This window comes from Indicator indicator, chromosome 2 (genome assembly GCF_027791375.1).
Source record: "Indicator indicator isolate 239-I01 chromosome 2, UM_Iind_1.1, whole genome shotgun sequence".
NCBI classification, from domain to species: domain Eukaryota; kingdom Metazoa; phylum Chordata; class Aves; order Piciformes; family Indicatoridae; genus Indicator; species Indicator indicator.
Window position 1 is genome coordinate 3,874,321 of NC_072011.1, and position 233,998 is coordinate 4,108,318.

A 233,998-nucleotide genomic window follows, 5' to 3' on the forward strand; every position below is an offset into this window, starting at 1 on the left:
TGAAACTCATAAGTACTGTAATTTTTTTTTTATTCCCCCAGACTTGAGTAGCTTTGATTTTTAAACAAGGTTTTCAGAGTTTTCTAATCTAATAAAAGCACCCCCTTTGTGGCTGGGAGACTGTTCCTAATTCTCTCATTTCAACAATAGTTTTGCTGCTTTGGAAAAAAAAAAATGTTTATTTGAAGATCTTTAATGCAGGGTAGTATTTTTGTACCTTTATCAGGCTTCTGAATAACGTCAGCGTTTGAAAATCCCAAGCCTTCACCACCTTCCTTTGTATACCAGCTAGGGACTATGCTGCTGTGACAGAGCAAGTGCCTGTAAAAGAGTATTAATTATTCTGGGGTGTGGTGTTCCTCTGCCTGTTCAGCAGCCTTTGTGTCAAGTTAGCAGTGGTTCTCTGAATTACACAGGGAGAGTTATTCCTGATGCCAGCCCTTCTCCCCTCGGCCTGGTCTGGGAGGAGGGCTGAAGCAGGGGGGGCAGAGAACTTGTGCTGGATGGAGCACATGCAGTGACAGCACATCTCCCTTGGCAAGGCAAGCTTGGGATGATAAATGTGACATTTGGATCAGCAACAAAGTTACTAGATGAAATATTGTGGAGTCCCAGTTCCTCAGCTGTGGGCAAGAGGGGAGTTCTCCCATATTTTTATGGAAGAATGTTGGACTTATTCTATATAACCATAGTGTTAGGGGTTGGAAAGGACCTCCAGAGATGGGGTCCAGCTCCATTGCAAAGCAGAACCACTTAGGGCAGGTCACACAGGAAAGCATCCAGGTGGGTTTTGAGGATCTCTAGAGAAGGAGACTCCACCACCTCTCTGGGCAGCCTGTTCCAGTGCTCCAGCACCCTCACAGTGATATTTTTTTTTTCCTCATATTGAAATGGTATTTCCTATAATGTCTTTATTCTTTCTGATTTTAATTTTTTTTATTGTTATCCCAGGCCCTAGCACTCCTGCAGAAGGTATTTTAAGCATTGTGAGTACAGATGCTAATTGTACTCTGCCTGCCTGTTAGATGAATGTGAAAGTTATGAAGTTTGAAGCTACTGAAGTAACACTGTTAATGTTCTGCCCTTTTTCGTGTTCTAGACAGTCTGAGAGACTACTTGTGGCATGGGAACTGAAACACTATCTCTGGCTTTCTCTGGAGAGGGAGAAAAAGTAACAGCCTCTTGAGGAAAACTGAAGATCTTTACTCTGCAGAAACATCTTTTCTTGAAGAGCTACTGTTGAAATGTCTCCCAGCTCCTTGCCTAGATTACAGATACTGAGATATTTCTGTATGATTAATGTTATCCTTCACTTTCACTGTTTTGCTTCTCTGGTTAGTGTTGAATATGCAAAGAAGCAGTGCTACATGCCTTAATTTTATCTTGTTTTGCTGTTGTAGTGTATGGTTTATCAATTCCTTCTGCTAAAGAACCCACAGGAAATACAGCTGGCATGAGAGAGTGCTTATGAAAGAGGACTGGGGCTGATGAGAGGCAGTGGGTTGTAATCAGTCATCTCTTTCAAATAAAAATTTTCCATTGTAAATGGGATTTGTACCTCTGCCTCAAAGACAAGACATCTACCCCCTCTTGGCAGCTGCCACTTACTGATTGATTTGCAGACTTATGTCCCTTTTCAGATTCTGCTGTGTGAAGTACAGAATAGCTATGTAGAAGTAGCTTTAAAGGACAGAAGATGTTTGTCTTAACTGTCAGGTAACAGAGGCTGCTGCCTGAAGTTTTCTCAGGGTCACAGAATGCCCATCATACCACTGTCAGCCTCAAGACCACAGTCCAGGAAGATCTGTATTTATGAAATAGGGAGAGAAGGGGGTTGACTGAACCAGAGCATGTCTGTTTGTAACCACTGTTACTGGGTACATGCCTAGTATAATGTTAGAGCAGCTACAACTATATGAAGAGTAGAAAGGCAAATGAGAACACTTCAGTTAGTTCCCTCTAATTCTTATTTGAAAAAATGGGTCTGGAAACTTACAACCTTTAGTTCTGTGGTTCAATGAACCTTTAAGAAAAGGCTGACCTGCAGAAGAGTAGTGTCCTCTTTTATTTATTGATGGGCATAGCATTTACTCAGCTTGAACAGGTCTGTGTCTAGTTAGAATTTAAATTCTAAATGGAGTTTTAAGTTTTGGAGGCTCTGTTCTTTCAGCCTCAGTGTGCCAACACCCAGAATTGAGTCCTTGACAAATGTAAGAGAAGGAGGCTGTTCTCTTGCATAACTCCTTGCTCTTAGGGCCCTTGTGCAAGGAGCAAGGCAAGTCTATCCCCATGGCCCTGGAGGATCCAGACTCCTGCTTCTCATCTGGCTGTGTTAATGGCACTCTAAGCTGTATGTATGTATGAATGTAGGTGGGTGGAAATGGAATGGTTGAATCCCTGACAATGGAGTGCAGAGCAGGGTATGAGTTAGTCTGAAGGTAAGTGGTCAAGTTGTCACTCTATTTTGGTCCCTCCTACAGGTTGCTCTTTAAGCACCTGGTAGTGGTTTTCATGCTAAACAGATAAACTTATTCTGGGAGTAGTGATAAGTATCAAAATTGAAACAGCTGAAGTAAGCCTGAAGTAGTCCAGCTCTGAGGTCTGGCTTGCTCCTGAGTCCCTCAGCAAGAATCCTTATCCTTGTAGGTGCCACTTGTGACAAGAAGTATAAACTTCTGCTAACACAGAAGGATTCCCTTCCTGCTTGGTGCATGTATTGCTTTCCAGCTCAGTTATCTGTGCCCACTTGCCACAAGCAGTAGGTGAGAGAAGCCTTGTAAGATAAAGGCTATGAAGAATGGAGCAGGCACTGTAATGTGATCACTTGCAGGGTGCAGAGGTGTGCACCTTTAGGGAAATAGGAGTCTTTGTACAGCCTGCCCCTACACTTTCATGGGAGTTGCTGAAATGAAACCTGAGATAAAAATCTGACTCTTCACCTTAATTCCTCCCCTTGGCAGGTAGAATATCCACTGCTAAACAGTGATGCAAGCTCTAATCAGATGAATTGCTAAAATCCAGGCAGCTTTTGCAATGGAAAGGTGACTAATTTAATGAGGAATAGGGGTGCCACTATTTTGAACCCTTAATAAACACAAGGAAAAGGTCAAGTATTAAACAGCAGCAGCTCTTTGGTCTTGACTTATGGTACTGTGAAGATCTCTGTCTCTGTACCCACGTAATGTTGTGGCAAGTGCAAGTAAACTTTGAATACCTGCATGTTCTTTCTGTGTCTCTGTCTCAAGATTTCCCCCCCCCCCATTCTACCTAGCTGTTGAAAAGCAATTAAACACAATTATGTATACTTAAGGAAACAGGAATTAGATTCTTGGCACTGATGGTTGCTTCCTGTGTGGCCCTGGATAGAATAATTTAGTTTGGAAAGGACCTTCAGGATGGAGTCCAGCAATTAACCTAATGCTGCCAAGTCAAAGGTAAAATGTTTCTCAGTCTTCACCCTTAATGTTCCTTGTCCTTTGTTGTATCACTGTGCACCACTGAAAAGAGCCTGGCTCCCTCCACTTGACACCCACCCCCCAGCTATTGATAGACATTGATCAGATCCCCTCTCAGCCTTCTCTTCTCCACACTAAACAGCCCCAGGGCTCTCAGGCTCTCTTCACAGGGGAGATGCTCAAGTCCCCTAAGCATCCTCCTTGCTCTCTTTTGGACTCTCTCCAGCAGGTCTCTGTCTCTCTTCAACTGGGGAGCCTAAAACTGGACCCAGGATTGCAGCTGTGGTCTCCCTAGAACAGAGTACAGGAGGAGCAGAACCTCCCCAGCCCTGCTGGACACACTTTTCTTGCTGCACCCCAGGATCCCATTGGCTCTCTTGGCCACAAGGGCACATTGCTGTCCCATGCAGAACTTGCTGTCCACCAGCACTCCAAGGTCTTTCTCCAGGGAGCTGCTTTCTCCTAACCTGTCCTGGTGCCTGTTGTTACTGCTCCCCAGATGCAGGACCCTGCACTTGTCCATATTAAACTTGATGAGGTTTGCCTTTAGCTGCTCTTTACACAAACTAACATATGTGAAGAGAAGGAAGAAAAATCTCCAGGCTTAAATGGGTGGGGGAAAGCTGTGGATTGAGTAGCCAATTGTTCCCACCTAAAGAACACTACCAGTATGGTGGGTTAAGGAGCTGTGGTAATGCTCCTTGTCAGATGATCTTAAGGAACAGATAGATTGTTGATACCAGAAGCATTCAGAAAAACAGAACTTGGAGCTTCTTGTGAGCTAAGAGTTTGAAGACTCTCCTGATACTGATTAAATGACCAAGGCAAGCCTGCAATGACAGGATGCAAAGGAATTTACATGGCAGGAAAGTATCCTAAGATACTTTTGGACTTTGGAGTGGTATTTGGGGAAGGTTCTCTGAAAACAGCCCAACCCTTACACTGAAAGACCCAATTAGAATATTAATTCTTGGGAAAAGTAGAGAACAAAACTAAATATTGCTGTGCTGCTAGATAAATGTCTGGGTTGAATGCAGGCTGCAGGGTCTGGTGAAAGCAGAAGGAGAGAGGCTGTGAAGGTGTCTAAAGAGGTGGAGCAACTTCCATACAAGCCTGTAAGCTGTGTGTGACTCACTTAGGAAACTCATTGTGGCAGGGTGCTGGATGGGAGAAATCAGCATTGCTGATGAAATGATCAGCCAGAACTTTCCAACAGATGGGAAGAAGACATTGAGGTTTAGTATGCAAAGTGTAGTTAAGATTGAAATGAGGCTGGGGGGGGGGGGGTATGGTAGAAGCCAAAGGTATAGATGTGTCCCAAATGAGATTAGATACATCCAGGGAGGTTACAGTGCTCCGTGGCACTGAATATAAGTGGTGTGGATGTAATCTCTGCCTTGGGAATGCCCTCTAAACCTCCCATCCCAAGCACCTAGGATGTATTGCCAGAGGTGGGAATCACTTAGCATGTTGGAAAATGATATCAGATCACACTGCCTCTTGTTCTGACCTCCTGTGGCAACAGCCAGTTAGACTCCTTGATTGGAGCCTTATGGTTGGGTTTCTTCGGGTACTGGGTACCAGATACCTGATTTCCATCTCCACCCCTGTCAACAGGACGCCTTTCGCAAGCAGCCTCCCAATGCATTTGGATAGATCCATCACTGTCAGCTGGAGAGCAATCGTGTTTTAGCAGGCAGTTGGTGTGTGACCTGACCATATCTCTACCCCCTTATCTGGCATCCCACCTTCTGCCTGAGCCACTACTCAGGCAGGTTTTGTAACTTTGCTGTAACTTCCCCGCTGAGATCATCTGCTGTACCTCAGAAGGGCACCTGGAAGCTAGGATCATAGAATCATAGAATTGTTAGGGCTCAAAGGGACCTCAAGGATCATCCAGTTCCAACCTCCCTGTCATGGGCAGAGACATCTCACACTAGATCAGGTTGTTCAGAGTCACATCCAGCCTGGCCTTAAAAATCTCCAGGGATGAGGCTTCCACCACCTCCCTGGGCAACCTGTTCCAGTGCCTCAACACTTTCATGGGGAGGAATTTCTTCCTAACATCCAATCTGAATCTACCCATTTCTGGTTTTGTTCCATTCCCCCTAGTCCTATCGTTACCTGACAGTCTAAAAAGTCCCTCATGGCAAAGGCTTTTGCCTGGATAGCAGCTGGGAAAAGGCTGCAGGAAAGCAAGTAGACAAGTAGTCATCTACAGCACTTTGTAGTAGGAGCAGGGGTTCAGGTCTGTTTGTTAGAAGTTTGGTCTTCAGGTTTGGTGTTCTAGGTTCACCTTTAGGTCCTGGATTTGCAGTATATGAGGTTGTCTAGTCTGGAGAAGACTAGGGGAGGTCTTACTGCTCTCTACAGCTCCCTGAGAGGACGTTGTAGTGAGGCTGGTGTTGGTTTCTTCTCCCAAGAAACTTGTGATAGGACAAGAGGAAATGGGTTTAAGTTATGCCAGGGGAGGCTGAATATTAGGAAAAATTTCCTTACTGAAAGAGTGGTGAAGTGTTGGAACAGGCTGCCCAGGGAGGTGGTGGAGTCACCATCCCTGGAGGTGCTCAAGAAGCTGTAAATGTGGTGCTCCAGGATATGGTTTAGTGGTCATGGTTAAGTAGGGTTATGGTTAGACTCAATAATCTTAAAGGTCTTTTCCAACCTTAATGATTCCCTGATAACCTTCTCCACTCAGCTTGTATCCACACACTGACACAGTTGGCACTAGGTCCCACTTTGCCCATAACTGCTGATAACACCTGCAGCAATCCCTGCTGGCAGCTGAGGTTGGTGCAGGCAGCAATGTTCCAGTAGTCATTTTGGCACACTGGTGATTTTGCTTTCTTTTTTTCCCTACATGGGCAGGTCTACAACCAGTCCTGCAAAACTTGTTTGACCAGCCCTTCCTTCCCACACCACCTTGCCTCAACACTTTGCTATATGCATGTCCTTATTCCCTGTTTTAGGGCAAGAGCTGGAAGCTTTCCAGTGGTGGTTTCGTGGGGGAAAGCTAGTTCAAGGAGTTCACAGTGTTCCTTTCCATTTTTTTTTCTGGGTTTCACTTTTGACAGGTGGCTGCTGTCATTTAGAATCATAGCATCATTAAGGTTGTAAAAGACAATTTTAAGATCATCAGGTCCAACTGCCAACCCAGCACCACCATGCTCTTTAAACTGTGTCCTGAAGTGCCACATCTACAGGTTTGAACACCTTCAGAGATGGGGATTCCACCACCTCCCTAAGAATCACAGAATCACAAGAATTAGGAATCAATATTACATTGCAAGTGAAACTGATCCTGGTCCCCCAGATTCAAAACAGTCTGAAATGAATTCTCTGTGTGACTTGATTTTCTCAGATGTAGAGGACCAGCAGCTAAGTTTAGCTCTATGCTGATAAATTAGACAATTATTTTTTCTTTCTAATTCTTACCTATAGAATGGTTGAAGCCACCTGCTCCTCAGTATCACAGCACAGTACATCAGAGGTTGGAAGGGACCTCAAGAGATCATCAGGTCCAACCCCCCTGCCAAAGCAGCATCACCCAGGGAAGTCTGCACAGGAATGCATCCAGGTGGGGTTGGAAACTCTCCAGAGAAGGAGACTCTACTACCTCTCTGTCACCCTCACTGGAAAGAAGCTTCTCCTCATATTGAGGTGAAATCTACTATGTTCAAGTTTGTATCCATTGTTCCTTATCTTATTCCTGTGCACCACCCAGCAGAGCCTGGCCCCCTCCCCTTGGCCCCCACCCCTCAGCTATTGAGAGACATTGATCAGATCCCCTCTCAGCCTTTCTTCTCCACACTAAAGAGCCCCAGGGCTCTCAGGCTCTCTTCCCAGGGGAGATGCTCAAGTCCCCTAAGCATCCTTGTGCCTCTCCCTTGGACTCTCTCCAGCAGATCTCTGTCTCAATGGGGTGTGGGTGTGTGTGCTTATTCCAATACCTGACCACTCTTTCCATAAAGATTTTTTTCCTGACACATATTTATATTGCATATGTTTATATATTTGGTAGACTCCTGCCCCTATTCCTAGCAAAAGGTCTTCATGGCTTGCAGTTTGGGTCCTTTCAGGATCTGCAGTAAGACTGCTGGAAAATAAGGAACCCCACAGCATTTGCTGTTCACTTCATGGCCTGTCATTATATCAGAGAATTAAATCTTGGCCTTTCAGTTTCTGGTGAGACCTCACCTGGAGTTCAGTGTACAGGTTTGTAGCTCTCAATATAGGAAGGACATGGAGATGATGGAGAGGGTCCAGAGAAGGGCCACAAAAATGCTCAGGAGGTTGGAGCAGCTCTGCTATGAGGACAGGCTGAGGGAGCTGGGGGTGTTCAGCCTGAAGAAGAGGAGGCTCTGGGGAGACCTAATAGCAGCCTGCCAGAACCTGAAGGGGGCTACAAGAAAGATGAGGAGAGACTGTTTGCAAAGGCCTGCAGGGACAGGAAAAGACACAACAGCTTTAAGCGAGAGAAGAACAGATTTAGACTGGGTATTAGGAAGAAGTTCTTCACTATGAGGGTGGTGGAACACTGGAACAATTTGCTCAGGGAGGTGGTTGAGATATTCAAGGTGAGGCTGGACAGGGCTCTGGGCAGCCTGATCCAGTTGGGGATGTCCCTGTTGATCCTGGGGAGGTGAGACTGGATGAGCTTTGGAAGTCCCTTCTGGCCTGGACCATTCTATGACTCTAGAGGTTGATAGAGGACTGGTGAAACATCAACTTTCCCACACATCGGATATCCTGCTTTTGCCTCTGTCTGCAAACCTCTCTGTTCCCAGAAGGAACACCAGCACCAGGGCTGGTGGTGTAATGAGTTCATCCATAAACATTGCTCATGCATGAGCTGTGCACCCAAAGCCAATGCATCCAAGCATGTGTTCCATAACAGCTTATTCATCCTACCTGCTTACAGTAAACAGGAGCCCTTACAAGTGGAGACTTGCTCATTCTCTCTTCATTTTGCAATTATCATGGCAACTTTTAAGTCTGTAATGAGATAAGGTATCACAGAGGTTAATTGATTTTTTTTGTCTCTTAGAACATCAGAGCCTAGTAATGAAGAATTTCCTAAGATAGGCCAAGCATAAAAGAAAGATGAAGACACTAAGGCAGGCTTGGATGAAGCAGCCACTTCCCTCTGCAGAAAAATCAGGCTGTAGTTTCTGGTGTGAATGGATCCAGTTTGAAGGCACCAAAAAGCCAAACCAGAAACAGGGAGGAGCTGCTGCATCACTGCTGTTTTGCCCTGTGAGTTGTCCAGAGCTTCTCTGGGAGGCTGAAAAACTGGTGCCCTCCTGGTACCTCCCAACTTTCCTTCTGCTTGGCTAAGTGAGTCAGGCTTTTCTGGGGAGTGCTTTCCTGACCCACCTAGTAACCTCTCTCTGCCCTTTTGCATATCCTGGTTGGCCACATTGAGAGAAGATGAGGTTTAACAAGACTCACTGCTGGGTGCTACACATTGGCTACAACAACCCCAAGCAGCACTACAGGCTGGGGACAGAGTGGCTGGACAGCAGCCAGGCGGAAAGGGACCTGGGGGTGCTGGGTGACAGCAGCTGAACAGGAGCCAGCAGTGTGCCCAGGTGGCCAAGAGAGCCAATGGCATCCTGGCCTGGATTGGGAATAATGTGGCCAGCAGGAGCTGGGAAGTCATCCTGCCCTGTGCTCAGCACTGGTTAGACCACACCTTGAGTGCTGTGTCCAGCTCTGGGCTCCTCAGTGGAGGAAAGATATTGAGTTGCTCACAGGTGTCCAGAGAAGGGCACCAAGGCTGGGGAGGGGTCTGGAGCACAGCCCTGTGAGGAGAGGCTGAGGGAGCTGGGGGTGTTTAGCCTGGAGAAGAGGAGGCTCAGAGGAGACCTCATTGCTGTCTACAACTACCTGAAGGGAGGTTGTAGCCAGGTGGGGGTTGGTCTCTTCTCCCAGGCAACCAGCACCAGAACAAGAGGACACAGTCTCAAGCGGTGCAGGGGGAAGTTTAGGCTGGATGTTAGGAAGAAATTCTTCCCAGAAAGAGAGACTGGCCATGGGAATGTGCTGCCCAGGGAGGTGTTGGGGTTGACATCCCTGGAGGTGTTTAAGAAGAGCCTGGATGAGGCACTTAGTGCCATGGTCTGGTTGATTAGTTAGGGTTGGGTGATCAGTTGGACTTGATGCTCTTGGAGGTCTCTTCCAACCTGGCTGAATCTGTGTTTCTGTGTGATTCTGTGAACTGAAAATGAAACTATTTCAGAAGTCTGACCAGGTGCCTTTTAGAGGGAAACATTAACACTGCTTTTTCTTTTCAGGCAATATTTTATAGCATGCTCATAGAATCATAGAATGGCCTAGGCTCTCAATTAGACCAGCTTACTCAAGGCCCCATCCAACCTAGCCTTGAACATCTGCAGGGAGGAGGTGTCCATCACCTCTCTGCACAATCCATTTCTCCAAGTACAACCTCTAGGCTGCATCCTCTGGGTTGCAGTGAGGAGGGGGCAGCCTCTTCTCCTTGGTGGCAAGTGACAGGACCAGAGGAAATGGTTACAGGCTGCACCAGGGGAGGTTTAGGGTGAGTGTTAGGAACTGTTTCTTCACTGGAAGGGTTCTCAAACATTAGAATGGTCTGCCCAGGGCAGTAGTGGAGTCACCATCCCTGGGGGTTTTCAAGTGGTGTGTGGACTTGGTGCTTAGGGACATGGTTTAACGTTTGACCCTTCAGTGACGGGTCAAGGGATGGACTGGATGATCTTTGAGGTCTCCCAACCAGATATATTTTGTGATTCTGTGATTTTGGGTTGGCTTAAGCAGCTGTGATTGATAACTAATAAAAAATTAGGAATGCAAAACTCTTCCTCTCCCCTCTTCATCTCTGACTGCTAAGCTCACAGCATGCAGGTAAAATGCTTTGGTTCCAGGTGCTTGAGCTACTCTTCCTATATTTGAGTGCAAATTAGTTACCCCTACACATGAAGGTAACCATGGAGACCTGAATTGCTGATCCTTAATTGAGGATGATAAAGGCAGAGGCAATGATAAATTTCACTAGACTGTTGGTTGCCATTAATGGAAATATTATATCTGTGATCCTTAAACTTTGAAGGATCTCCAAGAGCCTGCTGAAACTGGTTTCTGCTTTGCACTGAGCCCCTCAGACTTCTGATTTCTTTCTGCCCAGCAGGATGACATCCAAATTCAGGTAAGGAGCAAGACCAGTGTTACTACTGTATGTTGTCATCTGTCTTTAATGGTTTACTTTTCCCCCTTCTACCAGTAAGAGGCTGTGCCAAAAGCTGTATGCAAAGAAACATGCAACACATCTTGGCTTCCTGACTGTCAGGAGGAAAGAAATTAATTAGCAGAATCTGATTTACCATTAATAAGCCCAAGCTGTATTTTGTGTCACTTCCCACATTATTGGCACATACTTTGAAAATTTAAATTTATGCATACTTTTGAAATCTGACTCATTAGTCTTGCATAGATCAGCACCTTTTTGATTTTTGTTTTTTTTTTTTTTCTTTAGAAGTTGTGGTAATCACAGAATGGTAGGGGGTGGAAAGGACCTCTGGAGATCATCTAGTCCAAATCCCCTTGCTAAAGCAGGTTTGGCTAGATCAGGTTGCACAGGAATGCATCCAGGCAGGTTTTGAAAGTCTCCAGAGGAGACTCCACAACCTCTCTGGGCAGCCTGTTGCAGTGCTCTACAGCACCATCCAAGTAGAGAGATTTTTCCTCATGTTGAAGTGGAACTTCCTTGTGTTCCAGTTTGTGTCTGTTGCCACTTGTCCTATCACTGGGCACCGCTGAAAGGGGTCTTGCCTGATCCTCTTGATTCTCACCTTCTAGAAATTGATGAGGTCTCCTCTCAGTCTTCTCTTCTCCAGGCTAAACAGCCTCAGCTCTCTCAGCCTTTCCTCCTAAGACAGATGTTCCAGTCCTTTAATCACCCTCGTATTCCTTTGCTGGACACTCTCTGGTATATCCTTTTGCCTCTTGAACTGGGGAGCCCAGAGCTGGACACAATACTCCAGCTTTCTGCTGTGACTGCTGCTTGTCCTTGCTTTAGGGACTGCCATCTTTTAGTGCCCTTTTGACTGTGTCAAAATCAAGCCTGTAGCAGTGTCAGCCAGGGTGCAGGTTTGCTTCCTTTGTGGTTATTTTGCTGTCCCCAGATGCCATGGTCAGAACAAAGCAGTGACAATGTGTGGGGTGGCTTTCTCTTCATGCTGTTGTCAGCTACTGTCCTGGCATGTGTTGTCAGTTGTGATGTTCTAGACAGGCTGAGGGAGCTGGGATTATTCAGCCTGGAGAAGAAAAGGCTCCAGGGAGACCTGATAGCAGTCTGCCAGTACCTGAAGGGGGCCTATAAGAATCTTAGAATAATAGAATGGTCTGGGCTAGAAGGGACCTCCAAAGCTCATCCAGTCCAACCTCCCTGCAGTCAGCAGGGACATCCCCAACTAGATCAGGTTGCCCAGGGCCTCATCAAGCCTCATCTTGAGTACCTCCAGGGATGGAGTCTCAACCACCTCCCTGGGCAGCGTGATCCAGTGTTCCACCACCCTCATAGTGAAGAACTCCTTCCTGATATCCAATCTAAATCTGCCCTTCTCTAGTTTGAAGCCATTGTCCCTCATCCTGTCCCTGCAGCCCTTTGCAAACAGTCTCTCCCCATCCTTCCTGTAGCTCCCTTCAGGTCCTGGCAGGCTGCTATTAGGTCTGCCCTGAGCCTCCTCTTCTCCAGACTGAACACCCCCAGCTCCCTCAGCCTGTCCTCAGAGCAGAGCTGCTCCAACCCCTTGACCATTCTTGTGTCCCTTCTCTGGACCCTCTCCATCAGGTCCATGTCCTTCCTATATTGAGGGCTCCAGACCTGGATGCAGTACCCCAGGTGAGGTCTCACCAGAGCAAAGTGGCAGAATCACCTCTCTGGATCTGCTGGCAATGCAGCTTTTGATGCAGTATGGAGAAAGATGGAGAGAGACTGGTTACAAAGGCCTACAGTGATGAGAGGTAATGGTTTCAAATTAGAGAAGGGCAGATTTAGATTGGATGTTAGGAACAGGTTCTTTACCATGAGGGTAGTGGAACACTGGAACAGGTTGCCCAGGGAGGTAGCTGAAGCCCCATCCCTTGAGATATTCAAGGTGAGGCTTGAGAGGGCTCTGGGCAACCTGATCTAGTTGAGGATGTCCCTGCTGACTGCAGAGGGGGTTGGACTGGATGACCTTTAGAGGTCCCTTCCAACCTAAACCATTCTATGATTCTTCAATGGTTGTCCAGTCAAGGGGAAATTGGTGCTGGCATTGGGGAGAGGTCCATCAATTCACTTTCAAGCTAATATGAAACAGCCTTCTTTGGTCTCTATATCTAATAACTTTATTAGTCAGAGCCTAGATGCCCTTAAACAGGTTTCTACCTGTGCTGACAGTTTCCCCATATGCCAGTAAGAGGTTGTTCATCATCTTTGGTATTCATAGCTCTGCCCTTTTTCTTTTTTGCTACAGTTTTGGTCTGAGTTACAGCTCCTGCAATTGTCTGAGCTCTGTGGAACTGACACACCACTGGCCCTGGATTATATTTTGTCTCACTTCTGACGAATCCTCAGGGAAAAATGTCTGCAATCACCAAAATCTCTCCCTGGTTGGCATTTGATTTGCATATTACATGTGCTGACTGCAAGCAAACAGAGCCTTTTGCTGGTGCTGAAGGCTGTGTTCCTCCAGGCCACTGATTGCAAAGGTTCTTTGGTCCAGTGTGAGACAAGCACTGGGCTGACAGTGAGCAGATCTAAAATTTGTTCTGACTATAGACTGTGGCCAGACCTGCTCTTTCTGCTCAGACACTCTGGTTACTGATGTCCCCTGCTGCCTGGACCACTTCAGTGCCAGCCCTGTGGGCTGAACCATGTGCTGCTGGTGTTCCAAGAGCACAGTGCCAAGGCACTCTTCAATGCCTCACAGTTGCTGTCATCAGGTTCATTACTTGGATCCTTCAGACCTTTACTGAGGTTTGTATCAGTGTGTTGGATACTTTTGCTCTGAAGCAGCCAGTTCAGGTACTCATTTCTGGACTTAGTTTAAGGTTTTAAGGAAGTTTGCATTCATTCCTGCTCTGCTAGGCAGCTCTTTCTGATTGACTTCTGCTGACCATGACTTAGAGCCATTTCAGTTGGAAAAGAGCTTTAAGATCATTGAATCCAATTGCCAGCCCAACCCTACCTTGCCCATTAAACCATGTCCTGAAGTGCTATGTCTATAATACCTCCAAGGATGGTGACTCTACCCCTTCCCTGGGCAGCCTGTTCCAATGCCTCAGCACTCTTTATAGAAAGAAAGTTTTCCTAACACCCAGCCTAAACCTCTCCTGGCACAGTTTCAGGCCATTTCTTCTCACCCTATCACCAGCTCCTAGGGAGAAGAGACCAACCCCCACCTCACTCCAACCTCCTTCCAGGTAGCTATAGAGAGCAATGAGGTCTCCCCTTTGCCTCCTCTTCCCCAGACTAAACTATTGCAGTTCCCTCCACACTTCTCACCAGCTTTGTTGCCCTTCTCTGGGCATGCTCCAGCACCTCAATGTCTTTCTTGTAGTGAGAGGCCCAAAGCTGAACACAGTATTTGAGGGGTAGCCTCACCAGTGCCGAATACAGGGACCCCATCACTTCCCAGCTCCTGCTGGCCACACTATTCCTGATCCAGGCCAGGATACTGTTGGCCTTCTTGGCCACCTGGGCACACTGCTGGCTCATCTTCCTCTGGCTGTCAATCAGCACCCCTCAGGTCCTTCTCTGCCAGGCAGCTTTCCAGCCACTCTGCCCCAAGCCTGTAGCATTGCATGGGGTTGGTGTGACCCAAGTGCAGGACCCAGCACTTGGCCTTATTGAATCTCATACAACTGACCTTGGCCCATGGATCCAGCCTGTCCAGATCCCTCTGCAGAGCCTTCCCTCCCTGAAGCAGATCAACACTCCCACCCAATTTGGTGTCATCTTCCTGTTTCTCTGTATTCCTAGGAATTCTATTTCTAATAAATAGAGTTTACTGTACTTCTAGTCTTACATGCCCACTTCTTCCCTCAGCTTCTCAGAAGATTAAGTCATGCTTGATCAACCTGATTGTCTTCTATGATGAAAAGACTGGATCCTGGGATGAGGAGAGAGCCAAGGAATGATGTTTACTTTGACTTTAGCAAAGTTTTGACACTGATTGCCTCCCACAATACTCTTGTATCCAAGGTAGGATATTAGGGACTGGGTAGGATTGTGGGCAGCTAGAAGATGGGAGAAATGTTGGTTGGGTGACTGGGATCAGAGGGTTGTGCTTGACTTGTCTCTGGGGTGTGACCTGTTCAACATCAGCAGTGCCCTGGAGGAGGCCATGCAATGCACCCTCATCAGACTTGCAGATGATAAATCCTTCAGGGCAGGGCTGCTCTTCCTGGGCAGGCTGGGAGGAATGGATCAACAGGAACCCCATAAATTCAGCAAGAACAAATGCCAAGCCCTGACCTGAGGAGGATCACAGAACCACAGAATTGTCAGGGTTGGAAGGGACCTCAAGGATCATCCAGTTCCAGCCCCCCTGCCATGGGCAGGGACACCTCACACTACAGCAGGTTGCTCACAGCCACATCCAGCCTGGCTGCAAAAACCTCCAGGGATGAGGCTTCCACCACCTCCCTGGGCAACCTCTTCCAGTGTCTCACCACCCTCACGGGGAAGAACTTCTTCCTAACATCCAATCTGAATCTCCCCACTTCTAGTTTTGCTCCATTCCCCCCAGTCCTATCACTCCCTGACACCATAAAAAGTCCCTCCCCAGCTTTCTTGTAGCCCCCTTCAGATACTGGAAGGCCACAGGAAGGTCAGAAGAGCCCTGGGCACCAGGACTGGCTGGGACTGCCTGGTGAGAAGCAGCTCTGCAGAAAAGGCCATGACAGGCAGGGAGCTGAGCACATGTGTGAGAGTGCAGCAGCACCTTCATTGCACTTCTAACAGACCTCTGCCCATGGAGTGTTTAGCTGAGGTAAATTAGCTAAGCATAGCTGTTACATTTGTGTATCACTCACCTCGATTCAAGTCACCGAATCACAGAATCATTCAGGTTGGAAAAGAGCCTCAGGAGCACCAAGTCCAACCCACAACCCTACTCTACAAGGGTCACCCCTAAACCAGAGCCCCAAGCACCACATGCAAAACACTTTTGAACACATCCAGGCTTGGGGACTCAACCAGCTCCATGGCCAACACATTCCAATCCCTGACCACTCTTGCTGGAATTTTTTTTTTCTTAATGTCCAGTCTAAACCTACCCAGTGGCAACTTGAGGCCATTCCTTCTTGTTCTGTCACTAATTCCCTGGGAGAAGAGACCAGCACCAACCTCTCCACAACCTCCTTTCAGGTACTTGTAGACAGCAATGAGGTCTCCTCTTGGCCTCCTCTTTTCCAAACTAACCATCCCCAGCTCCTTCAGTTGCTCCTCCTAAGTCCTTGTGACTTGCCCTGTGACCTCTGAGCAGTAAGCTCAGCTGGGCTCATTCCATAGTCACAAAAAATGAGGGATTTTTGAACAGGAACTGGGTGTCAGAGTCTTTTTATCTTCACTCCAGCCTATCAACATCTTCCCCATTGTCTTTAAGGTTATCTGTTGCAGCCCAAACTGCCCCTATCTTTCTGACACACCAACGAGCATGGCATAGTTGTAACACTGACTCATGGATTCATAGAATGGTTTGGGTTGGAAGGGACCTTAAAGATCATCCAGTTCCAACCCCCTGCCATGGGCCAAGGACACTTCCCACTAGAGCAGGTTGATCAAAGCCTCATCCAACCTGGCCTTGAACACCTCCCACATACACATGGGAAGGAGGAAGGCATAAATGGGGCCTGTGCCTTTCCTATTGTGCTCCTAACCTCTATGTCCCATTCACTGCTAATTATCTTTGTGGTAGTGTCTTTATTGCTGCTTTCTGTGCCTCTTCTGCTATGAGGATGTTGTTACTGTGAAGAGCAGTGGCTCTGCCATGCTTCCAGTTGAATTCTGCAGTATCTCCTGATGACAGAGGGGCAGCAAGGCTGGGGAGGGGTCTGGAGCACAGCCCTGTGAGGAGAGGCTGAGGGAGCTGGGGGTGTTTAGCCTGGAGAAGAGGAGGCTCAGGGGAGACCTCATTGCTGTCTACAACTACCTGAAGGGAGGTTGTAGCCAGGTGGGGGTTGGTCTCTTCTGCCAGGCAAGCAGCACCAGAACAAGAGGACAGAGTCTCAAGCTGTGCAGGGGAGGTTTAGGCTGCATGTTAGGAAGAAATTCTTCCCAGGAAGAGAGATTGGCCATTGGAATGTGCTGCCCAGGGAGGTGGTGGAGTCACTGTCCCTGGAAGTCTTTAAAAAGAGCCTGGATGAGGCACTCAGTGCCATGGTCTAGTTGATTGGATGGTGTTGGGTGATAGGTTGGACTTGATGATCTCTGAGGTCTTTTCCAACCTGGTTAATTCTGTGATTCTGTGACTAGCAGCACACCTGGCTGCTAGTTTCATGCTGGTTTCCCAGATCTGCTTTGTGCAGTGCCCAGATTGCACCTTCACTTTTATTATGACACTGACCACCCAGAGGAGCATCTTTTCCCCTGCCTTGGTGTTTGCTCTGGTGCATGGAGCAGAGCCAGGCCCCTTCCCTGTTTCTGAAGGCCAGGGCACTGCATGGCTCACCCCCATACCCCTGAACCCATTCTGTCCCAGACTGGGCTTGTCTTACCCAAACTGCTGCTCCCAAGCTCGTGCTGTCCCTCCAATTTGCTGTGAGGGCAGAAGTTGGTCCTGGCATAACTTCTAGTGGGCAGTTTGCCAGCAGGGAAGCAACAAGGAGCAAAGAGGAGTACTTCACAGCTGCTGGGACAGAGAGGTGACTGACAGCACATTGGCCTGGGCTGGTGTCAGGCAATTCAGCACCAACTGCTGTCTTCCAGAGGAAGACCAATAATCCTGTATCTGGGAAGGGAATCAGGGTTATAGAATCATGGAATCTTAGAAGGTCTGGGTTGGAAGAGACCTCCAAAGCTCATCCAGTCCAGTCCTCCCTGCAGTCAGCAGGGACATCCCCAACTAGATCAGGTTGGTCAGAGCCCTGTCCAGCCTCACCTTGAATATCTCCAGGGAAGGAGCCTCAACCACCTCCCTGGGCAACCTGTTCCAGTGTTCCACCACCCTCAGGAGAACTTCTTCCTAACATCCAATCTCAATCTGCTCTTCTCTACTTTGAAGCCATTGTGCCTCATCCTGTCCCTGCAGGCCTTTGCATACAGTCTCTCCTCATCCTTCTTGCAGCCCCCTTCAGCTACTGGCAGGCTGCTATTAGGTCTCCCTGGAGCCTCCTCTTCCCCAGGCTGAACAACCCCCAAGACCATGGCATTTGGTCTGTGGTTGTGCCCCAAACCCCCTCCCTTTTCTGCTTACTCCCTGGAAACATCAGGAAGATAACACTGCAACCAAGACTCTTTTTTCCCCCTCTTTTTTTTTAACTCTCTAAATCGAGTAATTTCCTCAAAAAAGAAATCCCTCTTAACTAAGTGAGAAACCTTTGGTCTGGCATTCTTGGTTGAAGAGCATTTATTCCCCTGGCATTGCAAAGGGTTCTTAGGGTGGGCTCACACTGTGTTTGCAGTCTGGGTGTGCAAACCAGAGGGCATGGAGCATGCTCAGGAGAGGACATGGACTGCAGCAGTTGTGCATCCACTCGAGGGCACCACTGCATTGCTGATAGCAGAGATTTGTGCTAACTGCATAGTGGGAGGGAAAGGCTGCTGAGGAGAGGCTGAGGGAGCTGGGGGTGTTCAGCCTGGAGAAGAGGAGATTCAAGAGAGGACCTTAGCACTCTCTGCAACTACCTAAAAGGAAGTTGTAGTCAGGTGGGGCTCAGGCTCTTCTCCCAGGCAGCTTGTGACAGGACATGAGGGCATGGCCTGAAGCTGCTCCAGGGGAGGTTTAGGTTGGATATTAGGAAGCACTTCCTGACAGCAAGGCTGATTAGGCACTGGGATGGACTGCCCAGGGAGGTGGTGGAGTCTCCATCCCTGGAGGTCTTGAAGAAAAGCTTGGATGTGGCACTTGGTGTTTGGTCATAGGCTGGGCTTGATGATCTCAGAGGTCTTTTCCAGCCTTAATGATGCTGTGATTCTGTGGGCTGTTCCCTGCATATTAAAGGAATCTTTTATTAAAATGCAATCCCTTAGTTTATGTAAAACCACCACTGCCTTGTAAGAACTCCTATTTCTGACCTGCTTTATCTTTCCTTGGAGTATGGGTATCTTCCCCAGCATGCAAGACCCTCTCTTGTGGTGTACACAGCTTGTATCAATCCTTTCTGCATCTCCAAACAGGGAGATGAGCTTTGTGGGTGAGCAGACTCAAATGGAGACAGAACAAGTAGTTTAGCTCTGAGCTGTTCTGAGGTATGCCCTTGCTTGGAGAGCCAGGACAGTGACAACTCATTTATTTGAGAAGGGCCTGAAAGCTGAAGGCAGCCACTGTGCCCAGGAGGAGGACTTGGGTATGCAGCCATCTACACCATCATTCCAGCAAGCAAAGCCTCTTCCACTGAGATGCTGAGCTGCTTCTTCCTTCCCTCCTACCTCCCATCTCCACTCTCTGTCCTTCCTCTCCCTTCACTCCCTTCTTTAATCAGCATCTGATGTTTCCAGCTGCAACCAGCCTAATGCAGTCCTGGTTTTTATTACCCTCTGTAACATCCTCTGCAGGCAGGGCCAGGGCCAAGGCCAGGGCCAGAGCCAGGTTTGAATGCAGCTGCATTCACTCAGCAAAGGGAATCCCTTAACCAAGAAGGTCACCTTCATGTGGCTTAGCAAGTCTGACCAGTATTGCCCAGCTCCCAAGAGCAGCAGAGGCTGGGCAGGCCCCAGGACCCGAGCAGCTTTGAGCTGCCCTGTGTCTGCTCAAAGATGCAGCACCTTGGCTCTGTCACTTGAAGAAGGCTGATGCTGGTGGTAGCTGATGGGTGGTCATCTGGTGCTTTTAGGAGGGTTCTGAATTTTGACAGACAGGGTTGACTGAGGGCCTGACTAAACTGGCAAGGACAGAAGTGTGGTCTGGTCCTGCTAGGGACAATTGCTTCAAAGCACTGTGGAGAGCTGGCCCAGGGAAACTTCCTGGGGGGTACTTTGAATTTAAGCTCATTACCTGGGAGGTGCTTCTCTGGGAAGTGTTGGAGGCCTTGGAGCTGTGCCCTAAAACTCTTTCTGTTTGTATTACAGAGGCTGAGCCAGGTCAGACTTGTCAGCACAAGAACAGGCTCCCAAAGGCATAAAGCTTCAGCAGGAGAGATCTGTCCTACAAAGTAAGGAAGAGTTGATCTAATCTGGGGCTCGGCCCAGGACTCTGAAGAGGCACCAGACAAAGCAGCAGGAAAAATGGGTTTGAGACTCAACTCTACTGCTGGGCTGTGTGACAATCTGTGTGGCCTCCCCAAGCCTGAGCTTCACCAGCTGCATGCTGCACTCAATGATGCTCCAGTCCAATGGCTGGAAATGTAAAGGTGCCCTCACTGTCTGGATGTGCTTTTGTTATGTATGGCCCTCTTGGGGACCTTATCATTAAACTGGACAGGAGCAGGCAGTGTGAGCTTGCAGCACAGAAGGCAAATCACAGCCTGGGCTGCATCCAAAGATGTGTGGCCAGCAGAACCAGAGAGGTGATTCTGACACTTTGCTCTGCTGAGACCTCACCTGCAGTGCTGTGTGCAGGTCTGGAGCCCTCAATATAGGAAGGACATGGAGATGATGGAGAGGGTCCAGAGGAGGGCCACAAAAATGCTCAGGGGGTTGGAGCAGCTCTGCTATGAGGACAGGCTGAGGGAGCTGGGGGTGTTCAGCCTGAAGAAGAGGAGGCTCTGGGGAGACCTAATAGCAGCAGAAGGGGGCTGCAGGAAGGCTGGAGAGAGACTGTTTGCAAAGGCCTGCGGGGACAGGACGAGGAGCAATGGCTTCAAACTAGAGCAGAGCAGATTGAGATTGGATGTTAGGAACAAATTATTTACTATAAGGGTAGTGGAACATTGGAACAGGTTGCCCAGGGAGGTGGTTGAGGTCCCATCCCTGGAGATATTCAAGGTGAGGCTCAATGAGGCCCTGGGCAGCCTGATCTAGTTGGGGATGTCCCTGCTGACTGCAGGGAGGTTGGACTGGCTGACCTTTGGATGTCCCTTCCAGCCTGGACCATTCTATGATTCATAGTGACTCATCTCTTCCAGTCCTCCTCTGCAACAGATGAAATTTCATCCAGATGAAAGGCTTTATAGGCAGGCAGGCACTGGTCTGAGTGGTGTGAAAGCCTCTTGCCACTGGGTCAGCTGCTTGCTAGCCAAATATTTCTGTCTCTGAGACTTTAGCTTTGTTGAGTGAGGTTGGTGATCAGGCTGTGAGATTTGGGACCACCAGTTACTCTGGTGAGCTTGTGCCCAGCTGAGGGTGAGGTGCAGCCTGTGCTCCCCACAGAGGCTGCAGATTGGGTGACAGCTGATTTTAATGAACTGTTTGGACAAGGAATATGGATAGAAACAATTCCCTGGCTTTCCACGGTGAGAACACAGATGGTAGGAACAAGTTCTTTACCATGAGGATGGTGGAACACTGGAACAGGTTGCCCAGGGAGGTGGTTGAGGCCTCATCCCTGGAGATATTCAAGGTGGGGCTCAACAGGGCTCTGGGTGACCTGATCTAGTTGGGGATGTCCCTGCTGAGTGCAGAGGGGGTTGGACTGGATGACCTTTGGAGGTCCCTTCCAACCCAGACCCTTCTATGATTCCAGGATTCTCTGATTCTGATTCATCTCCTAGCAACTGAGATTGCTGGAGAATCTGGGCTATACCCTCATGTATGTCTATCACATGTTCCAGGTGCTATTTTTGGTACAAAAACACAGCAAGAGCAGCGCTGATGGAAAAATACTTCCCTGCTGACCTGGTTTGAGTGAGAACAGAACTGATTCTGTTCAGTGATTTTACCTTTCAGCTCAGTCTCTTCTAAGTGCACTTTGTGCAGTTCCCAGCCTGCTTCCACAGGCAGTGTCTGCTTCTAGCAGTGATAACACTCAGTGTTTAGAGTCAGTACCAAGGACTGGTGTGCAGACCAAGGTCACTGCTGAATCTTGTGTACCACATTGAGGGTGCAGACATAATTGTCAGCAGGGGGGTTCAGCTGTTAAAGAGAACAGGAAATGCTTCTACCTGTTCCAGTGTTCTTGCCTTTCTGAACACGGCTGCAAGTACATGGCTGGACTTTGAGGCATCTGTTCTCTTCAAGGAGGTGATTCTGTGTGTCAGACACATGAAGGGCAAGGGTTGGGAGGACAGAGCCAGGCTCTTCTCAGTGATGTCCAATAACAGGAGAAGGGGGGAGGGGTGCAAGCTGAAGCGTAGGAGGTTCCAAGGGAACATAAGGAAAAACCTTTTCACTGTGAGGGTGACAGAGCACTGGAACAGGTTGCCAAGGGTGGTTGTGGAGTCTTCCTCTCTGGAGATATTCAAAACCCTCCTAGATGTGTTCCTGTGTGATCTGCTCTGGCAGAGTGATTAGGCTGGATGAACTCTTGAGGTCCTTTCCAGCCCCTAATATTCTGTGATTCAGTGGGACTCTTGAGGGCAGTGCTCCTCCTCCATGTGTTTCCCAGGGTAGCTAATGGAGATATGTCTGTGCTTAATTCCAAAGTCCACTCTAAGAGGTGGCAGTTGTTACAGTGTGAGAGGGGGGAGGTAAGGGATAATGGAGATAACAGAATCTATTGGGATGTGTACAGTCAATGGCCTGGCACTTCAAAATTTCAGAAGTAGAGGGTCTTGGTTGACACAGGAGCTCAGTGCACCATAATATCATCAAATTGTTAGGGCTGGAATCTGGGAATGCCCCTGCAGCTTTCCCTGGGATGATGTGCTGCAGTTGGGTGGCAGTGGCTTTTCTGCTAGGTCACTTCTGCATTTGGGACTCCAAACCCCACCTCCATAGGATCCAAAGCAGGTTCATTTTGCTTCCTAATCTGAGCAGAAATAAATCATACAAGCAATTGCCCCACGTTGGGTGCCCAAATATGAATTGTTACAGTGTGGGAGCTGAAATCCCTCTCCCACACTGACAATAACCAGGCTGGCTCAGTCTGGAAGCAAATGAAGCTGTATTTACAGGCAAAGCTACAACCTAGGATGAAATGCAATGGATATGTACAAATAGACACAATTCACAACATTTACAAAGATGTACAGTCAACAGAAAAGCACAACCAAGCCCTCTGGCCCCCTCTGAGGGGCTGTGCTTCATTCCCAAGGGGCCTCCCTCCCACCCTTTGCCACAGAGAAAGCAAAGAGGGAAGAACGAGAGAGACTGAGAGCTCTGGAGTTGTTTAGCCTGGAGAAGACTGAGAGGGGATCCCATCAATGTGTATCAATACGTGAGGGGTGGGTGTCAAGTGGAGGGGGCCAGGCTCTTTTCCTCTTTTCAGTGGTTCACAGTGATAAGACAAGGAACAATGGGTTCCAACTAGAACATAGAATCTTTCAGCTCAACATGAGGAGAAACTTCTTTCCAGTGAGGCTGACAGAGCCCTGGAACAGGCTGCCCAGGGGAGTTGTGGAGTCTCCTTCTCTGGAGCCTTTCCAACCCCACCTGGATGCATTCCTGTGCAGACTCCCCTGGGTGATGCTGCTCTGGCAGGGGGGTTGGACTTGATGATCTCTGGAGGTCCCTTCCAATCTCTGCTATACTGTGAGACTGTGAAATTGCGAGGAAAGCCAAGCAGCAGAGAGGCTGTTAGCTTGTCAAGGTCAGTATGCAGGTGTGTGCTATCTTCAGCCAGGAAAGAAGCAGGCAGACAGACTGAGAGAAAATGGACTGCCCCACTGTCCTGTGTCTTGTTTTGAGTACTGGCTCTTAAACATTTCTCTCTCTCCAATAGAAGTGTTTAGAATAACCATTAATTTGCTTTCTTACACCCAGTAGTGATTTATTTGCATTCTTTCACTTTTCTGCTCGAACTCTGTGAGAAGAAAAAAATTAAAGACAGTCTTAAAACCACCACAACAGTGTAGGAAGCTCTGAAGGAAAAAAGACCTTTTGGGAGCTGCAGCAAGCTAGGAGCAGTCATTGGCATGCAGCATGACAAAATGACTCCTGAGTTGTGCAGATCCTGGAGGAGAAGGTTACAGTAAGACTAGAGAACACATTTGGTTCCTTGCCCACTGTTTTATAATGTGTTTGAAATTGGGACATTGCATACATTTGAATTTCCATCACCCTAACGAGCTGATGACTTTCTGAAGCTCTTTAATGGAGTTTCCACTGGCCTTAAAATAAGAATATCTTTTTTTAATAGCAGTTCAGTGCAGACATTTATGAGACAAACAGAACCAGACTTCACTTTCAAAAAAGGAAAAAAGATTGTTGCAAATGTGCTTGCTTCAAAAAATCTCAGAGCTGTTTATCAGAGTGACAGGAATCATACAGAAAAGCCACACCAAGCAGCAGCAGCTAACCTCACAATCCTGAAGTCTCAGTACTCAATGAGCAAAGCATTCATTTGCTGCATACAGAAACAGGTCTAGAAGAAGGTCTGAATGTCTTTCAAACTACCAGTGCTGGTGCATGGAAGTGCTTGGGTCCTGTGGCCACCTTTGACTCGGTGGGTAACTCATATGTCACAGAATCACAGAATCATTCAGGTTGGAAAAGCCCCTCAGGAGCACCAAGTCCAACCCACAACCCTACCCTACAAGGGTCATCCCCAAACCAAATCCCCAAGCACCACATCCAAACCACCTTTAAACACATCCAGGCTTGGGGACTCCACCACCTCCCTGGGCAGCACATTCCAATGCCTGACCACTCTTGCCAGCAAAAAATGTTTCCTACTGTCCAGTCTAAACCTACCCAGTGGCAGCTTGAGGTCATTCCCTCTTGTTCTATCACTAATTCCCTGTGAGAAGAGACCAGCACCAACCTCTCCACAGTGTTCTTTCAGGTAGTTGTAGAGAGCAATGAGGTCTCCCCTCAGCCTCCTCTTTTCCAAACTAACCATCCCCAGCTCCTTCAGTCTCTCTTCATCAGATTTATTCTCCAGACCCTTCCCCATCTTCCTTGCCTTCCTCTGCACTTCTCTAAAGAAGTTTCTCCTCATGTTGAGCTGAAACCTTCTCTGTTCAAGCCAAGAGTTTGGCCCCCTCTACTTGACATCCACCCCTCAGCTATTGAGAGACATTGATCAGATCCCCTCTCAGCCTTCTCTTCTCCACACTAAACAGCCCCAGGGCTCTCAGTCTCTCTTCCCAGGGGAGATGCTCAAGTCCCCTAAGCATCCTCCTGGCTCTCCCTTGGATTCTCTCCAGCAGGTTTCCTAATCCTGTTTGCTCAAAACCATTCTGCTCTTCAGCAAGGTTTTCACAGCTTTTCTTCTCCACTCCTGCTGGCTTCCACATTTTCAGAAAGCTGATTCTTTCTGCAGAGTATCTTGGCAACAGAGCCTGATATATGGAAATAGAACATGCATATGACTCAACATCATCCTCCCCCATTTGTCAGCCCAGCTTATTCATGAAAGAATTGCTTGCCTAAAGGTGGCAGGATTTTGCCCTCACTTCAATGGTGCCAGCTGGGTAAATGTTTAACAAATCATCAGTTGTGCCTAGTGCCAGAAAATCTCTAAAATGTGCAGTAAGTCAAGCTCATGCCATTGAAGATCTCCTTAGATTTGGACCTACAGCTTTTGGAAATAACAGTTAAGCTCCAAAAGTGGACTGGGTTTTGTTACTCCTCTCAGTTCCAGGGATCTCTTCTCCACTCTGGTGAGACCCCACCTGGAGTACTGCATCCAGTTCTGGAGCCCCTATTACAAGAAGGATCTGGAGGTGCTGGAAGGTGTCCAGAGAAGGGCCACGAGGATGATCAGAGGGCTGGAGCTGCTCTCATAGGGAGACAGACTGAGAGAGTTGGGGTTGTTCAGTCTGGAGAGAAAAAAGCTCTGAGAAGACCTTCTTGTGGCCTTCCAGTATCAGAAGGGGGCTACAAGAAAGCTGGGGAGGGACTTTTGAGGGTGTCAGGGAGTGATAGGACTGGGGGGAATGGAGCAAAACTAGAAGTGGGGAGATTCAGATTGGATGTTAGGAAGAAATTCTTCCCCATGAGGGTGGTGAGACACTGGCACAGGTTGCCCAGGGAGGTGGTGGAAGCCTCATCCCTGGAGGTTTTTGCAGCCAGGCTGGATGTGGCTGTGAGCAACCTGCTGTAGTGTGAGGTGTCCCTGCCCATGGCAGGGGGTTGGAACTGGATGATCCTTGAGGTCCCTTCCAACCCTGACAATTCTGTGATTCTGTGATCTCCTGTGCTCTAGTCCCCAGATGTGGTAGGTTTGTGAACTGCTCTATCCCTGGTCGTTTGGGAAATAGTAGGAGAATGGTCAGGAAATAGATCTGGACTAATATCCTACCACACCTGTGTCTGATCTCTTCCTAATCCTAGTGGGAAGAGTTTCCTACTGGGATAGCAGCTGCAAGAGAGAATAGAAGGTATGTCTTTGGCAGGGATGTGGCAGAAGAAAGTCACAGCATTCAAAGGAGGGGGATGGTCAAAGACAGGCAGAAGAAATGAGGCTTTTCTGGGTAAACTGTGATGAGGAAATATCTGCTGAAGAACCTCTATAGGTCTGGGTTAACATCTGGAGATCTGTATGTACAGGTTCCACGAGTCATAATCAGTAAGAGATTATGAAGAATCAAACCCAAATGATGTAGATTTTTTAAAGTATTCTGAGCTCTAAGGAAATCCAGATTTTAAGACAGAGCTGCTTTCTTCCCAGTTTTTATTTGAATAGACAGATATTTAATTTAAGAGTTATTGATAGAGGTTATCATGCAGTTCTGGTAAGGCTGCACCTGTGTCCAGCTCTGGAGCTCTTAATACAGGAAGGACATGGACCTGATGGAGCAAGTCCAGAAGAGGGCCACAAAAATGATCAGGGGTTTGGAGCTGGAGGACAGGCTGAGGGAGCTGGGGTTGTTCAACCTGCAGAAGAGAAGGCTCCAGGGAGACCTAATCACCACCTTCCAGTATGTGAAGGGGGCCTGTAAAAAGGCTGGAGAAAGAGTGGTGAGAGCCTGGAATGGGTTGTCCAGGGAGGTGATTGAGGCTCCATCCCTGGAGGTGTTTAAGGCCAGGCTGGATGAGGCTCTGGCCAGCCTGATCTAGTGTGAGGTGTCCCTGCCCATGGCAGGGGGTTGGAACTGGATGATCCTTGTGGTCCCTTCCAACCCTGACTGATTCTATGATTCTATTTACAAGGCCTGCAGTTGGATGAGGGACCATGGTTTGAAATTAGAGAAGAGCAGATTTAGATTGGATGTTAGGAACAAGTTCTTTACTATGAGAGTAGAGGAACACTGGAAGAGGTTGCCCAGGGAGGTGGCTGAGGCCCCATCTCTGCAGATATTCAAGGTGGGGCTCGACAGGGCTGTGGGCAGCCTGATCTAGTTGGGGATGTCCCTGCTGACTGCAGGGGGGTTGGACTGGATGAGCTTTGGAGGTCCCTTCCAGCCTGGATGATTCTATGATCCTGTGGCATGTTAATGTTGTGACAGGAATGACTCAGTGTTTTAGTCCTGTACCTCAAGTAGAAGTTCCTCACCTCTCATAGATTTCCAAATAAAATGGAAGGGTTTGGGATTTTATTTTTTATTTTCTTTTGAGCACCAATTGCTTATCAAGACCTTGCTTATTTTCTCATAAATAAAAGGTGTCAAGACAAGCCCAGCATTTACACCACACAGCCCACCAGCCATCTAACCTTCACTTGCTAAGCTGTGTTATTTATAGAGGGCTAATCACTAGATTAGGCATTTATCTGCAATGATGGAGGAGGGACTTAAGTGTAATGTGCTAGTGGGCTCCACACTACATGAGGAATGGCTGAGGGAACTGGGATTGTTCAGTCTGGAGAAGAGGAGGCTCTCTACAACTCCCTGGAAGTAGGCTGTAATGAGGTGGGGGTTGGTCTCTTCTCTCTAGTATCAGGTGGTAGGACAAGAGGAAATGGCATGAAACTGAGTGAGGGGAGGTTCAGATGCAAGGAAAACATTCTTTATAGAAAGAGTGGTCAGACATTGGAACAGGCTGCCCAGGGAGGTGGTGGAGTCACCATTCCTACAGGCGTTCAAGAAATGTGTGGACATGGCACTTTGGGCATGGTTTAATGGCCATGATGGTGTTGGGGTGATGGTTGGACTTGATGATCTTAGAGGTCTTTTCTTTCAGGTCCTGGCAGGCTGCTATTAGGTCTCCCCAGAGCCTCCTCTTCTCCAGGCTGAACACCCCCAGCTCCCTCAGCCTGTCCTCGTAGTAGAGGAGCTCCAACCCCCTGATCACATTCGTGGCCCTCCTCTGGACCTGCTCCATCTTGCTCTGTATCAAGACCACTGGAATAGGTCAAATAATCTATGTCATCTGATTTTCATCAAGGAGGCAAAAGGATACTGTGTTGAGGCCACACAGCTTTTGGCCCCCTCACCACAAGAAGGACATTGAGGTGCTGGGGTGTGTCCAAAGAAGAGCAACTGAGCTGGTGAAGGGCCTGGAACACAAATCTTTTGAGGAATGGCTGAGGGCACTGAAGTTGTTTAGTCTGGAGGAGGCTGAGGGGAGATCTCATCCCCTTCTACAACTACCTCATAGGAGGTCGGAGCAAGGTGGAGCACATTCCCTTTTCACATGCAGCAAGAGGGAATGGCCTCCAGTTGTGCCAGGGGATTTCCAGGTTGGACATTAGAAAAAAAAGTGTCTTCCCAGAAAGGATTATCAGGCAGTGGAACAGGCTGCCCAGGGAGGTGGTGGAGTCACCATCCCTTGGAGATATTTGAAAGATCCATGGATGTGGTGCTTAGGGACATGGTGTAGTGGTAGTGGTTTAGCAGTGCTCATGGAATTGTGAGCTCTAGGTGAGCAGTTGGACTTGATGATCTGCCATCCTCAACAGTTCTATGATTTTTATCTTCTAACATCTCTATATTCAAAGGCTGGGACAGCAGTCAGAGAGCAAACCCAGGCTAGTGATGGCATCCTCTCACTTCTGGTGCCAAGTTCAGCTTCCTTAGGAAGGAAGGGTGCCTAGGTCAGCACCATGGAGTGTGTGAGTCATTAAAAGCTGAGCTCTAAGTCCACTAAAGCAAATGGAAAGACTTATTGAGTCCAGTCTGCTCTGGCTCAGATCCCTGACTCCTTCCCCAGCAATCCCTGCTGTTGGCTGCCTTGTCAGCAGTGTGCTGCTATACTTGGGACAGCACCAAAAGGATACTTTCAGTTATTCCATGATAGGGCTTGTGGTGAATGCTTCATGGACTACTCAAAGGCTGTAGTGACTTTATACTGTTTCCAACAGGATTCACCTTCTGCTTCTTGAGGATGTAATTCATCCAGATGTTTGGTATCCTCTGGTGTGTCTGTGCTGCAGCACCAAAAGAGTGGAGTTCCCTTCAGTGCAAGTTATTTTCTCTTTTTTTTTTTTTTTTTTTTTTTTTTCTTTTTAGCAATACAATCAGGCTGAAAGAAACTGCTTATTACAAGGAGAGACTGAGGGAGCTGGGGCTCTTTAGCTTGGAATCATAGAATCAATCAGGCTGGAAAAGACCTCCAAGATCATCCAGTCCAACCTATCACCCAGCCCTATCCAATCAACTAGACCAGGGATAGGACAAGAGATGGAGAAGAGGAGCTTGAGAGGTGACCTCATTGATGTTGATAAAGATGTGCAGGGGGAGTGCCCAGAGGCTGGAGCCAGGCTCTGCTGGGTGATGCCCAATGCCAGCACAAGGGGCAGTGGTGGAAGCTGAGCCATAGGAAGTTCCATGGAAACAGGAGGAAGAGTTTTTTCCCTGTGAGGGTGACAGCAGACTGGAACAGGCTGCCCAGGGGGTTGTGGAGTCTCCCTCTCTGGAGACATTCAAAACCCACCTGGCTGTGTTCCTGTGTGATCTGCTCTAGGTGATCCTGCTCTGGCAGGGGGGTTGGGCTGGATGAGCTTTTGAGATCCCTTCCAGCCCCTAACATTCTGTGAATCTGTGACTCTGTGAAGAGCAGGCTCAGGGAAGACCTCATGGCTCTCTATAACTCCCTGAAAGGAGGCTGGAGTGAGGTGGGGGTTGGTCTCTTTCCCCCAGTATCAAGTGACAGAAAGAGAAGAAATGGCCTGAAACTGTGCCAGGGGAGGTTTAGGTTCCTTCCAACCTATAAGATTCTGTCACTCTGTGATTATATCCAGGGTAATGATAGGAGAAGTCCCTCAGCTGCACTGGCTTACACAGCTTAACCAGCAGGCATTTTTATTCTCTCTGTGGAGAAAATGCTGTATTCACTGAAGGAGAAAGCTGCACAGTCATTGTTATCTTCTGGATTGGTGCCTTCTAACACCTGCTGCATCCCTCAGGTGCCACATGAGAGGCTCACAAGTCCTTCATGCTGTCTGCAGACACTGTCCAGAGTTTCAGGGGGACTTCCTAATTCTTAGGTAAAATGACCAATGGTATCCTGGGGTGCATCAAGAAAAGTGTGGCCAGCAGGTCTGGGGAGGTTCTTTTACCTCCCTACCTCTGCCAGGTAGGGAGACCACAGCTGCAATCCTGTGTCCAGTTTTGAGCTCCTCATTTCAAGGGAGACAGAGACCTGCTGGAGAGAATCCAAAGGAGAGCCAGGAGGATGCTTAGGGGACTTGAGCATCTCCCCTGTGAAGAGAGCCTGAGAGCCCTGGGGCTGTTTAGTCTGGAGAAGAGAAGGCTGAGAGGGGATCTGATCAATGTCTATCAATATGTGAGGGGTGGGTGTCAAGTGGAGGGGGCCAGGCTCTGCTGGGTGGTTCACAGTGATAGGCCAAGGAACAACAGGTACAAGCTTGAACATAGAAGATTTCAGCTCAACATGAGGAGAAACTTCTTTCCAGTGAGGCTGACAGAGCACTGGAACAGACTCCCCAAGGGGGTTGTGGAGTCTCCTTCTCTGGAGCCTTTCCAACCCCACCTGGATGCATTCCTGTGCAGACTACCCTAAGTGATGCTGCTCTGGCAGGGGGGTTGGACCTGATGATCTCTGGAGGTCCCTTCCAACCTCTGATGTACTGTGAGACTGTGACCCTGTTCTCTGAAGGTGCCTTTCTGCAGAGGCTGCAGAAGGGAGCTGGCAGGACTTCAGATAGCTTGACTCCAGATGGAACAAAGAGTCACAGTCTAACTCAGGGCTTATACACAGCCCAAAGAAGGCTTTCCTTACCTGTTTTGCTGCAGACAAACCTGTACAGCTGCCATGACACAATTCCTGCCTTTAACAGCTTTTGAACACCTTCCACAAAACCCATGCAATGTTTTCTACACACATGCAGCACATTTCCAGCTGCTGTCCTAGTTCTGGCTGGATGTTTGGCCAAATCTTGATATTTTTGCAGGCCTCATTTCTAAGAGGATTTGAGGCAGCCACCAGCAGCAACAACACTAAATCCTCTCCTGGAGCATGAAGTATCTCACATGGGCTTCCACCCTGGATGCTTTATTCCTGTTAAGACCATCAAACCTGGCTGAAGCAAAGGGAAAGGGCCAGGCATAGAGCAGTCCAGCACTGGGCTGTGAGTTGGAGTTCAACAGGGTGCCCAGAAATGCAGCTGTAGCAGCACAGTTAGGTTGGTGTTTGGGCAAAAAGCATGGCCAACAAATCTGGCAGAACTTTGCTTGTGCCCTAAGTGATCTCCTGTGGCATAGAGACTGTGCTTACTGCTGTGGAACAAATCCCTCTGGGGACAGGGTGGCAGGCAGCAGGGAGTGCAGGTCCTCCCACCAAAGCACAGCCTGTACAGAACTCCTGTGTGGGAGGCTCTGGATGTGGTTACTGATTGATCATATCTGGGCCAGCAAGAACCTGAGAAGGAGACACCGTGCCCCAAACCCCTGAGCCTTAATTAACTGAATTCAGGCTCTCCTATTTCCATCCCTGATCTTTGCAGGGGTGCTTTGGCTAGGTGGCTTTGGAGAGGTCAAAGTGTGTATCACAGTACGTTAGAGCTTGGAAGGGACCTCAAGAGACCATCAAAGCAGGATCCAGTGTATGGGTGGATGGTCAAGCTGCAAGGCCTTCTCTAGGACCCAGGCAGTTCAGTCAAGGGAAGGAGCAGGGAGGACTGCATCAGCATGTTTGGAGATGAGACCAAGCTGAGTGGTGCATGAGATACAGCAGAGGGATGGGATGTCATCCAGAAGGACCTGGACAAGCTTGCAGCCCTGCAGAAAAGGACTTGGGAGTTCTTGTGGAGAGAAGCTGGCCATGAGCAGGCAGTGTGCACTTGCAGCCCAGAAGGCAAACAGCACCCTGAGCTGCATCAAAAGAAGAGGTGTCAGCAGATCCAGAGAGGTGATTCTGACACTTTGCTCTGCTCTGCTGAGACCTCACCTGGAGTACTGTGTGCAGGTCTGGAGCCCTCAGCACAGGAAGTTGGTGGACCTGAGGAGAGACACAAAGATGCTCAGGGGCTAGAACACCTCTGCTATGAGGACAGGCTGAGGGAGCTGGGGGTGTTCAGCCTGGAGGAGAGGAGGCTTCAAGGAGACTAGTAGTAGCCTTCCAGTAGTTAAGGCTGGAGAGAGACTGTTTACAAAGTCCTGCAGTGACAGGGCAAGTGGTAGTGGTTTGAAATTAGAGAAGAGTAGGTTTAGATTGAATGTTAGGAATGAATTCTTTACCATGAGGATAGAGGAGCACTGGAAGGCCAGGAAAGTTCCTGAGGCCCCAATCTTGGAGATATTCAAGGTGAGGCTCAACAGGGCTCTGAGAAACTTGATCTAGTGGAGGATGTCCCTGCACACTGCAAGGGGGTTGGACTAGATGACCTTTAGAGGTCCCTTCCCCCCTAAAGCATTCTCTGATTCCATGACTGTCCCACCACACCAGAACTTGATGATCTTGGAGGTCTCTTCCAACCTGGTTGATTCTGTGATTCTATCAGTAACTGAACACCACAGAGCGAGGTGGAACTCCACTCAGTGCTTTTGCCAGTTGTCTGAAAAAGCAGCAGGAGCTGAGCAGTGAAGGATGGCAACTGTGCCAAACCAGTGTTGTTACTGTGTCAATGCCAAGTATATCCCAGTATCACAGTCTCACAGTATATCAGAGGTTGGAAGGAACCTCCAGAGATCATCAGGTCCAACCCCCCTGCCAGAGCAGCATCACCCCGGGGAGTCTGCACAGGAATGCATCCAGGTGGGGTTGGAAAGTGTCCTGAGAAACAGACTCCACAACCCCCCTGGGCAGCCTGTTCCAGTGCTCTGTCACCCTCACTCCAAAGAAGTTTCTCCTCATGTTCAGATGAAACTTTCCATGTTCAAGTTTGTCTCCATTGTTCCTTGTCTTATCACTGTGAACCACCCAAAAGAGCCTGGCCCCCTCCACTTGACCCCCACCCCTCAGCTATTGAGAGACATTGATCAGATCCCCTCTCAGTCTTCTCCACACTAAACAGCCCCAGGGCTCTCAGGCTCTCTTCACAGGGGAGATGCTCAAGTCCCCTAAGCATCCTCCTGGCTCTCCATTGGATTCTCTCCAGCAGGTCTCTGTCTCTCTTGAACTTGGGAGCCCAAAACTGGACACAGGATTGCAGCTGTGGTCTCAGCAGGGCAGAGTAGAGAGACAGAAGAACTTCCCTAGTCCTGCTGGCCACACTTTTCTTGATACATCCCAGGATCCCATTGGCTCTCCTGGCCACAAGAGCACATTGCTGTCCCATGCAGAACTTGCTGTCCAGCAGCAATATATGTTTATGGAGTTACATATAGCTATAGAAGACTCCATCAAGGCTGTGACAAGGCTTCTGCTAAAAAACAAAACAAAGCAAAACAAAAAACCCAAAGATGCTTTCAAGAGGTTTACAGTGCAGCTGGCAACTTCTGTTGGGCTGAATATTATTGCAACAGATCTGGGAAGAAGAAGTTTCTCATTATGTGTAAATTAAAGCCAGTGTTTGGTTACACTTAAAAGAAGGCCAAATGGGGAAACAAAGCAAATTTGAAGGGACACAAGCTATGGCAATTTCATTCTGCACATACAAGATCCTGGCAGCTTCATTTCCATGAAAAAATTAACACTTGGAAGAATTCTCCCAGCTTGCAGCTTGTGGTAATCCTAGGGGGAGATGATGAGTTTTCCAAAACTTTCCTTTCTGGCTAGCCTGGTTGCAGACTCTGCTGAGGCTTCTTCTCCTCTGGCAGTGATGTCAAAGGAGAAGAGAGATGCTGAAAAATGACAAAGCCTGAGAATGAAAAAAAAAAAAACCAAACCTAAGCATGTGGCTTTTGTCCTAGTCCAGGGCACTAGGTAAAAGGACAGAACCTCCCACACTTAAATAAATGATCCTGTGTGAAACACTCCATGGTCTTAAGCTGTTCAGATGAGCCAACTATGGTAGGGTGCAGCTGTGTGAAAACTGCAATGCTGTACTTCATTTTAATACAGTCACACAAGAAAAACATGTTTCACTTATTTCCACCACAGGTCCACTGGGGAAAGCAGCCTAGCTCTGGGGGAAAAAAAAAATGGAGACAAATTTCACAGGATCACAGAGTGTAAGGGGTTGGAAGGCACCTCTGGAGATCAAGTCCAACTTGCTGCCAGAGCAGGACCACAGAATCAAGCACAGGTCACACAGGAATGCATCCAGACAGGGCTGGAAAGTCTCCAGAAAAGGAGACTCCACAATCTCTGTGGGGAGCCTGTTCCAGTGCTCTGTGACCCTCCCAGTGAAGAAGTTCCTCCTCACGTTGAGGTGGAACCTCCTGTGCTGTATTATTAAGAGGATGCTAATAGCTGTGGATTGCTTTATTATAGGATCACAGGATGTTAGGGGTTAGAAGAGGCCTTCAGAGATCATCAAGTCCAACCCCTTGCCAGAGCAGGAGCATAGAATCCAGCACAGGTCACACAGGAACACATCCAGATGGGTATTGAAAGTCTCCAACAAGGAGACTCCACAACCCCTTTGGGCAGCCTGTTCCAGTGCTCTGTGACCCTTACAGTAAAGAAGTTCCTCCTCATGTTGAGGTGGAACCTCCTGTGCTGGAGTTTACATCCATTGCCCCTTGTCCTATCCCAGCGTGCAAGTGTCCCCTCCCTCTCGACCCCCAACCCTCAGATATTTATAAAGATTTATTAAATGCCCTCTCAGTCTTTTTTTTCTCCAGATTAAACAGCCCCAGGGCTCTCAGCCTGTCCTTACAGAGTGATCCAGTCCCTTCAGCATCCTTATGGTCCTCCATTGGACTCTCTCCAGCAGATCCCTGTCCCTCCTGAACTGGGGAGCCCAGAACTGGATGCAGTATTCCAGGTGAGGTCTCACCAGGGCAGAGTAGAGGGGGAGGAGAACCTCCCTGGATCTGCTGGACACACTCCTCTCAATGCACCCCAGGACCCCATTGTCCTTCTTGGCCCCCAGGGCACATTGCTGTCCCATGCAGAACTTGTTGTCCACCAGCACTCCCAGCTCCTTCTCCTTGGGGCTGCTCTCCAGCAGATCCCCTCCCAACCTGTCCTGCTGCAGTTTATTCTTCCTTCCTAGATGCAGGACTCTGCACTGATCCTTGTTGAACCTCTTTAGGTTCTCCTTTGCCCAGCTCTCAGCCTGTCCAGGTCTCACTGGATGCCTGCACAGCCATTTCTGTCATAAAGGTATAGGCTCAAGAATCCTCTACTTTTTCTGTCACTCAAAAGGATCTCACTGAAGTCAGCATTATTTGTTTCACAGAAATCCTCCATCATTCCCAGTGGGACAAGAGAGGGAAGGATGAGTCAGTAGCTGAGTTTTGCTTGGACTTGTTATCAACTGTTGTCCTAGGTGAGGTTGTGATTTGGAAAGCACAAGTTGTCATTCTTCCTGTGTCATCTCTCTCTATCTCTCTCTGCCTAGGGCTGGGGCTGGGGGGGCAGCAGAAATGTCGCAAGATGAAGCACTCCACATCTCACCTATGATAATAACTTCTTCATCAAAGGAAGGCACACATGGCCACAGCTACCTGCTGGCAGGTGAGCCCAGCAGCCAATCATGCAAAGCTCCAAGGAGCGTGGGAATGGTCCCAGGTGGGTCACAGCACAAACGGCGTGAGCCGGTCACAGGCACAGCGCTTCACTAGGAGGGCAGAAGGGCTGGGCCAGCAGTCAGGATGGCAGGAGAGGAACTGGCAGGATAAAGGGTGTCAAGCATAGGACTGGGCTGGCCACTGGATAAGTGACAGAGGCTTTCTATCAACCTCTCTCCCTTCCCAAAGGAAAGAAATGGGAATAAGTGAGAGATTGGATTGGAAAAGTAAACTGTCAGAGTATCACAGTACAGCAGAGGTTGGAAGGGACCTCCAGAGATCATCAGCTCCAACCCCCCTGCCAGAGCAGCATCACCCAGGGCAGTCCACACAGGAATGCATCCAGGTGGGGTTGGAAAGTCTCCAGGAAGGGAGACTCCACAACTCTCTGGGTAGCCTGTTCCAGTGCTCTGTCACCCTCACTGCAAAGAAGTTTCTCCTCATGTTAAGGTGAAACCTTCTGTGTTCAAGTTTGTATCCATTGTTCCTTGTCTTATCACTGTACAGCACCAAAAGAGCCTGGCCCCCTCCACTTGACCCCCACCCCTCAGATGCTGATAGACATTGATCAGATCCCCTCTCAGCCTTCTCTTCTCCACACTAAACAGCCCCAGGGCTCTCAGTCTCTCTTCACAGGGGAGGTGCTGAAGTCCCCTAAGCATCCTCCTGGCTCTCCCTTGGACTCTCTCCAGCAGGTCTCTGTCTCTCTTGAACTGGGGAGCTCAAAACTGGACACAGGATTGCAGCTGTGGTCTCAGCAGGGCAGAGTAGAGAGGGAGAAGAACGTTCCTGGCCCTGTGTTTCAAGGTGGTTTGGATGTGGTGCTTGGGGCTATGGTTTAGGGGTGACCCTTGTAGGGTAGGGTTCTGAGTTGGACTTGATGATTCTGAGGGTCTTTTCCAACCTGAATGTTTCTGTGATAAGGAGGAGCCTTTCTGCACACCAGTCCTTGGTAGTAACTCCAAAGACTGAGTGTTATCACTGCTAGAAACAGACACTGCCTGTGGAAGCAGGCTGGGAAGTGCACACAGGGCAGTCACTTACAAGAGACTGAGCTGAAAGATAAAATCACTGAACAGAATCAGTTCTGTTCTAGCTCAGACCAGGACAGGCTCTTGTTCATGGAGACAACTAAGCCCTGCAATGTCTACCTTAGCAATTAGAAATAATGTCTCACAGGCCTAGAATGCACAAACTTCCTTCCAAATGTACAAATACCAGTCCTAGAGCGCTGGAACATAACTTGAAGCAGCAGATGGCTGTGGACACTGCAGTTGTCCATTTGTTGAGGAGCAGTGCAGCTTCTGGGATTATGATGTGAAGTATGATGACAACGAAGGGATGCTCTAACTAGGAGGAACAGTGGCATCATCTCCACTGGACAGTGTTGTCTAGGAGCTCAGCACAGCCTGCAGGGCCATCAAAGATGTAAGTCATCACTACTGCTGACATGTGCACACAGAGAGGCTTTGTGAATCAGACTTCTAGTCTGCTACCAAACATCACACTGCCATACCAAAGTGACCAGGGAGATGTTGCAGGTGACTCCTGAGCATGCTGCTGTGATACCCAGGGATTAGTGGATAACAGCATCACAGATCACAGTATGTTAGGGGTTGGAAGGGACCTCCAGAGATCATCGGGTCCAATCCCCCTTCCAGAGCAGCACCATAGAATCCAGCACAGGTCACACAGGAATGCAGCCAGATGGGGCTGGAAAGTCTCCAGAGAAGGAGACTCCATAACCTCTCTGGGCAGCCTGTTCCAGTGCTCTGTCACCCTCACAGTGCAGAATTTCCTCCTCATGTTGAGGTGGAACCTCCTGTGCTGGAATTTCTATCCATTGCCCCTTGTCCTATCCCAGGGTGCAACTGAGCAGATCCTGTCCCCTCCCTCTTGATCCCCAGCCCTCAGATACTTAGAGACATTGATTAAATCCCCTCTCAGTCTTCTACTCTCCAGACTGAACAGCCCCAGGGCTCTCAGCCTCTCCTCACAGGACAGTGCTTCAGTCTCTTCAGTATCCTTGGAGCTCTCTGTTGGACTCTCTTCAGTAGATCCCCGTCCCTCTTGAACTGGGGAGCCCAGAACTGGATGCAATATTCCAGGTGAGGGCAGAGTAGAAGGGGAGGAGAACCTCCCTGGATCTGCTGGACACACTCCTCTGGATGCACCCCAGGACCCCATTGGCCTTCTTGGCCACCAGGGCACATTGCTGTCCCAGTCAGAACTTGTTGCCCACCAGCACTCCCAGGTCCTTCTCCTTGGGGCTGCTCTCCAGCAGATCACCTCCCAACCTGTCCTGCTGCAGTTTATTCTTCCTGCCCAGGTGCAGGACTCTGCACTGATCCTTGTTGAACCTCATTAGGTTCCTCTCTGTCCAGGTGCTGCCTGTCCAGGTCTCGCTGTTGCTGTTTCATTCCTTCTGGGATCTCAAGTCCCCTCAGCCCTGCTACAGCAGCTTGTGCAGCCCCTTGCTCCCCTATTCTAAGTAGTTTTCACACTCCTCTGAGGCACTGAGTGTGTGAGCCCTGTGCAGCCCTCTGAGGGTGTACAGATAGGTGTGGAGTCCCTCGCCCACACTCCGAGTCAGGCAAAAGCAGGGCAGTTCAGATCTGGAAGTGATGCATTTGCACAGATTCAACAACCTGGGCACAGCCAGCCACACAGATTCCAGAGGTGGGTGGCATCCAGCTGGCTTGGAAAGCGAGTGAGGCAAATATGTGTCTGTCTGCACCTGTCCTGGTCAATATCTATGTGTCAATAGCATCGTTATTAGGAAAGGAAGGTTAGGGCAGGTACAAGGAAGGTCCTCCTACAACATCCAATCTGGTCTCTCCCATCATGGATATCAATCTTGGATACAATTACACCCCCAAACTTACCAAGCCCCACCTGAAGGTACTGCAGGATGTGCCTGCATGCTCTGCTCCTAATGTGACAGCAACCAGAGCCTTCTGATGGGATGCTCAGGAACTTTCTAATTCCTAGTTCCAGATCATTAATAACTAATACATGCACATTCTTTCTTCTCCCAATAGTGTCATTCAGTTCAAATGGCTTTTCTCACTCCAGTGTGTTCATCCAAGACATTTCCTGACAACTCTTGTGTCCTCTGTCCATCTACCTCTATCACAGAACCATAGAATCCTTAGGGGTCAAAGGGACCTCAAGGATCATCCAGTTCCAACTCCCCTGCCATAGGCAGGGACACCTCACACTACAGCAGGTTGCTCACAGCCACATCCAGCCTGGCCTTAAAAGCCTCCAGGGATGAGGCTTCTACCACATCCCTGGGCAACCTCTTCCAGTGTCTCACCACCCTCATGGAGAAGAATTTCTTCCCAAAATCCAATCTGAATCTACGCACTTCTAGCTTGGATCCATACCCCTAGTGCTATCACTACCTGACACCCTAAAAAGTCCTTCCCCAGCTTTCTTGTAGACCTCTTCAGATACTGGAAGGCCTTCTCCTCTCCAGACTGTGCAGCCCCAACTCTCTCAGTCTGTCTCCATAGGAGAGGAGCTCCAGCCCTCTGATCATCCTCATGGCCCTTCTCTGGACATGATCCAGCACCTCTAAATCATTCTTGAGGTAGGGGATCCAGAACTGGACACAGTACTCCAGGTGGGGTCTCACCAGAGATGAGCAGAGGGGGAGAATCACCTCCCTTGCCCTGCTGGCCACACTTCTCTTGCTGCAGCCCAGGCTCTGCTTCACTTTCTGGGCTGCAAGTGCACACTGCTGGCTCCTGTTGATCTTCTCCTCCACCAGCACCCCCAAGTCCCTCTCCTCAGGGCTGCTCTCAAGTAAATTCCCCTCCAGCCTATATCAGTGCCTGGGATTGCCCCAACCCAGATGCAGGACCTTGCACTTGGTCTTGTTGAACCTCATGAGGTTGGCTTGTGCCCAGCCCTGCAGCCTGTCAAGGTCCCTCTGTCAGCACCTCCTGCCATCCCTACTCTGATATTTTGCAACTTGTGGTCCTCATCTCATTCCCTTGTTTTTGACTGAACAAGTTCTGTCAAAACTTGGGACTGAACTGCTTGGGTCAGAGAATGAACCTCTCTGGTGCAGAGGTGAATCTCAGACTTGTTCCCATCTTTTATCTCCTTCACCTGCAGATCATTTGGCTTCCTTTTCTATATCACAGCCTCATGTACAGCTTCATTGCTCTGTCTTAGGTTCCACCTCTCAGTTATCTCAATCATATCTTCCTCTCCTCTGTTGCAACCAGCTTCCCTCATTTTCTCTTTTGCCATTCCATTATCTGCCTGCTTTCTCACATCCCTTTCCACCACTGCAAATTCATTTCTCAACTTATTATTCCCTATCAGTCTTTGCTTTTCTTTTCTCTCTTTTTTTTTTTTGCGTTTGTTTCACAACTGCATCCTTCTTTCTCTCTTAGCCTTCAGGTCCTTTTCCTAGATCCCAGCCTTAATGAAAGGATGAAAAGCCTCAGGTCTCCTCCTACAAATTGCTACCCAAACCACCCTTGCTGTTGTTTGTTTTGGGGCAGGAGGAGTGTTGCTTGCAAGAGTAGTTTTTCCTTTGGTCTTGTCTCTAACAGTCTTTCACAAGAACCTGAATCTGTACAGTCGTGGGCAGTAGCTTTGGCAGTGAAACCACCAGCAGGTCTTGTACCACCTCCTAGTATGTTTGAAGGAAAACAACCTGAGGCATTCCTCTCCTGCAATGTAAATCATCCCATTATCTTGCAAACCTGAACAAAACCACTCCTATTTTCTGTCTCATCCTATCCTACTTCTTGTCATCATCCTCTCAGCATGCTAAAAAAAGCCTGCTAAGGAAAGCATACTTCTTTCTTTCCACTAATCTCATTTCTGGGTGATGGGAGAAGCCTAGGAGGGAAGAGAGAACAGGATGGTACAGAGCATGAGTCTTCACAGTCATCATAAGCCCAGGAAATACACTTTGCACTCGTGATCTGCTCCTGATCAGCTATCCTACTTCTACTGCTCTGCCTGAGAACCCTCTTTCAAAGGAACTCAGTCATAGAATCATGGAATTGTCAGGGTTGGAAGGGACCTCAGAGATCATCCAGTTCTAACCCCCTTGCCATGGGCAGGGACACCTCACACTACAGCAGGTTGCTCACAGCCACATCCAGCCTGGCTGCAAAAACCTCCAGGGATGAGGCTTCCACCACCTCCCTGGGCAATCTGTGCCAGTGTCCTACCATCCTCATGGAGAAGAACTTCTTCCTAATGTCTAATCTAAATCTCCCCTCCTCTAGCTTGGATCCATTCCCCCCAGTCCTATCACTCCTTGACACCCTAAGAAGTCCCTCCCCAGCTTTCTTGTAGCCCCCTTCAGATACTGGAAGGCCACAAGAAGGTCTCCTCAGAGCCTTCTCTTCTCCAGACTGAACAGCCCCAACTCTCTCAGTCTGTCTCCATAGGAGAGGAGCTCCAGCCCTCTGCTCATCCTGGTGGCCCTTCTCTGGACACCTTCCAGCACCTCCAGATCCCTCTTGTAATAGAGGCTCCAGAACTGGACACAGTGCTCCAGGTGTGGTCACACCAGAGCTGAGCAGAGAGGGAGAATCACCTCCCTGGCCCTGCTGGCCACACTTCTCTTGCTGCAGCCCAGGCTCTGGTTGGCTTTCTGGGCTGCAAGTGCTCACTGCTGGCTCCTGGTGAGCTTCTCCTCCCCAGCACCCCCAAGTCCTTTTCTTGAGGGCTGCTCTCAAGCCAGTCCCTGCCCAGCCACTGCTTGGCATTACCCTGACTCAGATGCAAGACTTTACACTTGTTGAACCTCCTGAGGTTGGCTTGGGCTCACCTCTCCAGCCTGTCAAATTCATTAATTTGAGTTCAGATTTAGGGGTTTCCTCCAATCTCCAAATGTTATCAATTTTTTGTATTTTGAAGTATTTCCTAGTTTACAAGGGGATCCTCAAAAGAAAGTACTGGAAAGTACAGATGTAGTTTATTACTTAGACAGCTCAAGAAAAACAAACTTAAAGAGTTTGATTTTCTCCATAAAATGAGATGAGGTAAAATAGCAACAACTATGCATGATTTTTATGAATGATTGTTTTTCTTTCTTGGTGCTGAGGCAGATAATTTGTCACTTTCTTGATTTTATTACATCCACCTCAAAAAGCAGATGGAAGATACAAAACCCTGCAAAGGGGCTGACCTTTACCCTCTTGGGCACAGCTTATGAGAAACCAAAAAAGGCTTTGTGACCACCCTTGCAAACAAGATTGGATGTGGCACTTGGTGGCATGGTTTAGCTGATGTCATGGTGTTAGATCATAGGCTGGACTTGATGGCCTCAGAGGTCTTTTCCAGCCTCAATAATTCTATGAAATCCTAAGGAGGAGCAGTGAGACTGAATCTTGTTTAGCTTCTTACATTCTCAAAACCTGACAATATCTCAGAAGATCTTTATCCTCACCTAGGGCACACACATGATGAAAGAACCAAAGGCACAAATGGAACCCTTCAGGCTTTGGGCCCAGCTGAGTAAGACATTTCTGATACAATTGTGAAGAACATCACATGGAGCACAGGCTGATAGAAGATAAAATACTCTTCCCTAGCTTCAGGCATATGGCAACGCACATGTGAATCATGCAGACTAAAAAAAGATCCAAATATTTCATATCACTTATCTGTGGTTTTTAGAAACATAAAGGCACAAGAAATGATGTTTCATCTTCATGACTGTTCCTCCCTTTTCCACAAAGATAAGGAAATCACCTCTGCCCCAGACCCAACCAACAGCACTAAACAATGCACTGTTAGGCACCAAGCTAGGGAGAGCTTGGTTGACAGAAGCTGCACATGAGCCAGCAGTGTGCCCAGGTGGCCAAGAAGGCAAATGACATCCTGGCTTGGATCAGGCATAGTGTGGCCAGCAGGAGCAGGGAAGTCATTCTGCCCTGTGCTCAGCACTGGTTAGACCACACCTTGAGTCCTGTGTCCAGTTCTGGGCTCCTCAATTCGAGAAAGATGTTGAGATGCTGGAAGGTGTCCAGAGAAGGGCAACAAAGCTGGGGAGGGGTCTGGAGCACAGCCCTGTGAGGAGAGGCTGAGGGAGCTGGGGGTGTTTAGCCTGGAGAAGAGGAGGCTCAGGGTTGACCACATTGCTGTCTACAACTACCTGAAGGGTTGCACAGGAATGCATCCAGATGGGTCTTGAAAGTCTCCAACAAGGAGACTCCACAACCCCTTTAGGCAGCCTGTTCCAGTGTTTTGTGACCCTTATAGTAAAGAAGTTCTTCCTCATGTTGAGGTGGAACCTCCTGTGCTGGAGTTTCTATCCATTGCCCCTTGTCCTATCCCAGGGTGCAAGTGAGCAGAGCCTGTCCCCTCCCTCTTGACCCCCAGCCCTCAGATATTTATGAACATTTATTAAATCCCCTCTCAGTCTTCTCCTCTGCAGACAAAACAGGCTCTCAGCCTCTCCTCATCAGGCAGTGCTCCAGTCCCTCAATCATCCTGGCAGCCCTCTGTTGTACTCTCTCCAGCAGATCCCTATCTCCTTCTCTGGAGACTTTCAAGACCCATCTGGATGTGTTCCTGTGTGACCTGTGCTGGATTCTATGGTCCTGCTCTGGCAGGGGGGTTGGACTCGATGATCTCTGAAGGTGCCTTCCAACCCCTAACATCCTGTGAGCCTCTGAATACCTAAATCTTTTGGCCTCCCACTGATGCCTGCTGGAATTAGCCTGGCCAAGGGACCACTTCCAGCAGTCAAATTTAGCCTGACCAGAAGCAGCAGCAGAGATATCACAGTATCACAGTCTCACAGTATATCAGAGGTTGGAAGGGACCTCCAGAGATCATCAGCTCCAACCCCCCTGCCAGAGCAGCATCACCCAGGGCAGTCCACACAGGAATGCATCCAGGTGGGGTTGGAAAGTCTCCAGAGAAGGAGACTCCACAATCCCCCTGGGCAGCCTGTTGCAGTGCTCTGTCACCCTCACTCCAAAGAAGTTTCTCCTCATGTTGAGCTGAAATCTATGTTCAAGTTTGTATCCATTGTTCCTTGTCTTATCACTGTGAACCACCCAGCAGAGCCTCGCCCCCTCCACTTGGCACCCACCCCTCAGCTATTGAGAGACATTGATCAGATCCCCTCTCAGCCTTCTCTTCTCCAGACTAAACAGCCCCAGGGCTCTCAGGCTCTCTTCCCAGGGGAGATGCTCAAGTCCCCTAAGCATCCTTGTGGCTTGTAACTGTAGTGAGATTTAATTTTTAGTGAACTCCCAGTCGGATGAATATGAATTTTTTTTTCTCTTATTTTTCTTTCTCATTTGACAAAAGGATTCCACAGGAATGAAATCTGAAACACTTTTGATGAAAGCAGTGAGCCCTTTTGGTAAGTTGTTTAATGATTAATTAGACAAAGCCCTTGACAGCCAGAGTAGGAACTCATTCTGATTCATAAAGGGTGGAGAGAACAACCTGACAGAGCTCGGTTTCAACTAGTGTGTGACATTTCACCAAGGAAATCTTTATTGTTCCCTGCCACCTAATGGTGTACCTGAAAAATTACAAATCAGGAAGGCAATTCTCAAGCTCTCTTAGTTCTAAATAGACCTTGATGTGTATTTAAATGTAAATATGTAGTTCAATATCTGAAGGGGGCTACAAGAAAGCTGGGGAGGGACTTTTGAGGGTGTCAGGGAGTGATAGGACTGGGGGGAATGGAACAAAACCAGAAATGGGTAGATTCAGATTGGATGTTAGGAAGTTCTTCCCCATGAGGGTGGTGAGACACTGGCACAGGTTGCCCAGGGAGGTGACAGAAGCCTCATCCCTGGAGGTTTTTAAGGCCAGGCTGGATGTGGCTGTGAGCAACCTGCTGTAGTGTGAGGTGTCCCTGCCCATGGCAGAGGGGTTGGAACTGGCTGATCCTTGAGGTCCCTTCCAACCCTGACAATTCTGTGATTCTGTGATCTCCTGTGCTCTAGTCCCCAGATGTGGTAGGTTTGTGAACTACTCTAATTCTGTCCTTTTGGGAAACAGTAGGAGAATGGTAAGGAAATAGATCTGGACTAATGTCCTACCACAGCTGACTCTGAATTCTTCCTAATCCTAGTGGGAAGAGTTTCCTACTGGCAAAGCAGCTGCAAGAGAGAATAGAAGGTATGTCTTTGGCAGGGATGTGGCAGAAGAAAGTCACAGCATTCAAAGGAGGGGGATGGTTTCTAAATATAAAAAAACCCCAAGATCATGGATAAAAAATGGTAATTATTATTACTGTTACTGGCTTTCAGTGAGACACAGACTGCCTAATGAGAAGCTCCCCAGGGGGGTTGTGGAGTCTCCTTCTCTAGAGACTTTCAAAACCCACCTGGACACGTTCCTGCGTGGACTATCCTAGGTGATCCTGCTCTGGCAGGGGGGTTGGAGCTGATGATCTCTTGAGGTCCCTTCCAACCTCTGATATACTGTGAGACTGTGACAGTTCTACCTGTACACATGATAAGGTTCACAGTTTATTATTTAAATCCGTGCTAATGAATCATCATAGAATGGCTCAGGTTGGAAAGCATCTTAGAGATCATCTACTCCAACCTGCCCACCATGGGCAGGGACACCTCTCAACGAGACTTGGCTGCTCAAGGCCTCATCTGAGGTCCTCTTCCTCTTGACCCCCAGCCCTCAGATATTTATGGACATTTCACAGAACCAACCAGGTTCCCCTCTCAGTCTTCTCTTCTCCAGGCTCAACAGCCCCAGGGCTCTCAGCCTCTCCCCATAGGGCAGTGCTCCAGTCCCTCAACCATCCTTGTAGCCCTTCGTTGGACTCTCTCCAGCAGATCCCTGTCCTTCTTGAACTGGGGAGCCCAGAACTGGATGCAATATTCCATGTGTGGCCTCCCCAGGGCAGAGTAGAGGGGGAGGAGAACCTCCCTGGACCTGCTGGACACACTCCTCTGAATGCACCCCAGGATACCTTTTTATTCTCCCTTCTTTCACTTCCACTGCACACAACTATACTATGAGCAGGCATCAAAACTGACCAACATACTGCAGTATATCATCAAACACCAGAGAGGCATTCCAGCATGTGTTACACCTAATCTGCTGGAGGGATATTGTTTCATCCCAAGAATCTGCAATACAGGACTTTGGAATAGTTGCTTTTTGAACACTGCTTGTAATGTCAGTTGGACACGTGTGCAGAACCCACCTCTCCAATCGTTTCTGAATCCAGCTGAGGATTTCTGGAGTACTTCCTGAGCACTCAAATAGCAACTCTTGCAACAGGTCTTTCAGAGCTGGAAGGTAGCAATGTGATGACTTCAGCATAACTTCACCCACTGGTTTTGGTGTCAAGATCCTAATTTTTGTTTGAGCTACAGTCCATCTTCTACAAAGAAATCTATTTAATATATTTGAACAGCTTCTGCAAAGAAATCTACTAATATTTGCAGAATGGAAGTGATGAGAATCCAGCATATTCTCAGGTAGGTTTTAATTATCCTCCAGATAAAAATTGTGGTCCTTATTCCTTGTGCAAATTGGATTTCATTATAACTTTTTATTTCCCTCCTAGAATTATAAGCTGTCAACTATTAGCAATCATTTCCCCACACAGGACTCAGAGTAGAAAATAGAGGTAAATATTCTCTTTGGTTTCAAAGCAATTAAAACTGATTGAATTAAACAGAGGAGATTCCTATAATTATGAAACACTGAAATATCTTCTGAAAAAAAGAAAAAAAGGCTGAATAATGTCTCTGAGGATCGATTCTGCTTCACTTTAATATTAGGGATTATTCCTATGATTTAAAAGCAGGATTGTCTTTAACTCAAGTGTGATAGTTGTGGGAAACTGTTTAAAACCCTAAGAAGCAGCTGGGGATGAAAGTGAAGAGTTACTGTTCTAGAGAGAAAGGGAAGCAGTGCATGATAGTTATGGCAGAAATAACTGGGTGATTTCTGACCCTACCTGCAAGGGAGTACAAAACTGCTACATTAAAACCTTTTTTTTCCCTCCCCTTGCTCTCTGCCAGACTACAACTTGTCTGGCTCCAGAGCAGTGTCCCTAGTCTGCTTTTCATCAGAGCCTAAAATAACTTTTCTGCTCAAGTGCAAAATAGGCTACCTAAGAGGAAACCATCCACTTCTAAGTCACTTTGCTGACAACCACTGCTGCTCTGCTCTTTTTCAGTTTGTCTTGCTTGTTCCTAGGGGTAAGAGTACCCTTTCTGTTCACACGTCTGATCTGTAGAGCACTGGTAATAAGAACAGCCAAGTCAAAAGCTACCTCTCTTTTCCACAGTACACTCTAGAAAACAGTTCCACAGTCATATGTGCCCAAGAAAGTAACGACTGTCCCTAACCAGCAAACTAAGCCATTTGTGGAGGGAGGAAGTAGGGAAGAAAACAGCTCCAATGTTCCAAGAAACTACAGAAAAAGAATGATGAAGCAGATCATGATTGGGATAGAAGAAAGAAGACAGCAAAGGAAGCAAGAAAAAAAGCTGAAGTGCCAAGACATCACAGTATCACAGTACAGTAGAGGTTGGAAGGGACCTCCAGAGATCATTGAGTCCAACCCCCCTGCCAAAGCAGCATCACCTAGGGAAGCCCACACAGGAATACATCCAGATGGGTTTGGAAAGTCTCCAGGAAAGGAGACTCCACAACCCCCCTGGGGAGCCTGTTCCAGTGCTCTGTCACCCTCACTGGAAAGAAGTTTCTCCTCATGTTGAGCTGAAACCTTCTATGTTCAAGTTTGTATCCATTGCTCCTTGTCTTATTACTGTGCACCACCCAAAAGAGCCTGGCCCCTCTCCCCCTGGTGACAGCATCTTCAAAAGGAATGTGAGATGATAAGAACATCAGAAAGAATGTTTTGTAAAACCTGACAAAGAAAACACATACATATGAAATACTGGAATTGCAACTGTGCCCTCAAAAGAAGTAATGAAGGTATGAGCAAGAGTGTTTGGAAAAAAAGACCTTGAGCTTCAACAAGGCCAAGGGCCAGGTCCTGCACTTAGGTCACAACAACCTCAAGCAATGCTACAGGCTTGGGGCAGTGTGGCTGGAGAGCTGCTGGCAGAAAGGGAGCTGGGGGTGGTAATGGACAAGCAGCTGAATAGGAGCCAGCAGTGTGCCCAGGTGGCCAAGAAAGCCAAAGGCATCCTGGTTGGGATCAGCAATGCTGTGTCCAGCAGGAGCAGGGAGGGGATTGTCCCCTGGGACTCAGCTCTGGGGAGGTCACACCTGGAGTGTTGTGTCCAGTTTTGAGCACCTGAATGCAAGAGAGATGTGGAGGTGCTGGAGCCAGGGCAGAGGAGGGCAAGGAAGGTGGGAAGGGTCTGGAGAATAAATCTGATGAAGAGAGACTGAAGGAGCTGGGGATGGTTAGTTTGGAAAGAGGAGGCTGAGGGGAGACCTCATTGCTGTCTACAACTACCTGAAAGAACACTGTGGAGAGGTTGGTGCTGGTCTCTTCTCCCAGGGAATTAGTGATAGAACAAGAGGGAATGGCCTCAAGCTGTGACTGGGTAGGTTTAGACTGGACATTAGGAAACATTTTTTGATGGCAAGAGTGGTCAGGGATTGGAATGTGCTGCCCAGGGAGGTGGTGGAGTCCCCAAGCCTGGATGTGTTTGAAGGTGGTTTGGATGTGGTGCTTGGGGCTGTGGTTTAGGGGTGACCCTTGTAGAGTAGGGTTGTGGGTTGGACCTGGTGCTCCTGAGGGGCTTTTCCAACCTGAGTGTTTCTGTGATTCTGTGAAAAGAATAATAATTAAAAACAAGACTCAGAAGATGAATGTGCAGTTGAAAGGGAGATTGAGAGACAGGGAAGAACTGACATCTGCAGGTCTTTCTATCCTTCAGAGTCACCTGCTGTGGTAGAACTTGGGGATTTCAGACAGGTGGTCAGTATGTCTCAATGCCAGGATGGCAACGTGAAAACCTCAGTGGAAGAAAACTTTTATCGTGCTGAAGAGGTGGACTCCAGTTTGATGCATGCTGTGCAGGGCACACTGTTATCAGCCACTCCAGGTCAATGGCCCAGCACTCACTGACCCAGGCAGGGCACACAGCTGCAGGCCACCCTGAGTCCAGAGAAGCGTCCAGAAGAGGGCAACAAGGCTGGGGAGGGGTGTGGAGCACAGCCCTGTGAGGAGAGGCTGAGGGAGCTGGGGGTGTTTAGCCTGGAGAAGAGGAGGCTCAGGGCAGACCTCATTGCTCTCTACAACTACCTGAAGGGAGGTTGTAGCCAGGTGGGGGTTGGTCTCTTCTCCCAGGCAACCAGTGACAGAACAAGAGGACACAGTCTCAAGCTGTGCCAGGGGAAGTTTAGGCTAAGGTGAGGAGAAAGTTCTTCCCAGAAAGAGAGATTGGCCATTGGAATGTGCTGCCCAGGGAGGTGGTGGAGTCGACTTCCCTGGAGGTGTTTAGGAAGAGGCTGGATGAGGCAGTTAGTGTCATGGTCCGGTTGAGTCGTTGGGGCTGGCTAATCGGTTGGCCTTGATGATATCGGAGGTCTCTTCCAACCTGCCTGACTCTGGGATCCCCACCACAGCCTCCCAAGCCCCCACAGGCCCTTACGTCGCACGCGCACGGCGTACCCCCACACGTGCCGGCCCCGAGTGCCGAACATGTAACCCCTCCCACCCGCGCCGCTCAGGCTACCCCGGCGTGACTTCCGCGCACGTGCAGTAAGCCCTTCCTCCCCACCCACCGCAGAACGCTTTGTGATTGGTTCACCCTGCACGCACTGCCGGCCAGTCAGAAAGCCCGCCCAGGACCCCGCCTCTTTAGAACGCGCGGCGGCGGCGGCCCCTGGCAGCGGCGGCGGCCCCGACAGCGGCTGCGATGTTGGCGGTGGGGCTGTCGCTGCGCGGAGCGCTCGTCTCCGGGGTTGCGGCGCGGCGCTGCGGAGCGCTCTGGAGCCGCCTGCCCCTGCTGCCGGCCGCGCCACGCCGAGCCGCCGCGCACTTCTCTTTCCATCCAGACCCGGCACCCACCGAGTATGGTAAGAGCAGGCCGGGCCGGGGGCTAACGCCGTGGGACGGGCTCAGTTTCGCTTTGCTGTTGGGTCGGATCTGCTCCGCCTCGCCGCCACCTTCTCAGCAGAGGTTCCCGCCCCGGCTGGGGTGGTGCGGAGGGAGGGAGGAGGGTGGGCGCTTCCTTTCTCCGCCCCCTCGGGTCGCCTGGCCCCGCCTGCGACCAGCCTCAACAGCGGGGACGAGACCTCGGGGGGCGGTGGTCTCTGTCTGGGCTGAGGCGGGGCAGACTCCCTCTCCTCCCCCAGCCCCGGGTTGCTTCGGGCTTTTTCGGCACCTCAGCCGGCGCGTTGTTGATGAAGTGCTGTTACGGGCAGCCGGTGCAACAGTTGCCGTAGGCCTATCCATCCTCTCGGACCTGCAAACGCTTCTCCTGCCCCTGTTCTGTTTCGGTGATAAAGCTTCTAGCAGTCGCTTAAGAGTTTACATCCATCCCTAAGTTTTTTAGTGGCATGTGCTAATAAACCTGTGGTTAATGGAGACTGCTGTCTGGTGAGAGGTTAAGGTAATCCTCGTGATCACATGGTTAAGAGTAAACACAGATCGATTGGCAATGATCAGCTCAGGACGAAAGTTGGGCTTTTGCCTTTCTTTCTGAGAGGCATCCCTGCAAATGCCTGATGCTGTGTTCGCCTGGAAGAAGCCTGCCAGCTGCAGGAGGGCTGTGTCTCTCACATGGACCACCCTGCCTTCTGGAAGAGTGTTAGTTAGTTACCTTGGTGTTCCAGCTTGGTCACTAAGCCTGAGAAAACTCAGGGCTGTTTCCATTAGTCATTGGGAGGTAGAGGCATCCAGGGTGCCATGGAGTGAAGCCATGGAGCAACCCCAGTTTCTCCAGCTACTCTTTATAAGCCTTGTGCTCTAGACTCTTCAACCAGTTTTGTGACCCTTCTTTGGACATGATACAGCACCTCAGTGTCCTTGTAGTGAGGGACTTAAATGAGATCTGGTGAATCTTAGCAGAAAAGATCCCAATGTGTGCTGCAGCTCCCTGCCTGAGGTCATCATGAAGAAGCTCTAGTGAGGCAGGCAATTTTTATTGACATTTATTAATACTAATAGTAAAATTGCTCCCTTTTTCTCTAAAGTACACTTTGAAATTCTGTAAAAGAGTGGAAGTAAAATAAAGTTATGTCAATACCTATTCTGGTAGTGTTAAAATAACGCTTCTCCATCTCCACAGTTCATGTCTGAAGGGCATAAATAGTTTTTTCTTTCCCATGGGGGCAGAGGCCTTTATTGTAAGCAAGGGCAGCAAGTCAGAACAGTCAGTGTGAGCATTTTCTGACAGTTGCTTAAATAATTGCATTTATTTATATCAGACACTGGAAGGATTGTATCTTCTGGAAAAAAAATAACTTAAATACAAATGTAGGTGACTTGGGAAAGAGAAACAATTTCTGTTCCCCAGCTTTCCTTCGCTTGAGTTAGTAAATGTTGATCATTTGTAGCTTTCATGTAACATGAGCCATTTATTTACTTATTTTTCTTTAAGAGTTTCTACATCATAAAGGGGCATGTAAAATGTGACAACTGAAGCTCCCAAGCACAGGAAAGGTGTAGGAATGCAGGACTTGGGCTCTGCTGTGGCATGACAAGAGTCTGTAACAACAAAAAAAAATGCCAAAGGTAATTAACAGTTTAGGAGGAAAGGAAGCAGAATGGTTGTTGAGAGATTCTGTAGCTACTGTACATGGGATGTCATTCTCCTTTCTGACTTCTAATGCCTGTTCTCATGTTTGCTTAGGATCTTCACCTAACCATCACTTTTTCTTCTTTTAAATGTGCTGTGTGTGCTGGTAGGCAGCATTCTCCTGGGCTGTTGCTCCTAGACATGACTTAGAAGGTTTGATACTGAAAGAGCTACCAAATGTCAGCCAGGCAATTTCTTATTCCCTTAGTTTTTCATAAAGCATTTTTTAATTTACCTGGAGATTCCTGAGCTAGACCAGTCTCTTCTGCTACTGGCACTATTGCTTTATTCCATCTTTGCTTTCAGGCCTATTTGTTTTCCCTTGCAGTGCTGGAAGAAGGGCACTCAGGTAGCCTTTCTCAGTCTTGAAGGTTTTCTTTGAATCCACACTGCAGGAGTTTTTATTACAGCAGTCTGGTGCATTAGCTTTACCCGTTTTAAGTAGGGTTGTTCAGCATCAGGTCTTCTTGGAGATGTGGATTTGATGCTGCTCCTCCTCTGCTCCACTCTGGTGAGACCCCACCTGGAGGACTGTGTCCAGCTCTGGAGCTTCTATTACAAGAAGGATCTGGAGGTGCTGGAAGGTGTCCAGAGAAGGGTCACAAGGATGAGCAGAGGGCTGGAGACAGAGAGAGTTGGGGCTGTTCAGTCTGGAGAGGAGAAGGCTCTGAAGAGACCTTCTTGTAGCCTTCCAGTGTCTGAAAGGGGCTACAAAAAAGCTGGGGAGGGACTTCTTAGGGTGTCAGGCAGGTGTAGGACTAGGGGGAATGGAGCAAAACTAGAAATGGGTAGATTCAGATTGGATGTGAGGAAGAAGTTTTTCCCCATGAGGGTGGTGAGACACTGGCAGAAGTTGCCCAGGGAGGTGGTGGAAGCCTCATCCCTGGAGGTTTTTAAAGCCCCTGCCCATGGCAGAGGGGTTGCATCTGGATGATCCTTGAGGTCCCTTCCAACCCTGACAGTTCTATGATTCTATGACACTTTGTGACACTTTGTAACTGAAGTCCATCGAGCAAGTTGGTGGTCTAGGAAAATATTAGGTGTCTGTGAACAGAAAAAGCTGGACCTGCAAGAAAAATAGTGGAAGAATGATGAAGTAAGTCATTGAGATTGGAAAAGGCCTTTAAGCTCATGGAGCCCAACTCAACTCTCTGCACAGCTGAGTTCACCACTAAAGCATGCCCCTAAGCACCAGCCTTTTAAATGCCTCTGGGGTGGTGACTCAACCACTTTCCTGGGTAGCCTGTCCCAACGCTTAATAACCTTTTCAGTGAAGAAACTTTTCCTAATGTCCAGTCTAACCCTTCCCTGTTGCAGCTTGAGGCTATTCCCTCTTGTCCTGTTGCTATGTACTTGAGGCCAGCACCCACCTCACTACAACCTCTTGTCAGGTAGTTGTAGGGAGTGATGAGGTCTCCCCTGAGCTTTGTTTCTCCAGACTAAACAACCCCAATTCCTTCAGCCACTCCTTGTAAGATTTGTGCTCCAGACCCTTCATCAGTTTTGTGACCTTTCTCTGGACATGCTCCATCACCTCAATGACCTCCTTGTAGGGAAGGGCTGAAATGAGATCTGGTGAATCTTAGCAGAAAGGATCCCAATCCTCCAAACAATTATGGCTTCTTCTTTTGGAAACCCACTGCATTAGTCATTGTTCCTAGTGTCTGACTAAGCATTGCAAAGCTGCATTTGCTTCAGCTAAGAACAGAGTGTTTTTTTGGGGGAAAAAAAAAGTTGAATGCAAGGCAGAACTGTAGTCCTTGGGGTTGCTAAATATGCCATGCTCAGTCTCATCTATCCCATAATCTAAGTTTATGCAGCAAGTGGGTCTTGGGTACTCCGAACAGGGCTCTTGTACGGGGCTGATAACTAAGTTTTTAGTTGTGTTGTACACTGCTGTTTTCTAATGTGCTTTGTGCTTTGAAGGAAATAAAGAGGCTAAATAATCTCTCTTGCACAGGGCAAACTCAGAAGATGAATCTCTTCCAATCCATAACAAGTGCCTTGGACAATGCTTTAGCCAAAGACCCAACTGCAGGTAGGTTACACTTTTGTTAGTGGGTCTGGCTTTGTATAAATTGCTTTTTACTTTGCCTATTTGTGTCCATTATTAGATGCATTTCGTGTAGTCTTTAAAGCTGTCTCAAGTTTTTTCTACACTTTGATCCCAAACAAAGCTTGAGAATGTGTTGTATTAATGTTTTTTTAATGGATTATATGATCTAAGATGTAGTTGTCTTCTCTATTAGCTGAGGGTGTTTTGCTTGGAAGTTGGGACAGAAAAAGACTTTGCTGAGAGGGGATTTAATAAATGTCTAACCTGAGGGCTGGGGGTCAAGAGGGAGGGGACAGGCTCTGCTCACTTGCACCCTGTGACAGGACAAGGGGCAATGGATAGAAACTCCAGCACAGGAGGTTCCACCTCAGCATGAGGAGGAACTTCTTCACTGGGAGGGTCACAGAGCACTGGAACAGGCTGCCCAGAGAGGTTGTGGAGTCTCCTTCTCTGGAGACTTTCAAGACCCATCTGGATGCATTCCTGTGCAACCTCTGCTGGATTCTATGGCCCTGCTCTGGCAGGGGGGTTGGACTTGATGATCACCAGAGGTTCCTTCCAACCCCTAACATCCTGTGATCCTGTGAACATGCTTCTGGGATTACTGATGTGAACTGTACTTAAGGGAAGCTGGAGTCCTACCAGCAAGTAAAGGGAGTTTTAAAAGTGCAAACCTTAGTTTTTAATTCCTTCAGCTCTCTGTGCTCATGAAATGGTAATGTTTAGAGACTAAAAATGGCCAGACTCACTCTGGCCATTCTCCCTTCTCTCCCTCCCTGTCCTCCAAAATTCCTTTCCAACTTTAGTGGTATCTGTTCATCACTGTGCATAGGCAGTGTAAGGTTTTCTAGGCTTTTGCAATCTGGATAACCTCTAACTTTGAAGATGCTAATTCATCATAGCTTGCTTTAAAAGGGTTGTCCTAAACTCTTTGCAACAAAAATGTTTACTCCACTTGCAATTCTTACACATAACAGGAAGTCTGTCATTCCTGTTGCCATAACAGAGGTCTGATGATGGCCAGATACCTGAAAGAGATGTTTAATGTCCTGAACACAGCTGCCAAAGCTCTAGTATCTTATGTAAGATGGGTTTTTCTTTTTGGTGTGTTAGTAACTTCTTTTGGCACTGCTTGATCCACTTCTTGACCTAGAAGTCTGACTAATTGTCTAAGCTGTTAGGATGAGATCCTTGTTGTCTGTCCACCACCATGCCTCTAAATGTTCCCTCTCAATCTGCAGCACTGTGAAAATCACCTTTATTAAATTAAACACAGAGTTCATGCCAAGAACATTCTAGTATTTATAGCATCAGCCATATGAAAGTAAGGAGGATGTTGGCCTGGCAAGAACCTAAACTTTTATAATCTTCAGTCTTTTAAGTCACAGCATCACAGGATGTAAGGGGTTGGAAGGGACCTCTGGAGATCATCAAGTCTTGTGTAACCAGTTCCTAATCCATCTCACTGTCTGTTCTTCTATCCCACATCTCCTGAGCTGACTCACAATGTTACAGGACATTAGAGGTTGGAAGGGACCTCCAGAGATCATCAAGTCCAACCCCCCTGCCAGAGCAGCATCACCCAGGGGAGTCTGCACAGGAATGCATCCAGGTGGGGCTGGAAAGTCTCCAGAGAAGGAGACTCCACAACTCCCCTGGACAGCCTGTTCCAGGGCTCTGTCACCCTCACTCCAAAGAAGTTTCTCCTCATGTTGAGCTGAAACCTTCTGTGTTCAAGCTTGTACCTGTTCTTCCTTGTCTATTTATTTCACACCCCCAAAAAGAACTTGGCTCCCTCCACTTGACACCCACCCCTCAGCTATTGAGAGACATTGATCAGATCCCCTCTCAGTCTTCTCTTCTCCACACTAAACAGCCCCAGGGCTCTCAGGCTCTCTTCCCAGGGAGATGCTCAAGTCCCCTAAGCATCCTCCTGGCTCTCCCTTGGATTCTCTCCAGCAGGTCTCTGTCTCTCTTCAACTGAGGAGCCCAAAACTGGACACAGGATTGCAGCTGTGGTCTCAGCAGGGCAGAGTAGAAGGGGAGCAGAACCTCCCCAGCCCTGCTGGCCACACTTTGCTTGCTGCACCCCAGGATCCCATTGGCTCTCTTGGCCACAAGGGCACATTGCTGTCCCATGCAGAACTTGCTGCCCACCAGCACTCCAAGCTCTTTCTCCATGGAGCTGCTTTCCAGCAGGGCAGCCTCTAACCTGTCCTGGTGCCTGTTGTTATTCCTCCCCAGATGCAGGACCCTGCACTTGTCCTTATTGAACTCCCTGAGGTTTGCCTGCAGCCAGCTCTCAGCCTGTCCAGCTCTGGTTGGATGCCAGCACAGCCTGACAGGTGTCAGCCACCCCCCAGTTTTGTACCATCAGAACTTGCTGAGGGTACTCTCAATGCCCTCAGCCATGTGGTTGATAAAGATATTGAACAAAACTGGACCCAGTAGCAATCCCTGGGGGACACCACTGGCCACAGGCCTCTGAGTTGGCTCTGTGCCACTGATGATGACCCTCTGAACTCACAAGGATGTTATGGGAGGCAGTGTCAAAAGCCTGGCTAAGGTCAAGGCAGACTATGTCCACTTCTCCCTGCACCTACCCATTGTAGGGCTGGATCTTTGCAAAGCCCTTTACAAGGCCATGCTGGAATTCTACAGTTCAGACATGTGAGCTGTCAGTGTCACCCTACTTACTGAATTAATTAGCACTTCTTGCAACAGGAGGCATGCACTTCATATGTTTTTAGTTGTGTGGGAATTGGGCAACTATGCTTTTTGGTTTTTTTGAAGGGTGGAAATCCTCATATTTCTGTTGATGGGAATTAAAATCTGTCCAGGAAAATATCTTCAGTGGCTGAAGAGAATGAGTAAATCCATGCAAGTTTGCTGATACCAGCATTAAATGGACTTTTTATTTATGCCAGCTGGCTCAAAAGTGAGTAGCCATATGATAATGGAAAGACCTTACAGAGATTTTAAGTACAGAAAAAAACCCAACAAATGAATATTTAAACATAATTAGAGAGATGATCTGGGGTCATACTCAGTCATATACTCCATGGCTGCATTGGTTTTTAGATCATTATACAAGTGGTGCCATTAATATGATTGTCAGAAGTGTGTTAATCCCTTTTAGTCCTTCCAATCAGAAATTTCTTCCAATAAAAGTAATGTTTGGAAGGGAAGGAGGCTAACTTACCCATCTGTGTGCTTTAAAATATGGGAAGTGTTGACAAATTTGGGGGTTATGAGAACTGAGTTCCTGCAGGCTGCTATTAGTGACACTGCTCTACATCTCTTGCATGCTTAAGGAAATTGAAATGGGCATTACTTATGCCTGTGAATTAAGTAACTGAAGTGTTTCAAGACCCATTAGATATCATCATTCCACAAATTCAAAGAAAAGAAGAACCCAGATTACTTGATAAGAAACTAAATGTTAGAAGGCAATTACTTTTAGTGATAAAACTTCATTGCCTGCACACCCACGCTCTAAGCTCAGTGTGTTCAATGCTGAGAGTTGTTCTGGTTATTAGATATCTATCTTTCTGTAGGAGTCACTCTAAAGTCAGGCTTCAGGGATCTGGTAATGTTTGGAGAAGGTTCTGATGATACAAAACTGGGGGTAGGTGGCTGACACCTGTCAGGCTGTGCTGGCATCCAAGCAGAACTGGACAGGCTGAGAGCTGGCTGCAGGCAAACCTCAGGGAGTTCAATAAGGACAAGTGCAGGGTCCTGCATCTGGGGAGGAATAACAACAGGCACCAGGATAGGTTAGAGGCTGCCCTGCTGGAGAGCAGATCCACAGAGAAAGAGCTTGGAGTGCTGGTGGACAGCAAGTTCTGCATGGGACAGCAATGTGCCCTTGTGGCCAAGAGAGCCAATGGGATCCTGGGGTGCAGCAAGAAAAGTGTGGCCAGCAGGTCTAGGGAGGTTCTTCTACCTCTCTACTCTGCCCTGCTGAGACCACAGCTGCAATCCTGTGTCCAGTTTGGGGCTCCCCAGTTCAAGAGAGACAGAGACCTGCTGGAGAGAATCCAAGGGAGAGCCATGAGGATGCTTAGGGGACTTGAGCATCTCCCTTGGGAAGAGAGCCTGAGAGCCCTGGGGCTGTTTAGTGTGGAGAAGAGAAGGCTGAGGGGGGATCTGATCAATGTCTCTCAATAGCTGAGGGGTGGGTGTCAAGGGGAGGGGGCCAGGCTCTTTTGGGTGGTGCACAGTAATAAGAGAAGGAACAATAGGTACAAGCTTGAACATTGAAGGTTTCACCTCAACACGAGGAGAAACTTCTTTGCAGTGAGGGTGACAGAGCCCTGGAACAGGCTGCCCAGGGGGTTGTGGAGTCTCCTTCTCTGGAGACTTTCTAACCCCACCTGGATGCATTCCTGTGCAGACTCCCCTGGGTGATGCTGCTTTGGTAGGGGGGATGGACCTGATGATCTCTGGAGGTCCCTTCCAACCTCTATTGTTCTGTGATTCTGTGATTCATGAAGGAAACTTCAATTTGACGTTTTTCAAAGCACTGAAATCTGTGGATGAGGAACGTACATGGTTAGCAGTTGATGCAGAACACCTTGATGACTTAACAGATGATCAAAGACTGAGGTTGCTGGGGTTGTTCAGCGAAGAGAAGACTCTGGAGGGATCTTAGAGCTTCCTTCCAATATCTGAAGGGATCCTACAGGAAAACTGGAGAGGGACTTCTCATAAGGGTGTCTAGGACTATGACAAGAGGGAATAGTTTGAAGCTGAGGGAGAGCAGGGTTAGACTGGATCTTAGGAAGAGGTTCTTCAGTACAAGGGTGATGAGATTCTGGAATGGGCTGCCCAGGGAGGTTGTGGATGCCTCCTCCCTGGGGGTGTTCAAGGCCAGGTTGGATGAGACTTTGAGCAGCTGAATCTAGTTCAGAGGCATCCCTGCCCATGGCAGAAAGGTTGGAGTAGATGAGCTCTGAGGTCTCTTCCAACCTGAGCCATTCTGTAACTCTTTAGTGATTCTTGGAATTACTTTTATTTGTTTAGATGTAGGAATTGTGATATGATAGAGTATTTCAGAAAAATGGAGATGAAAGCACAGCTGCTTCAGCTTCCTGAATTCTCTTCTGAGACAAAGTTCTGCTGCTGTACTGATTCCTCATTAGCCTTGCTTCTTTCTAAGGGGTTTTTAAGGGGTGACCTCATTCATGTTTATAAATATGGAAAGGGTGAGTGCCAAGAGGATGGAGTCAGGCTCTGCTTGGTGATGCCCAATGACAGCACAAGGGGCAGTGGTGGAAGCTGAGGCATAGGAAGTTCCATGGAAATAGGAGGAAAAATGTTTTCCCTGTGAGGTTGACAGAACACTGGAAGAGGCTGCCCAGGGGGGTTGTGGAGTCTCCCTCTCTGGAGATACTAAAGACCCACCTGGATGTATTCCTGTGTGATCTGCTCAGGCAGGGGGGTTGGACTGGATAAGCTTTTGAGGTCCCTTCCAACCCCTGTCATTCTGTGGGATTCTTCATTCTGTGAAGAGGAGGCTAAGTGGAGACCTCATGGCTCTCTATAACTCCCTGAAAGGAGGCTGGAGTGAGGTGGGGGTTGGTCTTTTCTCCCTAGTATCAAGTGATAGGGTGAGAAGAAATGGCCTGAAGCTGTGCCAGGGGAGGTTTGGGTTCCTTCCAGCCCCTAACATTCTGTGATTCTTTTTTAGGTAGTCTGTGTGTGAGAAATGCTTAGGTCTAGATAAATCCTGAAGTAAACTGAAATGTGAGGTGCTGCTTATGTTAGTGTCTCAGCTTTTGAATCATGTGCAGTGCAGTAACATTGGCCTGCTCTACTGTTATTTTTCAGTAATATTTGGTGAAGATGTGGCCTTTGGTGGAGTCTTCAGGTGTACAGTTGGCTTGAGAGACAAATATGGTAAGGAAACTCTTCAACCTGACATTGTTTTCATGGTAGCATCTCTGTTCTGTTTTACCCCTCTGTGGCTTGTGAGAGAAGATAAGAACATGTGTGAGAAAAGCCTTGCAAATGGACTTCTCTTTTCCTTCCTGTCCTTGGAAACAGGAAGAGCTATGATCTTGTTACCACTTATGTAAACTTTCAAAACTTGCTGACATGACCTGAAGGGAGCAAGGAGGGGGCAGCCTCCTCTCCTTGGTGGCAAGCAAGAGGACTGGGGAAATGGTTTCAAGCTGTTCCAGGAGAGGTTCAGGCTGGATGCTAGGAAATATTTCTTCACAGAGAGGGTCCTCAAACATTGGAATGGTCTGCCCAGAGCAGTGGTGGAGTATCCCTCCCTGGAGGTTTTCAAGCAGTGTGTGGACCTGGTGCTTAGGGACATGGTTTAAGATTGACCTTAAACTGGGTGGAGGGTTGGACTGGATGATCTTTGAGGTCTCTTCCAACTGGATGTTTTCTGTGATTCTGTGATTTCAAGAGTCTTCTATTTCTTCAATTAACTTCATTGATATAACTGCTTCCAATCACAGAATTACTGAGGCTGGAAATTGTGCCCCTGTACACAGCACTGGTTAGGCTGCACCTTGAGTCCTGTGTCCAGTTCTGGGCCCCTCAATTTAAGAAGGACATTGAGACACTTGAATGTGTCCAGAGAAGGGCAACGAGGCTGGGGAGAGGCCTGGAACACAAACCCTAAGAGGAGAGGCTGAGGGAGCTGGGGGTGTTTAGCCTGGAGAAGAGGAGGCTCAGGGGAGACCTCATTGCTGTCTACAACTACCTGAAGGGAGGTTGTAGCCAGGTGGGGGTTGGTCTCTTCTCCCAGGCAACCAGCACCAGAACAAGAGGACACAGTCTCAAGCTGTGCAGGGGGAAGTTTAGGCTCAAGGTGAGGAGAAAGTTCTTCATGGAGAGAGTTGTTAGACATTGGAATGTGCTGCCCAGGGAGGTGGTGGAGTCACCATCCCTGGAGGTGTTCAGGAGGGGATTGGACGTGGCATTTGGTGACATGGTTTAGTAGTCATGAGGTCTTTGATGATCCTTGAGGTCTTTTCCAACCTTATTGATTCTGTGATTCTGTGAAAAGACCTCTGAGGTCATCAAGCCCAGCCTATGACCTTACACCACCACATCAGCTACACCATGCCACCAAGTGCCACATCCAAGCTTTTCTTCAAGACCTTCAGGGATGGTCCTGGGCATCCTCCCTGGGCAGTCCATCCCAGTGCCTAATCAGCCTTTCTGTCAGGAAGTGCTTCCTAATATCCAACCTAAACCTCCCCTGGAGCAGCTTCAGGCCATGGCCTCTTGTCCTGTCACTAACTGCAAATGGACCAAGAATTCATCCTTGTGTCCCTGTTTAATTACTGTAATCCAGTGAAAGCCTCTTAGCATGGAGTTTCTTTTTTGTCCTATCTGTCAGGAACTGTGGATTTAAACTCTGTGTTAAACATAGTATTTTCTAGCATGGCCTGAAAAACCAAGATAGAAGCTTTGTGCAATGGCTGTGCTTGTGCCCCACCTAGAGTGTAATTGGTTTAGTTTTTTTTGGGAGGCTCAATGTGAAGGCCTTCAGAGAAACAGGGCAACCTTTGTCTCAAAGAATCTGAGAAGTGGCCTTTATCACTAGACAGGAAAAACAGGTTTGCAAAAGTATATGGAAAACCCCCAACATTGTACTAAATCATCTCATCAGACAGTTGAGGTAAGTTCAGTGGAAGAAGAAAAATTGTTGCTTGTAGGAATTCTCTAATTTTTCTTGAAAACTCCTCATTTTAAAGTAAGTTTTAAATAGGGAATTTCTCTTAAATCTACAGGAGCTTAAAAATTTCTTGTGTGAGCTGTGATCTACATTAAGCAGTACGTGGTGTTTATTTTGGAAGAAGTTGAGTTCTCCTGTCTCTGGGGGACAGTCTCCTACAGCTGAGTATCAGCTGCACCTAAGAAAGGCAGGGGGGAAGTAAAGACTTTGTTTCAGGCTCTGTATGTTGTTGCACAAGCATGTAAGTGCCACATTCACAGTGCTTGATGGATGGAATTCTGTTGTAGCTTTAAGAGTGGACAGAAATAATATTTTACCACCCAGAGGAAAGTAAAATAAAGATGCTTTCACATGGGGTTGGAAAGAATTGGAAGTAAAAGGTGCAATAATATTTTACCCACTAATGGAAAGTAAAATAAAGAAAGACACTCACATGGGATTGGAAAGAATTGGAAGTAAAATGTGCTATTCACAACTATATACAGAAAGTATAAAATCTCCAAATTCACACTCAGCCCCAGCCCAGTCCTTTGACTTAGGATTACAAAAATCTCCCTAAGCCAACAACCTCTTAAAGGAAAAAAAAAAAAAAACAAAACCAAACAAAAAGCCAACCTCCCCTACTTAGGTCAAACCTCCTGGCCTCAAATGCCCCCTTCCCCCACCCCTCCCAACCCCCATTACCATGCCTCTCTGCATCCCCCATTACCAAACCTATGGGATGCAGTAAAAATTTGGCTCATGAGCTCCAGGCCTCTACCAAGGCTGCTCTCAGCCTCATTTCCCTTGGACTTGGGGGTGCTGGTGGATGAGAAGCTCAGCAGGAGCCAGCAGTGAGCACTTGCAGCCCAGAAAGCCAACCAGAGCCTGGGCTGCATCAGGAGAAGTGTGGCCAGCAGGGCAAGGGAGGTGATTCTCCCCCTCTGCTCCACTCTGCTGAGACCACACCTGGAGTACTGCATCCAGTTCTGGAACCTCTGTTACAAGAGGGATCTGGACATGCTGGAAGGTGTCCAGAGAAGGGCCACCAGGAAGATCAGAGGGCTGGAGCTCCTCTGCTATGGAGACAGACTGAGAGAGTTGGGATTGTTCTGTGTGGAGAGGAGAAGGCTCTGAAGTGACCTTCTTGTGGCCTTCCAGTATCTGAAAGGGGCTACAAGACAGCTGGGGAGGGACTTTTTAGGGTGTCAGGTAGTTGTAGGACTGGGGGGAATGGAGCAAAACTAGAAATGGGTAGATTCAGATTGGATGTTAGGAAGAAGTTTTTCACCATGAGGGTGGTGAGACACTGGCACAGGTTGCCCAGGGAGGTGGTGGAAGCCTCATCCCTGGAGGTTTTTGCAGCCAGGCTGGATGTGGCTGTGAGCAACCTGCTGTAGTGTGAGGTGTCCCTGCCCATGGCAGGGGGTTGGAACTGGATGATCCTCAGGGCTGTATTCCTGTGTGCTCTGCTCTAGGTGATCCTGCTCTGGCAGGGGCGTTGGAGTGGATGAGCTTTCGAGGTCCCTTCCAACCCCTAACATTCTGTGGTTCTGTATTCTTTTTTTCCTTGGTAGTTTTTTTTCTTGCAGATACTCAGGATCACTAGGTGGCAGTCTATGCCTGTGAGTAGCTATTTTGATTAATTTTGCTACAAATTGATAGTTCCTTTTAAAGCACTTTTATAGAGGTCAGGGTCTAAGTATGACCTAATATTAACATTGGGAGATTTTACTATATTAATACTCAGCGTTGTACTATGGAGATGTTGCTTGCTATCCAGCTTGTTACTGAAGACTCTCTGGGGAGATAGAGGAGAAATTTGCTCTCAGAATAAATTGGTCATCAGACCTAAACTTTTTGCCAGGAAAGCCAATTAAGGCTGAGTGTAGAGTAATATAAACACAGTTAGAGGCCTGTCCTAGTAAGTGATTGAAGTCAGGCTTATTGACTCTGTAAGAAAAGAAACCCTAATTGTTAATGGGATGAATTTTTGACATGCTACAAAGAATTCTGTTTGAAAATGTTTGAGGAATCCTATATAAGCAGTATGTGGAAAATTCTTTTCCATGATAATATGTTTGTTCCTGTACATCTATAGTCAACCTCTGAAGTAGGTGATTCCATTTTCCTGGCATTGCTCTGCTGCTCATCACAGGCTCACAGGATGTTAGGGGTTGGAAGGGACCTCCAGAGATCTTTGATACCAACCCTCCTGCCAGAGCAGGACCATAGATTCTAGTACAGGTTGCACAGGAACACATCCAGATATGTCTTGAAAGTCTCCAGAGAAGGAGACTGCACAACCTCTCTGGGGAGCCTGCTCCAGAGCTCTGTGACCCTCCTCATGTTGAGGTGGAACCTCCTGTGCTGTAGTTTCCATCCATTGCCCCTTGTCCTATCCCAGGGTGCAAGTGAGCAGAGCCTGTCCCTTCCCTCTTGACCCCCAGCCCTCAGATATTTATAAACATTTATTAAATCCCCTTTCAGTCTTCTCCTCTGCAGACTAAACAGCCCCAGATCACAGTCTCACAATATATCAGAGGTTGGAAGGGACCTCAAGAGATCATCAGGTCCAACTCCCCTGCCAGAGCAGCATCACCCAGGGGAGTCTGCACAGGAATGCATCCAGGTGGGGTTGGAAAGTCTCCAGAGAAGGAGACTCCACAACCCCCTTGGGGAGCCTGTTCCAGTGGTTCCTTCAGCCTCTCCTCCTAGGGCAGTGCTCCAGTCCCTTTATCATCCTGGTAGCTCTCCATTGGACTCTCTCCAGTAGATCCCTGTCCCTGTTGAACTGGGGACACAGTATTGCTCATGATCCTTCTGTTGTCCTGTCTCTGACCAGAGGAAGGAGAGAGAGACTGGGTTCTTTTTTCACTGTGTTGTGAAATGAAGGCACAAACGAGGCCGAATATCAAAAGCCAGACTATTTATGAAAAGATAGGGTGGATGGAACAGAAGGGGTGAGAGAGAGAGAGAGGAAAAACGGAGAAAGAGAGAGAGCAGGACAGGAATTATATTAGCACCACCCCCTGCAAGATGCTTTGGCTGGGGGAGGTCTGAGGACGGGTGCTGCTGCTTTGGCTTGGAGGAGAGGAGGGAGGGGGAGAGAGATCCCAAAGTCCAAGTCCTTTTCAGCCTGTGTTGTCTGGTGATGTTTCCAGAGTGCAAACTGAGGGAGCTGGGGGTGTTTAGCCTGGAGAAGAGGAGGCTCAGGGGAGACCTCATTGATGTCTACAACTACCTGAAGGGAGGTTGTAGCCAGGTGGGGATTGGGCTCTTCTCCAGGCATCCAATGACAGAACAAGAGGACACAGTCTCAAGCTGTGCAGGGGGAAGTTTAGGCTTGCTCTTAGAAAGTTGGTCTTCCTAGAAAGAGAGATTGGCCATGGGAATGTGCTGCCCAGGGAGGTGGTGGGGTCGATGTCCCTGGAGGTGTTTAAAAAGAAACATGATGAAGCACTTAGTGCCATGGTTTAGTTGATTAAATGGTGTTGGGTGATCTGTTGGACTGGATCATCTCAAAGGTCTTTTCCAACCTGCTTAATTCTGTGAACTGTTTGTAGGTTTCTGCTTTAAGTTAGATTCCTAACAGTTTGGATGCCTGTTTAGATTATTTGCTAAGTTTGTGACCTACTGGAAATTATTTTCAGAGCGAAAGAGTGGTGGAAATAAAGCTTGGGTTTTGTTTTGTGTTTATTTGTGGGTTTGATTTTTTTTTTTTTTTTTCACTTGCCAGTAGGGAATTCTTGGGTAATGCAGTTTTAGTTCCCTTGCAGCTGTGTGGAAATATGGGTAGAGAGTGAATACTTGAATGGCAATTTTTATTTCAAAGGGTCTCTCAGTTTCTGGAGGGTGCCACTGTGGTGTTTCCCACCAGAAGTGAGTGCTTTGCCCAGGATCTCACATCTGTGCCTCAGGAGCTCTGAACTTACCCCCCCAAAGCATTAACTGAGCTATCAAAGCTGCTCTCTGTGGAGGTGCAGCAGGAATGGTTTTGGGAGCAGTTGTTTTGAAATGTTTTGGAAGGAATTTGCTTGTGTGACTCTTTTGTCACTGTTTGGGATCCACTGTGTGACAGCAGAGAGAACAAGAAAAGAGGTTTCCTCATTTCTGGATTAATGCTCTGTCACCATTTAGAGGGGTTTGAGGGTTGTGGCTTTTATGTTGGTTTCTTTTAGTGGTTCTGTTTGGTCTCTGTTACTCCTCTTCATGTTTCAGTGCTTCAAGAGATGTGCTGCCCACAGCACCTTATGGTTCTCTCACAGCATCCTTGCACCTAAGCTGAGAGAGTGTGGTCTGGATGATTGGGTATTGAGGTGGATTGAGAGCTGATTGAAGGGAAGAAGTCAGAGAGTTGTGGTCAATGGGACAGAGTCGAGTTGGAGGCCTGTGTCAGTGGAGTCCCTCAGGGGTCAGTGCTGAGACCAGAGCTGTTCAATACATTCACCAACCACCTGGATGAGGGCACAGAGAGCACTGTCAGCAAGTTTGCTGATGACACCAAACTGGGAGGAGTGGCTGACCCAGCAGGGTTGTGCTGCCATTCAGTGAGACTTGGACAGGCTGAGAGCTGGGCAGGGAGAAATGGAATGAAGTTCAACAAGGGCAAGTGTAGAGTCCTGCACCTGGGAAAGAACAACCCCATGGAGCAGTATTGACTGGGGACTGACCTGCTGGAGAACAGTGAAGGGGAAAGGACCTGGGGGTCCTTGTGGATGGGAGGCTGATCATGAGCCAGCAATGTGCTCTTGTGGCCAAGAAGGCAAATGGTGTCCTGGGGTGGATTAGAAGGGTTGTGGTCAGTAGGTCAAGAGAGGTTCTCCTCCCCCTCTGCTCTGCCCTGGTTGAGGCCACATCTGGAATATTGTGTCCAGTTCTAGGCCCCTCAGCTCAGGAAGGACCTCAGGGAACTGCTTGAAAGAGTCCTGTGCAGAACCACAAGGATGAAGGGAGTGGAACATCTTCCTTATGAGGAGAGCCTGAGGGAGCTGAGGGCTCTATAGCTTGGAGGAGACTGAGAGGTGACCTCATTCATGTTGATAAAGATGTGCAGGGTGAGTGCCAAGAGGCTGGAGCCAGGCTCTGCTAGGTGGTACCCAGTGACAGCACAAGGGGCAGTGGTGGAAGCTGAGGCATAGGAAGTTCCATATAAACATGAGGAAAAATCTTTTTCCCTGTGAGGGTGAGAGAAGACTGGAAGAGGCTGCCCAGGGGGGCTGTGGAGTTTCCCTTCTCTGGAGATATTCAAGACCTGCCTGGCTGTGTTCCTGTGTGCTCTGCTCTAGGTGCTCCTGCTCTGGCAGGGGGGATGGACTGGATGAGCTTTGGAGGTCCCTTCCAGCCCCTGGCATTCTGTGATTCTGTTTCTGTGATTCTCATACAAAGTCAATTAGGACAAACTGCATTTCATAAGGTTTGTGTGTAACACTGCCTAATATGTTTCTGGAGTGATGTTTCCTGCCTTTATTAGCAGTGGGGTGTTGACTGTGGGTTTGTGGCATGCCTTAGTCACCAGGTCCTTTCTATTGTACTGCTGTGCAGCTTGTAATTGCTTCTTTTCTGAGGGGATGCTTGGTGCAGTGCAACTCAGTAACACGTATAAGATACACCAAATTCAATCTGAGATCATTTCCTTTCAGGCTATTCTGAATTACACACATGGCTGGAGATAGTCATACATGCAGGCAATGGGAAAAGGGGAATAGGAGGATGAAGTTTTTTCCTCCTTTCTGATTTTTCATAGCTAAAATAGATCTTCTTAGGTAGAGCAGAAAGGGTGCTCATATTAGATGAAATTGATTTGGTTTAATGCCCTGTTCTGGGGGATGGGTGGAAGTTGAGGCATAGGAAGTTCCATATGAACATGAGGAATAATTTTTTTTTTCACTGTGGGAGTGATGGAACCACTGGAACAGGCTGCCCAGGGAGATTGTGGAGACTCCTTCTCTGGAGATATTAAAAATCCACCTGGATGCATTCCTGTGTGATCTGCTCTAGGTGATCCTGCTCTGGCAGAGGGGTTGGACTGGATGAGCTTTCAAGGTCCCTTCCAGCCCCTAACATTCTGTGATTCTGTGGAAAATTGGTAGGATTTTTTTTTTATCTTCTAAACTTTACATTTAGAAAAAGTGTGCTATAGATGGGGAGCAGATCGTAATCAATAATTAGTGCCTGTTCAATCAGCCCAGGCTGCTTTCTTGCAAACTGGAAAAAAAAAAAATCACAGAAGAGTAGGAAAACCAGGAGAAGAAATAGGACTTGAATTGAATCCTGTGAGGGTGGGGGACTTGAATCCAATCAAAGATTTCCCTTGTGGAAACTTCCAAAGGCATCAAAAAGCAAATGAGTGCACAGCACGTGAAGCCACAGCTACAGCCAGAAGATACACATCCCAAGGTCAGGGTGACATTAGCTATCAGCTGGATGCTTGAAAAATGATTTTATTGATGAATTCCACATTTGTTTTCCTCTGCTTTCTGCCTGCATTACAGAATTGAGGTCTCTGAAGCACAGGGGATGTTTTGGGACAGATCAGCTGGCAAAGGGCTTGTTTGTAGCCTGCAGTGATGGAGGTTCCCTGGCTTCCCTACACATACAGTCCCAGGATTATTCTTATGAGCATGACACCAAGCTGTGTGGTGCAGCAGACAGGCTGGAGGGAAGGGATCCATCCAGAGGGACCTGGACAGGCTGGAGAGGTGGGACCAAGCCAACCTCAGGAGGTTCAACAAGACCAAGTGCAGGGTCCTGCAGCTGGGTCAGGGCAATCCCAAGCACAAATCCAGGCTGGGCAGTGACTGGCAGGAGAGCAGCCCTGAGGAGAGGGACTTAGGGGTGCTGGTGGATGAGAAGCTCAACAGGAGCCAGCAGTGAGCACTTGCAGCCCAGAAAGCCAACCAGAGCCTGGGCTGCAGCAAGAGAAGTGTGGCCAGCAGGGTGAGGGAGGTGATTCTCCCCCTCTGCTCTGCTCTGGTGAGACCCCACCTGGAGTACTGCATCCAGTTCTGGAGCCTCTACTACAAGAGGGATCTGGACATGCTGGAAGGTGTCCAGAGAAGGGCCATGAGGATGATCAGAGGGCTGGAGCACCTTTGCTATGGAGACAGACTTGAGAGAGTTGGGGCTGTTCAGTCTGGAGAAGAGAAGGCTCTGAGGAGACCTTCTTGTGGCCTTCCAGTATCTGAAGGGGGCTCCAAGAAAGCTGGGGAGGGACTTTTTAGGATATAAGGTAGTGATAGGACTAGGAGGAGTGGAATGAAGCTGGAAGTGGGGAGATTCAGGCTGGATGTGAGGAAGAAGTTCTTCCCCATGAGAGTGGTGAGAGCCTGGAATGGGTTGTCCAGGGAGGTGGTTGAGGCCCCATCCCTGGAGGTGTTTAAGGCCAGGCTGGATGTGGCTGTGAGCAATCTGCTGTGGTGTGAGGTGTCCCTGGCCATGGCAGGGAGGTTGGAACTGGATGATCCTTGAGGTCCCTTCCAACCCTGACTGATTCTATGATTATGGTTTGAAGTTTTATCTTATAGATCAGTTTTCTCTAGACTCTGGTTATTGCAGCTGAAGGATGTAGACCATCCAAACCTGTGTACATGGCTCTTGAATTCTCACTAAGTAAAACCTGCTTACTTTCTGTTGGACTTAGCCTCTGGAGGCCCACAAGCATTCTGTGATTCTGTGAGGAGGGGAGATTTAGAATGGGTATTAAAAAGAAATTCTTTACAGTGAGGGTGGTGAGATGTTGGAACAGGTTGTCCAGGGAGGTCAGTGATGTTCCTTCCCTGGAGGTTTTTGCAGCCAGGCTGGATGTGGCTCTGGGCAACCTGCTGTAGTGTGAGGTGTCCCTGCCCATGGCAGGGGGGTTGGAACTGGATGATCCTTGAGGTCCCTTCCAAACCTAACAACTGGCCATTGGAATGTGCTGCCCAGGGAGGTGGTGGGGTCACCATCCCTGGAAGTGTTTAAAAAGAGCCTGGATGAGGCACTTAGTGCCATGGTTTAGTTGATTAGATGGTGTTGGGTGATAGGTTGGACTGGATGATCTTGAAGGTCTTTTCCAACCTGGTTAATTCTGTGATTCTGTAATTCTATGATCTTTAAGGTCCTTTCCAGCCCAAACCATTCCATGATTTTGTCTGATCCACCACAATCCCTGCTGGTTTTTCTGTAGACCTTGTGTGGAAGGTGCAAACATCTGTGTGAGTTTTCAGGGAACACTTCATTCCCAGTAAATGAGTCATTTATTTGCAGTTTGGCAAAATAGTTCAGTTGTTTTTTGTTTATTTGGTCAAGAGATGGCTGTACCTGGCCATGCCCAAGGCACAGTAGCCTTTCTGAAACTGGTAAGTAGTTATTTGAACACAATGGTATTTTAAGAGCCTGAGCTGTGCCAAATGCCTCAAGGCAAGTCTTGTTTAAGTGGAATGTCTGTTCAGTGCCTCTGGGGGAAAAACATGGGTGAGAAGACAAGGTTGTCCTCAGGCTCACAGGATGTTAGGGGTTGGAAGGGACCTCCAGAGATCATTGAGTCCAACCCCCCTGCCAGAGCAAGCACATGTTGCACAGGAACACATCCAGATGGGGCTTGAGAGTCTCCAGAGAAGGAGCCTCCACAACCTCTCTGGGCAGCCTGTTCCAGTGCTCTGTCACCCCCACAGTGAAGAAGTTCCTCCTCATGCTGAGGTGGAACCTCCTGTGCTGGAGTTTCTATCCATTGCCCCTTGTCCTATCCCAGGGTGCAAGTGAGCAGAGCCTGTCCCCTCCCTCTTGACCCCCAGCCCTCAGGTATTTATGGACATTTCACAGAATCAACCAGGTTCCCCTCTCAGTCTTCTCTTCTCCAGACTAAACAGCCCCAGTGCTCTCAGCTTCTCCTCCCCAGGCAGTGCTCCAGTCCCTTCAGTATCCTTGTAGCTCTCCATTGGACTCTCTCCAGCAGATCTCTGTCCCTCTTGAACTGGGGAGCCCAGAACTGGATGCAATATTCCAGGTGAGGTCTCACCAGGGCAGAGTAGAGGGAGAGGAGAACCTCCCTGGATCTGCTGGACACACTCCTCTCAATGCACCCCAGGATCCCCTTGGCCTTCTTGGCCCCCAGGGCACATTGCTGTCCCAGTCAGAACTTGTTGCCCACCAGCACTCCCAGCTCCTTCTCCTTGGGGCTGCTCTCCAGCAGATCCCCTCCCAACCTGTCCTGCTGCAGTTTATTCTTCCTTCCCAGGTGCAGGACTCTGCACTGTTCCTTGTTGACCCTCATTAGGTTCCTCTCTGCCCAGCTCTCAGCCTGTCCAGGTCTCTCTGAATGGCCTCACAGCCTTCAGGTGTCTCAGCCAAGCCTCCCAGTTTGGTATCATCAGCAAACTTGCTGAGTAAACTCTGTCTGTCTGTCCCCTCATCAATGTCATTGATGAAGATGTTAAACATGAGCAGACCCAGCACTGATCCCTTGGGGACTCCACTAGTTACAGCCCTCCAGCTGGGCTTGGCTCCCAGCTGAGTGTGGAACGTGTTGTTTGGAGTTCAGTATGACTTGTTGTTGTGTACAGAGTAAATCCTGAGCAGTCTCCATTCTGGTTATCCATGTTTCTTTGTGGGTGGATTTAAGCAGAGAATTCTGCAGCTTGCTTGCCTGGTTCTTCCAGAGCAGTTTTGCAAGATCAGGATTTTGTTCTGTTTTATATAAATGCCTTTGAACAGTGACATCTGGAGAATATATTCCTGACTCATTCCACAATAGAATATTTTTTCATTTTCATCTTAAATAGCCAGTTCTTAAGATAATGGGGAAAAACAAATGTTGAGGACTTGATACGGTGTGGTGTATCCTTTTGCACTGTTTGAATCTGTAAGATATTGATATAAATCATTCTATGGCAGAACTAAATAGAATTTTGTTTATTTTATTGGTCTGCTGGTTGAAAATTATTTGACTTCAGAGTGACAGAATGTTAGGGTTTGGAAGGGACCTCAAAAGACCATTCAGTCCAACCCCCTACCAGAGTAAGATCACCCTAGAGTAGGTCACACAGGAATGCATCCAGGAGGGTTTTGAATATCTTCAGTGAAGGAGATTCCACAACCTCTTTGGGCAGCCTTTTCCAGGGCTCTGTCACCCTCACAGTGAAAAAGCTTTTCCTCATATTTCCATGGAACCTCTTATGCTTCAGCTTGCACCCATTGCCCCTTACCCTATCATTGGACATCACTGAGCAGAGCCTAGCTGCATCCTCCTGACAGTGCCCTTTACAAACATGAATGAGTCACCTCTCGGTCTCCTTCAAGCTGAACAGCCTCAGCTCCCTCAGCCTTTCCTCATGAGGGAGATGTTCCACACCCTTCAGGGTCTTTGTGGCTCTGTGCCGGACTCTTTCAAGCAGTTCTTTGAGGTCCTTCTTGAACTGAGGATCTCAGAACTGGACACAATATTCCAGATGTGGCCTCACCAGGGCAGAGTAGAGGGGGGAGCAGAATCTCTCTGGACCTACTAAGCACAGTCCTTCCAATACACCCCAGGATGTCATCAGCTCTCTTGCCCACAAGGGCACGTTGCTGGCTCGTGGGACTTAGAAGTATTTGTTTCTTTTTGATGTGTTCTAAACCTGTTTGATGGAAAGATAAGGGATCTGTGTTTTAATATAGAACCTGATGCTAAGTCTAGTGCCTGAGAAAGCTGCTCTAATGCATTTTCAAGATATTTCAAGATACACTTGCTGGGCAAAACGATGTGCTGCTGAACTTCATACAAATGGAATTTTTCCACTTCAGTAAATACTTGCAGTGAGACATTTGGAAGGATTATTGTAATAATTGAGTGTCAAGGAGGATTAAAGTTTGCTAAAGACACAAGATGGAATTGATGAGCGTAACTAGCTTTTGCTGTCTGTAAGAATGCTAGGTGGGCAAGCACACTTCATGTACCTTCTTTTAGATGTCAGTCTTCACACCTTTCCTAAGTCTTGGGGGGAATGTATTGATTCTCTGTTTCCTTGGTTAGCCTTGTGATCAGTGTGCCCTCTGTGTCATTTGTACTTTTCAAGTGGGACTAGTTTATTATGGCTGCTGTTTCTTCTGCCTCTGAACTTCCTGATAAGAGTGTGGTAATTAGCAGCACTTCAGGTTAAGAAGGTGCTGCAGACTTTAGTTAGAGGGAGTAAAACACTCCCTTTTCTGGGAAGTAATTTGCTAGAGGTCTAAAAGGGTCACAAGAGTACTGTCCCCAGTCTAATCAAGTCTCTGAATAGCTTTGCAACAGAAGAACTTTGTGGAGCTACTTAATTAGGATTTAACTTGATTCAGAGCCCATCTTGCAGTGAGCAGGCTGAGCAGCATGTTAAGCTAGGCAGTTATTATAGAAGTTCTTCTTTCTTATTAAGTCAGGCACCAGGACAGGTTAGGGGCTGCCCTGCTGGAAAGCAGCTCCATGGAGAAAGACCTTGGAGTGCTGGTGGACAGCAAGTTCTGCATGGGACAGCAATGTGCCCTTGTGGCCAAGAGAGCCAATGGGATCCTGGGGTGCAGCAAGAAAAGTGTGGCCAGCAGGGCTAGGGAGGTTCTGCTCCCCCTCTACTCTGCCCTGCTGAGACCACAGCTGCAATCCTGTGTCCAGTTTGGGGCTCCCCAGTTCAAGAGAGACAGAGACCTGCTGGAGAGAGTCCAAGGGAGAGCCATGAGGATGCTTAGGGGACTTGAGCATCTCCCCTGTGAAGAGAGCCTGAGAGCCCTGGGGCTGTTTAGTGTGGAGAAGAGAAGGCTGAGAGGGGATCTGATCAATGTCTCTCAATAGCTGAGGGGTGGGGGTCAAGTGGAGGGGGCCAGGCTCTGCTGGGTGATTCACAGTGGTAAGACAATGAACAACAGGTACAAGCTAGAACAGAGAAGGTTTCAGCTCAACATGAGGAGAAACTTCTTTGGAGTGAGGGTGACAGAGCACTGGAGCAGGCTGCCCAGAGGTTGTGGAGTCTCCTTCTCTGGACACTTTCCAACCCCACCTGGTTGCATTCCAGATGCATTCATATTCAGCTGCTTGTCAGTTAGAATCCCCAGGTCCCTTTCCAAGCCATGAGCAGCCAGCTTGTCCGTAAGAATTCTGTGGGAAACAATGTCAAAGGCTTTTTGAAAGTCTGGGTAGACAATATCCACAGCCTTTCCCTCATCCAATAGTTGAGAGAAGAAAATCAGGCAGAAAGAAAACCCATGCTGGTGGGGCCTGATCCCCTGGTTGTCCTCTATATGTTGTGTAATGGTGCTGAGAGGACCTGCTCCATGACCTTCCCTGGTACCAAGGTCAGACTGACAGGTCTATAGTTTCTTGGATCCTCCTTTTTTCCTATCTTGTAGACAGATGTTGCATTTGCTACCCTCCAGTCCATTAGGGCCTCCCCACTTAGCCAGGGCTTCAGGTGAGTAATGAAAAGTAAAAGTGGCTTGGGGAGTACATCTGCCAACTCCCTCAGCACCCTTGGGTGTAGCCCCATAGACTTGTGTGCGTCTAAGTGGTGTAGCAATCTTCTTTTTAACCCAAGAGATACAGAAATGTCTTAGAAACAAAACACCCTGCCCCCTCCCTGGTTGGACAAAGTCTTGAGCCACCTGATCTAGTGGAAGATGTCCCTGCCCATGGTGGGGTCGGGGTGGAAGTGGGTGATCTTTAAGGTCCCTTCCAACCAACCCCATTCTATAGATCTATGGCTCCATCACTAGCACTACTCCTTAAACCACTCAAATCACAGAAACATTCAGGTTGGAAAAGATCCTCAGGATCACTAAGTCCAACCCAGAATCCTCTACAAGGTTCACCTCTAAAGCATAGCCCCAAGCACCACATCTAAACCACCCTTAAACACATCCAGGCTTGGGGACTCAACCACCTCCCTGGGCAGCAATGCCTGACCACTTTTTCCCCTGAAAAAATACTTCCTAATGTCCAGTCTAAATAAACCTACTCAGTCACATCTTGAGGATATTCTCTCTTCTTCTATCACTAATTACCTGTGAGAAGAGACCAGCACAAGCCTCTCTGCAAAGTCCTCTCAGGTAGTTGTAGAGAGCAATGAGGTCTCCTCTCAGCCTCTTCTGTTCCAAACTAAGCAGCCCCAGCTCCTTCAGTCCCTCTTCATCAGATTGATTCTCCAAATGATGCAGCACAGAGTCCTCCAGACTCGTGTGAAGTTATGGAGAGCTGGAGGCTTGGGTGGGGTTTTAACATCATAGGAGATTGGATAGTCTTGAAGTTAAATGAAGACAGGAAAATGTTTCATTGCAGATATTTAAATCTGAAACACTTTGTTGTTCTGGTTTCTTCTTTTTTTTTAAATTTTCCTGATGGCTTGGAATAAATAAAGGTGATGCAGGCCAGGAAGTTAATGCATCATAATCGACTACATGTGTCTTATAAACATGCTCTGTTAGGTTGCTATGAGACTTTTTATTCTTGGAGGATGAGAAGATGATTCTGATCTCTCTGATCCTCCAGACTGTCTTAAAGCTGTTGCCCCTTAGACAGAGGGTCAGTAGGAATTTGAGCAGTTTGTGAGGTACTTAAACTCTTTGTTCCAAGACTTGCAAAACTCAGCCTCTTTTTTGTCAAAGTAGCTCAGGGGAGGATGGAGTAATTGCCTAAAAATTACTTTTAATCAAACCCTGCATCTTCCTTGGTGTTTTTAATCTTGTCAGATTCTAGTGGATTAATTCACTTGCTTTAACATGCATCTAATCTTCTTCCAGAGTTATTGGGATGGAGAGATGAGGAGAACACCTCTGCTATGAGTATAGGCTGAGGGAGCTTGGGTTGTTCAGCCTAGAGAAGAGAAGACTCTGTGGGGACCTTACAGCTGACTTGCAGTAGGAGCCTACAGGAAGGCTGGAGAGGGACTTTTTGTAAGGGTGTCTAGTGACAGGACTAGAGGGAATGGTTTGAAGCTGAGGGAGAGTAGGTTTAGACTGGATCTTAGGAAGCTCTTTCATATGAGGGTGGTGGGACTCTGGAACAGGCTGCCCAGGGAGGTTGTGGATGCCTCTTCCATGGGGGTGTTGAAGGCCAGTTTGGATGAGGGCTTGAGTAGCCAAGTCTAGTGGAGACATGTCCCTGCCTGTGGCAGGGAGGTTGGAGTAGATGAGCTCTAAGGTCCCTTCCAACCTGAGCCATTCTGTGCTTCTATGATTCATCCTTTTCTCTTGTAGCCCCGTTTGCCATATTGCTTCCCTCACTACTTGCAAAAGGGAATCCACCTGTTCAGGTGGCTGAAACTGGGGATGTTGATAAAGCTGGGAAGGTGAATTGAAATGGGCACCAGCATGGTGTCTTTCTTCAGAGGCTGGGGCATCTGGTTTCAGCTGACTTAGAGGTTCTGCTTCCACCTGGAGTTTGTGTTGGCTTATTTTGAGCAGCATGGCTGACACAAGTAAGAGGAGGAGAGCACATTTTCTTCACTGGTAAGGAGAGGAACTGTGAAATGACAAAAGTGTCTCGAGGTAGGATGCTTTAGTCAGGTTTCAGCTGAAATCTGACTCAGCTGGTTTGCCAAAGGTGATGTGAATGCTGTTGATGAAAATTGATTTCCTTTAAACCATTTTTTTAAAAAGGAAACCAAGCAACAATTGGAAAATTAAAAAAAACAGTGAAATAGAAAAAAAAACAGATAAGCTTAATGCCTTGAAATGTCAGAATTTAAATACCTTTGTTTAGTTTGGGTAATGATTTTCATATTGTATAAATACAAGTGGGAGGTTAAAGCCATGCCAGACAATTTTTGTTAACAGCAATTAATAGATTTGTTTTACCCTAATGTCATGTCTGTGTTTTTTCCCTCAAAGGCCTACACATAAGGAAAACCCTACTCCTTGAAACCCTGTCCAAGGGTTTCTCCCCTTACACTCAGCTCTGGTGAGGCCACACCTTGAGTATTGTGTCCAGTTTGGGGCACCTCAATCCAAGAGAGTTGTGGAGGTGCTGGAGCCAGTGCAGAGGAGGGCAAGGAAGCTGGGAAGGGCCTGGAGAATAAATCTGATGAAGAGAGACTGAAGGAGCTGGGGATGGTTAGTTTGGAAAAGAGGAGGCTGAGGGCAGACCTCATTGCTCTCTACAGCTACCTGAAAGGACACTTTAGAGAGGCTGGTGCTGGTCTCTTCTCACAGGGAATTAGTGACAGAACAAGAGGGAATGACCTCAAGCAGTGACTGGGTAGGTTTAGACTGGACATCAGGAAACATTTTTTGCTGGCAAGAGTGGTCAGGCATTGGAATGTGCTGCCCAGGGAGGTGGTTGAATCCCTAAGCCTGGATGTGTTTAGAGGTGGTTTGGATGTGGTGCTTGGGGCTATGGTTTAGGGCTGAGTAATGTTCTGGGTTGGACTTGGTGATCCTGAGGGTCTTCTCCAACCTGAATGTTTCTGTCATTGTGATTTTTTTTCCCATCAAAGAAATAGGGATCAGTATTTTTGCTTTAAAGGTACACTCAAAACAATTCCTGAGTAATGACTCTCATTCAGTGACAATGACCTGCCTCTTTTTTGTACAGTTTTGAGCCACAGTACTTCAGGATTATGCCTTTAGTTCTGAACATCCACATTAAGTGCTTCAAGCTGATCATGTTATATCTTTCCTGTTGTATTTCACATTGCTTTTATTGATTGTCACTTCACATATTTCATCATACTGCACTGCTAGCAGCATGCTGCCTCTAATCTCAGCAGCATTTCAGCACTTCTGTTAGGATGTTCTCTGCTCTGCAAGGTACTTTGCAGTGAGTCAGGGCTGATCAGGTTAGTATTGGGTGTGTTTGACATTCAGACACCAAAACCACACTTTCTTTAAAAAGCTGTGCAGTAATTCTGTTAATCTGGAATTCAGAGTTAATTATACATATGAGAGTGGCAATGTTGTGGCAATACACTGCTCTGGTGAGACCCCACTTGGAGCACTGTGTCCAGTGCCCCAATTACAAGAAAGGTCTGGAGGTGCTGGAAGGTGTCCAAAGAAGGGTCACGAGGATGAGCAGAGGGCTGGAGCTCCTCTCCTAAGAGGACACAGACACAAAATTGGGGCTGTTTAGTCTGGAGAAGAGAAGGCTCTGAGGAGACCTTCTTGTGGCCTTCCAGTATCTGAAGGGGGCTATAAGAAAGCTGGGGAGGGACTTTTTAGGATGTCAGGGAGGGATAGGATTGGGGGGAATGGAACAAAACTAGAAGTGAGGAAGAAGGTTTTCCCCATGAGGGTGGTGAGACACTGGAACAGGTTGCCCAGGGAGGTGGTAGAAGCCTCATCCCTGGAGGTTTTTGCAGCCAGGCTGGATGTGGCTGTGAGCAACCTGCCATGGAGATGGAGTGTGAGGTGTCCCTGCCCATGGCAGGATGGTTGGAACTGGATGATCCTTAAGGTCCCTTCCAACCCTGACAGTTCTGTGATTCTGTGAACAGCAAGGTTTCTAAGTTGTAAGAATTTAATGGAAAACTGTTTTTAAGCAAGAAGCAGCCCAGCATGCAGGTAACTTAAAAGTACTCTAAGACACAAGCATTTATCTTTCAAACTCTTCAAACTTTTGTCAAATTTTGTTTCTATGATTCTATAGTGTTGAGCAGTGTGCCCAGAGGGCCAAGAAGGCCAACAGCATCCTGGTCTGTATCCAAACCAGTGTGTCCAGCAGGAGTAGGGAAGTGATGGTGCCCCTGTACTCAGCTCTGCTGAGGCCACAGCTTGAATACTTTGTTCAGTTCTGGGCTCCACTGTATAGGAAAGACATTGAGGTGCTGCAGTGTGTCCAGAGAGTGGTGAGGGGTTTGGAGGGCATGGTCTGTGAGGAGTGGCTGAGGGAGTGAGGTAGTTTAGACTGGGGAAAGGAAGGCTGAGGGGAGACCTAATTGCTTTCTACAGCTCCCTGAAAGGAAGTTGTAGTGAGGCTGGTGTTGGTCTCTTCTCCCAAGTAACTTGTGATAGGACAAGAAGAAATGGACTTAAGTTGTACCCGGGGAGGTTTATATTGGATATTAGAAAATGCTTCTGTACTGAGAGAGTGGTGAGGGATTGGAACAGGCTGGAGGTGCTGGAGTCTCCATCCCTGGAGGTGTTCAAGAAGTATGTAGATGTAGTGCTTCAGGATATAGTTTAGAGGCCATGCTGGTTGGGTTGTTTCTAATGTCATGAACTGAACTGTTTTCTCTTTAGCCATCTATTAGATTGCATATTTGGAGCCTAAAATAATTGTGGCAAGAATATCAGGGCTAAAATGACCTTCTGCATTCCCACAGGGAAGATAGATAGCCCAAACCATAAGATTTCCAATCTTGTGCCTCTAAAAGCAGGAATAACTTGTTCTCTTGCCTTGAAGAGAAACCAGAATCTGTGGTAGTGCAGCATTTCCTTACAGAAGAAACACAGAATCACAAAATACAGCTGGTTGGAGGAGACCTCAAAGACCATCCAGTCCAACCCTTGACCCAGCACTGAAGGGTCAACACTAAACCATGGCTCTAAGTGCCAGGTCCACACACTGCTTAAACACCTCCAGGGATGGATGACTCCCCCCACTGCCCTGAGCAGACCATTCCAATGTTTGAGAACCATCTGTGTGAAGCAGGATGATAAGACTGGGCATTGCTCATGGGGACTGTGGGCAGGGGACAGTATAATTTCATAGAGGTGCTGTCATCCATCCATCTGCCTTTGAGTGTGCACAGTTAATGCTGACTGCCTGCAAAATATTGAAGTTTCAATGCTTAAAATATGAAGTCCTTGAAATGCTTGTAAGGATACTCAGCACTGGTTAGGCCACACCTTGAGTACTGAGCCCCTCAATTCAAGAAAGATGTTGAGATGCTGGAAGGTGTCCAGAGAAGGGCACCAAGGCCGGGGAGGGGTGTGGAGCACAGCCCTGTGAGGAGAGGCTGAGGGAGCTGGGGGTGTTTAGCCTGGAGAAGAGGAGGCTCAGGGCAGACCTCATTGCTGTCTACAACTGCCTGAAGGGAGGTTGTAGCCAGGTGGGGGTTGGGCTCTTCTCCCAGGCAAGCAGGGACAGAACAAGAGGACACAGTCTCAAGCTGTGCAGAGGGAAGTTTAGGCTTGATCTTAGAAAGAAGTTCTTCCCAGAAAGAGAGATTGGCCATGGGAATGTGCTGCCCAGGGAGGTGGTGGGGTTGATGTGCCTGGAGGTGTTTAAGCAAAGCCTGGATGAGGCACTTAGTGCCATGGTTGATTACTTAGGATTGAGTGATCTGTTGGACTTGATGATCATGGAGGTCTCTTCCAACCTGGCTGATTCTGTGATTCTTCACTCCTTCCTTAGGCATGCTAAGCTGTAGATACATCAGAAGAAACTCTTTTGCTTGAAGTATTAAGAACTTTGTAAGCTACAGACACTGTTCTTTATCTTTCATTGTGTTTCTCTTTGTCTTCCTCTGAGCTGTTAGTTTAAGGAGAAAGTATCTTTAGCTCTAATGGATGATTTTTGTTCCTGTACCTGAAAAAAAAAACCCACATCTAAAAGCCTTTTGTTTGGTTGCAGGTGACTTGTTTATAACTTCAGTATTTCTGGGGTTGTGTTTTTCACTCAGAGCTGGTGTGTTAAAGGAATTATGGTTTGTGTTTGGTTTGGGTTTTGTTCTTTATTACTATTACTATTGAATTACTATTACTATTGAATTACTATTACTATTGAATTACTATTACTACTGAATTACTATTATGTATTATTATTGTTACAGGTAAAGACAGAGTTTTCAACACCCCCTTGTGTGAGCAAGGAATTGTTGGCTTTGGTATTGGAGTTGCTGTTACAGGTGCTACAGCCATTGCAGAAATTCAGTTTGCAGATTACATTTTCCCAGCATTTGATCAGGTTAGTACCAATACATTTGGAAGAAGTAAAAAAGAAATCTTATGACTGCTTGAATCATTTTTCTGTTGCCATTAATATTTGGTTTGAATGTGTAATTTCTGCAAATCTATCCACAGCTGTATTGCTAATATTTATGCATGCTTTAAATAAACAGGAAGGTACGAAGGCCAGCTTGAAGACTTATTTAAATAATGGAAATTAAAGATGTGGCTTGCAGAAAATGTGTATTTGTTTCATTTTTGCTTCTGTGCTTGTCTTGGCTTCAGCAGCCTTAAATTTCTCAGCTATGTCTTCCCAACACTCTCTCTCCTTCTCTGTTGTGCTACAGCTGGCTGTGTTGTCCACAGGACAAGCTACAGATCTGAAGTGCTCTGTTTGACAGTGTGGGGAATGGGGAACAACTGGATTATATCTCTGCCTCTCAGCCCTAGGCATCTATCTTGAGCACTACGCCATAGCTTCCTTGGTTGTATGGCTGCTTCTCAGCCCTAGGCATCTATCTTGAGCACTACACCATAGCTTCCTTGGTTGTATGGCTGCTTCTCAGCCCTAGGCATCTATCTTGAGCACTACACCATACCTTCCTTGGTTGTATGGCTGCCTCTCAGCCCTAGGCATCTATCTTGAGCACTACACCATAGCTTCCTTGGTTGTATGGCTGCCTCTCAGCCCTAGGCATCTATCTTGAGCACTACACCATAGCTTCCTTGGTTGTATGGCTGCTTCTCAGCCCTAGGCATCTATCTTGAGCACTACACCATACCTTCCTTGGTTGTATGGCTGCTTCTCAGCCCTAGGCATCTAACTGGAGCACTACACCATAGCTTCCTTGGTTGTATGGCTGCTTCTCAGCCCTAGGCATCTAACTGGAGCACTACACCATAGCTTCCTTGGTTGTATGGCTGCTTCTCAGCCCTAGGCATCTAACTGGAGCACTACACCATAGCTTCCTTGGTTGTATGGCTGCTTCTCAGCCCTAGGTATCTAACTGGAGCACTACACCATACCTTCCTTGGTTGTATGGCTGCTTCTCAGCCCTAGGCATCTATCTTGAGCACTACGCCATAGCTTCCTTGGTTGTATGGCTGCTTCTCAGCCCTAGGCATCTATCTTGAGCACTACACCATAGCTTCCTTGGTTGTATGGCTGCTTCTCAGCCCTAGGCATCTATCTTGAGCACTACACCATACCTTCCTTGGTTGTATGGCTGCCTCTCAGCCCTAGGCATCTATCTTGAGCACTACACCATAGCTTCCTTGGTTGTATGGCTGCCTCTCAGCCCTAGGCATCTATCTTGAGCACTACACCATAGCTTCCTTGGTTGTATGGCTGCTTCTCAGCCCTAGGCATCTATCTTGAGCACTACACCATACCTTCCTTGGTTGTATGGCTGCTTCTCAGCCCTAGGCATCTAACTGGAGCACTACACCATAGCTTCCTTGGTTGTATGGCTGCTTCTCAGCCCTAGGCATCTAACTGGAGCACTACACCATAGCTTCCTTGGTTGTATGGCTGCTTCTCAGCCCTAGGCATCTAACTGGAGCACTACACCATACCTTCCTTGGTTGTATGGCTGCTTCTCAGCCCTAGGTATCTAACTGGAGCACTACACCATACCTTCCTTGGTTGTATGGCTGCTTCTCAGCCCTAGGCATCTATCTTGAGCACTACGCCATAGCTTCCTTGGTTGTATGGCTGCTTCTCAGCCCTAGGCATCTATCTTGAGCACTACACCATAGCTTCCTTGGTTGTATGGCTGCTTCTCAGCCCTAGGTATCTAACTGGAGCACTACACCATACCTTCCTTGGTTGTATGGCTGCTTCTCAGCCCTAGGCATCTATCTTGAGCACTACACCATAGCTTCCTTGGTTGTATGGCTGCTTCTCAGCCCTAGGCATCTAACTGGAGCACTACACCATACCTTCCTTGGTTGTATGGCTGCTTCTCAGCCCTAGGCATCTATCTTGAGCACTACACCATAGCTTCCTTGGTTGTATGGCTGCTTCTCAGCCCTAGGCATCTAACTGGAGCACTACACCATACCTTCCTTGGTTGTATGGCTGCTTCTCAGCCCTAGGCATCTAACTGGAGCACTACACCATAGCTTCCTTGGTTGTATGGCTGCTTCTCAGCCCTAGGCATCTAACTGGAGCACTACACCATACCTTCCTTGGTTGTATGGCTGCTTCTCAGCCCTAGGCATCTAACTGGAGCACTACACCATAGCTTCCTTGGTTGTATGGCTGCTTCTCAGCCCTAGGCATCTAACTGGAGCACTACACCATAGCTTCCTTGGTTGTATGGCTGCTTCTCAGCCCTAGGCATCTATCTTGAGCACTACACCATAGCTTCCTTGGTTGTATGGCTGCTTCTCAGCCCTAGGCATCTAACTGGAGCACTACACCATAGCTTCCTTGGTTGTATGGCTGCTTCTCAGCCCTAGGCATCTAACTGGAGCACTACACCATAGCTTCCTTGGTTGTATGGCTGCTTCTCAGCCCTAGGCATCTATCTTGAGCACTACACCATAGCTTCCTTGGTTGTATGGCTGCTTCTCAGCCCTAGGCATCTAACTGGAGCACTACACCATACCTTCCTTGGTTGTATGGCTGCTTCTCAGCCCTAGGCATCTAACTGGAGCACTACACCATAGCTTCCTTGGTTGTATGGCTGCTTCTCAGCCCTAGGCATCTAACTGGAGCACTACACCATAGCTTCCTTGGTTGTATGGCTGCTTCTCAGCCCTAGGCATCTAACTGGAGCACTACACCATAGCTTCCTTGGTTGTATGGCTGCTTCTCAGCCCTAGGCATCTAACTGGAGCACTACACCATAGCTTCCTTGGTTGTATGGCTGCTTCTCAGCCCTAGGCATCTAACTGGAGCACTACACCATAGCTTCCTTGGTTGTATGGCTGCTTCTCAGCCCTAGGCATCTAACTGGAGCACTACACCATAGCTTCCTTGGTTGTATGGCTGCTTCTCAGCCCTAGGCATCTAACTGGAGCACTACACCATAGCTTCCTTGGTTGTATGGCTGCTTCTCAGCCCTAGGCATCTAACTGGAGCACTACACCATAGCTTCCTTGGTTGTATGGCTGCTTCTCAGCCCTAGGCATCTAACTGGAGCACTACACCATAGCTTCCTTGGTTGTATGGCTGCTTCTCAGCCCTAGGCATCTAACTGGAGCACTACACCATAGCTTCCTTGGTTGTATGGCTGCTTCTCAGCCCTAGGCATCTATCTTGAGCACTACACCATAGCTTCCTTGGTTGTATGGCTGCTTCTCAGCCCTAGGCATCTAACTGGAGCACTACACCATACCTTCCTTGGTTGTATGGCTGCTTCTCAGCCCTAGGCATCTAACTGGAGCACTACACCATAGCTTCCTTGGTTGTATGGCTGCTTCTCAGCCCTAGGCATCTATCTTGAGCACTACGCCATAGCTTCCTTGGTTGTATGGCTGCTTCTCAGCCCTAGGCATCTATCTTGAGCACTACACCATAGCTTCCTTGGTTGTATGGCTGCTTCTCAGCCCTAGGCATCTAACTGGAGCACTACACCATACCTTCCTTGGTTGTATGGCTGCTTCTCAGCCCTAGGCATCTATCTTGAGCACTACACCATAGCTTCCTTGGTTGTATGGCTGCTTCTCAGCCCTAGGCATCTAACTGGAGCACTACACCATACCTTCCTTGGTTGTATGGCTGCTTCTCAGCCCTAGGCATCTAACTGGAGCACTACACCATAGCTTCCTTGGTTGTATGGCTGCTTCTCAGCCCTAGGCATCTATCTTGAGCACTACACCATACCTTCCTTGGTTGTATGGCTGCTTCTCAGCCCTAGGCATCTAACTGGAGCACTACACCATACCTTCCTTGGTTGTATGGCTGCTTCTCAGCCCTAGGCATCTAACTGGAGCACTACACCATAGCTTCCTTGGTTGTATGGCTGCTTCTCAGCCCTAGGCATCTATCTTGAGCACTACGCCATAGCTTCCTTGGTTGTATGGCTGCTTCTCAGCCCTAGGCATCTATCTTGAGCACTACACCATAGCTTCCTTGGTTGTATGGCTGCTTCTCAGCCCTAGGCATCTATCTTGAGCACTACACCATAGCTTCCTTGGTTGTATGGCTGCTTCTCAGCCCTAGGCATCTAACTGGAGCACTACACCATAGCTTCCTTGGTTGTATGGCTGCTTCTCAGCCCTAGGCATCTAACTGGAGCACTACACCATACCTTCCTTGGTTGTATGGCTGCTTCTCAGCCCTAGGCATCTAACTGGAGCACTACACCATAGCTTCCTTGGTTGTATGGCTGCTTCTCAGCCCTAGGCATCTAACTGGAGCACTACACCATAGCTTCCTTGGTTGTATGGCTGCTTCTCAGCCCTAGGCATCTAACTGGAGCACTACACCATAGCTTCCTTGGTTGTATGGCTGCTTCTCAGCCCTAGGCATCTAACTGGAGCACTACACCATACCTTCCTTGGTTGTATGGCTGCTTCTCAGCCCTAGGCATCTAACTGGAGCACTACACCATAGCTTCCTTGGTTGTATGGCTGCTTCTCAGCCCTAGGCATCTATCTTGAGCACTACACCATAGCTTCCTTGGTTGTATGGCTGCTTCTCAGCCCTAGGCATCTCTCTTGAGCACTACACCATACCTTCCTTGGTTGTATGGCTGCTTCTCAGCCCTAGGCATCTATCTTGAGCACTACACCATACCTTCCTTGGTTGTATGGCTGCTTCTCAGCCCTAGGCATCTAACTGGAGCACTACACCATACCTTCCTTGGTTGTATGGCTGCTTCTCAGCCCTAGGCATCTAACTGGAGCACTACACCATAGCTTCCTTGGTTGTATGGCTGCTTCTCAGCCCTAGGCATCTATCTTGAGCACTACACCATAGCTTCCTTGGTTGTATGGCTGCTTCTCAGCCCTAGGCATCTATCTTGAGCACTACACCATACCTTCCTTGGTTGTATGGCTGCTTCTCAGCCCTAGGCATCTAACTGGAGCACTACACCATAGCTTCCTTGGTTGTATGGCTGCTTCTCAGCCCTAGGCATCTATCTTGAGCACTACACCATAGCTTCCTTGGTTGTATGGCTGCTTCTCAGCCCTAGGCATCTAACTGGAGCACTACACCATAGCTTCCTTGGTTGTATGGCTGCTTCTCAGCCCTAGGCATCTAACTGGAGCACTACACCATACCTTCCTTGGTTGTATGGCTGCTTCTCAGCCCTAGGCATCTATCTTGAGCACTACACCATAGCTTCCTTGGTTGTATGGCTGCTTCTCAGCCCTAGGCATCTATCTTGAGCACTACACCATAGCTTCCTTGGTTGTATGGCTGCTTCTCAGCCCTAGGCATCTAACTGGAGCACTACACCATAGCTTCCTTGGTTGTATGGCTGCTTCTCAGCCCTAGGCATCTAACTGGAGCACTACACCATAGCTTCCTTGGTTGTATGGCTGCTTCTCAGCCCTAGGCATCTAACTGGAGCACTACACCATAGCTTCCTTGGTTGTATGGCTGCTTCTCAGCCCTAGGCATCTAACTGGAGCACTACACCATAGCTTCCTTGGTTGTATGGCTGCTTCTCAGCCCTAGGCATCTATCTTGAGCACTACACCATAGCTTCCTTGGTTGTATGGCTGTTTCTCAGCCCTAGGCATCTATCTTGAGCACTACACCATAGCTTCCTTGGTTGTATGGCTGCTTCTCAGCCCTAGGCATCTATCTTGAGCACTACACCATACCTTCCTTGGTTGTATGGCTGCTTCTCAGCCCTAGGCATCTAACTGGAGCACTACACCATAGCTTCCTTGGTTGTATGGCTGCTTCTCAGCCCTAGGCATCTAACTGGAGCACTACACCATACCTTCCTTGGTTGTATGGCTGCTTCTCAGCCCTAGGCATCTAACTGGAGCACTACACCATAGCTTCCTTGGTTGTATGGCTGCTTCTCAGCCCTAGGCATCTAACTGGAGCACTACACCATAGCTTCCTTGGTTGTATGGCTGCTTCTCAGCCCTAGGCATCTAACTGGAGCACTACACCATAGCTTCCTTGGTTGTATGGCTGCTTCTCAGCCCTAGGCATCTAACTGGAGCACTACACCATAGCTTCCTTGGTTGTATGGCTGCTTCTCAGCCCTAGGCATCTATCTTGAGCACTACACCATACCTTCCTTGGTTGTATGGCTGCTTCTCAGCCCTAGGCATCTAACTGGAGCACTACACCATAGCTTCCTTGGTTGTATGGCTGCTTCTCAGCCCTAGGCATCTAACTGGAGCACTACACCATAGCTTCCTTGGTTGTATGGCTGCTTCTCAGCCCTAGGCATTTATCTTGAGCACTACACCATACCTTCCTTGGTTGTATGGCTGCTTCTCAGCCCTAGGTATCTAACTGAGGGAGGTTCTCCCCCCAGTCCCTCTACTCTGCCCTAGTGAGACCTCACCCTAGAATATTGCATCCAGTTTTGGGCTCCCCACTTCAAGAGGGACAAGGATCTGCTGGAAAGACCTACCAGGATGATTAAGGGACTGGAGCATGTGCCCTGTGAGGAGAGGCTGAGAGTCCTGGGGCTTTTTAGTCTGGAGAAGAGAAGACTGAGAGGGGATCTGATCAATGTCTATAAATATCTGAGGGCTGGGGGTCAAGAGGGGAGGGGACAGGCTCTGCTCAGTTGCAGCCTGGGATAGGATGAGGGGCAGTCGGTAGAAACTGCAGCACATGAGTTCCACCTCAACATGAGGAGGAACTTCTTCACTGTGAGGGTGACAGAGCACTGGAACAGGCTCCCCCAGAGAGGTTGTGGAATCTCCTTCTCTGGAGACTCAAGACCCATCTGGATGCATTCCTGTGTGACCTGTGCTGGATTCTGTGGCCCTGCTCTGGCAGGGGAGTTGGACCATTCCAGAGGTCCATTCTAACCTCTAACATCCTGTGAGCCTGTGAACTTGAGCACTACCTCATCTCTTCATTGGCCTTGGGAAATATTTGCCCTGCTCTTGACTGTCAGGATTCCTTTGCTTCTGCTCTGATGCTCTGAATTCCAAGCATGGTGCAGATGTAGTTTTGTTGTTGCCTGTGTTTTAGACCTTAATGACAGACAGCTAAGGGATTGCACTGAATGTTGCTTTTCTGTGTTAACCTCCCCAGATTGTTAACGAAGCAGCAAAGTATCGCTACCGCTCTGGAGATCTCTTCAACTGTGGAAACCTCACCATCAGAGCCCCCTGGGGTTGTGTGGGTCATGGAGCACTGTATCACTCTCAAAGTCCAGAAGCTTTTTTTGCTCACTGTCCAGGAATAAAGGTACTGTACTCTTACATTTTTATGATGATGAATTTGGTTTGGTTGCTTGTTTTCAATGGGCGTGTGTGGTGGGTTGAAATTCCCCCCAACATGAAATCACCAGGCCAGCTAAGTGGAAAGCAAATGAAAGTAAATTTACCAGCAGAACTACAATCTAAAATGTGGAATGCAATGGATATGTACAAGATATACAAAATATACCCATATTGACAATTTATAAACAACACAAGGACCCCCCCTGGGCAAAACCAGGGGGTTACCAACAGCTTTCCCCTCCCCAGAACAAGGTAAAAGACAGAGGAGCAGAGAGTAGGCTGTTAGTACTTAACCACAACAATGGATGTAGTCAAGGCCAGCAAGCCAGCAGAAACACCAGGTTAGTGTCTGCCAAAGTGAAGAAATCACAAAGAGAGAGCCAAAGTTAGTTTGTCCAACTAGCTTTATGTTAGATACCAGGCCAATGGGATTATTTGGACCTTATCATTCTTTTCCTTTTTACATCCAATGGTAATTTATTTGCATTCTACTACTTTTCTGTTCCAGATATGTGGAAAATTTTCCAGGCACAGCCTAGAACTACCACAGCATGACTAACAATGGGTCTAGGTGCAAGCAGGGGGGAGAAAAATGGAAGTCAGTCCACAACAAAATATCTGAACATGTTTAATTAAAAACTCTTCTAGAAGTTTTTCAAGTTATAAAGCTTAAAATGTTGTTTGTTACAATAATGGCTAAACATTCTCAATCTTTAGTAGACAAAACAGTTTGTACTTGTGTTTTTTTTTTGCACTAAAGACATACATACAACATCACTTCTGTGTCCACTATAGTACAGAAAGGAAAGACTAACACGAATAAATAGTACTTCCCTATATTTTTTCCTTCCTCTTGCATGTCTTAAGTGCATTATTAAATTCTTTTGTGTGAATGACAATGTGAGGCAGTAGGCACACACTGAAGCATAAGAGATTCTCTTCTGAATATAAGAAAGGACTTGATACAGATTACTCTGAGAGGTTGTGGGTTTTCCACCCTTGGAGACTGGACGTTAGGAAACCTTTTTTTTCCATAGTGTGAGTGGTCAGGCATTGGAACGTGGTGCCCAGGGTGGTGGTTGAGTGCCCAAGCCTGGATATGTGTCAAGGTGGTTTGGCGGTGGTGCTTGGGGCTATGGTTTAGGGGTGACCCTTGCAGAGTAGGGTTGTGGGTTGGACTTAGTGATCCTGAGGCTCTTTTCCAACCTGAATGTTTCTGTGATTCTGTGATTCTTCTGTTTCTTCTGGTAGGAGTTAGTAACAGAGCCCTGATGTTAATACGCTTTGTAAGAACTAATCCATCTAGACATAGTGCTCTTTAAAGCAAAAGTTTGCTTGGGTTTTAATTCTTCCTTGGGGAAGTTTGCAGCAGAATTGCATTTTAAATAAACTACTAATTTTTTTTTTTTTTTAACAGATTGTTATTCCAAGGAGTCCTCTTCAGGCCAAAGGGCTGCTGCTGTCATGCATAGAGGATGAAAATCCATGCATATTCTTTGAACCTAAAATACTTTACAGAGCTGCAGGTAAAGATTTGTATCCTGTATTATCCTACAAAACAATACTTAAACAAAGTAAAATATATTGATAGTCACAGCTACAGTAGTACTACAGCAGAAGTCTTTGCTTGGTTACTCTGTAGCTATGTTTGGAGGTTGTGTTTTTAGGGGAATTTTGGTAGTTGAACAGGATCTTTAAATCTGAGTGCAAAGATAAATGACCATTTATAGTCTGATTCACAGTATCACACCTCCAGAGATCATCAGGTCCAACCCCCCTGCCAAAGCAGCATCACCCTGGGCAGGACACACAGGAATGCATCCAGGTGGGTTTGGAAAGTCTCCAGAGAAGGAAACTCCACAACTCTCTGGGCAGCCTGTTCCAGGGCTCTGTCACCCTCACTGGAAAGAAGTTTCTCCTCATATTGAGGTGAAATCTTCACTTTTCTAGTATGAACCTGTTGGTGTTGCTCAGATCCCCTCTGTCTTCTCTTCTCAAGACTAAACAGCAAAGTAATTTGAGGCTGGCAGTGCTTGGGTTGGTTGTGAAAATTACCTTGGTATTTCTTTGGACTTGAGAACAGAGTGGACAAACCCAGATTTTGTGTATGGAGATAGGTAGAATGATTATCAGTGATATAAACAGTGGGATTGTGAGTGCACCATCAGCAAGTTTGCAGATGACACCAAGCTGAGTGGTGCTGTTCATATGCTAGAGGGATGGGAGGTCAGAAAGAACTGGACAAGCTGGAGAGGCCAATGGCATCCTGGGCTGCATCAAAAGATGTGTGGCCAGCAGATCCAGAGAGGTGATTCTGCCACTTTACTCTGCTCTGGGGAGCCCTCATCTGGAGTCCTGTGTCCAGCTCTGGTACCCTCAACACAAGAAGGACATGGACAGTGGGCAATGGTGGAAGTTGAGGTATAGGAACTTCCGTGGAAACAGGAGGAAATATATTTTCCCTGTGAGGGTGACAGAACACTGGAACAGGCTACCTGGTGGGGGTTGTGGAGCCTCCCTCTCTGGAGATATTCACAACCCACCTGGATGCATTCTTGTGTGATCTGCTCTTGGTCATCCTGCTCTGGGAGGGAGGTTGGACTGGATGAGCTTTCGAGGTCCCTTCCAGCCCCTAACATTCTGTGATTCTGTGAAATTAACCAATTTCTAATTGCAGCTAAACTCTGCTGCACCAAGATACCCATTGGATGAGCTCATGTAGAATTCCTGACACTTTTAAATGCCAAAATCTGCTTCTGAGAAAAATTTATCAGGATGTCCAGATTTGGCAGGGTTTTATTCCAATGCCTTTGCAAAAAACTCCTCCCTACACTTGCAATAAAGAAGAGAAAAATATGAAATAATTCTCTGCATATTCTTCCATAGCAATTAACAAAATTAGGGCAACAAAAGAGGTGATTCTGGGGGGGTTGGACAGGATGTTCTTTCAAGGTTCTTTCCAGCTCCTAACATTCTGTGATTCTGGTGCCATGATGGTGTCCTCTTAAATGTCAGAGGTGCTAAGAAAATGCCTGAATTAAAACCAAGAGGGAAGCTTGGGTATATGAAAATGTTGTTAACAGGCTGTGCAGTGTCAAGGGTATGTAATGATTCTGAATCAAAGGAGAAGATGAGTCACCTTGACATTATCAGGTTCAGGCATCTCATAGAGAACCTCCTCTGATGTTTTCTGACCTTTTCAGTTTCATTTAATTGTGCTATATATGACATGGGTGGTGTAGAGATAAATATGACTTGCATCAGTGGTTGTTATAGAGACAAGGCAGGTAAGATGAGTAAAAGCTGTGTTTTCCCTCTGCTGGGCAGAAAAAGCAACAGATGATGCAGCTTTGTAAAATTATCCCTTGGTGGCTCTTTTTTTCTCTCTCATAATTGCAGTTTTAATTGCTTTATTTGAAATCTGTTTGAAATATTTGATTTAGAATGTTTACTTTATGTCTTTAGTAAGAGATGAGTGGGGTGCTTTGTGTAGAAACATTGTTCACAGATTCATGGAATGGTTTAGAAGGGACCTTAAGATCATAGAATCATAGAATTGTCAGGGATGGAAGGGACCTCAAAGATCATCCAGTTCCAACCCCCTGCCATGGGCAGGGACACCTCACACTACAGCAGGTTGCTCACAGCCACATCCAGCCTGGCTGCAAAAACCTCCAGGGATGAGGCTTCCACCACCTCCCTGGGCAACCTGTGCCAGTCTCTCACCACCCTCATGGGGAAAAACTTCTTCCTAACATCCAATCTGAATCTACCCATTTCTAGTTTTGTTCCATTCCCCCCAGTCCTATCACTCCTTGACACCCTCAAAAGTCCCTCCCCAGCTTTCTTGTAGCCCCCTTCAGATACTGGAAGGCCACAAGAAGGTCTCCTCAGAGCCTTCTCTTCTCCTGACTGAACAGCCCCAATCTTGTCTGTGGCCTCATAGGAGAGGAGCTCCAGCCCTCTGCTCATCCTTGTGACCCTTCTCTGGACACCTTCCAGCACCTCCAGATCCTTCTTGTAATAGAGGCTCCAGAACTGGATGCAGTACTCCAGGTGTGGTCTCACCAGAGCAGAGCAGAGGGGGAGAATCACCTCCCTGGCCCTGCTGGCCACACTTCTCTTGCTGCAGCCCAGGCTCTGGTTGGCTTTCTGGGCTGCAAGTGCTCACTGCTGGCTCCTGTTGAGCTTCTCCTCCACCAGCAGCCTCAAGTCCTTTTCTTCAGGGCTGTTCTCAAGCCAGTCCTTGCCCATCATTTAATTCTGACCCCAGTGACATGGGTAGGGACACTTTCCACTAGATCAGGTCACTCAAGGCCTCATCCAGCCTGGCCTTGAACACCTGCAGGGAGAGGGCATTCATGACCTCTCTGGAGTCTCACCACCCTCACTGTAAAGAATTTCTTCCTAATCTCCAGTCTAAATCTTCCCTCCTCAAACTTCAATCCATTCCCTCTCATCCCATCACTACAAGCCCTTGCAAAACATCTCTGCCTCACTTTCTTGTAGGTCCCCTTCAGGTACATAAGGCTGCTATAAGGTCTCCCTGGAGCCTTCTCTTTTCCTGGCTGGTTCCCCATAGGGGAGAATCTCCATTCCTCTGATTCTCTTTGTGGCCCTTGTTTGGACTTGCCCCTGCAGTTTGATGTCCTTCTTATGCTGGGGGCACCAGAACTAGAGGCAGTACTGCAGGTAGGGTCTCAGGAGAGCAGAGGGGCAGAATCACCTCTTTTCTTGCCCTGATTTTATTAGTTGCTATGGAAGAATATGCAGAGAATGATTTCATATGCTGCTTTTCTTCATTGCTAGTGTAGGGAGGAGTTTTTTGCAAAGGCATTGGAATAAAACCCAGCCAAATCTGGACGTCCTGATAAATTTTTCCCAGAAGCAGATTTTGGCATTTAAAAGTGTCAGGAATTCTACATGAGCTCATCCACTGGATATCTTGGTGCAGCATGGTTTACTGTACTTAGAAATTGGTTACTTTCACAGCATGACAGAATGTGATTGCAGCAGTGCTCATCTCCAAATCTGATGCTGATATTTTTGACTTGGATTATGCCAGGACTTATTGACATCATTGTGCATTGTTTGTCTTATTGCTGTGGAATATTGATGGAACATACAAAACACCACAATGAATGTTTGTAACACCATAGCTTAAAATGTTTTTAATGAAAGAATCACAGAAACATTCGGGTTGAAAAAGAGCCTCAGGATCACCAAGTCCAACCCACAACCCTACTCTGCAAGGGTCACCCCTAAACCACAGCCCCAAGCACCACATCCAAACCACCTTGAAACACAGCCAGGCTTGGGGACTCCACCACCTCCCTGGGCAGCACATTCCAATCCCTGACCACTCTTGCTGGGAAAAATCTTTGCCTAATGTCCAGTCTAAACCTATCCAGTGGCAGCTTGAGGCCATTCCCTCTTCATCTATCACTAATTACCTGTGAGAAGAGACCAGGACCAGCCTCTCTCCACAGTGTTCTTTCAGGTAGTTGTAGAGAGCAATGAGGTCTCCCCTCAGCCTCCTCTTTTCCAAACTAACCATCCCCAGCTCCTTCAGTCACTCTCCATCAGTTTTATTCTCCAGGCCCTTCCCAGCTTCCTTGCCCTCCTCTGCCCTGGCTCCAGCACCTCCACATCTCTCTTGCATTCAGGTGCCCCAAACTGGACACAACACTCCAGGTGTGGCCTCCCCAGAGCTGAGTCCCAGGGGACAATCCCCTCCCTGCTCCTGCTGGACACAGCATTTCTAATCCCAGCCAGGATGCCTTTGGCTTTCTTGGCCACCTGGGCACACTGCTGGCTCCTCTTCAGTTGCCTTTTGATTAGAGCCCCCAGGTCCCTTTCATCCAGACAGCTTTCCAGCCACACTGCCCCAAGCCTGTAGCATTGCTTGGGGTTGCTGTGAGCCAAGTGCAGGACCTGGCACTTGGCCTTGCTGAAGCTCCTCCTGTTAACACTGGCCATGGATCCAATCTCTCCAAGTCCCTCTGCAGAGCCTCCCTCCTCTGGTGCAGATCAACACTGCCACCTGACTTGGTGTCATCTGCAAACTCAATGCTGACACACTCTGTGTCCTCAACAAGGTCAGCAATAAAGATGTGAAACAGAAGTGGTCCCAACACTGAGCCCTGAGGAACACCATTTGTGACTGGCTACCAGCTGGATTTAACTCCTCTGACCACCACTCTTTGGGCCTCTTTGTCCAGCCAGTGCTTTATCCAGCAAATTGCATCTAAATCTTTGAAAGAAAGGCTGACTCAATGTAATATTGGTCTTTTAACACAGAAAATAGTTTTAAAGCCTATTTTTATTGGATTATTGGATTATATTGAATACTAAAGGAATCTAATCCTTATTTTTTCCCCTTCTGTTTTTATTTATTCAGTGGAACAAGTGCCTGTGGAGCCCTACAACATTCCACTTTCTCAAGCTGAGGTGCTGCAGACAGGCAGTGATGTCACACTGGTTGCTTGGGGCACTCAGGTCAGTAAGCTTCTTACAAGCTATTTGTCATCCAACAAAGCCTGGGGTAAGGGTTAGGTGATCACAGATCACAGGATGTTAGGGGTTGGAAGGGACCTCCAAAGATCATCAAGTCCAACCCCCTCGACAGAGCAGGACCATAGAATCCAGCACAGGTCACACAGGAACACATCCAGATGGGGCTTGGAAGTCTCCAGAGAAGGAGACTCCACAACCTCTCTGGGCAGCCTGTTCCAGTGCTCTGTGACCCTTACAGTAAAGAAGTTCCTCCTCATGTTGAGGTGGAACCTCCTGTGCTGGAGTTTCCATCCATTGCCCCTTGTCATATCCCAGGATGCAAGTGAGCAGAGCCTGTCCCCTCCCTCTTGACCCCCAGCCCTCAGGTATTTATGGACATTTATTAAATCCTCTTTGTCTTCTCCTCTCCAGACTAAACAGCTCCAGGGCTCTCAGCTCTTCCTCATAAGGCAGTTCTCCAGTCCCTCAATCATCCTGGTGATGTTTGAATGGAGTTGCATTCAGGCTCAAGTACCAGACAAACTGCCTGCATCTTCCATCAGTGTGTGCTTGAATAAATTATTGCCAGTCTTTATACAAACTCTGTTTTTTATTGCGTAAAATTGTACTCATTTTTGGCTGAAGCTGGATCAGGAAGTGTGGAAGAGGTGCCTGTTCAGGAGGTTTATGACTTATCTGTCATTAGGAAAGTGATATATTTAAGAATGGGGCAGTGACATTGACTCTGAGGAAGGCAATGGGAAAGGAGAATTCAAAGCAGTTTGCTACAAGAAAAGTGTAGATTTGCCCTGCATGACCACAGATGTTAGGGCTTGGAGTGGACCTCTGGAGATCTCAAGTCCAACTCTCCTGCTAGAGCAGGACCACAGAATCCAGCACAGGTCACACTGGATGTGTTCCTGATGGGTCTTGCAAGTCTCCAGAGAAGGAGACTCCACAACCTCTCTGGGCAGCCTGTTCCAGTGCTTCGTGACCCTTACAGTAAGGAAGTTCTTCCTGATGTTGAGGTGGAACCTCCTCTGCTGGAGTTTCCATCCATTGCCACTTGTCTTATCACAAGTGAGCAGAGCCTGTCCCCTCCCTCTTGACCCCTCAGATGTTTATAAACATTTATTAAATCCCCTCTCAGTCTTCTCCTCTCCAGACTAAAGAGCCCCAGGGCTCTCAGCCTCTCCTCATCAGGCAGTGCTCCAATCCCTTTATCATCCTTGTAGCCTTCTGTTGGACTCTCTTGAGTAGATCTCTGTCCCTCTTGAACTGGGGAGGCCAGAACTGGATGCAGTTTTCCAGGTGGGGCCTCACTAGGGCAGAGCAGAGGGGGAGGAGAACCTCCCTGGCTCTGCTGGACACTTCTCAATGCACTCCAGAATCCCATTGTCCTTGTTGGCCACCAGGGCACGTTGCTGTCCCATCCAGAATTTGTTCAGTAGAAAACGTTTTCTGCACTTCTCTGTTCCCTTTTGAAAGTGCAGAACTTTGTTCCATTTGGATGTAATTTTAGTGTTCATCATAGTCTCTGAAAATAAATTGATAATGCAATGGCTTGGAAGCTGGCTGTAGAGATTTAATAATATCCTGAGTTTACTCAGTAGGCAGTAGTGCAGAGAAGACTTGGAGTGACATCCATCAGAAAAACTGTGAGCTTTGGAGCTTGGAAAATGTAGTCCAAGTGTTAATACAGAGAGTTCTTTTGATGTGAGGAGTAACAGCACAGATGTGCAACCCTGATCCAAAGTGAGGAGCTGACCAGACCAGGGGTGTGGCTGTACAGCACAGCATGGGGACAGATGCTCAGTGCACACACAGTGAATCCAGAGTGTTCTGGATCTGTCAGGCTTCTGCAGATCAAAAGGTGGTTAAGGAAAGATTGGATGTGGTAGTTGGGGCTGTTCAGTCTGGAGAAGAGAAGGCTCTGAGGAGACCTCCTGGTGGCCTTCCAGTATCTGAAGGGGGCTTACAAGAAAGCTGGGGAGGGACTTTTGAGGGTGTCAGGTAATGACTAGGGGGAATGGAACAAAACTAGAAGTGGGTAGATTCAGATTGGATGTTAGAAAGAAGTTTTTCCCCATGAGGGTGGTGAGACACTGGCACAGGTTGCCCAGGGTGGTGGTGGAAGCCTCATCCCTGGAGGTTTTTGCAGCCAGGCTGGATGTGGCTGTGAGCATCCTGCTGTAGTGTGAGGTGTCCCTGCCCATGGCAGGGGGGTTGGAACTGGATGATCCTTGAGGTCCCTTCCAACCCTGACAATTCTATGATTCTATGATCTAGTCAATGTGGTGGTGTTAGGTTACAGACTGGACTTGATAATCTCTGAGGTCTATTCCAGCCTCACTAATTCTGTGTTTTTTGTGAAACAGACTTCCTGAATTTGTGCTGAGGGTGTCTGCAGACTGTGTGCAGAAACTTGGAACCTGCTTGCTAAATGTGCAACCAATCTAGAGCTTCATGTGGCTGGGCAGAGTGATTGCACACAGGTTATAGAATCATAGAGTCATGGAATTGATTTGCTTGGAAAAGATCTTCAAGATCATGAACATCTCCCTTCTGAGGAAAGGCTGAGGGAGCTGGCTCTCTTTAGCTTGGAGAGGAGGAGACTGGGGGGTGACCTCATTCATCTTTATAAAGATGTGAAGGGCAAATATCAGGAGGATGGAGTCAGGCTCTTGTCATGTGATGCCCAATGATAGGACAAGGGGCAATGGGTGCAAGCTGGAGCAGAGGAGGTTCCACATGAACATAAGGAAAAACTTTTTCACTGTCAGGGTGACAGAACAGGAGTAAGCTGCTGAGAGAGTTTGTGGAGTCTCCTTCTCTGGAGATATTCAAAACCCACCTGGATGTATTCCTGTGTGACCTACCCAAGGTGATCCTGCCCTGGCAGGAGCATTGGACTGAATGATCTTTTGAGGTCCCTTCCAACCCCCATTAGCATTCTGTGATTCTTTGATTAAGTCCAACCATTAACCCAGCACTGCCAGGTCACCCCTGAAATATGTAATTCAGCACCACATCGACACAGCTTTTACATCTCTCCACCACTTCCCCAGGAAGCCTGTTCCAGGGCTTGACAAACCCTTTCAGTGAAGATTCGTTCCTCATGTCCAGCCTAAGCCTCCCCTGACACAACTTGAGGCTGCTTCCTCTTGTCCTGTTGCTCATTGTGTCTGGGATGTGTTTGGATGCTAGGTAGTACCTTGGCAGCTGCTGTTGTGGTGGGGTTCTCTGATGCTTGCTTTCCTGGGTGGTACTAAGGAGGGCCAGCAAAGGCTTTGGTTCCTCTTTAGTTGTGGTTGGTGTTTTATGGTCTTAGACTAATCCTTATGCCCTGTAAACTAGGTAAACATTCTCACACATCAGAGGAAAGGCAAAAACATCCTGTGTGTGATGCTGAAATTCTCAAACCCTCTTATTGCAGCCACTGATGTATTAGAAGTGTAAGCAAACACAGCAACCACCACTATCACAGAATGTTAGAGGCTGGAAGGGACCTCCAAAGATCATTGAGTCCAACCTGCCTGCCAGGGCAGCATCACCCAGGGGAGTCCTCACAGGAATGCATCCAGGTGGGGTTGGAAACTCTCCAGAGAAGGAGACTCCACAACCCCTCTGGGCAGCCTGTTCCAGTGCTCTGTCACCCTCACTGGAAAGAAGTTTCTCCTCTTGTTGAGAGGATATCTTTTATGTTCTAGTTTGTCTCCTTGTCTTATCACTGTGAACCACCCAGCAGAGCCTGGCCCCCTCCACTTGACACCCACCCCTCAGCTATTGAGAGACATTGATCAGATCCCCTCTCAGACTTCTTTCCTCCAGACTAAACAGCCCCAGGGCTCTCAGTCTCTCTTCACAGGGGAGATGCTCAAGTCCCCTAAGCATCCTCATGGCTCTCCCTTGGACTCTCTCCAGCAGGTCTCTGTCTCTCTTGAACTGGGGAGCCCCAAACTGGACACAGGATTCCAGGTGTGGTCTCACTAGGGAAGAGCAGAGGGGGAGCAGAACTTCCCTAGCCCTGCTGGCCACACTTTTCTTGCTGCACCCCAAGATCCCATTGGCTCTCTTGGCCACAAGGGCACATTGCTGTCCCATGCAGAACTTGCTGCCCACCAGCACTCCAAGGTCTTTCTCTGTGGAGCTGCTTTCCAGCAGGGCAGCCTCTAACCTGTCCTGGTGCCTGCTGCTATTCCTCCCCAGATGTAGGACTCTGTTGCCTCCCAGACCAAGGTGACCTCACCCACTAAAGGCCACTAAGATGACTAGGGGACTGTAACAACTGTCATCTGTGAGGACAGACTAAGAGAGCTGGGTCTGCTTGTTTTGGAGAAGAGGAGGCTGTGAGGGATATCTTGCTTACAAATACCTAAGGGGAATTTCAGAAAGATGGGCCCAGGTTCTTCTGAATGGATTCCAGTGACAGGACAAGGTGTAACCACAGAAACATTCAGGATCACCAAGTCCAACCCAGAACCCTACTCTACAAGGGTAACCCCAAAACCATAGCCCCAAGCACCACATCCAAACCAACTGGAAACACATCCAGGCTTGGGGACTCAACCACCTCCCTGGGCAGCACATTCCAATCCCTGACCACTCTTGCTGGGAAAAATCTTTACCTAATGTCCAGTCTAAACCTATCCAGTGGCAGCTTGAGGCCATTCCCTCTTGTGCTATCACTAATTACCTGTGAGAAGAGACCAGCACCAACCTCTCTAAAATGTCCAGACAGCCAGGAGGCCTCCCCTCAGCCTCCTCTTTTCCAAACTAACCATCCCCAGCTCCTTCAGTCACTCTCCATCAGATTTGTTCTCCAGGCCCTTCCCAGCTTCCTTGCCCTCCTCTGCCCTGGCTCCAGCACCTCCACATCTCTCTTGCATCGAGATGCACAAATCTGAGCACAATCCTCAAGATGTGGCCTCCCCAGAGCTGAGTCCCAGGGGACAATCCCCTCCCTGGACACAGCATTTCTGATCCCAGCCAGGATGCCTTTGGCTTTCTTGGCCACCTGGGCACACTGCTGGCTCCTCTTCAGCTGCTTGCCCATCAGCACCCCCAGCTCCCTTTCTGCCAGCAGCTCTCCAGCCACACTGCCCCAAGCCTGTAGCATTGCTTGGGGTTGTTGTGCCCCAAGGTCAGGACCTGGCACTTGGCCTTGCTGAAGCTCCTCCTGTTAACACTGGCCATGGATCCAATCTCTCCAAGTCCCTCTGCAGAGCCTCCCTCCTCTGGTGCAGATCAACACTGCCACCTGACTTGGTGTCATCTGCAAACTCACTGCTGACACACTCTGTGTCCTCAACAAGGTCAGCAATAAAGATGTTAAACAGAAGTGGTCCCAACACTGAGCCCTGAGGAACACCATTTGTGGCCAGCTGCCAGCTGGATGTAACTCCTCTAACCACCACTCTTTGGGCCTGTTTGCCCAGCCAGTGCTTTATCCAGCAGAGTGTGTGCTCAGCCAAGCCATGAGCAGCCAGGATGTCCACAAGAATTCCATGGGAAACAGTGTCAAAGGCTTTTCTAAAGTCTAGGTAGACAATATCCACAGCCTTTCCCTCATCCAACAGGCCATAAACTTGAACATAGGAAGTTCCTTCTAAACATGGGAAGGAAATTCTTTACTTTGAGGGTGGCAGAGCACTGGAAGAGGCTGCCCAGAGGAGGTGTGGTGTCTCCATCTCTGGAGACTTTCAAGCCCTGCCAGGACATGTTTCTATGTCATGTGCTTTAGGTGATCCTTCTTTGGCAGGGGGGTTGAATTCCATGATCTTCAAATGTCCCTTCCAACCCCTAGCATTTTGTGATTGTGTGATCCAATTGCTTGTTGAGGATGGTCCTTGGCCATCACCTATGCCTAGAAGGGAGACCTCATTGAAGATCTTTCAGCTCAGTCCAAACCATTATCACAAAATATGCTAACAACAAGAAGACATCAGAGTTTAATGGCAAAATCACCTGGAGAAATTTCTTTTTTCCTGAGCAAATCCTTTTGGCTGAGATATTTGTGGAAGGTAATCTGGGCTGTTGTCATAACAGTTCTTTTCCATGTTGGAGTATTTGCTTGCACTGCTGGCAACAAATTTTGCTTAAAAGTGTTGCATTATCATCATGTCAAGACAGAGTATTGATGTGTGTAGTATTGCTTTCTGTTCCTATCATATCACACCTTTATGAAGAGGATGCTAATAGCTGTGGATTGCTTTATTATAGGATCATAGGATGTTAGGGGTTGGAAGGGACCTTCAAAGATCAAGTCCAACCCCTTGCCAGAGCAGGAGCATAGAATCCAGCACAGGTCACACAGGAACACATCCAGATGGATCTTGAAAGTCTCCAACAAGGAAACTCCACAACCCCTTTGGGCAGCCTGTTCCAGTGCTTTGTGACCCTTACAGTAAAGAAGTTCTTCCTTATGTTGAGCTCGAACCTCCTGTGCTGGAGTTTCTATCCATTACCCCTTGTCCTTCTCCACACTAAACAGCCCCAGGGCTCTCAGCCTCTCCTCATAGGGCAGTGCTCCAGTCTTTCCAGCATCCTGGGGAGCTCTCTGTTGGACTCTGTCCAGCAGATCCCTGTCCCTCTTGAACTGGGGAGTCCAGAACTGGCTTTACATCTATTTGATGCCCTGATATGCTGCTGAATACATTCCTTGGGCAGTAGATAGTCAACAATATGTATTCTAATTCAGTACAAGCATCTTGCTAGAGGGGAATGTTTGGGTTTTTTTCTGTTTTAGTAAAGTGTTCATTAGAATAATCTGGTAATGTACCAATTGTGATGTTGGAAGACCAGTGGTGGGTCATGTTGTCATATTAGTGCTACAATACTAGAACAGGCTGAGAGTTGGGCAGGGAGAGTATGAATGAATTTCAACAAAAGCAAGTGTAGAGCCTTGCACCTGGGAAAGAACAACCCCATGGAGCAGTATTGACTGGGGACTGAGCTGCTGGAGAGCAGTGAAGGGGAAAGGGGCTTGGGAGTCCTGGTGGATGGGAGGCTGATCATGAGCCAGCAATGTGCTCTTGTGGCCAAGAAGGCAAATGGTGTCCTGGGGTGGATTAGAAGGGCTGTGGTCAGTAGGTCAAGAGAGGTTCTCCTCCCCCTCTGCTCTGCCCTGGTTGAGGCCACATCTGGAATATTGTGTGCAGTTCTGGGCCCCTCAGTTCAAGAAAGACCTCAGGGAACTGCTTGATAGAGTTCAGCACAGAGTCACAAAAATGCTGACGGGAGTGGAACATCTTCCTTATGAGGAGAGCCTGAGGGAGCTGAGGGCTCTGTAGCTTGGAGAGGAGGAGACTGAGAGGTGACCTCATTCATGTTTAGAGAGATGTGCAGGGGGAGTGCCAAGAGGCTGGAGCCAGGCTCTGCTAGGTGGTACCCAGTGACAGCACAAGGGGCAATGGTGGAAGCTGAGCCATAGGAAGTTCCATGTGAACATGAGGAAAATTTTTTTCCCTGTGAGGGTGACAGAAGACTGGAAGAGGCTGCCCAGGGTGGCTGTGGAGTCTCCCTCTCTGGAGATATCCCAAACCCACCTGGCTGTGTTCCTGTGTGACCTACTCTAGGTGATGCTGCTCTGGCAGGGGGGTTGGACTGGATGAGCTTTGGAGGTCCCTTCCAAGTTCTAACATTCTGTGATTCTGTGATAAGTAGTAAATAATAAGAATGAATAATAAATGCTTGTTTGATTACTGAATAAAAAGGTTTCTGTTAAACATTTCAGCAATGTTACTGCTGACAGTAATTACAAAATCACTGCTTGCATTCAGTATTCATCACTTAGAACATCTTAAACAGCACTGAATGTTTATTTACTGACAGTGCATTGCCTTTTCAGGTACATGTGATCAAGGAGGTGGCATCAATGGCTCAAGAAAAGCTTGGTGTGTCCTGTGAAGTTATTGATCTAAGGACTATCTTACCCTGGGATACAGAGACAGTTTGCAAGGTAAGAAAACTGATGTGAATTTAAAAACAGAACAAAGCAAACCCCACTAAGAAGAACAATTTAAATGCAAGTAATGGTGGCTGTTAGGGTTTTTTTGAAAGGCATATGTTGTTGTCCTGTATTATGTATATTAATTGTTCTGATTCATATATGGAGAATCACAGAAGCATTCAGGTTGGGAGAGAGCCTCAGGATCACCAAGTCCAACCCAGAACCCTACTCTGCAAGGGTCACCCCTAAATCAGAGCCCCAAGCAACACAGCCAAACCACCTTGAAACACATCCAGGCTTGGGGACTCCACCACCTCCCTGGGCAGCACATTCCAATCCCTGACCACTCTTGCCATCAAAAAATGTTTCCTAATGTCCAGTCTAAACCTACCCAGGTGCAGCTTGAGGCCATTCCCTCTTCATCTATCACTAATTCCCTGTGAGAAGAGACCAGCACCAGCTTCTCTGCAATGTCCTTTCAGGTTTTTGTAGAGAACAAATGAGGTCTTCCTTCAGCCTCCTCTTTTAGTTCTGATTGAAACCATTACTGATGTCAACACTTAAGCCAGATTGTACAGATGTTCAGACAGGACAGATCAGGCACACCTCTTTGCCTGACTTTGTCTCTATGTTTGGAGTACCTTAACTGGGTAGACAAGTGTTTTGTCATTTGGTAGTTGTTCTGTAAGGGGATTGCTTAAGTATAAACAGCTGAAATGTGATCAAGGGAAGATGAGCTGTTGGTCTGCTACCTTATGGCAAAGCTTGTATGGCTTCAGTGTTCATTTTAATGTTATGTTTGCTCAAGAGATTGCCAGTGGGACTGGATGGAGCAGATTATGGGAGGAAAGATCCATGATCAGGGGGCTGGAGTGCACCTCTCCTATGAAGAGAGGCTGAGGGAGCTGGGGGTGTTCAGCCTGGAGAAGGGAAGGCTCCAGGGAGACCTAATAGCAGCCTGCCAGGACCTGAAGGGGGCCTACAGAAAGGCTGGGGAGAGACTGTTTGCAAAGGGCTGCAGGGACAGGATGAGGGACAATGGCTTCAAACTAGAGAAGAGCAGATTTAGATTGGATAGATTAGGAAGAAGTTCTTTACCATGAGGGTAGTGGAACACTGGAACAGGATGCCCAGGGAGGTGGTTGGAGCCCCGTCCCTGGAGATACTCAAGGTGAAGCTTGCCAAGGCTCTGAGCAACCTGATTTAGTTGAGGCTGTCCCGGCTGAGTGCAGAGGGGGTTGGACTGGATGACCTTTGTTTGCCACTTCCAACACAAACCATTCTATCATTCTCTGTTGGACACCCACTGCTGGCAGTGTCCTGCTGTCTGGCTGTGGCTGTGTAGCAGATGGGTGTGTGCCTTATGTGTACTGACACACAGAGCTGGGTGCTGCTTCATATGCATTTCAGCTGCTCAGCTGAAATGGGTTCAGTGTCTGCTTGCAGAGTATTCCATGTTACTTGGCTGTGTTTTCTCTCTGTAAAGAATGAAATGTGTTGAGTTGTTGTCATCAACATAAAGAGCAACTTTGGCAGTAATAAATGCTTTACAATCCCTTCTGGAGAAATAATGTTATCCCTTGTATGGCTACATGTTTTTCCTCCTTTAAAGATTTGAGCTGTCATGCTATGAAAACAAACCATCTCTTGGAAGAACAGTTAGGTCTGTTTTGTTGGCTTGGACCTGCTCTGAAACACTGTCAGGAGTAAATGCAGCTGTGTGCAGGAACTGCAGAGATTGAATTGTTCCATGGTTTGCAAAGCTGTATTTCAAAAGTAGGTATTCTGAGAAGATTTTCCTCTTATCTTCAGTCATGAATAACTTTTAAGGTAACTGTGGCCTAAATAAAAAGATGGAAGGGGTAAACCTGCTGCTTTAATGGGGTGGGGTTATTAGTGCTGTTAATTGATAAATTTATTTATAAAGTAAAAGAGTTATTTGAGGACTAATACAGTGCACATTGGCTAGGCAAGTTCAGATATTATAAGAAATACCAAACAGTAGATTTTTTTTCTTTTTTAGTATTGCTCTTATGTTAGTGTGGCTGCAGGCTGGCCACTCTGGTGGGAGAAATACTCAATTATGAGCTTTGGAGGTCCTTTCCAATCCAGACCATTCTCTGGTAATTATTTTCTGTAATCTTGTCTGCTTGGCTCACCTGAAAAGGCAGTGGTTTGCATTTGGCTCTATGCAACACTAAAACCTTTTCATTTAATTTTCATCCTGTATAGGTGTTTTTTTAAGGTAATCACCAGCAGAAATAGAAGGGTGGAAGCTATAGATGTAGCTGCTTGTTGCAGTGTCATCCTTAAGAGGAAATTGCTTGGTGCAGCTGTTGCAGATGACAGTGATTTACAGTGTCAGTTCTGGTGAGGAAACTTGTTACTCCCTTTCTGAGATGCCAGTGTCAAGGACCAAGAGAGTGGTAGCCAACTTGGCCATGCCAGAGAAAGTCTTCAGCTGTCCATTGGTCTGCTCAAGTCCTCTTTGCAGAATCTTTAATGCATAATGGGATTGCTTTTACTTCAGTCCCATGAATAAGCAAATCATCAGCTGCTACAGGCTGCCCTTTGCCGCCAGCTGCTATTTTATGTCAGCATCCATAAATCTCAGGCCAAGTTTTTGTGCTTTTCACAGAATCACAGAATTATTGGGGCTGGAAAAGACCTCTGAGATCATCCAGTCCAGCCTATGACCCAGCACCACCATCAGCTAATCCATGCCACCAAGTGCCACAGCCAAGCTTTTCTTCAAGACCTCCAGGGATGGAGACTCCACCACCTCCCTGGGCAGTCCATCCCAGTGCCTAATCAGCCTTGCTGTCAGGAAGTGCTTCCTAATGTCCAACCTAAACCTCCCCTGGAGCAGCTTCAGGCCATGCCCTCTTGTCCTGTCACAAGTTGCCTGGGAGAAGAGCCTGAGCCCCACCTGACTACAACTTCCTTTTAGGTAGTTGTAGAGAGTGCTAAGGTCCCCTCTGAGTCTCCTCTTCTCCAGGCTGAACACCCCCAGCTCCCTCAGCCTCTCCTCAGCAGACTTTCACTCCAGCCCCCTCACCAGTCTCATTGCTCTCCTCTGGACCTGCTCCAGCACCTCAAGAACCTTCCTGAAGTGAGGGGCCCAGAGCTGCAGAGAGTGCTCAAGGTGAGGCTTCACCAGTGCTGAGCACAGGACAGAATTCCATCCCTGCTCCTGCTGCCCACACTCTTCCTGATCCAGACCAAGATGTCATTGACCTTCCCTGCCACCTGGGCACTCTGCTGGCTCCTGTTCAGCTGCTGTCACCCAGCACTGCCAGGTCCCTCTCTGCCAGGCTGCTCTCCTTGTCTTGCATGTGTGTCTGAAGTTTGTCTGTCTTCTCTTCCTGTGGAATGGAGAGTGAGAGGACAGTGCATGTGATACACTACAGCTTTATTGGTGTTTTTCTGGTGCTGGGATGCATGATCCTCTGTTGTGATCTTATCAGAGAGCAGTACTTTGGGTTTTGATGTAAAAACACATCCCTCAGTGTTACTGCTGGGAGTGGTGTTCTTTGTGATTGCCCCAGGCTGGTGTCTCAGTCCTTGGCCAGCTGCTGCTTTCAGTCCTTGCACATGCAGCTCTCTCTTCACATCTCTTTCACATCAACCTTACCTGTTGAGATTTTCCACATTGTGATGCTTCTCTTGTCTGCTGGCTCTCTCTAGAGCTCTCTCTGGCTCCTACCTAAATTTCTGTAGGCTGTGTGTTTGCTCCTAATCATCTGCCTAATGTTTGGGTGTTCCACATGGGTCAGTGTCCTGGAGCTTTGATGAAGGAATTGCAATGTGCTGCCCAGGGAGGTTTTGGAGTCCCCAAGCCTGGATGTGTTTCAGGGTGGTTTGGCTGTGGTGCTTGGGGCTCTGGTTTAGGGGTGACCCTTGTAGAGTAGGCTTCTGGGTTGGACTTGGTGCTCCTGAGGGTCTTTTCCAACCTGCATGGTTTCTGTGATTCTGTGAACTGAATTGTGCAGCAGTTGTGTGCATTTGCCAGTCAAATATATTTCACTCTGCAGGCTTATTTTATTCTTCTGCTTATCCAAGAAATTCGGCATTTGTATTTAGAAGCATTTCAGTGAATTTTCCTTTTCAGTCTATGTAATTTTTTAAACAAAATGAAGTAGCTTTCATGGTTGGTGTCAGGGACTGAGCAGGCCTCATAACCCTAACTTAATTGTTGCTATCTTTAGAAATGAAATGACTTTTAACACTGAAGTTTCCAACCCAGCAAATTAAAAAAAATGAGATGCTTTATGTGAGAGGTAATGTGTGCCACCTTAATTTGACAGCTGTGCTGTAGGCATGCATAAAGATGGGCTGAAATGGTTAGTGCTTCGGAGATGAGCAGGAACATGTCAAGATTCACTTCCAATCTAACTTCTTAGCCTGCTTTTATGTAGCTGTTTCTGCACAGAAAAATCATGCCATCAAAATAGATATTTGGTAAGGCTCTGAGGTTATACTTCCCAACTGCCACCAGAGGCCTCTTTTTAGCCAAGTTAAGCAGCTGCTTTGACTTTGCTCTGCTCCTAATGAGCATCTTTAGGAACACATAGCTCTGAGTGAAACATGAATAGACACAAATAAGAAATACAGCAAACACAAATACAAATTGACGCTGATTTTACTGATGTTTTCTTTGCATTTTGTGGTTATGTTAAGTTCTCATCTGTGTGAGAATGATGAGGGTGTTCCTGCCTGGTTCAGGCTGCTGTGGGCTTTGAATGGATCCCAGCAGTAACTGATACCTTCTCATCATAGGTACAATTCCTGGGATGGGTAAATGTGCAGACTTTGGTGTTCTTATGTCAGTCTTCACATATCTAAGAATGAGTAATGAAGTTTGAGGTAGATACAGTAGTTCATAGACCTGCGCTAGAGAAAAGCTCTCTCACAGAATCACAGAATTATTGAGCCTGGAATAGACCTCTGAGATCATCCAGTCCAGCCTATGACCTAACACCACCACAGCAGCTACACCATGCCACCAAGTGCCACAGCCAAAGCTTTTCTTCAAGACCTCCAGGGATGGTGACTCCACCACCTCCCTGGGCAGTCCATTCCAGTGTCTAATTCCCCTTTCCATGAGGATGTGCTTCCTAACATCCAACCTAAACCTCCCCTGGTGCAGCTTCAGGCCATGCCCTCTCATCTTGTCTCAAGTTACCTGGGAGAAGAGCCCCATTTTACTACAACTTCCCTCCTTTCCTTCCCCTCTCCCCTTCTCCCCCTTTTCCCTTCTCCCCAGGATGCCATTGGCTCTCTTGGCCACAAGGGCACATTGCTGTCCCATGCAGAACTTGCTGCCCACCAGCACTCCAAGCTCTTTCTCCATGGAGCTGCTCTCCAGCAGGGCAGCCTCTAACCTGTCCTGGTGCCTGCTGTTATTCCTCCCCAGATGCAGGACCCTGCACTTGTCCTTATTGAACTCCCTGAGGTTTGCCTGCAGCCAGCTCTCAGCCTGTCCAGCTCTGGTTGGATGCCAGCACAGCCTGACAGGTGTCAGCCACCCCCCAGTTTTGTACCATCAGAACTTGCTGAGGGTACTCTCAATGCCCTCAGCCAGGTCACTGATAAAGATACTGAACAAAACTGGACCCAGAACTGATCCCTGGGGGACACCACTGGCCACAGGCCTCCAAGTTGACTCTGTGCCACTGATGACAACCCTCTGAGCTCTGTTGTGGAGCCAGTTTGTAATCCAGCTCACTGACCAACCATCTATGCCACATCTCCTGAGCTTTTCTATGAGGATGTTATGGGAGACAGTAACAAGGTCACACCCCAGGGAGATGGAAGATTGCATTGGAGAAGCCATTCAGTGATGGAATCCAAGTCTTGCTCCTCTTGAACACATGCCCTTACCACCATCTCTAAAGAGCTGAGTAGCTCAGTAAGCTTTTGTCCCCAAAGGCCATGATACCTTGCTGTCAGTTCAATGTTAGCAGACTATCAGCATGCTCAAAGCATCCTTCCTTCTCTGAAGGATATAATTTGTTCTGGTAGTGAATCCTAGAGGGCTGTGGGTACAAACTGTGTTTATGTTCTTAGGCCTTTCAAGCCTGGATCCTCTGCAGGCTGGATGCACTGAGTGGCTTAACCTCCTGTCTTTGATTGGCTTTTGTGCCCATGTTAGGATGCTTTTTGCTGTCTCTACTTAACACTGCATTGTGATGTGATGTACTGTGAGATAACCGTGTGGCTGCATGTAGTTATTTCAGGTTGAGCAAGGGTTTGAAACTTTTCTTTTTAGCACAGTTTTGCTCAGGTCCCAGAGCCACTTACTCCAGCCATATGTAAGAAATGCAAGATCTCAGTAGGTTCATACAGCTGCCCTTATTTATAGAGCTGTTCCTAAAATGAAAAATCATAGAATTATAGAATGGCCTGGGTTGGAGGGGATCTCTGCAGGTCATCCAGTCCAACCCCCTCTGCAGTCAGCAGGGACATCCTCAACTAGATCAGGTTGCCCAGAGCCCTGTCCAGCCTCACTTTGACAGACAAATGGTTTAATTTATAAATCCTTTTTTTTTTTTTTCTTAATGATAGAAGTTTTAATGATAGAATTTCCTTTATGGAGGTGGAAGCAAAGCCTTTTGCAAGGCAAGTCTGCCAAAGGTTACTTTTATTGAATGTGGAAAAAATTTTGTATGCATTAAAACACACTCATCTGTAATCTTTCTGAAGATTTTTTCCTTCACAAGAAAAAAGGAGTAGATTGTACAGGCTGTATGTGCATAGAGCTCTGGTACAGAGCTCTCTGAAAGAGACATGATGCAGTCCTTTGTGCTTTACCTCTAGAGGACTGAAAGTGAGCCCAGCATCCTCTCCCAGTGAATAGACCATCAGCAGAAGTTGTGTTATGTGTTAGAAAAGTGACACCAAGCTTGTTTAAAGAGACTGTGCTGCCTTTGCTGCTTCCTTGGGAAGTGTAACAGCAAAGCCTGAGCCCCTTGTCTGTATATACATTTTCAAAGCACTATGTCATTTCATGGAGCAGTGAAAAGTTTGGTGTAGCTCTTGTTTACTTTGACAGCCTTCACTGATTTCTGACTAAAGCTCTTGCTTTATTCCCTAGGGCTGGAGTATGAGTGATGCTGTGGTTATGATTCAAAGAGGGAGGAGTTAGCAGTCCATAGAGTGGCGTGTTTTGTTTTTTTGTTTTTTTTTTTTTTTTGGGGGGGGTGGGGGGGAAGGAGAGAATGTATTCCCTGTTGTCCTGGTTTATTCTAACAGCAGCATCCTTACAGCTGTGTGTTTTGCTCGTGTGAGGGAGCTGAAGGATCAGAAGGGATTTCTCCCTTTTATACCTTCAACTGTAAACATGAACACATGGAGTTAATGTGCTGCTGACAGGGAAACCTCTGCCTTCAGCATGCTCTGCTGACTCTCCAGCTGTTCTGTGTGCATGCAGATGTTTGCATTTAGTGCAGCCACAGCAACAGCACAAGAGGACACAGTCTCCAGCTGTGCCAGGGGAGGTTTAGGCTGGATGGTAGGAAGAAATTCTTCCCAGAAAGAGAGATTGGCCATGGGAATGTGCTGCCCAGGGAGGTGGTGGAGTCACCATCCCTGGAAGTGTTTAAGAAGAGACTGAATGAGGCACTTAGTGCCATGGTTTAGTTGATCAGATGGTGTTGGGTGATAGGTTGGGCTTGATGATCTCTGAGGTCTTTTCCAAGCTGGTTAATTCTGTGATTCTGTGCAAGATGTCAGTCCCTACCCAGGCAGGGAGCACTTCCCTACTACTCGACTGAGCATCTCTGGTGTTAGTGGAAGGATGAAGGATGCTGCTCAAGAAACTGAAACATGACATACATATATATGAAATACCTATAAAATGTATTGCTCTTGAACCTACTAGATACTTTTTTTTTTCCTTTCAGAACTTCAGTTTTCAGACAAAGCCTTTCCCAATTCTATGTAACAGATTTACTTAGAAGCTTTGGAGAGAAGAGACCGTGCAGATTTTGCTGTCTGTGAACTGTTGGGTGGTGTGGTATTGATTAAAAAAAAAAAAAAAAAAAAAGAGCCACTGGCACACTTCCTAGTGCTTTACTGGTCATATCCAGGGTAGAATTCTGTGGCTGTAGTGGTTTCTATATTAAAAATGCATGTGTTACTGGAAGTGGGAAATCTAGCTCAGGATTAAGGACTCTTAAGGGATTGTGCAAATTGCTGGTATTTTATTCAGCCTGAATTGAGCTGCCCCTGTTAGTTCAGCTTTGAATTGATAAGTATCAATCTGCCATTGTCACTTTTGCAAGTGAAAATTTGCAAATGCCCACTTTGGTGCTTTTGTCTTATTTAGAAGGCAAGTATTTTTCCACTTAAGCATTTCTTACCTCATTAATCATCCTTAAAGCTCTCTGGATGGCTGCTACTGTGGTGCAAAGAAATGTTGAGAATGATTCCTTTGTGACTTAGTAATAAAAAGGACTGCAAGCTGAACAGCAGAATTAAGGGCTTGTGGGTTCCTGTGAGCCTGGATGACTGAAGTTTGCAAAGAAATAGTGGTGTCTTTGCAGCAACATTGCTTTGTGCATCGATATTATCAATGATAGTAATTCTGAGCTTGCTTCTTTAGGAGACTGTCCAACAGACTGTTCTTCTGAGCACTTCGGTGTTGCTTTGCTCTTCTGTCTGAAAGGTTCTGCAGACCTCCTCATGGAGGTCAGCATAAATTCTTGGCAGGCTGAAAAACAACATCTGCACTCTTGCTGGAAGGAGGAAAACAGAAATTGGCCAGGGTGGGAACCAGTGAGTAATACAGTACTGGTGAGCAGCTTAGGGAAAAGTCTGTGCCTGTTCTCCATCCAGGCTCTTTGATTGGAGCCATCTCTAACAGTGTGGATTAGAGCTTTCTCTTTAGTGCACAGGTGGCATTTCTCTCAGCTGTTGTCATCAAAGTGACTGAATAATTGCTAGTAGCACATCCTTGGTGTCCTATAGTCAATAGACAGCACCCCCCAGCAGACCTGTTGGTCTACCAGTGTTCACGTTCCTTGAAATGTGCTTCATCCAGTTGGACTGTGGCTAAAGGAAAATCAAGATCAGTGAGCCTGATGGGGGTGGCTTTGCTTTTAGTACATTAACTGCACTCACCAGGCATTGAACTGTGCAATTGTAGTGCAAGTATCCTGGGATCAGATTTGTGTTTCTTGGCTGTCTCTTCCTGGTCTTTTGCCACCTTACATGTTGCTCCATGGATTTCTTGACTGAATGGTGCTCATACCTAGAAAATGTGATTAAAATTGTACTGCTTGCATGATGGCAGTGAACTTTGTCACTCTTTCCATAGGAAATGTGTGTCTTTTGCCCTTGTAGTTTCAGGTTGCTAGAGCATGTTGTGACTTGATGACCTCTGGAGGTCCCTTCCCACCTCTAACGTTCTGTGATTCTATGGCTCCATGGCTACAGAAGCAGAACACTGGAACCATGCTTGCAGACAGTCATTTTGAAGTTATGAGAATATTTGTAACCATTTAGGAAACCTATTAGTCATATATTTTGCTCCTCTGTATTTCAAGAAAGCTTTAAATGGAAACCTTGGTGTTGGTTCCTATGCATCTTGTTGTTTCAGGGAAGAAGAATGGAAATGGTAAAATGGTTGGGATTGGAAGGGACCTTTATAGGTCATCCAGTTCAAGCCCCCTGCAGTGAGCAGGGGCATGTGTAACTACATCAGGTTGCTCAGAACCACAGCCAGTCTGTGTTTCCAGTGAAGAGTGAGGCAAAAGGAGAAAGGAGTTGTTGAGTATCTCAGCTTTCTCCTCATCTGTTGTTACATCTAGCTCATCAGGGGGGTATGCTTTCTTTGCCCTTCTTTTTCTGGCTGTCATACCCATAGAAGCTGTTCTCCCTTCTCCCTTCTCCTTTCTCCCTTCTTGTTATTTTTGCATCCCTTGCAAAGGGGCTGTCCCTGCTTCCACTTCTGCATTTCCTTCTTGCCCTTTAGTTTGACCAGCAGCTCCTGACTTGAAATGCACAGAATCACAGAATCAACCAGGTTGGAAGAGACCTCTAAGATCATCAAGTCCAACAGATCACCCACCGCTATCTAATCAACTAGATCACTAAGTGCCATGGTGGTCTCTTGACTTCCTTGCCTGATTTCTTCTTCTTGGGGATTGAAAGCTCTTGTGCTCTGTGGAAAGCATCCTTGAAGATGTGTCAGTTAAGTTTGACTTGCTTACTTCTGAGGGCCATTTCCCAGAGGGTCCTTTGACCAGCTCCTTGACTAGCTGGAATTTTGCTTTCCTAAAATTCAGGGACCAAACTTTTATCCTTGCCTGACCATCCCTGGAGTTCTGCAAAAGGCATGTAGACATGGCACTCTGGGACATGGTTTAATGGCCATGGTGGTGTTAGGTCAAGAGTTGGACTCTGTGATCACAGAATCATAGAGCTTTAGGGGCTGGAAGGGACCTTGAAAGGTCATCCAACCTAGAGCAGATCACACAGGAACGCATCCAGGCAGGTCTTGAATATCTCCAGAGAGGGAGACTCCACAACTCCCTGGACAGTCTCTTCTAGGCTTCTGTCACCCTCACAGGGAAAAAGTTTTTCCTCCTGTTCCCATGGAACTTCCTATGCCTCAACTTCCACTCATTGCCCCTTGTCCTGTCATTGGGCATCACTGAGCAGAGCCTGGCTCCATCCTCTTGTCACTCACCCTTTACATATCTATAAACATGAATGAGGTCACCTCTCAGGCTCCTCTTCTCCAAGCTACAGAGCCCTCAGCTCCCTCAGGCTCTCCTCCTAAGGAAGATGTTCCACTCCCTTCATCATTTTTGTGACTCTGAGCTGGACTCTTTCAAGCAGTTCCCTGAGGTCCAGATGTGGCTTCACCAGGGCAGAGTAGAGGAGGAGGAGACCACAGAGGCCTTTTTCAACTGAAACACTTCCATGATTCTGTATCACTCAGGATTGAAATCTGCCATTGTGTGATCACTACAGCCCAGACTGCCTCCAATCTTAACATCACTGACTAGCTCACTTGAGTTGCTGCCTGGCAAGTCCAGGATCACCTCTCCCCTGATAGGGCTGCAAGTACCTCGAAGCTGAGTTGTTTATGTGTATATATGGTTCTATTTGCTCCTTTCTCCCTCCTAGTATGGAAATAGTAATCAATCATTAAATTCCTGTCTGGTTTTCACATGAGTATTGGTGACAATTGAGAAAGAGTAGTATTTAAAACCTTGATTAAACAGAGCAAAGGCATTTCTGTGCAGTTTTTGTTAACATTGTGTATAGTGCTCCTGATTTGGTCCATGAATTCCTCATAACACCTTTTCCCTTTTGCCCACATTCCATCTTACAAGCTTCAAATCTCAAGGCACTTATGCAAATAAATGAGTAGTGGTGCATAGTCTATAGTCAGAAGCTATTTTATAGCTCCAATGTGTGCTTTTTTTTTTTTCCATTGCAACTGGGGCTGATTCAGTTTGAATGGAAGTTGGGATGGAGTTCCATCATATGAATCATTCTTCCATAGAAATCACAGTTACTACTCTTCAGTATTCATAGAATGTCTCCAAGGATGGGGCCCCAACCACCTCCCTGGGCAAACCTGTTCCAGTGTTCCACCACCCTCATGGTAAAGAACTCGTTCCTAACATCCAATCTAAATCTGCCCGTGTCTAGTTTGAAGCCATTGCCTCTTGTCCTGTCACTGCAGGTCTTTAACAGCCTCCCTCCATCCTTCCTGTAGACCCCTTCAGCATGCCATTGGCTTTCTTGGCCACCTGGGCACCTGCTTGCCAATGTTCAGCTGCTTGTCCATTAGAACCCCCAGGTCCCTTTCTGTCAAACAGCTTTTCAGCCACACTTCCCCAAGCCTGTAGCATTGGACACAGCATTTCAATGTCACAGTCCATGTCAGCAACAAAGATGTTAAACAAGACTGGTCCCAGTGCTGATCCTTGAGGGACTCCACTTGTCACTAGCCTCCACTTGGACATGGACTCATTGACAGCCACTCTTTGGGCACAGCCATCAAGTCAGTTCTTTATCCACTGAGTTGTCCATCCATAATTTGTTTTGTGGATTTATTTTATAGATTTATTTTCCTGTGAAAGAAAATCAGTCCATCAAAGTAATCTGGCTACCTAGTCATGTATAAATTGTCCCTCTTACTGGACAATCAAAATGTAGATAAAGTTCTTACTGGGTAAGGATGTGGCTAGGTTTAAAAAGTATCATCATGATTGACAGAGCTATTTCAAAGCTAAGCCTTAAAGATCTTAATTGTTGTAGACCTAATTACATTTGCTTATGAAATGTTGCAAAATGCAGAGTTTTTCATGGGGCAGTTACTGGGGAGTAATTGAAATGCTAGTATAGGGAACCTTTCTTATTTCAGAAATTACTTAGCATCGCATTGGAATTTGCTTCTCACTAAAGAATAAATGTAGCCATATTTGTCTATGACTTCAATAGTTGTCAAGTGTTAAATAAGTTTGTTACCTTCTTTTCCTTAAAGCTTTATAATGCTAAGTAGTTTTCTGACCTGTAATACACTGGAATAAAATGCCTTTTTTTTTTTTTTTTTTTTTTTTTTTTTTGCAGTACTGGGGAAAAGATGCAGTGTGCCCAGCTGGCCAAGAGGGCCAATGGCATCCTGGCCTGCATCAGAAATAGTGTGGCCAGCAGGAGCAGGGAAGTCATTCTGCCCTGTGCTCAGCACTGGTTAGACCACACCTTGAGTACTGTGTCTAGTTCTGGGCTTCTCAGTTTAAGAAGGACATTGAGACACTTGAACATGTCCAGAGAAGGGCAAGAAGGCTGGGGAGGGGTCTGGAGCACAGCCCTGTGAGGAGAGGCTGAGGGAGCTGGGGGTGTTTAGCCTGGAGAAGAGGAGGCTCAGGGGAGACCTCATTGCTGTCTACAACTACCTGAAGGGAGGTTGTAGCCAGGAGGGGGTTGGGCTCTACTCCCAGGCAACCAGTGACAGAAAATAAGACACAGTCTCAAGCTGTGCCAGGGGGAAGTTTAGGCTCCAGGTGAGGAGAAAGTTCTTCCCAGAAAGAGAGATTGGCCATGGGAATGTGCTGCCCAGGGAGGTGGTGGAGTCACCATCCCTGGAGGTGTTCAAGAAAGGATTGGATGTGGCACTTGGAGCCATGGGTTAGTTAGTCAGGAGGTGCTGGGTGATAGGTTGGACTTGATGATCTCTGAGGTCTTTTTCAACCTTGTTCATTCTGTGATTCTATGATTCTAATAAAGGTCACCATAAAGTTGAGACTCATGCTCCTCTTCTCTCCTGCATTCTGTATTAATTTTGCCTTCATTTCATTATCACCTCACAATGGTCAGAAGCAGCATGGCTGAGCAAACTGATGAGTCAGCAAAGTACTGAGGAAATTGCTGCTGGGATCAGGTTTTAAGTTTTTGCCATCAGCATGCTTAAAATACTCTGAATCAGCAAACTCCAAAAGAAATAAAATATCTAATGGTATTATAGAAATGCTGATCTTTAAACAAATACCTGACTTTGAGCCTCTCAGTTATATAACTTTGAATTGTTCAGTGGAGCCAGACTCTTCTCAGTGATGTCCAGAGGGTGCAAGCTGGAGCACAGGAGGTTCCATGTGAACATAAGGAAAAACTTTTTCACTGTGAGAGCGAGACAAAGCCCTGGAACAGGCTGCCCAGGGAGGTTGTGGAGTCTCCTTCTCTGGAGACATTCAAAACCTGCCTGGATGTGTTCCTGTGTGACCTGCTTTAGGTGATCCTGCTCTGGCAGGGGGGGTGGACTGTTCAAGAGGGACAGGGATCTGATTGAGAAAGTCCAATGGAGAGCTACCATAATTGAGGGAGTGGAGCACTGCCTTATGAGGGGAGGCTGAGAGCCCTGGGGCTGTTCAGTCTGGAAAAGAGAAGACTGAGAGAGGACTTAACAAATGTTTCTAAATATCTGAGGGCTGGGGGTCAAGAGGGAGGGGACAGGCTCTGCTCACTTGCACCCTGGGATAGGACAAGGGGCAATGGATAGAAACTCCAGCACAGGAGGTTCCACCTCAACACGAGAAGGAGCTTCTTCAGTGTGAGGGTCACAGAGCACTGGGACAGGCTGCCCAGAATGATTGTGGAGTCTCCTTTTCTGGAGATTTTCCAGACCCATCTGGATGCATTCCTGTGCAACCTGTGCTAGATTCTATGGTCCTGCTCTGGCAGGGGGAGGTGGACTGGATGATCTCCGATGGTCCTTTTTAACCCTAACATCCTGTGATTCTCTCATCCTGTGATTTCTTGGTATTTTAATTGAAATTTAAATTAAAAAGTTACAAATTAGAGTCATAATTCTGTGCTAATCACTTAAACACAGTAGAAATTTTTACCTCAGCAATTGGGAAACTGCAGTAAATCAGCTGATCAAATGCTTTCTGTTAAAGCCAGAGCTCCAAAGAATGTCAGAGAACACAAGATTTTTGTTGAGCTGTGTAAGCTGATGAGCTTCTGTGAAATGCAAGTGTTGCTCAGAGTAGGGAAATGGAGAGAAGTAGTAAATTACCACGTTTAGTTTACCACCTACAGTGCTGGGATAATTGGTCTACCCTTTGGCCATTCCACTATCAAACCAAGTTTTCTACAGATCCATAACAGACCTGCAGCTCTGCTAATTATTGCTCTCCAAGAGCGATTTGACATTCTGGTCAATATAGTTTTGCTCTGTTGAGAACTTTGGTTATATTTCATCACTGTCCTGCTCTGAGATGTACAGAGCTCCTTGGTATTTCTAGGGATCCATATTTAATGTCTTCTCTCTGGTCCATGCATATGAATCCTGTTTTGGAAGGGGGGTTGGAACCTATGATCTCTTGAGGTGCCTTCCAACCTCTAAAATACTGTGATACTGTGTGAATGAGGAGAGCTCTACAAACATCTCAGTGATTACAGTGATGCTGAATTAATTGCTGATTTGGGGTGAGTGGTAGAGTCATGGGATTGTTAGAGTTGGAAGAAACCTCAAGGAGCATCTAGTTCCAACCCCCCTGCCATGGCCAGGGACACCTCACACTACAGCAGGTTGCTCAGAACCACATCCAGCCTGTCCTTAGAACCTCCAGGGATGAGACTTCTACCCCCTCCCTGGGCAACCTGATCAGTGTCTCACCACCCTCATGCTGAAGAATTTCTTCCTAACATTGTTTAGGTGGTAATTAATAAATATTCCTCCCCTTGACCACAACAAACATCCAATCTGAATCTCTCCACTTGTAGTTTTGCTTCATTCCCCCCACTCCTATCTCTACCTGACACCCTATAAAGTCCCTCCCCAGCTTTCTTGTAGCCCCCTTTAGATATTGGAAGGCCACAAGAAGGTCTCCTCAGAGCCTTCTCCTCTCCAGACTGAACAACCCCAACTCTCACAGTCTCTCCTCATAGGAGAGGAGCTCCAACCCTCTGATCATCCTGGTGGCCCTTCTCTGGGCACATTCCAGCACCTCCAGATCCTTCCTGTAATAGGGGCTCCAGAACTGGACACAGTACTCCAGGTGGGGTCTCACCAGAGGGGAGTAGAGAGGGAGAATCATCTCCCTCAACCTGCTGGCCGTGTTTCTGTGCTTCATGTAAGGTTATTGAATACAATTACACTGGGAAATCAAGGCTTCAGACAAGGGCTCATTTGTGCCTGGCATGGGTCTTAGATTAACTTCATGGTTAATTTCTGGCTGCATCCTATCTGCTGTTAAACACAGAAACTGCCTTAGTAATTTGGGAGAAAAATCTTTGGGTGAGACTTAGACTAAAGACTCACATTTCCAAGCAGTTAGACCCCGTCTCAGATTTGTTAATAATGTGTAATAAACAGAAAGGAAGGAACAAAGACTTGATCATTCAGCAGTGTTCAGAACTCTGACTTGAATGATGTGCAGCCTTTGATTATTTCTTCTGCCACAAAGATGACTGCTGTCTTTTAGTTGATAAGCATGCAAAGGCTTCACCACATCTTTCAAGCTCCTGATCTCAGTGCAAATGCTAGTGTCTGTGTATCACGTTGAAGATAAGTAGCCAAAGAGTTGATTTTTGGGGGAGTGTACACTCCATAGATGTAGAATATTTATAAACCTTTAATGTTGTTAATTTGTTTACACTGCTGACTCATTCTGATGCTGTGGTGATCAGTGCAATGGCAACATTTGTACCAGTTAATGGAAGTAGGGATGTTTTTCTGAGGCTGCTTCCACAAATTTTTCAGCTCATCAGGAGAGGCAATTTCAAACTCAAATATATTTCTTGCTCTATAGATAGTTCTGTCTGTCTTTTTGTTTTTTTCTTTTCTTTTGTGTGCATGTTAAAATCACTACAAGGAGTGATCCTTGGGCTAACACTTGTGTTAAATGACTCAGTGTAGCAATTAAAGGCAGCTCTTTTGTGTGTTGAGAAATGCCTGTCTCAACCAGCAGGCTTGATTTGATGTTTGTCATTGAAGAGACTTCCATTGACGTCAATGAAACAAGACATATATTTTGTGGCAGTTTTTAGGTCATTTTTGATTTTGCTGCTTTATTGTCCCATGCTAACCCATCAGATGCCACTGGCTTAGCACAGCTCTAAGTAGCATGTCACTTGTGCACAAAGACCATTAAAAATAATGGAAGTGGAGAGTGAATTTGGTTGAGTAGGAGTAGAACTAAAAAGCACACAGATTAACCTCTTTTAATGTCTTTGAGCACTGGGAGAAGTTCTTGTTTTTATTTTGGATACACAAGGTAGATATTGATGGAAGGATTTAATAGTAGCATTTTCCAGAAAATAGATTTAATCGTTTATAAAACTCAAGTTTACCCATAAAGGGAAGATTGCTGAATCTAATCCTCTTTGTACATGACTCAAGCTACATAAATTTGAAGTTTTAATTTTCCATCTTCTCTGGAACAATTTTGTATGACAAAAACTCTGAAGCTGTATGATGTAGTCTTAATCAGTCGATATTGACTGCTAATGTTTTACCTTTATCCTAATCCTTGCAACTGCAGTCAGTCTTCTGGGGAATCATAGAATGGTTTGGGTTGGAAGGGGCCTCTAAAGGTCATCCAGTCCAACCCCCTCTGCAGTCAGCAGGGACATCCTCAACTAGATCAGGCTGCCCAGAGCCCTGTCGAGCCCCACCTTGAATATCTCCAGGGATGGGGTCCCAGGCACCTCCCTGGGCAACCTGTTCCAATGAACTACTATCCTCATGGTAAAGAACTTGTTCCTAACATCCAATCTAAATCTGCTCTTCTCTAGTTTGAAGCCATTGCCCCTCGTCCTGTCACTGCAGGCCTTTGTACACAGCCTCCCCTCCATCCTTTCTGTAGGCCCCCTTCAGGTGCTGGCAGGCTGCTGTCCTGATGTGGATTTTGAAGTGATGAGATGCAATATCAGCATAATAGCATAAACTGTGCTATTCTGTCCCAGGGCACCTCTGGAGAGAGCCTGACTCCGTCTTGTTTTCACACACCTTTGGGTATGCATATATGTCGATGAGATGCCTTAATCCCAGTCCCTTAAGGTCTTTGTGATCCTTTGTTGGACTCCAATATTTCCATATATCTTGAATTGAGGAGCCCAGAACTGGACACAGCAGTCCAGGTGTGGCCTCATCAATGCTGAGTAGAGGGAAAGGATCAACTGTCTTCTTAACCTGCTGGCAACACTCCTCCTAATGCAACCCAGGCTACCATTGGCATTTTTTACTGCTTATATCTAGAATTATATCAAAAGGTGGACCTTATATGTTTGATATGAATCTCTGCTGAGTTTAGCATATCAATCTGATTTCATATGAAGTCTTAAAATCCAAATTCCTTGGAACATAGAAACATACTGATCACAGAATCACAGAATGTTAGGGGCTGGAAGGGACCTCAAAAGCTCATCCAGTCCAACCCCTGCTGCCAGAGCAAGATCACTTAGAGCAGGTCACACAGGAATGCATCCAAGTGGGTTTTGAATATCTCCAGAGAGGGAGACTCCACAACACCCCTTGGCAACCTCTTCCAATGTTCTGTCAGTCTCACACAGAAAAAACATTTCCTCCTGTTTCCATGGAACTTCCTGTGCCTCAACTTCCACCCCTTGCCCCTTGTCTTGTCATTGGGCATCACTCAGCTGAACCTGACTCCATCCTCTTGGCACTCAACCTGCACAGGTTTATCAACATGAATGAGGTCACCCCTTAGTCTCCTCCAAGCTAAAGATTCCCAGCTCCCTCAGTCTCTTCTCCTAAGGAAGATGTTCCACTCCCTTAATAATGTTCCCACTCCCTGATAATGTTGCCTTTACTGTATGTATCACCTAATTTTTTTTTTTTCTACAGAGAACAATATTTGTATTAGAAATGTTTTCTTGGTATTTTTAAGATTATTCTTAATCATAATGTTAAAGAAAAGTCAAAGGTCAGAGTTAAGATGGACAGCTGGTTTGATTTTTAATCTTTTTTCTTTCCTCCTCCTGCTTGTTAGCATCTCCCACTGCTTTGCCACTCTCAAAAACATACCCCAGCTTTTCCTTGTGTTCATATTGTTTGTTTCTTCCCCTTTGAGGTGTCATTAGGATTTTCACCTCTCTGTACTGTGCTAATACTATGAAGGTAAGAAATGTAGTATCTGGCTAGAAATACATCAAGAGTGACCTTTTAGGGAGAACAGATTTAAATTGGCCAAGTTAAATCAACTTCTTTTCTTTTCTCCTTATTAGAAGTTTGGATGCACAGTAATAACTTTCAAAGAGCTCAATGGGCAATAGAACAGCTGTCTATAATGTGCTACACCTTTTGATGAAGCATTAATTGCCCACTGGAATGTGGTGCCCTGGGAGGTGGTTGAGTCACCACCACTGTTTAAAGGTCATTTGGATGTGGTGCTTGAGGCTATGGTCCCGGGGTGAACCTTGTAGAGTAGGGTTCTGGGTTGGACTTGGTGATCCTGAGGCTCTTTTCCAACCTGAATTCTTCTGTGATTCTGTGAATTGTTTAGTTTCAAGTAAACAGCTTGTTGGGCAGCAAATGAGAATGGCAAGGCACTGAAATGGGTTGCCCAGGGAGGCTGTAGATGCCTCTTCCCTGGAGGTGTTCAAGGGCAAGTTGGAAGGGACTTGGAGCAACTTGGTCTTGAGGAAGTTGTCTGTGCCCCTGGCACAGTGTTTGAAACTAGATGATCTTTAAAGTCTTTTCCAACCCAAACCATTCTGCAATCCTATGAAATAAATACTTCTCTTATTTTTCCTACATTTTTCTTCCTTACTGTGACACTTGGAGTTGGAATGCATATACTTTTAGGTCTTTGTTTATTTTCTCTTCTAGCTGGTCTTTGATTTGAAATTAATTGGAAAGAACATTAGACTTTTGGGGTTTTTTTTTGGTCTTTTGTTTTATTTTTATCTTTTGCTCCAGAGAAGGCAGGTAAGGGCATAGATAATGTCACAGGAGAGCTGTGCAGCAGGATGTTCTGTCTTACCACTCGATGTGCTAAGGTTGTATGCTATGTCTAACACTAGTGGGAACTAGCTCTCTGTTCTGTCCCTTGTCCCTGGTTCCTGTTAGTGTTGTCTCTTCTCTTTGTCAGCAACCAGAATCAATGCCTCTTCATCTTTGTTGTCTTTGTAGTCTGGGAGCCCTAATGGATCTGCTCGTCCTTGCCATGGAAATTGGTTATCACAGATCCTTTTGCTTTGAGGAAACTCATTCTAGCTTCTGAAGCTGGCAGTAGATCTGAGCTCTGTCCGGGCCACAGACTATCACAGCAGCCTCAGCCATGCCATCTGCAATCAATGAATTCCAGGCTTGTAGGTCAGAAAGCACAAACCTTGGTTGCATCAGCTGAACAAGCAGGCAGTGATGGATTAAAAGCCTCTGTTTTGGTTAACTTGTAGCAGCAAAGCAAAGTTCTGCGTTCTGCTAATGTGGATCAGTTAAAATGATTGGCAGCTTTTTAAAGCCATTTTTTTGGGTCGAGTTAGGGATTTCTTTTTCATTCCCTGCTGTTAATCAGCATACTTGTCTGTTGCAGGGCTGCCTATGGTTTTTTCATTTTACTGTTTGAAAATATTTTGTTAAAAGATTTTTTCTCCCATGGTTGACTGAAGGAATAAGAATGTTGTGTTTTCCTTTTCCAAGTAGTTTTATGTTTGATCTACAGATACTGCAGCAAATGTTCAGCTAGGATTCTCTGCTTTGTTATTGTAATACTGTGATATAATTATTATACCTAAAGTAGCTGTGTGAATCTTTAGCAGGATGACTGTAAGGCTGACAGTCTTACTAGCAGTAGTTGAGAAATCTTATTTGTACTTTGGGCTGTTGAGCTGTGTGTGATAAAGTGATGGTCTTTAGAGGATAATTAGGAGAATTGAGCATCTCCCCTATGAAGAGAACTGAGAGCCCTGGGACTGTTTAGTCTGGAGAAGAGAAGACTGAGAGGGGATCTGATCAATGTGGGTGGCAAATGGAGGGGGCCAAGCACTTTTTGGTGGTGTGCAATAATAAGACATGGAACAGTGGATACAAACTTGAGCATAGAAAGTTGCACCTCAACATGAAGAGAAACTTCTTTCCAGTGATGAGGGTGATGGAGCCCTGGAACAGGCTGCCCAGAGGGGTTGTGGAGTCTCCTTCTCTGGAGACATTCAAAACCCACCTGGATGCATTCCTGTGCAGACTCCCCTGGGTGATGCTGCTCTGGCAGGGGGTTGGACTTGATGACCTCTGGCAGTCCCTTCCAACCTCTGACGTACTGTGATAATGTAGTACTGTGATTTGTTTGTCTTTACATCTTCATTTTACTGACAAATGAGTTTCAGACAACTGCTGGGAAGGTAGCATAGACAGCATGACATGGTGCATTTGAAGACTCTCTCCTTTTCCTTCTTGGGAATTTAGTACTGTTGAAAAACCACACCAAATTATGGTATTTTCTTTTAACTCAGATAATTTAATATTGGTTTTGTTTCTTCAGCATTAAGAATTATTTTTACTGGTGTGGCAGAGCTTTCAAGAGTGCCTACTATTCCTTGCTTTTACTGCTTCTAGGGGGAGGTAATTCTTCTGGAGAACTGATAGTTGCAATTTATAAAGTAGATCATGGTCACTGGGAAGTTGGAGGGCTTTCACATGTCCAGGCTGTGAGGATGCTGTGGCATATGAGGTCAGGTGCCTTTAAAAAGAAACCCCACAGAGCTGAGACCTCCAGTGTCCAGAGTGTCCAGCCCAGTGGGTAGACAGAGGAAATAGTCTATTTCTTCCCATACATCCTGCATCCCTATAAAGCTGCCTGAGAAGTCACTTTCTTCCTCTTTTCTTCCCTCTCTTCTCCTGTGGGAGGCTCCTCTCTTATGGTCTTGTATTTTTACTGTGCAGTTATGGCCTGGGCATGGGGGGTATAGTGTGGCCCGGATGGGACTCTGGAAGGAGAAACAAAGGGGGGGCAGTTCAAGCCTGGCCTGCCTGAAACCAGCCTAGCAATTGGGTGGAAGAAAGAGCGCTGGGGCTTATGGTAAACCCCAGGTGGGGGAGAAAAGGAGTACTGGGGTTTTGGTCTGATTTGGTGGAGGTTTTGTGTGAAGCTTTGGTTTAATAAGCTTCTGTGTTAAGCCCAGATTATGGAATTCTTTGTATTTTCTATGCTTTGCTGTGCTTACCACTATGTAGAACTGTAGCACTGCAGTTTGTAAATAGCCTTTCCATGTCAATTTTCCAATACTGTCCAATCCATTGTGTGAGTGTTATTCTTTTGGCCCTTTTGGAGCAATAGAGCAATCTGTCCACTCATGAAGCTACGACAGACTCACTCTATTCCTCTTCCCTTCTCTGAGTTCTCTTCCTTTAACGTAATAAAACCCCCAAATGCTCGGGGATCTATTTTGGTTTTTCAGAGATCCCACGACTCCAATAGAGCTCTAGGGTGTCTGGAAATTTGAGACACAATAAAACTGCACGTGTTGAGATTGTCAGCATACCAGATGCACAAACAATTAATTCTATCTGGGATGCATCATCCTACAGATCTGCAAGCACTGTGGAAATGCAGTCCTCGGTGATTCATCTGGCAGGTTATGTTTTGTATTTCTCTATGGGAAATGCTGAATGGAAATTTGGGATCTTACTTCAGAGAATCAACAGAATGTTAGGGATTGGAAGGGACCTCAAAGCTTCTCCAGTCCAACCCCTCTGCCAGAGCAGGATCACCTAGAGCAGATCACACAGAAACGCATCCAGGTGGGTCTTGAATATATCACAGTCTCACAGTATATCAGAGGTTGGAAGGGACCTCAAGAGATCACCAGGTCCAGCCCTCCTGCCAAAGCAGGATCACTTAGGGTAGTCTGCACAGGAATGCATCCAGGTGGGGTTGGAAAGTCTCCAGAGATGGAGACTCCTCAACCCCCCTGGGCAGCCTGTTCCAGTGCTCTGTCACCCTCACTGCAAAGAAGTTTCTCCTCATGTTGAGCTGAAATCTTCTGTGTTCAAGTTTGAACCCATTGTTCCTTGTCTTATCACTGTGAACCACCCAAAAGAGCCTGGCCCCCTCCACTTGACACCCACCCCTCAGCTGTTGAGAGACATTGTTCAGATCCCCTCTCAGTCTTCTCTTCTCCACACTAAACAGCCCCAGGGCTCTCAGGCTCTCTTCCCAGGGGAGATGCTCAAGTCCCCTAAGCATCCTCCTGCCTCTCCATTGGATTCTCTCCATCAGGTCTCTGTCTCTCTTGAACTGGGGAGCCCAAAACTGATACAAGGTGCTCCAGCAGAGGGAGATTCAACAACCCTCCAGGGCAGCCTGTTCCAGCCTTCTGTCACCCTCACAGTGAAAAAAAAAATTCCCCACATTTACATGGAAAAATGTTTCCTCAAGTTTACATTTCTATCCCTCTGCTTATGATGTACCAAGAATGCTGCAGTGCAATTTCATTTGTTACTGAGATACTCAAAAGGAAAGTGTAGCTAATAGGTTGGGGAAAGTGGCCTCCCTGAGGTTTTAAAATTTCCAAGCACAATGCATTAAAACTAATCCAAAAAAAAAGGAAAAATAATGTTTTTCAAGGCACTTATTGAAGCTTTGCTAAGTTTGGATGTTTCTTTAAGCATCCATATTCTGATTGATGTTTCTGTAAAGGCACACATATGTTGATGCTGATCAACATAATGTTGATTTTGATCCAGTTGTATCATTATTTCAGATGTACCCAGTGCAAAATGGCATAAAATACAAATACAGTTTCAGTACTTTTGACAGCTTCTTAAAATGATTTTGAAAAGCTGGTGGTTGTGTTTTGTTTTGGGGTTTTTTTTTTTTGTTATTTTTTGTTTGTTTGTTTTTCATTTGTGCAGGAAATTGCTGCTCTCTAAAGAATGTGATCAAAAATAGGCAAAAATATAAATGTGAAAGTAAATATCAAGATAATTCCTTCTCTGTAAGAGATGAAAAGTCTTTTTAGTCTGAGAACAAAATTATTTTCTTAATGAAAATAGGCAACTTGGTATTGTGACATAATAAAAGGTTGTCCTCCTGTTCTGATCTGCTCTGGTGAGGCCACATCTTGGGTGTTGTGTCCAGTTCTGGGCCCCTCAGTTCAGGAAGGACCTCAGGGAACTGCTTGAAAGAGTTCAGCACAGAGTCACAAAAATGCTGAAGGGAGTGGAACATCTTCCTTATGAGGAGAGCCTGAGGGAGCTGAGGGCTCTGTAGCTTGGAGAGGAGGAGACTGAGAGGTGACCTCATTCATGTTTAGAGAGATGTGCAGGGGGAGTGCCAAGAGGCTGGAGCCAGGCTCTGCTGGGTGATGCCCAATGCCAGTACAAGGGGCAATGAGTGGAAGTTGAGGCATAGGAAGTTCCATGGAGACATGAGGGAAATTTTTTTACCTGTGAGGGTGACAGAACACTGGAAGAGGCTACCCAGGGGGGTTGTGGAGTCTCCCTCTCTGGAGATATTCAAAACCCATCTGGATGTGTTCCTGTATGATGTGGTTTTGGTGACCCTGTTCTGGCAGAGGAGTTGGACTGGATGATCTTTTGAGGTCCCTTCCAACCCCTACCATTCTGTGATTTTGTGTAATTTGGAATTCAATTCTGACTTGGATCATTTCTTTAAGGGCAGTCTGTATAGTAATGTAGCTGATTATACTGGCAGTAGCCCTGTTGCTATGTGTGGGGAGTAATAGTGTACAATGCAGTTTGCCATCAAACTTCTCCATTTATGTCAGTTCTCATCCAAGCGAGGCCATAGTGTGCTAGTGGTAGTGCCAGCACTTAGATTTCAGAGTGCTTGGAAGTGTCAGACTTGTGTTGTTTTCTTCTGTCATCAATGCCTGGTGGAGGGCAAAGAGAGTGGCCAGCGTGACAAAACTGAGAGTTGAACAGCAAAGTGATTAGAGAAACTGGGATAAAGTGAGTGGTGAGAGAGGTTGAAAATAATGTGCTCAGCTGCCTCATTGCAGCACACTGGGGTGCAGCTCAGAAAACCTTCAGAGTGCAACCTGAAAGCATTGCTCCTGCAAAGGCAATGGGAATTCTCTTGTGTTTCGTTATGGGGGTGATGGTGCCACCAGCCTTTTGCTCTGACACGTTGGCAGCTGTTGTCCTTGTAGAAATGCAAAAAGTACCTGGTTGCTATAGAACATTGGTGAGACACTGAAACAGGCTGCACAGGGAGGTTGTGGATGCCCCTCCCTGAAGGTGTTCAAGGCCAGGTTGGACAGGGGCTTGAGCAACTTGGTCTTGTGGAAGGTGTCTCTGCCAGTGCTAGGGGGGATGGAACGAGATGATCTTTAAGTTCCAACCCAAACCATTCTACCAATCTATGAAAATGTCATTCTTTGAAAGGCCTTCCTTTCCTCCAGCTCTAGCCTGGAAAGCAAATCACATCCTGGGCTGCAACAAGAGAAGCAGAGCCAGCAGGTCAAGGGAGGTGATTCTCCCCCTCTGCTCCGCTCTGGTGAGACCCCACCTGGAGTACTGCATCCAGTTCTGGAGCCTCTATTACAAGAAAGATATGGAGGTGCTGGAAGGTGTCCAGAGAAGAGCCACCAGGATGAGCAGAGGGCTGGAGCTCCTCTTCTATGAGGACAGACTAGAGAGGTTGTTCCGTCTGGAGAAGACTCTGAGGTGACCTTCTTGTGGCCTTCCAGTATCTGAAGGGGGCTACAAGAAAGCTGGGGAGGGACTTTTTAGGGTGTCAGGTAGTGACAGGACTGGGGAGAATGGAGCAAAACCAGAAATGGGGAGATTCAGATTGGATGTTAGGAAGAAGTTTTTCCCCATGAGGGTGGTGAGACACTGGAAGAGGTTGCCCAGGGAGGTGGTGGAAGCCTCATCCCTGGAGGTTTTTGCAGCCAGGCTGGATGTGGCTCTGGCCAGCCTGCTGTAGTGTGAGGTGTCCCTGCCCATGGCGGGAGGGTTGGAACAATGATAAAGTATCCTTGACGCCCCTGATTCTATGATTCTATGATAAATGAAAAAAAATCCCTATTCCTACTATCCACATTTTTAAAATGATCAAATGATAGGATTCTGTGGCAGCCAAATTGAATGACTGTGCTAATTTCAACCACTGTTATCTCCTGTGGTTATCTCCCATTAAGCTTGAAGTTTGAGGAAACCTTCACCTGACATTACTGTGCTGCCTTTATTTGGACTGTAAATGGTCTTCTGAACACTGGGCTTTGATTATCCTGGAGTTTGATGCTTGCCTCATTCGAATTGCTGTTTTGTATTATACTTTAGAAATGAAATGAGTATCTGAGGGAGTCAATCTCTTTTCAGTGGTGCACAATAATAAGACAAAGAACAGTGGATACAAACTTGAACAGAGAAGGTTTCAGCTCAACATGAAGAGAAACTTCTTTGGAGTGAGGGTGACAGAGCCCTGGAACAGGCTGCCCAGGGAGGTTGTGGGGTCTCCTTCTCTGGAGACTTTCCAACCCCACCTGGATGCATTCCTGTGTGGACTACCCTGGGTGATCCTGCTTTGGCAGGGGGGCTGGACTCAATGATCTCTGAAAGTCCCTTCCAAACTCTAATGTTCTGTGATTCTGTGAAATGATCACTAACAATATCCACTGTGTCCTATGGATTGCAGAGTAGTTACTTTTGAAACTTTTAACTGATTAACTATTTTATTTCCAGGAAATAAGACTAAATTTGCATATGAAAATAGAGGAATTAAAGAAGTTATTAATTCTCGGATACTAGTAAAGTAGGAAAATGATTGTGGGGTGATTTTTTTTTTTGTTTGTGGGGTTTTTGTTGTTTTTTGGGGTTTTGTTGTGTTCTGGGTTTTTTTATGTGTGTGGTTTTTTCACACCATGAGCTGCAGATTTCTTCTAAGCTATATGGACTGAAACATTTTACGTGGTAATATGTATTTAAAGGCTTTGTTTCAGAAAAAAAATCACATCTGTTGCTTTTGGCTGCTGTTCTTAGACTGTAGTTGTGCCATCTGTAAGACAGAAAAAACAGTATCAGAATTAAAATCATGGAATCACAGAATCACAGAACATTAGAGGTTGGAAGGAACCTCCAGAGATCGTGTCCAACCCCCCTGCCAAAGCAGGATCACCCAGGGTAGTCTGCACAGGAATGCATCCAGGCAGATTTTGAATGTCTCCAGAGAAGGAGACTCCACAACCCCCTGGGCAGCCTGTTCCAGGGCTCTGTCACCCTCACTCCAAAGAAGTTTTTCCTCATGTTGAGATGAAATCTTCTATGTTCAAGTTTGAACCCATTGTTCCTTGTCTTATCACTGTGAACCACCCAGCAGAGCCTGGCCCCCTCCACTTGACACCCACCCCTCAGCTATTGAGAGACACTGATCAGATCCCCTCTCAATCTTCTCTTCTCCACACTAAACAGCCCCAGGGCTCTCAGGCTCTCTTCACAGGGGAGATGCTCAAGTCCCCTAAGCATCCTTCTGGCTCTCTATTGGATTCCCTCCAGCAGGTCACTGTCTCTTTTGAACTGGGGAGCCCCAAACTGGACACAGGGAGTTCCAAACTGGACACAAAATGAAGAGGCCATACAGAAAACAAATGTCTGCTGAAGCAAGGTGTCTCTTGTCCAGGACTTTATTAATCTGACACCCTCTGGAGCCACAGAAAACTGGCCACCAAATGAATTAGGAGGAAGGATCTATAAAACTAGGAGCCAAATTAACAAGGAAGAAACAGCAATACAATAATAGCTCAGAAATACATGATCAACAATTAATTGCTTGAGAACACTCTAACAGGTTCTCACAAAACAAGTTAGCATAGTTTGAGGAGTAAGGAATTAGTCTTGCACTGGCTTAAACTGTAGGGCATAGAAGGGCAGTGTTAGTGAATGGAAACAGTAAAAGCCACAAGGTCCTGCAGAGTTGGGTTTTTAACCTGATTTTTAGTATTTCTGTCACAGATATGGAAAACATTGAAATCTGTTCCTGATAAAATGTAAGAGGTACCAAACAGCTGGACAGATAGATAAAATAGACCCTCAGTGATAAAGATTTCTAGCTGGGTTCAGGCACACAATGTATTTTTCAGCATAAACAAATGTAACTTTGAATCTTGAAATAATAAATACATGCTACATTTCCATCTTTATTCCAGGAAGCAATTATCATTTAAGGACAAAACCCTCTTTCTCAAGAACAGGGAATAGGAGTCATCAGTTGAAGCTGGACTCATGTTATTATGCTTTGGCCAAAAGACCTGATCCATCCAAGAGCTGCAGTACTGAGATTATATTATCTCCATATTAGGCACTGTGCTGTAGAAGGCCAGAATGCTGGTTCCAGATGGGTGTACTTCAAGAAGGACATTGAAAACTGGAGATGATTTAGGGTAGGGCTGTAAGAATGATGAAGGAATTGGAAATGTGCTGGATGATGAAAGATTTAGAGCTCAGGCTATTTAGTTTAGCAGAAGTGCAGTTAAGAGATCAGTCGATCACAATCTTAACGTCTTCATGTGGGCAGCAGCAACGTGGTAAGAGGTAGTTTCATCATCTAGAAAACAGAAGTAAAATAAGAACCAACAACTTGAAGTTTAAGTTTAAGCCAGATTAATTTGGAAATCACACAGAATCACAGAATGGTAGGGCTTGGGAGGGACCTCGGAAGATCACCTAGTCCAACTTCCCTGCCAAAGCAGGATCACCTAGGGTAGGTCACACAGGAATACATCCAGGTGGGTTTTCAATGTCTCCAGAGAAGGAGACTCCACAACCTCTCTGGGCAGCCTGTTCCAGTGTTTTGTCACCCTCACAGTGAAGAAGTTTTTCCTAGTGTTCATGTGGAGCCTCCTATGCTCCAGCTTGTCCCCCAGGGCCCTTTCTGCCAGCAGCTCTCCAGCCACACTGCCCCAAGCCTGTAGCATTGCTTGGGGTTGTTGTGCCCCAAGTGCAGGACCTAGCATTGGCCTTGTTGAAGCTCCTCCTGGTAACGTTGGCCATGGATCCAATCTATCCAAGTCCCTCTGCAGAGCCTCCCTACCTTCATGCAGATCAACACTCCACCTAACTTGGTGTCATCTGCAAACTTACTGATGACATGCTTTGTGTCTTCATCAGGGTCATCAATAAAGATGCTAAACAGCTAAAGGGTTGGACATAAGGAAGTTCTTTGCAATGAGAGTGGTGAAATACTGGAACACAGGGAACACTCAAGATCAGACTTGATGTGGCCCTGGGCAGCCTGATCTAGTTGGAGGTGTCCCTGCTGACTGCAGGGATGTTGCACCAGATGACCTTTGAGGGTCCCTTCCAAATCAATGCCATCTGTGAATCTTTGTATTGTGCAGATTTGCAGTGCAGTTAATGCCTTTACACTTCATCTAGGAGTTTCCAGTGCTGGCAAAAGAACTTAAAGAAAGAAATCTGCATAACTCTGGATTTCTCAGTGTTGAAGTGCCTCTTCTTGTCTTGTTTAGCTCTGAATGTGTCAAACCACTTCATAGTACAGTGTATGGATCATGTTTATACGCCTGTGACTTGCCAGTACATCTGCAGATGAGCTACTTGGAGCCATTGATTGAGTCATTGCTAGAGAAGCAAAACAATTAGAAAACTACTTGAATCAGAAGGCAAACTGCATAATTAAGGCAATGCCTTTTATGTTTTCTATTATGTGGAGAACATGGAGATGCCTGACTGGAGAATGTGCTGGTGTAGACATGAAGTTGAAGATCACAGCAGTAAGAAATCTGATGTGATAGCTAGCACAGTGTTGGGCTTTTCCATTTGATGACTAATGGTACATCAGCAGTACATTACGTACTTATCTTAAAAATCAGACTGTAGCTGGTCTTGAAAGATTAACATACACTGTTCTGAATTTTTTTGTTTGTTTTTGCTTCTGATGTGCATCTCAGAAATTCATGAAACCTTTGTATGCACCTCATGCAATTGTGAAATGTGTTTTGCTATCACTTTGCTGCCATGTGTCTGACCAAAAGTATCTGATGTTGTTCTAACCTAGGTAATTTAGCACGTAGTTGTAATAAACTTCCAGATTTTTGGGTGTGGTGAGGCTTTACACTCCCATCAGATTAAAAATATTTTGCTTTCATTGTCCTGTTGCACAAGGAGCTTAAAAGGTGCTTAGATCACCTTCTGTACATACTGTGCTGTGTGATTATTAAGCAGATGACATAAAGGCTGCACAAACACTGGGATTTAAAAGTTAGGACATTTGCTTATAATTGTGATGGAAAACTTAAACCAGTGTTAATCCATGTGATTTTCTTGCCCCCCCCCCAAAATATGAATTAACAGTTTTAGTTTCTGAATGGTTATGATTCATGACTTTACTGAGGATCTGGTGGTACAGGGAGATGTATCTGTGAAGGATTTCTCTACATGTGTGTCTTTTAGCATTTCCAGGATCCAAGTTTTTTTTCCCAACTTGTTAAAATCCTTATTCTCCTTGAGAAATGTTGCATTTTGAGAGGGTTGTCTTAGTTTTAGAGTGGACAGAAGCTCTTTTACCCCTCCCCAAAGGAGTAATAGGAAAATGCTCCACAGCAGATTGGAAAGAATTGGAAGTGTAAATGGGAGTAACATTCACAACTATGTACAACAGTACAAAACCATACAAAATACACAAAAACATATTCAACCTCAGCCCACTTCTCTCCAACCTGGCTTTACCAAAACCTCACTAATCCAGAACCTTCCCCAAACCTTCCCCCCACCAAGCCAAAAGCCAGTCCTCAATGCTCCCCCACCCCATATACCTCCCTACCCAGGATCAAATGACACAGCAAAAATTAACCAGGCTGCTCAAGGCCAAAAGCCTCAACTGCCCTGTAAATACCAAAGAGATACCAGCTCAGCACACTGGGAGAAGACAGAAGGAAAAAGGAGGAAGAATATCCTGTGCTGTGTGTTTATATAGGGGAGATGGAGGCACAATGGGATGAAATAACAAAAGATTACCCTTTCCAGAGTCCACCCCTGGACTATCCAGTCCCTCTGGAGGACTGTACTCTCTGGATAAGACATCCAGACTTAAACCCACAACAAGGGTAAAATTCATGTTCAGTGGAGTCAATATTTATTCCTACTCTATGCTTATCTGCTTAAAATGGAGTGGGAGATTTAAATGCTTTTACAGTAAATATAAAATCATCCCTTCTCACTTGCACCCTGTGATAGGACAAGGGGCAATGGATGGAAACTACAGCACAGGAAGAAGAGGAAGAACTTCTTCCCTGTAAGGGTCACAGTGCACTGGAACAGGCTGCCCAGAGGGGTTGTGGAGTCTCCTTCTCTGGAGACATTCAAAACCCACCTGGATGCATTCCTGTGTGGACTCCCCTGGGTGATGCTGCTTTGGCAGGGGGTTGGACTTGATGACCTCTGGCAGTCCCTTCCAACCTCTGATGTACTGTGATAATGTAGTACTGTGATTTGTTTGTCTTTACATCTTCATTTTACTGACAAATGAGTTTCAGACAACTGCTGGGAAGGTAGCATAGACAGCATGACATGGTGCATTTGAAGACTCTCTCCTTTTCCTTCTTGGGAATTTAGTACTGTTGAAAAACCACACCAAATTATGGTGTTTTCTTTTAACTCAGATAATTTAATATTGGTTTTGTTTCTTCAGCATTAAGAATTATTTTTACTGGTGTGGCAGAGCTTTCAAGAGTGCCTACTATTCCTTGCTTTTACTGCTTCTAGGGGGAGGTAATTCTTCTGGAGAACTGATAGTTGCAATTTATAAAGTAGATCATGGTCACTGGGAAGTTGGAGGGCTTTCACATGTCCAGGCTGTGAGGATGCTGTGGCATATGAGGTCAGGTGCCTTTAAAAAGAAACCCCACAGAGCTGAGACCTCCAGTGTCCAGAGTGTCCAGCCCAGTGGGTAGACTTTCAAGACCCCTCTGGATATGTTCCTGTGTAACCTGTGCTAGGCTCTATGGTCCTGCTCACAGGGAGGTTGGACTCCATGGTCTTTGGAGGTCCCTTCCAACCCCTAACACCCTGTGATCTTGCAATCCCATGAGTTACTCAATTTAGACTTGTGATGAAAATGTAGGAGGGTGTGATGCTTTTAAAGACTGTGTCTTTAATTTTTCTTCACAAAATTCGAGCAGAGAAAGTGAAAGAATGTAAATAAATCACTGTTGGGTGTAAGAAAGCAAAATAATGATTATTCTGAACACTTCCATTGGAGAGAGTGAAATGTTTAAGAATCACTACTCAAAACAAGGTTGGGCAGTCGGGCAGTCTCGCTGTCTGTCTTCTCTCAGTCTGTCTGCTTCTTCTTTTCTGGCTGAACATAACACACATACTGACCTTGACAAGCTAAGCCTAAAGAACCTCTCTCTGCTTCTTGGCGTTCTTCCCTTTTGCCTGCTCGGGGGGTGAGGGGGAGGAAAAATAAGCAAACCCCCCGCCTCTCTTTTGGGGGGCCCAAAGGGGCTTGGTTGTGTTTTTCTGTTGATTGTACATCTTTGTAAATGTTGTGCATAGTGTGTATTTGTACATATTCACTGCATTTCATCACAGATTGTAGTTGTGTCTGTAAATACAGCTTTCATTTGCTTCCAGACTGAGCTAGCCTGGTGATTGTTGGTATGGGAGGGGGATCTCAGCTCCCACACTGTAACAGAGAAGAAGAGCGGCTGCATTTCAACACTGTTAATGATGTCACATATTTTGTATATTCCAGAAGTAGTACAAGTAAGAACTGACAAGAAGCTGTTATTTGCTTACCTTTTGGGGGTTTCTTTTCTTTGCTTTTTTTTTTTTCCAGTCAGTGGTGAAGACTGGGCGATTGCTGATCAGCCATGAGGCTCCCTTGACAGGAGGATTTGCATCTGAAATCAGTTCCACAGTTCAGGTAAGCAATGTTTATATTTAAGTGTTCTTCATGGCTTGGTATATTTACTTATATGTTGTAGGTTAAGGGAAATCAAGAGTTAATTGGTATAGCCACAAAGAAAAGTCCTCTACAGGCTAAAGAGTCCCAGGGGGACAGGCAGTTCCTCCCAGGATATTGTAATCTGTTACTCTATTCTGTTTTCCTGCATTTCTCTATTTAAGGGAGGGTACAGCCAAAGCTCTCTTCTCTCTGGTCAGGATGTGTGTGCTGTTACCTTATGGTTTGTGGGGGAAAGGCTTTCTCCTGGCCTCAGCTGGCAGGGAATTTCCAGCTACACCACAGAGCCTGTTGAAACCTGTGGTAGGCCTGGGTCTACAACTGATGTCATTGACCTGGACCTGAGCAAAGCCTTCCACACTGTCCCACACCACATCCTCGTCTCCAAGCTGGTGACACATAGGTTTGATGGGTGGATCACGAGATGGATAAAGAACTGGCTTGGTGGCTCCACCCAAAGAGTGGCTGTGCATGGGTCCATGTCCCAGGGGAGGCCAGGGACAAGTGGAGTCCCTCAGGGCTCAGTCCTGGGACCAGTCTTGTTCAACATCTTTGTTGGTGCCATGGACAGAGGCATTGAGTGCACCCTCAGCAAGTTTGCTGATGACACCAAGCTGTGTGGTGCAGCAGACAGGCTGGAGGGAAGGGATCCATCCAGAGGGACCTGGACAGGCTGGAGAGGTGGGCACAAGCCAACCTCAGGAGGTTCAACAAGACCAAGTGCAGGGTCCTGCATCTGGGTCGAGGCAATCCCAAGCACTGATATAGGCTGGGCAGGGACTGGCTGGAGAGCAGCCCTGAGGAGAGGGACTTGGGGGTGCTGGTGGATGAGAAGCTCAACAGGAGCCAGCAGTGAGCACTTGCAGCCCAGAAAGCCAACCAGAGCCTGGGCTGCATCAGGAGAAGTGTGGCCAGCAGGGCAAGGGAGGTGATTCTCCCTCTCTGCTCAGCTGTGGTGAGATCCCACCTGGAGTACTGCATCCAGTTCTGGAGCCTCGATTACAAGAGGGATCTGGACATGCTGGAAGGTGTCCAGAGAAGGGCCACCAGGATGAGCAGAGGGCTGGAGCACCTTTGCTATGGAGACAGGCTGAGAGAGTTGGGGCTGTTCAGTGTGGAGAGGAGAAGGCTCCAAGGAGACCTTCTTGTGGCTTTCCAGTATTTGAAGGGGGCTACAAGAAAGCTGGGGAGGGACTTTTTAGGGAGTCAGGGAGTGATAGGACTGGGGGGAATGGAACAAAACTAGAAATGGGGAGATTCCGATTGGATGTTAGGAAGAAATTCTTCCCCATGAGGTGGTAGAAGCCTCATCCCTGGAGGTTTTTGAGGTCAGGCTGGATGTGGCTGTGAGCAACCTGCTGTAGTGTGAGGTGTCCCTGGCCATGGCAGGGGGTTGGAACTGGATGATCCTTGAGGTCCCTTCCAACCCTGACTGATTCTATGATTCTAGTTGGGGGAGAGGCACTTTGGCTGCTCTTAGGCTGCTGAGGCTGAGTGGGATGGAGGGTTTCAGAAGATTTTGACCTGGTAGACCTGAGGTGAAGATCTGAGCCTAATTTGTGAATGCATTCCTTTTACCTGAATGCCTTTTTGTTTGTATTTGTAAACAGAATTTCCATTTAAAGTTCCAATGCAGTGTGGAGCATTTTTATTTTGCTCCTTGGGAAGGGGTAAAATAATCTTCTCTGTCCTCTTCCCCTGGGCAGCTCTTGCCTCAAACCTATGACACTATAGAAAGAGTTATTAGTTACTACATTAAATGCTGAGGTTTTCATGATTTTAAGAAGTTATTCTTGTACATTTTTATTAAGTTTTGGGGATGCTTGTTCTCTCTAAGCAGCTGAGAAACCATGCACCTACTAGGCAGCTGTGCATGTCATCTGCAGGGACGGTGCAGTCAGATGCAAAGGAAAAATCTTTACATGTAGTCTGTTTTTAATGTACTTTTTTTTTTTTTCCCCTTCTCATATTTTTATCCCCAAAGCTTCTTACATACACGTTCTAGGAATGTTGAAGTCAGACACAGAAAAAAACACTTGGGTGCAGTACAGTAGAATGTGATAGGCAAAGTGTTCAGAGGCCTCATTGGGAAAGCAGTCTGCAAAAGTGGTTCATGTATCCATGGGACAGCAATGTGCCCTGGTGGCCAAGAAGGCCAAGGGGATCCTGGGGTGCATTGAGAGGAGTGTGTCCAGCAGATCCAGGAGGTTCTCCTTCCCCTCTACTCTGCCCTGGTGAAACCTCACCTGGAATATTGCATCCAGTTCTGGGCTCCCCAGTTCAAGAGGGACAGGGATCTGCTGGAGAGAGTCCAACAGAGAGGTATCAGGATAATGAAGGGACTGGAGCACTGCCTGATGGGGAGAGGCTGAGAGCCCTGGGGCTGGTTAGTCTGGAGAGGAGAAGACTGAGAGGGGATTTAATAGATGTTTATAGATATCTGAGGGCTGGGGGTCAAGAGGAAGGGGACAGGCTCTGCTCACTTGCACCCTGGGATAGGACAAAGGGCAATGGATAGAAACTCCAACACAGGAGGTTCCACCTCAACATGAGGAGGAACTTCTTCACTGGGAGAGTCATGGAGCACTGGAACAGGCTGCCCAGAGAGGTTATGGAGTCTCCTTCTCTGGAGACTTTCCAGCCCCATCTGGATGCATTCCTGTGTGACCTGTGCTGGATTTTATGGCCCTGCTCTGGCAGGGGGGTTGGACTCCATGATCTCCAGACGTCCCTTCCGACCCCTAACATCCTGTGAGCCTGTGATCCTGTGATGTATGGTAGGGAGGCTCACAGAGGTGGTGAGCTTGTAAGCATGAGCAGGTTGAGATGTGTCAGTATCACTTGTCTGGAACATTAATGGCTTTAGCTTTTTTGAAAGTCCTTTGGATCTTTCTGACCTGTTCTGTGTTTGTGCTTGCATGCAGATTTTCCCCTTACCTTCACTACTTTCCCTTTCACATGAGTGGTACTGGTTTCTAGAAACGTCTGAATTGTTTCTATTGCTTTCTGACCACTATTTTCTGATTATTCTCTTCTTAGAGTATTTAAATTATAGGACCAGAGAGAAATGGGATGATAAAATTCACAAAATATAAATCATACAAGCAAGTATTTAAAGCTTGGGAATTAGGCTTTTTCTAGGAAAGAACCAAGTTAATTCTTCTGGGAGTGTAATTTTTGAATGAAATATGCATAAAGAGCTGGAACATTGTTTTCTGAGTTTGAGGTATAATTTATGTCAGAAAAAGAACTGTGTTAATTTTAATATTATTATATGATGGGCATTCATTTTTTTTTCTACCAAAATTTTGTCTTCATTAAGAACCAAATACTTACCATCCTTCTAAGTAATCAGTATTTGATGTCCCTTCTTTTATAGGTAGCCTCTTTGATTAAAATAAGTCTAATAAAGTCATTAGGTACTGCTTTGACTAAATGACTAAAGTAAGTTTCACTGAGTGTGAAAAGAGAGAGTTTTTGTAAGATACTCTCAGAAATGTGCCAAAGTCAACCAAAGGACCTTGTCTTTTAGTGTCTTGTGTTGTTAGTAACATTTAAATAAGCTTGGAGTAGGCTGCACAGCAAGGTGGTGGAGTCACTTGCCCTTGGAAGTGTTCAATAACCATGCAGGCATGACACTTTGGGATATGGTTTAATGGCCATGGTAGTGTTGGGTTGATGGATGGACTCAATGATCTGAGAGGTCTTTTCCAACTGAAACAATTTATTGATTGTATGACTTGAGGAGAGAACTATTCTAAGCCATGCAGCAATCTCATAATTTACTGGTATAACCGAGGAAAGCACTTGTGTTGGAGGAAAAAAGTGAGTTAAAAAGGAAAAAAAAGCCTATCAGTAAATATTCTTGGAAGAGCGTGGGGTGCTCAATATGTTGCTGAAACTACAGTAGGAGTTTTTCATCTCCTCAGACCTCCACTAAGAAAGGCACCCAGTTATTAGTGGTGTCCTCCAGGGTTTAGTACTGGGGTCTGGTCTCTTTAATATCTTTATCAATGATCTGGATGAGGGGATTGATGAGCTGGGGAGGGACTTTTTAGGGTTTCAGATAATGATACGACTGGGGGGGATGGAACAAAACTAGAAGTAGGTAGATTCAGATTGGATGTTAGGAAGAAATTCTTCAGCATGAAGGTGGTGAGACACTGGAACAGGTTGCCCGGGGAGGTGATGGAAGCCTCATCCCTGGAGGTTTTTGCATCCAGGCTGGATGTGGCTGTGTTGAGGTGGAAGCCTCCTGTGTTCTAGCTTGTACCCATTTGTTCCTTGTCCTATGAGTGGGTACCACTGAACAGAGACTCTCACCTTCATCTTGATTCCCACCCCTCAGATATTTATAGACATTGATAAGATCCCTTCTCAGCCTTCTCTCAAGATTAAACAGCCCCAAGTCTCTCAGTCTCTCTTCATAGGAGAGAGGTTCAAGTCCAGCTGGTTAGCTTGAATCCATGCTACAACCACATTGTCATCACACTTAATATCCATTCCTGAACCTTTTATCAGGTGCATTAAAATTCTGATAATAGTTATTTTAAAGAATGTTCATACTGCAGAAGAGATGAGAATAATATTTACAAAGCATTACAACTTTTCAAAGGCCATTACTGCCTTGGGCAGAGTAAGGACCTTGCCTTTTTTTATTCAGTTAAAACACTTGATCTCTGAACGATCCGGTTAAGCCCATACATCAAATGTCACTGTGCTGTGAAAAGCAAAGCAAAGAAAGTGAAATTCTCTTTTGCTGGATACAGTGCACACTGAGAAGGCCAAAAAGTAGAGATTGCAGTTGGCTGCAGTTGACTCTTACACATGGAAGTAATAAGACTTTTATAAAGTGTGTCCATTTGGATTAGGTGGTTAGTTTCCATACTGTTATTCCATCCTTGCTGTGAGGTCTCTTGTCATGGAAACAAGGGGGATAGAAGTACCTAGGTTATTTTAAAAGTTAGCTATCACAAGGCCTTTGTGGTGGTGGACACTTATAACTGTTGAGGTTGGAAGAGACCTAGAAGTATACAATAGATTCATGGAATGATTGGGGTTGGAAGGAATCTTATAAATCATCCAGTTCCAACCCCCCTGCCATGGGCAGGAACACCTTCCCCTAGCCCAGGTTGCTCAAGGCCTCATCCAGCCTGGCTTTGAACACCTCCAGGGAGGGGGTATCCATGTCCTCCCTGGGCAACCTGTTCCAGTGTCTCACCACCCTCACTGTAAAGAATTTCTAACTTCCAGGCTAAATCTCCCTTCTTCCATCTTTGAGATCATTAAGTCCAAGGAAAAGAGTGCAAATGGAAACGATGGATTTCACTCATAAACTGTAGGAGAAAACTATGTTGAACAGGGTTTTAGTTTGGTTTTTTTTTTTTTTTTGTATGAGGGATTAAAAGCAGCATTTGGAGAGGATATCAAATAAGATTTATTCTGTGTCCGTTACAGAGTATTTTTACAGAATCACAGAATGTTAGGGGTTGGAAGAGGATGATCAGAGGGCTGGAGCACCTCTCCTGTGAGGACAGACTGAAAGAGTTGAGGCTGTTCAGTCTGGAGAAGGGAAGGCTCCCAGGAGACCTTCTTGTGGCCTTCCAGTATCTGAAGGGGACTACAAGAAAGCTGGGGAGGGACTTTTTAGGGTGTCAGGTAGTGATAGGACTGGGGGGATGTAACAAAACTAGAAATGGGGAGATTCCGATTGGATGTTAGGAAGAAGTTCTTCCCCATGAGAGTGGTGAGACACTGGCACAGGTTGCCCAGGGAGGTGGTGGAAGCCTCATCCCTGGAGGTTTTTGCAGCCAGGCTGGATGTGGCTGTGAGCAACCTGCTGTAGTGTGAGGTGTCCCTGCCCATGGCAGGGGGGTTGGAACTGGATGATCCTTGAGGTCCTTTCCAACCCTGACAATTCTATGATTCAAAAGGCCATCTAGTCCAACCCCCTGCCAGAGCAGGATCACTTAGAGTAGAAAGGGGCATATTATGGCATTATGTAGTCAATTTCTCTGATTTCTCAAACACAAAACCTTAAGAACAGGATGAAGTGGGGCACTTAAAACTCTGATATGACTTTGCCCTTAGTAGTGATGTTTCATGTGTGAACTCAACTGGTATCCCCAAGTGAGCAGCAGATGATAGGATAAATTAAATGCAGATACCATTAGCCCTTCATGTTGGTTATGTTCTGTACAAAAGCTTGCAAAACTGTCATGTTCAGCAGGGAGGACACTAAACTTTTGCTTAAGAACTGCAGTTGGAGCATAGTTGGAGAAGGGCCCACTGAGATGTCACTTCCAAAATAAGCATTGGGTGTGGAAATCATCAGTGCATTAATCACTTCTGATATGAAAGAATGTAAATCCAGTGTTTGTGTCCCCGGGGTTTTTTGGTGTTTGTGGGTTTTTTAGTAATGAACAGGAGAAACAGGATGTTTTCCAAGAGGAAAGAGGCAAGAAAAGGGGAAACAGGAGCAGATTTTGTTGTGTGATAAAAAGGCTCTTCTCCACACACAGGTGAAAAGGATCCAGGAGGCACCACAACCCAGTAGGGGAGCCTCAGTAATCCAGTCCTGGAAATGTGTCCTCTGACTTAACACTTGCCAGGGCTGTCCCCAGTCTCATCCCCATGGGCCAGGATAGGGACACCCAGCATCAGGAGTCAGGGACACTGGACCATTCTGCAGACTGAGAGGGGTTGCTGCCTCCCAGCATTTGGGAAACAATTCAAATTATATTTAATGAAATGCCAGACAGCATCCTTCAGATTGCCATGAAATTGTCAACCATACAACAGAATCACAGGATGCCAGGTTGGAAGGACCCCAAGGACCAACCTTTCTAGGGGGACTAAGACCTAAATTTCAATATCTTCTAATAGATTTTGTTTGTACATGATGTAGGTGTTCAGGATTTCACACTGAAAGGCCACCTACTTTTAAAAGAAAGCAAAAAGTTGCATTTTAGTCTTTTCTAAAACAGGATCACAGAATTGTCAGGGTTGGAAGGGACCTCAAGGATCATCCAGTTCCAACCTCCCTGCCATGGGCAGGGACACCTCACACTACATCAGGTTGTGGGGGGGACATTCTACAAAGGAATATGAACTCAAGCAAGTCTTTTGTGCTTGCAAGGGTTGATAATGCTTTCACCAGATCTCTTTATGTGTAACTGCTACTGTGTCATTAGCACTCCAATTTAAGTTGCAGTGTGTTGAATGTGAGCCAGCAGTGTGCCCAGGTGGCCAAGAAGACCAATGGCATCCTGGCATGAGATTTAACACATCTAAGTGCCAGGTTCTATACACTGGCCACAACAACCCCATGCAGTGCTACAGGCTGGGGACAGAGTGGCTGGAGAGCAGCCAGGCAGAAAGGGACCTGGGGGTGCTGATTGACAGCAGCTGAACATGAGCCAGCAGTGTGCCCAGGTGGCCAAGAAGGCCAATGGCATCCTGGCCTGCATCAGGCATAGTGTGGCCAGCAGGAGCAGGGAGGTCATTGTACCCCTGTACACAGCACTGGTTAGACCACACCTTGAGTACTGTGTCCAGTTCTGGGCTCCTCAGTTCAAGAAAGATGTTGAGATGCTGGAAGGTGTCCAGAGAAGGGCAAGAAGGCTGGGGAGGGGTCTGGAGCACAGCCCTGTGAGGAGAGGCTGAGGGAGCTGGGGGTGTTTAGCCTGGAGAAGAGGAGGCTCAGGGCAGACCTCATTGCTCTCTACAACCACCTGAAGGGAGGTTGTAGCCAGGAGGGGGTTGGTCTCTTCTCCCAGGCAACCAGCACCAGAACAAGAGGACACAGTCTCAATTTGTGCCAGGGGAGGTTTAGGCTGGATGGTAGGAAGAAATTCTTCCCAGAAAGAGAGATTGGCCACTGGAATGAGCTGCCCAGGGAGGTGGTGGAGTCACTGTCTCTGGAAGTGTTTAAAATAAGACTGGATAAGGCACTTGGAGCCATGTTTCAGTTGATTAGATGATATTGGGTGATAGGTTGGACTTGATGATCTCAAAGGTGTTTTCCAACCTGGTTAATTCTGTGATTCTGTGTTGCTCTTTTTCTTGGAAATGAAGGGATTGGTCATGTTTACTGGCTTGAACCTTTGAGCTTAGCTATATTGATCTCTGTGGGAAGATAAGTTCCTTCTGGATGGAGCATTCCTGTTGAGCTTGGAGTGTAAAGAGGGTAAGGAATCCAAACACAGTGCTGTCATCCTGCACTAACCAACCAACCAACCATCACCATTTAAAGAGCTCTGTAGATAACACTGGATTGGGTTTCAGCAGTGAGTAGTTATTGAAAGGCTCATCTTGAACTAACTCAAGGGTGATTTGTTTTCCTTTAAGAAGCCATTACCATCATCTTTTCATATTATTTCAAAATCACTCTGGGATGTAATAGATTAGAAAGCTAAATTTACACTGAATGTCTTCTGAATCTTACTGTGGTCTAAGGCAGTTTGGTAGAGAATATATTTAGAAATCAGGAATTAAAGTGAGCAGAATTAAGGCTGCTGGGAGAATGCATAGATTGTTGTTGAAGATCTGTGCCTGTTGAGAAAGGATTAGAATCATAGAATCAAGAAGGTTGGAAGAGACCTCAAGGATCATCGAGTCCAACCTGTCACCCTAAACCTCATGACTATCTAAACCATGGCACCAAGTGCCACGTCCAATCCCCTCTTGAACACCTCCAGGGATGGTGACTCCAGCACCTCCCTGGGCAGCACATTCCAATGGCCAACCACTCTCTCTGTGAAGAACTTTCTCCTCACCTCCAGCCTAAACCTCCCCTGGCACAACTTGAGACTGTGTCCTCTTGTTCTGTCACTGGTTGCCTGGGAGAAGAGACCAAACCCCTCCTGGCTACAACCTCCCTTCAGGTAGCTGTAGACAGCAATGAGGTCTGCCCTGAGCCTCCTCTTCTCCAGGCTAAACACCCCCAGCTCCCTCAGCCTCTCCTCATAGGGCTTGTGCTCAAGGCCTCTCACCAGCCTTCTTGCCCTTCTCTGGACATGCTGGTTAGTGGCTTGATTTTTCATTTCCTGCTTTTTAGGGCTTGTACATCAAATATGTTTTAGCATTCCTGCTTCCTATGGGACTAGATACAGGAAGGTTTTATTATAGATAATCACAGTCTCACAGTACATTAGAGGTTGGAAGGGACCTCAAGAGATCATCAGGTCCAACCCCCCTGCCAAAGCAGGATCACTTAGGGTAGTCCACACAGGAATGCATCCAGGTGGGGCTGGAAAGTCTCCAGAGAAGGAGACTCCACAACCCCCCTGGGCAGCCTGTTCCAGGGCTCTGTCACCCTCACTCCAAAGAAGTTTCTCCTCATGTTGAGCTGAAATCTTCTATGTTCAAGCATGAACCTGTTGTTCCTTGTCTTATTATTGTGCACCACCCAAAAGAGCCTGGCCCCCTCCTCTTGACACCCACCCCTCAGCTCTTGAGAGACATTGATCAGATCCCCTCTCAGCCTTCTCTTCTCCAGACTAAACAGCCCCAGGGCTCTCAGTCTCTCTTCACAGGGGAGATGCTCAAGTCCCCTAAGCATCCTCGTGGCTCTCCCTTGGATTGTCTCCAGCAGGTCTCTGTCTCTCTTGAACTGGGGAGCCCCAAACTGGACACAGGATTGCAGCTGTGGTCTCAGCAGGGCAGAGTAGAGGGGGAGAAGAACTTCCCTAGCCCTGCTGAATTCACCTTTCTTGATACATCCCAGGATCCCATTGGCTCTCTTTTCTTAGGATGGTGCCAGTACTTATTCCACACTTAACTTATTGAGGCCCAAATTGTTCAGGATGTTACACTAGAGTCTCTTCCAGCCTTACTCACTGTGTGGAAATACCTTAATTTTCATCTTGTCTCATGTTCTGATACCTATGACTGATACAGAACTCTTTTTTTTTTAATATATATAGCTGAGAAATACAGCAGAATATGACTGAGCTTCTAAGCAGTTTTGTTTGATGTTATCATGTCATAAAGTCTCATTTCCTCATGAGAATTTCTGCATGCTTAATTCATTTTTGTTGGGTATAAGGAGGAAGAAATGTCTCTAAAATGCAAATAGAATGTAATTATAATAGCAACCTGTGGTATCAGTTCAAGCTACAAGGGAGTGTTGTGTTCTTCTAGGCTGGAATAAATTCAGTATTAAGAAGAGAAAAATGATTTCATGAATTGAATGCAGCCTAATATTAAACAGAACACACAGTAATCTGCCTGTGCTTTGTAAAACTCCCAAATACATTTCTTAAGATGGGCAAACAGCTCCCAAATCCTAAAAAAACATACAAGGTGGAAAATGAAGTGCTCAAACATTGTGGTGGATTGTAAAAAACTCCACCAACAAACACTCTTTCTGACCTTGTAAGCAGGGAGTGTTCACAGGTACAATTAGTCCAGGCTCTAGACACAGCAAAAATCAAAATGTCCTATTCATCTGCACCTCCACTTGAAGTGTCTTCAGCTTCTGTTAAAAGCTTAATGCAAAAATCCATGCAGGAGTGGTTCTGTGTGCTGGGAGATGGCCTAGTTGTGGGGTTGCACATAGAATCATAGAATCATAGGATCACAGAGTCATAGAGTCATAGAATTACAGAATCAGAATCATGGAATCACAGAATCATAGAATCACAGAATAGTAGAATCATAGAATCACAGAATCATAGAATCACAGAATCATAGAGTCATAGAATCACAGAATCACAGAATCATGGGCCAGAATCACAGAATCGTAGAATTACAGAATCATAGAGTCATAGAATCATAGAATCAGAATCATAGAATCACAGAATCACAGAATCATAGAGTCATAGAATCATAGAATCACAGAATCACAGAATCACAGAATCACAGAACCATAGAATCAGAGAATCACAGAATCGTAGAATCACAGAATCATAGAATCACAGAATCATAGAATCAGAGAATCACAGAATCATAGAATCACAGAATCACAGAACCATAGAATCAGAGAATCAGAGAATCACAGAATCACAGAATCATAGAATCACTGAATCACAGAATCAGAGAATCGGAGAATCACAGAATCACAGAATCACAGAATCACAGAATCACAGAATCACAGAATCATAGAATCAGAGAATCATAGAATCACAGAATCAGAGAATCATAGAATCACAGAATCAGAGAATCAGAGAATCACAGAATCATAGAATCACAGAATCGTAGAATTACAGAATCATAGAATCACAGAATCATAGAATCATAGAATCACAGAATCAGAGAATCAGAGAATCACAGAATCACAGAATCACAGAATCACAGAAACATAGAATGGTTAGGGTTGGAAGGGACCTCCAAAGGTCATCCAGTCCAAACCCCTCTGCAGTAAACAGGGGCATCCTCAACTAGCTCAGGTTGCCCAGAGCCCTTTCAAGGTCCACTTTGAATATATCCAAGGATGAGGCCACAACCACCTCCCTGGCCAACCTGTTCCAATGTTCCACCACCCTCATAGTAAAGAACCTGTTCCTAATATCCAATCTAAATCTTTAATAAGCCAGAGAACAAGGCCACCAATTTGGGTGGGCTGTTGCCAGTGTGTAAGGATGAATGCCTGCCCTCTTGGAGTGTGTTGCACTCACCAGCTTTGCTGCTATGGCACCAGAGTTCACAGATGGAAAGGGCAGGTCAGATTAGGGACATGGGCCAGGAAACAGCTCATGGTGGATGGAGCAAAGACTGTGAGCAACTGGAGCCTGCCTGCTCCTCCAGACAGATGGTGGTGGTAGGCAGTGCCTGGCCACATCAGGCACGTTTTAGGAAAGGATTCAAGCAAGAAAAGAAAGATTGGCATTAACTTCTATGCTTTCTACAGAGTTGCTTGTTTTCAGGTAATATATTGAAGCAATGATTTGGGCACTGAGGCAAACTTGCCCTCTCCTCTACTGTTTTCAGCTGTGCTGTCTGTTAGGCAGGGGACAACATTACATCCAGGTGCATCAGACCTGATTTGGATAGATTGGATCCATGGTCAACGTTACCAGGAGGAGCTTCAACAAGGCCTCCTGCACTTGGGTCACAACAGCCCCAAGCAATGCTACAGGCTTGGGGCAGTGTGGCTGGAAAGCTGCTGGCAGAAAGGGAGCTGGGGGTGATAATGGACAAGCAGCTGAAGAGGAGCCAGCAGTGTGCCCAGGTGGCCAAGAAAGCCAAAGGCATCCTGGTTGGGATCAGCAATGCTGTGTCCAGCAGGAGCAGGGAGGGGATTGTGCCCTGGGACTCAGCTCTGGGGAGGCCACACCTGGAGTGTTGTGTCCAGTTTGGGGCACCTGAATGCAAGAGAGATGTGGAGGTGCTGGAGCCAGGGCAGAGGAGGGCAAGGAAGCTGTGAAGGGTCTGTTGAAGAAATCTGATGAAGAGAGCCTGAAGGAGCTGGGGATGGTTAGTTTGGAAAAGAGGAGGCTGAGGGGAGACCTCATTGCTGTCTACAACTACCTGAAAGGACACTTTAGAGAGGTTGGTGCTGGTCTCTTCTCACAGGTAATTAGTGATAGAACAAGAGGGAATGACCATAAGCTGTGACTGGGTAGGTTTAGACTGGACATTAGGAAGAAGTTTTTCACATCAAGAGTGGTCAGGGATTGGAACGTGCTTCCCAGGGAGGTGGTTGAATCCCCAAGCCTGGATGTGCTTGAAGGGGGTTTGGATGTGGTGCTTGGGGCAATGGTTTAAGGGTGAAATTTGTAGAGCAGGGTTCTGAGTTGGACTTGGTGATCCTGAGGCTCTGTTCCAACTTGAGTGTTTCTGTGTGATTCTGTGTGATTTGTCTTCTCCTGCCTGAACTGTTTTTCCTGCATTGTGGGGTAGGCAAGAGTAAAGCCATGTACTTTGTAAATTTTTTTTATACAACAAGGAGTTTATCCCAGAACAATACAAAATGATAAAGTGGCAGAATACACTGAGAGTCTTTGTGGTTCAGTGAAATCAAATGTTTTGGCTCCTGACCAAGTTCAGTGTTGGATTCACCTTAATCAGCTGAGTGTATAGTGTTAATTTTATGCTCTTAGTGTATTTATAGAGGGCATTTTTTCCATGTTATGATATTTAATTTGGCATGCAAATATTGATTTGCCTGGGGCTGAACTCCAGCATCATTGTCTTGCTGATGCATCCATGCTCATTCATTGTGATTTAGAACTTTGAACAATGTGTCTGGCCTTCCATGCACTGAGTCTGAAGAAGAGCAAAAACATGATCACTGAGGCAGAATAAAATTTGCTCTTTGCTGTGCTGTGCTCAGGTTCACATGTTTATCTTTATAGCTATTAAAAATTGTTGCCTTTTAGGGGAAGGACATGTTTTCTGTTTATGCTTGACTCTAAAGTAGAGTTTGCATTTTCAGTTTTAATTCAAACTGCTATGATTAGGACTGTGGTGTGATTCTAATACTAGATTTCTGACAGCCCATGGAGCTGAAAGAAATGACAAAGTGTTTCTCCAGACAGTGAGGGGGGCAAAAAAATCTTCCATGGACTGCATATCCTATGCTTTCTGGTCTGTGATGTGGTGATACCTTCCCATTTTTATCTCTAACACTGTATTAGAGTTGAGGAATTTTGACATTTTCAACTGGTACTGTGTCCAGTTCTGCTGCCTCCAGCATAAGAGGGACATGAACCTGCTGGACTGGATCCAGAGGAGGGCCATGAAGATGATCAGAGGGCTGGAGCTCATCTGCTATGGAGACAGACTTACAGTTGGGGCTGTACAGCCTGGAGAAGAGAATTTCCTTCAGTGGGATGTTAGAATCTTTTATTAGGCACAGGTATGGCTACTTAGTATGTGGTTGGGCACTTACTTTGGCAAGACAGGATGAAGGACACTCTGGAGTTTTTTAGTTGCACAGTATGGTAGGTTTACTTCTTCAGAGCAGACACTCAGTAGCTTGGCTTATTTACTGGAAAAGGTTCCCCAGGGAGGTTGTGGAGTCTCCTTCTCTGGAGACTTTCCAACCCCACCTGGATATATTCCTGTGCAGACTACCCTAAGTGATCCTGCTCTGGCAGGAGGTTGGACCTGATGATCTCTTGAGGTAACCCTTCCAACCTCTGATATACTGTGAGACTGTGAGATACTTAAAAGTTTATTTCAGTGGGTTGAATTGGGATTGGAAAGTGTTGATTCATGAAAGCTTATTCAAAATTATCCAAAATATGGCAATTAGAAATGGTCTGGCTAGGCCATCAGTTTATGATTCAGAGTAGCATGACTGGAGAAGAGTGGTCTGTGGCATGTAAAAAATCTGTGCAGAACATAAGAAAAAAGAGAGTACAGGCAGAGAAAAAAATAGAGAAAAACCTATGCTTGCATGTTAGTGACTCACGAAGTTTTTCCCAATTCCATATATAAGGAACATTGCTTTTTCCCTTCCCTCCCTCCCTTTTCCATGCAAGTTTAATGAATGCATAAGAGGCCTGTAAAACAATGTGCATTTATTGATGTTTTATGCACACACACACACAAGATCAAATTAATTTAGTTCAGTGCTGAATGCATTCAAAGGAGAGGATGTAAAAGGAGCCTCTTGAACTCTGCTACGCTCCTGTGCCCTTCCAGAGCACCCTGAATTTCTGTTGCTGTTGGCTGTGTTAAGAACTTTAATACAGAAGAGAAAATGGAAGCTGCAGTTTTGCTGCTTGAAACAACCTAGTCTAGCAGCTTCTGCTGCATCCTTGAGAAGGGAACTGTCTGCTCTCCCTGGGGACAGAGGCAGCTTGTCAGTGTCCTGGCTTAAAGACTCAAATGTGGATGTGTGATTGTAAGATAAGTTATGACAGTGCTGAGTTTCTGTGTGATAGTTTGGACAGGCACAGTGGAAGACATTTGGGGATGGTCTTTTTGTGTTCAATAGTTCTGTTGAATGTAATTGGTCCATAGAATCGTAGAATTGTCAGGGTTGGAAGGGACCACAAGGATCATCCAGTTCAAAACCCCCCTGCTATGGGCAGGGACACCTCACACTCCATCAGGTTGCTCACAGCCACATTCAGCCTGGCTGCAAAAACCTCCAGGGATGAGGCTTCTACCACCTCCCTGGGCAACCTGTGCCAGTCTCTCACCACCCTCATGCTGAAGAATTTCTATCTAACATCCAATCTGAATCTACCCATTTCTAGTTTTGCTCTATTCCCCCTAGTCCTATCACTCCCTGACACCCTAAAAAGTCCCTCCCCAGCTTTCTTGTAGCCCCCTTCAGATACTGGAAGGCCACAAGAAGGTCTCCTTGGAGTCGAGTCTTCTCCAAACTGAACAACCCCAACTTTCTCAGCCTGTATTCACAGGAGAGGTGCTCCAGCCCTCTGATCATCCCCATTGCCCTTCCCTGGACATGTTCCATGTGGTCATCACTGTCATTCTAGGGATACACAATTAAAAAAAAAAAACTACAAAAGCAACTAAAACTGATTAAAAACACGTGAGTAGCAAATTAAACCCAGAATTAGTTTCTGAGAAAAAGAAAATGGCTACATGAGAAGCATAACACCACTGAGAAGAGAGCCCAGCATATCTCTCTGTTCCTATGACCCTAGCACAGAATCACAGAAACATTCAGGTTGGAAAAGCCCCTCAGGAGCACCAAGTCCAACCCACAACCCTACTCTACAAGGGTCACCCCTAAACCAGAGCCCCAAGCACCACATTCAAACCACCTTCAAACACATCCAGGCTTGGGGACTCCACCACCTCCCTGGGCAGCACATTCCAATCCCTGACCACTCTTGCCAGCAAAAAATGTTTCCTAATGTCCAGTCTAAACCTACCCAGTGATAGCTGGAGGCCCTTCCCTCTTGTTCTGTCACTAATTCCCTGTGAGAAGAGACCAGCACCAACCTCACCACAATGTCCTTTCAGGTAGTTGTAGAGAGCAATGAGGTCTCCCCTCAGCCTCCTCTTTTCCAAACTAACCATCCCCAGCTCCTTCAGTCTCTCTTCATCAGATTTATTCTCCAGGCCCTTCTCCAACTTTGTTGCCCTCTTCTGCACTGGCTGCAGCAGCACTTGCTCCATCTGCAAGGATTCTTTGCACTGCTGGTGAAAGATCCATTGCGTAATGCAACACCAGCATAGGAGAGTGAATGAGAGTTCCTGTCCTAGTTCTATGCTGTGTATAGGCGGTGCCTGGGAAGCTTCATGTAGATGTGCTCTGTTGGCTGTGCAAGTGGGATTTGTGAAAGGCAGCTTTATTGAAAGAGCAATGGCAGGACATCCCACTGGATGTGTTTGCTGCTGTTATGATGCTTAACAGGGAGTGCTTAGGCAGGAAAGGAAGCTACAGGGCACACATAGCTCAAATCATTCTACTGACATTTGTCTCACAAGGAGGAAAAAAAAATCAATGAGTGTGTCATGTTAGATGGGATCACAGTATCACAGTCTCACAGTATATCAGAGATTGGAAGGGACCTCAAGAGATCATCAGGTCCAACCCCCCTGCCAGAGCAGCATCACTTAGGGGAGTCTGCACAGGAATGCATCCAGGTGGGGTTGGAAAGTCTCTAGAGAAGGAGACTCCACAACCCCCCTGGGCAGCCTGTTCCAGGGCTCTGTCACCCTCACTGGAAAGAAGTTTTTCCTCATGCTGAGATGAAATCTTCTATGTTCAAGAGCATTTCTCCTGTGAAGAGAGACTGAGAGCCCTGGGGCTGTTTAGTCTGAAGAAGAGAAGGCTGAGAGGGATCTGATCAATGTCTCTCAATAGCTGAGGGGTGGGGGTCAAGTGGAGGGGGCCAGGCTCTTTTTGGTGGTTCACAGTGATAAGACAAGGAACAAGAGGCACAAGCTTAAACATAGAAGGAGAGGTGAAACTTCTTTGGAGTGAGGGTGACAGAGCCCTGGAACAGGCTGCCCAGGGGGGTTGTGGAGTCTCCTTCTCTGGAGACTTTCCAAGCCCACCTGGATGCATTCCTGTGCAGACTCCCCTAAGTGATGTTGCTCTGGCAGGAGGGTTGGAGCTGATGATCTCTTGAGGTCCCTTCCAACCTCTGATGCACTGTGAGACTGTGATATGTTTAGTTAACTTCAGCAGAGCCAGCATTTCAAAACCTTTTAACAAAAGAATCTTTTCCAGACTAACTGAAATGCTTAGCAAGGTGCCTTTTTGGGAGACATTGAGTTTTAATGCAATGACTTTGCACTCTTACCTGTGTGCCTGAAAAGGAGTTAGGTTTTATGTGCTTAAATCCTTCATTATTTACTGTTTTGAGAACAGTGAAGTGCTTTAAAAACTAGAAAATTTTAAAAAAGAGTTGTTTAAAAGGTTCTATTAACCTGGGCTGTAGTTTTGGGGGTGCCCTATTTCTTCAGGGACAGTAGCACTTTCATGGTTCAGTGATGTGTTTCTTGGTTTACAGATTAAACAATCACATTTGGCTTCCCAGGGACAGAGATTGATGCATGGCTTGCTCATGTGTTATGCTAATAGGTGCAGAAATCCATTATGCTAAAATAACAAGAATTTGAAACCAGAACAAAATTAACATGGGGAACAAAAATTGCTTTTAATTTCCTTCTCTCTGATTTGTTTCTTCATCTGTGGGCTGAACTTGCCCTGGAGCAAGCATTATTAATATGGCTTATGGAAAAAGGATAGCTCAGAATCATTTCAAACTCTTTCAGGCATCTCTTCATGCTAAATTCCGAATTCTCATATGTCAGGGATGTGCACCTTTTGGTGACTTCACTTGCAGAAAGTTGTTTGACTTCTGTAGTTATGTGAGTGCAGAATTTTGGCCTTGTGTGGTTAAAAACATTGCAGGAATTGAGTCAGCTCAAAGGTGCAGGTGAAACAATCTCTGCCATACACATAGCACTGGTTGGACAGTGCAGTATCCACTATGTACAATAATGGTGGTTTGTATTTTTTTTTCTGTTAAACTGATCATATTAGGCTGAACAGGAGCCAGCAGTGTGGTGAAGAAGGCCAATGGCATCCTGGCCTGGATTGGGAATAGTGTGGCCAGCAGGAGCAGGGAAGTCATCCTGCCCTGTGCTCAGCACTGGTTAGACCACACCTTGAGTGCTGTGTCCAGTTCTGGGCTCCTCAAGTCAAGAAAGATGTTGAGTTGCTCACAGGTGTCCAGAGAAGGGCAATAAGGCTGGGGAGGGGTCTGGAGCACAGCCCTGTGAGGAGAGGCTGAGGGAGCTGGGGGTGTTTAGCCTGGAGAAGAGGAGGCTCAGGGCAGACCTCATTGCTGTCTACAACTCCCTGAAGGGAGGTTGTAGCCAGAAGGGGGTTGGTCTCTTCTCCCAGGCAACCAGCACCAGAACAAGAGGACACAGTCTCAAGCTGTGCTGGGGAGGTTTAGGCTGGATGGTAGGAAGAAATTCTTCCCAGAAAGATAGTCGTTTTTCTTTAATATGCAGAACTAATATTTTAAGTGCTGATATTTTACACTTAAAAGTAAATTCTCCTCACTACTATTTGAAAATATTTTCTGGAAAAAACACCCCATGGTGTCTGGTTCTCTGTGTTCCAGTGTGGTGCTGTGGGATGTGATTCTGCCTACTTAGTCCTGCTCTGAGTCATTGCTAGGAGTTCTGCATTGAAGGTCACCTACACTATTGAACTCATTAATGTTTATAAATATGTGAGGGGTGAGCGTCAGGAGGACAGAGCCAGGCTCTGCTCAGAGATGCCCAGTGATAGGACAAGATATCACTTGGGTGCAAGCTGGAGCATAGGAGGTTCCATGTGAACATAAGAAAAAACTTTTTCACTGTGAGGGTGACAGAGCACTGGAACAGGCTCCCCAGAGAGTTTGTGGAGTCTCCTTCTCTGGAGGCATTCAAAACCCATCTGGTTGCATTCCTGTGTGACCTACCCTAGGTGGCCCTCCTCTGGCAAGGGGGTTGGACTGGGTGATCTTTTGAGGTCACTTCCAACCTCTAACATTCTGTAATTCTGTACACTTGTGGCAGTAATACAGATTTATCTGGCTTGAAAACTCCTTTGCAATACTGAAAATGCAGTGGAAGTGTGTGATCCCAGTCCTCTATTTGTGTGCCAACAGGTATCAGTTGGGAGCCCAGCACCCTCTATTTGTGTGCCAACAGGTATCAGTTGGGAGCCCAGCACTCACTGCCCTTATGAGTTATCTGGTACTTTAAAAGCAATGAGAGGTCTGAGTGCTAATTATCAGAGCTTGTGTAATGCTTCTGCAGTAGTTGAGGTTGTGTAACACTGAGAGGCATATAAATAGTGCCAGTGATTGCAGTGCTTCAGAAGAAGGCTGAAGGAAATTTTGTGGTACCTAAGAGCCAGCATATAGGTTGCTTCTGTTCTTGACTGAATGTGACAACACTGATATCACAGCCAGGGGAGCGGGGAAAGTGCTTAATATGCTGCTCTGAAACTATCAGGAAGAAAGACTGAAAAGCCTTAAAAGACATGAGAAATGGTCAGGGGGTTGGACAGGCTGAGGGAGCTGGGGGTGTTCAGCCTGGAGAAGAGAAGGCTCCAGAGAGACCTAGTAGCAGTCTTCCAGTTCCCGAAGGGGGGCTACAGGAAGGATGGAGAGGGACTGTTTGCAAAGGCCTGCAGTGATAGAACAAGGGGCAATGGCTTCAAACTAGAGAAGACTAGTTGTAGCTTGGATGTTAGGAACAAGTTCGGCAACATAAAGGTAGTGGAGCACTGGAAGAGGGATGTGGTTGTGGCCCCATCCCTGGAGATGTTCAGGGTGAAGCTTGACAGGGCTCTGAGCAACCTGCTCTAGTTGGAGGTGTCCTGGCTTACTGCAGGGAGGGTTGGACTAGATGACCTTTAGAGGCCCCTTCCAACCTGAGCCATTCTATCTATGATTCTATGAGATAACACAGTGAGGGACTTTTTAGGATGTCACGTGTTGATAGGACATGGGGGAATGGAGCAAAACTGGAAGTGGGGAGATTCAGACTGGATGTTAGCAAGAAATTCTTCCCCATGAGAGTGGTGAGACACTGGAGCAGGTTGTCCAGGGAGGTGGTGGAAGCCTCATCCCTGGAGGGTTTTTGCAGCCAGGCTGGATGTGGCTGTGAGCAACCTGCTGTAGTGTGAGGTGTCCCTGCCCATGGCAGGGGGCTGGAACTGGGTGATCTTTGAGGTCCCATCCAACCCTGACAATTCTAGGATTCTGTGATTAGGAAAGGCTGGTGCTTCCTTGTTTACTGGATGTCCAGGTTGTTTTAGTAGTGGCAAGTTACTCAATTGTGGTGACTGAGTTAAACACACATCAGAAGCAAAAGGAGGAAAGCCTTTTCAAACAGCTTTATGTTTGCAGTCTCACAGTATATCAGAGCTTGGAAGGGACATCCAGAGATCATCAGGTCTAACCCCCTTGCCAGAGCAGCATCACCCAGGGGAGTCTGCACAGGAATGCATCCAGGTGGGGTTGGAAAGTCTCCAGAGAAGAAGACTCCACAACCCCCCTGGGCAGCCTGTTCCAGGGCTCTGTCACCCTCATTGCAAAGAAGTTTCTCCTCATGTTGAGGTGAAATCTATGTTCAAGTTTAAACCTGTTGTTCCTTGTCTTATCACTGTGAGCCACTGAAAAGAGCCTGGCCCCCTCCACTTGACACCCACCCCTCAGCTATTGATAGACATTGATCAGATCCCCTCTCAATCTTCTCTTCTCCAGACTAAATAATTTATTCAGTCCATGTGCAATAGATCCATAGGGAATGAAACGAAGCCTGAAAGTACAGCCTGAGCAGCTGTGAATGACAAGAGCAAAACCATTATTCAAAGCATCAAAACACCCTTCTTCTGTCAAAACTAAAATGTTTTCTGGGACAAATGCTGTTTGAAATCACATTGGATATAAAACTTACAAATATGCTACCTTGAATAAAACATTGGCGTCGATTTGAAAGAAAACCAAAGGTGGTATCTTCTCCCTCCCCTCTCTGCTATCTCTTGAGGGTATGGAAGTATCCCCCCACTCTCCCCTTCCCCCCCCCCCCCCCCAGCTTTCTTTTAAGAACTGTCATTTATATCCACTTCAAATGCCAGAGCCTTAACAAGTTGCTTGGAAATAGCTGCATTGTGCAATAGTTTTGTTCCTTGTAAGTGACAGCTTATGCAAAAGGCACAAAGGCAAATTCCTGGCTGTATTCCAGGCAACCCCAACACTTAGGAGGCTTTAAACATTCATCATTGCTTTCCCCAGTCAGTTGCCAAATTTCCCAGTCTGTGTTCACTTTTAATTTTGCCACAACTTATTAGCAGTAAGTATATTAAAAGCACAAAGTAATTGAGAAAGATGGCTGATAGAAAAGGTTTCCAGATTACTCTTAGCTTTGGCTTTGCAGCTGAAGCTCTGAAAGAACTGGCAATGCTTTCTGGAACCTTAGGGTGCACAACTCAGAAGGAAAAAAGAGTGGAGAAACAGGGCTGCAGATTTTACTGGCAATTTTCAAGTTGCTCTCTAGGAACAGGACAAGGGGGAATGCTTTTATACTGAGGGAGAGTAGATTTAGACTGGATCTTAGGAAGAAGTTCTCCAGTACAAAGGTGAAGAGACTCTGGAATGGTCTTCTCAGGGAGATTGTGGATGCCTCCTCCCTGGGGGTGTTCCAAGGCCAGGGTGGAGGAGGCCTTGAGCAGCTCAATCCCTGCCCATGGTGAGGAGGTTGGAGTAGATGATCTCTAAGGTCCCTTCCAACCTAAGCCATTCTATGATTGAGTGCTTCCAAAATGGAAGAATTCCAGTTGTGTGTATATAATATTATAGAAAACAATAGAACACATATAATTATATAATAATAACAACTCCATCTATATATCTAGATGTAGATATAGGTAGATGTAGATATAGAGGTAGAGACAGAGACAGAGATGTATAGATATAGGGCCATGAGGATGATCAGAGGGCTGCAGCTCCTCTCCTATGAGGACAGGCTGAGAGAGTTGGGGTTGTGCAGGCTGGAGAAGAGAAGGCTCCCAGGAGACCTTCTTGTGGCCTTCCAGGATCTGAAGGGGGCTACAAGAAAGCTGGGGAGGGACTTTTTAGGGTGTCAGGTAGTGATAGGACTGGGGGGAATGGAGCAAAACTAGAAGTGGGGAGATTTAGATTGGATGTTAGGAAGAAATTTTACACCATGAGGGTAGTGAGAGACTGGAAGAGGTTGCCCAGGGAGGTGGTGGAAGTCTCATCCCTGGGGGATTTTGCAGCCAGGCTGGATGTGGCTGTGAGCAACCTGCTGTAGTGTGAGGTGTCCCTGTCCATGGCAGGGGGGTTGGAACTGGATGATCCTTGAGGTCCTTTCCAAACCTAACAATTCTATGATTCTACAATTCTATATAGATACAGATATAGATATATAGATAGATATAGATGATTATAGATATAATTTTTTCTCCAACTGTAAAAAGATTCTTCAGGGTTTTTTTTGGGAAGGTTTTGTTTTTCCCAAGATTTTAACTGGATTAAGTTATATGAATGCTACTTAACTGCTGATATACATCAATCATGGAAATCATTAAGCTTCTTATCAAGGTGATTTCTATTTATTTCTTTCTGTGCATTTTGACAAAACCTTTTCTTTAACTATCAAGAAATAATAAGAAAAAATATTTTTTTTGGAAGATGAGTGCAAGCTTCCTGCCTTCATACCCTTATTAGCTTTCAAAAGCCATTGTGCTATGGAGTCACATCTATTTGATGCTAAAGATCACACGGAATTGTTCCTATGCGGTTTCTTTGGAGCTGAAAAGGGTGTGTTTGTGCTGCTGCTGATTCCTCAGGCTCCTGAATAAACAAATTTCCTGTTGAACCATTTTCCACACTTTCTCCTCTGTACTTGGCAGCGTGAGAGCTGCAGCTCTCTAGAAGGTCATTGACAGATCACAGGGATATTTTCCCAGCCATGGCCACTCTTCCTTCCATTTTTTTGTGTCCTTGATGGGGATAGGCATGGGAAGCTGGTTCTTGGTTAACTGAGACATACCTCATCTTGTACTCTGTGTTTCATAGAATCATAGAATTGGCAGGGTTGGAAGGGACCTCAAGGATCATCCAGTTCCAACCCCCCTGCCATGGGCAGGGACACCTCACACTACAGCAAGTTGCTCACAGCCACATCCAGTCTGATTTTGAACACCTCCAGGAATGGGAATGCCCACCTCCCTGGGCATCCTGTTCCAGTCTCTCACCACCCTCATGGTGAAGAATTTCTTCCTAGTATCCAATCTGAATCTCCCCACTTCTAGTTTTGCTCCATTCCCCCCAGTCCTATCACTACCTGACATCCTAAGAAGTCCCTCCCCAGCCTTCTTGTAGCCCCCTTCAGATCCTGCAAGGCCACAATCAGGTTTCCTCAGAGCCTTCTCTTCTTCAGACTGAACAACCCCAACTCTCTCAGGTTTTAAACTGTCACAGAATGAAACTCAAGGGCTTTATGTCAGCAGAAGGCAAGAACACCTTCTGCCTCTGCCGTGCAATGCCTGGGACTGTGCCCACCATAGCAAGTGCCTTAATTAGAGCCAGCAGGACCACGAGGGCTTAGAACTACCTCAGTTCTCACAGTAAATCCATATCTGTTATTTTAGAAAGATTCCAAATTGTAAAAGCTTTTTGCCAGAGGTTGCCCAGTGTCTAATAACCCTACAATACTGATGTCAGTGACTACGCAAGCAGGCTTTTGGGTTTACTTTGCACTTCCCCATGTACAATGCAAACAGATAGCTAATGACTGGGTAAACACAATGGGAGTGTACTTTGTGCACTCTGTGCTCTGAGCTTGAGTGTTTTGGTCTTTATTTTGTTTGCCTATTTTTATATTCTTTCACAAGCACATTTTGTCGTGATGGAATATTACAGAGTTCCTAGTAGGGTGCAGGGGAATAACACAAGGAATGCTTTGTGCTCACTCTTTTTAAAGCTAGAAATCCTCCCTGATGCCAATTATTTCTGGCTTTTGTTCTTTTCAACTAATGTAGTATGAACAGGGGTTAGGTGCTATGATCCTTTTGCACAAAAGTGTTCAGTCAAAGCAAAAAAAAAAAAAAGAAAAAAGAATGTATGGGTCAGACTTCAGCATATCTATTTTATTTTCTTCCTATTTTTTACTCATTTTCTTAAATGAAAATCCATGAAATGATTTAAATGCATGAAAAAGATGACAGAGCTGAGGAAAAAGCTGTTAACTAGGAACTACTGCCAGTTGCAGTATTAACCCCACAGGGATTATATTTGAGTCATGTAAGGAATATGATTTACAAAAGCACAAAACAAAGACCTCCAGAGCAAGGCCTTTAAAGCTAGGCTGATCTTGGATTTGTTGACACGGACCAGTGTGCCATTTGCTGCCTTTGCTGGAGGTACCTGCTGCTGCCTGCTGTGCAGCACATTGCCCATCAGGATTCCTGGCTTCTTTTCCACAGAGCTGCTTTCCAAACAGCTGCACCCAGCTTCTTTTGTTGCACGAGGTACTTGGAACCTGGGCGAAGGAATTGCTTTCATGAGGTGCTTCTCAGTCTGTTTCTCTGGCTGCTGAGGTGCCACTGAATAGCTGCTCCATGTTATGGAATTATCAGGGTTGGAAGGGAGCTCAAGGATCATCTAGCTCCAACCCCCCTGCCATAGGCAGGGACATCTCACACTAGATCAGGTTTCTCAGAACCATATCCAGCCTGGTCTTGAAAACCTCCAGGGATGGGGCTTCCACCACCCCATCTCTTATGTTCCAGCTTATCCCTTATGTCCCAGCTTATCCCTTAGGTTCCAGCTTATCAGTCCTTTCTCCCTGGAGATGATCCCTTGCTGTCACCTGCAACCATACCGAAGTGTGCTCCATCCCATCATCAGGACTGTTAAGTAAAGATGTTGATGAATATTGAGCCCTGAGGGACATGTCTAGTAACCAGCTTCCAGCTGGATTTTGTCCTGCTGATGACTATCTGAGGGCTGGGTGTCGAGAGGGAGGGGACTGCTCTGCTCGCTTGCACCCTGTGACAGGACAAGGGGCAGTGGTTAGAAACTACAGCACAAGATGAGGAGGAACTTCTGCACTGTGAAGGTCACAAAGCACTGGAACAGGCTCCCCAGGGAGATTGTGGAGTCTCCTTCTCTGGAGACTTTCAAGCCCCATCTGGATGCATTCCTGTGTGACCTGTCCTGCTCTGGCAGGGGGTTGGACTTGATGATCTCCCGAGGTCCCTTCCAACCTCTGATATTCTGTGATCCTGTGATCCTTTGAGCCTGATCAATCCAGACAGTTTCCCACCCATGCTTGCTCTTCTGACCTGTGTTTTGCCAGCTTGGCTAAAGGGAGACTATGGGAGGCTGTTTATAGCCTTGCTAAAGTCCTGGTAAGGCACATCTCATGTTCTTCTCCTGGTGATGAAGTGTGACATCTTGTCTTAGAAAGCAATTAGGTTGATGAGGCAAGATTTGCCCTTGTTAATTTCATGTTGGCCATTCCCAAAATACTTGTGGTTCTGGCATTGCTCCTTCTTTCTAGGAACTTGAAGTTATGCTGACTGGCTTGCAGTTGCAGAACCACATTTCTCTAGATGGTGCTTCTTGCCCTGCCTAAAAAATGTGAATTGATTGTGTTGCTTTGCAAATCATGTCCCTGCTGTGTCCTGTTCCTGCAGTCATCATGGATTTGAGGAAGAAATCAGCTTTTGTAAGTCTTTCTTTGGTATCAGTGAATCCCTCTAAGCACACCAAAGGGTTGTGATACCATTCAGTGAGACTTAAACAGGCTGAGAGCTGGGCAGGGAGAAATGGAATGAAATTCAACAAGGGCAAGTGTAGAGTCTTGCACCTGGGAAAGAGCAATCCCATGGAGCAGTATTGACTGGGGACTGAGCTGCTGGAGAGCAGTGAAGGGGAAAAGGACCTGGGGGTCCTAGTGGATGGGAGGTTGACCATGAGCCAGCAATGTGCTCTGGTGGCCAAGAAGGCCAATGGTGTCCTGGGGTGGATTAGAAGGGCTGTGGTCAGTAGGTCAAGAGAGGTTCTCCTCCCCCTCTGCTCTGCCCTGGTGAGACCACATCTGGAATATTGTGTCCAGTTCTGGGCCCCTCAGGTCAAGAAGGACCTCAGGGAACTGCTTGAAAGAGTCCAGCACAGAGCCACAAAAATGACAGAGTGGAACATCTTCCTTATGAAGAGAGACTGCAGGAGCTGAGGAGAGGAGGAGCCTGAGGGTGACCTCATTCATGTTGATAAAGATGTGCAGGGGGAGTGCCCAGAGGCTGAAGCCAGGCTCTGCTGGGTGATGCCCAATGCCAGCACAAGGGGCAGTGGTGGAAGCTGAGCCATAGGAAGTTCCATGGAAACATGAGGGAGAATTATTTCCCTGTGAGGGTGACAGAAGAATAGAAGAGGCTGCCCAGAGGGCTTCTGCAGTCTCCCTCTCTGGAGATATTGAAGACCTGCCTGGCTGTGTTCCTGTGTGAGCTGCTCTAGGTGCTCCTGCTCTGGCAGGGGGGTTGGACTGGATGAGCTTTGGAGGTCCCTTTCAGCCCCTAACATTCTGTGATTCTGTTGAATCAACCCTGTATCAGCCACCTGCTTTAGCTTAAAGGTCTTGCTGGGTTTTGTTTGTGCAGTAACCCAGTGGCCCTAATTGAATGGATTGGCAGGAGTGCATTGGCTGGACTGTCCTTACACAATGAAGTTTCCTAATTAATTTAGAATGCTATAATGGAAATGAAAACTAATGCTAGCATTTATGCAAAACCCCTGACTGCCTAGCAGTTATTCTGTCAATGTAAAAAGCTGCAGTGAGCTACATCTTGTATTAACATCTCTGACTGCCCAGATTACCTCTCATCTGGCCTGTCAAGCCCAGTCATCATCAAGAAGGCAAATTTGGGTTTTCTTTTGGCATTTTCCTGACATACTTGTCTTTAAAGTTCAAGTAGTGACACTTTGAGATGCTTGGGAAAGATAAGCTAAATGAATGTTAATAATAAATGGGGGTGTTTAGCCTGGAGAAGAGGAGGCTCAGAGGAGACCTCATTGCTGTCTACAACTACCTGAAGGGAGGTTGTAGCCAGGTGGGGGTTGGTCTCTTCTCCCAGACAACCAGCACCAGAACAAGAGGACACAGTCTCAAGCTGTGCCAGGGGAGGTTTAGGCTGGATGGTAGGAAGAAATTCTTCCCAGAAGGAGAGATTGCCCATTGGAATGTGCTGCCCAAGGAGGTGGTGGAGTCACCATCCCTGGAGGTGTTCAGGAAAAGCTTGGATGTGGCACTTGGAGCCATGGTTCAGTTGTCAGGAGGTGTTAGGTATTAGGTACTAGGCTGGACTTGATGATCTCTGAGGTCTTTTCCAACCTGGTTGGTTCTGTGATTCTGTAATATTTTATTGATTGTGAGAGCAGGAAGGTATTTACTTTGGAAGTTTAGTAGGCTTTGTATGCTGAAGGGATATGTGGTCTTCAGTCCCAGATTTCTCTGAAGGTTGCATTCCTTTTCAACAGCTGGAATTGGCCTCAGAAAGTGGATAAATGGAGCAGTTTTCTGAAGAACATTTGGACATTTTTTTTCCCTGCTAGATTCCTATTTTGTATATTACTAGCTGGTTCTGATAAAACTGAGCTTTAGTTTGGAAAGTTTGGAAGCCTGTGATGTGTTTGTGTGGGAAAAAATGGCATCAAAAGCAGAGATTTGCAGCCTGGGTGTTCATCTCTTATCTAGGATAACTTGTAGATATTTTTCCTTGATCACAGAATCAACCATATGGAAGAGACCTCCAAGATCATCAGGTCCAAAGGCCTGCAGTGACAGGACAAGGGGCAATGGCTTCAAACTAGAGAAGGGCAGATTGAGATTGGATGTTAGGAACAAGTTTTTTACCATGAGGGTAGTGGAACACTGGAACAGGTTTGCCCAGGGAAGTGATTTTGGCCTCATCCCTGGAGATATTCAAATTGAGGCTGCACAGGGCTGTGGGCAACCTCATCTCCTTGGGGATGTCCCTGCTGACTGCAGAGGATTGGACTAGATGAGCTTTGGAGGTCCCTTCCAACCCAGACCACTCTATGATTCTGTGCTGGATGATCCTTAGCTGCTGCTTAGCTGCTTTTATTTTGTCTCTTGCTTTTTTCGGTGTCTTCTTTCTGTGGAGTTTAGTGTTAGAATCCATTTTATATTTGGGATTACTGGAAGCTATCTGGGTGAAACACAATTGCTTGTTCTTTATGGGGTAATGGTTCTGAAAAGCACCTCAAACCTTCACACTGTTGAGTTATGTGACCATTTTTTTATTTTATCTTTTTAATATACCTTTCTTAATTTCATTTTTTGTCTTGTCTCAAATTCAGCACTACTCACTTATTTTAGCCACTCTTTTAAATGTTCTTGGAACGGAAGCAATGGTGAGGTCTCTTTTAAAAGAAAATATTTTAAAATCACAGAATCACAGAATGTTAAATTTGGAAGGGACCTCCAGAGATCATCAAGTCGAACCCCTCTGCCAAAGCAGGATCACCCAGGGCAGGACACACAGGAATGCATCCAGGTGGGTATTGAAAGTCTCCAGAGAAGGAGACTCCACAACCCCCCTGGGCAGCCTGTTCCAGTGCTCTGTCACCCTCACTGGAAAGAAGTTTCTCCTCATGCTGAGCTGAAATCTTCTATGCTCTAGTTTGAACCCATTGTTCCTTGTCTTGTTACGGTGAACCACCCAAAAGAGCCTGGCCCCCTCCACTTGACACCCACCCCTCAAGTATTGATAGATATTGATCAGATCCCCTCTCAGCCTTCTCTTCTCCACACTAAACAGCCCCAGGGCTCTCAGCCTTTCTTCATAGGAGAGATGTTCAAGTCCCCTAATCACCCTTGTAGCTCTCTGTTGGATTCTCTCCAGCAGGTCTCTGTCTCTCTTGAACTGGGGAGCCCAAAACTGGACACAGTATTACAGGTCTGGTCTCAGCAGGGCAGAGCAGAGGGGAGGAGAATCTCCCTTGATCTGATTTGTTTTTAACTCAGGCCATAAAAAACATTCAGAGAAGCATTCTGAAGCTGTAAGCAAACCTGTTACTGTTTTAAGATGAACTAGAGAGTGGTGGAGTCACCATCACTGGAGGTCTTTAAGAAAAGCTTGGATGTGGCACTTGGTGGCATTGTTTAGCTGATGTGGTGGTGTTAGGTCATAGACTGGACTGGATGATCTCAGAGGTCTTTTCCAGCCTCAGTAACTCTGTGATTCTGTAAGCAAGTGCACTGCAGGAGGAATTTTGCAGAAGGCAGTACAGAAGGTTTCTGGAAGCCATAGAGATGCTCCACCTTAGAATACAGGAGACACCCCCTAAACCTTGGCACTATTGGCAGGCAGCTAATTGATCCTGCTGAGATTGCTGCTTTAGATGGGTGCTCATCAACAATTACTGAGGAGTTGTGTTGACTTATATTGGAACTGAGCTCCACTCAGCATGAACACAATCAATAAAAATGCCAACAGCTGAAAACAAGTTCTGTAAACTTCCAGTTGTTGTACCAAGCTTGCTAGCTTCACTTGCAAATGATGGCAACATGGGAGCTTTGTAGTTCAGCTGATGATTTGTTGATGTGATTGGTGTACTTGCTTGGTTTCTGTTACTTCAAAAATGGATAGAAAATTATTTATTAGCAGCCGAAGCAAATGTTGAATTGCTTACATTTGTGAATATTTCATAGAATCATAGAATTGTCAGGGTTGGAAGGGACCTCAAGGATCATCCAGTTCCAACTCCCTACCATGGGCAGGGACACCTCACACTACAGCAGGTTGCTCAGAGCCTCATCCAGCCTGGCTGCAAAAACCTCCAGGGATGAGGCTTCCACCACCTCCCTGGGCAACCTGTGCCAGTGTCTCACCACCCTCATGGGGAAGAATTTCTTCCTAACATCCAATCTGAAACTCCCCATTTCTAGTTTTGCTCCATTCCCCCCAGTCCTATCACTACCTGGTACCCTCAAAAGTGCCTCCCCAGCTTTCTTGTAGCCCCCTTCAGATCCTGGAATGCCACAAGAAGGTTTCCTCAGAGCCTTCTCTTCTCCAGACTGAATACCTGGCCTTAAAAACTTCCAGGGATGAAGTTTTCATCTTCATCCTCTACATATCTGTGCTCAGATGTGAATGTTCTCCAAAGGCAAATGTGCTGAACATTAGCTGGGAATTTAAAATTGTTAGTGTGGATACTCAGTTTCTATAGACAAACTACTTTACCCGAATTGGTTAAGGTCAGATTTGTCTCATCAAATATTTTTAGAGCAAATGAAATTGCTTTTTATAGAGGATAGTTCACCCTTTTCTAAAACAGACTGACACCTGGAATACTGTGTCCAGTTTTGGGCTCCCCAGTTCAAGAGAGACAGAGACCTGATGGAGAGAATCCATGAGGATGCTTAGGGGACTTGAGCATCTCCCCTGGGAAGAGAGCCTGAGAGCCCTGGGGCTGTTTAGTGTGGAGAAGAGAAGGCTGAGAGGGGATCTGATCAATGTCTCTCAATAGCTGAGGGGTGGGGGTCAAGTGGAGGGGGCCAGGCTCTGCTGGGTGGTTCACAGTGATAAGACAAGGAACAATGGGTTCAAACTAGAACATAGAAGATTTCAGCTCAACATGAGGAGAAACTTCTTTGGAGTGAGGGTGACAGAGCCCTGGAACAGGCTGCCCAGGGGGGTTGTGGAGTCTCCTTTCCTGGAACCTTTCCAAACCCACCTGGATGCATTTCTATGCAGATTCCCCCTGGGTTTTGGCAGGGGGTTTAGACTCGATGATCTCTGGAGGTCCCTTCCAACCTCTGACTTTCTGTGATTCTTTGAGACTTGCAGAGGACATATAGTGGCTGTTGTGTCTTCTATTTCCTATATGAAGAACTTTGAAGGTAGGTTAGTTAAGATTCTTGTCTGAAGCTGAAATAAGGGAGAAGTTCTACTTTTAGAGGGGAGAAATAAAGAAAGCTGAAGCAAAGAAATAAGCACAGAACACACCACTTCTTTCACAAAGGGTGACTTTTATGAATTCTGTGTCTGGTAGGAATTACATGCTGAAGTTCTCTGGTTTTGATTAAGATGTGCCAGTGTCATCTCTTCAGAAACATTTAAAAGACAGCACACATTTGTTTTCAGAACTTTCATTGTTGAAATGAGTCATGGTCATAAGAAAGGATTTGCAATTAGCACTTAGAGATACTCGGGTTTGTCAGTTCACAGATCACAGGCTCACAGGATGTTAGGGGTTGGAAGGGACCTCATCAAGTCCAACTCCCCCTGCCAGAGCAGGACCATAGAATCTAGCACAGGTCACACAGGAACACCTCCAGATGGGTCTTGAAAGTCTCCAGAGAAGGAGACTCCACAATCTCTGTGGGGAGCCTGTTCCAGTGCTCTGTGACCCTCCCAGTGAAGAAGTTCCTCCTCATGTTGAGGTGGAACCTCCTGTGCTGGAGTTTCTAGCCATTGCCCCTTGTCCTATCCCAGGGTGCAAGTGAGCAGAGTCTGTCCCCTCCCTCTTGACCCCCAGCCCTCATCAGGCAGTGCTCCAGTCCCTTCATCATCCTGGTGGCTCTCTGTTGAACATTTCTCCTGTGCAGAGAGACTGAGAGCCCTGGGGCTGTTTAGTCTTAAGAAGAAAGGCTGAGAGGGGATCTGATCAATGTCTATCAATACCTGAGGGGTGGTTGTCAAGATGAAGGTGCCAGTACTCTCACAGTAAGAAGACAAGAACAACAGGTACAAGCTGGAACATAGGAAGTTCCACCTCAACTTGAGGAGAAAAATCTTTATGGTGAGGGTGACAGAGCACTGGAACAGGCTGCCCAGACTCCTTCTCTGGAGACTATCAAAACCTGCCTGGATGTGTTCCTGTGTGACATGCCCTGGGTGTTGCTGCTCTGGCAGGGGACCTGGACTTGATAATCTCTAGAGGCCCTTCCAACCCCTAACATTCTGTGATTCTATGAATATTTCTAATAAGGTAAAGAATATACTTAGAACTCAGCTTAACATGCCTATCTCTGAAGACCAGGTGTGCAGGAGATTAGCTTTAAAACATAGAGACGATGAGAGAATTTTGCAGCAAGGGCAAATATCTAAATAGTAGTATGATGTGAATTGTAATGTGAGGAACTTATTAATGAAAGGTAAATTACCTAGAAGAAGAAGCAACTCCCCTTTAAATATGTGTACCTTTGATTTTATATATATATATATATATATATATATATATATATATACACCTCTGAGTGTATTTATGCACCTCTTGGTTGCTATAAAATAAGGACTTACACTTAGGCCAGTGAGAGAAAGCTCTCACATATGATGAATGTGTGAATAGGTATTTATGAGACCAAAATCCAGTCAAAATTACTGCTTGATCTTCCATAGCATCTTCAACAAAGTTACATTGTGTATGATCTAGCAAGATGTTGGAGGGTAGGAGGGCACTGCAGAGGGACCTTGACAGGCTGGATTGGTGGGCAGAGGCCAGTGGGATGATATTTAATAAGGCTAAGTGCAGGGTTCTACACTTTGGCCACAACAACACCAAGCAGTGCTACAGGCTGGGGACAGAGTGGCTGGAGAGCAGCCAGGCAGAAAGGGACCTGGGGGTGCTGGGTGACAGCAGCTGAACAGGAGCCAGCAGTGTGCCCAGGTGGCCAAGAGAGCCAATGGCATCCTGGCCTGCATCAGGCATAGTGTGGCCAGCAGGACAAGGGAGGTTATTCTGCCCTGTACTCAGCCCTGGTCAGGCCACACCTTGAGTCCTGTGTCCAGTTCTGGGCTCCTCAATTCAAGAAAGATGCTGAGGGACTGGAAGGTGTCCAGAGAAGGGCAAGAAGGCTGGGGAGGGGTCTGGAACACAAACCCTAAGAGGAGAGGCTGAGGGAGCTGGGGGCATTTAGCCTGGAGAAGAGGAGGCTCAGGGGAGACCTCATTGCTGTCTACAACTCCCTGAAGGGAGGTTGTAGCCAGGTGGGGGTTGGTCTCTTCTCCCAGGCAACCAGGGACAGAACAAGAGGACACAGTCTCAAGTTGTGCCAGGGGAGGTATAGGCTGGATGGTAGGAGGAAGTTCTTCCCGGAAAGAGAGATTGGCCATGGGAATGTGCTGCCCAGGGAGGTGGTGGAGTCACCATCCCTGGAGATGTTCAAGAGAAGCCTGGATGAGGCACTTAGTGATATCGTCTGGTTGATTGGATAGGGCTGGGTGATAGGTTGGACTGGAGGATCTTGGAGGTCTCTTCCAACCTGATTGATTCTATGATTGTTAAGTTCTTCCCAGAAAGAGAGATTGGCCATTGGAATGTGCTGCCCAGGGAGGTGTTGGGGTCAATGACCCTCGAGGTGTTAAAGAAAAGCCTGGATGAAGCACTTAGTGCCATGATCTGGTTGATTAAGAATAATAGAATCATAGAATCAGTCAGGGTTGGAAGGGACCACAAAGATCAACCAGTTCTAACCCCCCTGCCATGGCCAGGGACACCTCACACTAGATCAGGCTGGCCAGAGCCTCATCCAGCCTGGCCTTAAACACCTTCAGGGATGGGGCCTCAACCACGTCCTTGGACAACCCATTTCACGCTCTCAGCAATCTCATGGTGAAGAACTTCTTCCTCACATCCAGCCTGAATCTCCACACTTCCAGCTTTATTCCATTCCCCCTAGTCCTATCACTACCAGATATCCTAAGAAGTCCCTCCCCAGCTTTCTTGTATCCCCCTTCAGATATTGGAAGGCCACAAGAAAGTCACCTCAGAGCCTTCTTTTCTCCACATTGAACATCCCCAACTCTTTCAGATTAGATAGGGTTGGGTGATCAGTTGGACTTGATGATCTTGGAGGTCTCTTCCAACCTGGTTGATTCTGTGATTGGATAAGGCACTGGGCAACCAAGTCTAGTTGAGAGGTGTCCCTGCCCATGGCAGGGGAATTGAGGTAGATGATCTCTGAGGTTGCTCACAACCTAACCTATGATACAAAGCAAGTAAGCTGCTACTGCTTGAAAACTTTCAATTAGTAAGTGTCATGGGTTGACACATGAAGGACATCAGCTTGGCCAGTCAAGTACCTTTGCCAGATGACTTGAATTTGCAGATATCTTGAAACAGTGACTTAGAAATCTGATTTTCTAATTGCTCTAATTCTCTCACTAATGTTACTGGAAAGAGATAGTATTGGGGTTGAGAATGGAGTTCAAAGGGAGAGCTGAGTTCAGGGGAACACAAAGAGTCCTTGCAAAGTTCATAAGGAGAGAAGGATGGGACACTCAATCAAGGACAGATGACTTGACAAGCATATAGAACACAACAAAATAAAGGTGATTGAAGCTATGATGTAAAGCTGGAGCTCCTCTCCTGTAGAGACAGACTGAGAGAGTTGGGGTTGTTCAGTCTGGAGAAGAGAAGGCTCTGAGGAAACCTTCTTGTGGCCTTCCAGTATCTGAAGGAGGCTACAAGAAAGCTGGGGAGGGACTTTTGAGGGTGTCAGGGAGTGATAGGACTGGGGGGAATGTTAAAAAAACTAGAAATGGGGAGATTCAGGTTGGATGTTAGGAAGAAATTGTTCACCTTGAGGGTAGTGAGACATTGGAACAGGTTGCCCATGGAGGTGGTGGAAGCTTCATCCCTGGAAGTTTTAAAGTCCAGGCTGGATGTGGCTGTGAGCAACCTGATGTAGTGTGAAGTGCCCATGGCAGGGGGTTGGAACTGGATGATCCTTGAGATTCCTTCCAACCCTAACAATTCTATGATTCTAATGACTCTCATTAAAGGAGGTCTCCATCAGAGCAGACACCCAAGCTGGTCTGGTTGCTTAAAGTTTACCCTGTTGGCAATAAGAATCACATTGAAGCAACTTCTTTGGGTTTTCCTAGATGAGGATCCTTGGGGTCCCTTCCAACCCTGACAATTTTATGATTCTATGATTGTGTATGTAAAAAATACCCACTAATTGGAATTCAAAATGGAAGAGGACTGTATTTGGAGAATATATTCAGTTGTTGAGAGGTATTTTTTCATGTCAGTCAGGCTTTTCCACAAATACTTTGCTCTGGAGAATTGTTTCATAAGCTTGCAATTGTTTAATTATGTTGACCCTTTTTTGGACTTGAAGCTTACAATTGTTTAATTATGTTGACCTTTTTTTGGACTTTAAGCTTACAATTGTTTAATTATGTTGACCCTTTTTTGGATTTTAGGTATACTGTTGTTTAATTATGTTGACCCTTTTTTGAACCTGAAACTTACAATTGTTTAATTATGTGGACCTTTTTTTGGACTTTAAGCTTACAATTGTTTAATTATGTTGACCCTTTTTTGGATTTTAGGTATACTGTTGTTTAATTATGTTGACCCTTTTTTGAACCTGAAACTTACAATTGTTTAATTATGTTGACCCTTTTTTTGGATTTTCAGGGTTGTTTTTTTTTTTTTTTTTTTTTTTTTCTTCAGTGAGAAAAACTATTTGTGGAGACTTAGGTTATGAATAAAACATCCTGGATTAAAACAGTGAAGGCTGGGTTGAAGGGGGTTTTTTTGTTGCTCAGGTTCATAATATCCAGATTGCTAGGTGCGTGCCAGATTTCACAAGTGAGCAATGGTCAGCAGACTTAAGCATGATCTCTTCTATCTGAACTTTCTGAAACTCAAGGTATGTGCAACAATTTTCTCTGCAAATGCTGTTGGGGCTTTGGTTTGTTTATGTACTATAGCCTGCAACTACTCAGCTCCCTGGAAAAGCTGATGCAGACTTAGCAGAGCAAAATGCTGGAGCTGGTTGGAACCGCTGACGGTGTCGATTCTCTAGCTGGGAAATGGTGAGCGACCCATTACTCATGTTTCCTCTAGTGAGCCTTCACCCTGTGAATATTAAGGAGGGGAAATTTCTTCTCAGCTCAGGGGTGTTGCATATTTATAGCAAGAGAGTTGAAAGCTGGGCTTTTCGGCTGCAAAACGTTGGTCTTTGCGTTTTAAACTGAGTGAGGCTGGAGCTGTTAATCCAAGGTAGACTCACTGATTTCATCTGGACTTATTTCATCCTGTTTCAGCCATGCCATAAAATATCTGACACTAGAGAAGTGGGAGAAGATTTGATCTTTGTTAATTAAAGACAGTGAAGACACTGCTGTGGAGATAAGTGTGCTGATAGTCAAGTGTGCAGTGGTATAAACCACTGAACATCTCAATATAACAAAGTTATACTGAGGGAAGATTTTAGACTTCCCATTTACACTGTAGTGCTTTTTGGCATGTGAGGGTGGGTTTTTTTTGGTTTGGTTTTTTTTTTTGGTCTTATTTTGTTTTGTACTGGTTCTTTGAAATTCTGTGGCTGGACAGTTTTTAGCTGTTCTTCAGTGATTCTCTTGATTTAAGACCTAGTCTTGATTTAAAGCCTACTCTATGGTGACTTCTGCCAGCATGCATTGATTTAATGCACTGTGTGAAAAATAAAGAGATCACTTCGCTATGTAAGCAGCCATTGGGATGACCAGGTCTCATGGTAGTTGTGTCCTGTCTCTAAGTAGTTCTCTGTATGCCTTGAATAACGTATAATGTGGTGTTGATAATTTGTTATAAAAATGGGACTTAATTTTTCACTTAATTGCCACTTGACTGGACAATTGCCTGGGCTGGATTAAAGGTGGATGAAAGGGGAGAGAAATTTTGCTGCCATTAACTGCCTCTGCCAGTCACAAAGCAGGAGTCTTGGGTCATGCAGAGCTCCCAGAGTCTCCCTTATCCCTAGGGAGGGGCCTGACTTTTCCCCCAGATTGTGAGGAGGTTTCAGGCAATCAGCTTGAACCAGGTCCTAGCTCCACAGTAGCCAGCTGAGGCTAGAACCAGCCCCCCACTCTAATGGACTGACTTCAGACATTTTGTTGACAAAGCAGTTTTAAATTAAATATTTTACTGTCCAAAATGCCTCCTGAAATTCATAGAATCATAGAATCAGTCAGGGTTGGAAGGGACCACAAGGATCATCTAGTTCCAACCCCCCTGCCATGGGCAGGGACACCTCACACTAGATCAGGCTGGCCAGAGCCAATTCTTTCAGGTAATGCTCAGCTGTGGTTGCTTCTGTTCCCCTCTGGGTAATCGAGCATCACAAATTTATTCAGTGGCTTCTGAGTGACAAAAACTGCTTTTAGGTGTCTTAAACCTGCCAAACTGGGGGTGCAGTGCTTGCTGAGTGGGGCAGGAGTTGTTGGTCGGGAAGTTGCTTGCCCAGAGATGTCATAGGTGTTTGCCACTTGGATTCAGAAACAGACCTGGAAGAGAGGGCAAACAAACTTGGTTTTATTGCAGCAAACTGGTGATGAATGGAACACATTAGCATCACTTCTCTTGGGGACCTGCTTGCAGACCATCAGTCAAAGCAGACTGGTTGCAAGGGAATTACACTCTCTAGATAGATAGATAGATATACAGAGAGAGAGAGAGAAAGATTTATATAAAAAGCAAAACCTTAGCCATAGCTTTTGCAGGTTTTGACCAGATGCCACCACACCAATGCAAGTGTTTGAGAGTGTGGATGCCTATCTTGCTGTATGACCAAAATACCCATGGAGGTGAGCTGGTGTCACAGTATCACAGTACATTAGAGGCTGGAAAGGACCTCAAGAGATCACTTAGGGTAGTCCACACAGGAATGCATCCAGGTGGGTTTGGCAGGTCTCCAGAGAAGGAGACTCCACAACCCCCCTTGGCATCCTGTTCCAGGGCTCTGTCACTCTCACTGGAAAGAAGTTTCTCCTCTCCATCTTGTGCCTGTGTTCCTTATCACTGTGAACCACCCAAAAGAGCCTGTCCCCCTCCACTTGACACCCACCCCTCAGCTATTGAGAGACATTGATCAGATCCCCTCTCAGCCTTCTCTTCTCCACACTAAACAGCCCCAGGACTCTCAGTCTCTCTTCACAGGGGAGATACTTAAGTCCCCTAAGCATCCTCGTGGCATATATTCCAGAGAAAATATATTCCATATATTCCAGAGAAAATGTTTGGGTTTACTGTTACCTCAGTGTATTTCTCTGCATAGCTGGACTCTAAAAGACAATAAATCACCTCTTAATTCTCTTTATGTACACAAGCAAGCGTGTGTGCAAAATAGCAGCATTTCAAGTTAGGATTTTTAAAGCTTTGTTTTCTGTAAACACAGCAGAAAATGATTGCAGTTCCAGTTGATTGCTTCCATGTGCTCTGGGTTGTAGCAGCACTACAGTTTGAAAAGCTGAAAGCCATTCTTGTGCCTGAGATCATACAGTAGATTGTGGAATATGCAGAGCTTCACTACAGGGTAATCATTCTAAAGCTGTTCTTTCTAGATTCAATTGATTCCTTTGTCATTTATCACTTTTGAACAGGTTATTGAATTTGATTCTAGAGGGTGGAAAAGTGAGCATATAATTATGGGTCAACTGTTCAGAAAAAAACCACTTTTTAATTAAAAAAACCCAACAAACCCACCTCTAATCAGTGCACTGCCAACCTGAAATCCAAGTTTTCCATATATAAAAATTATGGTATTAATGAGGATGTTATATCTGGAGCTCTGTATGTTTAACTTTTGATTTCTAATTTTAAAAGTTTCTTTTTTACAACTAAAGCAAAAAGGAAAAAAAATTTTCTCCTTCTGCAGCTGTTCTGAGGTTTTACAGTCAGGAACAGTTTCGAGGGGTAGAATGGAAACTACATTCATACTTTTTTTTTTTTTTTTTGCCAAATAATTAATTCAGTGAGGGGAAAAAATACTTTAGGGTATAATATAATTATAAATATACACAAAGTGTAAAATTGGAAGTGCAGTCATCTCATTTCTAAACAATTTACTGCACGCCAATCGTTTGTTAGCTGAAGCTGAAAGGCAGAGTCTAGTTCCATGTGCTTTCTAGTCTGATCTGAGTGAATAAAACCTTTGGAGCAGGATAAACAGATGTGTAAAGGGATTGTTTTAACAGTCCATTTTTATAATATAATTGCCTTGAATCATGAAACCTCAGACCTAAGATATTCCATCAGGGAGGCAGAAGCAGTGGTGACGGCGAAATCCAAAAAGCACACAAGAAACAGCTTTTGGGGCTTCTGAGTCCAAGGACAACTCACGTGGTGTTCCTGCAAAAAGTTAAGGGGGGGGGGGGGGGGGGAAGAAAAAGAAAAAACCCCAACCAAAAACAAAACACACCAAACCCCAGCAGAAAAACCCACTCCTGAAATCCTGCATTATAATGGGAAAGCTCCATGCTTTTGTTGGATAGCTGAGACGGATGAATCCTTAAAGTATTTTAAGATTGGCTGCTGCTCTGGATACGGTCGAACTTACACTGTTCAGTGTTGTCACAGAAAAGAAGTTATCTGCAAGCTCAACTTTTGGTAATTAAGTCCTGGAAGGCCCCTTGGGTGGCTAGCATTGACTGGTGTTATTCAAGAGAAACAAGCATCTCATTTCGTTCATGGAATACTTGAGTAGAAATAGAACCTATCTGTCTCTTTGCCTGACATAGTTTAAATAATTTTCATTAAGATGAGATGTAAAAGGTGTGCAGACCCCTACATTCGAATGTGTCAGCTTCTCACTGGCCTGGCCACCACCAAGCAACCTTGGACAAAGGTGTCTGGGAGCTGCTGTCTGGTGTTAATGCAGCACCAGTCACTGGCCGTACCGAGAGCACAACTCCCTGTCAGATTTGGGCTGTAGAGCGTTTAGGTTGTGGAATTAGAGCAGGATCAGGTGTGAGACAGGGATAGTGCTGCTAAAATGAGAATGATTCTTTGAGTGCAGACAAGCAATACTTCCAATCACTGCACAACCTGGAATGGAGACCTTATTGCTGTCTACAGCTACCTGAAGGGAGATTGTAGCCAGGTGGGGGTTGGTCTCTTCTCCCAGGCACCCAGCAACAGAACAAGAGGACACAGTCTCAAGCTGTGCAGGGGGAAGTTTCGGCTTGATCGTAGAAAGAAGCTCTTCCCAGAAAGAGAGATTGGCCTTTGGGATGGGCTGCCCAGGGAGGTGGTGGGGTTGATGTCCCTGGAGGTGTTTAAGAAAAGCCTGGAGGAGGTACTTAGTGCCATGGTCTGGTTGATTAGTTAGGGTTGGGTGATCTGTTGGACCTGATGATCTTGGAGGTCTCTTCCAACCTGGTGGATTCTGGGATTCTGTGATTCATTTCAGATGTGCCAAATGCTCTGTGTAATATTTCCCTAAGGTCCCTGAAGCCTTGTTGAATTTAGGCTTAAAAAAATTCAGGACTTTTGTTTCTACTCTTGATCTGGTTGATTCTTCTGTTTGTACCTGAGGCTTGTGATTCTGGATCAGAAATTAGTAGGCTTGTCACCTTACAGATGGAAGAAAGCACCTTTAGAAATCTCTGAGAGTAAACCTGAGCACAGTTTAAATGTGTGTGTAATTTGCCTGCCACTATAATACTGGTTTTAAACTCATTGTGGAACTATGTGGATAAGGTGAACTTTCAGGAGGTCCTTCACTCACACTGTTTCTTTACCTCACTGTCCTTCCACTGCAGGGAGAAAAGGAAAAATCTGTAAGGGGGTGACCAGAGTAAACAACCACCCATAGTAGATCTGAGTACTGGGACTTGCATAAAAGTGAAGGAGCTTTGAGCTTTTCTTGTATTCAAATATCTCACACATGACTCGCAACACTGTTGAGTCAGGATGCTTCAAATAAGCAATTCAGCTTCAGGATGGATTGAGAATACTTCAGCTAAGCAAGGAACCTGGTAAGTAATACAGAAGCAGCAATCCAGTATTATTCAAAACTGAAATGCCATCAGCAGTGTTGCATTTTCAAGGCCATTTTAACAACTTGCCTTTAGAGGAATCCTGCTTGGTTAAACCAAAATTGAGAAATACTTTGAGGCAGAATCCTCTCATCTTTTCATCTTTATGTATTGAATCACTGTATTCAGAACACTAAGAAAAGGATTTCTCCTATAAATAAGTGTGACAGGATTAAGTGGAGCTTACCATCTTTGCAAAAGTTATAAAGAGCCTTCTACTGTTCTTCAGTGAGAGAAGTTCTGTCATTTAGCATGGAGTAGGAAGATCAGAACTTCTGGTTTTGTATGGAGTTTTGAGGGAAACATCTGTTCCTAAACACTACAAGTAGAATTGTATACAGGTTTAGAAGTGCAGTGCTGGGAGTGTCACAGAAATCACAGAAACATTCAGGTTGGAAAAGACCCTCAGGATCATCAAGTCCAAGCCAGAACAGGATAAGGGGCAATGGTGGAAGTTGAGGCATAGGAAATTTTTTTTTCCCTGTAAAAGTGATGGAACACTGGAACAGGCTGCCCAGGGGGGTTGTGGAGTCTCCCTCTCTGGAGATATTCAAAACCCACCTGGATGCATTCCTGTGTGATCTGCTCTAGGGGATCCTGCTCTGGCAGCATGATTGGACTGGATGAGCTTTCAAGATCCCTTCCAACTCCTAACATTCTGTGATTACCTGCAGCCTTCATTCACCTGTAAAGCTGGATTTTTACCAACTTTGAATTCCACCAAGTAGTCAATAAACTTGCAAGATCTGGAGACCTTCCACCGTCTCTGTACTGACAATTCATCTCGTCCTGTATTTTATGTCCATAAAGATTCTACCACTTTGGCAGTTCATAAAGACTGAAAAGAGAGGGAAAAATCCATCTGATTTTTAAAGTATGATTGTCTATTTCACTGTTACTGATGGACACTCTCAGTAGGTACTGCAGATTTTGCATTGGACTAGTTTGGCATCAAACTGCTTCCCCAATAATTCCTTCACTGTAGCAGCTCCACCTGTGTGAAGATAACCACTGCAGTGAGTAGCAGGCATTTGAATTTTTCTTCAGAGTTACTCAGATAGGATTAATCTGAAAATTACATTTCCAATCCATTCACTCCAGGCTTCCTAGTCAGTAAGAGTAAAAATCAAAGGGTGACAGAGAATCACAGAATCTTAGCAGTTGGAAAGGACCTCTAAAGATCAACTCCAACCCCCCTGCCAGAGCAGAATCACTTAGGGTAGTCTGCACAGGAACACATCCAGGTAGACTTTGAAAGTCTCTAGAGAAGACTCCACAATCTCTCTGGGCAGCCTGTTCCAGTGCTCTGTGACCTCACAGTCAAGAAATTTCTCCTCATGTTGAGGTGGAACCTCCTGTGTTCCAGCTTGTTCAAGCTGCTCCTTATCCTGTCACTGGGCACCACTGAAAAGAGACCATCACCTTCATCCTGACACCCACCCCTCAGCTATTGATAGACATTGATCAGATCCCCTCTCAGTCTTCTCTTCTCAAGACAAAACAGCCCCAAGGCTCTCAGTCTTTCTTCATAGGAGAGATGTTCAAGTCCACTAATCATCCTTGTAGCTATCCCTTGGACCTCTCTCCAGCAGGTCTCTGTCTCTCTTGAACTGGGGAGCCCAAAACTGGACGCAGGATTGCAGCTGTGGTCTCAGCAGGGCAGAGTAGAGGGGCAGGAGAACCTCCCTGAAAAGAGACCATCACCTTCATCCTAACACCCACCCCTCAGGTATTGATAGATGTTAGTAAGATCCTCCCTCAGCCCTCTGCTCTCAAGACTAAACAGACACATTTCATTTTAGAATAAAGATTCCTATGGAAAGATTTGGAACTTTTTAGCAGACTTAAAGATCTTCTTGTCTGTCTTCTCAAAGGAAAATCCCAAAGGAAAGGAAAAAAGCCCAAACAAACCTGGCTTAATACTTTTGTTTCTGTTCTCATAGAAGCTAACAAGGTTAACATGAAATGTAACAGCACAGAGAGAAGCAAATGCTGGTTAGAACTGAGAAATTCACAGAATCACAGAAGGTTAGGGGCTGGAAGGGACCTCAAAAGCTCATCCAGTCCACCCCCCCTGCCAGAGCAGGATCACCTAGAGCAGATCACACAGGAACACAGCCAGGCAGGTATTCAATATCTCCAGAGAGGGAGACTCCACAACCCCCCTGGGCAGCCTCTTCCAGTCTTCTGTCACCCTCACAGGGAAAACTTTTTCCTCATGTTTCTATGGAACTTCCTATGGCTCAGCTTCCACCACTGCCCCTTGTGCTGGCATTGGGCATCACCCAGCAGAGCCTGGCTCCAGCCTCTTGGCACTCACCCTGCACATCTTTATCCATGTGAATGAGGTCACCTCTCAGGCTCCAAGCTAACGAGCCTCAGCTCCCTCAGGCTCTCCTCATAAGGAAGATGTTCCACTCTCTTCATAATCTTTGTGGCTCTGTGCTGGACTCTTTCAAGCAGTTCCCTGAGGTCCTTCTTGACCTGAGGGGCCCAGAACTGGACACAACATTCCAGATGTGGCCTCACCAGAGCGGAGTAGATATTCAGATACTAATTTCATATTCTCATTGTGGGGGTAAAAATGAGAAAGTGGTCTTGCAAACAGCTCTTTTAAGATGCAAACAGTAATCATTTAGTAAAATAACCTTCAAAAGATGTTTGGCTAATTGGAAACTTGTGCACGGTAGGAAAAGTGGAGAGCAGCAACTTAACTTTCAGTACTTTTGGTCACTGTGTTACTGTAAACATCAGGCATTGCATGCCTCGGTCAGAGGGTCTTCAAGGATGAAGCAGTTGCTGAAAGCTAAGCTTTTATTTCTCTCTGTAATTTGTGGTGACCACTAAAAAAAGTAGAAATAGCTTGAAAAAATTATACACTCTTCAAAGAAAACTGCTTAAACCTCTATTTTTTTCTTTTTTTTTGGTAGAGTGTTCAAAATAATAATGATTTTTTTTTTTTATGATGGATAGGAAACTATGTAGCCAACAAACCCCAGAATTCTGGAGTATCCCTGAATTCATAGGAGATACAAACCATGAAGATAATGTCTTACATGTGAGCTTTATTTCTGTTTCTTTTTTTTCTTTCTGTTTCTTTTTTATTTCTTTCTATTTTTTTTTCTTTTTTAATGTTTGATTTTTACTCAACCACAAAAGAAGACATTTGAGAGCATGGTTTTGGTCTTGATCATGGCAAAGGGCAGTGTAAAGTACTTAAAGCTGGATCTGGAGGGTTTTTAATCTAGAATAGGGTAGGTTTCAGGCTGGATATTAGGAGGAAGTTCTTCACAATGAAGGTAGTGAAATACTGAAACAGGTTGCCCAGAGATCACAGTCTCACAGTCTCACAGCATATCAGAGGTTGGAAGGGACCTCAAGAGATCATCAGGTCCAACCCCCCTGACAGAGCAGCATCACTTAGGGTAGTCCCCACAGGAATGCATCCAGGTGGGGTTGGAAAGGCTCCAGTGAAGGAGACTCCACAACCCCCTGGGCAGCCTGTTCCAGTGCTCCTTCACCCTCACTGGAAAGAAGTTTCTCCTCATGTTGAGGTAAAATCTTCTCTGTTCAAGTTTGAACCCATTGTTCCTTGTCTTATCACTGTGAGCCACTGAAAAGAGCCTGGCCCCCTCCACTTGACCCCCCACCCCTCACATATTGAGAGACATTGTTCAGATCCCCTCTCAGCCTTCTCTTCTCCACACTAAACAGCCCCAGGGCTCTCAGTCTCTCTTCACAGGGGAGATGCTCAAGTCCCCTAAGCATCCTCGTGGCTCTCTGTTGGATTCTCTCCATCAGGTCTCTGTCTCTCTTGAACTGGGGAGCCCCAAACTGGACACAGGATTGCAGCTGTGGTCTCAGCAGGGCAGAGTAGAGAGGTAGAAGAACTTCCCTAGCCCTGCTGGACACACCTTTCTTGATACATCCCAGGATCCCATTGGCTCTGTTGGCCACAAGAGCACGTTGTTGTTCCATGGAGAACTAGCTGTTGTTGACTTCCATGGAGAACTTGCTTGTTGTGCCATGGAGATGTGGTGAAGTCCCCATCCCTGGAGACATTAAAGGTCAGGCTTGATGGAGCCCTGAGCAGCCTGACCTAGCTCATTGCAGGGGGACTGGAGAAGTTGGTCTTTGAGGATCCCTTCCAACCTCATGCATTCTGTGATTCTATGATTTTGTGATCTTCAGTGACATAAATCAACGCCTGCAGTGTCTCCTGGATTCTTACTTATAGTTGTTAGCAGAACTGGTTGACTGGATTTGTACTAGCTGACACTTGAAAAATCTAGAATTAATGTAGTCACCAACTACAGTAAGAAAAGCCCCACAACAGCTCCTGTACCAGTTGTTTTGTTGCTTTTGTTTGGTTGTTTTTTCCCCCTCAGTGCCAGCTTTCTATCTTCCTAGCTCTGAATTCTCTCCTAAATCTTAGAATCACAGAACGTTAGAGGCTGGAAGGGATCTCCAGAGATCATTGAGTACAAGCCCCCTGCCAAAGCAGGATCACCTAGGGCAAGCCACACAGAAAACTCCTCCGGGTGGGTTTGGAAAGTCTCCAGAGAAGGAGACTCCACAAGCTCTATGGGCAGCCTGTTCCAGTGCTCTGTCACCCTCACGGTGGTCAACTAGTTTTAAGGAAAAAACATTGAAACCAGAATATATGAAGAGGAGCTGCTATGGTAATCAGAAGCTATGGAGAGCCTGCTGTATGAAAATAGCTTTACAGTGCCTGCCTTCTTCCCACTGTCAAAGTAGAGGCTGTGGAATGGAAGTCCTGGTAATCAGTTTACTAGAGGAATGAGTGTAAGTAATCAGCAGAAAAGGACTGATTTTACTGAAGTAATGCTAGGGATTAAGGGGGGAAGAAAAGAAAGGAATGGATTAGAAATGAATGGTTTGATGTTAGAAAAAAGGTTTTAACAATCAGAAGGAGTGAGGATTGAAAAAAACCCCAGTAACTGCAGTATCACCTCCATACAGTACAATAAGGTGGGGAAGGGCCTGGAGAGTCTGATGAAGAGCAACTGAAGGAGCTGGGGATGGTTAGTTTGGAAAAGAAGAGGCTGAGGGGAGACCTCATTGCTGTCTATAACTACCTGAAAGGAGGTTGTGGAGAGGTTGGTGCTGGTCTCTTCTCACAGGGAATTAGTGATAGAACAAGAGGGAATGGCCTCAAGTTGTGACTGGGTAGGTTTAGACTGGACATTAGGCAACATTTTTTGATGGCAAGAGTGGTCAGGGATTGGAACGTGCTGCCCAGGGAGGTGGTGGAGTCACCAAGCCTGGATGTGTTTGAAGGTGGTTTGGATGTGGTGCTTGGGGCTGTGGTTTAGGGGTGACCCTTGTAGAGTAGGGTTGTGGGTTGGACTTGGTGCTCCTGAGGCTCTTTTCCAACCTGAATGTTTCTGTGGTTCTGTGATTTTGTGATATGATCACTTTATGGTAGAAACTGTGGCCATCTGTGATGGCATAATCTGGACTTTGATTCTGAGATCTCCTCAAGTCTTGCACATTCTCAGAAGCTCAGGAAAGTAAAGCAGTTCATCTGGGCATGGCCTGGTGGTGTCAATTAGTGAGAAGAATTTCCCTGTCTGGATAACCATTGCTTAAAAACATGTTTTGGTTTTATGGCTGCACATCTGGAAGAGCATCTGAGTATCAGTGCACCTAATCCCTGAGTGCTGCCAGCAGCAGTGACTTTGTGTTGATGGGAAATCAGATTCGAACAACAGTGACCACCAGCAAAGGAAAGAAACCTAAATAAAAGCTCAGATTTCTGCAGAATCCTGCTTTTTGGTTTCTCTCTGCTGCCTCTTGCATACTGAGGATGACAGTCTCTGTGATTGCAAGTGGTGGGTGTTTATGCTACTGTAGAATGGCAGTACTGGATGTGGGAGGAAAACAAAAAGCAGGATGTGCTTTAAAAAAACATGTCAAAAATGGAGAGCCATGAGAAGGATTAGGGGACTTGAGCATCTCCTCTGTGAAGAGAAACTGAGAGCCCTGGGGCTGTTTAGTCTGGAGAAGAGAAGGCTGAGAGGGGATCTGAACAGTGTCTCTCAATATGTGAGGGGTGGGGGTCAAGTGGAGGGGGCCAGGCTCTTTTGGGTGGTGCACAGTGATAAGGAACAATGGAGACAAACTTGAACAGAGAAGATTTCAGCTCAACATGAGGAGAAACTTCTTTCCAGTGAGGGTGACAGAGCACTGGAACAGGCTGCTTAAAGAGCTTGTATAGTCTCTTTCTCTGGAGACTTTCCAAACATTCCTGGATGCATTCCTGTGCAGACTCCCCTGGGTGATCCTGCTTTGGCAGAGGGGTTGGACCTGATGATCACTGGAGGTCCCTTCCAACCTCTACTGTACTCTAAGTGTGTTAAACACTAAAAGTGTGTTAAACCTTGAAAAAAAACCTCAGCTGAACAGAGATTCCTTTAATTGTTAAACAATCCTACTTTAATCAAATAGCCATGGATTCGTTGGTTGTTTTGGTTTTGTTCTTGGTTTTGTTCTTTTTCAGGGGAGGGAGATTAGGATTGTTGCTTGCTATTTAGCTTCACAGAGTCAGGCTTAGTAAATTACATTTCTACTGTAGTTCTGTTTTATACTTGTGATATTGAATGCTGTCCTTTAGTGATTTCCAGTTCTGCAGAATGCATCTTGTGTCAATAGATTAATCTCAGCAATAATTCCCCTTCTTGAATAAACTGAGGAAGAACTTCCTAGCATACATAGAAGAGGGAAGAATTTTGATTTGTACTGTTTAGCAGTTATTTAGGGGGAAAGAAAAATCTCAGCTTAAACTGGGTGGCACTTTCCTCTTTATAACATTACCAGTAGCTTATTTTTATATTTCATTTCATGGCAACTGTTTTTTGAGTATTAGCTGTGTGTGCCTGGAAAGAAGAAAGTTATGCCAGGTGCTTCACTGTAGCTAAGGTAGCTGTGTGAGTGTTTTATTTACTACTTTGTTTCTTCATTAAGAAATTCCCTTTGCAATTGATAATGTTGGGGGGAAGAGATAGGTGAAGTTATGTAAAAGATTTATTGGTTTAGCTGTAGCTCAGAAAGTTCATTAGTGGAGCTAAAATTTCAATTTCAGTTGATTCAGTGTAAAAGCAAAGTTCACATCATCATTGTAAGTACAAAATTTAGTTAAACAATCAGTTCTGAAACGTAGACCAAGTGAAGTGCTTGGTCTCAATCCAATAAAAACTTCAGCAAGACCCCTAGAATACACAAATAACCTTTGCCATTATGATTATTTATTTTATAAAAAGAATAAATCCATCTACCTATCTATATCTATATCTATATCTATATCTATATCTATATCTATATCTATATCTATATCTATATCTATATCTATATCATCTATATCTATATCTATATCTGTATCTATATATCTATATGTCTGTATATCTATATATCTATATCTATATCTATCAATATCTATCTACCTAGATAGATAGATAGATAGATAAATAGATAGATAGATAGATCTATCTACATAGATAGATAGCTAGATAGATAGATAGATAGATAGATAGATAGATGGATGGATAGATAGATAGGTAGATAGATAATTTTTTGTTCTTAAATATTGCTGGATATTTCACAGGACCCATGCATTTGTTTAACACATTTTAATTTGTTTACCACTTGCTGTTCAAGATCTGTGAGAAAGTTTTAAAGGCATAGCCTAAACCTAGCACAGTGGAGTTCATTGGCACTTCAAAACCAGGTCAGTAATTTTCAACTGTGTGTTTTGGGCTAGAGGTATATTAAAATTCTGTGGCCTCTGCAATATATTACTCTTGGTCTTCTTTTTCTTTTTCTTTTTTTTTAGACCAGTTTTTAAATTAAGAGCTGTGGTGCTAACCATATATTAAACATTTTGAAAGGAAAGTGTTTCCTTTGCAGCACGTTCCTTGGTCTTTTGTAACAGCGTTGAATTAATGTTTTTGCAGCTGGGAAAAAAATAATAAAGTATCATTTTTAGTATTTTTTTAAGAGAGGTTAGTTTTTTTAAATAATTGTAGTTATTTGTTTATTTATTTACCTCTTTATTGGCATTTTTCTTTATAGTCAAGTAGCAGTTGTGTGAGAAGGAAGTGAGAAATGAGCAAAACTATATGTTTAAAAAAACCTAAAAATGCTCTGGAAGAGAAGTAAAGCTAATTATTATAAGAAATTCTTGCTAGAAAAGCTTGAAGTTTGTATGAAAAGAATTCTTTTGTGCTCTTTAAGTCACCTTTCACCCTAAAGCTCAGTTTTCAGTGTGCTTCATTCAGTGTTTCAGAATTCTGGTCTTTTTTTTTTTCTTCTTCCATAAACCTCTATAATTTCTGTCTCCATTCAAACGTTTCACACTTTTTCTGTAGAATAAAAAATTACCTCTCTCTCCTTAGCAGCCAGCTTTCCTAACAGCTATTTTTCTTTGCCATTGTATGAGAGGATATTTAATATCTTGAGTCGAAGCTTTGCACTGGAATTCTACTGATGAGTTCGAAGCTTCAAGCAGCTTCCTATAAATTAAACATGTAAGTGAAATGACATCTTGGTTTAAAGAATACACTATAAAGCTCCTTGTACATCTGTTTCAAGTAATTTGGCATCTCCCCTCTTCTCTGAGTCCATTTTTCAAGGATGGTAACATTACAAACCCCTGTGGAAAAAAAATCCTAGGTAAGCCCCAACCTTTTCATGGCTGGGTGAGATATTTCCTTTGTGCTTGCCTCTCGCTGGCTGCCTGGCGAAGCCGTGGGTTTGCTCTAGACAAGGGTTTGGTGACAGTCAGTCAGTGGCAGCGTTGTTCTCACTTGTGCTGGTCTAAAATGGGAAATACACTGTTTGAAATGGTTTAATAGCAGCAGCTGAAGCTGCATTTCCTTTGGATGTCACTAGTGTGTGCTGAGTGAAGTACTTCTAGGAGGATTTTTTCGCTGCCAGCTCTGTCGGTGGACGAGGCTGTCTGTGCAAGAACGTCTCAGCTGCCTCAACAGCTGTGAAAATAAAAATACCACTCACTGGCTAGTAAAACTCTTAGCAGCAAACACTTCCAGTTACTCCTGGCACACTGAGCTTAACCAGGAGGTGTTTTTGCAAACTATTTAAGTCATTAGAAAGCGAAGTGCTAAATTACAATCGAAAAATGTAAGATCTGATTATATTGGGAGGATATTTCTAGCTAAGGGGTTAGAAGCTATGGGGATGCCTTAAAGAAGGCTGATCCTCACTTTAAAAGCTTAACAAATGTTGATTCTGTTGGTCATTCATGCAAAAAAAAACAAAAAACAAACAAAACCAAACACCCACAACCCAAACTTGTGATCTGCAGACATTTTCACGTGAGAATGATTCTACACAGGTGCTTTAGCTCCCTTGATTTCACAGGGATCATTCATTTGTGTCCATGTATCTGTCACAGTTTGCAGGATCCTTGAGTGAACAGAGGAGTTAGAAGTAACTAAAGGAAGCTGGGAGGGAAGGAGCTGGGGGTGTTTAGCCTGGGGAAGAGGAGGCTCAGGGGAGACCTCATTGCTGTCTACAACTACCTGAAGGGAGGTTGTAGCCAGGTGGGGGTTGGTCTCTTCTCCCAGGCAACCAGTGGCAGAAAGAGAGGACACAGGCTCAAGGTGTGCCAGGGGAAGATTAGGCTGGATGGTAGGAAGAAATTCTTCCCAGAAAGAGAGATTGCCCATTGGAATGGGCTGGCCAGGGAGGTGATGGAGTCATCATCCCTGGAAGTGTTTAAGAGGAGACTGAAATGAGTCACTTAGTGCCGTGGTTTAATTGATTAGATGGTGTTGGGTGATAGATTGGACTTGATGATCTGGAAGGTCTTTTCCAAGCTGGTTAATTCTGTGATTCTGTGAAGTATCTTCTGATAGCTGTGGTCCTGGGAAATCATTCTAAGAGTCTATAGGGCTTGGGGCATGCTTTTAGCAAATATGTGGGTCCGGGTGCAAATATTCAGAATTGTCACTTCAAGGAAGTGCAGAGTAAACTTGGAATGTCCTGGAACATAACAGAATTTGCAGTGAGTGAGCTGTAAGGTTGTTTGCTGGTCTACAGAGTAACTAACCTCTATTTGAAGCATTCAGTCATATTGTGGATATGTAATATATAATTTGTAGGCAAGACCTTAGATTGTTTCAGATGTGGTGGTATTATGCAATAACTGCCTGGGGAAAAAACAAAAGTATTTCTTGTAGTGAAAAGATGGGACGTGATGGTCTGCTGGATTAGAATTAAATATCAAACCTCCCACCTTGTCAAAGGACAGTGCTATGGCTCAGTTAAGGCAATAGAGTATCATAGCAATCTGGAAGTATTGTTACATCCCCTCAAGTGTATCCACCTTGTGCCATTTCATTTGTGGAGAAGAATCATGCTGGCCTCTGTACCTTGTACCCTAAACAATGCAAATTTCCTTCTGAATGTCCTTCTGAACTGATTAGTTTTGATTTCTAGTCCTAGACTCCATCAGCTTGGATTTAAATGGGGTAAAATTTTCATGGGAAGTCTTTCTTTTTTTTTTTTTTTTTTTGCATAAGCCATAGGATGGGAAGAAATGAAAATTGCTTTTTATTTCCTTGCCTCCTCTTGTGAGAAGTGTAAGCTGTTTGACATAAACAGAAGGATGGTGTTTGTTTTGTGGGTTTTTTTTTTCTTCCCCCTGTGTTTTGGAAATACCTTGGAAATGAGGTGCTGACTTTTTGTGTGTGGTTCTACCACCAAGACAACTAAGCCACTGACCAAGGCTCTACTTCCATCAGCAACATTTGTGTTGCTGTGAATGTCTGTTGGAGTGGTTGTGTTTTAAACCTGATACAGAGAATTTACCAAACTATATCAGCCTTGTGCTGTTAAATATTCTTCTGTTCATTTGTGAATCTTGCCAAAATGAAATCTGAAGGCACTTTTCTGACCCAGCTATGACTGACAGCTGCATCAGACAGCCATTAGTAAGATAGGTGAAGTTGTTTTAAGTAGTCACAGAACCACAGAAACATTCAGGTTGGAAAAGAGCCTCAGGAGCACCAAGTCCAACCCACAACCCTACTCTACAAGGGGCACCCCTAAACCACAGCCCCAAGCACCGTATCCAAAATACCTTTAAACACATTCAGGCTTGGGGACTCCACCACCTCCCTGGGCAGCACATTCCAATCCCTGACCACTCTTGCCATGAAAAACTTCTTCCTAATGTCCAGTCTAAACCTACCCAGTTGCAGCTTGAGGCCATTCCCTCTTGTTCTATCACTAATTCCCTGTGAGAAGAGACCAGCCCCAGTCTCTCCTCTACCTGAAACATTCTTTCAGGTAGATACAGAGAGCAACAAGGTGTCCCCTCCACCTCCTCTTTCCCAAACTAACCATCCCTAGCTCCTTCACTCACTCTTCATAAGATTTAATGCAGCTATAAAGCTTAAAAGAGATGTAAAATGTAAGGAGTAAAATATTCTTGCCTTCATATAAAAGTCTTCCAAGTTTAATGGGGTTCTCTTCTCTAAATGAACGAGACCCTCTGTGAACTCTGAGATGGATCAACATGTCCCTCTGTGTCTCCTGTCAGCCACAAAAATACTGAAGCTGAAAAAGTTACTTTCAGTTTTCCCCCTCCTTGGAAATTGCCAAACCTTTTAAATTCGCTGTGAGTGTTTCATGATTCCTGTAAGCAATCCACTGCAGCCCTAAGTGAAGTACAAAAGGGAGGACCCCCTGAAAAATAATGCACGTGCAGCTTTAAAATGAAATCCAGCTAGGAGCACCCAGGTCTGTCCTGAATTTTTGGTCAAGTTCTCTTTCTGAGTGTTTACAGCTCCCAGAAGAACAAGTGACAAGGTTGGCAACATGATCTCCATTTGGTTTGCATGTCTAATTATGCACATTCCTTTCTGTCAAATGGAAGTAATGAGCTTAGCAGAGCAAATCACTTGTTTTATTTGTTTTTGGATTTTGTTTGTTTGTTTTTTTAACAGAAAGACATTGCAAGTGGTCTGGAAAAAATATGCAACCTAAACTTTTTTTTTCTTTTTTTCTTCCCCCCTCCCCCCCCCAGTGATTTGAGTTAAAACATCCTTTCCATGTCATTACTTTCATCAGCCCTAACGACGTGCCAGGAGCAAAGCGTGCAAATATATATCTGCAATGAAAGTTAACAGAGCATCCAAGAAAAATAGTTGGGGAGGGGGGGGGAGGAAGAAAAAAAATTGCATAGGGTACTGTTGATTTTATTTTATTTTTTTTCCCCCTCAGAAAAATGTTCATTTAATATTTCAATCAAGTTGTGAATTCTTCTTTTCCACATAACAGAGGGGGAAAAAAGAACTTTTATTAGCAGCAGTGGCTGGCATGGCTGCTGCTGCTGCTGTCTGTACACACCCCATAGCTGCTACAGTGACCTAACTTCATCTGGTGGGATTGAAGTTAGGGCCATAGCATCAAGAATTCTGTCCTGCCTGAGGAAAGCAGGGGGAAAAAAGTTATTTAGTAATAAAAATGTTTGTATTACAAGGCTGGATTAATTCCACTTGCATTATTTTCACAGTCTCACAGTATATCAGTGATTGGAAGGGACCTCCAGAGATCATCAGGTCCAACCCCCCTGCCAGAGCAGCATCACTTAGGGCAGTCTGCACAGGAATGCATCCAGGTGGGGTTGGAAAGTCTCCAGAGAAGGAGACTCCACAACCCCCCTGGGCAGCCTGTTCCAGTGCTCTGTCACCCTCACTGGAAAGAAGTTTCTCCTCATGTTGAGCTGAAATCTTCTATGTTCAAGTTTGAACCCATTGTTCCTTGATTTATCACTGTGAACCTTTTACATTGCTTGTAATTTAAACATTTTTTTTTCTTTCTGCTTCTGCTTCTTTTTTTTTTTTCCTTTTTCTGCTTCTCTTTTTTTTCTTCTTCTGCTTCTCTTTTTTTTTTTTTTTCTCCCCTCCCAAATTCCTTTAAACATTTATTGGGAAGCTTCTTACATACATAATATATAGCAGAAATAATGTTGTCTGAAAGTGTGTGTTGTATGGAAGGAATTTATATTAACTGGCCCCATCCTCCCCACCCGACCCTGTGTCTTTCTTCTGATGAAGAAAACATTTGCAGCACCCCTGCCCTCCCTTTCATTTCTAGTGCAGCAAATTTAGGGAGCAATCTTTCTTTTTAATTTGAAATTAGTGGAATGATGCAGCACCTCTTAGGCAATTTCATTAAAATAAAAAAAAAAATTAGAAAAGGTTTAAATATGAATGTATTGAAGTATTAAACCAAGGTTGACTGTTGCCCTGAAAATGTTGCACTGTTTCCTACATCTGCATTCTAAAGGTGCTGTAGTTCAGAAATATATTCCCAGCTAAAAAAAAAAATGTAAGTGCTTGTGATTTAAAGGTAGCTGAAGGAAATACTTCAGCATGATGGATTTAAGAGGGCTGTTTATTTTTTTTATTTGAAATACTTTTGTTCATTTCATCTTACAATACTTTTTCTAGAGTACATTAACATTCTAGAGTACATTTATGGATATTGGTTTATGGCATTCAGTTCTCTACAGATAAAAAAAATTGCTGTTAATTGCTTTTTAATGGTAACAAACCAAAGAACTACACAGATTTCTTTTTTCCTCTAAGTGCTTGTTACTGTTCCCCCTCCCCCCCCCCCAATTGCTGTTATATTTTTAAAATATAAATATTATCTACTTGGCAATCACAAATAATTTAGCAGCAAACTAATTCTCCCCATTTGACAAAATATTAATTGTGTAAATTAGTAAAATTGGGGACGAACAAAATGGATCTCTCTAAGCTGTGCTTGAGCTGTAAAAGAGTTTGAAAGTGATCTCAGAAAGGAGAAAACTCTGTTGGAAGCTAAAGGTTTACAACACAGAGCAGTGGAGTTTTATGAGGGGAAAAAAATGTCCTTATTGTTACTATCGGGAAGAGATTTATAAAAGTGCTTTAAGGCAAAAATGGCAAAGGTATTGGGGAAAAAAAAACTAACAATGTTCCCTCTGGAAAAAAAGAAATTAAATACAATTCAGAAATTAATCTAAAAGAATGTACATTAATCTAAAAGAATGTAAATTAGTCTAAAAGAATGTAAATTAATCTAATCTATAACATAACATAACTTAATATAACAATGTAATATAATACAATACAATACAATATAAGAATAGAATAGAATAGAATAGAATAGAACTGAACTTAACATAATATAATATAACTTAATATAATATAATATGGCAAAGGTATTGGGGAAAAAAAACAATGCTCCCTCTGGAAAAAAAATTAAATACAATTCAGAAATTAATCTAAAATAATGTAAATTAATCTAAATTAATCTAAAATAATGTAAATGAATCTAACCTAGAATAGAATAGAATAGAACAGAACAGAATATAATATAACTTAATATAATATAATATGGCAAAAGTATTGGGAAAAAAAAACACAACGTTCCCTATGGAAAAAAAAAATTAAATACAATTCATAAATTAATCTAAAATAATGTAAATTAATCTAAATCAATCTAATCTAGAATAGAATAGAATAGAATAGAATAGAATAGAATAGAACAGAACTTAATTTAATATAATATGGCAAAGGTATTGGGGAAAAAAAAAAAACAATGTTCCCTATGGAAAAAAATATTAAATACAATTTATAAATTAAAATAATCTAAATTAAATTAATCTAAAATAATGTAAATTAATATAGAATAGAGTAGAATAGAATAGAATAGAATAGAATAGAACAGAACTTAACATAATATAAGATAACTTAATATAACTTAATATAATATAATATGGCAAAGATATTGGGAAAAAAACCCCAACATTCCCTCTGGAAAAAAAATATTAAATACAATTCATAAATTAATCTAAAAGAATGTAAATTAATCTATAATATACTATAATTAAATGGAATAGAATAGAACAGAACAGAACAGAACTTAATTTAATATGATATAATATGGCAAAGGTATTGGGAAAAAAAGCCAATGTTCCCTCTGGAAAAAAAAATATTAAATACAATTCATAAATTAATCTAAAAGAATGTAAATTAATCTAATTTAGAATAGAATAGAACTTAATATAACATAATACATAATATAATATAACACAATAAAATATAATATAATATAACATAATATAAATATAATTAATCTAATTCTTACACCAGTAGTGGATTTGGAGTGGAAAATCTATCATGGGGAAGTAATAGATAATATAAATGTAGCAGTCGTCTCCCAAGTGATATAGAATCAATTTTCTTAGCTGCTTGAGCCTCTCATTTCAGTTGGACAGCAGCTATAAATCAGAAGAAAAAAAATATCAGAACAGAAAGTGAAATGTGATTGACATTTTTCCCTCTGAAAATTTATTTATATATGTTTTGGTTTTTTTTGGTTTTCTTTTTATTTGGTTGGTTTTGTTGTTGTTGATGTTTGTTTGTGGGGGGTTTGTTTTGTTTTGTGTTGTGTTGTTTTCAGTTTTGTGTTCTATGGGTGAGAAGGCAAAATTCTGCTTTCTAATTGACAGAAACAACAGAATTAAACCTTTGCCCTGAGTTTCTGGGTGGAAATTCTGTAGTTATTGTCAGCAGAAAAAGAAGTGTCCTTGCATGGAAAAATATTCCTATGGTTTGACTTGTGCAGTGGACTTTAACCCTTCTCTTTAGGCTTCTTTTTATAGATGTAATATCAAAAGAAATCCCAAAGTCTCTAGCAAGCTCTGCCCATTCACTTTGCTCTTTAAAAGCAGTTTTTTATTCGTCATCCTACAGAAAATTAATTCCTGTACTGACAAAAGGAGTTGTAAAAATGCAGCAGCTTAGTGGTCATTTGATATTCTTGTAGCTCTTAATTTGTTTTGAGTACCTCTAGTCTTTCAAAATAACACTGGCATGGGAGGGACACCCCTGGGGTGTAAAATGTTGCAGAAATAATTCATTTTGAAAGGGAAGTATTTGACAGAGTAGCAAAATTTACAAATAAAAAATATATTCCCTTTTCTTTTTTTTTTAATTTTTTTTTTAATTCATTTGAGTCAGAGGGGGAAAATGAAGTAGATCCGAAAGACAGGGAATTAAGTAGGGTTTGACTAAAATAGGGTAGTCAAGGGGGAAAATATCAGCTGAGAATTGTCTCTCTTGCTAGCTGCACATTAAATACTCCCATTTGCTGGTCCTTACCAAAGTGTTTGCATATGGAGGTTTGTTTACTCTGAATGCAGAATGACAGAGATTCCTTTCAGAGGAAGGAAGATCCAAAGCAATAAAGTCTTTTAACTATTTTCTTATTGGCCAGATGCCTAAAAACACTTCCCCTGCACTGCAGACCAGCTTGCTTTATTTTTCTATACATTGCAGAAGGATGAGTAATGGCTTTTTGTCCTGTTTCAGTATTGCCCAGTAAGGGATTTCTTCTCTTTTACCCTTCTTGTACATCTGTACCCCTATCAATGCCTGCAGTTCTCAGCTGTACCTCAGAGTTCTCATAGAAGTAAAATATACACTTAAATAAAGCTAAAATATACTTGGGAAGACTGAGAGGGGATCTGATCACTGTCTGCCAGTAGCTGAGGGGTGGGTGTCAAGTGGAGGGGGCCAGGCTGTTTTCAGTGGTGCACAGTGATAAGACAAGAAACAAGAGGTACAAGCTTGAAGGAGAGGAGAAACTTCTTTGCAGTGAGGGTGACAGAGCCCTGGAACAGGCTGCCCAGGGGAGTTGTGGAGTCTCCTTGTGTGGAGACTTTCCAAACCCATCTGGATGCATTCCTGTGTGGACTCCCCTGGGTGATGCTGCTTTGGCAGGGAGGTTGGACTGGATGATCTCTGGAGGTCCCTTCCAATCCCTGTGATGCTGTGATAATATTTTAATTTGGGGAAGTAGAGGGAGTGTGACCAGTACCAGAGGATGCATTTCAAATACAATCATGCAGCATCTACCAAGCCCTTAGTTTTAGCATCTGCTCTAAAAATCCAGGCAGAAGTGTGGTGTGTGTGATACATTTGGCTGATTGCAGTGGATATCAAGAACATATCTTCAGTGGGACCTGTGATCTTAACTTATTCTGGGGTCCAGTTGGAATCTCCTCAGGAGTAAAAACCACCTTCATTACCTTTTGAATGAGAACAGTGATGCCAGGCTCAGGTGTTTGCCAAGACTCCTGTCTCTTTACCACACTTCTGTCTTGTGAAGTAAAGGTACATATTCTTCATTGTTTTCAGATACCTTTTTCTGATGAGAACTTTATACTCCACCTTCTGGATTACAATTTGGTTTCCACTCCATTAAAACCAAATAGTCTTAAAAGCATTTATTCTTTGCAGAGTGTTTATCAGCTGAGCACTGGTCCCTTCCAGTGATCATCTAGTTCCAACCCCCCTGCCATGGGCAGGGACACCCTGCTTGCTTTCAAGTATTGCCAGTAAACCTGTGAATTAAACAATGCCAACTGAGTCAGCCTTGCTTTGCTAGGTCTGCAGCATTTCTGGTGTTGCTGTGGTCAGTGATGCTGAGAAGCTTACTCCAGGAAGCTCTGTCACCAACACAGGACCTGACTTGAACCTGCACTCATAAAATGCATGCATCAGTCACCTGTGTGATAACATATCCATGTGTATAGGACTTACCTGTGACTTGAAGTGTGGCCAATGAAGGTAAAAAATACATTGTAAGGTCATCTTTGGTGGTCCCTTCCGAGGCAAACCACTCTGTGAACTGGTGATGGTAACCTCTAAAAACTCTGAAGCAGTTCATTCAGTGTCTTGTTAGACAAATTTTGTCACTTTGCTAGGAAAAAATACTTTTTGCACCATGAACTACTGCAATGTGAAGTTCTGTATGAGACTCTGTTATATTTAGGCTTAATCAATCAATTTGAGTTTGAATCTGTGCAAAACTATGCTGACTTCAGTCAGATAATGTGTACGGAGAGGGTTTCCCTCATGGCTTTCACTGGTGGCTTGTGTCTGTGAATCTTTCACTTTACAAAGAAAAGGAAAGGAGTGTCTGAAGATGGACCCCTATTACAGGGAGGATCTGGAGGTGCTGGAGGGTGTCCAGAGAAGGGCCATGAGGATGATCAGAGGGCTGGAGCTCTTCTCTTATCAGGACAGACTGAGAAAGTTGGGACTATTTAGTCTGGAGAAGAGAAGGCTCTCAGGAGACCTTATTGTGGCCTTCCAGTATCTGAAAGGGGCCTACAAGAAAGCTGGGGAGGGACTTTTGAGGGTGTCAGGCAGTGATAGGACTGGGGGGAATGGAGCAAAACTAGAAATGGGTAGATTCAGATTGGATGTTAGGAAGAAGTTTTACACCATGAGGGTGGTGAGACACTGGCACAGGTTGCCCAGGGAGGTGGTGGAAGCCTCATCCCTGGAGGTTTTTGCAGCCAGGCTGGATGTGGCTGTGAGCAACCTGCTGTAGTGTGAGGTGTCCCTGCCCATGGCAGGGGGGTTGGAACTGGATGATCCTTGAGGTCCCTTCCAACCCTAACAATTCTATGATTCTATGGAGCTCAAAAATCTTTGTCTGTTTTGCATACATTTTTGCCTCAGAGCTATTCAGACTCTGCAGTTTTGTGGGTGAATTGGTTCAGTATTAAATCTAGTGGCACTAAATGCAATCACACAGAATCACAGAGTGGTTGGGGTTGGAGGGGATTCCTGGAGATCATCTGGTTAAAGCCCCACTGCTAGTGCAGGATCACCCAGAGGAGGTTGTGTAGGTGGGTTTTGAAAGTCTCCAGAGAAGGACTCTCCAGCCTCTCTGGGCAGCCTGTTGCAGTGCTCCATCCTCCTCAAAGTAAAGAAGTTTTCCTTAAATTCAAGAGAAACCTCCTGTGTTCTGGTTTGTGCCCCCCACTGCCCCTTGTCCTATCACTGAGAAGAGCCCAGCCCCAGCCCCATGACCTCTACCCTTTAGATATTTATATGCTTTTATAAGACACAACTTCTTCCACTTTTTACTTCCATCTATTTTCTGGAAATATGCCACTTCACAGTGCACCTAAGTGGTAGCTGGAGCAGAAAGTTATAATCTCAGCGTGTTAGGAGTACCTTCTATGGTGCCAAATCCCAGGCTGTATAAAAAGCAGAGTGAGCTGGAGTGAGGCTGCCATGGGCTGCAAGGCAACATGCATCAAGACAGGTCATCAGTCTGAGAAAATACTTAGCACTTTCTGCAGAAAAGCACAGCTCTTTGACAGTTTTCCTGGTGTGTCTGATGGAAAAGGACTGGTAGATAATCCTTCACCTCCCATTTTGCTTCCAAGCTGGCCAGGATGTCTGGGTTGCTGCAGTCTGTAAAGGAGAGGCCAGGAGGAGAGACAGGTTTTGTCTCTTCACTCCTTCTGCCCCTGTGCTCAGCACTGGTCAGGCTACACCTGGAGTGCTGTGTCCAGTTCTGGGCCCCTCGATTCAAGAAAGATGTTGAGATGCTGGAACGTCTCCAGAGGAGGGCAACAAGGCTGGGGAGGGGTCTGGAGCACAGCCCTGTGAGGAGAGGCTGAGGGAGCTGGGGGTGTTTAGCCTGGAGAAGAAGAGGCTCAGGGGAGACCTCATTGCTGTCTACAACTCCCTGAAGGGAGGTTGTAGCCAGGTGGGGGTTGGTCTCTTCTCCCAGGCAACCAGCACCAGAACAAGAGGACACAGTCTCAAGCTGTGCATGGGGAAGTTTAGGCTTGATCTAAGAAAGAAGTTCTTCCCAGAAAGAGAGATTGGCCATGGGAATGTGCTGCCCGGGAAAGTGGTGGAGTCGATGTTCCTGGAGGTGTTTAAGAGGAGACTGAAGTGAGGCACTTAGTGCCATGGTCTGGTTGATTAGTTAGGATTGGGTGATCTGTTGGACTTGATGATCTTGGAGGTCTCTTCCACTCTAGCTGATTCTGGGATTCTGTGAAAGCTAAAGATGTGGTGAGAAAGGTACCTGATAACTGGCATCAACATCAGTTTGATCTGGCAGACTTATTTCTACACCTACTTGCAGATTTTCATGGTCCATGCCATCACGCTGATGCTTCAGGGTGGGAAGACTGAAACTTCACTATTTATTTGCTAAAGCTGGTAACATTTTACCTATTTCCACAGGTTACTTTCAGGTTAGTAGGATGTATTGGTAATATTTTGTGCCCTACTAGGTCGAGTAATGAATCTCTCACAGTCATTCCCACATCTGATCTCTGAATAGAACACAAGTGGTGGAATTTTGAGCATAGGTTTGACTCAAAGGTTAGAGATATGCAAATCTACTTGTGTTCCAGTTGATAATATCCCTAACTGCTTAATGCTTCTGAGACAGTGTCTTACTAATCTAAGGATTCAAAGAAGCTTGAATCTGGTATTAATGTATCCAACAAATAACACACACAGTCTTAGATGAGGTAATTCTTCTGTAGGTTTAAAAGTGGCACAGGAAAGGAACTCTTACTGCTTTGTTCCTACAGTATTTGTTTCTTGGCAGCACATGTCTGGATGTATAGCAGATGTACTAAATATAACCTGCCTATGATTTAATGCAGCACACATGCAGAAAATGAAAATACCATTAGCACAAGTTGTTATTTCAATATGGACCTTGGGGCAAAAGGAAGCACTGTTCTAGTCTGGACTACTTAGGCTGTTGGTATAAATAGAAGGTTTGAATTTCCAGGACTGTCAGTCTGGCAAAGTTCATTTGACTTCCATTTGTGATGCAAGACTCCTGAAAACAACGACCCCCACTAACATTTGTTCTGTTTCTCTCTTAACAGGAGGAATGCTTTTTGAATTTAGAAGCTCCCATTTCAAGAGTGTGTGGCTATGACACTCCTTTCCCTCACATCTTTGAGCCTTTCTACATCCCAGACAAATGGAAATGCTATGATGCTCTTCGAAAAATGATTAACTACTGAGCAGTAGCACAGGTGAGAAAAGAATGGCTGCTGCTGACAGTTTGCCTGTAAGCATCCCAGCAAAGTGACTGCAAGGCTTGGGGCTAAGCTACTCATCTTTCAACAGGGATTGCCTCTTAGGGCTTTGGGGCCTTCAGCCTGAAAGGCACGGGAATTATTTTAAGGCAGTGCCATTCAAGGCAGTGTTTAAAAATCAATTACCTTGCTTAATCAATCTGAAAATTAAATGCCCTGTGGCTGAGAAGTGAAAAGAATGGAAAGTGAAAGGTGGAGGGAAGAGTGATGCACATGGTTTCATCTGGATTAGAACACTTACAATGATTTCACAGGCAAAGTGTTAGAATTTTCCACTCTGCAGGGTGGGGTGGGCTGTACTCCTGTGAGGTACTAAAAAGGCCCAATTTACACCAATTACAGGCACTGCATTAATTACATAGAGCATTAAAAGTATATGAGGTTATCTCTAGCACCTTGCAGTGCTCTTCCAATACAGTCACAAGGCTTTTACTTACTACTCTAAAAATTCTTCATAGTCTTGGACTATGCTTGAAGATTTGGGTTTGCAGAGCCCTTCAGGCACCAAGCCTGGGGAATAATATTTCTATTACATGGCTGTTAATCACAGTCTGTAACATCCTTTGTCTGTGTTTCATTGTAATATAATACCAGGTAGCTTTAGACTGCACAGTGGCAAACTGTGCTGTATATTGTTGTAGGAGAGCTGCTGATGTTTACTGACCAAAGTTTAATAGTTAGGAAATGGGTCAGTGCATTGTATTCTCTAATTTCCATTGAACTAAGTAAATCAAGTAGCTTAGTTTTTGAGACTGAGTCATGTAAAGAAAAAAGACAATAAAAGAAAAGAAAACACAAGAAAATTAAAGAGAAAATAAAATGAAAGATAAAAAAGAAAATAAATAAAATAAAAAGTAAAGAGAGGAGAGGAGAGGAGAAGAGAGGAGAAGAGAAGAGAGGAGAGGAGAGGAGAGGAGAGAGAGGAGAGGAGAGGAGAGGAGAGGAGAGGAGAGGAGAGGAGAGGAGAGGAGAGGAGAGGAGAGGAGAGGAGAGGAGAGGAGAGGAGAGGAGAGGAGAGGAGAGGAGAGGAGAGGAGAGGAGAGGAGAGGAGAGGAGAGGAGAGGAGAGGAGAGAAAAAAGAAGAAGAGAAAAGAAGAGAAAAGAAAAGAAAAGAAAAGAAAAGAAAAGAAAAGAAAAGAAAAGAAAAGAAAAGAAAAGAAAAGAAAAGAAAAGAAAAGAAAAGAAAAGAAAAGAAAAGGAAAAAAGAAAAGAGAGAAAAGAAAATAAAAGAAAAAGAGAAAAGAAAAAAGAAAAAGAAAAGAGAAAAGGAAAGGAAAACAGAGAAAAGTAAAAAGAAAAAGAAAAGTAAAGAAAAAAGAGAAGAAATGAAAAAGGAAAAGAAAAAAGAAAAGAAGAGGGGGGAAAAAAGAAAAGGAAAGCACAGCTTGATTTGCTTTGGATTAAGTAGATCCTGTAATAGGCAGTCAGGGCATTTGTAGCTGTTGACACAGAAGATGGGAGGGTCAAGGTGGACCCTCTGTTTGGGGTGTCCTCTTGTGTCCATTTTACCTCTGCATTAAACTGTGAATTAAATTTAGGGCTGGGAGTAGAAGGTTGTCAATACCTCAGTGCTAATCTGGTTTACATGCAGCCTTTTGGGGCAGCGTTTTCCACTTCACCCTCTTTGTTTGCCTCCAAGCTGATAGCAGAGTGCCTGAATGTGAAGTGAGAACACTTAGCAGTGAGGCAGTGTCTCCAAAAAACCAGTGGAGTTCCACACACAATGCTTCTCCAGCACTCCCTGTTCCTGGCATTCCAAAGCATTTCCTTAGGATTCAAACCAAAGGCTGTTGTGACTTTTATTGTATAGTACACAGTAAATGCTCCTTTTTTTTTTTTTTCTTGAGAGCTGTCCTTGCCTTTTGTCTGAGTTGAACTCCTGAAAGACTCCATTTCATTTTTGTTTGGCATCTCTCTGATAAAGTCAGGGAAGCTTTCCTAAAAAGAGTAGGTTGTAGCTGCTTGAATTACTGGCCCCTGCTAGGTAGCCTCTGATCTGTTTTGAGTCCAAAGGAAACCCAAGGGCCAATTATTCTTGTCTCTATGTAAGGAAAAGGAAACAAACTGAGGACATTTTGTGGTTGAGAGACTTCCTTTAACACCTCTTCCTCCAGAGGATGGTAATGAGAGGGAGGTGTGAGGAGGGGAAAAAAAAAGGGGGGGAGGGCTGAGATTTGTTGAATTTGCACACAATCCAATTTCCACCCTGGAATCCCACACTAAAGCTTGCTGTGAAAGTAATATGGATTAAAACGTGGAAAAGTAATCTGCATTCATGTTTACACTTCTGCTGTGGGCTGCATCACACACAGCTATCAGAGGAGGTTATTGGAGTGCTGAAAACATGGCCCCAAAGAGTGGTAGTCAATGGAGTTACATCCAGCTGGCAGCTGGCCACAAATGGTGTTCCTCAGGGCTCAGTGTTGGGACCACTTCTGTTTCACATCTTTATTGCTGACCTTGTTGAGGACACAGAGTGTGTCAGCAGTGAGTTTGCAGATGACACCAAGTCAGGTGGCAGTGTTGATCTGCACCAGGGGAGGGAGGCTCTGCAGAGGGACTTGGAGAGATTGGATCCATGGCCAGTGTTAACAGGAGGAGCTTCAACAAGGCCAAGTGCCAGGTCCTGACCTTGGGGCACAACAACCCCAAGCAATGCTCCAGGCTTGGGGCAGTGTGGCTGGAAAGCTGCTGGCAGAAAGGGAGCTGGGGGTGCTGATGGACAAGCAGCTGAAGAGGAGCCAGCAGTGTGCCCAGGTGGCCAAGAAAGCCAAAGGCATCCTGGCTGGGATCAGCAATGCTGTGTCCAGCAGGAGCAGGGAGGGGATTGTCCCCTGGGACTCAGCTCTGGGGAGGCCACACCTGGAGTGTTGTGTCCAGTTTTGGGCACCTGAATGCAAGAGAGATGTGGAGGTGCTGGAGCCAGGGCAGAGGAGGGCAAGGAAGCTGGGAAGGGCCTGGAGAATAAATCTGATGAAGAGAGACTGAAGGAGCTGGGGATGGTTAGTTTGGAAAAGAGGAGGCTGAGGGCAGACCTCATTGCTGTCTACAACTACCTGAAAGGAGGTTGTGGAGAGGTTGGTGCTGGTCTCTTCTCACAGGTAATTAGTGATAGAACAAGAGGGAATGGCCTCAAGCTGCTACTGGGTAGGTTTAGAGTGGACATTAGGAAACATTTTTTGATGTCAAGAGTGGTCAGGGGTTGGAATGTGCTGCCTAGGGAGGTGGTTGAGTCCCCAAGCCTGGATGTGTTTAAAGGGGTTTTGGCTGTGGTGCTTGGGGCTCTGGTTTAGGGGTGACCCTTGTAGAGCAGGGTTCTGGGTTGGACTTTTTCAACCTGAATGTTCCTGTGGTTCTGTGCTTATGTTTCTAACAAATGGGAGGATTGCTTTACATTTGTTTCTTTATTTTGTGCTAGGTGCAACCATAGTGACATTTCTTGTCCTCAGTCTGGACTGATGAGCTTAGCAAACCACCACAAGTGCAGGGGGACAGGGACATGTTTGGCTGTATGTACAAATGTCCCTCAGGCACCTCAAATAACTTCCTGCTTTGTGTCTGAGGCTGATGCAGGATCTGAAGCTGGATGCTGGAGTCAATCATTTCTAAGCTTAGCCTTTATGATCCTAATGTCCAGTTGGTTTTAGTCAACCTGTGTTGACAGTGTCTCACACACAGGCATAGCTGCTTATCTTGAAATTGCTAGTACAGATGGTTGCCCTGCTCAGAGACAATGCATGCTCTATACCTCACTGATGAGACAGGCAAGAACAGAATCTGAATCTTTCAGCAGCTTCTTAGTTATTAAAATTTATAGCTATGATAGCTAGCAGAGAAATAGCTTCCAGGTAGGCAGCTGTGTTCCAGATAATTCTTTGTAGTTGGGGGGGTGAGGAGGAAAGATGAAGAGAAAAGCAGCAGTGAGGTTAGGATGGATATATGTTTCCTGGATAGATGGAATGGTGTCTGGCTGATCATTTGGGGTAGGGGAAAAGAAGATAAATAAAAAACAAGCAAGGAAGCAAACAAATAAATAACTAGAGAAGGAAAAGAAAAAAAGAAGATAAAAGAAGAAACAGAAGCAAACAGCCACAAATTTGATAAAATATATTCTTGTGATACAGAAATATATTGAGGGCTGTTTGTAGGATAGAAATGACAGATGGCCAAGGGTGGTGAGACACTGGAAGAGGTCACCCAGGGAGGTTGTGGGTGCCTCATCCCTGGAGGTGTTCGAGGCCAGGTTGGATGGGGCCCTGAGCAACCTGTGTGAGGTGCCCCTGCCCATGGCAAAGGGGTTGGAACTTGATGACCTTCAAGTTCCCTTCCAACTAAATCTATTCAAATGATTCTATGAGATAGAAGACACCTGATTATAAAAGTTCTTGCTTAAATGGTGGTAACTAGTGTTGTCTTTACCCTAGAATCATAGAATCACAGAATTGTCAGGGTGGGAAGGAACCTCAAGGATCATCCAGTTCCAACCCCCCTGCCATGGGCAGGGACACCTCACACTACAGCAGGTTGCTCAAAGCCACATCCAGCCTGGCCTTAAAAACCTCCAGGGATGAGGCTTCCCCCACCTCCCTGGGCAACCTCTGCCAGTCTCTCACCACCCTCATGGGGAAGAATTTCTTCCTAACAACCAATCTGAATCTCCCCATTTCTAGTTTTGCTAGGTATCAGTTGCATCATTTCAAATTCCTTCCTGTCTCCTGTGGCAGCTTTAAACTGTTAATCTATTTTTTAATACATAAGTATTTTGTTGTAGTTCACACTGCTTAATGTGAAGACACCATTATCAATTAAAAAAAGTAAGATTACCATGGAGGCTGCTGTGTGTTTAAGCTGTGGATATTACTTTCAGCCTTAAGATTTGTAATTTATCTTTTTTTTTTTTTTTTATCTTCTTCTGCAGAGATAAGAAGAACAAGGAAATACAGAAGCTGCCTTCAAAACTCTTGATACTTGACTCAGATCTTTTGGGTATGGAGTTCTCATAGCAGACTCTTTTCTCTCAACTCAGCTATCCTTAGCATTCATCTTGGCTATCCTTCAGGAAGTTTGAATCTCAATTATGAAATCAGTTTGAATCTCAATTATGGGCAGATGATTGCTGTACTAAGTAGTTTCAGATGGATTTAAAGATACTCCAGATGTCATATGAACATTAACACATTGCTGTGCTTCACTAGGTTACAGCTCTAAACTTCACTGTGTAAATATGAAAAGCAGGATTTTAGTCAATAAAACATCTTATGCACATGCTGCCTCTTGGTTTTGTTACTGCTCTGGGAAAACCCAAAGAAGTTGCTTCAATGTGACTCTTACTGCCAACAGAGTAAAATTTAAGCAACCAGACCAGCTTGGGTGTCTGCTCTGATGGAGACCTCCTTTAATGAGAGTCATTAGAATCATAGAATTGTTAAGGTTGGAGAGGACCTCAAGGATCATCCAGTTCCAACCCCCTGCCATGGGCAGGGACACCTCACACTACAGCAGGTTGCTCACAGCCACATCCAGCCTGGCTGCAAAAACCTCCAGGGATGAGGCTTCTACCACCTCCCTGGGCAACCTGCTCCAGTGTCTCACTACCCTCATGGGGAAAAACTTCTTCCTCACATCCAATCTGAATTTACCTGTTTCTAGTTTTTTCCTTTCCCCCCAGTCCTATCACTCCCTGACACCCTCAAAAGTCCCTCCCCAGCTTTCTTGTAGCCCCCTTCAGATACTGGAAAGCCACAAGAAGGTCTCCTCAGAGCCTTCTCCTCTCCAGGCTCAACAACCCCAACTCTCTCAGTCTGTCTCCATAGCAGAGCAGCTCCAGCCCTCTGCTCATCCTCATGGCCCTTCTCTGGACACCTTCCAGCACCTCCAGATCCTTCTTGTAATAGAGGCCCCAGAAGTGGACACAGTACTCCAGGTGGGGTCTCACCAGAGGGGAGCAGAGATGTCTTTCAGCTGACCTGTGAGGTAGTCTCAAATCTTTCCTTTCTGCAAGGGAAATGAAACCCTCCTTTTGCTTGAGAAATGAAGGGAGATGTTTAATTTTTTTGCTATGGGTGAGAGGCTCTTTGGCAGGGGACTTGGACTCAGTCTCCAGAGGTCCCTTCCAACCCCTACCATTCTATGATTCAATCATCTTTGCTGCTATGTCTGCTGTTTTTTTTTTCTTTTTCCTTGAAATACAGAATCAGTCTCCTGCTAGGCAGTTTGTGCCACTTTGGCAAGAAAAGGGAACAGTGGCCTGACCTGTTCATGCCAGTGGTGGGGGAAGAAGCAGTGCACACAACCATTTTCCATGGGTGAGGACACAGAAACACCAAATGAACCCTAACACTCTGCTATAAACTTCAAGCTATGAATGTTTCTTTTTCCTGGGCTAATATAAAGGGCACTGAACATCCTTAAGTGCCAAAAGGAGTCTAACTGTTCAGTCTGAAAGCCTGTGAGCTCAGTGGAGGTTTGTTTCATTTTGAATGATGCCCTTCTTTTCCATATGACAAGCCAAGGACACAGCAAAGGTGTGAAAATTATCCTCTCTTGTCCTACATTCCAGCACTGCTCAAAGGGCAGCAGATCTTCTTCCAGCACAGTAGTTTAAAAGCTCCTTACTGAATTCCTTTGGTGCCAGCTCTGCTCATTTTTTCCACCACCTAAATTAAATGTGAATTCAGCAGTTCCTAGTGCTCTTTTTTTTGGGGGTTGCTTTGCTTTCTGTACAAATCAATCTCATGCTGCATTGCTGCTTATGATATGATGCTTATGAGAGTGGGGTTCTGGGTTGGACTTGGTGATCCTGAGGGTCTTTTCCAACCTGAATGTTTCTGTGATTCTGTGATGGAAGGGGGAAGGAAAAGAGGGGTGGGGAGGATGTGTGGCAGGAGCCAGACATCCATATTGCCATTATTAGTCAGAGGCATCTTTAAGGGAGAGAAAAGGAGACCTTTAATGCAAACCTGCTCAGGGCAGTCCTCAAGGTGATGACTGAAATGTGCTGGGAGGAAGCTCAGAAGGATGACATCACTCTGAATGGCAGTGGATGTTCCCCCTCAGGCCACTCTGTTCCGCTGTCTGATGATCTGTGAGGTTGTTAATTGAGAAGATCTCCTGAAATCCAAGGGAATCTGGCCTCTGGGACAACACCCTCCATGCTGGGTGCCAAAGTGCACATGCCAGCATCTCAAGGTGATGTGCTTCTCAGGGCTCCTCACTCCCTCAAACCTCAGGACCGATCCTTGCAGTGTGGTTTGTTGTTTGTAGTTTAGGGCACTGCCTGGCCTCCAGCAGAACTCAATTTAAAAAGCCACATTCAAAGGATTTGCAGAGGTGGAAGGTGCTAAATGATAATCTCTTTGGGTCCCACCACCATTTGTGTCAGATTCTGCAGTCATACATTCCTTGTGCTCCCACAACTGATAATGAAGCTATTTGTTAAGCTTTGAAATCACAGAATCATTACTGAGGCTGGAATAGACCTCTGAGACCATCAAGTCTGTCTCATGAGCTAAATCACAGAATTGTCAGTGTGGGAAGGGTCCTCAAGGATCATCCAGTTCCAACCCCCCTGCCATGGGCATCAGGTTGCTCACAGCCACATCCAGCCTTAAAAACCCTCCAGGGATGAGGCTTCCACCACCTCCCTGGACAACCTGTTCCAGGCAACCTCTTCCAGTGTCTCACCACCTTTCATGGGGAAAAACTTCTTCCTCACATCCAATCTGTTTTGTTCCATTCCCCGCAGTCCTATCACTACCTGACACCCTAAAAAGTGCCTCCCCAGCTTTCTTGGAGCCCCCTTCAGATCCTGGAAGGCCACAAGAAGGTCTCCTCAGAGCCTTCTTTTCTCCAGACTGAACAACCCCAACTCTTTTAGTCTGTCCTTACAGGAGAGGAGCTCCAGCCCTCTGCTCATCCTTGTGAGTGCTCAGCCAAACCTTCTGTCTGTAAGCCTCCTGTGTATGCCATGTATAGAATTTGTTTATTGCTTTAACCAAGATTAGATGCATTTGATGTATTGAATATTTCATCTTTATTGTTTGTTTGTTCTGGGTGTGGAGGGGAGGGAGGGAGGTTGGAAACTATTTTGGGGTTAAGAAGGGAAACGGGTTTACATTTTGTTTCACTCTGTAGAAATTCAGTAGATATTTTAGTCACTGTCTTCTAAAAAATGTACTTTCAGTGTATCTCAAAGCATATAAAAGAGATACCAAGACAGTAGTGCTGTAGTAAAAATGTCCTTTGGTAATGAATAAGCATTAACAGCCTAGAGTTTCTGTTTGGGGTGTTCAGAGTTCAGAGGAGTTTGTGATTCAGTGCAGAGCTGAACTGCAGGTTCTGTGTCTAGAAGCAGAGAATTATTATATTTCTTCACAAACATGCAGAAAAAAAAAATCTTTGCTGTTCATCTTTGCTGGAAGAGGCTGCCCAGGGGGGTTGTGGAGTCTCCCTCTCTGGAGATATTCCAAACCCACCTGGCTGTGCTCCTGTGTGATCTGCTCTAGGTGATGCTGCACTGGCAGGGGGGATGGACTGGATGAGCTTTGGAGCTCCCTTCCAGCCCCTAACATTCTGTGATTCACGTGGAGTGCCCAATCAGGTTGATGTCAGGTTGTGTATTTTCAGTGTGTCTCTTTTGTTTTTTTTTTAATAGTATTAAAACCCCTGTTCCTTTCTCCTCTCTTGTGGGTAATAGAGTATTTTCTTTTTTTCCCCTGGCAAAAGACAGCTGCTGTTGTGAAATAGGTGTGCTGCTCCCCAAAAGCCTGCCTAGATGGCAGTGTCCACTCACAGAACCTGTGCTGAAGGATGGCAGCTGGTTCAAGTGTGTGTTGGAGAATAATGACATACAGCCCTCAGCTGAGCAGGAAAGTCTGTGTGCTCCTACACACACATCACTGCTTCTCACTGAATTCCTTGAGAGAAGCAGAGCCAGCAGGTCAAGGGAGGTGATTCTCCCTTCTACTCCACTCTGCTGAGACCCCACCTGGAGTACTGCATCCAGTTCTGGAGCCTCGATTACAAGAAGGATCTGGAGGTGCTGGAAGGTGTCCAGAGAAGGACCATGAGGATGATCAGAGGGCTGGAGCTGCTCTGCTCTGGAGACAGATTGAGAGAGTTGGGGCTGTTCAGTCTGGAGAAGAGAAGGCTTCCAGGAGACCTTCTTGTGGCCTTCCAGTATCTGAAGGGGGCTCCAAAAAAGCTGGGGAGGGACTTTTGAGGGTGTCAGGTAGTGATAGGACTAGGGGGAATGGAGCAAAACTAGAAATGGGGAGATTCAGATTGGATGTTAGTAGGAAATTCTTCCCCATGAGGGTGGTGAGACACTGGAACAGGTTGCCCAGGGAGTTGGTGGAAGCCTCATCCCTGGAGGTTTTTGCAGCCAGGCTGGATGTGGCTGTGAGCAACCTGCTGTAGTGTGAGGTGTCCCTGCCCATGGCAGGGGGGTTGGAACTGGGTGATTCTTGAGGTCCCTTCCAACCCTAACAAGTCTATGATTCTATGACAATAAAATCACCTCAACATGAGGAGAAACTTCTTTCCAGTGAGAGTGACAGAGCCCTGGAACAGGCTGCCCAGGGGGGTTGTGGAGTCTCCTTCTCTGGAGACTTTCCAATCCCACCTGGATGCATTCCTGTGCAGACTCCCCTGGGTGATGCTGCTCTGGCAGGGGGTTGCACTCAATGATCTCTGGAGGTCCCTTCCAGCCTCTGATATTTGTGAGACTGTGAAGATCTAAGGACAAGTCATCTTTTCAGATTTTGGAGAGCAGTTAAGTCTCTTAATTAGATCACACCAAAAATAGTTGTGTGGAGTATCCTCAGATTTCACCTGGGCAATGCTTGTTTCACTCTAAGTAGAAAATTGTGTCAGTGTTCCTTGCTGGCAGTCCAGAAAATTAGTACTCATTCTAGTCATGCTCATTTAACACTAATTGCTGGAAATGCTTCTGGTCCATAGTTTCATGCTGGATTCCAAGACTGGAATGCAAGCAAGACATAGCCTCTCAGCTTTATTAACTGCAGTTGAAAGACTTGTGTGCTTGTCACAGAATTATGTTAGGGGCTGGAAGGGACCTCCAAAGCTCACCCAGTCCAACCCCCCTGCCAGAGCAGCATCACCTAGAGCAGGTCACACAGGAACACAGCCAGGTGGGTTTTGAATACCTCCAGAGAGGGAGACTCCACAACCCCCCTGGGCAGCCCCTTCCAGTCTTCTGTCACCCTCACAGTGGAAAACTTTTCCCTCCTGTTTCCATGGAACTTCCTGTGCCTCAACTCCCACCCATTGCCCCTTGTGCTGTCACTGAGCATCATCCTCTAGCTGTGTTCAGGCTGCAGTGCCACAACACTGCAGCCTGAGCTCTTCAGGTCCCTTCCAACCTCCGATATGCTGTGATACTGTGAACAACCTTGTGGTAATCAGCAGTACAGCAATTAATAAGATCATTAGAGGTGCTCTCCCTCGTAGAAGGGTACCTGTTGAGAAGAAGAAGGTTGCTGCCCAGGGGGGTTGTGGAGTCTCCCTCTCTGGAGATATTCAACACCCACCTGGCTGTGTTCCTGTGTGCTCTGCCCTAGGTAATCCTGCTCTGGCAGGGGGGTTGGGCTGGATGAGCTTTGGAGGTCCCTTCCAGCCCCTAACATTCTGTGATTAGCCAGCAGTATGTTGTCTGTGCAGGAGCCAGGAGCCCTGACACAATGACCTTCCACTCCTAGGGTCTGATAATCATCCATCTTTACAGACAGCTCTCTTGCTCCTGTAGCTAAGAAAAAAAAAAAAAAACCCAAAGAAAATGATGTTCCCACTGCAGTGGTGTGTTGCAGAAGCTCTGCCCTCACTCCAGAACTTCAGAGGCAGCAGCTGAAAGGAATGCATTCAGCAGGCTGGCAGAGATGGTTATCAGAGCAGCTGGTGGGGCTCAGTGAGCATTCCATGCTCACAACAAAATCAGCTGACGCAGCCTGGAAGCTCTGCCAGGTCTCAGCACACCCGAAAGAAGGACACAATTCTTCTGCAGCTCTTCTGCTGCTTTAGCTGCTCTGCAAGATGCCTGTTTGCTAGGGAAGGAAGCTGTACAGCTGCCTTCAGTGGGAACAGGAGTTTTTTCAGTGTGCTTCAGCTTTGGCATCAGGTACTGCTGGAGACAGCCTGGGGTATCCTGCATGGTCTCCCTGTCTCCTGCTGCTGCTTCCATAGGTCTTATGTGCTATCTGCCAACCCCCTGTGTATCTTGGGTGCCTTAGGGCATCTCAAATGGCACTGAGTTGCCTGCCTTCAGGCATCTAAATGGAGCCCTTTGTTTTCTCATGCTGGGAGAGCTGATCTTTGTCTGTTTTTTCTTTCTCTGAGCCTGCCTAAGGTGCTAGCAGTGAGATTGGTGCAGGCCTCAATGTTCAAAATAAATGGTTCAGATCCTCAGTAAGTACAGAAGGTGGGATGGGTGCATGTGAAAGACAGGATTGTCTCCTTTCTGTCATCCTGGGTGATGGGCTGAGGATGAACTGGGCAGTTAGTTCCTGGAGGTAAGTTAGAGCAAAACCCCAGCTTTATCACAGGATCTCAGGATGTTAGGGGTTGGAAAAGACCTCCAGAGATCATTGAGTCCAACCCTCCTGATAGAGCAGGACCATAGAATCCAGCACAGGTCACACAGGAACACATCCAGATGGGGCTGGAAAGTCTCCAGAGAAGGAGACTCCACAACCTCTCTGGGCAGCCTGCTCCAGTGCTCTGTGACCCTCACAGACAAGAAGTTCCTCCTCATGTTGAGGTGGAACCTCCTGTGCTGGAGTTTCTCTCCATTACCCCTTGTCCTATCCCAGGGTGCAAGTGAGCAGATCCTGTCCCCTCCCTCTTGACCCCCAGCCCTGAGGTATTTATAAACATTTATTAAATCCCCTCTCAGTCTTATCTTCTCCAGACTAAAAATTCCCAGGGCTCCTGGCTGGAGTTGGTTGCTGTAACTCAAAAGGTTTCTGATGAGTAGATGAAGAAAACCTGGACAGACTGAGACAGTCTCTCAGACAGACTGAGAGAGTTGGGGCTGATCAGTCTGGAGAAGAGAAGGCTCTGAGGAGACCTTCTTGTGGCCTTCCAGTATCTGAAGGGGGCTACAAGAAAGCTGGGGAGGCACTTTTGAGGGTGTCAGGGAGTGATAGGACTGGGGGGAATGGAGCAAAACTAGAAATGGGGAGATTCAGATTGGATGTTAGGAAGGAGTTCTTCACTATGAGACACTGGCACAGGTTGTCCATGGAGGTGGTGGAAGCCTCATCCCTGGAGGTTTTTGCAGCCAGGCTGGATGTGGCTGTGAGCAACCTGCTGTAGTGTGAGGTGTCCCTGGCCAGGGCAGGGGGGTTGGAACTGGATGAGCCTTGAGGTCCCTTCCAACCCTGACAATTCTATGACCTAACTCATTCTTGAGAGCAGCTTAGCCACCCCCAGCCCTCTAGCAGAGAGAGCTCAGACTCCTGAGTAACACAACTGATTAATTTGATCATTTTGTGGTACAAATACAGCACCAAACCCACCCCAGCTTCGGGTTTCTGTTACTTGCTTTGCACCTTTTTGGTTTGGTTTGGTTTGGTTTGGTTTGGTTTTGGTGGACTTTGGTTAAGTTTTTTAAACTTTATTTTTGCCTGTCTTGAAGGGAACTGAAATGAACCCAAAGAATGTTGGGCCATGAGGAGCAGAAACCAAGTGCCTGTTGTTGCTCACGTAGGTCTGGGGGTCACTCTTCGATGACTGACAGCAGCAATGTGCCACCCACCAGTGTGGAAGGAAGGACTCCCTGTTGATTCCTGCATCTAATTAATCCCTTTTAGATGACAATGAAGTCATTCCTGTTTACTTGCCCTTGGCCTGGCTTGCAGCTGAGTACTTGCTGCAAACAGAGGGTGTGTGGGTGTGTGAGGCTTGTGGTTGCACTCTCCCTGCAGTGTTTGGGAGCTCTGCTCTGCCTGAGCTGCTGCTGCTGCTGGCTCCAGGTCTGTGTGGCCTCAGGCAGCTTTGAGGTAAGTGACCATGGCTGCAGGAAAATGGTTTCTTTCCAGTCTTCCCAGCACAGCCCTTGCCAGGGAACCCCCTTAGCCTGGCTGATGAAGCAGTGCAGATGAGCACAGCAGTTCCCCCTCCAGGCAAAGCCTCTCTGATTAGCCCCACTGTGAGTTTGGGCTGCTCTAACCTCAGCTGGACTTGTCCTGCCTCTCCCAGGGGGAAAACCTGGAGGACAAGTGAGATGGTGGTGGTGCAGGGATGCTCCAGCAGCTTTTGGGGAGTTGGCAGGGAGAGCAGTCCCCACTGCTACCCCCACAGAATCATAGAATCACAGAACTGTCAGGGTTGGAAGGGACCTCAAGGATCATCCAGTCCCAACCCCCCTGCCATGGGCAGGGACACCTCACACTACAGCAGGTTGCTCACAGCCACATCCAGCCTGGCTGCAAAAACCTCCAGGGATGAGGCTTCCACCACCTCCCTGGGCAACCTGTGCCAGTGTCTCACCAACCCCATGGGGAAGAACTTCTTCCTAATGTCAAATCTCAATCTCCCCTCCTCTAGCTTGGATCCATTCCCCCCAGTCCTATCACTCCCTGACACCCTCAAAAGTCCCTCCCCAGCTTTCTTGTAGCCCCCTTCAGACACTGTAAGGCCACAAGAAGGTCTCCTGGGAGCCTATAGAATGCATTGGGTTGGAAGGGACCATTAGAGATCATCTGATCCAACCTCCCCGTGGCAAACAGGGACATCTCCTAGGGACTAGATGAGGTTGCTCAGAGCCCTATGAAGCCTGACCCTGAATATCTCCTGGCATGAGGCATCCACCACCTCCCAGGGCAATATGTCCCAGTGTTCCACCAACCTCAGCATCCTGTGCATGTGTGGGTCAGTGAGAGTCCCCTGCACACAACCAGGGTTTGCTTGGCTTTCCCAGGGCTCTGCCCAGGGAGGTGATGGAAGCCTCATGCCTGGAGGTTTTTGCAGCCAGGCTGGATGTGGCTGTGAGCAACCTGCTGTAGTGTGAGGTGTCCCTGCCCATGGCAGGGGGGTGGGAACTGGATGATCCTTGAGTTCCCTTCCAACCCTGACAATTCTATGACCTAACACCACCATCAGCTAAACCATGCCACCAAGTGCCACATCCAATGTTTTCTTAAAGACTTCCAGTCATGGCAACTCCACCACCTCCCTGGGCAGTAGGTCTCAGTGATGGTTGCACAGGGAAGAAATTAGAGAGACGTTGCTCAGTGACAACTTGGGAGGAGACAGGCACTGCATGGCCCAAGCCCCTGTGCAGTGAATCCCCTCAGCTTCCACATGCTCCAGCTGCTCAGTTTTCTCACACTCCGTGTTTGCAAATCACAGAATCACAGAATCAACCAAGCTGGAAGAGACTTCCAAGATCATCAAGTCCAACAGATCACCCAACACCATCTAATCAACCAGACCATGGCACTATGTGCCTCATCCAGGCTTTTCTTAAACACCTCCAGGGACATCAACCCCACCACCTCCCTGGCAGCATATTCCAATGGCCAATCTCTCTGCCTGGGAAGAATTTCTTCCTCACCTCGAGCCTAAACTTCCCCCTGCACAGCTTGAGACTGTGTCCTCTTGTTCTGGTGCTGGTTGCCTGGGAGAAGAGACCAACCCCCACCTGGCTACAACCTCCCTTCAGGGAGTTGTAGACAGCAATGAGGTCTCCCCTGAGCCTCCTCTTCTCCAGGCTAAACACCCCCAGCTCCCTCAGCCTCTCCTCTTAGGGTTTGTGTTCCAGACCTCTCCCCAGCCTTCTTGCCCTTCTCTGGACACATTCAAGTATCTCAATGTCCTTCCTAAATTGAGGAGCCCAGAACTGGACACAGTACTCAAGGTGTGGTCTAACCAGTGCTGAGCACAGGGCAGGATGACTTCCCTGCTCCTGCTGGCCACACTCTTCCTGCTGCAGGCCAGGATGCCATTGGCCTTTTTGGCCACCTGGGCACACTGCTGGCTCTTGTTCAGCTGCTGTCACCCAGCACCCCCAGGTCCCTTTCTGCCTGGCTGCTCTCCAGCCACTCTGACCCCAGCCTGTAGCTCTGCATGGGGTTGTTGGGGCCAGTGTATACAACCCTGCACTCAGATGTGTTCAATCTCATGCCCTTGGACTCTGCCCATCTGTCCAGCCTGTCCAGGTCCCACTGCAGAGCCCTCCTACCCTCTAAGAGATGGACACCTGCCCCCAGCTTAGTGTCATCTGCAAACTTACTGATGGTGGATTCAATCCCCTCACCCAGATCATCACTAAAGACATTGAACAGGATCAGGCCCAAATCCAAGGTTTTGCAGGAAAGGTCCATCCTAGAGATGTCTAAAAGGTTGAGCTGGTTTGTGCAGGAGATGGGGGTGTAAGTGCCTTTAGCAGGACCCACAGCAGCAATGTAGTGCTGCAGGCTTTCCTCTACCACCCAGTCTGGTGCAGAGCACTCCCACAAGTCAAAGCAGAAGATGTTTGAGAGGTGTGTCTGTAAGGGATGTGGTTTTGTTGTTGCTAGTTCTTTATCCCATAAACCCCAGGAAGATCATATCTGCTGTGATAAAGCTCTAATGCCTCCTGACTTCAGCTCAGGGATATTCAGAGATGCCTCTTAAGGGAGCAGTGAGGCAGTGGAGGAGCAAACCACAGCCTTGTTCAAGAGCAGCTCCAATGGCTTCCTGACATAGCCCTCTGGTCCTGTGTTTTATTCACAACACAGAATTTAACTGGGGAAGGAAAATGTAAGCAGGGGGGAGTTGGAACCAGATGATCCTTGAGGTCCTTTCCAACCTTCTCTGATTCTATGATTCAAATGTGAATGCAAGGAGAACAAGAAAGAACTAAGGACCAGGTTAGAGTACCCATAATTGCTGTTCCTTCCTGGTTCTTTTTCCTTATCACTGACTGGAGAGCAGCCCTGAGGAGAGAGACTTGGGGGTGCTGGTGGAGGAGAAGCTCAACAGGAGCCAGCAGTGAGCACTTGCAGCCCAGAAAGCCAACCAGAGCCTGGGCTGCATCAGGAGAAGTGTGGACAGCAGGGCAAGGGAGGTGATTCTCCCCCTCTGCTCTGCTCTGGTGAGACCCCACCTGGAGTACTGCATCCATAAGAGGGATCTGGAGGTGCTGGAAGGTGTCCAGAGAAGGGCCACCAGGATGAGCAGAGGACTGGAGCTCCTCTCCTATGAGGACAGACTAAGAGAGTTGGGGTTGTTCAGTCTGGAGAAGAGAAGGCTCTGAGGAGACCTTCTTGTGGCCTTCCAGTATCTGAAGGGGGATACAAGAAAGCTGGGGAGGGACTTTTTAGGATCTCAGGTAGTGATAGGACTGGGGGGAATGGAATAAAGCTGGAAGTGGGGAGATTCAGGCTGGAAGTGAGGAAGAAGTTCTTCCCCATGAGAGTGGTGAGAGCCTGGAATGGGTTGTCCAGGGAGGTGGCTGAGGTCCCATCCCTGGAGGTGTTTAAGGCCAGGCTGGATGAGGCTCTGGCCAGCCTGCTGTAGTGTGAGGTGTCCCTGCCCATGGCAGGGGGTTGGAACTGGATGATCCTTGTGGTCCCTTCCAACCCTGACAATTCTATGATTCTATGATTCTATGATCACCCCCCTGCCCATCTCTTCCCCCTCCCTTTTTGCCAGCAGCCTGGATACTACTGCAGCTGCACCACTTTTCATCTCTCCAAGTGGCTTTTGCCTCACTGCTGGTAATAAACCCAAATTATGGTTTATTGAGCTGCTCCTCACTTCATGCTTCTTACACTTGAGTTGGAGGTGGCTGCAGGAAAACACAAATGGATGTTGTTGGACTGCCTTGCAGAGGAGAGATGGTTTTGCCTTCTCCCTTAGTTCTTTCCTTCCTGGCCTTGCCCCATGTCATGACCAGCTCACAGAGCCCCTGGGTGTGGGGAGACCTCACTGCCCCCAGCAAGGGGCTGGCTCTGAGGCAGGGAAGGTGGAGGAGAGGGCACCACAGTGGCAGCTGCAGCTCCTCCCAGGTGATTAGAGTGAAAGAGTGAAGATGTGCAAGGTGGGCACTAGCATTTTGTAACAAGTCCTGCCAGCCCTCAAGCAGTGCCCCCAGCTTTGCAAGGCTTCCCTTCCACTGCCAGTCCCAGCCCCAGCCTCTCAGGAGGGGAATCCAAGCTGGCCAGCAGGGACTGTGCAGCACAGGACCACAGGATGGTAGGGGCTGATTAGCCTGGAGAGGAGGAGGCTCAGGGGAGACCTTATTGCTCTCTACAACTACCTGAAGGGTACCACAGTGCTGTTGGTTAAGTCAAGCCTGGTGCAAATTGGGCTTTCTGCTCTTGCCACACCAGCTCAGGCTCCTCAGGCTGATGCCTCCTCTGCAAAGCTGTTTTGTGGTAGCACAGGAACTGCCTGCATCCAGCCTGATGAAGGCAGTGGAACATCTTCCTCACGAGGAGAGCCTGAGGGAGCTTCAGCTTGGAGAAGAGGAGACTGAGAGGTGACCTCATTCCTGTTTATGAATATGTGCAGGGTGAATGCCAAGAGGCTGGAGCCAGGCTCTGCTCAGTGATGCCCAAAGACAGGACAAGGGGCAGTGGTGGAAACTGAGGCATAAGAAGTCCCATGGAAACAGGAGGAAAAGTTTTTCCTTGTGGAGGTGACAGAACACTGGAAGAGGTTGCCCAGGGGGGTTGTGGAATCTCCCTCTCTGGAGATATTCAAGACCTGCCTGGTTGAGTTCCTGTGTGCTCTGCTCTAGGTGATGCAGCTCTGGAAGGGGGAGTTGAGCTTTGGATGAGCTTTGGAGGTCCCTCCCAACCCCTAACATTCTGTGACTCTGTGATCTGTGACTCAGCCTCCTCTTTTGCAGGGCAAGCTGTTCATGTCCTTGGCTTGGTTAAAACGATCTTGGTGAAGCACAGCTGAAAAAGGAAGCTGATGTGCAGCATGGAAGCAACATTTCAGTACCTGAAAGGGGCCTTCAGGAAGGCTGGAGAAGGACTGTTTAGAAGGGCTTGGAGTGCCAGGACGAGGGACAATGGTCTTAAACTGGAGCAGGATAGATTTGGGTTAGATATAAAGAGGAGGTTCTTCACTATGGGGATGGTGAAATGCTGGAACAGTGAGGTGGTGGAGGCCCCATCCCTGGAGACACTCAAGGTCAAAGTTGATGTGGCCCTGGGCAGCCTGATCTAGCTGGAGATGTCCCTGTTCACTGCAGGGGAGGGGGGTTGGACAAGATGACCTTTGAGGGTCCCTTCCAAGCTGATGCATTCTGTGATTCTGTGATTTACTGTGTGATATTTGTGTGCCAGGATGTATGCCCTGCCCACTCACTGCCAGGAGTGACACTGCTCTTGAAGGACTCTTGCTCCCTGAGACTGAAGTTCAAAGTAGCTGTTCTGATTTGTTTGATTGATTTTGTTTTACTGACAAACCAACCTTGGGTCTCAGTCCTTTCCTTCCACTGTGTTGGTAACATCTGTCTGTACCCACATATGAAATCTTCTCATCCTTCATTGACAGGTCCTGACCTTGGGTCACAACAACCCCAAGCAATGCTACAGGCTTGGGGCAGTGTGGCTGGAGAGCTGCTGGCAGAAAGGGAGCTGGGGGTGATAATGGACAAGCAGCTGAAGAGGAGCCAGCAGTGTGCCCAGGTGGCCAAGAAAGCCAAAGGCATCCTGGCTGGGATCAGCAATGCTGTGTCCAGCAGGAGCAGGGAGGGGATTGTCCCCTGGGACTCAGCTCTGGGGAGGCCACACCTGGAGTGTTGTGTCCAGTTTTGGGGCACCTGAATGCAAGAGAGATGTGGAGGTGCTGGAGCCAGGGCAGAGGAGGGCAAGGAAGCTGGGAAGGGTCTGGAGAATAAATCTGATGAAAGAGACTGAAGGAGCTGGGGATGGTTAGTTTGGAAAGAGGAGGCTGAGGGGAGACCTCATGGCTGTCTACAACTACCTGAAAGGAGGTTGTGGAGAGGTTGGTGCTGGTCTCTTCTCACAGGGAATTAGTGATAGAACAAGAGGGAATGGCCTCAAGCAGTGACTGGGTAGGTTTAGACTGGACATTAGGAAACATTTTTTGCTGGCAAGAGTGGTCAGGGATTGGAATGTGCTGGGCAGGGAGGTGGTGGAGTCCCCAAGGCTGGATGTGTTTGAAGGTGGTTTGGATGTGGTGCTTGGAACTATGGTTTAGGGGTGAGCCTTGTAGAGTAGGGTTGTGGGTTGGACCTGGTGCTCCTGAGGGTCTTTTCCAACCTGAAGGTTTCTGTGATCGTGTGATTGAGACATGAAATCTGGGACCATTTTCTAAGCAAGTTCTTTGGGTTAATTTGCTGAGAGACTGAGGGAGCTGGGGGTTTTTAGCCTGGAGAAGAGGAGGCTCAAGGGTGACCTTATTGCTACCTGAAGGGAGGTTGTAGCCAGGTGGGGGTTGGTCTCTTCTCCCAGGCAAGCAGCACCAGAACAAGAGGACACAGTCTCAAGCTGTGCAAGGGAGGTTTAGGCTGGATGGTAGGAAAAAAGTTTTTCCCAGAAAGAGAGATTGGCCATTGGAATGTGCTGCCCAGGGAGGTGGTGGAGTCACCATCCCTGGAGATGTTTAAGAAAAGCCTGGCTGAGGCACTTAGTGCCATGGTCTGGTTGATTAGATGGTGTTGGGTGATCTGTTGGACTTGATGATCTCTGAGGTCTTTTCCAACCTGGTTCATTCTGTGAATCTGTGAATTCAGGCTCTTGTTTGCACACAAACCCTCTTTTCTTTTTTTTTTTTTTTTTTCAGGGTTGTTGAACTGCCTGGGTGGCAACCCTTCCAGCTTCACCAGCCACTCGTTTCCTCTGCCCACAGTGGAAACTATTAGGTGTCCCTCTGCACCAGGACAGAGGCTTCTTGCTGTATAATTTGCCAGCCCCACAAGGATGGGAGCAGTCCAAGCCTGGCTGTGCAGCACAGGGCTCCTGAGGCAGCTTCCCAAAGTGTTGCTCAACCCTGGAGGCTGCTACTGATGTTCTTGTAGGGTTAAATTTGGCTCCCCCAAAGTGTTGCTCAACTCCAGAGGCTGCTACTGATGTTCTTGTAGGGTCAAATTTGGCTTCCTCAAAGTGTTGCTCAACCCCAGAGGCTGCTATTGATGTTCCTGTAGGGTCAAATTTGCCTCCATCAAACTGCTGCTCAACTCCAGAGGCTGCTACTGATGTTCTTGTAGGGTCAAATTTGGCTTCCTCAAAGTGTTGCTCAACCCCAGAGGCTGCTATTGATGTTCCTGTAGGGTCAAATTTGCCTCCATCAAACTGCTGCTCAACCCCACAAGGATGATCAGAGGGCTGGAGCTCCTCTCCTCTGAAGACAGACTGAGAGAGTTGGGGTTGTTCAGTCTGAAGAAGAGAAGGCTCTGAGGAGACCTTCTTGTGGCCTTCTATTATCTGAATGGGGCTCCAAGAAAGCTGTGGAGGGACTTTTTAGGGTGTCAGGGAGTGATAGGACTGCAGGGAATGGAGCAAAAATAGCTTCCTCAGCCTGTCCTCATAGCAGAGCTGCTCCAACCCCCTGAGCATTTTCATGGCCCTCCTCTGGACCCTCTCCATCAGCTCCATGTCCTTCCTATATTGAGGGCTCCAGACCTGCACACAGTGCTCCAGGGGAGGTCTCAGCAGAGCAGAGCAAAGTGTCAGAATCACCTCTCTGGATCTGCTGGCCACACATCTTTGGATGCAGCCCAGGCTGTGATTTGCCTTCTGTGCTGCAAGCTCACACTGCCTGCTCCTGGCCAGATTCTCCTCCCTCAGCACCCCCAAGTCCTTTTGCTCAGGGCTGCTTTCTAAATCCTGAGAATAGGATCAGGGATAGGGATTGAAGGAGGTGATTCTCCCCCTCTGCTCTGCTCTGGTGAGACCCCACCTGGAGTACTGTGTCCAGTTCTGGAGCCTCTATTACAAGAGGGATCTGGACATGCTGGAAGGTGTCCAGAGAAGGGCCACAAGGATGAGCAGAGGGCTGGAGCTCCTCTCCTATGGAGACAGACTGAGAGAGTTGGGGCTGTTCAGTCTGGAGAAGAGAAGGCTCTGAGGAGACCTTCTTGTGGCCTTCCAGTATCTGAAGGGGGCTCCAAGAAAGTTGGGGAGGGACTTTTGAGGGTGTCAGGGAGTGATAGGACTGGGGGGAATGGAGCAAAACTAGAAATGGGGAGATTCAGATTGGATGTTAGGAAGTAATTCTTCCCCATGAGGGTGGTGAGACACTGGAAGAGGTTGTCCATGGAGGTGGTGGAAGCCTCATCCCTGGAGGTTTTTGCAGCCAGGCTGGATGTGGCTGTGAGCATCCTGCTGTAGTGTGAGGTGTCCTTGCCCATGGCAGGGGGGTTGGAACTGGATGATCCTTGAGGTCCCTTCCCACCCTGACAATTCCATGATTCTATGATCAGAGGGGTTGGCCCCATCCTGCTGGTGTGGAAGTGCAGAACTTTGAGGCTGGTGCAGCACTGGCTCCTGGCTATGTGTGTTATATATACACCTTGGTGAAGAGCATACTCCAGATACTTGAGTCTCTTGGAGGAAATAAGAAAGAAAACCCAACCAACCAAGCAGTGCTCTCAGGTTTTTAAGAGGCTGTATATAGTATTCAAGGCACTCTAGCTTTGTCTCATTACCTGAAATGAGATGTTCAGAAACATCTTAGTTGAGGAAACAAGGAAAGTGACAAAAATGTGGCTGAAGGCTATAAATCACAAACTACAAAGCAAGCCCACACCTTGCAACAAATCTGCTTTATTCAGGCAAGGAAATGAGCTTAGGCCTAACTCTAAATAGCAGGCAGCAGGAAACCCCTCTCAAATTCTATATAATTTGACATAATTAAGTGTAGGTGCTTCATCCTGCTGCAATTTACTGCCTTGCCCCTTGTGCCTACAATGTTGATATTCATCATAGATTGGAGCAGTTTATTTCAGTGCAAGCTAAGCCACACTTGCAGAGCTCAGATTGTAATTATCCTGCTCCAGAGTGCCAGGCACAGTTCCTTCTGTTGCTTGTCTGCCTTCCCTCAGAGCCAACCCCAGGCAGAGAGGTCTCTGCAGCCCAGCAGATGCAGCCACATGTGAGCAGAACCCTGAGCAAGCTGCTCCCTGCCCAGTGCTTCTGTCTTCCTTCTGGCCTCCTGTTTTCAAGACTTCTCTCTTTTCCTCCTTGTTTTGCTCAGACAAAGGACATGAAGAGCTGTTATAGAATGGTTGGACTCCATGATCTTAAAGGTCTTCTCCAACCAAAACAACTCTGGTGAGACCCCACCTGGAGTACTGTGTCCAGTTCTGGAGCCCCTATTGCAGGAAGGATCTGGAGGTGCTGGAAAGTGTCCAGAGAAGGGCCATGAGGATGAGCAGAGGGCTGGAGCTGCTCTCCTATGGAGACAGACTGAGAGAGTTGGGGTTGTTCAGTCTGGAGAAGAGAAGGCTCTGAGGAGACCTTCTTGTGGCCTTCCAGTATCTGAAGGGGGCTCCAAGAAAGCTGAGGAGGGACTTCTGAGGCTGTCAGGGAGTGATAGGACTGGGGGAAATGGAACAAAACCAGAAATGAGTATATTCAGATTGGATGTTAGGAAGAAATTCTTCCCCAGGAGGGTGGTGAGACACTGGCACAGGTTGCCCAGGGAGGTGGTGGAAGCCTCATCCCTGGAGGTTTTTGCAGCCAGGCTGGATGTGGCTGTGAGCAACCTGCTGTAGTGTGAGGTGTCCCTGCCCATGGCAGGGGGGTTGGAAATGGATGATCCTTGTGGTCCCTTCCAACCCTGACTGATTCTATGATTCTATGGCTATATGCTACCAGACTGACTATTTTCTGCCTCACTTACCAAGGTTTAGCTTCATCCTTTTCTTCTCCTTTCCTTCCTTATCATGATATTGAAGGGAAAAAAAAAAATTACCAAGAGGCTTTTCCAGTGATTTATGAGGAGAACACCCCCCCAAAAAACCAAAATGGCCAGCAATGAATTAAATTAATTTTTTGATGTGGAATTGACACCCAAATATGTTTTTAAAAGAAGGAAGTTGGTTTAAGTTCTGCTGTGTCTGCCTTAACAACCCCTCCAACCATTTTGGTTTTTACCAGCATGATATTTTTTTTCTTTTCCAATTTTTTTTGTTTGGTTGGTTTGGGGTTTTTTTTTTGTTGTTGTTTTTTATTTTGTTTTTTTCTTTGGCTTTTTTTGTTGTTGTTGCTTTTGGGGTTTTTTTTGTTCTCTTCCATTCGCTTGCGTGAAAAAAAATACACCTCAGGGAAAAGTTCCAATTTTCTCCCAGTGTGCCAAATGCCAGAGATTGACCCAGGTAAATGCACTGGAAGAGAGGAATTACACTGTGGTTTGTTTGCTAGGATCCAGTTTTAGCTCCAGACTTGTAGCTAAAAATACTTCTGTGCAGCTGTAAGATTTCCAGCTTGCCACCAGCCCTTCAACAGCAAGCCCCTGATTTGTCTTTTGCTCACCACTGCCTCTCAGACTTGGCCACCTCAGCTTGCAGCAGAGGTACAGCATGAAAAACATGTGTTCCAAGGTGGGTTGGGTCTGGTGCTTGGGGCTATGGTTTAGGGGTGAGCCTTGTAGAGTAGGGTTCTGGGTTGGACTTGGTGCTCCTGAGGCTCTTTTCCAACCTGAGTGTTGCTGTGATTCTGTGATAGTGGGACAGTAGTTTGCTTGTGTGTTTAGCTGTTCCCTAAGCTACACCAGCTGGGCTTTCAGGGAGGGATTGCCATATCCCTATACTTCTATTTTTACATCTTGCAGCAAACATGTTATTACCACTGAGCAGGGCCTGCTAAGAAATGAAGCTTGAGGCTCTCACACACCAGAAGGAAACAAGAGGCAGCGGTCCAGCCGAGGGAGTTTGAAGGGTGTTGACTTTGGAAGAAGTGGTTGAGATAGAGTCATAAAGTCACAGAATCATAGAGTCATAGAATCATAGAGTCATAGAATCATAGAATCATAGAATCATAGAGTCATTGAATCATAGAATCATAGAATCATAGAGTCATTGAATCATAGAGTCATTGAATCATAGAGTCATAGAATCTTAGAGTCATAGAATCATAGAGGCTAATGGGATCCTGGGGTGCAGCAAGAAAAGTGTGGCCAGCAGGGCTAGGGAGGTTCATCTCCTCCTATACTCTGCCCTGCTGAGACCACAGCTGCAATCCTGTGTCCAGTTTGGGGCTCCCCAGTTCAAGAGAGACAGAGACCTGCTGCAGAGAGAGTCCAAGGGAGAGCCACAAGGATGCTTAGGGGACTTGAGCATCTCCCCTGTGAAGAGAGCCTGAGAGCCCTGGGGCTGTTTAGTGTGGAGAAGAGAAGGCTGAGAGGGGATCTGATCAATGTCTATCAATATGTGAGGGGTGGGTGTCAAGTGGAGGGGGTCAAGTTCTTCTCAGGTGTGTGCAGTAATAAGCCAAGGAACAATGGATACAAACTTGAATATAGAAGGTTTCAGCTCAGCATGAGGAGAAACTTCTTTCCAGTGAGGGTGACAGAGCACTGGAAGAGGCTGCCCAGAGAGGTTGTGGAGTCTCCTTCTCTGGAGACTTTCCAATCCCACCTGGATGCATTCCTGTGCAGACTCCCCTGGGTGATGCTGCTCTGGCAGGGGGGTTGGACCTGATGATCTCTGGAGGTCCCTTCCAACCTCTAATGCTCTGTGATTCTCCTCTCTTGGCACTGAGGCAGCCTCAGCTTGCTCTGGCTGTGGCTTCTGGCATGGGAAGGTCCCAGTGTGAAAATTAGCTAGTTCCTTGTTTTCCATGTCCTCAAAGGGAAGTGTGGGCCATCAGCTGAACCCAAAGCTAGGGCTTTGCAGGGGGAAAGAGCTCTTATCAAGCCCTTTGGAAATTTTCCACTTGCCACCAGTACCTAGGTCAGGGTTTTCACTGCACAATGCAGCTACCAGGATTAAAGTCTTGAGAGCACTACTGAGTTTCCACACTTAATAATCATAATTAACACCTCCCCAAGGAACCTGCCAGGAGATACAGGAGAATCCTTGGGAAGACAGATGGATTGTTCTTTATCAGACCCAATAAGATGAATACATTTGCTGAGAAGCCCTTCTGCAAGCAGTATTTATGCCAAGCATTCCCTTCTGGAGCTCACAAAATAATGTGAAGGCATTCAAGCAGCCCAAGTGCAGTACCTGTTTGCCTTCCAGTTACAGTGAAGTCAGTCTTGTGGCAGAGAGGATTGCACTGATCTTCTGGAGCAGTTTGGGGTTGTTCACATATTTGAACTTTATTGAAGTCAGATCCCTGTGCCAGAAACCTGCAGCAACCTCTTTCATGCTGAACTTTGCTTTATTTATTTATCTTTTTTTTTTTTTTTCAAATTTTAATTTTTTAAGTATTATTTTCCACCCTGTTCTCCCACAATCCCACTCTGTGTTTTGATACAAGCTGAGAAAGGCAATAAATGAAAGGAAAAACTGGTGCTCAGGGCTTGATCCTTACCACAAGTGTTTGCTGAGCTAAGATGTCCTGCACCACACTATAGATTTGGCTCTTGAGACCTGCTAGGGACAAAACCCTGCTCATGGAAATGTGGTGCAAGCTAGCAAGAAAACAACAGGACCAGAGAATCAGGTTGGCTCTGGCCAGCCTGCTGTAGTGTGAGGTGTCCCTGCCCATGGCAGGAGGGTTGGAACTAGATGATCCTTGAGGTCCCTTCCAACCCTGACAATTCTATGATTCTACGAATCACAGAAACATTCAGGTTGGAAAAGCCCCTCAGGATCACCAAGTCCAATCCACAACCCTACTCTACAAGGGTCACCCCTAAGCCAGAGCCCCAAACACCACATCCAAACCACCTGGAAGCACATCCAGGCTTGGGGACTCCACCACCTCCCTGCCCAGCACATTCCAATCCCTGACCACTCTTGCCAGCAAAAAATGTTTCCTAATGTCCAGTCTAAACCTACCCAGTCACAGCTTGAGGCCATTCCCTCTTGTTCTATCACTAATCACCTATGAGAAGAGACCAGCACCAACCTCTCCACAACCCCCTTTCAGGTAGTTGTAGACAGCAATGAGGTCTCCCCTCAGCCTCCTCTTTTCCAAACTAACCATCCCCAGCTCCTTCAGTCTCTCTCCATCAGATTTATTCTCCAGGCCCTTCCCAGCTTCCTTGCCCTCCTCTGCCCTGGCTCCAGCACCTCCACAACTCTCTTGGATTGAGGTGCTCCAATCTGGACCCCATACTCAAGGTGTGGTTTCTGTACTGGAGAGCACTGTGGCTTGGCCAGGCCAGAGGCACCTATACTGATTGCAATAACAATTACTGGCAATGTCTTGGTTCCATGCTTAATTCCAGTGAGATCTCCAACCAACCAGACAAGCTTGGCTCCATAGGAAGGGGCAGCAGCTGATGGTGGGGTAGGTGAGATGAAGCAGGTAGCATAGAATGGCTTAGGTTGAAAGGGACCTCAGCGAACATCTACTCCAACCTCCCCACCATGGGCAGGGACACCTGTCAGCTAGACTTGGCTGCTCAGGGCCTCATCCAACCTGGCCTTGGACACCTCCAGGGAGGAGGCATTCACAACCTCCCTGGGCAGCCTATTCCAGAGTCTCACCACCCTCATTCTGAAGAACTTCTTCTCAAGATCCGGTCTAACCTTGCTCTCCCTCAGCTTAATACCATTCCTCCATGCCCTGTTGCTAAACATCCTTATGGAAGGTCCCTCTCCAGCCTTCCTGTAGGATCTCTTCCTGAAAGAAGCAGTGGAGAGCCAGGGCCATCCATGAGCCCTACCCCACTGGCAATGGTCTCCTCATAGCTGTCTTGTTTTGGAGTGAACCCAGGGAAGGTTGTAGCCACGTGGAAGATGTCAGAAGAAGTAGAAAACCCAAAATGCAAGTATATGCCAATGATGAATTTGATGTAAGACTCCACCCCCAAACCAGCTGGTTGGTTTTAAGGACTGGCAGAGGTTGGGTGAGGTGGTGGCAAGTCCCTCCTCATTTTGGGTGGGCTAAGGGATGCCTCAGGCAGCAGTGCTGGGGTGGTGCCAGCTGATGGCAGGAGCCCCACACGTGTGAGTGAGCAGATGCCTTTCAGCACCTACTTCTGGCACACCTGTCCAACACAGGAAGGAGGTCTGGGTAAGTCCTGTTTGCTTTTTGCTGGAGGAGAACCAGCAGTGCAGCCAAGCAAGAGGCAGTAAAGGTCAGCAGTGCTGAGGAATTTCAGTTTCCTTGGTGAGCTCATGCTGGTACAGCAACAACAGAAAGGCCCAGGGGAAAGGTCAAGGAGAAAAGCTGATGAAAACACTTCAACAGGGAAAACACTGAACCAGTGAAGTACCAACACTGTGCTTGCTGGTGGGAATAAATGTGGATGGTAAGAATTCAAACCATGCACTTAGTCTCATAATGTTCACAGAGGATAAGAGAGAACACTGGGCTGTGGGGCTGGAAATGTCTGAGAGAGAGCTGAAGCTCAGGATGTTAGGGTTTGGAAGGGACCTCCAAAGACCATCAACTCCACCCCCCCTGCCAGAGCAGGACCAGAGAATCCAGCACAGGTCATGCAGGAATGCATCTAGACAGGGCTTGAAAGTCTCCAGAAAAGGAGACTCCACAACCTCTCTGGGGAGCCTGCTCCAGTGCTCTGTGACCCTCCCAGGGAAGAAGTTCCTCCTCTTGAGGAGTTGAGGTGGAACCTCCTGTGCTGTAGTTTATATCCTTTGCCCCTTGTCCTATCCCAGGGTGCAAGTGAGCAGAGCCTGGCCCCCTTCACTTGACACCCACCCCTTAGATATTGATAGATATTGATCAGATCCCCTCTCAGTCTTCTCTTCTCCAGACTAAACAGCCCCAGGGCTCTCAGGCTCTCTTCACAGGGCAGTGCTCCAGTCCAGTCCCTTAAACCATCCTCACAGCACAGCTCCAGAAAACGTTTGGGAAGATATGCCATGGATGACCAAGAGAATTGTGTCAACAAAACATTAACAGAGATCCAAATGAGCTGAGGATCTGTTGGGAAGAAGGATACAAAAGGGCCAAAGCCTGTGGTTTGGGAGAAATCATCTGCTGGGTTTGTGAGTCACAGAGACCAAAACCAGATAGGAGCAAGAGTCCCAGTTATGGGCTGCTGGGTCTGGAGATAAGCCATTCATTTCTTTTCACAGAATCACAGCAACACTCAGGTTGGAAAAGCCCCTCAGGATCACCAAGTCCAACCCACAACCCTGCTCCACAAGGGTCACCCCTAAACCAGAGCCCCAAGCACCACAGCCAAACCACCTTCAAACACATCCAGGCTTGGGGACTCAACCACCTCCCTGGGCAGCACATTCCAGCACCTCTTGCCCTGAAACACATCCAGGCTTGGGGACTCCACCACCTCCCTGGGTACATTTTGCCTGTACTTTATTGCTGAGCCCCCTCCATATTCAATTTTTAAAAAAAATAGGATTTTTTTTTCCTTTCTGTTACACCCAGAAAGGTTGAATAATGCTTGTGAGCTTAATTCATCCCATCTGTATCACTGCTTCTGTGGATCTGGTGGCCAGGAGGGAACTTTGGGCTGTTCCTTTGCTTCCCTTTAATCTGTTTAGCATGCTGCTGGTGAGAAGTGGCAAGGAGCACTGCAAAGCTTTTGCTGGGTCCCCCCCTGCTTTGTGTTGCAACTCCTGCTGCTTGCCTTTCCCACGGAGCTGAATGGCTCCTGCCTGCTGCCCTGCAGGGCTCTCTGTCCCAGGGCAAGAGCTGGGGAGGTGGCAGCTGGCACACACTGGTGGGCAGATGTGTAGGCACATGGCTGTGGCTGGAACAGGATGGGATGCAGCAGGCTGTGAACTGTGGGGGTTGTGATGTGCTGGGAGCCTGGCTGAGGAGAAGCCTTTTCTGTCATGTTCCTGAGAGTTTGGGGAAGGAGTTCTGAGGGCTGTACTTGAAGGCCATCCTGACCCAGGGATTGAAGCATGTGGCACTCACTGTCTCTCAGTCACTAACAGCCTGAGGGTGTGTGATGGATGGGGAATCCAGCCAGACTGATGGCTTTGGTGTTTTCCATCACTCCTGATGCAACACTGGAAGAGGCTGCCCAGGGGGGTTGTGGAGTCTCCCTCTCTGGAGACATTCCAAACCCAGCTGGATGTGTTCCTGTGTGATCTCTTCTAGGTGATGCTGCACTGGCAGGGGGCTTGGACTGGATGATCTCTGGAGGTCCCTTCCAACCACCACACTCTAGCTGGTGCAAGAGGCTGGGACAAGATGGTCTGTCCTATGGAGCCAGACTGAGAGAGTTGGGGTTGTTCAGTCTGGAGAAGAGAAGGCTCTGAGGAGACCTTCTTATGGCCTTCCAGTATCTGAAGAGGGCTACAAGAAAGCTGGGGAGGGACTTTTGAGAGTGTCAGGGAGTGATAGGACTGGGGGGAATGGAGCAAAACTAGAAGTGGGAAGATTCAGATTGGATGTTAGGAAGTTCTTCCCCATGAGGGTGGTGAGACACTGGCACAGGTTGCCCAGGGAGGTGGTGGAAGCCTCATCCCTGGAGGTTTTTGCAGCCAGGCTGGATGTGGCTGTGAGCAACCTGCTGTGGTGTGAGGTGTCCCTGGCCAGGGCAGGGGGGTTGGAACTGGATGATCCTTGAGGTCCCTTCCAACCTTGACAATTCTATGATTCTAATGACACTCATTAAAGGAGTAATTTCTAATAACAGCAACAACCACAGTAAGCCTTTGGTACACAGAGGAAGAAGAAACAGTGACAGTGCCTCAGTTTCTACAGCTCCAGTTGACAAATTTAGGATCTCCCCCAGCAGAGAGAACAGAAAGTTGCTGGAGAGAGGTTGGTGTTGATCTCTTCTCACAGGTAATTAGCAATAGAACAAGAGGGAATGGCCTCTTGCTGGCAACAGGACAGATTTAGACTGGACATTAGGAATTTTTTTTTCCCAGCAAGAGTGGTCAGGTGCTGGAATGTGCTGCCCAGGGAGGCGGTGGAGTCCCCAACCCCTGGATGTGTTTGAAGGTGGTTTGGCTGTGGTGCTTGGGGATCTGGTTTAGGGGTGACCCTTGTAGAGTAGGGTTCTGGGTTGGACTTGGTGATCCTGGGGGGGTCTTTTCCAACCTGAGTGTTGCTGTGATTCTGTGAAAGTCTTGTCAAATCATCTTTTCCCTATAAGAAGAGGTCACATCTCATGTTGTCCTCAGTGATACTTTGATAGAGTCAGTCACAGGATGTTCCTGATTATTGCATCCCGGAATAAAAAAGGCATGTGGTTCCTTCACAGCCAGAAATAAAAGGCATGTGGCTCCTTCACAGACAGAAATAAAAGGCATTTGGTTCCTTCACAGCCATCTCCAGCAGTTCAGCTGAACAGAAGTTTGGCTTTTCCCTAGAGAAGGAAATTTCCTTTCCAGTTGTCATTCCAAAGCTATGCTGGGAATGTGGTCAAGGAATGCCATGACATAAAACTTGGACTGACTTAAAAACAAGTTCTAAATGTGCTTTCTGTACAATCATCTCTGCTTTGACCTAGATCTTTGGTGTTTGTTTTTTTTTTTTTCTTTGCAGAACAATGATGGCAGTGTGGAGACCACAACACTTCTCTTCACAAGTGCAGTAAGCTCCCAGCCCACAGCTTCCCAGAGGCTGTGCAGTCACTTCCTTGTGCAAATCCCATCAAAGATGCCTGCAGCTGACCAAAGAGTTCCCTTTTGGTTGCATTTTCATAACCATGCAAGAGACACAGGAAATGTTTCTCTCTCAGCACACTTTGTGTTTCTCCATATCAAAGGCTTTGGTTGCCTTGTTCAGATCAAAGACACTTCCCAGTGTTAGAAGTTAAAAACTAAGCCAAACTGTTACAGTACCACTTGCTTGATACCCCTGAAACCACACCTCAGTGAGCACATGGCTTTGTTCTCTCTCTGCTGGGTTCACTTTTTTCTTTTTTCTCTCTTTTCTTTTCTTTTCTTTTCTTTTCTTTTCTTTTCTTTTCTTTTCTTTTCTTTTCTTTTCTTTTCTTTTCTTTTCTTTTCTTTTCTTTTCTTTTCTTTTCTTTTCTTTTCTTTTCTTTTCTTTTCTTTTCTTTTCTTTTTCTTTTCTTTTCTTTTCTTTTCTTTTCTTTTTTCTCTTTTCTTTTCTTTTCTTTTCTTTTCTTTTCTTTTCTTTTCTTTTCTTTTCTTTTCTTTTCTTTTCTTTTCTTTTCTTTTTCTTTTCTTTTTCTTTTCTTTTTCTTTTCTTTTCTTTTCTTTTCTTTTCTTTTCTTTTCTTTTCTTTTCTTTTCTTTTCTTTTCTTTTCTTTTCTTTTCTTTTCTTTTCTTTTCTTTTCTTTTCTTTTCTTTTCTCTTTCTTTTCTTTTTCTTTTCTTTTCTTTTCTTTTCTTTTCTTTTCTTTTCTTTTCTTTTTCTTTTCTTTTCTTTTCTTTTTCTTTTCTTTTCTTTTCTTTTCTTTTCTTTTCTTTTCTTTTCTTTTCTTTTTCTTTTCTTTTCTTTCTTTTCTTTTCCTTTTCTTTTTCTTTTCTTTTCTTTCTCTTTTCTTTTCTTTTCTTTTCTTTTTCTTTTCTTTTCTTTTCTTTTCTTTTCTTTTCTTTTCTTTTCTTTTCTTTTCTTTTCTTTTCTTTTCTTTTCTTTTCTTTTCTTTTCTTTTCTTTTCTTTTCTTTTCTTTTCTTTTCTTTTCTTCTTCTTTTCTTTTCTTCTTTTCCCTTCTTCCCTTCTTCTTCCTTTTCTTTTCTTCTTTCCCTTCCTTCCCTTCCCTTCCCTTCCTTCCCTTCCCTTCCCTTCCCTTCCCTTCCCTTCCCTTCCCTTCCCTTCCCTTCCCTTCCCTTCCCTTCCCTTCCCTTCCCTTCCCTTCCCTTCCCTTCCCTTCCCTTCCCTTCCCTTCCCTTCCCTTCCCTTCCCTTCCCTTCCCTTCTTTCTTTATTTCATTTGCACAGGAAAGTTGACACCAGGCACCCCAGCAGCTTCAGTGTCCCTGAGGCAGTACTGCCCTGGTCTTAGATTTGTCAAGATTCATAAAGCACTTAGGTACAGACTCAGAGAGTTATGGCAGGTATTTAAAACTGCCTGCTGGGCTCCCACAGAGAATTATATTAATGGAAAAAAAGAGGCTAAGTGCCCAGGAGGTGATGGGGAGCTCCAGGGAGCTCTTTCTAATTGCACTTGGGCATATTCCCTGGACTAATTGCCTCTATGCCCTAGAAATTGCTCTGTCTGACCATATGCACTTAAAAGCATATGGTCAGACAGAGAAGAGGAGGCTCAGGGGAGACCTCATTGCTCTCTACAACTACCTGAAGGGAGGCTGTAGCCAGGTGGGGGTTGGGCTCTTCTCCCAGGCAACCAGTGACCAGAAGGAGAGGACACAGTCTCAAGCTGTGCCAGGGGAGGTTTAGGCTGGATGGTAGGAAGAAATTCTTCCCAGAAAGAGTAATTGGCCAATGGAATGTGCTGCCCAGGGAGGTGGTGGAGTCACTGTCCCTGGAGGTGTTCAATAGAAGCTTGGATGTGGCACTTGGAGCCATGGTTTAGTTGTCAGGAGGTGTTAGGTAATAGGTTGGACTTGATGACCTCTGAGGTATTTTCCCACCTGGCTGATTCTCTGATTCTGTGAGACAGAAGTTTCTGGTTTCCAGACAGGCAAGAGAGCCACAGAAAGAGAGGGGTTAAAAAGGTCAAGCCAAGTTTGAGGACAAGACAGAGAACATCTTCCCAGAAGGGATGGGAAATATTAGCACCACTGTGTAAGGCTTCATGTCTGGTTTTGTTTAGAAAACTGCTTCCAGCCCAGATCAGCTGTGTTTTGCTGAAAGATAAACTGGAACAGATGTGGTGAAAGGCTCTAACGGTGACAATGGAAGCTCTATCTTCCACGTGGAGACTTGTTTGGCTTAGTGATACAGAGAAAGCAGGACCCTCATGGAAAAAAAATATTGATATGAAAACACAGGGAGAGGAAAGAACTGTTCAGGTGAAATGTCAATGCTGATAGCAGAACAAAATAGGTGAGAAGAAAATTAGGTCAGAAATGAAAAATTTTCCTAAGGAATGGAACTTGGAAGTAGCTAATTAAATGGAGCAGTCAGGAGGTGTGACATGGGATGAACCTTCAAATCCTTCAGATGTCCTGGAACCCCCCTGGTGTGGTGATGTGCCTCCTGCTGCACCAGACATTGCAGTCCTGTGGGGAGCTGGAAAGAGACTTGCTTATCCTTGTGTGCCCCTGAGCCTCCCCATAAACTGGGAAAGCCCCTGGCCTTGGGCTCTTCCTGCTGGCAGATCCATGCTGTCACAGGATCACAGGATCACACAGGATCACAGAATGTTAGGGGTTGGAAGGGACCTCCAAAGATCATCAAGTCCAACCCCCTGCCAGAGCAGGACCATAGAATCCAGCACAGGTCACACAGGAACACATCCTGATGGGGACTGAAAGTCTCCAGAGAAGGAGACTCCACAACCTCTCTGGGCAGCCTGTTCCAGTGCTCTGGGACCCTCACAGTGAAGAAGTTCCTCCTGATGTTGAGGTGGAACCTCCTGTGCTGGAGTTTCTATCCATTGCCCCTTGTCCTATCCCAGGGTGCAAGTGAGCAGAGCCTGTCCCCTCCCTCTTGACCCCCACCCCTCAGCTATTGAGAGACATTGATCAGATCCCCTCTCAGTCTTCTCTTCTCCAGACTAACCAGCCCCAGGGCTCTCAGCCTCTCCTCATCAGGCAGTGCTTCAGTCCCTTCAGCATCCTGGTGGCTCTCCGTTGAACACTCCTCCTGTGCAGAAAGACTGAAAGCCCTGGGGCAGCACCGTGCCAGGAGTCTTTGTGTGGCTTAGCCTCTGGTGTCTGCACTGCCATTCAGCACTTGCTGCAAACCAGAGCTGTCCCAGCTGGGCTGCCTCACAGAGGTGCTGTGAAGATTAAGCAGAGCATCACAGAGTTGTTTCAGTTGGAAAAGACCTGAAAGTCATTGAGACCAACTGGCACCCAACACCACCATGGCCATTAAACCACATCCCAGTGGGTTTTGAACACCTCTAGGGACCTCTAATGACTCCACCACCGCCCTAGGCAATCAATTCCAATGCCTGAGTGCTCTTGCAGGAAAAATATTTTTCCTATTATCCTACCTCATCCTTGCCTGGTGCAATCTGGGGGCATTTCCTCTCATTCTATCAGCTGATACTAGGGAGAAGAGACCAACAGCCACCTCCCTACAACCTCCTTTCAGGTAGCTGTAGAGAGCAATGAGGTCTCCCCTCAGCCTCCTCTTCTCCAGACTAAACAATCCCTCAGCTGCTCCTCACAAGCCTTGTTCACCAGCCCCTTCTCCAGCTTTGTTGCCCTTCTCTGGACATGCTCCAGCACCTCAATGTCTTTCTTGTAGGGAGAGGCCCAAAGCTGAATGCAGTGTTGGAAGTGCAGCCCCACTAGTGCCAAGCATAGAATCATAGAATCACAGAATCATAGAATCAGTCAGGGTTGGAAGGGACCACAAGGATCATCCAGATCCAACCCCCCTGCCATGGGCAGGGACACCTCACACTACAGCAGGCTGGCCAGAGCCTCATCCAGCCTGGCCTTAAACACCTCCAGGGATGAGGCCTCAACCACCTCCCTGGACAACCCATTCCAGGCTCTCACCACTCTCATGGGGAAGAACTTCTTCCTCACATCTAGCCTGAATCTCCCCACTTCCAGCTTTATTCCATTCCCCCTTGTCCTGTCACTACCTGAGATCCTAAGAAGTCCCTCCCCAGCTTTCTTGTAGCCCCCTTCAGATACTGAAAGGCCACAAGAAGGTCTCCTCAGAGCCTTCTCTGCTCCAGACTGCACAGCCCCAACTCTTTCAGTTGGGGACACCATCACTTCCCAGCTCCTGCTGGCCACACTATTCCTGATACAGGCCAGGATGTTGTTGGTCTTCTTGTCCACCTGAGCATGCTGCTGGCTTATGTTCAGCTGTCTGGAAAGCAGAAACACTTTGTGAAAGACAGTTAGGTGCTCAGATGCTGAATTCATGAAGGCCAGCAGGCTGGGATTTCCAAAGCCTGCAAGAAGCACTGCTGAAAGGCAGTGACACCTTCATTCCTGCAGCCCTGGAGACTTGTCACAGAATCACAGAAACATTCAGGTTGGAAAAGACCCTCAGGGTCACCAAGTGCAACCCAGAACCCTACTCTACAAGGTTCACCCCTAAACCTAAACCCTCCAGCAGGGCTAGGGAAGTTCTTCTACCTCTCTACTCTGCCCTGCTGAGACCACACCTTTAATCCTGTGTCCAGTTTGGGGCTCCCAGGTTCAAGAGAGACAGAGACCTGCTGGAGAGAATCCAACAGAGAGCCAGAAGGATGCTTAGGGGACTTGAGCATCTCCCCTGTGAAGAGAGCCTGAGAGCCCTGGGGCTGTTTAGTGTGGAGAAGAGAAGGCTGAGATGGGATCTGATCAATGTCTCTCAATAGCTGAGGGGTGGGGGTCAAGTGGAGGGGGCCAGGCTCTTTTGGGTGGTGCACACTGATAAGACAAGGAACAATGGGTTCAAACTTGAACATAGAAGATTTCATCTCAACATGAGGAGAAACTTCTTTGGAGTGAGGGTGACAGAGCCCTGGAACAGGCTGCCCAGGGGGGTTGTGGAGTCTCCTTCTCTGGAGACTTTCCAACCCCACCTGGATGCATTCCTGTGCAGACTCCCCTGGGTGATGCTGCTCTGGCAGGGGGGTTGGACCTGATGATCTCTGGAGGTCCCTTCCAACCTCTAATGTACTCTGATCCTGTAGAGGAGCATTTTAGGGACATGGTCTAACAGTTTTGTCTAACAGGGAGATGTTGGATTATGTTTGGACTCAGTGACCTTAAGGTCTATCCCCACCAGGCTCTTCTATAATTCTGTGTTCAGTGGTGGTTAGGAGATATGAGGAAATGAAAGCAGAGGATCAAACCAGAGTCATTCCTGAACGAAAAGTAGAGGAAACTCTCCTGGATGTGTCTTCAAGCCAGCTGAAACAGACAGCTCTGTGCTGCTGCCCTCCTGCCTCTAGGCTGTGAGATCATAGAATCATAGAATCCATCAGGGTTGGAAGGGACAACAAGGATCATCTAGTTCCAACCCCCCTGCCATGGAGGGGAGATGAATATGCCTAGAAAGAACACTTCTTCCCCTGCCCACCTCCTTGGGCTTCCTGCTTGAGTTTCACTCTGAGCAGTAGTTCATGAATGCCACCTGACTGGTGATAGAAGAAATGTAGCCCATTTGTGGAGCTCTGGCTCCTGCCTCATTTAGCTCTACACGTGCTGCCTCCATGGCTTCACTGAGGTTGTTTCTCAAATAGGTCTCATGGTGCTCTAAATGCTACCCAAGCACAGCTTTAAGCAATTAATAGACTCAGAGGATCTGGTCAATATAAGAGCAACAACAAAAAGAAAGAAACTATTTCCTCCCAGTCAGCAGCCTAATCAATTTTCCTACAGCTCATGCATTATCAGCCTTGGCTCTATGATCAAGACAGGTCTGGGCTTCTGGGTGGGGGGGAGGTGTTGTCATTGCTATTTGTCTGCTTAATTGAATTACTCCTTTGATCACTTCTGAAAGAAGTAACTGCAAATTAATTTCCCACTCACTTTGTCTTGGGCATGGGCAGGGGATTCATCAGCTGCAGAGCTTGCCTTTAATTCATTTCCTGGGATCCCCACAGCAAGGTGAAGTGTGTGTTTATTTTTATTTACTACTGAGACAGAAGAATAGTGAAGAGGTGATTGGGTACAGTCAGCATGGGTTTACCAAGGGCAAATCCTGCCTGACAAACCTGGTGGCCTTCTATGACAAGGTCACAACATTAATAGATGAGGGGAGAGCAACTGATGTCATTGACCTGGACCTGAGCAAAGCCTTCCACACTGTCCCACACCACATCCTGGTCTCCAAGCTGGTGACACATGGGTTTGATGGGTGGATCATGAGATGGATAAAGAACTGGCTTGGTGGCTCCACCCAAAGAGTGGCTGTCAATGGCTCCATGTCCCAGTGGAGGCCAGGGACAAGTGGAGTCCCTCAGGGCTCAGTCCTGGGACCAGTCTTGTTCAACATCTTTGCTGGTGCCATGGACAGAGGCATTGAGTGCACCCTCAGCAAGTTTGCTGATGACACCAAGCTGTGTGGTGCAGCAGACAGGCTGGAGGGAAGGGATCCATCCAGAGGGACCTGGACAGGCTGGAGAGGTGGGCACAAGCCAACCTCAGGAGGTTCAACAAGACCAAGTGCAGGGTCCTGCAGCTGGGTTGAGGCAATCCCAAGCACAAATCCAGGCTGGGCAGTGACTGGCTGGAGAGCAGCCCTGAGAAGAGGGACTTGGGGGTGCTGGTGGATGAGAAGCTCAACAGGAGCCAGCAGTGAGCACTTGCAGCCCAGAAAGTCAACCAGAGCCTGGGCTGCATCAGGAGAAGTGTGGCCAGCAGGTCAAGGGAGGTGATTCCCCTCCTCTGCACTGCTCTGGTGAGACCCCACCTGGAGTACTGCGTCCAGTTCTGGAGCCTGTTACAAGAGGGATCTGGAGGTGCTGGAAGGCGTTCAGAGAAGGGCCACCAGGATGAGCAGAGGGCTGGAGCTGCTCTGTTATGAGGACAGACTGAGAGAGTTGGGGTTGTTCAGTCTGGAGAAGAGAAGGCTCTGAGGAGACCTTCTTGTGGCCTTCCAGTATCTGAAGGGGGCTACAAGAAAGATGGGGAGGGACTTTTGAGGGTGTCAGGTAGTGATAGGACTGGGGGGGATGGAATAAAGCTGGAAGTGGGGAGATTCAGGCTGGACATGAGGAAGAAGTTCTTCCCCATGAAAGTGGTGAGAGCCTGGAATGGGTTGTCCAGGGAGGTGGTTGAGGCTCCATCCCTGGAGGTGTTTGCAGCCAGGCTGGATGAGGCTCTGGCCAGCCTGCTCTAGTGTGAGGTGTCCCTGCCCATGGCAGGGGGGTTGGAACTGGATGATCCTTGTGGTCCCTTCCAACCCTGACTGATTCTGTGGTTCCATGATTCTGTGATGCTATGTTTTTTGATTCTATGCTTCTATGATTGTATGATTGTATGATTCCATGATTCTATGATTCTATGATGCTGTGTTTCTATGACTCCCATATGTAACAAGTGGTCCTTTTGCCCCATGAACTGCAGTTTTCTGCTGGGAAACATGAGAGCCCCTGTCACTCCCCTGCCATGACACACACTGCTCCTAAAACCTTAACTCGGACTCCTAAGGAATAGTTTTTAAATAGTTATGAGACCCAAGGCTACCT

The 233,998-nt window shown here is 46.3% G+C and overlaps 1 protein-coding gene across 1 annotated transcript; it reads left to right on the forward strand.

Moving 5' to 3' along the window:
- Nucleotides 1-49,531: 49,531 nt before the first annotated feature.
- BCKDHB (branched chain keto acid dehydrogenase E1 subunit beta) lies at nt 49,532-201,018 on the forward strand. Its single transcript, XM_054394701.1, has 11 exons — nt 49,532-49,565; nt 53,250-53,327; nt 59,178-59,246; nt 79,716-79,849; nt 87,023-87,178; nt 88,631-88,739; nt 93,614-93,711; nt 101,558-101,668; nt 133,906-133,992; nt 195,549-195,701; nt 200,683-201,018. The coding sequence occupies exons 2-10, from the start codon at nt 53,264-53,266 to the stop codon at nt 195,687-195,689; spliced, it is 969 nt and encodes a 322-aa protein (XP_054250676.1). The 5' UTR covers nt 49,532-49,565; nt 53,250-53,263; the 3' UTR covers nt 195,690-195,701; nt 200,683-201,018.
- The last annotated feature ends 32,980 nt before the right edge of the window (nt 201,019-233,998 follow it).

What these genes read in the sequence shown, in the direction of transcription:
- BCKDHB (XM_054394701.1), top strand. Translation starts at nt 53,264, where the DNA reads ATGAATCTCTTCCAATCCATAACAAGTGCCTTGGACAATGCTTTAGCC. An exon ending in TGGCTTGAGAGACAAATATG is followed by an intron (nt 59,247 to 79,715) that starts GTAAGGAAACTC and finishes TTATTGTTACAG; the next exon opens with GTAAAGACAGAGTTTTCAAC. An exon ending in CTCACTGTCCAGGAATAAAG is followed by an intron (nt 87,179 to 88,630) that starts GTACTGTACTCT and finishes TTTTTTTAACAG; the next exon opens with ATTGTTATTCCAAGGAGTCC.